At 40.3% G+C, this 282569-nt stretch overlaps 22 protein-coding genes and 3 long non-coding RNA genes across 47 annotated transcripts in view; 14 read left to right on the forward strand and 11 right to left on the reverse strand.

Annotated features, from left to right (window-relative positions):
- Window positions 1-375: 375 nt before the first annotated feature.
- On the reverse strand, window positions 376-7873 carry pax10 (paired box 10). The gene is made up of 8 exons (XM_038735783.1): window positions 7724-7873; window positions 6669-6879; window positions 6331-6525; window positions 4467-4549; window positions 4208-4364; window positions 3818-3891; window positions 2588-2720; window positions 376-2446 (listed from the first exon to the last, which is right to left on the reverse strand). The coding sequence occupies exons 2-8, from the start codon at window positions 6772-6774 to the stop codon at window positions 2346-2348; spliced, it is 849 nt and encodes a 282-aa protein (XP_038591711.1). The 5' UTR covers window positions 6775-6879; window positions 7724-7873; the 3' UTR covers window positions 376-2345.
- A 5117-nt stretch (window positions 7874-12990) lies between these two features.
- Window positions 12991-20982, forward strand: zgc:92313 (uncharacterized protein LOC436869 homolog). Its single transcript, XM_038735736.1, has 6 exons — window positions 12991-13299; window positions 13490-13602; window positions 18133-18212; window positions 18600-18871; window positions 20116-20276; window positions 20435-20982. The coding sequence occupies exons 1-6, from the start codon at window positions 13254-13256 to the stop codon at window positions 20684-20686; spliced, it is 924 nt and encodes a 307-aa protein (XP_038591664.1). The 5' UTR covers window positions 12991-13253; the 3' UTR covers window positions 20687-20982.
- Window positions 20983-21266: 284 nt separating this feature from the next.
- mapk7 (mitogen-activated protein kinase 7) lies at window positions 21267-27633 on the reverse strand. Of its 4 annotated transcripts, none has more exons than XM_038735733.1 (7): window positions 27502-27633; window positions 26025-26299; window positions 25721-25886; window positions 23891-25443; window positions 22712-23808; window positions 22364-22494; window positions 21267-21590 (listed from the first exon to the last, which is right to left on the reverse strand). In XM_038735733.1, the coding sequence occupies exons 2-7, from the start codon at window positions 26293-26295 to the stop codon at window positions 21443-21445; spliced, it is 3366 nt and encodes a 1121-aa protein (XP_038591661.1). In that variant the 5' UTR covers window positions 26296-26299; window positions 27502-27633; the 3' UTR covers window positions 21267-21442. The 4 variants fall into 4 exon arrangements, with proteins under 4 accessions (XP_038591661.1, XP_038591663.1, XP_038591662.1 ...); XM_038735735.1 differs by having other exon boundaries at window positions 27390-27594; XM_038735734.1 differs by having other exon boundaries at window positions 27361-27594.
- A 3661-nt stretch (window positions 27634-31294) lies between these two features.
- Window positions 31295-34044, forward strand: vkorc1 (vitamin K epoxide reductase complex, subunit 1). The gene is made up of 3 exons (XM_038735742.1): window positions 31295-31585; window positions 31955-32064; window positions 32296-34044. Exons 1-3 carry the CDS (start codon window positions 31416-31418, stop codon window positions 32505-32507), a joined length of 492 nt encoding a protein of 163 aa, XP_038591670.1. The 5' UTR covers window positions 31295-31415; the 3' UTR covers window positions 32508-34044.
- A 2790-nt stretch (window positions 34045-36834) lies between these two features.
- LOC119915938 (integrin alpha-M-like) lies at window positions 36835-61987 on the reverse strand. 4 transcript variants are annotated; one of them, XM_038735740.1, is made up of 31 exons: window positions 61708-61987; window positions 61090-61252; window positions 58869-58971; window positions 58378-58475; window positions 57646-57716; window positions 57327-57441; window positions 56968-57095; window positions 55653-55801; window positions 48892-49042; window positions 46831-46981; window positions 46549-46622; window positions 46218-46338; window positions 45023-45159; window positions 44779-44925; window positions 44471-44683; window positions 44220-44353; window positions 43798-43940; window positions 43551-43705; window positions 43256-43381; window positions 42886-42959; window positions 41837-41978; window positions 41646-41744; window positions 41488-41567; window positions 41203-41289; window positions 41032-41101; window positions 40811-40909; window positions 40577-40657; window positions 39262-39372; window positions 38975-39088; window positions 38785-38895; window positions 36835-38681 (listed from the first exon to the last, which is right to left on the reverse strand). In XM_038735740.1, the coding sequence occupies exons 2-31, from the start codon at window positions 61160-61162 to the stop codon at window positions 38601-38603; spliced, it is 3438 nt and encodes a 1145-aa protein (XP_038591668.1). In that variant the 5' UTR covers window positions 61163-61252; window positions 61708-61987; the 3' UTR covers window positions 36835-38600. The 4 variants fall into 4 exon arrangements, with proteins under 4 accessions (XP_038591668.1, XP_038591666.1, XP_038591665.1 ...); XM_038735738.1 differs by having other exon boundaries at window positions 61090-61987; XM_038735737.1 differs by lacking the exon at window positions 61708-61987 and having other exon boundaries at window positions 44779-44919.
- Window positions 61988-63407: 1420 nt separating this feature from the next.
- On the forward strand, window positions 63408-67757 carry aldoab (aldolase a, fructose-bisphosphate, b). The gene is made up of 7 exons (XM_038735741.1): window positions 63408-63530; window positions 65016-65134; window positions 65447-65713; window positions 65813-65973; window positions 66573-66831; window positions 66964-67163; window positions 67321-67757. The coding sequence occupies exons 2-7, from the start codon at window positions 65023-65025 to the stop codon at window positions 67411-67413; spliced, it is 1092 nt and encodes a 363-aa protein (XP_038591669.1). The 5' UTR covers window positions 63408-63530; window positions 65016-65022; the 3' UTR covers window positions 67414-67757.
- Window positions 67758-68783: 1026 nt separating this feature from the next.
- LOC119915942 lies at window positions 68784-79435 on the reverse strand. Its single transcript, XR_005447056.1, has 3 exons — window positions 78967-79435; window positions 77005-77118; window positions 68784-69172 (listed from the first exon to the last, which is right to left on the reverse strand). It is a non-coding gene; the product is annotated as an uncharacterized LOC119915942 (long non-coding RNA).
- A 7018-nt stretch (window positions 79436-86453) lies between these two features.
- On the forward strand, window positions 86454-95794 carry si:ch211-180a12.2. 2 transcript variants are annotated; one of them, XM_038735367.1, is made up of 13 exons: window positions 86454-86685; window positions 89183-89509; window positions 89620-89913; window positions 91193-91498; window positions 91735-91845; window positions 91937-92098; window positions 92443-92757; window positions 92853-92903; window positions 92994-93248; window positions 93341-93691; window positions 93824-94096; window positions 95007-95279; window positions 95491-95794. In XM_038735367.1, exons 1-13 carry the CDS (start codon window positions 86634-86636, stop codon window positions 95520-95522), a joined length of 2802 nt encoding a protein of 933 aa, XP_038591295.1. In that variant the 5' UTR covers window positions 86454-86633; the 3' UTR covers window positions 95523-95794. The 2 variants fall into 2 exon arrangements, with proteins under 2 accessions (XP_038591295.1, XP_038591296.1); XM_038735368.1 differs by having other exon boundaries at window positions 86456-86685; window positions 92527-92757.
- Window positions 95795-96263: 469 nt separating this feature from the next.
- si:ch211-136m16.8 (myb-like protein X) lies at window positions 96264-103914 on the forward strand. 3 transcript variants are annotated; one of them, XM_038735363.1, is made up of 6 exons: window positions 96264-96633; window positions 98397-102941; window positions 103047-103251; window positions 103351-103430; window positions 103501-103598; window positions 103686-103914. In XM_038735363.1, exons 1-6 carry the CDS (start codon window positions 96580-96582, stop codon window positions 103744-103746), a joined length of 5043 nt encoding a protein of 1680 aa, XP_038591291.1. In that variant the 5' UTR covers window positions 96264-96579; the 3' UTR covers window positions 103747-103914. The 3 variants fall into 3 exon arrangements, with proteins under 3 accessions (XP_038591291.1, XP_038591294.1, XP_038591292.1); XM_038735366.1 differs by having other exon boundaries at window positions 103056-103251; XM_038735364.1 differs by having other exon boundaries at window positions 96265-96633; window positions 103510-103598.
- A 1886-nt stretch (window positions 103915-105800) lies between these two features.
- Window positions 105801-113683, forward strand: LOC119915696 (flocculation protein FLO11-like). 2 transcript variants are annotated; one of them, XM_038735369.1, is made up of 8 exons: window positions 105801-105960; window positions 106527-109177; window positions 109400-109445; window positions 109743-109895; window positions 110542-110622; window positions 111141-111263; window positions 111545-111616; window positions 113543-113683. In XM_038735369.1, exons 2-8 carry the CDS (start codon window positions 106649-106651, stop codon window positions 113578-113580), a joined length of 3042 nt encoding a protein of 1013 aa, XP_038591297.1. In that variant the 5' UTR covers window positions 105801-105960; window positions 106527-106648; the 3' UTR covers window positions 113581-113683. The 2 variants fall into 2 exon arrangements, with proteins under 2 accessions (XP_038591297.1, XP_038591298.1); XM_038735370.1 differs by having other exon boundaries at window positions 105802-105960; window positions 106527-109174.
- A 1684-nt stretch (window positions 113684-115367) lies between these two features.
- eif3c (eukaryotic translation initiation factor 3, subunit C) lies at window positions 115368-125964 on the forward strand. 4 transcript variants are annotated; one of them, XM_038736272.1, is made up of 25 exons: window positions 115368-115524; window positions 116863-116980; window positions 117067-117132; window positions 117229-117418; window positions 117545-117670; window positions 118024-118075; window positions 118573-118697; window positions 118845-118972; window positions 119224-119377; window positions 119649-119752; window positions 119985-120126; window positions 120350-120475; window positions 120704-120797; window positions 120967-121154; window positions 121434-121658; window positions 121731-121922; window positions 122096-122267; window positions 122356-122515; window positions 122780-122845; window positions 123080-123167; window positions 123350-123515; window positions 123643-123684; window positions 124525-124581; window positions 125030-125086; window positions 125514-125964. In XM_038736272.1, the coding sequence occupies exons 2-25, from the start codon at window positions 116883-116885 to the stop codon at window positions 125639-125641; spliced, it is 2946 nt and encodes a 981-aa protein (XP_038592200.1). In that variant the 5' UTR covers window positions 115368-115524; window positions 116863-116882; the 3' UTR covers window positions 125642-125964. The 4 variants fall into 4 exon arrangements, with proteins under 4 accessions (XP_038592200.1, XP_038592201.1, XP_038592202.1 ...); XM_038736273.1 differs by lacking the exon at window positions 125030-125086; XM_038736274.1 differs by lacking the exon at window positions 124525-124581.
- A 927-nt stretch (window positions 125965-126891) lies between these two features.
- Window positions 126892-133786, reverse strand: prodh2 (proline dehydrogenase 2). The gene is made up of 11 exons (XM_038736276.1): window positions 133628-133786; window positions 132984-133423; window positions 132016-132206; window positions 131020-131146; window positions 130502-130573; window positions 130283-130363; window positions 129906-130049; window positions 129609-129775; window positions 129272-129382; window positions 128258-128346; window positions 126892-127282 (listed from the first exon to the last, which is right to left on the reverse strand). Exons 2-11 carry the CDS (start codon window positions 133212-133214, stop codon window positions 127107-127109), a joined length of 1389 nt encoding a protein of 462 aa, XP_038592204.1. The 5' UTR covers window positions 133215-133423; window positions 133628-133786; the 3' UTR covers window positions 126892-127106.
- A 930-nt stretch (window positions 133787-134716) lies between these two features.
- On the reverse strand, window positions 134717-140041 carry tbx6 (T-box transcription factor 6). Its single transcript, XM_038736277.1, has 8 exons — window positions 139518-140041; window positions 138516-138729; window positions 137915-138182; window positions 137661-137804; window positions 137346-137416; window positions 137176-137234; window positions 136768-137056; window positions 134717-136174 (listed from the first exon to the last, which is right to left on the reverse strand). The coding sequence occupies exons 1-8, from the start codon at window positions 139585-139587 to the stop codon at window positions 134929-134931; spliced, it is 2361 nt and encodes a 786-aa protein (XP_038592205.1). The 5' UTR covers window positions 139588-140041; the 3' UTR covers window positions 134717-134928.
- A 4053-nt stretch (window positions 140042-144094) lies between these two features.
- On the reverse strand, window positions 144095-149175 carry nif3l1 (NIF3 NGG1 interacting factor 3-like 1 (S. cerevisiae)). Of its 3 annotated transcripts, none has more exons than XM_038736279.1 (7): window positions 149069-149175; window positions 147586-148208; window positions 147316-147472; window positions 146460-146583; window positions 146029-146167; window positions 144764-144847; window positions 144095-144628 (listed from the first exon to the last, which is right to left on the reverse strand). In XM_038736279.1, the coding sequence occupies exons 2-7, from the start codon at window positions 148196-148198 to the stop codon at window positions 144444-144446; spliced, it is 1302 nt and encodes a 433-aa protein (XP_038592207.1). In that variant the 5' UTR covers window positions 148199-148208; window positions 149069-149175; the 3' UTR covers window positions 144095-144443. The 3 variants fall into 3 exon arrangements, with proteins under 3 accessions (XP_038592207.1, XP_038592206.1, XP_038592208.1); XM_038736278.1 differs by having other exon boundaries at window positions 149059-149169; XM_038736280.1 differs by having other exon boundaries at window positions 149126-149144.
- A 2343-nt stretch (window positions 149176-151518) lies between these two features.
- Window positions 151519-154339, reverse strand: cabp5a (calcium binding protein 5a). Its single transcript, XM_038736134.1, has 7 exons — window positions 153795-154339; window positions 153576-153625; window positions 153226-153256; window positions 152843-152986; window positions 152597-152706; window positions 152304-152451; window positions 151519-152161 (listed from the first exon to the last, which is right to left on the reverse strand). The coding sequence occupies exons 1-7, from the start codon at window positions 153832-153834 to the stop codon at window positions 152133-152135; spliced, it is 552 nt and encodes a 183-aa protein (XP_038592062.1). The 5' UTR covers window positions 153835-154339; the 3' UTR covers window positions 151519-152132.
- A 4253-nt stretch (window positions 154340-158592) lies between these two features.
- taok2b (TAO kinase 2b) lies at window positions 158593-186005 on the forward strand. Of its 4 annotated transcripts, none has more exons than XM_038736188.1 (20): window positions 158593-159134; window positions 161507-161647; window positions 162436-162507; window positions 162608-162709; window positions 163780-163825; window positions 163925-164021; window positions 164308-164421; window positions 165204-165295; window positions 165478-165571; window positions 167530-167611; window positions 168746-168913; window positions 170311-170517; window positions 171139-171344; window positions 172386-172587; window positions 172878-173006; window positions 173228-173431; window positions 174169-174408; window positions 179665-179877; window positions 181915-182097; window positions 182608-186005. In XM_038736188.1, exons 2-20 carry the CDS (start codon window positions 161516-161518, stop codon window positions 183535-183537), a joined length of 3513 nt encoding a protein of 1170 aa, XP_038592116.1. In that variant the 5' UTR covers window positions 158593-159134; window positions 161507-161515; the 3' UTR covers window positions 183538-186005. The 4 variants fall into 4 exon arrangements, with proteins under 4 accessions (XP_038592116.1, XP_038592117.1, XP_038592114.1 ...); XM_038736189.1 differs by having other exon boundaries at window positions 172386-172563; XM_038736186.1 differs by lacking the exons at window positions 179665-179877; window positions 181915-182097; window positions 182608-186005 and having other exon boundaries at window positions 174169-178468.
- Window positions 186006-186135: 130 nt separating this feature from the next.
- Window positions 186136-187972, reverse strand: LOC119916247. Its single transcript, XR_005447080.1, has 2 exons — window positions 187835-187972; window positions 186136-187411 (listed from the first exon to the last, which is right to left on the reverse strand). It is a non-coding gene; the product is annotated as an uncharacterized LOC119916247 (long non-coding RNA).
- maz (MYC associated zinc finger protein) lies at window positions 187396-194987 on the forward strand. The gene is made up of 7 exons (XM_038736190.1): window positions 187396-188023; window positions 188216-188366; window positions 189552-189979; window positions 190543-190790; window positions 191147-191210; window positions 191664-191835; window positions 192691-194987. Exons 1-7 carry the CDS (start codon window positions 187991-187993, stop codon window positions 193032-193034), a joined length of 1440 nt encoding a protein of 479 aa, XP_038592118.1. The 5' UTR covers window positions 187396-187990; the 3' UTR covers window positions 193035-194987.
- A 2421-nt stretch (window positions 194988-197408) lies between these two features.
- Window positions 197409-205183, forward strand: tlcd3bb (TLC domain containing 3Bb). Of its 2 annotated transcripts, none has more exons than XM_038735348.1 (7): window positions 197409-197957; window positions 199294-199498; window positions 199876-199959; window positions 200812-201037; window positions 201743-201838; window positions 202804-202913; window positions 203078-205183. In XM_038735348.1, the coding sequence occupies exons 2-7, from the start codon at window positions 199374-199376 to the stop codon at window positions 203343-203345; spliced, it is 909 nt and encodes a 302-aa protein (XP_038591276.1). In that variant the 5' UTR covers window positions 197409-197957; window positions 199294-199373; the 3' UTR covers window positions 203346-205183. The 2 variants fall into 2 exon arrangements, with proteins under 2 accessions (XP_038591276.1, XP_038591275.1); XM_038735347.1 differs by having other exon boundaries at window positions 197411-197953.
- Window positions 205184-205620: 437 nt separating this feature from the next.
- On the reverse strand, window positions 205621-211269 carry pagr1 (PAXIP1 associated glutamate-rich protein 1). Of its 3 annotated transcripts, none has more exons than XM_038735349.1 (5): window positions 211079-211269; window positions 210596-210805; window positions 206342-206675; window positions 206160-206248; window positions 205621-205999 (listed from the first exon to the last, which is right to left on the reverse strand). In XM_038735349.1, the coding sequence occupies exons 2-5, from the start codon at window positions 210765-210767 to the stop codon at window positions 205764-205766; spliced, it is 831 nt and encodes a 276-aa protein (XP_038591277.1). In that variant the 5' UTR covers window positions 210768-210805; window positions 211079-211269; the 3' UTR covers window positions 205621-205763. The 3 variants fall into 3 exon arrangements, with proteins under 3 accessions (XP_038591277.1, XP_038591279.1, XP_038591278.1); XM_038735351.1 differs by having other exon boundaries at window positions 211075-211269; XM_038735350.1 differs by having other exon boundaries at window positions 211095-211268.
- A 351-nt stretch (window positions 211270-211620) lies between these two features.
- On the forward strand, window positions 211621-219213 carry kif22 (kinesin family member 22). The gene is given in 14 exon segments (XM_038735346.1): window positions 211621-211775; window positions 212074-212285; window positions 212395-212522; window positions 212829-212980; window positions 213650-213859; window positions 214331-214727; window positions 215105-215219; window positions 215437-215557; window positions 217089-217269; window positions 217874-217962; window positions 218255-218335; window positions 218337-218456; window positions 218580-218639; window positions 219037-219213. Coding segments are annotated over 13 exon segments (1872 nt in total). The 5' UTR covers window positions 211621-211775; window positions 212074-212097; the 3' UTR covers window positions 219067-219213.
- A 366-nt stretch (window positions 219214-219579) lies between these two features.
- Window positions 219580-225999, forward strand: prrt2 (proline-rich transmembrane protein 2). Its single transcript, XM_038735352.1, has 5 exons — window positions 219580-219822; window positions 221973-222264; window positions 222440-222735; window positions 222881-223010; window positions 223967-225999. Exons 2-5 carry the CDS (start codon window positions 222036-222038, stop codon window positions 223981-223983), a joined length of 672 nt encoding a protein of 223 aa, XP_038591280.1. The 5' UTR covers window positions 219580-219822; window positions 221973-222035; the 3' UTR covers window positions 223984-225999.
- A 10345-nt stretch (window positions 226000-236344) lies between these two features.
- LOC119915400 (double C2-like domain-containing protein alpha) lies at window positions 236345-262344 on the reverse strand. The gene is made up of 11 exons (XM_038734921.1): window positions 262019-262344; window positions 258143-258492; window positions 257734-257813; window positions 255009-255083; window positions 254684-254793; window positions 251716-251842; window positions 249410-249469; window positions 242076-242275; window positions 240308-240389; window positions 239403-239499; window positions 236345-237737 (listed from the first exon to the last, which is right to left on the reverse strand). The coding sequence occupies exons 1-11, from the start codon at window positions 262048-262050 to the stop codon at window positions 237601-237603; spliced, it is 1350 nt and encodes a 449-aa protein (XP_038590849.1). The 5' UTR covers window positions 262051-262344; the 3' UTR covers window positions 236345-237600.
- Window positions 248272-251214, forward strand: LOC119915401. Its single transcript, XR_005446941.1, has 2 exons — window positions 248272-248349; window positions 250349-251214. It is a non-coding gene; the product is annotated as an uncharacterized LOC119915401 (long non-coding RNA).
- A 19538-nt stretch (window positions 262345-281882) lies between the features above and the next one.
- adprh (ADP-ribosylarginine hydrolase) overlaps window positions 281883-282569 on the forward strand; it is a 6569-nt gene continuing 5882 nt past the window's right edge. The window contains exons 1-2 of one of the 2 annotated variants that reach the window (XM_038735476.1): window positions 281883-282002; window positions 282136-282382. In XM_038735476.1, coding sequence (XP_038591404.1) covers window positions 282375-282382 — 8 coding nt within the window. In that variant the 5' untranslated portion in view covers window positions 281883-282002; window positions 282136-282374. The remainder of the gene's footprint in view (window positions 282003-282135; window positions 282383-282569) is intronic. The other variant, XM_038735477.1, reaches the window with a different exon arrangement.

Consider the following 282569-nt stretch of genomic DNA (forward strand, 5'->3'; position numbering starts at 1 on the left):
TGAGCAACCCCTTTCAAATACACTTAGTCATGTGATCCATTGTTGATATAAAAATATTGATTATAGCAGCTTTAAATAAACCCTAACAACTTATCACATTGTGTCACCATGACAGTCACCATGATGATGGTGATGATCTTCAGTTTAAAAAGGATTTAATTGACACCAAACATTATTTTTACTCATCATATTGAATTTGCCAAAAAGAAAATTAATTAAAAAAATTATTTTATTTGGATAATAGTGATGAGTTTGTAAGAATCATATTTGTCAAACATCAATTCATTCTGTCATGTTAAATTATGAACTTTTTTAAAATCTTGAACCACACGTAAGAAAAAATGTAATACAACATCAGAAATAAAGACCTTTGAATTTATATTCATTAAACACAGATTTATTTTCATTAAAGGGATCCAAGGCCTTCACAAAAGGGTTGACTCTTGGTAGCTATACAGTACTAACACAACACACAACAACAACAGAAACAACACAGAGGACTTATGTGAACGAGTGAAAAGACAAATAAATAAGAGCTGAAAGACATTTCATATGAATTTAAACTGAGATGCATCAACAAAACCGATAGTCAGAGGAAAGTGAGCAGAGGTTAAAACCTTGTAAAGTACAGTAACGCTTTTGTACAATATTTGATTCATTTCTGCAAGTAGCTGATTGTCTATAGCGGCTTATTTTGGTCATGCACAGTTGATAAAGTCATTTCTACTGTATGGACAGTGTTGCAATAATTTCACAGTTTATCCTTAGTTAATATCTACCTCCAGCTTTGATTGTCGGTCTCGCAAGAGTTTGCAGCTGATAGTTTGAAGGTGGACTCTTTTTTTTTTAATTTGCTGTGTAATGACGCGTGATTGTCACTGCCTGATAGTGATATACAAAATGTTCCCTGCCAATCCAAGTACGTATCACTGCTAATTTTGTTATGGCTCTGGTAAAACATTATGTACTCATATATATATATATATATATATAACAAAAAGAAAATTGCTTTACTGTAGTTTTTGGCACAAATCTGTGATACCTATAAATATTTAATATTTTAATGTTTAGCTTAGTATCAGACAATATCTGATACCAGTATTGATATGGTGCCTCCCTAATAATTTATCTTAGCAAATGAAATTTGTGCTTTGAGGATGATTTGAGTCCACAACGTGCTACATTCTTCCCTCCAATAATATCTGACAATATTCCACAGTAATCTTCATCATACACAGATATCTGTACAAAAATATGCAGTATCAGTATTAGTGTAATGTTGCTGGCAGGGTAGTTAGTATTTACTTTTTTTATGGTATGTTTTTTTAGTTTTAGTAAAAGTGATTGCCATAAGCAAGTCTAAAATCTTCACAGTACCCTCACACAGCTTATGCTTAGGGAAGAAGCTCGCTATCACAATATCATTGAGCTGCTCAAGTAACAAGAAACTGAGGTTACACTTCACAATTCAAACATCTGCTGGCATTTACTTAGTACCACTGAATGACTTTTCAGAGCATTTCTGTATGATAGAGTTGTAATTATAACCCAGCAATTTTCTAAGCAAGTATGAGCAAACATCTTCCAATTTTGATATTTCAAAACTACAATTCATGCACCTGTTTTTGTTATTTATTTTTAAATAAACTTGGTAGACATTTAAGTGTATGGGCTGAGAGCTCATGGTAATTTCAGATCAACTTCCAAAAATTCAAACCTCAAAAGCAGTCTTCTGACACCTCTTATGTATAACATTATGTATAATGTCAAAGCTCAAAAGTCCACTTACAGGCTTTTTAAACCTTTCAACCAAATCTCTGTGTATTACAGCTTTGTGTAATAAAAAGTCCATTTTCTTTTCCCCTGGTTGTTTATTTCTTTTGGCTCATGAAACCGTCAGTCTAAGTAAAAGCCAAATTGTTCCACACAATAAAATATGTTAACACTTTTGAGAGGAACAATTCTCCGCAGAGAGCAACCTAAACCCTAACTTTAGCCTGATCTTGACTTTAATTTAATCATAAATACACCTCAAACTGATGATTAACTACCCCCCACCCTCCACTCCCTACCTCCAAAAAAAATCTGATAGTACAAAGAAAATACCAGCATGACTAGAGTACTGTCAAGCACAACCAAAGCTGCTCTTGGCTGAATTTGTAAACATTTAATGCATGTCAGGGGGCTGCAACTCATTGAGGCCCCATTGAGGCCCCTCTATAGCGCAGTCCTGTGCTTCCTAAAAACCTGTGTGTCCCCATGTTGTTTTCTTGACACTTTTTGTTACATGCCCTTTTTCCCCCTTCTTCTTTTGTGTTGCCGGTTTGGCAGCGATTGTCTGTTGTTCACTGTAATCTGGCCCAGTACTGACCCAGGTTATGACTCATGCCCTGCTGCTCGGTCCCTGGAACCTGGACCGGCACTGAAACGCCGGGCGATATGAGCCCTGAATGGACGAGAGGGAGAAGAAACATAGAGAGTTAGTCTGTGGGGTGTCATTTACCGTGCATCAGGGACAACAGAAAGACATAATGTAAGTGTCTCTGTCCCTGTTAAATGAACCAATGTCTACCTCAGAAACACTCACCGGTGTTGGAGTTGGCCGAGGGCGGAGTCTGCAGGTGAGGGGAGGAGTATGCCGATGAGTCAAAGCTGCGCGGAGCAGAGGGAGATGGAGGTAACATGCAGGAGTAGGAGGAAGCCGACTGGGGGGGAATAGACTGAAACGTAACACAAATATGGTGGAGGCGTGAGGGAGAAGAATAATTTGGGTTAGATTTATATTAATACAACAAAAAATACCATTTTATGTAAGAAAACTTATTTTTAAAGTTGCATATAGCCATTGCTGTACATTACACCATGTACTGTAATGGCAGCAGGGTTTCTGTTTAACCACATGGAGGTGCTAGAGCAGTGTTGTATGGAAGGAGTAAAGCACAGCTAGAGCAACGGCACTCCACATTTTTTGTATTACAAATGCAAAATGATGTCACTTAAATCCTGGTCTTTATGCTTAGCTTGTTCTGCCTCCTATTCTTTTATTGACACTGTCATTTTAAATTGTTGTTTTTTACTATTACTACTATTACTATTGTGTGTGGACACCTGGGAGACTACCAATAACATTGAGGAAGCTAATGGGTATTCAAACTAAGAATAAAGGATCGCTAAAACAAGAAATATATTAATTTTATTTAATGCACAAGTGTTACATAATATTTTCTGTATAAGTCACGGCATGCAGGCTTTTCAATTTGTTTAATTTATTGGTTTGTGCATTCATGGAAGAAGAAAGGAGTCGAGCAAGTATCTTAACATACATGTAAAACAAGAAACAAAACAATGAGTGTATTATCATGCTGCTGTTGAGGCTGGAATGATAATTTGGTACAATCAAAGCAATGTGAATGATAAGCTTTGTGTGTTTTGTCCCTAACAAAGTCCCTAACACAGAAAAAATCTCAGTGAGCCCAGTGATTGCTTCTGCTTGACAAACATTTATTGCTAAAGACGGTGTTCTAAGTATAATAATAATAATAATAATAATAATAATAATAATAGTTGTTGTTGTTATTAACATATTATATTAACAGCAATATTAAGTTTTGAAAATAATAATACACTATGTTATTATTAATTTCTAAGTAGTAGTCAGCAATATTAGTAATATTAGTAGTTTTTGGGTTTTTTTCGCCTTTATTTTCATTATCCTATGTTTTATACCCTTGACGTAAAGGAGTTATGCTGTGAGACGATGACCTGCTTTGGAAAAGTTTAGAAGGTGCTGATGAATGATGAATAATGAATCTCCAACCTGGACTCCAGATGAGAAAACTGACAGGGAGCTGTAGCTGGGCAGGGACGACTCAGCCTGACTCAACATGGACCCTGGAGAGAGACAAGCAGAGCGAGATGGTAAGCACACACACATTTTAACACGTGTGATGGAACGTCTCGCAGTTGAAATGTTGTAATATAGATGCGCTCTAATGGAGAAACTCTAATGGTTTGCCTCCTTGCAAATGTCAAGCAGGGGAGCTCTGAGGTTTGTAATTATACACTGGTTACATATTAGATTAAGTTAAATATATAAATCATAGAAAACAAATGTAAACTCTTGCTTTAGGCATCACTGATCATCGCTGTATGAATGAGCCAGAAAACACATACACGGCTTCTTGCATTGTAGCGCCCTGGTGTTTACCTGAACTGCTGCCGTGCTGTTGATGATAGACAGATGTGTTGAAGGAAGTAGTCAGAGGGGCTTGGCTCTGTGAACAGGAAGTCACACCCCCTGACCTCCTTTGATTGCGCAGCTTCTCCTCTCTCCTCCACTTGGCTCTTCGGTTTGAGAACCACACCTGTCAATCAAACAGTTCTCTTTATCACATGGGGATATATATATTTATAGACTACTGCATGTTGTTACAGGTGGAGCATCAGGGTATAAAAAATTCCCTCACCTGTATCCGGGCCTCTGGTAAATCGATCTTGTTTGCCAATCTCTCCCTCGCAAAGACATCTGGATAATGTGTCCTTTCAAACTCTGTGGAAGATATTAAGTAATGTCAAACACACAGTGTGAGTCTTAATCAAAGACGACAGGACTACTGGAGAGCAGCTCGCCTGATAGCCCTTGCTGTGCAGTGCGAACATATTTTGCATTCATCTGTGGATCTGTCTTTTTATGTGAAAGGAGAATTCAAGATTTACATAGATTCAAATGAAAATTAATTTTAATCACCTGTTAATTATCTGATTATTTTGACAGGTATTAACCGCCACATCAGGTAATTGCTGCTTAAGATCAGCATCTCTAATTATCTTGCCATGTGATATACAAATCCAGGAAGCTGAGATATATCGTTACAACCATATTTGAAATATTTATCTGTGCACTTTGTATAAATTATTTATCATTATGGAACACGCAGAAAGTTCAAATGAAAGGATTCAAGTTGAGACGCTGCCTAAGCACTTAGGCTGACTAAAACTAAAATGAAAGACATTTCCCTATAGGTTTTGTTCAGTCATAATTCATAATTCAATCTCTCAATTCTCATTTATTAGCATTTTATTAAAATGATCAGTATCACTATCTGATATACTGACTTACAGCATATAACAAACAGAGGTGTTTAATTCCTGACTCAGCAGTGAGTTTGTATGAATGAGACTTTCTGCATCAGAGTACCATTTCTCATTGTGGCAGCTAATTTATATTTGACAAACGGCTGACATTTCTGCTGTTGACAAGTTGAAACGACAATATGCCTCACCCTCTAACTGACAGTCTGAGTCATCCTAATGAACTCTTAAGTTTCAAGTTTAGTAATGGAGACGTCTTTATAGATTGAACTGTCTGCATTTATGATGCTTAAGCAAGTCAATAAAATGTCAGCAGAGAAACCAAAACAAATAAATTATAGTTGGTTACACCTGAAAAGCGATGGGATGGGTGATTACGTTTTTATTCAAATATATTATATATATATATCTCAACACACTACCAGCATTGTAAATAACTGAAAACTAAAGTTCACACTGGTAAATCCATATTGCACAATGATAATAACAATGGCTCTATAAATTAAGCTTGGCTCACAAATTGCTATAATTGGCTCGGTTATAATTGGCATCTGTGTCAACACGATTGTTATTGTGCCTTGGCCGTGCACTGAGGTCCGTGCACCTCATTAATGTCATTTGCACAGAGTGACCACAGTGATACATTTCCACTTGGCTGCACAGTGGACATTGCGTCCTTATTTAGCTCAAGGGCCTGCTGCAGCCATATCCAGTCAAGGGTGGCTTTCTGATGCCTCTCAGCAGATATCAGGCTACGAGGCCCAGATCTTGCTGCATAATACGACCACAGTAATGATGCATTATCAGAACCCTGATGTACACACTGCCACAGGCTTTTTGGAGAAGATCAGGAATATTTGTGGAGTTCTGGATCATTTGCATCTGGAAGTGATCATGGGTGGTAGTGCTTGCTCTCCCTTGCAGGTATTGATACAAAGCCTGTCCTACCAAATATTTCTAGCGTTTCAAGTAATGATAATAGACAGCCTGATTTTTGTGAGTAATGTTTGCAATTTCCTTATATTTATGTCCCCAACTCTGTTATTTACCAAAAGGCTGAAAAAAAATGAAAAAAGAAAAGGTGTTAAGACTACAATCCAATAACAAAGGTGTTGGCAGGGGAAAAAAAGCAGCAGGACAAGCTGCGTCATGACACACTCTGGTCTGACTTGCACTAAAGGAGGGCGGCGATTGGCCGAAAAGCAAAGAGAGCTGCTGTTCGTGCTTGCATGGCCTGACCTTTCTCCAGAGCCTCGATCTGCTCCTGTGTGAAGCTGGTCCTGTTCCTCTGCAGCTTCCTCTTGAGCTGCAACCTCAGCTGAGACTCCTCACCTTCGTCCCTCTCCACGGGGACTCCTCCCCTTCTGCCCGCTCCCCCTCCCCCTGCCTCTCCCCCCATGCTGCCCTCCGTGTCGAGTAGACAGCCATCAGACACTGGCAGAGAGGAAGGTGACAAAAAAGATGTGGGAGTGTCAAGAAAATTCCTACCACGGAGCGTCACAGTTTTGAACGACAGAATGTGAGACTTGAACTAACAGGAAGTTGAGCACTTACATGCGTTGAAAATGTCCCCTCACCTGTACTGTGTTGTGTCTGAACGCCGGTGGGGTCATGGTACCAGTTGTTAGGCCCACTCCAGTTCGAGCCGCTCTGCAGGTTCAGCATGGTTAACTTCTCATACATACTCCGAGTGTCCAAACCACCATGAAGAGAAATAAAGAAGTCCTGTCCTGTGCGTGTCCGCCCCTGTTTACTGTCACCTTTGGCTACCTCCTCCAGTCCTTCCTCCTGGAGGGGTGGGGGCCGGCAAAGAGGAGAAGAAGAAGGAGGGGTTCATATCGCATGAGTTCACACATGTTCGGCATTGTGGTGAATTAGCCTCACAATGACAGACAGAAATGGAGTTAGTTACATGTCCGCTGTCGTAATGTGTGTGTGTGTTATACATTCGTATGCTAGTATACCATGGGGAGCGAAGGAACATTAGAACCCACTCTGAAAGCCATGACATTTATTATGCTACTTGCTTTTAGCTCTATCTTTGCTGGTAAGCACGAGCATGCATGCATACATACACGTATGAATTTATATGTAGCCAGAAACTGGCATCATACACACACACACACACACACACACACACACACACAAACACAGCGGCTTTATGAACAAGGTCTCCCATAATATACTCAAACCAAACCCTGTTTTAACTTTCAGCAAAAGACAGAAAAGTGTGTCCATAAACATCATTATCTGCCAAAATAAATATATGTCTAAGTCTGAGATGAATAAAAGCTTTTCTCTTCTACTCCTTACTTTACCCTTCGTTGGAAATGTCCTCTTTGGAGAGACAGACAGAAATGCAAAGGCAGGTGTCGATACTCAGCTAAATCTCACAAGCTACTGCAGCAGCAAGATGTCAAAGGTCAAACTTCATTCATTTGAATCTAGCAGCCCGGAAAAACATGTATTAATCCAGTTAAATTCCAGAAATAATTTTCACGAACAATGTTGGCAGCAAAGTCAATTGTCATCGATCCTCGAAACCTCAACCAAAGTCCATGTTAAAGATATGATCTCAGTACAGAAGGATACACATAAAAAGCACTGAAAAGACTTGTTTTTGGTAACTTACCAAGTGTGCAGGTAAACTGATGCGGGGGTCCTGTGTGCTACTTTTCTCCTCTGTGGACCTTTATTCCCCTGTTGCCCCCACGTCCCTTGTTCTCCAGCTTTGTTGACAATACTGTGAGTGCGTAAAGGAGAGAGTAGGAGAGAGATGGAGAGAGTTAGACAGGGTGAGAGAGAGTGAAAGAGGGAGAGGGGGGGCTCTGGAGAGAAATGCGTCTGCGGGCACTCTTGTCCTCCAAGCGATGGAGGGAGAGAGAGAGAGAGAGAGAGAGAGAGAGAGAGAGAGAGAGAGAGAGAGCCACCGAGGGGTGACAAAGTGAGTCAACATCAGTGTCAAGTTTGAACTTAATGCCAGCGAGAGGAGGAGGGGAGGCCGAGAGAGTAGAGCATAAAGCACAGATAATGGAGAGATAGTAGATGATAAATAGATGATGGAATTCAATTTTAACCATACATTGCACATAAATACTGAGTATAATTGGCAGTCAAGTGTACAAACATACGTGCAACCAGACAACTGAAATATTAAATTAAATTCAATGTTCACACTAGTAAGAACTCTGGATGCTTAAAAGAGATGTTAACAACTTTGATAAAGATTTGACATGTCCACATACATCTGCTATTGTAATTGTACTGCATTGTATTGCTATTGTAAAATTCAGATATTGTATTGTAAAATAGATATTTTAGGCAAGAATAAAAGATTATTGGGAATTATTATGATTATTAGGAAACAACACATTGTTACACATACATTTACAGTAGATGCCACTCAAGTAATTAATAGTTTTATACAGCATAGTAAAATAAATGTATGTAGTAAATTTCTTCGTAACTATAAGTTGTTGTATTAGACTTAACTATACGTTATATTATTGTTTTGTTTTATATTATATCTTTTTAGCCACTAATATGATGACAAACATAAAAAAAAAATCATACACATCATTAAACATTTATGTAATAAAGACATATTTCTAAACAATAACAAGTTGTATGATAAACATCAACGACAAAAAAATCCCGTTACAGTCTGAATCATGATTTATAAAATCATATTAAAACTTCTTTATAAGCAAAGATTTGTTCGGTAAAGATGAGTAATATTCAGCTTACCAATAACTTGTTTAATTGATTTTTTAAATGTGATTTGATGAATTAAATTGATTATGTTAATGTCTAAAGAAACAATATGAAACCTTTTGATTCCCAAGAGTTTTGTCTGATAAATATTAGTAACAACACATTTTCATTTGATTTCCAACTAATTAAAGCAACATCAATAACTAAATTATTTTCAAAATTTGTACATGACAATTTACATATAAAAAAAGCCCAATTCTTATAATGGATGGTGTAATGCAAATATGCTGTTTTACAAAAGCATTTGTTTGTCTTTGACTCTGAGCTGCAATTAATTGTTTACTGATTTATTTCTTGGTAACTGTTTCATTATTTGGCCCGTAAAACATCAAAAAATATTGAAACATTTCACAATTTTCTACAAATTGTGCTTTTTTGTCAATCAGTCAAAGCAGCACGTTCTCCTTTTTGTTTTGTTATTTTTATTTGAAAAATGATTAAAACACTGAACATAGTTGCTCATTCTGTCAATCATCTAATTGATAATTTGACTAATCGTTTCAGCTCTACGTTAAGTAAATCTTTTCCCCCTAATTAGCAATTTGATATAAAACTCACATGAACTGGTTATTTAATCCTTGTACCAGTGTTTTAGGCCTACAGTGGTGTAAAAATTCTGTAAGTGAAGTTACCACAGTTCATTTTTTGGGGGGCTAAAAAATGCAGAGATTGAGTTACAGCTTTTCTTAGAGCACCTGTGTGTTGGTATTGTTCTCTAAAGCTATGGGACAATAAACAAAGGCATTGTCTGGCCCCAGAGCGGGTTAAAGGAGCACCATACAGAAACCCTTGGCAAAAGACAGACAAGGTCTGTGTAAGTAATGACGCAGGTATGACGGTATGTATGGTAGAGTCAAAGAGTGAGAGCAAAGTAGAACCGGGGTTTAAATATATCTCTTTGCAGCGGAAGGGAGAGAAGAAGAGAGCGATGGAAGATGAAAGCAGGGAGGCAGAGGGGAGAGATAGAGAGAGTGAAGAGGAGGTATGTGACTTTGGGGTGGGTGTAGGGGCTTGGGGATGGGGAGGGTGCCAGCTTGTTTTATTTCCGGTTGACAAGACTTTGCGCTCCCTTTCTCTCTGTCGCTCCCTCTCTCTTTCATACTATGCTATTCTTTCTCCGCTGCCCCCATTGCTCTGCCCCTCCACCCCCCCTTCTCTGTTACTTTCCTCCGAGACGTGCCTTGGAGAAAGGAAAGGACTTGACAAGTTCAAAGGTAAAAGGGAGTAAAAACAGTGGTGGAAGAAGCATTCAGATCCTTTGGTTAAGTTAAAGTACCAACATAACACTATGAAGTCCTGCATTCAACACTGTTTTAAGTGAGGGTACATCAAAATGTAGTTTAAGTGTCAAAAACAGTGCTCATTATGCAGAATTACTATATATCCTTAGATCTATTATTGTTATTGATGCATATAGGCAGCATTGTAATGTGTATAGCTGGTCGATGTGGAGCTCATTTAAGCTACTTAATCGGTGGGTAGTTTATTCTATTACAATTCATATTTTACAAGATCATCACATGTTTTGTAAAATCCTAATCTGCAAATTAACCAGTAACTATATCTGTCAAATAAATCTGGTGGAGTAAAACAATACAATATTTGTCTCTAAGAATGAGTGTAGCAGAAGTATAAAGTAGCAGAAAGAATTGGAAATGCTTGGAAGTACCTTAAAATGTTACTTTTGTTGAGTACTTGAGCAAATGTACTTAGACAATGGAAATAAGGACAAAGAAAGAAAGTAAGTGAGGTAAAGTTGAATAACAAAAACTGCTTGATTTAAATATAAACCTAAAAACATGGCATTAACCCGCCACACACCCTTCTCATCCCACCCCATTTTTTTTCTAGCTGGTTACTCTTGCTTTTCCTTTTGAAATCACGTTTGCATCTTATTGTGTTCTACTTGGAATGTGGCTTAACCTATGTGATCTCTATGTGCTGAGTGCAATAACGTGTGTGAGTGTGTGAGTGTGCGAGTGTGTGTGTATGAGAGTGAGAGAGAGAGAGAGAGAGAGAGAGAGAGAGAGACGACGCGTGCTTCACTGCAAAGATTCATGTAGCTCCAGGACATGCATTTTTTTAGTGCATCTTGTTAGTTCATTCCTGTCACCTCTCTCTCTCTCTCTCTCTCTCCCTCTCCCTCTCTCGCCATCCCTTGCTTTTTCAGCGCTGAAGGGGGGATGGGGAAGGGGTGGTGGACAGGGCTGGGACGGGAGGGAAGGGGGGAGGCGGCGACGGTGGAGGCAGTCACCATGGTTACAATGCCACGACAAATATTCATCAAGTCGTTAAAATAAAAACAAACGGGAGTGCATTATAATTGCTCTTACTGACTGGATCCTATAATGCGTTCATATATTATGAGTGAGGGGAGAAGAGTGGAAGGGGCTCGCACACAAAAAGACACTGTTAGTGATAAAAGAAAAGTGAATAGCAGCTGACCTGCAGGCATATGTGACGCACTCACTCGCACACATTTCAACTCTTTGTGTATAACTTTATTTCTCCATTACCTGTTTCTGGAATTCCCTATGAGTACTTTCATGAGTCTCTCTTCTCTTTTCTCTTTGTCCCTCCACCTCTCGTTCTTCCTCTACTGTTGTGTAGCCCCAGGCGATACTGTGATGTGTCCTCCCTCTGTCCCTCCCTCCCTCTCCCTCTCTCTGTCCCTGTCACCTTCAATTGCTCTGTGAAACTAGACACACTGCCTGGGGCGGGGAGGCAGGGAGGGAGGGAGGGATAGAGGGAGGGAGGAAAGAGAGGAGGAAAAAGAGAGACAGCTTTATAGACAGACAGAAGGAATAAACATTTGGCGTCATGTAGGAATAATAGGATAACCACAGCCCAGATGTGTGGCACACTCTAAAAATGACTTACGCGAACATTCAAAATCCAGCTAACAACATAAAACACTCAAATAATTTAGCACAGTAGAAACATGTTATCAATTACATACACACATCTATATAATTTAGGACAGTGTTTGACCTTTGACCTGGGTGTTTTTATATACAGTCTATGGTTTTAGCCTACATTTAATCAGTGTGTCCAGTTAGGATGCTGGTTATATGTGTGTGCTTTATCCCAGTTGCTTGTCACACTGGTTTATACTTTCCTCCAGGAGCTAGGAACATACATACCCTACAAACATACCTAATTACAGTTCTAAAAAATGTTTAATAACAATTAAAGTTTAATAACTGGAGTTAATGTAACCCTATTTGTTATCAAAAACTGATATAAAATCAGAATAATTATAACCTTTAAGATTAGCGTAAATCACATGACCTAGCTGCATGCTTTTATGATTAATGTTGTTTTGGGGGTTTTGGGGCACAAATTGCTTACATCTTGATTGAAATTGGCAATTGTCATGTGGGTTAAAAAAAAAACACATTATTAGATTAAACTGAATGTTTGCATTTGAAGAGGTTCATTTAAATACCTAAAACACAGAGTTGATCTTTAAAACGTAGATTAAGGTTTACCAAAATAAATATCTGCTATTGTAAAATATTGCATTCAGCTATTTCATGTAGAATGAGTTTTAGGTAAAGATAAATGATAGTATTAGCTTTAACAACACATAGGCATATTTCTGTCTGACAGGGCTACTGATATGATAACATTTAGATACAATGTGTAGCCTAATGTGTAAATCATAGCATTTTATACATCACAGCAAAAATATAGGCTAATCCATTAAATGTGTAACACATCCCACATAGCATAAATGGGAGTAAGTTAGCCTACAAAATAATGCTACAATGAAACATAAACACAGTTAGCCATGTACAGTAGGCTAGTAGTGGGTATCAAACCTATGGACTAACTGGAGATTATTACTTACAAATGTGTTGGATTGAGACCTGTATAAAGGTTTGTACAAAATACGAAAAAGAAAAAAACATTATGACACCTGGATGGAACAGTAAGAAAAGCCATTTTATTCAGCAAAAACAAGCAGAACACATTACCTGTTACCAAAGCAGGAGTAGAATCTAATTGGTCCGCGGTTACATTCCTTTATCTTCATTGGCTCAGGTGGATTAGGAGGGCGGAACAAGAGTTTCGATTGGATGTAGCACACAATTACCCAGCTGTTTGTGATCAGATCTTTTACTTACCTGAAACCTTGCTCAGGAATCTGGTTCCGTTAATGGATTTTATCGACGGTAAAACGCTGGGAGAGATGATTTTAACAAAGGAGTAACTTTTTTTATTTCACTGCTCGAGTTTTAATCAGACAATAACTGAAGAAGAGGGAAAGTAGATGTAGCTTACTATTGTAGAACAATAGCCTAATTACATTTTTGTGGCTTATCTTTGAGAGGCCGAATTGCTGCTTCAATAAGAGTTTCTTTATTGCCGCGAAACCTCGCAAAATGTCGCCGAAATTACAGTTTCCTGCCATTTTTTGGTGCGTATCAGGTGAGTTTCAAGCCGTCATATAACCCCCCCCCCCCCCCCCGCCAAGTCGCCATGTCCGTGTGTTTCTTTGTCTACCTGTAAAACTCAATATGCGTACTCCAGCTAGCTAATCCAGTAAAACTGAAATGTTGTGTCACACTGTAAAAAGTCCAATTGCCTTGTCAGTAATGTAACTTTTGTTTACCTTTAGGTATTTTGGCTGCTTACGCCCAAGAATGCGGCCGACCACCGTTACTGGAGAGCAGGATTGTGGGAGGAAAGGACGCCTCAAATGGGGCTTGGCCGTGGCAGGTGGATATACAGGTAGGTCCCTCTTCAGCCATGGCATCTAATCAGGGGACCTGCTAGAACCCAATTGCATATGTTCCGATTATATTTCTTTTTGCCCTAGAAGTTGTAGGCCTATGGGGCTATTATTGTAGCAGAAAGATTTACAAATGTGAGTGGAGAGTTGTGGAACTGTGGGTTAATAGTACACAGAATTGTGAATGTGTAAAATTGTCATACTTACTGAGATTTGTGAATGTGTGCGAAAGTGTGTTCAGAATCTGTGTGCCTCAGATTTGTAAATGTGTTATTAAAAAACTCCAAACCTGTGTTCAGATATGCAAGTGTATTGAAATGAGCTAATGTGTAGTCTGAAGACGTGTACATAAATAGTAACGGCTGAAAAGTACTCATTTAGAACAGTTAGAACTCAGGTGCTCTCAATTGGCTTTCACTTTTGAATTTCTGCCCAGGCAGAGCTCTGCAAATCAGTTTTTTCTCTACTTCTCCTAAATTATTGTAACCAAATGTTGCATGTGCTTCTCTGAATACAAAAAGTTTATATCTTGTCATTGGCTGAAGGACATGTATGGAATGCGGATTGTACTATCTAGGGTCATGAATCATTTGATGCATAAAATTTGGTAATGATTGATTTTAAATGGGCATGGCTTATCACAACAACATTGACATATCACAATGCCAGGAGACAAGTTTGCTTTGTGTGTTTTTTCCTGAGAGTAGAAAGCAGAATGCAGGCCTGTGACAATGTTGCTGTGTGTAGCCCATAGACTGCATAAAAATAAATGTGTAGCTGTGGTGTCTCTGGTTAACAGTGCTGTGCTGGGCAGGTGACAGGTGTGTTTATGGAACCTCGGGCTCCTGAGTGTCTGCTCGTGAATGATGTCACAGCTGACAGACTGTTAGCTTAGCATGCCTATACTACATAAACATATGAATGAGACATTAATGGACATCCGCAGATGAAAACAAGATGTAAGGGTCGTTCCGGAAAAGGGGCAAAAATTTGCTTGTCCACTCAAGTGTTGTTTACATTTGTCATGCATTCGTCTGTGCTGAACAGGGTTAGTAGGTTTTTTGTCCAGTGTGAAGGGTGCTCATGAGAGCTAAGAAAAAATAATTCAGCGCATCCACTGATGTGACATAACTCACTGACACACTTCACATGTACAGTACTGTGCACATAGGTTTTAGGCAGGTGTGGAAAATGCTCCAAAGTAAGAATGCTTTCAAAAAATAGACATGTATTGTAGTATATGGGAGATTATATTTATCAATTAGCAAAATATAAAGTGAGTGGAAGGAAAAAAAAAAATCAGGTAGGTACACACGAACAATGTTTATGAAGCAACTCGACAGGTAGGTTGGCCCAAACATTTTGGAGAACAGCCTACAGTTCTTCTGTGGCCATACCATCAGTTCCAAGACTCCTTGCTCTGAAGATGATTCTTAATGACTTGCGCTCTGTGTTTGAGGTCATCATGCTGCAGAATACATTTGGGGCAATCAGATGCCTGCCTGAAGGTACTGCATGAGTATGATTAAGTATCTTCCTGTACTTATCAGCATTGAGAAGACCAGTAATTCTGACCAAACCCCAAACTCCGTCTGCAGAAAAGCAACCCCACAATTGCAAGGAACCTCCACTATGCTTCACTGTTGCCTGCAGACACTAATTCTTGCACTTGCTGCCATTTTCTGCGTCCCAGTTCCTATGTTTCTATGCATAGTTGAGTCACTTGGCTTTGTTTCCATGTTAGAGGTATGGCTTGTTTGCCACAAGTCTTCATGACAGCCACTTCTGACCAGACTTCTACAGACAGTACATGTGTGCACCAGGGTCCCACTGCTGGACATCTTCCAGTTGCGAAGGGAAGTATGCATGATGTGTCTTTCATCTGCTGCAGGAAGTTTCTTTGGTAGACCATTGTGTCTACGGTCTTCAACGTTTGCAGTTTCTTTGTGCTGCTTCAAAAGAGCTTGGATAGCCCATCTGAAAACCCCTGTCTGCCTTGACATTTCTGCCTGAGGGACACCTTGCTTATGCAGTAACTACCTTGTGTCTTGTTGCTGTCACGATGTTAAGTCTTTATGAGCAAGGCAAAACGACGCAAATTCAGACTCATTCCGGTCTCAACAAAATAAGGGAGAAGTCGTGCAACTTGGGAGATGAGACAGAGGATGACAAAACTATCAATCGACGTTGCTCCTGCACTGCCGGGTATGTGTCCCATTTTCCTTTTCTGGGATCAGTACAGTACACCATGTACGTCCATGTATATCAAATAAATAAGTTACTCAGGGGCGGCATGTTCTGGCTAGTGGTAATTCGCTGCAAAAATATGTCTGCAACCAACCGATCCCTCAATTTCCAAATGTCATTATTCTCCTTGCTGTTGAGGTCAGTATAACGAAGTAAAGCCACCAAATGCAAAGCACTGACTATTGCACATGACTGCATTCACCCCCTCAACCCCCTTCTTCATACTGCTTCCAGCTGGATGCAGATACAGGTCCGCTACAGTAGAAGCTTTGTGCCCTCTGCCATTGCCAGAATGTTGACAGAGGTTCAGCCGGGTACCAGGCTTGCTCAACTGTTACTGGAGAACAGAGCAAAAATTGGCACGACTTAGGATTGGTCAATTACAGGAGTTTCCTGGAATAAAAAAACAAGCAGGAAGGAGATGGCCATGAAATGCGGGAACTTTGTGGTCGACTGATACGGGTATTTTTTTGATAGCCATTGCCAACATTTAGAAAGCAGGGTGGCTAATAGCCGATTTTATATAATGCCAATATCAAAACAAACAAGTCGTGTATAATTACATTATTCCATGCAGAGTACAATCTAATGGACATGGTTATCTCAGCCAGTAACATAATGTATGTGGGTGGATTTTTCTATTAATGAGAGAGAGAGAGAGAGAGAATTTCTTCCAAATTATTTGGTAGAATTATGTTACCAAACAACAAATGTAGGTCGAAGAATGAGATGCCATCCCACAGCAGTGTGTGACCAGGCTGTTGAGCAGCATGAGGATATGCCAGGCTGTTATGGCTGTATGTGGTTCTTCCATATACGACTGACGCTCCTGTTTGTTAAATGAAGAAATTGTTGCCAATTGCCAATACGTCTTGTTTCTGCAGACGTCAATCATCCAATCCACCAAACAAGAGTCAACCTCAAAGAAAAGCTGTTGGGCATTGTCAGAAGATTTGGCAAATTTCTCATGGGTGCAACCCGCATACTCAACTCTGCTGCTCACAAATGCATGTTCCATACAAATGTGGCACCATTTAAAAGGGATGGAAACAGGCTTGCAGTGGCAGAAGTAGAAGAAGTCATTTCCAAGAAGCATTGTTAAATCTACCAAAAACTTTTTGTGCGTAGTTTAACACTAGCCAGTAATGGTTTTAGTTTAGATATTTCATATAATTTAGGATGAGATCGGCGTCATGAGTGCAGGTATCAGCCAATGAAGTTTATCGCAGATTCTGCGAGATGTCAAATTGATATGTGTAATGGAACTTTCCCTACGTGAGTCCTCTGATGTAAAGAATTCAATCCTGACGTCTTTAAGGATTTAAAAAGGGTCAGACAAACATACAGAGTGCTAGCTGTCTGCAGAGTGTAAGACAAAGAGCCAGTGAAGAACAAGGTGACTTTATAGTCTGTTATTACGCAGCTGTGTTCGGGAGGAAGGGAGTAGAAACCAACTGCCCTAAGATGAAGGACCCTTTGTTTCTTATCAAGGACGGTTGGATAAGAAAACCTCTAACAAGCTACTTTCCCATGAAATTTGTTTTCACCTAGCTTCAATATATTAAAGCAATAATACCACACAGTGAAATATAGGCCTATAATAGTACTGCATATAAAGGTAAAACAGTTTAAAAACTGCATTTATCACACAAACGATAAATAAAAACATAACTAATTTGAGTGAACATTTGGAGTGGTGTATCAGCATTAACTTATGTTCATCTTTATTGAAGTCAGAACTTACAATAATCATTACAATTTCACTGTAAGTCCTAGAGAATTGAACTGTATTTCAGCACATCCACTGAGGTGACAAAGGTTTGCCCTACTGCAATCTATGGTCAATTCAGAAGTTTGTCACTTTTTTTTCCAAAATATGGGAAATCAATTAACATATCTGCTAAAATTGCCACAGACATTCTTTATCACATGTTAGGAATGGTGTTCAGATCCGTTAAAAGATGAGTTCAGTGTCAAACTGATTTGGTACTGTATGCACATTTTCTGTTTTTTCTCAGTGTTTGATCAAACGTGACCCAAGCATTTGACAATTGAAAATATGCTTCTTTTGTCAAGCATCCAAATGCTGTTATCTGCTTGGACCCAATCATTGCCACTTGCAGCAATATTCTTATTTTAGTATCAGTTCTGCCTGTGGGTAGTTACGTGTGGTTTAGTCTAGGTCTTGTTTATCAAAGCTGACCTGCTGAGAGAGGGGTTTGTCTGTGATGCTGAGGTGACTCACTGTATTTTTTTGGGGGGGGGGTTCTCTCTGCTTCCAGACATCCGCTGATGGTCATATCTGTGGTGGCTCCATCATCGCAGAGACCTGGATCCTATCAGCCGCTCATTGTTTCCCCAAGTAAGAAAATTCTACTCAGACAAATATCAGCAGGTGAACTCGTAGCTCAGCACCGGCCCACAGGCATTCTGTTTCTTTTGTGAGCCGTCTTAGCTATTTTATTGAATGACCTGTGTGTGTGTGTGTGTGTCCGTCCTCCTTTGGCTGTTCAGGAAACCTACCTCCATCATATTTAACAACTAATTGACTCTGCTTATAAAAAATGTTCCCTTTTTTGCCTACAGGTAAACCCTTTCAAAATAATTTCCCCCAGAATATAGTAAACATCAAGCTCAAGGAGCACCTACTTGTCATTGAGTCTTTGAGTACCTTTTGCCACTATAAAATGCAACAGTGTCAATTTCCAGTCTAGCAAGTTTAATTTGGTGTCGATCTGTCTTCTTACAGTCCGTCCGACTTGAGCTCTTACACTGTCTATGCTGGTCGGTATCAGCTGAATGGCGTCAACAGGGACCAGTCAGTGCATGGTTTGAGTCAGGTGGTTATTCCTTCCGGTTTCGCAGATCCTCAGACTGGGAAGGATTTAGCGTTGGCTCAGCTGTCCAGCCCAGTAACCTGGTCAGATTACATCCAACCCATCTGCTTGCCTGCCTCTGGCAACCTGTTCCCAGATGGCATGCTGTGCTCTGTCACCGGCTGGGGGGACATTCGGGATGGTGGTAAGGCTTGCTAAATTCTTCATATCATTGTTAGAATGTGTGCAGATAATTTTTTATTCAGCAGGTAAATGTTTACAAAAAGATTACATTTATGTAAAAGATTGAAAGGAATAAAAAAAATAAATTAAAAAATAACTCAACCTCAACTGCTTTTTGTTATGCTCTTTGTTGCTCTTTCAACATAAGCAGTGATTACAGGTGCCAAGTGTAGGTCCAGGTGTCAAAAGTGAACACTTTACTTTCTCTTTGCTGTTGTAATTTACACTTTTTCTTCAGCAGTGCGTGGGTTATAAAAGCCCGTCTCTTACAAGGCAGTAATATCCAGAAATAATTATAGCTGGGTTATAATTAAATATTTCAGTGGAATCATATAGAGAAATGAACACTGTTATTAAATGTTTTAATGAATCATTCCAATGAAGTTTGTTTTACACATGTGAGAAGTTTTGCCTTATGTGTGGCAGTGGAACACACTTAATTGCGCTTAATATCGGTTTGTAAGTTTACATGTATTATAGCACACATTTCAATATAGTTATATATTCATGTTATTAATTATAGTATTACAATATTAATTTTTAACCCTATAGTCCAACCATAAAATAAAATCCCCCCACACAGATGTGGATATTTTTGAATAGTGATTGGCAATATTTTCAATATCAATATGTCCAGCAGAGGACTTATTTACTGACAGATCTGCACCTAAAATGATTCAATTCAGTAAAAATTTATTTAACTCTAAAAGGGCCATTGAATGCAACAGCTTGCCTCAGATACACACAAAATAGAAGAAAGAAAAATGGCTAATCACTAAACTAAAAATAACAAGACTCTTCGTCACAGTATCATGAAATCGTGATCATGAAATAATTTGTATGGTGAGCGGATGCCGGCTTGGTTTGGTTTTCTTATTAAACAGTGTTTGCATATTTGCAAAAGTATGCACAAAACACAATACAAGACCACAGATTGAACAGAGCTGGTTGTGTCTACCCAAAGAAACTACAAAAAGCAATAAAAGAATGGAGAATGACATAGCACAAAACACAGGCTAGATGTTTGTTTAAATGTTCACAATTGAAGCTTTACGCTGGAGAAAAATACTAAAAATGAACACATCTTTTGACCCATACTGGATAGTAAAGCAAATAAAGCTTATACTGGACACTTGTTTAGTTGCAAAGAGGAAAAAGTCTCGGTCCTTTTTGTTCTTCCTCAATCTGTCGTATTGCTCCCCTCAGTCCCTCTGTCCGGACTTGGGACTCTGCAGGAAGTGCAGGTGCCAATCATCTCTCAGAGTTCATGTCAGGAGATGTACCAGACAGACCCCACAGACCAGGTGGACATCCTGGATGACATGATGTGCGCTGGATACCAGCGGGGTGGCAAGGACTCCTGCCAGGTACTGTTGGATCAGCTGTTTGTGCTGCTGTGTTTACAATTCACAAATACATGCTTGTATACACGAGCAAAGACAAGAACTTTGTAAGCCCTTCCTTTTTGAGCACTTCAATACCTCCCAGTGGTGAAAGCTGAATGATTCTGTGTTTGTCTTTTCAGGGTGATTCAGGAGGGCCCCTTGTCTGTCAGATAAATGGGACCTGGGTGCAGGCTGGGGTGGTGAGTTTTGGACTGGGCTGTGCTCAGTCAAACAAGCCAGGTGTGTATGTCAGACTGACCAGCTACACAAGCTTCATCCGCAGCACGGTACTGGACATCCAGCTGTATGGTCGAGCTAACCAGAACTGGTGTGGGACGGCTGCCATGTTGGTCAGCTGTCTGTCCACTCTACTGATCCTGCATCAGAGATGAGACACTTTCGAAAACTGGATTTCTGGGAGGCAAAACTCAAACCAGGTCAAATGAAGGATATTAATTATGTCTGATTTTAAGTCCAAAGTTGTCCTGAATAGTAAAACTAGAAAAACTGCACCTGACATGCACATGAAGCCATATTGAAGATGATATGTAATATCTTCTACATTTTTAGAACTTTAATTCTACATTATCTGCGATTCAAATTAGTTTTGAGTTTTGGTTTGTATTCCATCAGAATCATGAGCTAAATGTTTTCTGTATCTGAAATAAATTAATTTTTCTTAAAACCAGGTCAGTGCTGTGTTAAACTTCTGATAGCTGAGTTTGGAAATGTGTAATCTGATTTTATTTCAGAGCTTCAGTTGTGTTAATTCAAAGCCTTCTTCAATCTTTTATATTCACCTAATACACCCACTCAAGTGTAAATACCAAAATGGTTTTATTTTGAAATAAACCCATTTTTGGAACAAATGTTACTTATCAGTACACATTTCAGAAATGCAAATGATCATTTTAATAGTTTCTTTTAAAATCCATTAAGGTGATTTACTGTAGTTAATTAAATACATCCAGAGACAGGTGATGACAGTTCTTTATTATAAACTGAGCTCAACAAGTCAATGGTAAAGACCACTTCGTACTGCCTACTCAAAAAGCTAGCTCTTAAATTAAAGTCTTCACTTGAAGTTTCCATGCAAAAAGAAATCTAACATTTACACAAATCCAAGTGTTGTCTCTGAAAAGAGAAAGTCAGGCATCAGGGGGAATGGTGTCAGAGAGGATCATGGGAGAGCCGAGCTGCAACTCCTGCTGCAGTGATTCCAGATCGGCTGGAGTCATACGGTGGACCTCGCTCCAATCAGACAAGAGTGAGGCCGATAGGGGGGCAGAGTCGTAACTGATGGAAGAGAAATGTAGAAGGCATCTTTGAGCATACAAAAATACTTCTACAACAGAACAGTACCAATACATGTACCCCATGTCTGCAGTCCACTTGGCAGTATTTAACTCAAATGTCTGATGTCTCTGGTATGTCTTTATATATACACACACATTTTTCACTTGGCAATTTATAGACAAAAATAATCAAGAATAGAATTCAGAGTAACGGATAATGAAAATAAGCTGCAGCCTGAATACTCTGGGTATTTTAACTATAAAAATTCATAATGTAAAGGCCCATGGTATAAGTGTAATTAAACACTTGAAGGTGTATTGTGAGCCAAGTGACTTTGTTCATGAGCCTACAGTTTGTTTCTCCTTTCTGTACCCTGCAACAGCAACAAAGAGGGAATTTGTTAGATATTCACTTGTCTACCTGAGACTGCTGCAGCATCATATTAGAATCCATCTTAGCACAGAACGGGGACTGGATTTTGTCCCCTTTCTTACACTAAAGTTTCTTTAAGGGATGTCTTTGTGGACATTATGGATAGGAGGAAGCAACCCTATCCTTTGACTTCACTTCCTCCATCATGATTCTAGTGAAAACATCACAAATATGAGAGGGATGTAAGGTCTAATAAAATTCTCAAACATAATTCCTAAACTGCTAGACAGCTGCAGATAATACTGATATGAATGGGTAAACTCATCCCTTCCCCTCCAGTATCAGACATTGGTTTTGTTTGGGGACCCCACCCAGCGATCTCTCACTGTATTTGACCTTACCTGTCCCGGTCACAGTTTTGCAGGTCTGTGAGAGACTGGTTGAGAAGGTCATCCAGATCAAAGCCCACGCCATACCCTGCCCCACTGCCTTTAGGGGTGACCGAGAACACAGGTGGTAAAACGTCCTCTACCTGACAGGAGAAAAAGAAAACATTGGGTCAGCTGAACTTTAAGTCGTTCAGATCAGTTCAAGGCAAACAGAAGATCGTGACATTTAAGCCTAGTGTATATGTACAAGAAAATTAGGTTTCTATCACATCTATACTGAAAGCAATATCAGCGCTGTGTTATACACTGTGTTGGGTAAAATGCTACCTGCAAATGCAGAAGAAGAAATCTGAGACACACCTGGGACTTTGAGAGCTGCAGTGTTACTGTATGGATGTCCGGGGCAATGGAGGGCCCTTGCTGTCCAGTATCTGTGAATCCTAAGCTGGGATGAGGCTGTGAGGGGACCCCTAAAGCCCCACAGACAGGGTTTGTACACTGAGGCCCTGATTTCTCTCCTACAGAGGGACACAGCTTCTCCATCGGACCAGCGTTTGTAGTCGAGGGATTTGGATGGGAGTTGAGGTTATTTTGGCCTCTGATATCCACACTCCCATTTGTCTCTCTGCTGGTTAGTGTTGGAGCTTTAGTCAAAAAACTCTCCAGAGGAAGTAGATGGGACTGAGGTTGAGGGTCAGGCTGGGTTTGAGACTGAGGTTGGAGCTGGGGCTGAAGAAAGCCCGACGGAGGAGGCTGCGGTTTCCTGTTTGGTTGTGGTGGCCTCGTCTCTAATTGCTGCCCACTCCAATTCCCCAAACAGTTGAAACCACTTTGTCCATTGCTCTCACTGTGAGGCTTGAGTGTGGTGTTCTTCACAAAGCTACTTATATCCATCCCTCCGCTTACAGCGACAACTATATCCGCTGGAGGCTTCCTCTGGCTCATGGAGAAAAGTAATGATGGTTGCTGAGTGCTGGAAGGCTGAAACATGGCCGGCTGGTTGGGTTTTACTTGAGAGATTAACTGTTCATGAGATTGAATCTTCCTTCCCTCGTCTGTTTTATTGTTCAGTGCTCCTTGAGTGTTATCACCGGCCGCTACACCCTGGTGCAAGTTCACATTACAATCCTTATTCTTTGCTCCATCGTTGTTGGGAGTCTGAGATTTCTCATTGCGCCTGTCCATCATCTTTGTCCAGCGCTGCAAAAGGCTTTTGTCGTTGTCACTCAGCAGGACCCCACCCAGCGAGTCCCCCTGTCTTCCCTCTCTTCTCTCCTTTTCCTTCATTTTCCTCTCCTTCTCTCTTGCCCGTTCCTGCCTCTTTCTTCTTTTCTCCTCTCTTTCACGCTGACGCTCCTGGGCTGTGACAGGCCGACGCGACTCTGGAACAGAAGACTGGGCGGACAGTACTGCACCTCCTGCAACAGCGTCAATGCCCAGAGCAGAGTTACCTCCATCTGCAATAAAGATATCAAATTCAGATGAAGGTAGTCTAAAAATGTCAGTGATAGATGCAGATGTGGAAAACAATGAACTTACCACCCCTGGCTTTATTTCTGAGAGCTGATTTCAATAAAGCAGCTTTAAGTGCATTTTTAGTGTCCTCTGAAATAGCTCCTTCTTTTCTGGCCCCCTCTCCTGCACTTGGAGGAGGCCTGGCATTCTTGGACAGTGACTGTGAAAGGGACTGAGACAGAGACTGGGCCTGTGCCACAGAAAGAGAAAGGGAAGGCACAGTGGTGGGTAGGGATGTTGTGGCCTGTGCTGGCGTTGCAGGAATGGAGGTGGGAGCCTGGGTCATGGACTGGCTCTGGGTGGGCTGAGTCAGAGGAGTCTGACTTTGGGTTAGCTGCTCCTGTACCTCACTGTCTCTCATTGTTTCTGATTGAGTGTCCTGACTAGAGACTGGTGTTGTTAAATCTATAGTCTCTGGCTCACCGTTGTCTGAGTTGGCACTGGGCATGTCCACATCAACTGGGCCACTTTCGCTTTTAGAGAGGAGAGGCAAATTATGGGTCACATGAGACGGGGTGACTTCTAAAAGGGGTGCAGGCTCATTAAAGGTTTGTATCCGATTTGTAAATGTATGGTTCACTTCTGCTGGTGTGTGCTCTTGTTGCTGTTGGGATTTTGCTTCCCTCATTTGCTGTTGCTGAATCTGTGCTGCTTGTGGGTGTTGTGCCATTGGAACCAGTGTTGATTTGCTCATGTTAACAGTCGAGGGCTGAGCATTACACTGGATACTGCTTTGTGCGGCAGCTCTGCCATTCTCCCTTGCCAAGGGCCTGAACTGCAGTCTCTGACGACAGCCCTGTTTGTTCAGATGAAAGTCCTGGATCTCCATCAGAATCGCCTCTTTAATTTGTTCCTTGTTCATTGGAAGTTTGTCAAACTCAAAGTCAAAAGCTGGCACACAAATTGGCTCATCATCTGGGTCGTGGTACTTGGACAGGTAAGGATGCTCCAGCGCTTGTGTTACACTGATTCTCTCGCGAGGGTCAAAGCGCAACATGGCCACCAGCAGGTCCAAAGCCTCTTGTTCAGCTTGTGGGTACAGTTTGGCCAAAGGCACAGCGGTCCGTGATGGAAGACTCTGAACATAGGAGCGTACTCTGTCAGCCCTAATAGCACCAATCAGCCCCTCAGGAGGGGTGCCTAACACAGACAAAATGAGCTGGAGCTGGTGGACGTAGTGCTTTCCAGGAAAAAGCTGCTTGCGCCCCAACATCTCCGCAAAGATGCAGCCCACAGACCACAAGTCAATGGCCAAACTATAGTGATTCAGAGACAGCAGGAGTTCAGGAGCACGGTACCATCGAGTCGCCACATATTCAGTCATGAAGGAATGAGACTCCTCAGGGTGTGAACTTAGACCCCTCGCCATGCCGAAGTCACCAATTTTTAGCTCACAGTTCTCGTTCACCAACAGGTTGGAGGGTTTGAGGTCACGGTGGATGACGTTGGCAGAGTGCACATACTTAAGGCCACGGAGGAGCTGGTACAAGAAGTAGCGCGTGTGCTCTGAGGTGAGTGTCTGGGCAGAGTGTATGATCTGGTGCAAGTCACTCTCCATAAGGTCCAGCACCACGTACCTGCACACATGGGAAGTGGAAAAGCGAAATGAGCTCAGGATAGTTTGACAATATGCCCACTTCTCAATCAGACCTGAAGTCACCTTGATGTCCTGACTACAGGAAGTGAACTGTGACCATGTGGAAAGAATATCCTATTATTCTGGTGGATTGTCCTCAAAGACACTGTATGCGTTCCAAAACACAGACTGACCTCAAAAGGCTTACCCAATACTTGTGAAACTCAATATTTCTATAGACTTTTCTAGCCTGAGGAGGAAACATGTGAAGTACATACACAGACTTGAAGGCAGCGTGGGGAAGGTTAGGCTGCAGGATGTCTTTGATGGCAATAATGTTGTCATGTTTGAAGTGCTTAAGAATCTTCAGCTCTCGTAGGGTGCGTTTGGCATTTGTCACCACTTCAAAAGCATTGGAGATTTTCTTTATTGCCACCTGCTGGCCTGTGAAATGCAAATAACATAATGCATAAGGTCAGGGTGTACACCTGTGTTTAAATGACAGTGATGATGAGTTTCCACATTTGACATTGAGCACACACACAGAACACAGAGTTATTTCTTCATCAAATCGGGCCCTACCATTGTCCCTTCTCCTGGCAGATGAAACAACTCCATAGGCCCCCGTGCCGATGGTTTCTATAACATCATATTCCTCTCCGACGTCGAATTTCACGTCCAGAGAGTGCGCTTTAAGCAAAGCCAAGTTTTTTGCTGTTGTGCTGGTGTCTGCGGTGCCTCCTGTTGCCTCAGCTTCACGCTGGTTCTCTCTGCTTTTGTCAGTGGCCATTCTTTCAGGCGACATGGCCAAGGGTTGACCATTTTTACCTTCTCCACCCTCCTTAGTTGACATGTTTCTGTAAAGAGTCAAATTTAGCAAAGTAAGAGAAATTCATTGGTATCATATGAGTACTGCTTGTTTTTTTGTTTTGTTTTTTACAACTAAAGTTAAAACAGCTCATTCTCACTATTGACTGATGCCTTGAAAAAGCTGGTTTGGCTATTCTGAGATCCTATTTTGTGGTTTAATAGAACTAGGGCTTGGAATTACATTTGTTCAACATTATGCATCACATAAGACAAAACTTTTTGTATGTCTAAGACAAGAACCTCTATTACTTATTTCTAATCACAGTTTAAGAATCATTAATCTGGACAAATGAAATCAGTCATCATTCTGCTCAAAGGTGAAAATCAAATTAGATTGGATTGTTGCCCAGTTCTAAATTTTTTGTTTAATTGATCAACAAAAAAATGATCTTATACTATTTTGATAATCATAACTGTTGGAATCACTTTTCAGTCAAAAACGTCAAACAACTGTTTGTTCCAGCTTCTCAAATGTGAGTATTTGCTGATTTTCTTTGACCTACATGAACGCAAACTGAACATCTTTAGGTTTTGGGGTGATAAGTCTGACAAAACAGACGATTTAAATGTCAGACACTTAGTAGATTAAACAATAACCAACTATTTAACAAAATAACTGATGCTGATTAACAATAAAAATAACCGTTGATAGCACTAAATTAAAGTGTCATGGTCTTTAACAAAACACGTGCAACATATCAGTATCATCTCACAACAGTGAATAAATAGACATTCGTATTTTATGTTTAAACGTTAAATAAAAGCTGAATAATTCATTGTGAACAATAAAATATACATAAACGAGGCGTGACCAACACGCTGCCCAGCAATTTCACACCCACTGATTTCAGGCCTGTCAATCAAGTGGCCCAAACCTGTAGCTCTCTGTCAAAACACGTCTCTAGATTACAGCCGGAGTCTATTTACAGATAGATAATTAGAAAACAAATCCACAAGGAGCTGTCTTTAGGGCTCGCTCGTGTTTGTACTACAGAATGATTGAGATAAACTAACTAACTTTACACGATAAAGATGCAGCCTTACCCACTTTTTGACGCAGGGGCGTAAGCTAGTTACCTGAAGCTCAGGCTGTCTAGGAACGTAACCCGTTAAATCAAGTCTTTCTCAATTACATAACCAAACAGGACAACACGGAAACGTGTTTGTACGTAACGGAGCAGCCTTTCACCTTGTGAGCCAACCAAAACATTCGTAATTGTGTTTTTAATCCGGTAATAGTGCTGCTTTCTCTTCTTTTTGTCTGCCGCTTCCTCATACAGTTCCGTGTTAGGTTTGAGTGCGATGTGGCGGACCAATGAGGCGAGGTGACGTCCGAAAGGCTGTCCAATAGGAGCAGAGAATGAGCTGGAGGGCGGAACAACTCGGCAGATAGAAGGGTCTGTCTTTGGGGGGGGGCGATGATTATTATAGGAGAGGGCACATTTGGACAAAATTACCTGCATTTAAAGCTCTTTGTATGTATGATAGACAATTAGCAAAGTAGAATTATAATCGTGTAGAACAATTACTACGATCAACACTGGAGCATACTGTAGGTAGGTATGTAAAATAGAAAAAAATGTTTGGAAGCACCTGTAATGGATAGTAAGTAAAAGTTAATTTACTCTAGTGTATTTTTTTTAGATTAATTTGACAGCTTTAATTAGTCCAAAATATATGATTATCTTGTCTATCATATGATGTATGATTATATGTTAAATACCCAATGACTGGATGTCAGTTTGATTAAACACTAATTTTATTTAGGAGTATGCATCATGTAAGCACAGTATAAACTAAAATTTGAGGCCCTCTCGACAAGACAAGCCAATCATTTTGGGTAACAAAGAAGGACCCATCTTAGTTGATATGCTAATGTTGCAGATTCATGAAACAATTGAAATTTATATAATTAAATGCCACTAATTCACAAACCGTGAACATGGAAGCAGTTGTCCTCGTTGCCCTGGTTTGTAGTCCAGCCTTGCCCAAAAATAACAAACACATATAATCTTGTTAAATTAGCTCTATCATGACCAACTGCAACATTAAAATCATGTTAAAAATTAGCCAATAATGTAGAATGAGTAGCTTACTTTTGTATGTACATTTTGCTGATAATACTTTAACTTAAGTAACATTTTGAATGCAGACCTATTACTTTTAATGTAGAATTTTTACACTGTGGTATTACTTCTTTTACATAAGTAAATCTGAGTACTTCTTCCACCACTGATTATACATTAGCTAGTACCAAGTAAAAGTACCAATACCACGCTGTAAAAATACTTCATTGAAAATGTTAAATAAATAATAGTATCTAAGGTAGGTGGTTGTGGTAGGTGAGGTGGAGCATATTTTGAGCTATTTTGTATCAGACTGCAACTAATGAGTATTTTCATCATTGATTAATCTGCCGATTATTTTCTCCATTAATTGTTTGATTTGTGAAAAATTCTGAAATAGTAAGAAATGCCTTCACAGTGCAGAACCCAAAGTAACACACTGCTTGTTTTGCCAACCAACCGTCCAAACCTCAACATTATGAAAAAATAAATTAAAATGGGCTATGGCTGCAGAACATTGACTGTGAAGCCATGAGTTAAGAACATTTTACAAGGTCCTCAAAAGAAAGTCCAAAAATGTAATTACATTATTAAAAACAGGCTGCCAACGCTGATAATGTCTTCTCAGGACTTCAGTCAGGCCTCTGAGGCCATATTTAAAATGTTCTGGCTGATATTGTACAACTGTATGCTAACAAATACAAACAAAAATTCAAGAAAAAGACTACTTTGGCTATTTAGTTGAACTTTGACCTGACCAAGCAGTTCCTCCCTTCTATGTTTTATGAAAGCAGCTCCTCCCCTATGAGTAAAAACAAACTGGCATTTATGTATATATTATTCAAAAACACACACAGGCCTTGATGAGGAAAACCTTTAAAAAGTTGACACTAACTGTGCAGAAAAGCTGCCAGCCAGAAGACCTGCTTGGCCTCAGCAAGTATAGGATGCCCACACCTATAAGGTCAGCACTGTGGCCCTGATTGTTGATCAGGTGAACACTGGGTGGTCAGCATTTCTTTCAATAACAGGTGTGGAGTCTGAGGTTTGAGTGACACTATTAGAAATTAAGAAGGCCACATACCAAGATAGTTTTTGTTGCTTTTTAATAGTTTTTTGCTTGAAATGAAAAGATTTAAGCATACTATTGTACAATATCAGCCACAACATTTTAAATATGGCCTCACCACCTGACTGACGTCCTGAGAAGACATTCTCAGCCTTATGTTTTTGGACTTTCTACAGGCCTGCTGCTCTTGAGAACCTCAAGTGTTACCTTATGGCTTCACAATCAGTTCTGCAGCCATTGCTCGTATATTTATATTATTACATAATATTACATGACGTTAATTATTGCCATGGATGTATGCTATACAGCGGTGCTCAAAGTTTCTGAACCTTTTAGAATTTTCTGAATTTACTGGCTTCCTGTCTCACTCAGGATTGAGTACAAGATGTCCCTCCTTACCCATTAGTGCATCCATGGTGAAGGTGAGATTGTACATTCAATGCCTTTGAACGCATGTGCTATATATGTTGGATAAATGTTGTATGGAAAGACTTGTATGGATTCTCTTCACTTGCATGACACCAATGGGAGTGTTGTATTACACACTGGAATGTGTATGGAGAAGAAAGATTCACACAGTATAAAGCACACTGGTAAATCCTTCTTTTGGCCAGATGGCCTACATTAGGACATTTCTGATGTGAGTTTGTTGTCAGAGCTGCTGAGAAGCTGACAGCAGTGTTAGAACCAGGTTAGAACAGAAGGGCATGCAGGTTTAACTCTCTGGGCTGAGGGTGAATGATGAAGATGATAACTAGGCTGCAAATAAAACATAAATATCAAAAACCAAATGAAATGAACAACAATAAATCCATCTATATCAGTAATCTTGATTCAAAACATTTAATAAAGACACAGTACAGGCCTTCAGTTAAATACTGCCACCTGCTGGTAGAAAGGGGAAACAGCTTGGTTCATTACGGTGGAAACCACATTAAATATTTATTTAATATTAAAAATATAGCGCTGACAGTAACAACTCTGCACACACAATCATTTCTTAGGTTAACCTATATTAGCCTATCAACTGTACTGCACCAAACAATACGCTTAAAAAAAACGTGACTCTTGTTGTTTACATGAATAAAAGCACAATATTATAGTGCATGTAATCAGCTGCTGTTTTTCTCTCGGTCCAAGTTTATTTATTTATTTATTTATTTTCATCTAACATCATCCTGTTCTAACGTTAGTGCTGCATAATACTACAGATACAGCAGTTCTAAAAGCTTGGCTTTTATTTTAATATCTATACTCTTACTTCCGGGTCACCTGGCTCACCGGTCTTTCTTTATAACGTCTATCTTCAAACGGAAAATGAAAATAGGAATTTCATAAAACCAAAGTCGGACCGTTATTTGAATTTGGTTTAGTCATTTTTCGTTTTTGGATTTAGAAACCAAAAACGGGAGAACGGTTCTTTTTTTTCCGTTTCTTCGTTTTTGGTTTGAAACGACAAACGAAAAAAATGTGGTTTATTCGTTTATTGGTTCAAACGAAAAAACAAACTATCAAAACGTACACGGACCAAAGTACAAGTACTTTAAATGTGTAGCCTATTTAAGTACAGTAGCCTACATGAGTAAATGAAGGGTACTTTACTGTTCAACACTGTAGAGCAGGCATAATGTGTGTGCAGACGGCAGACTGAACAATAGTTATGTAGGCCTACAGAGTACATACTTTACAGAAAACAGTTGCAGTTGAACAGCATGAACACTGACTTTCTAACTTTCCTCCATTGAGGCCAAACAGACTGAAGTCCACCGTAATTACACAGTAAACATCCCTCTGGCTGGACCAACATCGATACCCTGCTGTCCAATGAAAGGCAGCGACAAAACCCCACCAGACCAATCAAAAGTGGAAATCTGACTTTTAACACGTCGCGTTGACCAGGAGGACAGAGTTTTATTTTGTGAAGGTTGAAAGGAAACAGAAGCAAGCCGACAGAGGTATTTTATCAACATGGCGCTGCCGAAATGGGAGAGAAAAGCGCGTATATTTCTATGCGTTTTTGGCTTGTTTTTGTCTGTTTATGCGCTCCACGTCGAGCTGTCCCGAGAGAGAAACCCAGATTACAGGGCGATGTGCGACCTCGGGGAGTCTGTGAGCTGCTCTAAAGTTTTTACCTCCAGGTAACGTTATGTTTTTATTCCTCGTGTTGTTTGTTCACCTCATACCTGCTCTGTTGTGCAGAGTTGCAAAACCTCGACTTGTACTTTAGTGACCATTGTATCAGTTCGCACAGTTGTTGCCTGTAAAATCTGATTAATTCATGGCAGGTCCGAACCCCTCCCTTCATTGCCACGTGTAAAATCCTCTGGAAGTGCTTTACTGCAGCTACTATTTTACATTATGAGAACACTAAATGGATAATCATCTTTTGAAATTCATATATTATCTGTATTATGGAATATTTTTATATGAGTTAGGCTATATGCTAAATGTGGGGTATAATCATTCAAGAATGTGTTGTTCTGTTTGTCTTTTTCTTTTTTTGACAGATGGGGACGTGGTTTTGGCTTGGTCCAGTTCTTTGTTGCCAAAGATAGCCCTCTGAACCAGCCCAACAGTGTGCTTGGCATCATATTTTATACTCTGCAGATGGGCCTTGGTTAGTCTGTCATTGTCTACTGGAAATTACAGGCAGGGCTAAGTGGTTTTAGACAAGATAGTCACTGTTTGCAATCCAGCATATCAGTGAACCATGGCTGGCCCTGCATTTAAGCTAAATTCAATATTGCATACTCTTTTAGTTGAGATACGATATATATATTTACCAAATATTGCTTATGTATGTTTTATTGTTGGACTGAACTCCTCTGTGTTTGTGTGTTTATTGCAGGACTGTCTCTGTCCAGAAAAGCTGCTATGTTTTTGGTCTTCTCCTCCTGGGTGTCTGTGGCTGGCTCACTCTATCTTGCATCTATTCTCGCCTTTGTTCTGGGGGACTTCTGCATGGTGTGCGTGTCAACATATATTATCAACTTTGCATTGCTCTTCACCAACCTGAAACGAAGGAGAGCAATTGAAGGAATGAAGGAAAAGGCTGGATAGAAATTGTCACTCGTGAAATCCAACACCTTCAAGTCGCACTGGATCTGAACAGCAAATTCAATCCCACAGATTTTCTGCATTGTTTACAACTGTTAAGACTTTTCAGAGAACCACAACTGGATGTCATGAAGATCTAAAGCATTATTTTTAATGCAGAAATGTCATCATGCAGCAGTTTTTGTAAATCAATGTGCATTTTTTATGTTGATTACACACTTTTGAATTCTATCTCTTATCTCGTGATTTAAGCCTGGCTAGTGAAGACAACAAAAATCCTTTAAAGTGGATAAACACTAAAATCACTAGATGTTAAAGCAATACATAATCATGTAGTTACTCAGTCTAACCATTAGATGGAGCTGAATCCCCAGGTTTACCATTTATCATTTATTTTCATAAACCTGAAGGAATAGCAAGGCCCCTACTGTAAAATAAAGGTACCTCATGGAATTAGCTTGTAACTCTAAGAATCACAGGTTCACTCATTAAGTTTTTGTGAGCTGTATTATTTAGACACATGCCAAAGCGTGCCACTACGGCTGATAGTGTCTCTTAAATCCTCTAGCAATGCTGCCTGTTGAATGCAGCTTCACTCGAAAGTAACCGCAGGGCACACAATGACAGTGAAAATGTAGTTCCCTCAGTGGTATATATTCATTCTTGCTTTATTTTGTTTCATGACAATTCATTAAATCTTGTGAGACGTGAATCATTTGCACTTCTTTAGATCATGCTGCCATTACATCTTATACAATTTCAGTTCATCATCAGTAGTTGCGGATGTCAGACAAACTAACTCTCCTATAGTTTACTGTGAAAGTCATCAAAGAAGCTGTTAATGAACCACATTGTGCATTGTCCATACTGCTATTTTATCTGAATTTATATGAGAATTGAAAAACTGTGTACAGAGTATAACAGTGTACTGATATTTGGTTGATACACCATCTTGTTAAATAAAATAAAAAAACAACGATTTGACCTCAGTAAAGAGAAATGAAATCGAACAAGATTGTGCCTTCTCTGTAAAGGCGTATTTCTTAACTGGAAAATGTGACTCCTACTTGCTGACCACTGTGCTACAATATTATTAACATTTGTAGATCAAGTTAGAAAGTAGATGGGTAAAGCAACTTTAACTAACTGAAAAATAATTAAATCAGCAATTGCATTTAGAATAACGATATAGATATGCATAAACAGTATTTTTTTTAATCGATGCCACAGCCCTTATAAAAGTGCACGTGAAGTGGCCATGTCAAGTTCTGAATAACATTTTTTTGATATATGCAGTGATTTAACAGCTGTGCACGTCAAAAATGCCCTTAGTTACCTAAAATAAATGTTTCAGCAGTTGTCCATCAAGTGTTGCTTCTTCATACCAGTTGACTTGCAGTGTGCACAGATGGCAGACATACAAACAAAGACTTTACCACAACATAACCAAACTAACATCCATGTCAAATTTTAACTTCTTTTCTCATTGTTATTCAATTTTCTTGTATTGTTGCAATGACAATAAATATATTTGATTCTATTCATGATCCCAACCTGTCAAATTACTACTCGTACTCTAACTGTTTCACATAGTTCACTTCCTCATTAAGTGGTTTTCCACAAAATCATGTTGATTCTTAGTAACAAGTGACTCAGTAACGAGTTATGTTCAGTGAAGGGAAGTAACTAAATAAGCTTACTGTACGTAAACCATAGACTGTATATTAAAACATTAAACACAATTTTGAGGTACTTGTACTTGAGTATTTCCATTTTTTGATACCTTATTCATTTATTCATCATAGGTTAGTATATGCAACATATAAAGTAATTCAAATTAGCACCACCTTTACCAGCTGCAACATAAAAGTGATGTAAACATGAATACATCAATAATCATAATCCATTATTAAAATATACATTCTGAAATGGGCCCTACCACATAATGAATTTTGGTATTTTAAGCATATTTTGATGCCAAAACATTCGTAATTTTACTTAAGTAAAATTTTGAATGCATGACTTTTACTTTTAAGGTGGGTTCCTGGGAGATGAATACCTGGCGCTATATAATAATCTTTATAGTGAGAGCACAAAGATCAGTCTCAGGGTGCTGAGGTAGAGGGGCTACGCACATACTCATAGATCTGTAGTTACATCCAGATAACTAAACCCCCACCCCACTGGAGTTCACAGGCCTGACTACAGCTTTCTCTGCTTTCTGCCTTCTTTTAATCTTTCACCAACAGGACTGCTCTGTAAATTTATTTCTACATTTCTTATTGCTACTTTTACTTAAGTAAAGAATCTCAGTATTTCTTCCACCACTGGTTGTGTTTAATCTGTCAGGTCACCATGACAAAACTGCTTGTCCTCTTTACAAATGATGACCAGAGACAATGGGTGACTAAAGAAAGACAGTGGTCTGGTGTGAAACTGAACATTAAGGCAATTTCGAGCCCTCGAAATAAAGTAACAAGTGATATCCTAAACTTCCTTCATTTGCTGTGCGAATCTCTCTCTAAGTTTAATTTAATCATCCATTGCAAGTGGTTCCAGATTATTTTGTGACATCAGTATTTGGGATAGACCGTAACATGTGAGATCAAGAAAGGTACAGTAAAAGTCTCCCTCAGCAAAATGTAAGAAATGTTTTGGTAGTTTGCTTTCCGCAAAGTCACTGCTAAACCACAACGTTCTACCGTTGACACTTTTCATGTCTCTTTTATCACTTCCTCAAGTGAGTCATGATCAACCCAGCAGTTTAGACATATCACCACATTTGGTGTACACAATGTGTATTTGACAATTCTTTATTTTTATTTCCTGTGTTTTCTCTGCCCCCTCCTCCTCTGTGTGTGTGCGCTTTAGTTAGAGTTTATTGTTGGAGAGTTGTCTTATTTGTTATGTTGTTAAAATAAATGGATTGACTTATCCAAGTTCAAAATATTGAAAGTTTATTATTTTATTTTTCAGTAACAAGGAAACAGCACACATACTGAAACAACCAAAGCTTTTTAAATAAGAATTAAATGAGGATCAGGGCGGCCTTCTGCTGTGCAAGTCAGACTCATCTTGGTTCCAGGTGGTCTTTGCCAAAACTTCGGGTCCTTGTTAAAGGAGAAGGTTATCGGCATGCCATCTCCTATAGTAGCTGCAATCCCAATTTGACTGACCACTTTGATTTTTTTTTCTTGCAAGATACTCGTGTCAAAACTGGTAACAAGGTTGCATCAATCATTTCCAATAAAGGTTATATTTTTAACAGCAACAACTGTTACATGTAGTGTGGGGACAGAGAGGACCCAAATGCAAAGTTCGAAGGGAAGGAGGTTTATTGAGGGGGAAAAGGGGTAGAGGGACTGGAGTGGAGGGAGAGGTGGATGCCGGGGAAACACAGGCACGGGGAACCGAGGAGACTGGGACCAGGGAGCCGGGGAACACTGGGGCCGAGGAAGCGAGGGAGAACAGGGAGGACGCCGTGGGGGAAGTCCGAGGTGGAGAGTACCGGTGGATGAGCCCAGCCGACTGAACGGAGGACGAGGGTGAGTGAACCTGGGAGGGAAACAGACAGAGAGACCAGGTTAGGGATAACGGAGACAAAGCACAGGGAAAATGTGAGGAAACATGAAAGCCTGAACACAGAGGTGGCACCGGGTATGGAGCAACGACGATCAAGCAAGAGTGGTGTGGAGAACCGGGGTTGAAATACAGGCTGGGATGAGGTGACTACTGGCAGGTGTGGCAGGCTGACGAGGTGGCTGATGAGGTGCAGGTGCAGGTTGGCTGGGCTCAGGAACAGAGAGAGAGAGAGAGAGCACACAGGGGAGAAAACACAGGGAGGCAGGCAGAGAACAGAAAACCAAGGAAAAAGCAAAATAACTGATAAAAAGGAGAAAAAAAACAGGACACTCACAGTCAGCCGGGCTGCCACCACAACAACAAGGGTATTTTACTGTAGTGTAATGACATTTTAACGAACCATAGCTGAATGCAGGGGTTGGCCGGTGCCTTTCTTTATGATAATTTCGTGGTAATTTGGTGAGTCAGTAATTTGCTCAGTTGGTAGAGCCCAGACCTCGCATCCCAAGGATTGCAGGTTTGACTCCTGCTCTCAGCAAAGTTATTATTCTTCTTTGTGTTTTTAATCATTCTCTTCAACAAAGTTGTTATGAAGAGATTCAGGGGAATCCAGTCACACACACGCTATTTCAAAGGTTCTGAAATAGCCGTCAGGAAATGGAAATCCAAAATAAAGATATGAATCGATGGCCGCTTAGGGCTTCCGTAGTTTTTCAATATGTGTTGTAAAGTTAATTAAATGAAGGACAACATTTGTGTTATTTATTCTGTATTTCATCATAGTGGAATGTTTTTACATATGTACTTGCATCAATATTACACATTTTAAAATTTATTCCCAAGCAAAGCAATTCAGTCATTAAGAGTTATATTAAAAGTTATTTTTAGCAAGTGAGCAACTCTTAACCATACCACATTGTATTTCAGCAGTTTTACAGTAAAATATGTGATGAGAAAATCAGAATCCAACTGATCACAGTGAATTCATTTCTTTCACCATACAAGAAATTCTACAAATAAACACACAAAGTTGGCAGAAATATAAATGAAATGTTTCATTGTAAACCAACAATGAGCTCTTTAGAAAAAAAGTTAGATTTGAAAAATACAATCATTAGCCTCTTGAAAACTGCCACTTACATGTCTGGATCACTTGGGCTGTTTGGAATCACTCTATGCAGGTCTACTCTAGAGTGCACTACATTTACCCTCCACCATTTCATTTGAGAGTCTAAATTTTAAGTAAAATTGATGCTCTATAGAACCAATGTTTACAATGTTTGTAAACTTTGAATGGTTTTGTTTTTCATGATGTGTACACATATCATTTATCTACAGTATAGTGGGCCACAGAAAATGAAAGCCTGAGCTTACACATTGCTAGTCTGGTGCACAGTGGGTCAGGATCACATTCAGGTTGATTCAGGTTATTGATGACAACTTAAAGTATCCGCAATACAAAGCTTAGGGTTTTATTTTCTGTGTTTTGATACAATGGGAATTACTGAATTATTTTTAAGGGCCTGACCTGAAGAGGTACAACTAGAGTATTCACTTTTTAACCAGGAAATCCACTTATGACCCCTTCACTTCATTTTGTGACTGATTTTGGGGGCCTGAGCCCCAGGTTGGAAGCCTCTGTTGACTGAGTGTGTTCCAGACACAGACAAGGTTTTAAACTGAATGAATTCAAAGTGGTGGTTTGGATATTTCTTCCATACAAATTATGTACATTCCTAAAGATGGCAAGATTTTACATTTCAGATTAAGGCAAGACACCACAGTCCAAAATGTAGATGCTTTTGCTTCAGTCTGTCATTTTCCAGATTATTTTGCAAATATTATTAGCATACTTTCATAAAATGTACAAAATCATAATTTACGAGTTCGCACAATGTTGGCGCTTATATCATATAAGAAATGTGTTCATGTGACAAACATCTATGCTAAGTAGGTTTCTATCTAGGTTTCCTGTACGCCAAGTCCTTTTCCTCCCCCTTCAAGGCCGTTAGATGATCATAATTTTACACACTGTTTCTTAGATCTTATAGCAAGACATTTACAGAGGTTTTCAAAAATCGTGGAAAAAAAGGGTCCGTCACACATATGACTAGTATATTTTCAATAAATCCCTGTAAAAACAGTCTTTTGACAAAGAGTTCTGTAAATGTCTGGCCATTAGGTATATTATCACAATAAAACCCAAAACAATTCATGTCAAGTCTTTTAAATGTGCAAGAAAATGGATTTGTTTGATATGTGAGATATCAGTGCATATTTAATGAGAAAAAATTTGCATATAAAAATACATTTTACTACATCGTAATTCAAAAAAGGTTCTATTTATGTTTACTATGAGCTTGTAAAGCTAATCAAAGATAACAATGCACACACTGTAGATGTTAGGACAGTTGTTTTGTTTTGTGGTCAACAGAAATCAGAAGGCTATTCCTATGAATGTATTAGATCTGAGAAAAGCTGGTCTTTGTGGGACGTCAACTGATTTTAGGTTTGTTATTCTCCACCAACTACTCCTGCATCTTCTGCTTCTTCTGCTTCAATCCTCTCCTTGTATTTACTCTTGAAAAATCCAGCCTAAGAGTACAAAACCATACAGTTATATAAAAAAACATGCATAATAAATATATTTAAAGAACCATTCATTGCCTCCATAGAGCCGTGTAATAAACTGACACACCTTATACAGGCCAGCGCTGAGTAGAGCTAATAGGGCCAACCCTCCCAGGGATCCTCCGACAATCTCTTTGGTGAAATCTGGTTCAGGATAGACTTCTACCTCTGCCTCAATCTGAGAGATGAAATGACACAATGTGGATCAAAGTCAAGCTGTTTTAAAACACAAATAAGTCAAAACAATGTGTAATCACCTTGCGAACAGGAGGGTTGTTATTAGACCCTGTTGAAAAGAAGATGTACTGGTTTCTGTCGTAGTCCAGACTGGCTGTGCTGGTCAAGAGGAATTTGGCAGATTTAAGTCCAATCTGGAGGGAAAAAATGGGGAGTGGGATGAGCCTATTGATTTGAAAATAATTATTTCTGAAGATTTAATTAAGATATTTTACTAATATATAGTCAGAACCAGTTGCAATCAAAATGCTTCCAAATGTAAACTCACAAATTCATTTGTTAAATATTATACATGCACATCAAGTACCTGCTCTATCCATCCAGAACTAAGGTTGGCAGAGATTTTGTAGTTTTTACTCTCCTTTCTTCCCATGAATCTACTGCACATGAACACTCTGCAACTGGCTACAGAGCAGTCCTGTTGGTGAAAGATTAAAAGAAGGCAGAAAGCAGAGAAAGCTGTAGTCAGGCCTGTGAACTCCAGTGGGGTGGGGGTTTAGTTATCTGGATGTAACTACAGATCTATGAGTATGTGCGTAGCCCCTCTACCTCGGCACCCTGAGACTGATCTTTGTGCTCTCTGCCAATCAGGAGGTAGCAGCCACACACTATAAAGATTATTATATAGCGCCAGGTATTCATCTCCCAGGAACCCACCTTAAAAGTAAAAGTCATGCATTCAAAATTTTACTTAAGTAAAATTACGAATGTTTTGGCATCAAAATATGCTTAAAATACCAAAATTCATTATGTAGTAGGGCCCATTTCAGAATGAATATTTTAATAATGGATTATGATTATTGATGTATTCATGTTTACATCACTTTTATGTTGCAGCTGGTAAAGGTGGTGCTAATTTGAATTACTTTATATGTTGCATATACTAACCTATGATGAATAAATGAATAAAGTATCAAAAAATGGAAATACTCAAGTACAAGTACCTCAAAATTGTGTTTAATGTTTTAATATACAGTCTATGGTTTACGTACAGTAAGCTTATTTAGTTACTTCCCTTCACTGAACATAACAACTCGTTACTGAGTCACTTGTTACTAAGAATCAACATGATTTTGTGGAAAACCACTTAATGAGGAAGTGAACTATGTGAAACAGTTAGAGTACGAGTAGTAATTTGACAGGTTGGGATCATGAATAGAATCAAATATATTTATTGTCATTGCAACAATACAAGAAAATTGAATAACAATGAGAAAAGAAGTTAAAATTTGACATGGATGTTAGTTTGGTTATGTTGTGGTAAAGTCTTTGTTTGTATGTCTGCCATCTGTGCACACTGCAAGTCAACTGGTATGAAGAAGCAACACTTGATGGACAACTGCTGAAACATTTATTTTAGGTAACTAAGGGCATTTTACACTATAAAGATTATTATATAGCGCCAGGTATTCATCTCCCAGGAACCCACCTTAAAGCACAATGTGTTTGCCCTTCTCTTTAGATCTGTGTGAATCACATGGGTGCCATAGTTTTCATTCAAAATGGCAAATTTGCAGCTAACTGTAATGTTATCATTTCTTTTGTGTGCATATAACAAACGTACATTTCTAAATCTATAATTAGACTAGATTCTAACTCAGAGATGGTAGAGGCGTACTTACCACCAAGTTATTTTTCTGTATCTGAGCAGCAAATTCTCTCACTGTAGTTTCTTCATCTTTGACTTTTTGGCAGTCTGGAATCTGAAATAGAGCCGATTCATGTCAGTTTAGCAGAAAACAAAATGTGATCCTTGTATTACCACATCCATCTATCCATCCATGAGGCTGCAGATGCATTAAACCAGTTACAGTTGGGACATTTTTGTCTTCAGTAACTATGAGATTTCATGGTACCTGCAAACTGCTCGAATCCACCCAGATATCTTTATCACCGAGCTTTACTGGCACCCTGATCACCACAGTTAAATTGAGTGGTCTGAATTCATTTGTAACCTAAGAGAAAGGTGGAAAAGAAAAGGTATTAAACAGACTAGGTGAGCATTAAAATGAAGTCTAAATTAAGTAAATTAATTTTAACATGATTACTAATAATATAATATGATAAGATATTTTACCACAATTGTTTGTTGGACTGGTTTCTGCAAATTGTTCTTTCCGTAAGAGAAATTGGTGTAGCTGAGGGAACTAAATAAACATATTAAACATTTGAAAAATGTTAGATAACAACATGTCAACATAAAAGTAGTAATTTTAAATAATTTTATTTAACAAACAACAACAGATACCTTTGAAAGGTCGCAAAAATGCCGTATTTCACATTAATCTCTTTCATTTTGAAGAGTTCGCTTGAGCTGGAGTGCTCCTGATTTCCACTAAAAGAGAGGTGAAATTATTTGTACAAATGGTTATAGGACTGTAAGTTGGGATCAGATGTTCCGTTATTAATCCTCCATGGGGGAAATTTAAGTTGGCACAGCAGTACAGAGGAATGTAAAGAAAGATTGCACACATATTGCACACATAGACACATGAATATTGTTGTACTTATAGGCAAGCAGTTGTACAAGTACCTGGAAGCATTTGCAGTGACAAAAATCCTACTGCCAAGTTGGCTAGTGGTTTGTATCCCATAGTGGACGATGAATAAAGCCTAAAATGACATAAAAAGATCAGATAGTCTCCTCTTTTTGCCAAACCGAGAAGAGAGCCTTCTGCACGAAGAACAAACCTTAGTTTTGCTCTTGAAAATAGGCTTGTCAACAGTGCAGTCTGTCCTTCCTCTGGATAATCCATCTTCACTGTCGAAGGAGTTGCACTCAATTCTTCCCTTTATTAAAAAAACAAAACAAAGTTCACATTAACTGGAATGGCTCTGACCCGAGAGAGCAGCTGACTTTAGTTGAATTGAAACAGACTTACCTGCAGGCTTGTAAACTTCCTAAAGGAGAGTCCGACTGGGTATGTGAGAACAACCCGGCTGTTGTAGGAGTTTTCCTCCATGTTCCCCACTGAGACGGTGACATTAAGCAGGTCATCAATGCCCACTTTAACCTCTGAGGAACTGATAGATTATGAGGAAAGAGAAAAGTGAAGGTGGAGGAAAACAAGACAAAGAGTACAGCCATGCTAGCTGCTATGTGAGGATTAGATAAAGCGGTGCTTTGAGCTTAATGCTACCATCACCATATTTAAAATCTCAGTTTAGCGTGTTAACGTGCTAACATACGTGCTAGTTAGCACAAAACACAACTGACCACAGAGGCTGATTTGAATGTTATATATTTTTAGGTATTTATCAAAGACAAATTTGACCTGATTATTGCGCTAGATGAAATGTAAATGGATCACAAAGTGATTTCAGTTCATCACAAAGGGGGCATGAATGTGTGTAAAAAATGTCATCACAATCCATCTCATAATTGTTGGAGCATTTGAAACATTAGTCTAGGATACATCCCCTGGAAACCATGAATATATGTACTAAATTGAATAATACCAAATAATCAATTAGTTGGTGCTAATCCATCCAGTAGACGTTGGGATATTTCATAAAGAAACTTTGACCTGGTGATAGTGGTAGACAAAACGAGTATCACCAACACATCATTGTCATTGAAACACATCCTCTGGGCACTGCAAATGTCTGTACAGAATTTCAAATCTTGTACCAAAAAACATTGTCAGGCTGACATTGTAGCCCTAGGTCCATGTCACTAACATGGATCAAACATTACATAAGGTTAGGGGTTCCAACAAGTACAAAAATCCTTCATACACCCTTACTATGATATTTCACACTGAAAAGGCATAGCTGAAATATCTGTGCCTTTTACTCTCCTGTTCTGAACGCAAAAACCAAGAAAATATAAGTAAAAGGGCATACTGATCAGTTTGAGTGTGCAAGCCCTTTGTGCTTGCAGAAAATATAAATTGACCATGTAAACACACCCAAGTAAGGTTTCACTCACTCAGTAAAGTTGAAATCCACTTTCAGGTTATCTACACAGTTGTTGTCAGTGCCGCAGTTAATCTCGAACCCTAACTGTGGAAGACAGTTTGAGGTAAACAATGTTTGTTCAGAAAGAGTAACAACAATCAGCCGACTGACTGCACACTTTCACAGCACTGCAGAGCTCTCTATAAAGTAGCTAATGTGAAATGGTGAATTATGTAGAAACTATTAAATTAATCTTCACAAAAAGTACTAGCAAAAGGGAATATCATTTTTTAGCTTCACATTGACTAGGCTTTGTTGTTCAGTTAATATTCAGACGGACAACAAATACCACAGTAACAAGTGTTAGCAAGTGCAATAGGATATCTTTGAAGATTACTTACAGGATAAAAGGTTGTTGTCTGAGCCTGTTGGGCAAGACTTGGGCTGAGAGTATCAGCAGAGGATACACCGTCAAAGGTGAATCTGAGCTCATTGTTAAGTGCATTGAGAGCATCGTCTGGACAAGCCTACAAGAAGAAAGCACTACTGTGAAATAGTATTTGTCAAGGTTGTGAGAATTTAGACTCTTTAACACAACACCGGCATTAAACATGGGATATTTCAGTATGAGAGAGGCTGTGATTTTCTACATTGAACTTCTTGAATCTACAAGATTCCAAGAGTCCAACAGCTCACCTGAATGGCGAAGTTCACCTCGTTGCACTGTTCCTGGTTTAAGTCAAGAAGAATGGATCTAGTCTGCTCTCGTGTTTTCTCATTGATGTAAGCTCGGTTGTTTGGGACCTTGCGGGTGACATCAAGCGTTAGAGTGTAATTAATCCTTGCTTGAGCTGGAATAGATAAGAATTTCATTTAAGGTTAAATGTTAGTCATGTACACAAATACAAGTATTTAAATGGATGAACAGTGGAGAATCAACAACCTGTGTTTACTGGAGAGTGTCTGCTCATGGTGAAGCAGATACGAGCTATGTTCTCTAGTGGTTTTGAACAGTCTGAGTTTTGAGTGGGGATTGGGTTTACACTGAATGACACCGCAGCTTCTACCATTACTATAGGCTTTGATCTGAAATGGACAGAGCAGGAAAACACACATGAATAACCTTTGGCTTTGTCATCAGTAATACAAAAGAAAGCCAAACTGATTATCAATACATCTTAGCTGCCTGACACAATCCATTATTGGTGAGCAGTACTGTCCAAAATTAGTAAAAAGAGACTGAATGAAGTTAGGTTTCCCCTGAAAGAATAAATGTGAAAGATATAAGCCTTATGATTAAATAAAGGTTACAAATGAACATAAATGGTAGAATTGCACTAGATGACAGGAGCATCTTGGACTTACCTGAGTAAAACAACTGCTCCCTTTGAACCCACCGCTAAGTCGTGCAGATTATCCCCACTAAGGTCAAATGATGACTGACTGATTGATATGCCGAAGAACTTCAGTCCTTGCCGGACTTCCGAGCCAGTAATTCTCTATGTAAATGGAAATATTTTAATGAATCAAATTGAAAACAGTATAGCTTTTCTATAAAATAAAGTGGCAAACATGACGCAATACATTTTTTTATTTGCTTCTTTCATCTTGCTCACCTGTGAGTAAGCAGAACTGATTGTTCTTCCTCCTTCGCCGTGGAATATATAGATGCTGCCCTGACCGTCATTCTCCAAAGGTGCTCCAACGGCCAAATCACTGAGACCATCGTTGTTAAGATCAGGCAGCACAGCAAGAGAAGACCCAAACCGTCCTTTTGAAAATGCATCCCCTCTCAGTACTGATGGAGAATCTAAGTGACAATCGACACTCTGATGAAAATATAAGGATGAGAGTCAGTGTTTGCATGGTCAATAAACAAAACAAGCACAAGCATTTAGTGGTGCTAGATAAAACTGTTGTTTACCAAATCAATTAAGCTGCAAACATAAACTCTTCCCTCTCTATCAGTGTCGATGTACATGGGGGCAGATATGAGGATTAGGTCTGTGTAGGGCTTAGGATCCACGTCCATCGCACAAACCTCAGCCCCAAAATATTCACCAATCTGAAACTGTGTAAGCAACACATTATCAATAAAAATTACATTAAAGATGGAAATAACAGTTTTAATTTATTAAAAATATTTTTACAATTTGCTTCTCACACACCTGCCATGGAAAGGGATCAATCTGTTGTTGAAAGTTGTTTCTGTAAGTTGTCATCACAAGTCCTCTGTGTTTATATCTCGGAGCACCAACAATTGTCAATTCACCGTACACCGTTTTAGCAACAGCCATGGAGTAACCTGGAATTCAAGAGTCAAGCCCATATGTTAAAGTATCCCAAGGTTTGGCCTACTGTGGATAAATTGTATAAGTTTTGAAGATTTGCAGAGTTTAATTTTCATTTAACACGATAAAGAATACTTGCTTGAGTCACACCTTACCCAATATTCCAAGCACAAGCTTTCCAGTTCAAAATACTGTTGGCTTGTCTGCATATATGAGATCAGACATTTGTAAAACCATCGCAATTTCTACATTAGCTGCACTTTGGATTTGTTGATATCTTACTGGCTTCTGTACCACTCAAGATCAACCAACAGGCTTAAAGGTGGGGTGGTATTTGTTTCTCTAAATGGCCCTTAATTCTCTCACGCCCAGCTCCCGAAGTTAGGCTATGTGTTCAGGTTTTTGTCTGCAACCACTTCCTGTTTTCTTGGCATTCATCATCTTGCCTCCTTTCAGGTCTTTGTTTTCCCTCTGCCCTGTGTGATTACTACTCCCCGCCCTTATGTGCTGCACCTGTGCCTTGTTGTTGCCCTTGCCCTAGTGTATAAATACCCTTGTCCCCTTTGTACCTGTGCCAGTTTGTCTTGATCGCTTGTGTCAGAATCCTAGTTATTTCTTGGTGTGTGCGCTCTCCTGTGTGTTTTGACCAATGCTCTCTGTTTTTGACTACCTCTCCAGCCTTGTGATTTTGGTACTGTTGCCTGAGACTTTTTGGATTAGGTTCAACAAACTGTTTATTTTTGTGAACCCCCCTCGAGTCGTGCTTTGTGAGTCCATTACCTCTATGTGCTGCCATTTATAAATTCACCTTTAATGGAACTATGTTGATTGATGTCTTATTTTTATTTAGAAGATCTATCACAAGCAAATTTTTTTGTTTTTAAAATACAAACCTGCTTGCATATGCTCCCTGAACCTTTGACTCCACATTCTTTATTTGATTTTTTTCTGTCCCGTGCATTGTCTTGCATTTGATTTGATTTCCAAAATATGGGTAGACTGTTTACAGTAGAGCAGTTTGTGATCACATGATCACATTTATATGTGTTAGTCATTACTATCATATTCTTACCCAGATAACTGTCAGTCTCCATATACTCTGGTGCAAAGGTGCTGACTATCGTGCCTGCGCTTGTGTATTGTTGGTAGCCTCCCTTCCATTCGTTGGCACCAACAATACCCATCAGAAATCCCTGCCATTTTGACAGAAATTTAAAGAAAATATGATTGCCACAAAACAGCCAAAGAAAAGAAATCTGTAATACATATAAAATGTGTATTCTATAAGTGCATAACTGTCTGTCTACTTCTTACCCACAAAGAGTCACACAGATGCATGTGTAAGTGTGTGTCTGTTTTTCTAAAACTATATTGTTCAGTGAATTTCTGGTGATTTTAATTACCCCAGGCACATAAGCTGCACTGAATCCCCCTTGAGACATTTCCATTTTCAGTGACTCTCCACTTGTTTGAGATCCTGTAACAGAAACATAAATAAGCACAAACTCTTATTGAATGACACAATGATGTTCATGTACTTTTACTGAATGATACAGTATGTAGATTCATTACAGCTCAAAGTAGTAATGGTCAATGATGAACATAAAACTATTCATTGTTTCTTTTTGGAACCAAAACAATTACAGTAATTTCAACTGAATGTTATATTAAGTTTACATTTGTACCTTCGATGGAGAAGATTTTGTCCTGCAAATTCTGCCTTATTATTTCAAGTGCGTTAAAGTTGTCCACTTTAAACACATAGTTTGCTGGGGGAGAAGTTGCAATGGTTTCCAGTTCCCTTATTGCATTGTATTTGGCAAATGCACGCCCAACCTAGGGATGTTGAGGAAAAAGTGTTGGAGGTGTTGTACTTATTTTCCAGCTACATTATGTGTGAGAGTATTGAAAAGAAAAAAAAACAAGGCCAAATAGCATTCTGAGACGTTGCATCATTTAACAGTTTAGGTAGCTACAGTGAGCTACATGTCTCAGTCAGATGTTACTGTTTCACACTCTGGCCTTCTCAAACAATTGCACAACAATTGTGCCCGGTGGCTATAGTGACCTTGATGTTGTAATTTTGTACTGTGCTTGTGTATGTTTTTTGCACTGGAACCAAGCTACCATGCTGTACCAAAACAATTACCACCAACTCTGTTTCATGGCAATAAAAAAGTATCTTTCTATTTATTTATCTATCTATAGTTGGTTGAAGGATTTGGAATTATACATAGTAGTGGTTGGCAATATATTAATTCTTTAAAGCATTTATTTAACAAGATTTTTTTTAAAAGCAAAACACACCTGAATCTAACTAAAATGTCCTAAACAAAGATAAAGTTAAGTTAAGTCGTGTTTTATTTATAAAGTGCATTTAAAAACAACCAGGGTTGACTAAAGTGCTGAAAAAAGCTGTTCAATATTAAAAATAATAAAATAAAAAACAGATCAATTACAACAGGTCAAATAATTAATGACATACAACAAAAAAGAGAAAAACAACACTGTTAAAAACAAGGCAGTTAAGCACGAGTGCTTAAACACCAAAGAATAAAAATGTGTTTTAGGACAAAACTTAAAAGTTAGTGTTGTAATTCTTGAGACCGGTCTTAAGACCACTTTTTGATAGTTTCAGTCTTGTCTTGGACTCGACTGCATTTGTACTCGGTCTTGTCTCGGTCTCGGACAGTGAGGACTCTGATGTTGATTGGATGTAAAACTTATGGCTTCAAATGCAAGCCTAAATAAAAATGTGTTGTTACCGTTAATGGCTATCACCCCTCCCCGCCCCCTTCACACGCACTCCAAGAAAGTGAATGGGGGAGACAAAGAAGCTGTGGCTGTCTAGGAGCAGGAGGATATGTCAGCAAAATCTTCGTAATAACATTTAGCTTTTTAAACTATAAAGGATTAATCTATCAAACAGCGTCCAGAAAAAAGCACAGGAATCTGTAAATTCTGCAGTGCAACCTTACGGAGATGGCTGGGACCACATAATTAACTTTTACTGCCACTTAGAAAGAAGTATGTGTATGTGATGTTAGCAAAGCTAGCAAGCTTATGCATGTATACTGTATGTTTCAGGGCACTAATTTCAGTTGCTTGCTATGGTTGCTTGCAAGTTATTTGCCACCTAGCCAGGTGCTCAAGCTACCTAATTACACTGAACAAAATTATAAATGCACCACTTTTGTTTTTGCCCCCATTAATCATGAGTTGAACTCAAAAACTTTCTCTATGTACACAAGAGGCCTATTTTTCTCAAATATTATTCACAAATCTGTCAGAAACTGTGTTAGTGAGCACTTCTCCTTTGCCGAGATAATCCGTCCACCTCACAGGTGGGGTATATCAAGATGCTGATCAGACAGCATGGGTATTGCATAGGCTGGCCACAATAAAAGGCCACTCGAAACCAATTGTTTTTTATGGTGGTCAGTGGCTTCATGATGGCCATGGCCAAGGTAGAGCCCTGACCTTAATCTGACTGAATGTCTGTGAAAGGACTTGAAGAGAGCAGTCAATTGCCGCTCACCACAATTTTACTTCAACAATACTGCCAGGAAGAATGGACAACTATTCCCTAATCAGGAGAGCAAAGCTGATAAAGACATATCCAAATCAACTGGCTGGGATTAAAGCAAAAGGGGATGTAGTATCAGGGAACTGAACACTTCCAACTTTCAGCATGATTTTAACGGGTTTTGATTTCAGGTTATAAGAAAAAAAAAGGTTGAACTTACCCCAATGGCAAATCGAACTATGTTTTTTTTTTCAGCTAAAGCTGCTGCATTTGGCAATTCCTGTGGGTCATTAGATTCTCCATCTGTAATGACTATCAGAACTTTCTTCACATTTGACCTGGAACCTCCATTTACTGAGAAAATTTCATTGCTGTCAAAAGAAAGGGCTGCATTCAATACATATTATTGTACTATTGTACCTTTTGTAGTATTAAAAATACAAAAAAGTACAAAAAGAAAAGTATTCTCACTAACCTCTAGTAGTTTTTAGCTATACAAATAGATTAGGTTATTATAGGTCATATGTGGGCGTCTGGTGAAGACCTTTGGCTGATTTTTAATGCACTGGATACCTCTTTTGGATTTCTACAGTAAATTAGCAACAATAAATATCAGTTTGCTTGTTTTTTTTTTACTTTGTCTCCAGGCATTGTACAGGTGCTGGTCATATTATTAGAATATCATCAAAAAGTTGATTTATTTCAGTAATTCCATTCAAAAAGTGAAACTTGTATAATGTATACATTCATTCCACACAGACTGATATTTTTCAAGTGTTCATTCCTTTTAATTCTGATGATTATAACTGACAACTAATGAAAACCCAAAATCAGTATCTCAGAAAATTAGAATATTGTGAAAAGGTTCAATATTGAAGACACCTGGTGCCACACTCAGCTAATTAACTCAAAACACCTGCAAAGGCCTTTAAATGGTCTCTCAGTCCATTTCTGTAGGCTACACAATCATGGGGAAGACTGCTGACTTGACAGCTGTCCCAAAGACGACCATTGACACCTTGAACAAGGAGGGCAAGACACAAAAGGTCATTGCTAAAGAGGCTGGCTGTTCACAGAGCTCTGTGTCCAAGCACATTAATAGAGAGGCGAAGGGAAGGAAAAGATGTGGTAGAAAAAAGTGTACAAGCAAAAGGGATAACCGCACCCTGGAGAGGATTGTGAAACAAAACCCATTCAAAAATGTGGGGGAGATTCACAAAGAGTGGACTGCAGCTGGAGTCAGTGCTTCAAGAACCACCACGCACAGACGTATGCAAGACATGGGTTTCAGCTGTCGCATTCCTTGTGTCAAGCCACTCTTGAACAAGACACAGCTAAAGACAAAAAGGACTGGACTGCTGCTGAGTGGTCCAAAGTTATGTTCTCTGATGAAAGTAAATTTTGCATTTCCTTTGGAAATCAAGGTCCCAGAGTCTGGAGGAAGAGAGGAGAGGCACAGAATCCACATTGCTTGAAGTCCAGTGTAAAGTTTCCACAGTCAGTGATGGTTTGGGGTGCCATGTCATCTGCTGGTGTTGATCCACTGTGTTTTCTGAGATCCAAGGTCAGCGCAGCCATCTACCAGGAAGTTTTAGAGCACTTCATGCTTCCTGCTGCAGACCAACTTTATGGAGATGTAGATTTTATTTTCCAATAGGACTTGGCACCTGCACACAGTGCCAAAGCTACCAGTACCTGGTTTAAGGACCATGGTATCCCTGTTCTTAACTGGCCAGCAAACTCGCCTGACCTTAACCCTATAGAAAATCTATGGGGTATTGTGAAGAGGAAGATGCGATACGCCAGACCCAACAATGCAGAAGAGCTGAAGGCCACTATCAGAGCAACCTGGGCTCTCATAACACCTGAGCAGTGCCACAGACTGATCGACTCCATGCCACGCCGCATTGCTGCAGTAATTCAGGCAAAAGGAGCCCCAACTAAGTATTGAGTGCTGTACATGCTCATACTTTTCATGTTCATACTTTTCAGTTGGCCAACATTTCTAAAAATCCTTTTTTTGTATTGGTCTTAAGTAATATTCTAATTTTCGGACATACTGAATTTGGGATTTCATTAGTTGTCAGTTTTAATCATCACAGTTAAATGAAATAAACATTTGAAATATATCTGTGTGTAATGAATGAATATAATGTCCAAGTTTCACTTTTTGAATGGAATTACTGAAATAAATCAACTTTTTGATGATATTCTAATTATATGACCAGCACCTGTATAGGGATAGTATTATTATTATTATTGTAAGTGTCCAAGTAGATGCCAATGGACGATTATAAAAAGCTGGCAATTTCCATCTGTTGCTGATGATGTCAGGACCACAAGTTGCTCTATCATTTAATTTTGACATGGAAGTGCCAAGTCATTTTGAAATCTGTCTGGACTTTTCCAAAAAAGTTAGGATATTTTACAAAATGCAATAAAAAATAAAATTCACATCCTTTAATTAATTTTCTAAAGTACAAAGAAAAGATTTTCAATAGTTTTACAGACCAACGTAATTGTATTTTATAAGTATAAACAAAATTTGATGCCTGCAACCAGGGGTGGACTGGTAATCTGGCATACTGGGCAAATGCCTGGTGGGCCGACGCACCTTTGGGGCAGATGTAACCCACATTATTTATTTATTTAACTGTTTAAAAAATGGGCCAATGCCCAGTAGTGCTAAAGATACGTGCATGTACTAATGTGGAAAAACGACTAAGGTCCTAAAGAGGAGCAAGGAAAGAAAGGAGCTGAACTCTCTTTAACTAGTCAGTATACTTATATAAATGTATGAGAAATGTATGTAAAATGTTTGATAACCTAAAAAATATGTAAAGCTGCACCTGTGAACCCACATGTTCACAAGAAGGAGGCCTCAGTTAAAGCCTTCCTCGAGTATATGATCAAGAACTGTTTGGACATGGGAATTTAAGGTTCAGATGTACTCACTATTATAACTACGTAGCAATATGTTCATGATAATGTGTGTATTTGAATTTAATGTAAAATGTTTTCTTCATCTATGTTTCTATCAAATTTAAAAGGTCTCTGTAGGCAAACAGCTTATAGGCTGCAGGAAACTGAGGAGGGTCTCCTTAAAAGGAGAATTTGATCCAAAAGGATATTGCACAATGAAAATGAGGTGATACTCGTTTTTGTGAATTAAAAGAACCCAGGAAAAGTATTTAGGATGACGCAGTTGGAAATCCGCCATGTTGCGTACGTGGCTTTAATTTTGGGGGGTTTCCAGAGAGGTGGAGGATGAGTCTCCGGCAGAATTTGGTCAGTAATCTCTCTCTAAGAATTAGGACTTAATCATTGAATCATCTAATAATAACAGAATGTAAAGTTAATGTCCAGCGATTTTTAGGGAGAAAATGTGGTTCTTGAATAAAAAAACTCACCTTTGAGTCCCTTCACTTGAGTCAAATTTGGACTGAAATTGGACTTTAATGGTAAACATAATATTTCTTTCTGAAGTGAAGGAAAAGTTAGCTGTCCTTAGAGTAAAAGCTTCAGGGTCGAATCCTGCTCAGAGTACCTCTTTTTTATTACGAGAAAAATAGCCTGTAATGAGACCCAGCAAGGTATCGCCATCAAGTCTCAATTATGATTCCTGCTGCTAATTGCTTTGTCTCACCTAATTCTCCTATTATATCCTATATATTATATATTATATATCTCCTACAATTTTGTGTATCTCCTGCTGTAAAAGAGCAACCAATGAGTTCATGCTTAAAATATTCTGGGGGAAAAAACCCTCAGACCCTCCAATCGTATATTTCATCAATAAATATTTTAATCCCCTAATCTGAGCCCTTAAAAGTGAAGCCATGTGTGTGCCATGCTGTGGTGACATTAATGATGATTAGTTCAATTAAGGTCAGTGATTACGATATAATCATAACGCTATCATAAAAGTGAGACTTTCACCTACCTCTGGTGATCACTCACTGTCAAACAGTTCTGCATAAGCTATTTGACATTGTTTTTGTAGCATAGCATAGTTTCCTAATACAGTCTTAACTTTGGCTAACTGCCCAAATGGCTGAAGTGAGGTTATTGAGGCTAGTGCCATGCAGCTGTGAAAATGACTTGTAGGCTACTTATACAAACATGGTGTATTGGTGATGAGTGTCCAACTGCTTTTGGTGGGTCGCCTGGGCCAAAAATGCTGATATTTTGTCCCAGTCCAGCCCTGCCTGCAACATACTCAACAAAAGTTAGGACAGAGGCATGTTTACCATTGTGTTACATCACCTTTCCTTTAATTACACTTTCTAATCATTTGGGAAGTGGAGATTCTAATTAAACCAGTTTTGCAATTGGAATTTTTGTTTATTCTTGCTTGATACAAAACTTCGGCTGCTCAACAGTCTGTGGTCAACATTGTCTGATTCTTCTCTTCATGATGCGCCATACATTTTCAATAGGAGACAGATCTGGACTTGAAGCAGGCCTGTGTCTACGAAGCCACTCTGTTGTAGCCTGCAGAATGCGGCCTGGCATTGTCCTGCTGAAATAAGCATTGATTTCCCCAGAAGAGATGTCACCTTGATGGCAACATATCTCTCTAAAATGCCAATATATCTAACCAAATTTTATTTGAATATTCTGTGTACATCTTATTTTAACTCTGTCCTAACTTTTGTTGAGTGTGTAGCAGGTATGAAATTCTAAGTTTAAATACAATAATGCTGGTCAGTAAAACTGTTGAAAATCTCTTCTTTGTACTTTTCTCAATTAATTAAAGTTAACATGAATTAACACATAAAAGATTTGGGAAAGTTGGGAAAATATCCCAACTTTTGTGGAAAAGGGGTTTGTAAAACTTGCAAGTGAAAAAAACAGTGCAGGCTTGAATTGGTGCCATGGCCCAGTTCGACCTGCTTCAAGCAGTGAATGGGTCGAGGACCAAGATGTCTGTGAAGGTTCACAGTCATCCAGGTCATAGTTATCCAAAGACGGTTAAAGTCAAGGGCAACTGGACTTGGTTGAAGACACTAGAAGATATTTTGGCCCTCATCCGAGAGACTTCTTCAGTTCTGAATTGACTAGTAGAGAAATTCAGCTATTTAACCTCTGTGGGGTTGTTTGCTAATATCATCGATACCGCTGGTTCATTAGTGCTCCTGGCTGCTGTAACGGCAGTCGTTGTAGTCGTTAGAACCACCCGTGGCCAAGTCAAAACGCCCATTGTTGGCATCTTCAGTTGACACCAAGAGGTAATGCTTGTTCAGTTAAAGAGGTGGTATAATGCTCATTTTCAGGTTCAAAATCTTATTTAGGGGTTGTACCAGAACAGGTTTACATGGTTTAATTTTCAAAAAACACCATATTTTTCTCATACTGCACATTGCTGCAGCTCCTCTTTACACCCTATATGTTGCACGCTCCGCTCTAGAGCTACAGAGTGATGCATCTTACTTGTACAAAATGTTTGTTGGGAGTCACACATGCACAGTTCCCAGGTAAGGACTACCAGCCAATCAACAAGGTAGTGTGATCCAAATGAAAGCCGCTTCAGACTGCAAGTTAAGTTATTCACAAGTCCACAACCACGCAACATCATTGTTCCACATTTTACCATAAACCACTACAAAAATCACCATATTTCTACTCAATTTTACATAAAAATTGGCCAAACAATTGAATGAAATTTGATATAAAATTCCATACGAAAACTGTAAAATATAAAACTTTCTGTTGCTGGCCTCTGTCTGGCGCACGCAATGATGATGCAGTAACTAGTGATTCTCTTTGACCAATCAGCAGTCTGTCGTGTTTTCACGTTACATTTTAGTATCCCTCAGCTGGCCTGGAACGTCGACGGAGGTGAGGTGAGGTGAAAAAAAGTACCTGGAAGCAGGTACAGGTGTAACATTTCTACAATGGAAAACCAAACAAAGGTGAGTCGAGCCAAAGGGCCTCCGCTCAGAGTAGCTTGGTTTGAGGGCGTGCCTGACCCCGCTAGCCGCTTGGCAAGCTTTATGACGCGTTTTCATTGTAATGTCACAAGTAAAGGAAGTGAAGGGCTGGACTACAAACGAGCTGTTTTCAAGCAGTTCAGAGCAGTGCTTTCTGTGGGAGATGGGAACTCCCTTTGGGCTGGACTTTGGGCTTTTTCACTTTGCAAACCTGTTACATGCACAAAAAAGATATATAACTCAATAAAGGAGAGGGGAAAAGCCAAAAAGCATAATACCACCTCTTTAAGAAGGGTTAACTCCTCAGGTCAAGACTCAGCAGTTAACTTACATCTGAAGGACTAAGGACACTCATTTGAGGACCACCAGGTGCACATTTTAGACAGAGAGGATAGATGGTTTGAAAAAGGTGTCAAGGAAGCCATCTACACCCAGATTAAGAAGCCGTCACTGAACACAGGAGGGGGACGACACCCTCTGCCACTTACATTTTACATTTACTCATTTTGCAGACACTTTTATCCAAAACGACTGGACCACTTATCCCCCACTTACAATGCTGTCCTTTTATCACTTCCCAGGAAACTGAACAAGCATTTCCTTTTGGCCTCAATTGAAGATGCCGACGATGGTCATTCAGACTTGGCCACAAGTGGTTTTAATGACCATAACAATTGTCGTTACAGCAGCCAGGAGTACTAACGAACCAGCGGTATCGATGATCTTGGCGAACGATCCCACAAAGGTTAAATAGCTGAGTTTCTCTCCTGGTCATTTCAGAACTGAAGAAGTCTCTTGAATGAGGGACGTCTTCTAGTATCTTCAACCAAGTCCAGTTGCCCTTGACGTTAACCTTCTTTGGATATGGTCGAGGACCAAATTCAACATGCCTATTTAAAATAAATAGGCTATGTGCAAACTATTGTATTACAGTTCTCTTCAATCAGTGTTCACAGTTAAATCTAAGCAAACCAAATTGTTTACTTCCTGTTTGTACATAAAATCTGTATTTGGTAATGTCCTGCATTAGCATCATGATGACACTTACACAACACGTTTGATGGCATCAGCTGTGTATGTCCCTCCAGTTAACTGTCTTATTCCATCAATTTGAGCTTCCCAACTTTTAGCATCAAATGTACTAAAGTAATTATGGATCTTGAATCGAACAGTTGAAGAGAACTGGGCAATGGCAAACTGCAAAAAAGAAGAAAAAATTTAACCATGCATCCAACAGTCAAATGATGCATTAAAGGTAAAGCACGGGCTATGGAGACAATAAAGGGAATGTACACAAATTATATGGAAGGCAGAGGGGTATTTGGTAAATGTTTGGTAGAATATTTAAATTTTGCTAATTTGATCTCTTGTAATCTGCCCATTGGTGGCAATTGTAGCAAATTATCTATTAAGAAAATACTATGGTTTGTAGGGAATGTCCAAAGCAAGATTATTCTTCACAGAAGGGCCCTTTCTTTAAAGAGGTGGTATTATGCTCATTTTCAGGGTCAAAATCTTATTTAGGGGTTGAACCAGAACAGGTTTACATGGTGTAATTTTCAATAAACACCATATTTTTTTCATAATGCACATTGCTGCAGCTCCTCTTTTCACCCTGTGTTGAAGGCTTCGTTTTAGCTGTGGAGTAATACATCTTGTCTCTAAATGATCTTTGTTGGGAGTTGCTCATGTGCAGTTCCTAGTTAAGGACTTAACTAGCCAATCAGAATCAGAGAAGGGCAGGTCAGCGCGAAGCAAACACGGATTTGTTTCAGCTGTACATGTTGCCCACCAGCTTGGCTGGAGCAAGAGTTTTAAAGTGGTGAGTTAATTAATCTGTAACAAAAGTATCTTTCATCCATAAAGTTTTAACTGAGCTCTGTCTCTAAATCACAGTAACAACTTTATGTCCATTGAGTGTCTGGAGAGTAGCTAGTGTTTGGAAGGGAGAGGAGAGGTGTGTGCTGCAGCTATTATTCCACCAGTGTTTTTGAGGATGTGGCGGAGTAGCCGCTTGGCGAGCGTTACATGAGACGCATTTAGCTTTCCTCCCTGTGTCGTCACAAGGATGGAATGGAATCAGCTGGACTACAAATGAGCTGTTTTCAAGCAGTTCAGAGCAGTGTTTTCTGTGGGAGATGGGAACTGGGCTTTTTCTTTGCAAACCTATTACATGCATAAAAAAGGTATATAACTCAATAAAGGAGAGGGGAAAAGCCAAAAAGCATAATACCACCTCTTTAAAACAGACAAAACAAAAACACAAAGACATTAAATGCAATGCCTAAGAATGCTGGATTTTTTGATTTTCAATTATTTTAATCATTCTATGGTTTAACTGGCAAGCATGAACACAATCCTACCTTTGTATCTTTTCCCTGGAATGAGGCGATCAGGTTTTTCACAAATGTCTTCATTATTTTAAAATCATCACCACCTATGCTGCCTGAGCCATCCAACAGAAATGCAATGTCTGCTTGGGTTCGACACTCTGTCAAAAAGAAGATATGGATCAACGTCTGAATGGTTGTTGCATCTCATTCTGTTTGTTAACAATTCACCTTGTTATATTATCTGCCTGCTTGTTCCAGGGCTCAGGTGTCAAGCCTCTTGGCAAGGTGCTATGATGCGATTATGGTGATATGCTTATATTATCAGACCTCTTTGAACACTTCCCTGGCATGTTGCTAGAACTTCAACATACGAAAAAAAAAAAAATTACCTTCAGGAGAAGAAGGCACATAGGCTCCAAGATTATCAAAACGGTTTATCTGCCTGCATAAACCGTTGTACATGGTGATACTTTTGCAGTCCTTTGGGAGGGTTGGACCACATACCTGAAAAGAGACAAGGTCAAGCCCTGATAATTACATAATGGGTTGATTATTTTTCTGTCACATATATTTTCTGAAAATACATTTTCAAGATGCAAAAGGATAGTTTCACTGATAGGAAGACAAAGAAACGTTTAAGAGGATTCTCCCTGACCTCCGCATTGATATTAACAAGGTACTGTGAATATTTGCAGTTTACTGGCTCACCATAGTGTTTTGTGTGGCGGGATCACTTGTCATTGTCAAACCAAGCGATATGTTGAATGCAAAAGCTGGCACTGCATTGAAAACATCAATAATCAGTTATGTTTAACAGTCATTCAAGACATTTTGTGATAGCAAGAAAACAACATTCTCAGTGACCACTACAAATTGCAGCTACCGCTTTTAAAATACTTCCCTATGTGATCCGATAACTATCAGCAGTTCAAACTCGTAGTGTCCCATTGCCTTTTCTGGCCTATGACTATGGTCCCAAAACTCACATGACCAAGGCAATTATTATGTAACTGTATTCTTTTGCAACTGTTGTTGCAATTTTCAGCTGCATGAAATACAAAATATTCCCATTCAAAGTCATTTGAGTACTGATGTGGTGATATGTGAATTTTTATAATTATAAAACATAGAATACTTGGCAAATTAAGTCAACATATACAGCATGTCTTGAAGACTGAATCAAACATTTTTTAAGATAGCTATCTCAGTATCTTTCCTAGAAATATCCTGAAACCATTTCTATCGGGTGATACACACAAGGTCCTGACACCATCTGTTGAAAATCTCTTGAGAACTAATAACAAACTTCTAATGCTTGTACTTGTTTTTAAGGATAAAAGGTAACAGGAATCATTTTTTATCATCGTTTTTAATTCAGCCCATGTCATTTCAGTTAGTTAATAGCTTATATGAAGCATTTAGAAATTAGTAGTTGCTTACATGTAACTGGTAGTTTACCGCAGGACTCGGTGGAGCACTTATATATTTCCCCCCTTGTTCCTGGTAGATACTGTGCAAGAGGAGCACTGACGAGCAAGCTGAGGAAACAAAACCAGACATGTGAAAGAGCCTGTCTGGTCACCACAGTGTAATTCAATGTTACGTACTTGATTCCTCTTTACTGTGCGACACACACAAAACGCAACCAAAACAAAGTAGTAGATGTCTATGAAGATTCTCAGTCATCCAGGTCATAGTTATCCAACGAAGGTTAAAGTCAAGGGCAACTGGACTTGGTTGAAGATACTGGAAGACATTTCGTCCCTCATCCAAAGGACTTCTTCAGTTCTGACTGACTGGCAGGGAAACTCAGCTATTTAACCTTAGTAGGGTCGTTTGCCAGGGTCAAATTAACCTTCGTTGGATAACAAAGTAGTAGACAGTTGTCTATTGTGGACCCGTATCTCAACAACAACAATGCTTTGACTTACTCTGTCTGTCTCTGCACCACCTGGTATCCAAAACCTGCTGCTTCATTTCTCAGGAACTTCCAGGCCACTGGGTCAATATTAAAACAAAGTGCAGCTTCTAACACTAAAGAAATGAAGAAGAAAGAACCACACACATTTTTTCTGATTTAAAGCCACTTTCTGTGTCATTATAGTGACATTAATAATAATTAATTAATTAATATTTTTCTGACTGCATATCTGTTGTGTATGTGGTGGTGATGGCGCAATGGATAAGATGATACCTTTGGTGTGAGAGAGGGTTCAATCCCACACTGTTACCTATCCACCATTGTGTCCCTGAGCAATGACACTTAACCCTAGTTGCTCCAGAGGTTTGTGCTGATATGAATAGCAATTGTGAGACACTTTGGATAAAAGTGTCAGTTAAATGAATGAATGTTAATGTCCTACTTTCAGAGCATATAAAGAGATAAAGAAGCCTTCTACAGCCACTGATGTGGTGTGAATTGATGTATGCCTTGTATTGTTTGGTAACACCACTAGGGAGCGCCAAAGTTAGAAATGTTTTAATTTTAAACATGTTCATTTTTAAAACGTTTTCAAGATTACATTTTTAAGCCAGTTACCTTCTTTTCTGTTCACTTTTAATTCAGATTCTCTGTAACATTTCCTACATTATTCAATATCAGAAACACAAAACAATAACAAATTACATAAATACTTAGAAAAACTTAAATGTCAAGAGACAGTACACTGCTTTCCATGACAACATGTAGGAGGTCATCCTTCTATATTTGCTTTGTCATTGAGCGAGTTTTGCTGCACAGCTCAAGACCTCACTTTTTCCTTTTTTGGCCACAACATGAGGTTTTCTAAAAATGGTCAATATGATGCAAACTCTTTGACTCACTAACAAAATATTTCTTCATGGGGAAAAAAACTTAAAAGAGATTGGGTGATGTAGATAACAATGTGTTATTAGGAAACATTAACTTCCTCTAATTGTGCGGAACCTTAGACTGACACAGGTCTGACACATCTGATGCACATTAATGCGTTTTGGTATCCCGTACATTTCAATTTGTTCTAAAATAACATCATGTTATAGTTTGGTTATCATAGTTTTTCCAGAGAAATTGCCTTCAGGTTATGCTTTTTCTTGTCACCAGTACAGCCTTTGTTTGGCTATTGTAGTCTTTATGGCTTCAGACAGTAACAGAAATGCCGTATTACAGATCATATACATTAATCTTTACCTGTCCAGAGTTACCCTTTCATAATTAATTTTATGTTTTGTTCTGATGCAGTTCTAAATGTAGGCCACATTAAGTCACTAAGTACATACTGAACTAAACTAAACTACCAGTAGCAGATAGTGTCACTGAGGTGGTTGCTTTCTGCTAAGTATAACTGGAATAGATAAGTGGTAGGTCTTGTGTTGGTCCTGATATGCCGCTCTCTTGATCTCACAAGTTGTGTAGGTTTAGCAAAGTGACCATGTTACTTTCAAGGGTGGAGTAATATGTACTGCAACAGACAGTGAGTACGGTCAATTTTTTAAAATTCAAACCTAATGATACATTACACTGCCTGTCTGTACAGAATGATGACCCATGAGTACAATGCCTCCAGTCCACTTGCAATCCTGCACAGGATAAGTGGATATACACAATTAATGGGTAGATTTACAATAATTCAGTTTCTTACATTCAATTACATAGGTAGTTATGGGCCAGGGAACAAGTATTCAGATTTAGGTGTTGTTAGTGCCATCATGTGGCTACTTATAGAGCACATTTGCACTTTTCTGCACCCATCCTCCAACAATCTTCACCAAATTTGGTACATGACATATTTGGATTACCATGACAAAAGTTGTAATTGAATTGTACATATAAAAAACCACAATTTTCCTTGGCAGGATATAGGTATCAGTCAAAAATCAAATCAAAACATTTTCTACTTAAAAAATAAGTGCAAAAGCCGTTGAAGCTATTTTGAGGGTGAGTAGCTGACTATAACGGCCAGATCTTGATGCAGGTAGTTTGATTCACAGAGAGGTGAATGATAATATGTTACTCTGCTTTAAGCATGCTAAAGAAACACAACTTACAACTGATGAAGATGCTGTAAATGTAATAAAAGGCCATTAAATTAAATGATAGGATAAGATTTTCACTGATGGCATACATGTGTATATAAGGTCGATGGATGACAAAATCAAAAGGTATAAACTTACCTGACAAGAATACTGTGGTAGTAATTATCCAGTCCATTGTGACATTCCCATGAAAAATAAAAAAGTGTGTCATATATTCTCTGAGCCCATACAAATAAATTTGGAAACTCTGGAAGCCTCTGGAAGCGTAACTACCTTCTGCAACTGAAACTGATGGAGCGAGCTGTCGAAAGCAAAATGCAGAAATCATAAGGTGACAGCACAAGGCTAAGGCAGCCAGTTAGAGGAACATTTTATAGGAGGGGCTGCAATATTGGCAAACACTTTCTGTTTTATGTGAGCACACAATGTGTTGTCACCTGATTGTGCAAAGCATAGGTATTGTTTAATTTTTAATCCAGTCACTTACACGCTAAATTTTCAAAGATTCAAACACTTCTCTTAAAAAATAATATGCAAGTTAGTTTAAAATAATAAATAACAAAATAAACCTTAGACCATTACCACAGATCTCATTTGTAGACATTTGAAAAACACTGGTGTGGTTACCTCAGACTGTAAACGTGTTTTGATTACTTTATATTTGTGACAATATTCACAGCTGCAATATATGTCAAGTACAAACTGCCTGCTTTTCTTAACATGGTTCTTTTTTGTTAGCAGTGAAGTGTTACTTGCCTACTTCCCAGACCAATCGGGTAGAGAAATGAAGTCAGGTTACACAGCATGAACACATCTGGATTGATCATCCCCAGTTTCACCACATTAGATAACCACTCACCGAAGTACTGTTCAGACAAAACTTTTCACAGAAAAAAATTCTTAAACTAAAAATGTCCATTTCTCCTTTTCGCTCGACTTCCTGTACAGATATTCACTCACCAAAGTACTGTTCAAACAAGCCTTCTCACAAAAAAAAACCCCACCTCAAAATAAAAAGGTCCATTTCTCCTTTTCGCTCTACTTCCTCCGCACTGTCGCATGCCGTCTGTGAGCCCAAAGATTTCCGTGTGCCAGTTTTATAGTTGCAGGCAGTATGAGTTTGAGGAATACTATTGGATTTAACATCTAACAACTGTATGTCTATTGCTTCATATGTGATTTTGAAACACAGAACATATTGTAGATGTTCTGTGGAGGTGCCCACTGTGAATGTGTAACCATAAATGCCTTAAACTGACTTAAATTATGGTGCGCATGGGTATTTGCACTGTCTAAAGAAACAAATAGTGGACACAATTCCGATGGTTGGATATAGATGTTTTATAATGAATTAACAGTAAGCGCAGCCTTCTTTAGCAAAAGCTCACCGCTCTCTCGCTGTGTTAGACACAGTATTCAGCATTACTTTGAAACTGACTTAATCAAAAAAAAAAACAACATTCTATGTTATTATTAAACCCTGACTGATAGATGATAAAAAAGTGACCCTGCCTATAATGTGTCCTTGTCACACCACTGCATGTTGACTCATTCAGCCTCTGTTCAGGAAGTAAACCTGTTTCTAGCTGCTGTTCACCAATGATAACGTGTACTACTGTCAGCCCAACGCAAAGCCTAATGCCCTGACCTTCTCTGTGGTGGAAAATGTCACTTTTTTTTTAATGTGTCACTTGTGACCTCTCTGTGTGAGAAAATGAAACAGATATAACGTGTTGTGTTACTTGACTATGTGCATGTGCAACCTTTGCCAAGTGCTCCAGTTGACCCTTTCTTAAGAAAAGACGATCGAGAAAGGTCATTACAAAGGTCAAGTATCTGTGCCCTATGTTGCTGTGTCTAGATTAGATTTCTAAGGCCAGGTTAGCTAAGTTGTCACATGCTCGCCTAGCCTCTGTGTGAGCATGTGTGTGTGTGTGTGTGTGTGTGCTATTACTACATACTGCAGATAACCCAAAGTTATCTTCCTTCAAATACCCTTTCAAATGACCTCCATTTGCTGAGATGCTCTTCAGTTGTAACAGCTAACTTTAAACTAACTGCACTTGAATAGTGAATAAAATCTACACTTTAATTAATTACAACAATACATGAAAGTGAATTAAACTAGGATGTACAGGGATGTGTTGGAAGATGCATTTTTTGTTTAAGGAGAATGTAGGGGAACACTTAGTGAGGCAAATTTCTGGCTAATTGTGTCCATCCTATCTACTTACTTATGTGTACTATTCCTTCATACAACATTTCTACTTGTCTTTCTCCTGTATTTCCCACCCTAACTTTCCCTCACTCACTGTCGTTTTACTTGCCATTCATTGAAACACTCTTTGCCCTTTCACTAGCTGCTCACCACCGTGTTTCTCCAGCCCCAGTCTCTCTGAATGTCACGAGCCATCTCTGGTTGCGTCCTGTTCTTTTTATAGCTGAGCAGCTGAAATGTGAGGGGTCACAATGGGAGGATAAATACAAGGGCCAGCAGACTGGAGGGTTGTCGCAGACTAAGGCAGGATCTTCTCCCTCCCTCTCTCCTTCTTCTCTCAGCTCTCCTTCTAACCTCAAAGGTAAAAGAAAATGAACATTTGATTGACAGATATGGGACAAATGCATTACTTTAATTGGCTTTTTGTGCAACTGGTTAAATATATTCTAGCATGAGATGCATGACCCTAAACCTAAGAGACTGTTCTTGTAGCTCAAACACATTTGTGGTTACTGTGAAAGCTAGAGCTATGTGACCCACAATCTTTTGACTTTCATCTGACACACTAAAAAACAGACAGACAGATAATACATTCACGGTTCAGCAATGAATTGCTTCACTTGCACTCTAGTTTAAAAATGCATGACAAGTCTCCCTCAGCATTATGCACATTCACATGCAGCATATTATTGTTACTCAAACACAGTAGTTGCTGTTCCACAGCCTTTTAGCTCATCTATCTTCATTGCATCACTAGTAGTTGATACTGCCTTTTTTATCTAATGCAAAGATACATTTGGATGGTTTCCGAGCAGTCAGTGGTGGCTCAGTGATTTGAATAAGCTCTAAATTAGCTCATGCTATCTAGTTGATAATCTTTTACTGTACATGAGTTGTAAACAGTGGGATGTGAGGCTGCACACTTCTCTTAAATGAAATGCCTTGTTGCTGAGCCATAGTGCCTTTATTGCCTTGCAGCAGTACACTCTTTATATTTAGTCCACCCTATTGATAGTGGAGGCATATACAAGGGGAGAGAGGAAGGAGTGTGTAGAGGAGGTGTGGGATAGAAGAGCAGGGAGGAGGAATGGGGAGGGAAGGGGGCAGTGAAGGGGAAGGAAAAGGTCAGGGATAAGAGGCTAGAAAATGGAATAGGTGACACGCATGCTTGTCATGATTTCAAGGGTGGTCAGATATGTGAAGGGTGGAGACAGGGGAGGGTGGAGGGCTCTCTGACACTGGATCCCTTGTGCCGCTGCATATTGTGCCTGGGAAAAAGTGTGTAACCCCAGTGCTTTATGGTATTGGAACAGTTATAGCTGCAACACCTGCAGTCACACAGTCACAGATGCAGACATAGGCACATAATAGCCAGCCTCTACTTTTACCACTTCCTTTACACAGTGAACCAAATGTTCCGTCATTCTAACATGAATCAGTTTCCCATGTATTTACAATAATAACCACAACCTCAAAACTCAAGCATTGCAGCTGGTTTTTGTTGAACTTTTCCCCTTGTGCCTTTGCATGGTTTTAGGTCTGCATAAATGGTGAAACCGGTACTTCTATAGCGGTTGTCTTCCAACCACTCAAAGCGCTTTACACTTTCGTGTTCACATACATTCATACACTAATTGTTGAGGCAAGGTCCCAACTGCTTATCAGAAACTGACTCACACACTGATGACACTGCCTTTGGGAGCCACTTGGGGTTCAACTTATCTTGTCCAAGGACACTTGGCTGAGGGAAGCCAATCTTCCGATTAGTGCCACAGCCGCCCCTGTAAGTCCCTCAAATGTTTCCTTCTCTCATCTCATCCTTTGTCTTCCTTCTCCTCCTCAATAGAGTCAGGATGCCTCACGCATACCCCTTCCTCACTCCTGAGCAAAAGAAAGAGCTCTGCGACATAGCTCAGAGGATCATCGCTCCCGGCAAAGGAATCCTCGCCGCAGACGAGTCCACCGGTAAAGAATTTTAGGATTTGTTTTTTTATTTTTATAATTAAAAAATCATCAATCAGTCATTTAGGATTGCCAACATTTCTCTGAAAATAAAATAATCTATATAGAATAAATAAATCTATAAAGCACACAACAGCAAATATGTATGTGAGAAGGAAGTTCAATCATTAACACAGTTAGGATATGATTATGACAGGCAATGTAATTTTTTTTCAGAACTAAAATGCAAATATCTGCAAATGCTCACACAAACACACCAGTACAATCCACAAATGGATCCAGTTTTCATCTAGCCTGTGTCTCCATAATCTATAGGCAGCGTGGCCAAGCGCTTCCAGAGCATCAATGCTGAGAACACTGAGGAGAACAGGAGGCTGTACCGCCAGCTCCTCTTCACTGCTGACGAACGTATCAACCCTTGCATTGGTGGTGTCATTCTCTTCCATGAGACCGTGTACCAGAAGACCGATGATGGCAAGCCATTCCCCCAGTACCTCAAGGGAAGAGGCATGGTGGTGGGCATCAAGGTTGACAAAGGTGTTGTCCCCCTAGCCGGAACCAATGGCGAGACAACCACCCAGGGTGAGCTAAGAACAAGTTTAGACACAAAGAGGGCAATGCGTCAACATCTTTTAATACCTTTGTCTAACTCATCCGGTGTGTTCTCTTCCTCTTTCACAGGTCTCGATGGACTGTATGAGCGCTGCGCCCAGTACAAGAAGGATGGTTGTGACTTTGCCAAGTGGCGCTGTGTGCTGAAGATCACCCCCACCACTCCCTCAAGACTGGCCATCATTGAGAACGCCAATGTCCTGGCCCGCTATGCCAGCATCTGCCAGATGGTAGGACACACTGAAATCAGTGTGGAGTCTTGACAGGGTATCCACATAATTTTACAAGTTTCATGACAAGGACAGATCTATGTATATATGTTATCAGTAGAAAAACATGCCCTTTCATCAGTCTTTGTGGCTATTACGTTGTTTTAGTTTATATTTAAATCACAGAAATGTCTGTTCAAATACCATCTAAATCAGTGTTAGAGTTGTCAGTGGTCCCAAAAGCGATTTCAACTTCTATTCCTAAGCCGCATCAGTGCAGCAAAAAGCAATTTTTTCTTTTACCAATAAAAGATATAATATAGTGTAATCTATTTCTACTGTACATTGAGATATGAAGTAATTTTAACCTCTGATTTAAATATTCTCTAAGACTGCTGTACATTTATAAAATCAGTTGTAAATTCAAAAATGACATAACAATTAAAAACAACCTCTTTGAAACTGGACCCAGTTGAGAACCACTGAAATGATAAGTAATGAATACATAAGTAACTAACACAGTATCTCCCCACTGCGGTTCTTATTTCTTGTCTCCTTATTCTAAACTTGCCTTGATATCCACCTGTCATTTTGACTCTTTTTGTCTCTGCCTTCCTCAGCACGGCATCGTCCCCATTGTTGAGCCTGAGATTCTCCCTGATGGTGACCATGACCTGAAGCGCTGCCAGTACGTTACTGAGAAGGTCCTTGCTGCTGTTTACAAAGCCCTGTCCGACCACCACGTCTACCTGGAGGGTACCCTGCTTAAGCCCAACATGGTCACTGCCGGACACTCCTGCTCACACAAGTACAGCAACCAGGAGATTGCCATGGCAACTGTCACTGCCCTGCGCCGCACTGTGCCCCCTGCAGTCCCCGGTGAGCTCAATGCACACAATCTCTTGTTGACATGCACACATTTGCAAACTTTGCAGAAACTAAAATCTAATCAAATCTAACTTTTTTCCATAAACAAGTGCATTACTAAATTCTCATGTGCTTCTTGTACAGGCATTACCTTCCTGTCTGGTGGCCAGAGTGAGGAAGAGTCTTCCATCAACCTGAACGCCATGAACCAGTGCCCACTGCACAGGCCCTGGGCCCTGAGCTTTTCATATGGCCGTGCCCTGCAGGCCTCTGCCCTCAAAGCCTGGGGCGGTAAGAAGGAGAATGGAAAGGCATGCCAGGAAGAGTTCATCAAGAGAGCTCTGGTACGTGTAAATATAAATAAAAATGTTAATATAAAACTGTAAAAAAAAAAATAAAACATCAATACATAGTGGGTATTGTTCAGACAACTGTATGGACTGTTGGCATCAAGCATCTGTACTGTATTGTGCACTCAAAATACTTTCCTTTTTCTTACAGGCTAACAGCCAGGCCTGCCAGGGTAAATATGCTTCCTCTGGAAGCAGCTCTGCCGGTGGAGAGTCCCTGTATGTGGCTAACCACGCTTATTAAGCATGGATACTGAGCAATTCCCCCTCCACTTTCTTCCCACCATTTCTTCACCATAGAATAGGCCATGCTTTTAGGCACTGCCTATGAAAGTGTCTGTCCGCTATTGAGCAGCAACTTTACTGGTAGAAAGCAAAACAGAAAGATGGAAAAGAAAACTTGGGTTTGCTGCTGCAGCTATATTCTGAAAAATATTCTGCCTCCATTCCCTTAGCTTTTATTTTTAAACACCTATTTTAGGTGAAGATTCCCACACTGTTTTTACAACATGTACAATTGTTTGTCCCTTGGTCCACCAAGTGCAGTATATGATTTATACTGGTAGCATGAAATAAAATATTTAACATGCTGCTTTCCTTCCTTTTTGTCTTTTCACAAAATGTCACAAACAAGTCAAGTCAGAAGCTTGGGCCACTGTAGCCTGATGACAGTGACACATGTAACATTCCTAGCAAAAGAAAAATATACATGCTCACGCACTTTATTTTTGTGAAAGAAACTGAAGTGACCATGCATAATTTTACTCCAAAACTACACTTATGATTGTTTAAAATGAGCAGGTGATGCAATGAAACAATTTAAAAAAGAACAGGGAGCAAAAACCTGTGTTTTGAAAATTCCTCACTGTAGGCTTGTAGTAAACATACTGAGCACATGGACACACAGTTCAGAAGTGCTTTTATGAGTTTGATGTATGCACTTTAAAGTTCATAAGAAACCATTATGAGGTTTCAGCAGTCTGACTTAGACAAAACCAAAGTCTCTTATTTTTTGAGTGTTTCCTTGCTGAGCTGGGATACTTCAGAGTAATCACAGATAGTTTTGTTGCCTGGATAAAACATCAACATTAAACCTTCACACTGCCCTAACTAATATCCAATATCCACACCTTTCAAACTAGAATGCTGAAACTTCATATTAGCTTCAACTAAACTTGGGGAAACATTTTTGCATGAAAGGAGTGTGCATTTGTCCCTAATTACTTACAATAGAATCAACAGGAATGATACCAGCCACCAATAACTCTTATTGTACAAATCACATTTAAACATTGTATTGAGACTGAAAAAAAACATGAATTAGGGTTGGGACGATAGACAATGACTGACAGACTTCACAACATGAGCTGGCATTGTGATTGTAATCCTAATCTTAATTTTTCACATTATACTGCCCTGTGAAAGCAGGTTTCAATCCCAACAAATATTTTTAAATATACCTGCATTGCACCTGCCTCTGACTTCTCTTCTCCTCACACTCACAGACACCTACACCTCTCACTGCAAACACACCGGCTTGCCCCGCCTCTCTCCCCCTGTCTGCTCCACTGTCTCCATCAGCAGTAGGTCACCTAAAAGACACACGACTCGTCTTTTTTCCGTATTTTTCCACCCACAATCTGTTATCACGGCAGCAGTTGAGCTGCATGCTTACTTGTTAATGACGTAGCATTTCAAACAACCGAAACCAACATCTGCACCCTGTGTGTTCACTGCTGCTTTACCTGGTCTTGCTTGTAAAATATCCACGGTGATTTGTAATGTAATAGGCTACCAAGATTTTTATCGAGTGAAGTCTGTCAGTCTGTCAAATGCTGGAAGAATCATTAAAGTTGGTTTCCCATAGTACATTTCATTGATATTGATGTGTGAGTACAATGAGTACTTTCATTGTGGGTCTTGAAGAAATCAGTCATCCTCTTGCAGGTCCACTGGGTTGGCATGAAGGGCCAGATGCATCTCATGTGTACCTCATGTTGTTCCTAAATTGATAATCAAAATAATTATCATTATACAAATATTTTTTCAGTACATCAAGCCATATAGTTTAACAGTTATACCAATGTAATGCTAAAATAATAACAGCAACAGCAATAACAATAATAATAAATCCATCCAGCTTCAGCTACCTATAACACAAAATTTAAACATGACAAAAGAGATTTAGAAGCCAGTGCAGCCCAGTATTCTGTTATTATTCACTGGGTAAGTTTTCGGTTTTTGATTTGGTGATTTGGCTTTTCGCACACGCACACACCTACACTTCTTTTTCTTACACACAAACAACCCTGCACACAGCTCACACCGCCTCTTTCTGTTTCTCTCTCGCTGTATCATACAGGGACAGACACATGCAAGCAGTTTTTCAGTAGTATGTCTTATAGCCAAAACAACCCACTGCTCGCGTTTTGAACTTCTTCTGCCCAGATTCCATGTTAACAACTTCTGGATGATCTGCATGTGGAGGAGATAAAAATAAATATAATAAATAATAAATAAAAATGATGTTCAGCTAATACAATCGGAGTAAATGTGAGGATTCTCTGTTTTATTTTATGTGTTCAGTGCAGCCTAAGAATAGCCATTTAAAAATAAGCTTGTAATAATAAGTGATTAGGTACTGGAAAACAAAGCAAAAAACAACTGTGCAAATGAGAAATGTCCATTGAAAGTAGATGTCATCCTAGTTATCACAAATTTCACAATTACTGTATTGCAGATATGTCCTAATCTGCAATGACCACACATTATGTGATCAACATTGTGGCTATGGCAAAATGACTCTTACAGTGAGGAGCAAGGTCAGTGCCTTGCTCCTGGCTGTAAGAGTCATTTTGTATTCTCTCATGTTCTCACTTTGAAGGACATCCTGTAGCCCATTGTGCCATAGTTCTTCACCAGAGTTTCAACCAACCCCACATATTTTTTGGCTTTGTGATTGCCCAGGAAGCCCAAACCAATGCGACAAAGCTGTTCCAAGCAGCTTTCTCCTTACTAGTGAGCTTGTTGTGACTTAATGTATAATCATAAAGCTCAAAACCCCTCACTTCAGTTTCAAACAGAGGGCTGCAGAATGGTGTTTGCAATGGTTTCCCCAGTTACCTGCCGTTGCTTCATTTGCGACCAGGCAACAGAACTCAAAATGTACAGGCTACAGAATTCAAATGGTATTGACATGATTGATGTGTGCTTGCTGAATCCCTTATCTTTCGCCAACACAGTTTTCCAATTATTAAAACCTTGATTCTTACAAACAAAATCTCTGTCAGTAATCCAGCCGTGGTCTCCCACGATACCAGCATTAACATTATTATATTGATGCTGAATGTATTAACATTACTTTAAATATCTGTACCATTATTCATTTTCAGTCTGTAAATGTTACCTTTACTGTCTGTAATTCTGTATGTTCGCTGCTCCCCCCTACCCCCTCCCATCCCTCTCTCCCTCTTTATTGTTCTCTCTCTCTCTCTTGCGCTTTCTTGTTCTCTCTCTGTCTCTCCCTCTCCCTCACCCCAAACCGATCGAGACAGATGGCCGCAAAGAGTACAGTCTTGCCTTGCACATTCACACTGACAATTACCTTGTACTATTAAAAATACAAAAGTTTACATTATGGTGCTGAATTTGGTAAAGAAGGACTTAAGACAAGATAACGTATTTTAACTGCACTGGTGTTGGTAGCTTTTTTTTTTAATCAAATAACTGATTTGTAGATTAATGACAAGACCTTCTGACATTGCAATGGTTTGTAAACTGTGAACTTTGTGACAGTACCTGAAGATTGCCAAAGATTTGATGGAAAAAGAGGGGGGTGGAGAGAAACTGTCAGGAAACAAGACTACGAATATACAGCCACACTAAACCCTAAATGGCAGTGCTTTGAGTCTAATGTCAACATGTTGATGTTTAGCAGGTATTATCTTTACTCTCTTAGATCCATCCAATTGTTGCCAAGACACCTCACTCAAAACTACAAATATTAACCTCATTGTGGAAAAGCCGAGGGACCATTAAAGTCAGTGGGATTTAACCTTTGGATGACTCTGCATGTCAGAACAAATTAGATGTTGAGACATTGGAATCTGGACCAAAGTGCTTAGTTTTGTCAAGTCCAGTCCTGACTTTTGAAAAAAACAGCTGGACAGAAAGGAAACATTTATAATAGCTCCAACTAGGATTTAACAGAAACTTACGTATAAGTGACAAAGAACACCCTGACAGAAATTAAGTCTGAATGCAACCCGACAGGATACTTACTATTATCCAAGTCTGCCTCAGCCAGTGGCCTGGCAGGGGGTGAATATGAAGGACTGGCTGGAGTTACTAAGCAGACAGGCCTGATGTCAGTGAAATTGACATGGCTGCTGAGTTTCATTAGGGCAATGTTTTTGTTAAACAAGGTGTTGTTGTAGTCAGGATGGACAATGACCTGGGACACAATGTGTGCCACCTCATGAACATTAGTTCCAGTCTGAATCTCTCTTCCCCAACTAGAGAGTCCATGCAAGTGGAGTTCTGGCTCAAAGAACAAATAAAGATCAGTTAGCGAATTCAGATTACAGTCTTGTGTTGCAGGATAACCAAACGTATCCTCATTTTTTGCCTGCTAAATAATTTCAGGAAGATTTTCTATATTTATCCAGTAGTTCCCTTGGCAGATATATGCAAACACCACACATAAACACAATGCGATGATTGGTATAGAACACTGAGTTTCAGGTTCCTGTTGTGTTGCTGTGATAGCTAAGAATTGCTATGAAACGTTCATGTTTACATTGTCTGGGAGTTACATAAACAAGGTGTGTGTGTGTGTGTGTGTGTAAGTCGAACTTCCAGTCAAACCACTACGCCAATCAGAACTTACAAAAGAGGAACAGAAACAATATGGATAGTATACTCCTCTTACTGCAAAAGTAAACAACAACAGCACTCAAAATAAGAAACCTAGAGGAACAGAGCTGACCTAAACCATGTCAGATGCACTTTTCCCATCCACATTCCAGGTTGGGTCAAACTTAAACTGCTACAGGTCAGAGGTCTGTGCAAAATTTAGAACAAACCCTACAGGACCTGAGGGGACTAGAGAAAGAGTCATAGCAACATATGCCACTTAAACGGCCAGAGAGTCTTAACTGCCACCACAGTTGGTTTCAGTTGTAGTAGCACAAATCCATGGCTGTTCAGATCCAGCCTTTTGTAGTAAGTAAATATTGACAAACATCTTTCATAGCTATATCTACTCCCCACATGACATTTTGCTGAACAACATTTTAAGCTAACATTGCTAACAGGTCAAATTACTGTTGGGCTAACTATTACATATTTTTCTTTTACTTTTGTGGACTGTATGTTGCTAGTTGATCTTCCTGTGATGGTTTTAGAGACAACTAATCTGATGGCTAAATAATACAGTATACACTTTTGTAAATCTAGTTTCTGTACTCATTTTTTCATTTTTACAATTTGGTTTAACTATTGTTTATGGAATCAATTTTTCGGATTTGTTCTCCCTGTTATTAAATTCCATACTGTTTCAAGTCAACGTGTGTTTAACCAATGTCCTTGCAGGTCCCGCCAAGTCCCGCCAGTCTGCAGCCATGTTAGTAAAGCCTCCGGGTGGTTATTTCTCTGGTTTAACTTGCTGCATAGTTGTGCACCTAAATAGATAGTGAAGGCAGAAGACAGCTGACAGTCTAAATGAAACAATTTACTGACCTGAATGTCAAGGAGTGTGCCTGTTACTTTCAGAGAACTGAGAATTTTGTGCTGAGGAAGCCATGCTGGCTACAGATTTTTCCCCAGTTAAGCCTTTTTTATATATATATTCACTGTAAAATTGATCAAGGTGTTTCAGCTTAAAAACTTAAGTTCAATTGCTGCCTTAAAAATGTGAGCAAACTCAACTTTTTGAAAGGCTTTGTTTCAACTCGTGATGTTACGTTATTCAGTTTGTTTAATTAATGATCATTTATTGTTTGATACTTTGAACTTGATACTGTGAGCTAAAACAACTATCTATATTACATTTTCCATTCAAGGAAACTTGCTTTCTCTTGTCAAACACACTTACAATTCTACACCCTTTCAACTCAACTACAACTAACTATATAAGACATTTCAGTTCAAGCTTAACTTGCAATGCAAGTTCACCTGCTGCCTTGAAAATGCAAGTCAACTCAACTTGAAGATTGCCTTTATTTCAACTCACAAATTCAATTTCATAAAGTTGATATAGCTACAGTGTTATAGTCTCAACATTGTTTTTTTGGTTAAATTAACTTTTTATCACTTCAACTTCATACACAGTTTCAAGATAAAACAATTTAACCAAATTAATACTACTTTCCATTTCAAGTTAAGGGGATTTAAATTCCAAATTTGTTTCAGTTTACACGTAAAAGGGGCCTTGCAGACAAACGACAACAGCTAGTGATGTTACGTCTGACACCGAAGCACCGATGCTTGCTTCAGACTCATTAAACAGGTGGTATTATGCTTTTTGGCTTTTTCCCTCTCCTTTATTGAGTTATATAGGCTACGTTTTTTGTGCATGTAGTAGGATTACAAAGTGAAAAAGCCCACCCCAAAGGGAGTTCCCATCTCTCACAGAAAACTCTTCTCTGAACTGTCTGAAAACAGCTCGTTTGTAGTCCAGCCGCTTCCCTTACATCCCTGTGATGTCACAGGGAAGAAAGCTAAATGCTTCCTAATGCTCGCCAAGCGGCTACTCCGACATGCCCTCAAAAACACCGGTGGAAAAATACTGAGCTGCAGCACACACCTCTCCTCTCCCTTCCAAACACTAGCTACCTTCCAGACACTCAATGGACATAAAGTTGTTACTGTGATGTAGAGACAGAGTTCAGCTAAAACTTTATGGATGAAAGATACATTTGTTACAGACTTCCCCATTCTGAAACTCTTGCTCCAGTCTATGTTGCCTCTGGGCTTTCGGTTTCAGAGAGCGAGATCAGATAAACTCTAGGTCAGTAACCCTGGCAACTTACGCTGTGAACCTAACCTGCTTGGGAGGAGGTTTTCTTCAACAAACCCTGAGTTTCTCTTGTGCGGAGGCGGCAGTTTCCTCAGTCATAGGCTACTGTCAATAAAGCATATAGGCCTTTATGAACGCAATTACATCTTTAGAAATATTGATATCACGATTAGATAGGCTGTTAGTGTTTTTACCCAAACATGATCTTGAACATGACCGCTTTTATGATCCATCTGTCATCGATTGATCGACAGAGAGTTATCTTTGAGCATAGTGGATTTATCCTCAGCACAGAATAAAATCCATAGACTACACTGTCCTTTATAACACAGTGACTCTGTGCACATTAAGGCAGCTGTCAGGTTGGCAACAGTTGCACAACAACACTTAGGCCTACCATGTGCTACAGTGCAGCAGTAATCACTGTTTAAACTAATCTGTATAAAGCTGATCAATGAACAGTAATCTTTCATATTGTAGTCGCACAGATTAGAACATTCCTATCGTAGTTATCAGCTGGATATGATGTGAATATTTCTGAGTGAGGATGACGGTGGTGCAGCTGAAACAAATAAATGTAGTTTAAAAGTGAGTTTTTCATTATTTGCTTATAGTCTGAATGTGTTTTGACAGCATTTCATAAAATACGAAATAAGCCAGATTTGAATCAATGTAAAATAGACGTCTAAAACTTTGCAGTCAGTTTGAACTTAGACACATTTTTCATTGCAAGAAAATCATTAATAGGCTAACCTACTGAGTCGGACTGTGGCTTTACAATCACAGGTCCATGAGGAGCCTAAACTGTGTCTAATCTGTTCGATTAACATTTTCATCTTCAGTTATTGCCACCAGCATTTAGTCCTGTCAGGTTATAGCTTAGGCCTATTAAATATAGTGTGGTGTCCGAACAATAATGCTGCGATGATGTGTTGAGAAGAAATCCGATTACATCAAGGAGTTCAGCATCAATTACAAGCTCTTCAGCAGCTTGGAGAGTGACCCAGCCCGATGGCCACTCTGTCTCTCTGTACATCAAACACAGCTTATATAGGACATGTTTAGGTATCTGTTAGATACCATATAAGGGTCTGAGTCTGCAAACTAAGGCACAAATCCATATAAGGGCACAGTTCTATAGAATAAGTGTAGGCATCTGTTAGACACCATATAAGGGTCTGAGTCTCCACCTAACCACTGACCTCTGCTCTCTCCTTAAAAGGTCACTAATCCTCTATCCAGCTGCTACAGTGCTATGTTAAACTGTTATGCGTCAAATGTACATATGTTATACACCACAATAGCCTTCCTATTTAAAATGAATGTAAGAAGAAGGGCTGTAGAAGAATTCCAGCACTTTATCATTCATTAAGGAAATTCCAGCCTGGTAAATGATGAATGAGCAACGCTGTATAAAATGTAATATATATATATATCGATCTTGCGTTTTAGAGCAAATTATGGTCCGCGTTGGCACGCACACATATTTCTAGCTCCACCCAATTAAAATGAAGGCTCTGCCTTTATTTACTCGTTGCCATGGTGAATCGTAGTATCGGAGCTCCATTGATAAAGGCTTTTTTCATCCCCACGCACGCACTTCCATCAGGTTCAACAAGTGAAGTGGAGGAAATATTCTGCTTGTGGCATCGGAGCCAGACTGCATGAAAGCCATCCGGCCAGCTGCAGCCTGTCCTTGTTATGCCACTCCCCTGGTGAGGGGAGGGAGGCAGGGGCTCATCGCCGTGCCACTCGACCGGGGAAGGCGTACATGTGGGCTCAGGCCAGCCACCTGACCAATCAGGGAGGGGGGCAAGGGGAGAGAGGAAGTGCATGAAGCTCAGGCTGCTTGTTAGCCGTTTGGCTAACACAATGTGGGGAAGTGAGAAACAGCTGCTTCTTCATAATCTCAAAGCAGCTGTCTGTAAAGTGCAACACTAGGTCATGTAGTTTACAGCACAACTCTCCCCAGTGTCACTGTCGCCTGCCGTGCTTAACGTGTTTGGCACACACTTGATGCTGTACATCACACATGTACAGCGCACAACACAGCCTGTCACACACCTCTGGATGCAGGAGGAGGGACTGCGTCGGTGATGCCGTGGTCACGCACGAGCCCGCAGCCGGTCTCTGCCGGGGGGGGGGGTGACATGTGTAATGTGTGGAACGGAGATAACACTACACACAGGGTTGTGTGTAGTGCTATCCTGTCCGCTTAGAGGGCTTATATGACACAGCCTGCCTTCTGTGAACCAAGGGGGAAACCCTGGACGCGCAGAAGGACCGTGGCAGTGATGCCGTGATTATGCACGAGCTCGCAGCCAGTTGAACATACGTAACAGCATCACACACTGCCCGGCAGATTTCTTCTTCAGAAATATATCTGTACAGGGTGTGTATGTGTTCTGTCCACACGAAGCAAAACGTCCGCTGTTGATGGCTCATACACAGTTTCTGTGGGGAGGGGTGAGTGAAGGGACCTCTGATCGTGAACAGAGGGCCTTTCTCAATCTGTGTTCTTGTCTGTACTTTTGTTCTTGTAAAACGTCATCTTTTGTGGCCCAAGTACTGTCCCAATACACAATGCATTTTGGCAAGAACGGTTAAAAATGCAGAAGTGTAGTGCTTGTTTCTTTGAGCTTCAAGCTGCAGATTAGCCACTTGGCTAATGGCAGCTGGCTCACAGTGTGGGAAATGTGTGCTTGTTGTGGCTGGTTTGACTGAGACAGGCACAGACAGCATTTGTTCAACAACTTCCACAAAAAGGAGCAACAAGATTTCACACACATCTTTTTTCCGACCCATAGCTTAACTTACCAGTGGTCCGCTCTGACCGTCGAGGGTCGGCCAGCAGCAATAAAACCGGTTGCTAGATGTCATTAGCCGCAGCTAAGTTGGTGCAACGTGGACACATGGGGTCTCCCTGGTCGGCTGTATTGCGTTTTTTTCCCGATTAAAAAAAAAAAAAAAAATAGGTGAATAAAAGATGGCATTACAGAACAAACATGAAACAAAAAACACTGCAGTGGACTGGAAAGTTGGCCCTTTTTTCAGATTTACAGCTTACAGTCAAGTCCTAACAGCTGTGGACTGAAAAGCTGCTTCTCCTCCCAGATCCACAGCTTACAGTCCTGATTCTCACAAAATAAATTGTTAATATCCTCCGGGTATGTGGGCGGGTCCATTTCCCTCCAAATGGCTTAGGTTCCATAGCCATTGGTCATCTGGTTAACTTCTTCGTCACCCAATTGGGAAGGGTGTACCTTACTGTTCTACCTTTTGGTCGAACAAAAGAGCACCGATCCCAGACGTGAAACCCCGCTTCAATCTACAGGAATAAACAGTCTTTTGCTCTAAACTAATCATAGAGAACAACTGGGCTTGTCTCCAAAATGGTTGACACGCCATCTTAAGTGTCAATGAAACAGTCAAAACAAAACCGTCCTTCTGGCACTAAACAAAGAGGTGTCGGTTTTCTTCACATTACAAAGAGGATACAAACAATGGTTTAATCAACATTCTAATGCAATTGCCTGGCCTAAAATCCTGCAGTTTTACATTTGAAGAAAAACACTGAAACACTGGAATACATGAAGTTTGTTGTAACTTTTTAAAACTCAACAGCTGATAAGGGACAGAGCGCATGTCAGCTACACGTAAGCTTACCGTTAGCTCCACGTTAGCCTGACAGTAGCATCCTTGTAAGGCAAGGCAATTTTATTTGTATAGCACATTTCAACAACAAGGTAATTCAAAGTGCTTTACATAAAACCCTCAGACACTACAGAGACACCAGGACATGTCTGTCCGCAGGCCACTTTGATCCAGTTTGACCCACCTTTGCGTTTACAGGTGGACAGAGACTCCTGCAAATCACTCAGGCGCGAGATTTAAGACCACTTTCTTCACTCTGTTCAATCTCACTCTTGTAGTTTAACGATCGCTTGCCTCACCGTGGCAAGCAACACATATACGATAGCAACAGTGTCACGGTTTGGTGTGGGTGAGGCAGGGTTGAGCTGGTTGGAGGACACAAATGCAGGACGCAAGGCAAAGGAGGTACAGTTCAAGGGGTTTTAATAAACAAACAAAGGCGAGCACACTTACAAACTGAGTGGCTGATGACAGAGTCCAAAACAAAGTCCAAACGAGAAAACAAGAATCCAAAATAAGCAGGGAAACAGGGAGACACGACGAGTAGGCTGGCAACAAGGTAACACACTGTAACACTGGGTGACAATAAACAATGACCCGACAAGGACAAGACAGAAACACCAGGTATATATACACACAGGGACTAACGAGCAGGGCGGGAGCAACACAGGTGAAAGACATGAGGCTAACGAGGCAGGCAGAGAGAGAGACAGTGAGCAGAGGGAAACAGAGAGACTGACATGCAGGCTGGGGGAACAGACGGAACACAGGTCACTGAACACAAAACAGACCAGAGTGAACACTTAACATGAACTAAGCTACAGGACTGGGAACAAGGACAACGAACTAAAACGCAGGAACAAGAGTTAAGGCAGTGACTAAGAAACAATATAACAATTAGACTACCAAACCAAAGCAGTATCAAATCAAAACAGGACTACGAGCTAGAACACCAGACAAGACATAAACACTAAGGACAAGGAAACGAGAAGAACAGGTAAACAGAAGGACACCAGAAACAAATGGGAAAAACTCAAACTCACAGGGAAAAACTAAAACTCATGACAAACAGGTTAAGGGCTTCGTCAAGAGAGTGGGTGGACCGCCACACCACCTCGTCCTCACCGGCAAAATGATCCACCAGACGCTGCTTCTCTTTGGGGGAGAGAAGGTCGCAGAACAAGCAGAGTGAACCAGGGGTGAGCACTCAGCTGGTGTGCTATGGTCCGAGGCTCACCCAGCATTGGGGATGGAGGTCCACCGGCAAGACGAAGCCCGTTGCCAGAATGCCCCACTCGGGACGGCTTGCTAGAAGACATCGCTCTTCTTCTGCTCTTTAGACAGCTCAGTGCTGAAGAAAAATGGGAAGCGAAGGCCGGGTCTCACCGTTGTATATTTACAAGGTGTGGACACAGGAAAGGCCTACGCTGTGGGTTGGCGTACACAACTTTTCTCAGTTCCGCGCAGGCGCGTGGAGGGGTAAACCCAATAACGATAGCCTTTTGCCCATTTATACTCCTGCGTAGGGTCTACGTACGTACCTACACCGTAGGCTGTGCACGTAGCCATGCATTTATACTTGTGCGTAGGTGTGTCATTCTGCAATTCCACCCCCAAACGCTAGTCGGCAGTAGCGCTGCAGCGTCCACTGTGTTGACTTTTGCCGGCTAACTTCCGGTTTAGCGCTCCGCAAACGTAATTGGGGGTAAAATTGTATACGTGTGGCTGGTGTAGCCTTTTCAAATGTTACCGACCGAATGGATCACATCCTGGTAGCAAAACGAATCATTTGGCAAGTAGTCCTTAGGAACTACGCATGTGCAACTCCCATCAAAGTTCATTTAGAAACAAGATGTATCACTCCGTAGCTAAAACAAAGCCTTCAATACAGGGTGCAAAGAGGAGCTGCAGCAATGTGCAGTATGACAAAAAATATGGGTTTTTAAAAAAAAATAAACCATGTAAACCTGTTCTGGTACAACCCCTAAATAAGACTAGTGCCACCGGTGGAAAGAGTTCCTGACAACAGCGTTAAAACCCTTTCAGAAAGGAGGAAAATGTGCTGCTATTTTGAACTTTGACAGCGGTGTGTATGGGAGCTTGCGTAGTGGTGCGTCGCTCGATGCAACCGTGTCGCAAGCCATTGAAGATAATAATGCAGCATGCTGTAGTTAGTGATGGCCAAATGAAGTGTTCCAAACAAAGACTGCATATAAAAAGGTTCCAAAGCATTATTGCTTTCTGCTATTTTTTTTTTTTGCTATTTCAGCCTTAATTTTAGTGTTGAAGCTACCACCTCAAGGGAAATATAACTCCGCTTCACCATCTACCTGCATATCTAAGGAAAGATTGGCTTTAAATATAGCTAACATTTCCTTCACTTCAGAAAGGTAGAAATATTATGTTTACCATAAAAACCATCAAAATTATACTGAAGTAAAGGTATAAAAGTATTCCATAGTGAATTCAGTATGACATTGTTGTATCAAAGTTCTTGCGTGTATTCAGTCCTTAATGAATTCATCTCTAAACTTCAGTGGTTGGTGTTCAGTTATGCAGGCTGGACAATAAATTGGAAAACATGAAACCTGGAGTGGCCTGTCAAAGCAGTCATGTGTTTCACTACCTGAGTGAACCAGTGTGATTGCTTCAGACGTTATTTTAACGTCCCTAGTGACGTTAGCAGTGGTTTGTTGAAAGGACTTAAAGAGGTGGTATTATGCTCATTTTCAGGCTCAAAATCTTGTTTACCACAAAGTGTTCATATTTTGGTTGGAATTTGAATATATGACTTATCTGCAATGTGTATAATTAATAGGGTTGGGCAAGTACACCACCACTATAGGTATCTGTATCTGTTCAGCAAATAAAATTTTCTGTATCTCTATAGGCGGGGCTTAACCATGAAGTGAGCGGGAATAACTGGAAGTTATGAACGCCTTAAATTGGTATCAGATTGCTATATTTATAAGAAAACAATTTACATAACAGCCTCAGAATTGATCCTTCGCTAACCCCCGCCCCCCTTAGTTACTGTTGCAAAGTCTGACAAATTGTCAGCGCTGCCACTGTCTATTGCTGCACTGCGCGGAGAAATATTGTCAAATTTGTTGGAAAAAGCGATCTCACAAACAAGCAGACAGTTTTGCAGTTGCATTATACATTTGAAGGTTTTATTCAGGCTGTCAAACTGAATCAAATTGACTTAAACGGACCTGAAAAAAAATTAAAGATAGAAGCTAAAGCCTACCAATCACACCTACAAGTGAACCACCCCATTCCCCAACGATTGAGACAAAAGACAGCGATATTAAGGATCAACACTGTTCCTGTAAAACTGGATAGGCCTCTATTCATTATTACAATCTGCAAACATTAGGAATGATCCACAGCCAAATTTGTTGTAGATTTATTTTATTTTAGTTTAGTTGGTTAGTTTTGGAAAGAGAATAAATCGTAGTTCTCCTTTCAGCCTCTCTGGGTAGCGACTGTAATTATTACAAGTGCCCCAGGAACAGTGTTTGACCATATCTTGGAAAAATAACGTTACAGCAAAAAAAGCTAGAAAACGACTCCTTTTGCATTAGAGTCAATGGAGCGCAGCCATGAAAGTGTCGAACCTCAGTTAGAGCGAGTCCTATACTGCGCTGTGACTGGTCAGCTTTGTATTCGGGGTGTGGCTTAGTGAAGGGTCAATTGAGCTTCAGAGCAATGTTTTTGATCACATTAGTTGATTTTTTAAAAAAGGTTCCTATATTTATAGTATATAACAAAACAGATATTGACACATTTTACTCTGATGATACTCATACTCGTAAAAAGTAAACAGGATAATCATTTCATCAGAGTACTCGCTCAACCCTATTAATTACTTGATTATGTGTATGTTTCTCTCAAACTCAAAAGACGCAGCACCTAGGCAAAAGTCTCAAATTGTCAATACATTGAAAGAATGCAAGTTTAACTTTCTACAACTCATACAGCTGAGTTCAAAATCCAAAATTCGTCAGGGCTATTTGAGTGAAAAAGAAGTAAGTTAACATAACTAAATTGTTCTGTAATGTTTGACAGTGTTCTTTATGTTTATCAGAGCAAGAAAAGTTAGACTCCTGTAATACAGATGTAAACAGGCAATAGTTCCTAAATGTATGTTTCAATAACATCATTCCAGCTCTGCTGCATTACAAGTTCTCCCAACTGAGTGTGCCTGACTTCAGCTTGGAAAACATGTCTCTGACTCTCAGATCATCAGTGCCAGTTCCCCTCAAGGCTGCATTCTTTCCTTTCTTCTCTTCTCCTTGTATACCAACAGCTGCACCTCCACTCACCAGTCTGTCAAGCTGCTGAAGCATTTACATCAACAAGAGCAGGCTGTGTGGAACAAAAAAATGTGACAGCACTTACCTTGAGTTTTTGACCCTATAGAAAAGAGAGAAAGTTAGAAAAAACAGTCACATCTGTACGTCTCAAAGTGTGTGTGTTCAGCTGTATCTTTCCATTGATAGGTATATTGATAACATAATGGTGTAATATTATGAGTAACTACAGACCAGTGGTCTGTATGGATTTTTCAATGACTGATGGCGATGTGATATTTAGAGAGCAGGGCAGCCGATGGCCGCTATATAATGTAGACAAATCTGCCAGATATCTGGAATTTCATTACTACTACAAACACAAGGAGGCACTAGAGTTCCAGGTGTTTCATCTAACTCGTTCTGAGGTGTGGGATGGGCTGTACAGTAATGGGCACAATAAAATTTTTAGTATTTTAATTAAAAAGTCATTTAATAATTGCAAAGTGACAGGAATACAGGGGAAGGGGGTGCAGCTGAATTATTTAATTACATAAAATGCAGGTACAAATGCTTATGGGATGTTGGGGCAGGCAAGGGTCAAATCAGGCGGTCGAGCACAGGCACATAAATCGAATAACAAACAGGCAGAAATCCAAAGTCCAATAGCAGGAAAAAAGGTCAGGCAGTTAAAACAGCTTCTAGGTACAGGTCTCAGGTAAACAGAATACAGGTGCAGAGGCTGGAGAGCCAAGACATGAAGCGCAAGGTCACATAACTGATCTACTAAATGATAACTAATCTGTCAAGGATAGACAGGAAATGGTCCAGTAAAGTATTTGCCGGGCTGATGAGGGAAAGTAGAAACAGATAAGAGAGTGCGCAGTGGGACAAGTATCTGCAGAGCAGATGAGGGAAATGAGAGGAGGCGTGTAAGGGGAGAGGAGAGAAAGTCAGAGGGTAACTGGTGGATTAGTGCAGAATGACGACTGTGTTTGAGGAAGTGAGAATGAGGCTAGAGGGAGGGACAGAGAGGCAAACATTGACAGTTCCTGAATATCTCAGAATTTAAATGATAATGGACAATTACTAGAGAACAGACCGAGACATACTATACTAATGAATCATTATATAATAATTAGTTCATATGTATCTGAGAATCAACACACTGACCACTTTCTTCAAGAGTAGTTCCTGAATAATGTTAACGCTATTGTCCTGCTGTATCTGAGAGGCTATCTGGTATCTTCCCAAGTGGGCTGTTGCCCTTTGTTGATGTCTTCATGGTCCATATTCAGGAACTGTTGATTCAACTCATTTTTGCCCCCCTCATTTTTGTAATATTAGGGGTGCTTCAAACTGTTTCTGGGGAGGATCAGTGAATGAAAGTGAATTTCTTTTTACATTTATTATTATATCAGTTATCAAAACGAGATCACATAGGAAATCTATGGGATCAAATAACATAATCATTCTACTTTGTACTACTTTTTACATCCATGTGGTTGAACATTACCATCTCATCTCGCTGCCTCGCAAACTGGGCCACACCCAACCTGTCATGGCAATCTTGTCATCTGCTTATTTAAAACAGAGGATTCATTGGTTTGAAATAATGCACCTCAGTCAGTCATGCCACTGTTTACAGTGACCATTCCCTGTTCAAACCCATTTTTCTTAATACCTCAGCTGCATATTATTCAACTCCATCCACAAAAGCCCAAATGCAATTCCTCAAAATACTACCGTAATTCATTTCTCAATGCATTTCTCAATGCTTCTTTCTTTCTGAAACCGTGTACAGCATGGGTTTTGTGGAATTTATTACTGCATGACAACATACAGATTTTTTTTAAAAACCTTTGTCAGCAGTTATTACCCTTGGTATGCTGTCATACAAGTCCTGCCAGTGTGTGGTCATGGTGTTATTTTTGGTATTACACAGTGTACATTTATTTTTACATCTGCTCTCAACATCTTCCCTCAGATTTCTCAGTGATATTTGATTTGGTTTTTGGAAAGCCACTGAAGGGTTTTCACTCTCGTGTTTTGCTTTCAGAATAATATATATTACATTCATGGATTCTAATGAATGATGCATCAAAGTGTAAGCACCATTTTGATGTTGATAAGGTGGGGCAAATTTAAATTCTGTTAGATGGTGTAATCTAAAAAAAACCACATCATAGTTTTGAATGTAAATAAAACAGCTTAGGAAAAGTATTAGCTTGATGTAACCTTTTTAAAATTTCCCAATCACAGGATTCTTAAGATCTAAATTAATCATTTGACATTTTTGAAAAAACTGTAAGGGAAGACTGATAGGCATACCTCTCATATCTGTCCGGTATAAATAATGCTACAGCCAGCTGCTGTTTAGCTTAGCTTAGCATAAAGATTGGAAACACTGGTAATAAAATCCTCCTACCAGCACCTCTAAAGTTGACAACTGTGAGGTTGTCCGGAAACCAGCAGAGACTAGAAAGGATTTTGTTGACAAAGCCAGGCTAGCTGTTTCCTCCTTTTTCCAGTCTTTGTACTAAGCTAACAGGCTGTAAGCAGTAGGTGTCATATTTACCAAACACTTGAGAGTGGTACTGTCCTTCTAAACTAAGAGTTAGATTAGAAGGACAAAACCATTCTCGTGTGTTTGGTAAATACAGCAAGAAGTAGCAAAGAATCACCTTTCTTTAAGATTTACATGTATAAAATAAAACATTTTTGCTGTTTTCTTTTGTTTTTGTAGCTGCAATCTCATATTTACAAAACATATTTTTGAGAGACTACGGCCTTTAAGGATGACCAGCCTGTCTGCTTTTAAACTAGGTTTGTTTAAAGGTCATACCAATTACTTAGGTCATGAAACAGCAATGAAACCTTAAATTGATTTAAAGTTGAAATAAAGTTGTAATACATACAGACCAAGACAATGATTCTCCTTGTGGAGCCACCCTGTCTTTTCGTGACAAAAGGGTGCAGCTGAAGGTGAATTTCCTAGTATGAAATCAGGCAACAATATCTGTTTGTTTAACCACAGCCTAAACGCAAGATGTGGAACATTTTGCAATACCTTCATTAAGAGGTCTGGTCAGAATGGAAACAAAAGACAGTAAATTCCTGCTGTCTGACTCATCTGTTGGATGTGTTTACACACATCATAAACAGAAAATCAGGTCACTTGGTTTGCCCGCTCTTTTATGGTGGCACATTTTCATACTAATTTTGGCCACCAAATGCAGCAATAAATATTTCTTATGTCTGAATAAATGCCGGTCCCCAAAAAAATAGAAAAAAACTACAATGCTAGGATGAAATGAAAGCAATGCAGCGTAGTTCACCTTGACAATGTATACATTGCAAAATCTGCAGTGCGTGGTAATCTATTCTCACAGAATTAAATCTTTTACATGTTTGTCATATAGGCTACTGACCATCAAGCACAAAATATGCATGTAGATATATTGCCGTGTATGGATTTTCACCTCAAGAAAAGACACACAAAAAACAAAACTTAAATATATATATATGTATTTTGACAAAACAAGAAAGTCATATTTAAGCACACAAAACACAAACATGGAAAGGGAATACATTAATCACCTCCCTTAATCACTTTTAGGCCTCACCGTTGTCTCTTCCTAAAGCAAAGTAAAGCAGAAAGAGAAAGAGAGAAAGAAAGGCTGTCAGAGACAACCCTCTACCTCAGTGACACCCAGCCTGTGTGTGGTATCCAAATAAGAAATAAACATGTTCACGGACTCAGGAGAGTTCAGACCAATTAAAGCGAAAAGTCAAGCAGTTTAAACAGCTAATTAAGTTGATGCATATTCAGAATAGTGAATCAGACAACGCCCTTTTCGTCAAACATCAAGCACTTGTTCTGGCTAAAGATTAACTTCAATCAGAGGGAGTGATCATAGTAGGAGCCAGCTGGAAAGACAGACGGTCTGTGCAGAAGGGTGAAAAAGAATCGTCTGACTCAATAGGCAATTTGTTCATTTTTACCGGTCCAATGGGAGCTCGACGGATGGCACCCCCGATATCGCCTACTGATTCAACAGTTTTTATCCTCTTTTTCTCCAAATTCAACACCACAATAACTTTTTCCCCGGAGAGAAAAGAGTCCATTCTCACCCGAGTGTTTGCCCAAATAAGCTCGGCAGGATCACCCTCTCCATTTGTTCATGGCAACACTGCACCAATGTAAAGTAGCCCCAAAACCTTGGCCAGAGGCCCATCTGAATTTTAAGTGACCTGTTTGTCCAGTTGAGTGTCCCTGCACATCTCCCTCCTTCTCGCTCCGTTAGTCCTCTAAGGATCGCTTATTTAGGAGGACATACACATATCAAGGGCCTCCTTTCACTCCTCTGAGGCCCAGGGACAATATTTCTTATTTTCCATCTGGCTGAACAAACCCGCCCACTGTCACCTCATAGCTCTATATAAGACAGCAAAAGGGCCTGATGATAAGGACTTGGTCTTAAGACAAGCCTGGCCATGCAGTGTAAAGTCCTCGTCTATGTCGTCCTCCTGCCTCTCATAAAGCATGGTGAGTATTGTGTCATTGCACTCACAGGCTGATTGCAAAGGCTGCGTTGTTGTTTTTTAACTTAATGACCAGGTTTGCACAAGTTTGAGCTTACCAGATGAAACTGGAAATACTGATTCTAAGAAGGACTGTTTTTTTCAAGGCTTGTAACAGGGATGTTTACCGTACAGTAATGCAAATCAATACTTTGTTGTGGTGGAAGAAGTATTCAGATCCTTAAGTAAAAGTAGCAATAGCACACTGTGAAAATACTCCACTACAAGTGAAAGTCCTGCATTTAAGACCTAAAGTAAAAGCAAAAAGCAAAATTTATTTAAAGCATTCAAAGTACAAGTAACAAATGTACAGTAAAAATGTTACTGTCAGTGTTTTTGGATTAATATTACTGCTGCATTAATGTGTAAGCCTATTTTGCATTTTACTGCTGTAGATGTTTAACTTTAGAACTACATTATAACAATATTGGATTTACAAGATTTTCACACCATTGATAATGTGCTGTGATTTATCAGGGCTTTGATTCAGATTAATTCAAAACAGCTAGTTTCAATCCTGTTATTATACAAAACCTCTCTTGATGGATTTTCTTTTTACACATGATGATCATGAAATCCAGTGGCGGCTTCCCAAAAAGCTGCGAAAAGGCACCACCAACCTACTACCTTCTCCTAAATAATAATATGTTAAATTTGTTATTATCATCATTCATATGCCATTTTTTTTATTAAACATTTTCAAGACAGTTGTCCTGCCTCTGAATATCATAGTCCAATCAGCCACAGCATCAAGTCCTGTTCCATGGAGTACCAACCCTTTCGGGCAATTTCAGTTTGGGTTAAAATTGCCCAGATTGCTCTGATAGACTTTCATGTTAAGGCAATGTTTTTTGAACTTGTTCTCTTTATACATCCAACAACTGCTGGCACTGCAATGCAATCTCTATGGGTTCCAGGGGGATTTGCATTTACGTGTTTTCATCACACGTAACCTGGTGCAAATCGAGTAGAATTTTGAAGGCCCTAGCAACATCCAGCTACAACGGAACTGCCCCTAGCAATAATTTAGATCCAAACCTAAAATATGTGTTTGGTACATTGACAGCTCTCATTCTCCACTACCAGCCCAATTCATTTTTAAGTTTTGAAAGATTATGTCCTCCCCCCTCATACGCCTCGCAGTGGTTTGGTCCGCTGCCTACCTTTATTTCTAAATACTGACTAGCAACAGACCTAATCATCAGGGGAAAATTGAGAATTACATAAAAGTCTGTCATGTTGTAGGCTAATTTATTGCCCTGCATGCTGCAAAGTAATATCAGTCAGGGTCTCTCCCTCATTGTGAGTTCCCATGGCTACGGGGGACGCTCTGAAACTTCATGACAACACAGGAGGAGAAAATGTTGGTCGACAAGCAGCAGACTTTGTAGTAATGATATTCTGTAGTTAGTGTCGCCCCAGGCTTCAGAGGCAGACAACGTATAACTGCGGGATGAGAGGATGTACACTGTCCCCCCTCCAAAGTTATTCCCCACTGTTTGCAATCATGCCTCTTCGCCCCTCATCAACACGAGCGCCATGGCATCAAACATTATGAGCCCAAAGTTTTGTGTGGAGCCGGGACATGTTCACACACTTGTTTTGCATGCACTGTTGGCAAAGGAGGGATAGATTCCTCCTGGCTCTAATTGGTTGTTTTGACTCTGGAGTGGTGGATTCTTGCAAATGGCATTAGGATTAGTAGAACCAGAGTTACCTACTGAACCTTCAAACAACTCCTTGATAGCAGTTTCCACTATGGTTTCCAACATGGTTAATGTTACCTCAACTCAGAGGAACCACTCCAACTTGTCATAATGGTCATGGCCAGAAAGGCTTTAGGAAGTCAGGAGACAGGGTATAAAGAGTCCATAAAGGATCAAGGTTTGGTGGATGGATGAGACTGGTACTCGACTTTTACCTTGGAGATCAGGATTGGTTCCTGTTTGGCCCGAAAAATTGAACTTATTTAGATTCAAAAGCCTTGCTTGATGACTATGCCATTTGCTGTTTGACCATTTCCTGCTGTGACCACAGTGGAAACTTCTTATAGTGATCACAGTTTCGTCTGTATAAATAGACACTTAACCAGAACTTAGAGCATTACTCATGTCTTTTTATGCTCTCATTCTGTCCATCCTGTCAGCCTGCTATGTCCATTTATCACACCTCAAGAGGTGCAACATAAACACTTCACACTAAAGAATGTTTAGCAGTGCTTGGCTCCATACCTGCCGACAAAGTATTTATTGTAGTTAATAATTAAGCTAATTGGGTGGCCAAACCTGACTCAAAGGCTTTATATTTACACTGATTCAGGGAAGAAAACTGATATTATTGATTTACTGTTAAGGGTAAAAAGAGAGAGTGACTCCTGTGTTGCAGTAAGGGGCATCAATAAGTGCTGTTCAATAAAGGCTCTTAATTTTCTCTCCATGTAAACTTTCTTTCTCTGCTTAAAGTGTCTTCAACTGAAATACAGGCCAGCCCAAACACAAATGCAACCCTCCCCTGCAATGTGACGTCCCCTCTGTCTATGAAGGGGGACAAAATAGACAAGTCTCTCATCAAAGTCAGCTGGATAAATAACGGCTCTGACATCGCCTCATTCAGTCAAGCGGCAACGCAAATAAAGGACGGCTTCAGTTGGGAAACCAGAGATTTCATCGATGGGGACTTCTCACTGACCATCCTCAGAGCCAGTCTTGGCCTGCAGGGGGTGTACAAATGCACAGTCAGCTACAACTCCATAATGCTGCACTCAAGTGACGTTACATTTAGTATCCTTGGTATGTCTTTATTCAGTTTTAGAGATTTGATTTAGTGCACATTTAAACCTAAAAGCATGTAAAAAGCTGAACTTGTGCATTTTCATGCTCTCTTTTTCTCCCCTTTCTAGCTTCCCCAACTCTATCAATCCCTCAGCAGTGGGTGGTGTTAGAAACAGAGAGCCAGTTTAAATGCCATGCAAACGGTTTCTACCCTCCTCCTGTATCTTTCTCCTGGACCAGAGATGAGAAAGTGATTCAACCTCCCTACAATGTTGAAGGTGAACAGACTTCAGATGGCTATTACACGGCTGTGGGTAACCTGAACTTCTCCCCTTCCCGTGAGGACCAAAATGTGACTTTTGGCTGCAAAGTGTCACACTTTGGCAGCTATCAAGAGATGGATTTCCAACTCAATATCACCTGTGAGTGACACAAATAATAATAATAATAAAGTTTATTTATATAACACCTTCCCAAAACAAGGTTTACAAGGTGCTTTACAGGGTAAAAACTACAGAAATCATGAACGTGTTAATCATAAAACAGTGAGAGCAATAGCACCATCAATAAAACAATAAATAAAATAAAGCAATAAAACACAAACACGGTAATAAAACACTACTGTAAACATAAATGCTGTGGGAAGGTAACCTAGAAGGATCAGAAGAAGGATAGACAATAAAAGTGCATTTGAAGAGATAGACTTAATCATCCTAACTTCCTTCGGAAGCTTGTTCTAAAGTGTTCCGGGCTTTATTAGTGATACGTAAGTATTTTAAAAACATCTCTAAAACTAACAGGCAGCCAGTGCAAAGATGAAAGGATAGGTGTAATGTGCTTTCATTTTCTGGTACTAAATCCTGCATTTTGGAGAGCTAATTTTAGAGAGACTTTTTGTTGCAGACAAGGTAGTTACAATAATCTAGCTGCGATGCAGTAAAATCATAAATGACTGTTCCAGAAATGGCTCATTTTTAGCAAATTTCCTAAGCTGAAAAAAGCACGACTGTATGAGAGATTTGATGTGGCTGTTCAAAGTGAGGTTGCTGTCAAATAAAACACCAAGGATGGAAGTTATTGGGGTCACTGCTGAGGTATCGTCTGCATGAAAATGGAAACTGATGTTGCGTGATCACCTGAGATGTCCCAATGCAGCATGCAAATGTGAACAGAATAGGGCCAAGCACTGAACCCTGAGGAACCCAACGATGCAGCCATGAGGTGGAAAAGCTAGACTCAGCAATACTAATACACTGTCTACTATGCCACCAATGTCCACTCATTGCTCTCAATGGGAAAACCGGAAGGTGTGGATGAACTATGTCAAATGCTGCACTGAGACCTACAAGTACTAAAATGGAGGGTGTTCAGCATCAGCATCTAAAAGCAAATCATTCGTGGCCTTATGAAGGACAGTTTCTGTACTGTGGTGAGCTCTAAAAGCAAGATGAAAAGATCCCAACATTGAGTTATTATTTTTTAAACCTAAAAGTTGATTTGCAACAATCTTCACCAGGACTTTGACTAATAAAGAAACTTTAAAAGTAGGTCTAAAATTGTTGACTTAAAATGACTTTTCTTTGATGTAGAAGTAGAATAGCTTCTTCCGTACCATCATTATAGTACAAACTGTGAGACTAATCTGATTAAGTCTTTGATGAAGCCAAAAGTTTTCAATAGTTATTCTTTGTCTGTCCTCAGATATCCCTTCTGTTAGACTTTCTGTAGTGCCCTCAAGCTCCAGTATAATTCCTCTCACTCTTTACTGTGATGTGGAGAGTTTCTACCCAGAGGAAGTGTCTGTGTCCTGGCTTCAAAATGGCACAGTCGTTCCTGAGCTCCCTGCCACTGAGCAGAACCCAGATGGGACCTACAGAACCAGACGCTATTATACTTTGAGCCCCGAGCAGAGAGAGCAAGGTGGAAAGGTGGAGTGCACAGTAAACCAACCTGGGGTGGTGCACCCGGCTAGTGGCTCAGTGTTCCTAGAGAAACTGGATCCCCAAGGTACGATTTGAACTTGAATATTTGACATGACCCATAAAGACAAGATACGAGTCACTGGGGTTTTCTTCAGTTTGAATGATGGTTTGATGTTAAAGCCCCTGAAATCTGAAGCTGGTTTGGAGCAAAGTCTGAGAACTACTACTATCCTACTTTTAGAGTTTGGAGAAAGTTGCAGTATTGTGCGCAATGTGTGCATCCTGTTCTTCATACTTGAAATTTAATCTGTTTCCTCTCAGATGAGCCTCTAGTTTTGACTAAATCAGCCAAAGCATCTGTTGCTATGATGTGTATTTCTGTGGTGCTGGTCTTCCTCCTCTGCTTTGGCTTCTCTTGGAGAAGAAGGGATGGTAAGTCAGAACCTCCCTTGCAATTATATATTTGTGACCCTCATCACAAACGTTTGGGAACAATGTCTCAATTCTTTCTCCCCTCACTCAGAGAAACTGAAGTCTCTGAGTGTTTCAGGGATCATCCTGCCTCCACGCGTGATTGTTGGTCGAAAGGGCAGGGTGTCAGTGAGCATTGAGGGCAGGAGGGTGGACCGAGTCCAGACTGCATGGTTCCTCAATGACACCCCTATCTCTGACACTTCACTCACAGGTAGGAAAGCTTAAACAAATCCACATAACTAGCAGTTACGAATTCTTTGACCGCTATGACCTTGGTCTTTAATCACAATATTTTTTGCATATTTGTCCTTAGTTCCTAATGTATGTCAGACTATTTCTTTAAAGCTACTGAAGAGGAAGTAAAAGGGAGGAGGTGGGGCTATATGTTGGTTAAGACAGGAAATAAAATGTGTTTGGATTGATCTCATAATAATACATTAACGTGAATGATGGCACATGAAATATCTTTTATTTACATCCAACTACTCCTAAAATGTACCATGTTTTCTCTTTTACACTTAATTCTGCTAACAATTTGCAACCTTATGCACATAGGAACCTCCAAAGCTAACTTTAACTGCCTCTATAACACCCTAACCACCATCCATCTCCCATATGGTCTAACGCTCACCTCCCCAGTGTCAGAGAAAGGTCCTCTGCTGCCCTCCAGAGACGAGAAGGGTTACTACAAGCTGCACACTCAGGGGCCGCTGCAGTTATCTGGAGGTGGCACTCAACAGCTGATCTCCTCCCTCACATTCATCCCCCAGTTATCTATCCACAAGGGGGCAGTGTTTAAGTGTCAGGTGTCCTACATGGGCAAAGATAAGATTGCGGTGGAGAGGGTGTCGGAGAAGTTTACAATTCTGTGTAAGAAAATATTTTCACTTATTCACATTACCTCTGCTTTTCTAGGATTTTTTTCAATTGGCACAATAGAAATGTTTGTAAATGTTGTCGTTTAGCTGCTCCAGAAGTATCAGAAATCCAGCTGGCAGAGACACCAAATGACTCCGGTAAGGCAAACTGGCTGTCTTTTTATTGTAGTACAATACATGTAAAACCTTTGAGGTTGTGAGACGCAACATCTCTTCAATTTCTTCCAGATGTCATTAGCCTGACAGTACGGGCAACACATTTCCATCCGGATGTCATTACCTTCCGCTGGTTCTGCCAGGGGAGTGAGCTGAGCCCTGTGGCTTCCCAGGCCTCGTCCTCCCCTCATCCCAATTCTGAAGGCTTATTTTCAGCCTTCAGCCAGTGTAAACTGCCCCGGAGTGAACTGGAAAAGGAAGGCACTAAAGTGTGGGTGAGTGTCCACCACATTACCCTGAAGCAGCCGGTCACCCGTGAGACCAGAGGTAAGAAAGAGTCGAAGAAAAGACATGAAACTGAACAGTATATGTTATATAAATAAAAATGAATGCTTAAATCTCCACTTTATTCCAAACAGGCTTCATCAAGAAGCCGTGTGTATCCGAAATCGTCAGCTCCACTTCTTCCCCTGATCAGACTTTGACCCTGGCATGTGAAATCACAGATTTCCATCCTCCAAACATATCAGTCACCTGGCTGAAGCTCAGAGACGGAGAGCAAGATGACAGAGAGGATGAGGTGATAGAGGGAGGAGAGATGTGGGGCCCCATACAGGCCCCAGATTCCAGACTCTACAGGGCCACAGCCACTCTAAAGAGAAGGACAACAAATCACGAGAAAAAGGAGATAGGAGGAGGGGTTGTTTGTAGAGTGGAGCACTGTTCCCTACTCGAGCCTGTTGAGAAACACTGGAGAAATGTTGACATGGGTATGAATCATGATATTATCCTTACACTATGAAAGCTATTCTTACAATATATGAACCAAAGGTAAATAACAATAAATGCACCTGCTTTTATGTGTTTTCAATCACTTACACTCTCTGTTTGTTTTCCCTTAGTTGCTCCCTCCATTCCTCCATCGATGTCGGTCTGTTGGAGCAGTGAAGGAGTTGGTGTGTTCTCTCTCCTGTTGAAGGGAGGTCACCCCAAGGTCAAGTTACTCTGGGCAGCGGGAGGATCCACTCTTTCACCACTGGTGTCCAATGAGACAGAGGAGATAGGAGACGACGGACAGAGGGAGCTGAAAAGTGTGTGCGCCCTGGAGAGGTCCACAAGTCTGCCAAGTCAGAATAACAAACAGCTGGGGAGACAGAAGAATGGACATGCAATAAGTACTTGTCATTACAATATATGCATATATCATGTTTTAAAGAATGGTAGAGAGTTCAGAAGGTATTTTACTAGGCACCCTCTGCTCCGCTAGTCATGTATTTTCCATTAGTCCTTCTAAAAAATAAACATGATGACACTTTTTCTTTCTATAGAGGGTCTAAAATAAACAAATGTCTTACTGTAACATTTGTGAGTAACATTTCAGAAAAGCTTAGTTTTAAGATAAACATGCAACTACAGATCCTGTTCGCTTAAGTCTGGGAAAATATCCCTGGTGACGTCAGCAGGGTATTATTGGGCTTCTTTTCAAAGTCTACAAGTTTTTAATGGAAAGCGTGGGGTTTAAATAACATTTACTTGGTGGGTAGCATCTAAACATGCTGTTGCTGTTGCATCATGGGAAGTGTAGGAGCCAGCATATACAGTATTTAATGGAGATTGAACCACATTCTGTACAAAAAGTCAGAATATCCCAGCCTCTGCGGTATACATTTTTATCGTTGTTTCGTTGATCTGTCTCTTGCAACGCAGTTTTATTGAAGTGCAATTTTAAATTGCTGGATTATCCTTTAAAACATATCCAGAAGGTAGAGTTTTATTTAGTATGTATACTTGTAAGGTGTGAAAACTCGATTTACAATAAGATCTTAATTGACCCTTAATTAACCCTTACTTCTGAAGTACCTTTTTGCTAATTAGTTGGTGTTGCATACCCAGCACTATGGCCCTCTGATGCACCTCGGATATGCAGAAAGATAAATTACATACAACCTTGTGCAAACTGGCCAATACAGTATTCCTTTTTTCTCTTACAGAAAAAAAGTAAACAAAGTTTTACATTTTATTTCTGTATAAACCACTTTATGAGTGTTGGTGTTGTTTTCAGTTTTGTCTGGTGTTACTTTACAGAAACAAAAGCTGCTGTCACAGACCCGGATGCCGAAGGAATAGACTACATCGATGAAAAAGTGGACGGAGAAAATAACATTCACAGGGATGAGGAAACAAAGTTGGAAGTGGATGATGACAGTGACAAAGAACGTGAGGAAGACCCGGGCGCGCTGCACATCAACAGAGTCAACTTGAGGAGGAGTGCGAGAGAAAACGAGAGAGCGCGTTTAAGAGTCTGCGTGGAGATCACACACCCTGCACTCAAGCTTCCTGTTTATCGAACCTGGACAGGTATAAGGATACAGTATACGTAACGCCATCTGTTAGTTGAATGTCATTTTTAAACATAGATGCATATCACAGTCTACATCATGAAAAAACCCTCACTAAAGTCATGAAATGTGTTAGGTTGAGTGAAAGATTACTAATGGGGGTCATTTCAGCTTAAAAGTGACACTCAACAGGAAGTTTGTTCATGCTGATCTTGTGTACTCTCTTTCAGAGCCCTATGAGGAAATTATATCTTCTGCATGAAAACCCTGATGTGTGCAAGAGTCCCTCTGTTATCTCACATACATCTAATATAGTAACTATAAAGTAGTATTCATGTTTTTAGGGTATGGAACAGTCTTTGATGTGATCAACAAGTGAGGTTTTGCTTTCAACATATTTGGTGTATTTATTACTTTATATTCTTAATCTTTCGTCTATTACTTGTTTTCTAATTCCATCATTTTTACAAATGTTCATATTTTTGTACAAAGAATAAAATGGAAAATAATATCTAAATACAATCTTTGAAGAGATGTTTGCTTGGATTCTGTTTTTGTGTCTATGAAAATGGGTCAACAGGCAAAGTAACTGTTGTTCTCTTCTCTGGTAAGTGAGATATCAGTTGTTGGTCAACCACTGAAATAAGTTCTCATTTTAAAACATAGCCTACTTCTGTTTTTTTTTCTTTTGCACGCTGACCACAGGATTGTCACTTCACAGTGCTGAGCAGAGGAGGTGTTGCATGGTTGATTAAGATGTTTAGTTTAGAACTTCACTCATCAGTGAACCATATGCCACTCCTAAATAGCCTACTGCTAGTCTGTAGTGCGCCTTAACTGATCAAGGGACTTAATAACCTTGGGGTGTCCACAAAGATTAGATCGGTTTGTTTATATAGGGAAGTTGGCCCTAATGACAGTCGCACATGGCAAAATCTGTTGCCCAATGCTGTAGATAAAACCCCGGTGTCACACATTAACTCAGGAACCACACACACTGTCCTGCCTTATCAGAAGCTCTGCGCACATCCGCAAACTCTGCAACGCGTAGGCTTGATGCACCGGCGACTGAGCTGTGTTAATCACCCTCTTCCTCATAATAATACACCGGACATATATGTCATTATACGGAACTAAACTGTGACTTGTAGGGGAGATGTCCAAACCTGGTCGCGTTTGGATGGAGCTTGTTGTCGAGTTTTTGATCAACCTCGAGTTGGGAAATTAAACAGACAGGCTGGTTTGATTTGTCAACACGGTCACACGCAAAGGGAATTAAGTCGGATGGTCAGAGAGTCCAGGCCGAGGAAGTTTTGAAGATGGACCCCGAGAGTCCCGTTTCCAGGATGGAGAGGACTTTGTGGACATTTTGGGTGAGCCGCTGCATCATCTAAAACTAAACGTGTCAAGAAATATCTGCTGTAATTGTAAATGTTAGAGGCACTGAAATGTAGACGAAGTCTCTATCTCTTTATTCTCCATCTCGCTCTCGCTCTCTTGCACGCGCGCGCGCGCGCGCGCACACACACACACATACACACACACACACACACACACACACACACCCTATGCTGTCTGTATATTGATGTCCCTTTAAATAATGAAGAACAGCATTGACAAAGCAGTTTGTTCAGGGTGTGAAAATGTAGCCCACACTATAGTTCCAAAAGTATGTGGACACCCAAGCATCCCATCACTATGTGACTAAAGTTGCTTTCCAAAAGGTTTTAGAATTTTGTAAGGGATTTGTTATTTACTTTATTTTAAAGGTCTGTTATTTCCTCCACAATTTTCTAATAATTTTAGGAACCTTTTTTAGAAAGAAATCTGTAATTTGGCACTAATTTTACAGAAAATAGAGACAAAGAAAAAACATTTATTCATCATTCACACATCATTGGAAACTTTATTTTGATGTTGATTTGCAAACTTTTCTGTAGACAAACTGTACATTTCTGCATGATCATCTGACCTGGTGTAAACTGATTTTAAAGAGTCGACCTTACACAAGCTTATAGCATTTATTTGGAATTGATATTTGATGTTTCACAAATTGAACACTATCTGTATTTTGTCTATAACTGATGCCAAATTAGACAGTTCTTTCTAGGAATCTTCCTATGAAATGATTAGGAATTTATGGACCTGTAAAGGAAAGAAACGTAACGAATACATTTCCCCTCATCCAGCCACAAGAGAAGTAGTGAAGTTTGGCACTGATGCTGGATGTTAAGGCCTGGCTCACAGAAAGAGTTTCAGTAGACATTTTCACTTGTCTTTATAGAGAAAACACACATGTAACTAAGAACACTGATGATGGTTGTATTGCATTTAGGAGTGTCGTGTTTCATGACTATGCTTAATGACAATGTTCCCAAACACAAAGCAAGGGCCATAAATGGTTTTCTGAGTTTGGTGTGGAGGATCTTGACACTGGCCTTGAGGCCTGACTCAACTCTTCTGGGATGAATAGACCTTTTTCACAGGAGGTATAACTAGTATCATTAATTATGAATGCAATAACTTTTTTTGGCCCTGGTGACAGTGCAGTAAGCTGACATCATATAAACTAAGTGTGGCAAATATATTACCCATATCTACTCAACATTAGCATTTGTTTGCCCTTGCATTGTGTTTGGGAACATTGTCATGTTGAAACAGGAAAGGGCCTTCTGAAAAATGTTACTACAACGAAGAATACTATTTCATAAATAGCCTTGTATGCTGTAACTTTAGGATTCCCCCTAACTGAAACTGCAGTGCATCCAGAAAGTATTCACAGTGTTTCACTTTTTCCACATTTTATTATGTTGCTTTTTTCTTTTTTCATTTTATCCCAAAAGATAAAAAACGCGTCAGACCAAAAGTGAAAGAAGATAAATGTATACATACATATATTTTTGCAGATATAGTTTAGGTGTAATAATTTAGAATATTTTTAAAGCTAACACAACAAATGCACATGGTATGCATGTTGAGGAAAACAAGGTGAGAAGAAGGGTGCTTTATTTGAATCAACTGTAGCAATTTCACAAGACAAATTATGTAAAAAATGTAGAACATATATTGAACAAATGTTGACTAATACATAAATAAGTCAAACATCTTCCTTTCTTTCTCTCCATATCATTCTCAGTACTACGTAACCGAAGCTGTGAACAGATTCCTCAGGCCAGAGCCCACTGACATCATTAGCAATGACCCAAACTCCACTCAGGAACCTGCAGTTGAGAGTGAGCCTGCTAATCACGCAGAGGGTGAGGCTAGCGGAAGGAGAGTTGATGAGGACCAGTCTCTTGCGACAGCCTCTTTGTTTAACCCATCTCGGGCAGCTGTTGCCTGGGAACTTTGCACCGCAGACATCGACTTAGGGCCTGATGAGGAAAGCATACAGTGCGAAGTCCAGCTGAGCAGAGGCAGTGAGAGCAAAGTATCTGAGGAAGGTGAGGACACAATTGAGGAACATTTCACGCAAAAGGAAAGTAGTGATGCAGGGCTGCCCATCGCTAAAGATGCAAAAGAAGATGAACAAGAAGAAAATGGTGATCGGAGATTGTACACTCATGGACAAGATGAGATGCTGGAGAATGATGAGTATGAAGAATATGTGAGCACCAGGCCGCTAAGACTTACAGGTGAGGCAATGAGTGAGGAGATGGAGAAAATGGATGGAGCTGGTGATGAGGAGACGGAGAGCGCAATGACCCCGGATGATCATCAAAAAAGGGATGAAAACATAGGAAATATCCAAGTAAAGGAAGAAGATGATAAAATGCACCATATAGATGAACGAGATTTGGTGGCAGAAGACATTGAGGTAAAACTCTATACAATCTCTGATTTGAGTTTAGAAGAGGATGACATGCACATAGAAGAGGCAAAGTTGCAGAGGGATGAGGCAGATACAGAGGTGATGCATGAGGAAGTGCAAAGCAGTGATGGTGTGTTACTGCTGGCCTCTGAAAATGAAAACAAGTCTGATGGGGGAGCAAGGCAAGTTGAAAATCAGTTCTCAGTCTGTGAAGAGTTGTCTGATGATGACCAAGATCTCAAGGGAGACCCAGGCTTTACTTCACTGCAAGCTCAATTACAAATGCTCCACAACAAAGTTGGCGTTGTGCCTGAGGATGAGCTCACTGTTGTTGAACGAGAGCATGTGATGGCTCACAGAAGTGAAAGTGATAAAGCCGAGGATGCGAAAGAGGAGGAGGACGAGAGCACATTGGATGAGAGGGAGCAGGGCGCTGCCATTGGGGAAGAAAATGGGAATGAGGCTGAAAAAAAACAGTCAGCAGATGAAGTGCTGGAGCAGGAAGACACTGAAACAGTTACAGAAGGCCGTGAAGAAGAAGACATTTTAACATGCAGGGGGAAAATCGGGCAGAATGCTGAAACAGAGCTGCACACAGATGAATTCACACATGTAGAAGAAGAAGAAGATGTGGCTAAGGACACTGAAGTCCAAACCAAAACAAGAGAGACAGATGATGTTGAAACAGAAAACTCAGATGTGACAACAACAGAGATTTCAGGAGATGGGAGATTTTTTGATGAATGTCAAGTAGAAGAGGAGAGGCTCTCCAGTGACATAGGAAAGAAAGAAAGTTACATGGAAATAGCATGTACTACCACCACAGTTGAGCCTGAAGGTGAGACTGGACAGGAAATAATCGGAGAGTTTCAAAATATTCCCCATGGGAAATGTGAAGGCCGGCTTGTTGTGTCGCAGGAGCTAAATTATCCAGCATACGAGGAAACACAAGAGGGAGTTCCTGAATGCAACAATGAGACTGGGCCAGATGAAAATACAACACAATGGTTCCTGGAAGTAGGAGTTTACAAGGAAACCCAGACCACCCAATTACCAGAAGAGGTGGAGAGGAAAGAGCCGGAGACCCTTCAAAACAGTGGAGCTGACCATTCACTGGTGATGGAGCATATGGAAGAGGAACAAGACAGCACAGAAGATATTAAGAATAGCTTTGATTTGGTTGTGGAGGAGCATGCAGGAATACCGTGCCTTACTGATGCTGAATTGCCACAAGAAACGGAGAAACCACTTGTTGAACCTGTCATTCAAGAGTCAGGACTTTTCTTCGAGGAAGAGGAAAAAAAGTTGTCGGTTGACTCAGTAAAGACGGGGGTGGAACACTCAGAGAAGAAATTTGAGACGGAAGTCGGCTTAAGAGATGAGGCTGACAAGACAACAAAAGAGCTGCAAGCCTCTGAAAATGAGAACGAGTCTGAAGAAGGAGCAACGCAAGTTGAAAATCAGCTCTCTGTCTGTGAAGAGTTGTCTGATGACAACCAAGATCTCAAGGGAGACCCAGGCTTTACTTCACTGCAAGCTCAATTACAAATGCTCCACAACAAAGTTGGCGTTGTGCCTGAGGATGAGCTCACTGTTGTTGGACAAGAGCATGTGATGGCTCACAGAAGTGAAAGTGATAAAGCCGAGGATGCGAAAGAGGAGGAGGACGAGAGCACATTGGATGAGAGGGAGCAGGACGCTGCCATTGGGGAAGAAAATGGGAATGAGGCTGAAAAAAACCAGACAGCAGATAAAGTGCTGGAGCAGGAAGACACTGAAACAGTTACAGAAGGCCGTGAAGAAGAAGACATTTTAACATGCAGGGGAAAAATTGGGCAGAATGCTGAAACAGAGCTGCACACAGATGAATTCACATATGGAGAAAAAGAAGAGGATGTGGCTAAGGACACTGAAGTCCAAACCAAAACAAGAGAAACAGATGATCTTGAAACAGAAAACTCAGATGTGACAACAACAGAGATTTCAGGAGATGGGAGATTTTTTGATGAATGTCAATTAGAAGAGGAGAGGCTCTCCAGTGACATAGGAAAGAAAGAAGAAACGGAGAAACCACTTGTTGAACCTGTCATTCAAGAGTCAGGACTTTTCTTTGAGGAAGAGGAAGAAAAGTTGTCGGTTGACTCAATGAAGACGGGGGTCGAACACTCAGAGAAGGAATTTGAGACGGAATTCGGCTTAAGAGATGAGGCTGACAAGACAACAAAAGAGCTGCAAGACGGGACTGAAGAGCTTTTGGTTGAATTTGAGATAGATGAAGGCCTATGTGATTCCAAAGAAGCTGAGGCCGCTGCGGGGCATGAGACCACAGGAGCTGCAGCAACAGAAGTACAGAGGATGACAGAGACAAACTTCTTTCAGGAGTCGGTAGATGCCATAAACTCAGAGCAAAACAGCAACATGACACTTTCTCTACTAGACGACATAACTGAATCTGGATTCCAGAAACAGTCAGAGGGTAGTGAACCTAACCTACTTGAAGATAGTGCTGTAGAAATGCAAGATGCGGGGATAGACATGGAAGAAACGGGTTATGCAGTTGAGGAGGATGCAGCAGAAAATGAAATGCAGAACAAAAATGATGTGGAAATGTTAAATCTGCAGGTAACAGGAATGGCAGCTGAGCTAACCACAGGAAGGAACGATAAAGAAAATTCTTTGATAGCAGAATCTGAGTTGTATAGAGCAGTGGAGTCACTAGAGACAAGAAATCTAATATCAGACAAAACACTTGAGATAAGCAACGACGAGGTGTTAACAGATGTAGAAGTAACTCATGTATCAACAACAACCAAGTCCAAACAAAAAGATTTGACTAGAATATCAACAGATGATATGGCAAATGTGACAGAGTCAGAGGGGAGTCACGCTGAAGAAATGGTTAGCTCAATTAGTGGACGTCAAGATGTGATCAATGAAGAAATCCTTGACTTATGGCTACAGACGGCATTGCCAGAGGACAGTGATGGCATAAAACAACAAGAAGTCAGTAGACAACGAATAGACATGGGAATAGAGCCGTCAAATGAGGAACAAGATGGAATCTCATCAGTGCAGACAGAGAAAGATAAAGAGCTGCTTGTGGAGTCATGTTCAGAGAAGTCTGAAGTAGTGAGTGACACAGATATGTCTTCATCAACAGTAGAGTCTGGATTTTTGGACCAGTCTCTCAGTGAATGGGGCACACAAAACAATGAAACTCAGCTATTGAAATCAACTAGCACTGGGTCATTTCAAGGCATATATGACTTGTTGGCTAATATGTCAGAATCAGCAGACATCTCTGAATTGTCTAAACAACAGGTTAACTCTGGATCTCAGGATTCATTGATGGGGGAAATGGCTGCGACAGGGCAATCAAATGTGCTTCACCCTGATTCAAGAGTTACATCAGAGGCTAAACATCCAAACCAAGAATTGGATAAATCACAAGAAAGAGTTGAAACAGTGGAGACTGAAACTGGATCACGGAAAGAGATTAAGGCTGAGATAACAGATTTGGCATGGGATGATGCCTGGAAAGACACAGAAAAGGCAGATGTTAAGTCACTAACAGAAATGAGCGCTCCTTTCAAAGATGAGCCTCTCGAGATTACTCCGTGTGATTCTCCAGATGAAATCAAACACACTGAAACAGGACAAACTATAAGTGGCTCTGAGACTTCGTCAGTGGAGGGAAATGTGTTGACAGAATCGGTTTCACAAGGCGACACTTGCACCGATTCTGAGAAGTTATTGAAGTTGCCCTCGCTGGACAAACCACAGCCCGGATGGTCAGAAGACATTGCTGACTCATTTCCTGGACTGAACAGGGCTGGGGTGCCAACGACAGAGTCTGAAAATCAGATGGAGGTATATATATATATAATTTTATTAACCCTAAAAATCTATAAAATCATAAATAAAATCGGACAGTATTCATAACCTACAGAGATGGTGTAACTGCAGCTCTTTTAGTCATTGCAGGTCGATGCCTCTGTGCTGGACTTTACTGCGCAAAGGTCAAGAATTGCTGTTAAAAACCGTCGTGTAAGGCCCCCCAAAGATCCCCGCTCCCTGCTGCATATGCCCTCAGTGGATCCCACACCCTCTTCACATCTGCCAGTCAAAGTCCCTCCAGGTGTGCCTTTGGGAGGTTTGGGCATTGGAATAAAGCTGCCTGGTAGGTCACTTAATAATATATGGAAAGCCACTACCTTGAGTCTTTAATGTCCAGTTATATTTCATAATCTGTAAACAATCACACAATTTTGTTTTTTAGGGTTTGGTGCAGGTTTTCCTGTTTTAAAAAAGACGCGACAGGTGGCAAGAGATGAGAATAGCCAGGAAACCCTCCCACAGGTACAATTAATAATCTTTAAATAACACTTTTCTCTTATGTTGAGATATGTACATTATTAAAATGGCGCAGTATCAACAGGAACCTGAGACAAAGCCAGAGGAGAGTGACACTCCCAAGCAAGAGGAGGCACAACACAAACCTAAATGGATGCCACCAAGACATCCAGGGTAAAGTAAAGTCTGACAATATTATTACCAGCATCATGTGTTCTTTTGTGTCATTTTCTGATACTTAGTTTTCCCATGTGTCCTTAGATTTGGAAATCCACTTATGTCTGAACTGAAGACCAAACTGAAGAAAACCACAAAAGAGTGAGAAGAAGATGGAAGAAAATGCTTTGTGTTCATATCTCAATGTAAAATATAAATTGCTTTATTTTTGTTGTGTATATCAAACTGATTACAGTGATGAAAGGTTCATTGTGACAATTACGTGGCCAATGTATAACTTTTGTAATAAAGCCTCAATGTAAATGGAATGGCATTTCCCTGTACAAACATAGTTAATACCCGGCTATGCTGGGTTCTTAGCAAACACAATCATAATAGCATCGAATCTTAATCAGCCTAACAATAATAGACTAAAACAATAGAGGAAAAAGATCCATTTTTGAAGTCATCTGCTTAGGGAGCAGCAAATACAAAAATAAAATGACTGAGACTGAAGGAATTAATAAACAGCGCTATGTTAGTGTGAGTGAAGTGATTTCTACAGTCTTGGGCCTGCATTACCGTCAACAGTGGATATTCCTTTAAATCTCACTTTAACATTTGTCCTGCAGATGGGTGACAAAAGGAAATACATACCAAGAGTTTGGCCACAATGAGCCTCCAGACCAGGCTTCAGTGATTTGGTGCAATCAAACGTTCAATCAAACATCGTCCGTAATCAAAAAACATTCCTTGCGCAATTTGCTGCTATATCCCTTTTGCCTCTATTGAAAGCTGAATCGCAGTTGTTGAAATTCCTGTGTTTTGATGATCAAAATCAGAATCAGCTTTATTCGCCAGATATGTGTACACATACGAGGAATTTGACTCTGGATTGTACAATGCTCACGATGTGCTTACTTATACAATAATACAATAACACAATTATACAGTAAATAGAGAACACATATATACACACTATAAACAAAACAGACAGATTTAAACAATAGTGCATTGAGCAGAGTGCAAAGGATGCAGGAGTAAATTATTACTACCATTATTGTTATTATTATGTACATGTTGGAGGTGGATGTGATATACAGGTGCAAGCATACATGTACACAGTGTAATGAGTGCAAAGAATGCTGGAATAAATAAGTATTATGTGCGGTGTTATGTATATGAGGTAGGAGGATTTGGTATACAGTATATACAATATACAATATGACAATTTGAACAGTAATAACTGTTCTGAAACAGAGAATGATGAATAAATAAATGATAAGTGGTAGCCAGTAAACAGGTGGCTGAATGGAGGCAGAGTTGCTGGGTTATTGCACAGGAATTGTTCCTGACATTGTGAGTCAGAGTCAGCTGTTCATAAGAGTGATGGCTTGTTAGGAAGAAACGGTTCCTGAGTCTGTTGGTTTTGGCGTACAGTGCTCATTAGCGCCTACCAGAGGGCAGCAGTTGGAACAGGTTGTGTCTGGGGTGAGATGGATCTGCAGTGATGTTTCCTGCCTGTTTCCTGACTCTGGAAATGTATAAGTCCTGAATGGAAGGCAGATTGGCTTGGCACCGATGATCTTTTCTGCAGTCCTGACTGTCCTTTTTGGTGGCAGATCCAAACCAGACAGTGATGGATGAGCAGATGGCTGTGTAGAAGTGGATCAGCAGCTCCTTAGGCAGGTTGAGCTTCCTGAGCTGGCGCAGGAAGTACATCCTCTGCTGGGCCTTCTTGATGATGGTGGTGGAGACACATTGGGCTTGAGATCTAGTGACTTTGAAGGCTACAGCATATGACTGACATGATTTTCATACTTATTCAGTAAACCTTTGTGTTCTTTGCATGGAAGCATGTGCATTTGTAATTTTATTTTGTAAGTTAGTATTTGTATTGTCATTACACTGAACAAAAAGCAAAGCTAACGTCTATAAATTGATCTGGGAAATTGAAATACGAAGTAGAATTGTTTTAACAATTATAATACAATAATGACTGACAGAAACAATCAAATGTTCTGTAATAATTTTCATAAAGAGTATTTTCAACCTTTCGGAGGACAGAGATGAAAGGCATGTATTTCTATGTAGTTTTAACTGAACAGTAGATGGCAGTATTGCCCAATGTGTGGACGTCACGCCCTCTAAAATACACGAAAAAGAAACTTTCAACTGTGATTGGATGGATCTACCCAATGCATGTGAGGCAAACTGACATTTTGAACCAAAGCGGCACTCCAGTAGTTGTCTAATGAGAATTTTTTATGCTACTCTGCCTCTCTGTTGATGTCAAAATTAACGTTAGTCGATACGTGTTTCATTCAGCAAATATTTTTACGAACATAAACTCCCCAGTGAGAAATGCCCGCTGTGATAGGTAAGCAAAAGTTGTTTCCGTTCAACTAACTGACGTTATCAATCTAACATTAGCTAAAAACAACATCGTTTGAAACGGCCGTGTTGTGCAATAACTTAACGTTATAAGTTAACTGCGCCGTCTGTGATTCTGCTAATTTTGAGAACTTTGAAATTACGATGTATCTGTTAGCTAACGTCTGTCTAATTTGTTTTCTATCGAACTAACGTTAACGTAATGTTAACTTAAATTGATGTTCGTTAACGTTAACTTACTTGTCAAACAGCCCCAGTACGTTACGTGCTTATGGACTTAAAAATATACTTTCTGTGCTAAATTACATGATGGAATTGGATGACACAGCTCCGTGGTCATCGTTTGGCTTTATTTTATAATTCAGAGTGATTGTTTTTTGTGGCCATTCGCCATTTTCACTAAGATTAGTTTGTGCTTCACAAACCCACACCAGTGGTAAAGCCATTTTGATGTCGGAGCTTTCAGTAATTATGGCATCTTAGCACAATCTAAATATCTACTCCGTTTAAATGTAAAAATGTTCTGTATTAATTACATCTTGTAATCCACAGGCTGCAGACGGAGAATCTGAGAAGACACCTGAAACTTCTGAGTAGTGTGCCCTGTCTCAAAAACAAAACAAGAAAATCCGGTTTTCCTAGTGTGGAAGCAAAAGATAAACCATCTAACTATCATGGCTACTGAGACACCTGTGCAAACCTCTGATGAGGCTGATGAAAATATTCCCCCCGGAGTCACTGCTGCAGCTGGGACTTCAAAACTCAAGGTCCAAGTAGGAGATGTGGTAGGATTTTCCCTTACACAGCCAAGTGGAGAAAATGAGCCTCTCTCTGACACCCACACCTTTTCAACCCCAGCTCTGACAAGCAGCCATGGTAGAGTCAAAGCAAAGTCACGGATCTCTGGTCTCCAGTCTGCTTTAACACCAATTTTAAAATACTTAAATATTCGCAATAAAGGTTTGTCACCAGAGCCTTTAAAACACGGAAACAATTCTAATCTGTCTGGTTCCTGTTTTTCTTTAAGTTGTACCACAAATGGTAAAAAATCAACTGGAGGTTCTAGCCAACATCCCAACTCAGATTTCCCCAGTAGCCATTTTGGCCAGTCATTAGGAGACACGAATTCTCCTGTGTACTGGCTGCATGACGAATGCTTGCCAGAAATCACCCTCCTTGATGATACATATGACTCCATGATGCAAGTGACTAGACTTGATTCACCTCTTCCAGACGGAGTGCCTGTAACAGCTGGGTCTGTGAACAGCACATTTTCCACCCTCCAGCCTAGTTCAGCTGATAAGGAATGTGAAGACCACCCTCCTGAACTGTCAAAACATCATAAGTCAACAGCTAATACAGACTCTGATGCGGAGATAGTTGCCCCTCACGAGAGCACAGATGCTCCTGAGCACTGGCTGGATGACAAATTATTCCCAGAAATTACTCTCCTTCATGTTACACATGATTCAGAGCTATCGCCAGGAGTGGAATTATCCTCCATGGAGGTCAAACAGGATATTTCACTTGTTGAAGGCGTGCAAAACCTCATGCCTTCCTCAGAGCTCTGTGTGCAACTTGTGGCAGAACCTGCCAGATTGGAGATGATTCAGAGTGAAGAATTTTCAAGTACTATTGATGGCAATGTCACCTGCACCTTAAGCTCCTTTGGTGAAGACTCTGATCCGAAGAGTGTGGGGGGGAATATAATGAAGGCTACCTTGGAAGGAACTCGGGATATTTCTATGGACAGTGTTTTAGAAAACAGCAGGCGCTCATTGGAAACAAGTGGACAAAAAATGGTGAAGATTCAAACATCAGCTGAGGACTCACTTAGTAACCATCTTGTTAACGTCACTCACGACATAAACTCCTCTACTGACTTGTCTGTGCAGTGTCCTGCATCACAGCTGTCTACTTCTGATATGCAGTGTGACACTAGTTCAAAGAATGTCACTTCTGAGCTTCACGATGAACCTGTGGTGATCTCTGATACCACAAAAGCAAACAATGAAGAGTTACTCAAAAGCCATGATTCTGAGTTGAACAGCAAGGTGACACAGCCAAGCCCAGCTGGGTCTGTGAACACATTTACCATTGTCCCTCCCTCCAATCCAAGTGCCCCCACCAATTTAAATGCTACTGCTGAAATACCATGCCCTCAATGTAAGACACTGGACCTTCCCCCCTCTAATGTGAAGACACCCCAAGTGGAGAGTGACGCTACAGATCAGGCTACTTCAGTCTCTAAGAACACCACTGAAACTTTCCCCCATATGAAGCAAAATTGCTCAGCTGTAAAGGCAAGTGGTTCATGTGACGTTAAGAACGGCACTTTCGATTCAGAAAATTCTCTTCAAAAATCCAGAGAGAACGCAGTTTCAATAGAGGCTGGTGCTACAACCTTTGGCCCCCAGAACAATACTTTCGATACTAAACCTTCTCAGCAGAATGGCACAATAACTTTGTCAGAAACAAGCTCAACAAGTGACAGTCACCAGAACACTTTGGACAAGCTCTCTCCTCCCAAGGGCTGTAATGCAACGAGTAGCCCTAAAGAAAACAGTTTGGAAGTCCACCCTACTAACCTGTCAAAACATAATGGGACAACAGATAGTACAGACCCTGATGCCAAGGTGGGTGACACCCCTGATAGCACATTTGAATTTAATCCAGCTGTAGCTTCCGGAGCCGGTCGACTTGAAACTAAGGATCATTCACAATCAGATCTGCCTATGACAGAGGGTCTTTCTGACAATTTAGGCCATCAAAGCATGGATACAGACAACAACAAAGCAGACACATTCAGTTGGGATGATACCCTAGAGTTAAAGACAGACTCTTTGATTACTTCAACACCAATGACTAGCTGTAAATTGCTCAACTTCACCACTGAATGTGACGACAGCAAATCCATTGGGGCACAGAAGAAACTGTATGGGGATGGCAACAGTGAGCAAGATGGTCAGGTGCAATCAGATGCCCCATCAAACATAATCTGCGATCGAAAAACATTCCTGACGCAACCCACTGCCAAATCCCTTTTGCCTCCTTCGAAAGCTGCGTCCCAGTTGTTGAAATACAAGCCAGCCTCATCACTTCCAGGACGGTTTGAGCTGCTCACATCAGGCCTACCCATGACAAGACATAGAACACAAGGCGGAGGGTTGAGAAATACTGCTGCTTGTGATGCACCCCAGGTGGTAGGATTTGAATATTACATTTCATTTTGTAATCCATACTACAAAATGTGACAGCACCTTCTATTTAATGAAATGGATCCCATGAACTTTGTTGCACTTGTCAGTTTCATCTGTTAAATCCACTTTTTTATGAGTGAGACCAGACGACTGAATACACAGTCATTGACTTCATGTTTGATTGCAGTCTATTGATGACATCCTCTGTTCTCTGTTGTATTTAAGACTACAGGAATATCAAACTCCTACAACTTACGTGCTACAACAACAGGTAGGCACTGTGTATTCTGTTTTATTCTTCATAAATGTTGACAGTGAATCATTTAATATGGAATGAGATTGACAATTGTAAGCACTCTGAACTAATGGTAAAAAATTGTTTCATGTAATATTTTTAGACAATGTTTTTGTTTGATTTTACAGAGGATTTTCTTTCTCTATTCTTCAGTCCTTCTTTTAGCTACTCTATGTACAGTATAATGTCCTCTGAATGGGGGTGTCTGTGTTTGTGCGCACATTATCCACATTGTCCACTACCCACATTGTCTTCCCTCTGTGCCAATGTTAGGATCCAAGCAGCCAATATCTGGCTTGCGAAAACCGCAGTCGAGTGACATACCATCTTCAGGCATCCAGAGAGCTGCAACAGGTCTCAGGCCGCCTTTAGCAAGAAGCAACGCACCGTCTTGTTCAGGCACTAACCAGCTCCGTGGACCAACAGGTTCTCGTACAGCAGTCAGGCTGTAGACTTTGACTGTTTATTCTGATATTCAATTTCAAATATGGAAAATCAATGTACATTAATTTAGCAGTAATTTTAAGTTCAAATTAGGTCTTGCTGTAAATGTGTTCGGTATTCCTATACAGTTGTATTTCTGAGCTCCAATAATAAACAAGTAAACCAACAAAAAGAAACCGATAGCAAGAAAAGCCACAATGAGAGTACTGTTTGATTTTTGTTAAATGTGATGTGGCGAGCCGATGTTTATGTGGCTACGCATTTAACTGTCCAACAAATATGTATATTGTGCCACATTATTAAAGTCTGATACTTCCTCCTTTCAAATGCTGCACTGACATTCAGTCTGGCCTTGAAGAAACTAAACCAAAAAGAGAAAAGCAGAGTTGCCATCTAAGTGACAACAGAGTGAAAATTAACAGGTTACCTTGAAACAGGTCTCAAACAAAAAGTTTATTTTAGTGGCTAAAACCATTCACTTATGATAATCATTTTGAAGGGTTTATTTTTATTTTGACAATTAATGATTACTTGAGAGCCTGTGTGAAGTATTATTTGCACTTAATCAACAATGTTGCTTTCTTGATATTAATTGTTGTTTTTTTTCTCCTTCTTTATACACAAACAGCAACGAACCATGTGACCACGGCAAAGAAGCACCCTTTAAAAAGAGGTGAAGCGTTGCCAATAGCAAAGAAGAAAAAAATCGGTAAATACTGAGTTGCTGCAAAGGAATTCTTTAATCATAGAGCTAATTTTTCTTTAGCATTTCTAAGTACTACATGATTAATACTTTCACAAAGCTAACTAAAAACACCTTAACTGTTCATTGTAATGTAGTGTTTGAAAACTGCAAAGTACTGGAAAGTCAGTAAATAGGCATCAGTGTCTCCCACAGGATTTTAAGAGACTATGGCGGGCCGCCATGGCTTCATTAATTAATGGGAAACACTAGGCATACACTTACTTGCCTGCAACCAGGGATTCACCCAAGGAACAAGCGGCATCTAAGAGATCTCGCTTTTGGCCATCTGAAGTTTGGGAGCGCGAATGCCGTCGGGCACGAATTGAATTTTTTTCAACTCCTTGTGCTCAGAGCGCTCATTCAGAAACGCAAGGCGCAGCAGGCGGCCAAAACGGAGTCGCCCATGGCACAACATGGCGCGGAAGCTCACTGCCAATAGAAAATACATGCTCTTGTACCTGCTCTTTGTCATATGCTTTCAGATGCTGCGGTGCCAGCCATTGCTGCTGAAACGTCAACATCTTGCAATACTGTTACCAGAGCCAGAGCCCTGAAACAGCCTCTAACCAGCCATAGAGCTGTTCCACCTAAACCCCAAAGCCACGGTAAGATGGTAGTGCTGAGGTGCCAAAATAAACAGGTTTTATACTAACTGAACCAGAATATGCTTTATTGGCCAAGTATTGAAAAAATATAAGGAACTTTGAATTGAACTGCACTAGCACCATCGTGACAACATAGCTGGCTGGCTGGAGGAAGCAGGAGTAAGATAGGGAAGTTCTTGGTTCTCACAAATACAAGTCTGATGGACAGAAAATAAAAAGAGGAAGATATTATTACAGTATTATTTGGAAACCTAATGATGTAATGATTAATTGTGTTGCAGGATGTGCCAAATGTGTTGTGCATGAACAGCAACTCCGAATTCTGTCTGAAGAAATAAGGAGACTGAAATCAGGTATGACTCCTCACTGGAGTTTGATCTTTGAAATAAATGTTTGATCTTTGATGATTTTTTTTCATTTGAGTTTATTGCTATTGTTTATATGGTGTCCATTAATATGGTGTCTTATCTTTATGATACAATGACAGAGGCAAAAGGGAACGTGGAAACAAGGGAGATGGTTATGATGTAAATGTGCTTGTGTTATTTGTTTTTTGACTTTAGATAATAGAGACAACATTTTTTTTTTTTTTTTTATTTAAAAGTCAGTTTTCCACAGAGCTGGGCGTGAGGCGGTTTCTTTTATGGGAGATGATTTTACCTGCTTATTATGGTAATATCGGGTAAGACGCCCCCAGTTTAATTCTCATAAAACCCACAAAATGTCAAAACAAATTTCCCAACACTTGCTGCCACTAGTTTTTCTCAACTAAAAATGTCCTCTGTTTAATCATAATATTTAAAGTTATTTGATCAAAGCAATTCTGACATAAGTTGATCCATTTTTTTAGTCGTTTAAAATAACAATGGAATGATTAATTGTGTTGCAGAGGGTGCCAAATGTGTTGCGCATGAACAGCAACTCCGAATTCAGTCCGAAGAAATAAGGAGACTTAAATCAGGGATGACTCGTCACTGTTGTTTATTGCAAACTATTTAGAAAACGACATGCTGCAATGTTTTTATACACACGAAAGATCAGCACTTTTTACCCTCAGGTCGGTTTTCATTATGCATACACATACAGTATTTACTGTACAAACGTGTGCAAAAATATTGCTACCCTTGCATTTTATTAAAATAATGTAACATTCACGCAGATCATTTTGGGGATTATATTAGAAGACCCAGGAAGACCCTACTTACATTTACATTTACTCATTTGGCAGACGCTTTTATCCAAAGCGACTTACATTTGAGGAACAACATATAAACATCAACAGAGCATCAAATACAGATCGACAACTGACAATACATACTAGTAAGAGCAGCAGTAAATACTAGTAAGAGGTCATAGTACATATCACATAAATGGGGTAGATACCTAGGGAAGGAAGTAAGCGTTAACAAAAAGTGCAATCAATACAAGATCATTGTAGGGGATAGAAGAAGAGCACAGGAAGTGCATGTTAGAGGTTAGGAGTTAGAGGTGTTATAAGAGGAAGTGTTCTCAGAAGAGATGAGTTTTCAAGAGCTTCTTAAAGTTGGAGAGGGACGCCCCTGCTCTGATGGCGTGTGGTAGCTTGTTCCACCATCGTGGTGTCACAGATGAGAATAGCCGGGACTGGGATTGCTTTGTGTGAAGGGATGGCAGAGCCAGGCGGCGTTCGTTGGAGGAGCGTAGCGGCCGAGAAGGAACGTAAGTTTGTATTATGGAGTTTAGGTAGATGGGTGCAGACCCAGTAGTCACTCTGTGTGCAAGCATTATTGACTTGAATTTGATTCTGGAGGCCACGGGGAGCCAGTGGAGGTCACTGAGTAATGGAGTGACATGAGTACTTTTGGGCTGATCAAAAACCAGATGCGCTGCTGCGTTCTGAACCATTTGTAAGGGTTTCACCGCACCTGCTAGGAGGGCATTGCAATAGTCGATGCGAGAGATAACCATGACCTGTACCAGAAGCTGGGTGGCGTACTGAGTGAGGTAGGGCCTGAGTTTCCTTATGTTGTATAGAGCAAAGCGACAGTAGAAGACAGTAGCAACATAGTCTGAAAAGGACAGCTGATCATCAATCATGACACCCAAGTTTCTCACAACCTTGGTTGGAGTACTTCTAAGAGGGAGACAAAAAAGCCAGACTAGACCACAGTCCTTCTGAAGTAATGTGCTTTGGAAAGATCACACCAATCCTGTGTTGACAATAAAAAATGAAGCCTGCTATGACACGAGGAGGAGTGTGTTTGTTATTAATGTAATTTTCCTCTTTTATTTGTTTCTAGAGCTGCTGAAGAGGAGTCCACAAGAGGGGGAACAATGATTGTTGCTTACGTGTTATTACACTCAAAATACTTTCTATTTAGTACATGCAATTTAAAAATGTTTATAATAAAGTTGCTTTTAAATAAATGTGCTGTGAATCATCTGAAGTGTTAACTGTGCATTACATTTTAAAATCTCCTGTGTTACAAATCTGTCTTTGACTATTTGGCTTAGATTATAAAAAACTAAATTTTACCATAATTACAGCACACAAATTTACATAACCATTTCACCACTATCATCCCATACAAGCGCTGAGTAACTGCATTGAACAAATCAACGATTGGATGTGCCAGAACTTTCTTCAGTTAAAAATAAAACTGAAGTAATTGTTTTTGCAGCAAAGGAAGAATAATACGCTAAATCAACAATGTTAAAAACCACAAACTGGGCCAGAAATCTTGGTGTAGTCATGGACTCATATCTGAATTACAGCAGCCATGTTAAAACAATTACAAAGTCAGCCTACTATCACCTGAATAATATACAAAGGATTAAAGGACTCTGCAGGACCTGAACAAACTTGTCCATACTTTTATCTTCAGTCAACTTGACTACTGTAAAGGTGTCTTTACAGGTCTTAAAAAGACAGCTGCAGCTGATTCAGGACACTGCTAATCAAGTCCTCACTGAGGTTTTTACACTGGCTACTGTCTGTCAAAGAAGTGATTTCAAAATACTGATGTAAATAGTTTAAGGCCAAAATACATTTCTGATGATCTGCTACGTTATGAACCATCCAGACCTCTCACATTGTATGGGACAGCTTTATGCCCCCAGAATGGAGAAGTTTTCAGTTTTTATGCACCATGTATCTGAAACAAACTCCCAGAAAACTGCAGGTCTGCTGAAACTCAGTTCTTTTAAATCAAGACTGAAGACTTTTCTCATGTACCACTGCTTTTTTATTAAATCAAATTGAAAACTTTTGATTAATGTCTCACACAGCACTAGAACCTTTACTGTCCTGTTTTAATCTGTTATTTTCTATTTTAAAAATGTATTTGAATGTCTTTTATACATTTCCCTATGTTGAAATGCCTTGTTGCTGAAATGACAATGGCCCACATAATAGATTATTTTACGCCGGATAAACTTACATTTTCGCCCGCTAAGAGGCAGCATAACATAAACAGGGATCCTGTCGCAGAGTTAAACCTGCGGTAGACCATGTTTTGTCGATAAACTACGCACAAATTTCTTAAAGTTACCTTTATCACCAAAAGCTAAAGAGCTTCACTTCAAAGTATTTAATGGCATACATCCTCCAAGAGATCTCCTCTCACATATATTTAACATAACTAACTGTATATTCTGTGATGAGGACATAGAGACCACGGGATCATTTTGGTATGACATGTATGATTGACTGGAACCTTATCTCCAGTCTCTCTCTAACATCACATTTGGAATTATAATGAAGGACAAAAACTATGAACTGCTTTTAAACTGCTTTTTTTTTCATCCACAAATGTAAATGTTTGAAAACAAAGCCTCTTTTTACTGTCTTCAAGAAAGAATTTGCATTATACTACAAGTCCCTGTTGTTCACGAAAACAGCAAAAAAACTTATTGATTTTATTGATGCCTTAAAATTATCTGAAGCCCCATAACTACTACTGTTTCTTTATCCTTTTTTTGTATTTTATTTGTACTATTATGTACATATTTTCTTCTCTTTTATTTTATTTTCTTCTTCCTAAAGCGTATATGCTCCGTTTCCTTTTAGCACTGATATTTGGTGATGCCAGATACTGTTGTAAATATTCACCTCAAAAAAAAAAACGTGTTTTGTCGATCGACAGTTCACTTCCTTTTCTGACGCAAGTGCCCGGCAATCCTGTCGCACGCCTTTATTCGCGGCCGCTGTTCAGCAAAACTGGATTTTATACCTATTCAGAGTAGACAGACAAACCGCCGGATACCTTTCACACGGACGTAGGTGGGTCTGGCTCAATATTTAATTAAACTATGTGTGAATGTTCATTAGCTACATGTATTTACTGGCTACACATGGTGGGAGGCCCGGTGCTCTCTCGGCTGATGCTAGTATTAGCTTAGCAACAGCCCCGCGCCACGCTAGTGTTCGCGTTGTAATATCAAGATATACATCAGCGGTAGCTTGTTAACCGAAATACCTCGGTATGTGTTTACATTTTGATTAATCTGTAAAAACATTCTGTCATAGACGTGTGACGTGGAGTTCGGTTCTTGTAATCTGTCAAAGCTATGATAGCGTTAGCTAAGTAAAGGTTGTAAGTTAGCATAGCACGTAACGTAACGTTACACAAGCAGGTTTTAACTCTACCAGTTTCTCTACGTTTCCACATTCACTTCAGTCTGGAAAAGTAACTAAAATTACATCTTTACTGAAAACACTCTATATGCTATGCTAGATTAACATGTTAACAATGTCTGAGTTAGTTAAAGTGTGCACTATCGTCGCTTAATGAGGCAAGCACCAGGTTCTTATTGGCTAGTTGTCGCATTGTGACAGTGTGAGTTAGCTAACGTTGGTTAGCCAAATAACGGTTATAGTTAACGTTAGTTTAACGAACGTCGCGATGTTGTGTTTATTTAACGTACGTATACTACAGTCTCCATTACTCCATTAACCATCTGAGAGACGTTATTTTTCCAGTTGTGTGTTTGCAGTGCTGTGTTGCAGTAAATTTAATGGAACAGTTCAAATCCTCCTGCTGAACTGGGAGCTCATTTTTAACTGAGCCACAGTCTTGCCTTCATGAGCATCGGTAACGAACTGATTAAATGACTAGAAAATGTAGTTTTCACTTACATCAGATTAATTATAGGGATGTGGAAGTGTTTTTCTATAACACTAAATGTTCACATGTTATATAAGTTATCACAAATTAGAGCTGCAATGATTAGTCGATCAAAAGAGAATTAATCAACAACTATTTTGATTATGGATCAATCGTTTCATTTTTAAAGGCAAAAATGTGAAACATGCTGGTTTCGTCTTCTTAAATGTAAGGAATTGCTGCTATTGTTTGTCATTTATCATAGTAAATGAAGAGTCTTTGGGTTTTGGACTGTTGGTTGGTAAAAAAGAAGCAACCTGAGGTTGTCACTTTGTGAAAAATGCTCATCACAATTTTCCAGAGCCCAATTTCTTGACATTTAGTAGACAGTTAAACGTGAAAACAGTTGGCAGAGTAGTTGCTAATGAACATAATCATTAGTTGCAGCCCTGCACAGATATAGACAGATGCTACCATGCGTAGAAATAATCCCATGTGTAATTTTGTTTTTACAGATTGAGAGCTTCCTTCAACAATGTCTCGTTTCTTTGCCACCGGGTCTGACAGCGAGTCAGAAGAGTCCTCATCCGCCGATGAGATCACTCCTAAAGCGCCCGGGACAAATTTCAAGCAGTCAGTGCAATTCACAATAAATCCCATTATGCTGACTCAAATTCCACTTTACGTGGTAGTCTCACACATCTACGTTGTTTTCACAGGTCATTGCTTCTTAGTGATGATGAGGAGGACACTAAGAGAGTGGTGCGCAGCGCCAAAGACAAAAGGTTGGTGTGGCTTCTTTTTTTTTAAGCAGCATATCTTAAAAACTGAAGATTGTCTCATCAGGTTTTGCTTTTAATACCCTCATTATTCAATCTTAGGTTTGAGGAGTTGACCAACCTCATCAAGACTATCCGCAATGCTATGAAGATTCGTGACATGGCCAAATGTCTGGAGGAGTTTGAGCAGTTATGCCGAGCATTCCTCAAAAGCAAGAATATAGTGGACAAAGAGGGTGTTCCCCCTTTCTATATCCGTCTTCTGGCCGACCTGGAAGACTACCTGAACCAGGTCAGTATTCCAGAGTTAAACTCTAAAGATACGAACAAGTATATTTAGGTTGGTTAATGCAGTCTGGCTTGTTTAATATCCCAGTCCCCACTTTTCTAAAAATAATTAATATTTATTTCTTTCCAGCTTTGGGAGGACAAAGAGGGCAAAAAGAAGATGAACAAAAACAACGCGAAAGCCCTCAGTACACTACGTCAGAAGATCCGCAAGTACAACAGAGATTACGAAACAGAAATAGCTGCATACAAGGAGGTAAATAGGAACCTTTCAGTGGTCCTGTGGTTGAAAACATACAGAAATGTATGTATGTGATAGTTAAGAGATATTAACAACACTTTTTGATTGAAATCAGTCATGTGGGGCTGTTTCAAAGTGTAACATGAATCTATATTTGATAGTAAAAGAAGAGCTCTTGTCTATTCTGCATTACCACCACATAGGTGCCAGTGGAGCACTTCATTGGCTACCAGGTCAGACTGTGGTTGTACTGGGCAGCTTCCATGTGTGACAGAGTGGAACTGTAAAAGTGGATCTTAAAGTTCTGCAAGGCAGCAGTCTGGACAAACAAAGGACAAAATAAAATCTGTCTTTTGTCTCTCTGCTAGAACCCACAGGAGTCTGCAGATGAAGAGGAGGAGAAGGAGCCTGGGGATTCTGGTAAGCTTGCTGTCATATGTTTTTATTTTGAAATCACAAGAACTCTTAAGATTTACAACAAAATAAACAAGCTGCTAAGTGTTGAGCCTAACATGAGAGTAGACCAGAAGGTTGATCGGGATTCTGTAGCAGACGTACAGAGCTAAATTATGTATTACGATCACAGGTGAATGTTAAGACATTATGATTACGTCATGTGGACGGAAAATATGGAGGCCATGTTGGGCAAGCTACAGTAAAACAGTAACATGTAGCTAGTTTACAGTACCTCAGATTCTCAATGTAAAATGGACAAACCATACTGTCCACGTCTTCCTAGCCACCTGTGAGTCCATAAGACGCTGGCACCTCTTACAGTGTGAACACAAAAATCGTGAGCTTTGGCTTTACATCAAAGATGATTTAGTCTTACAGTAGCTGTTTGAATTAAGCAAGAATGTTTCTAAAATCATAGTTTATGCCCAGCTTAAAATACATCCTAATATTTGTTCCACAAGGCTCGTCTTCTGACAGCGATGCAGAGGAAGGTGAGGATGGAGTGTCTGCCAAGTCCTTCTTAAAGAAAAAACCTGAGCCTTCCTTAGAGGCCAGCAAGTTCCTCAAGTCTGCCAAGGGATCCGGGGTAAGGGGCCAGTGTGCTATATGAGGAAAATACTACATAGAGAACAGTGGAAAAACCTGGTGCAAAATACCTAATAAACATATTCATGAACTACTGTGTGAGGAGGTACATGAGCTAATACTAGGGAGTTTTTCCTCCCTCTGACAGGATGAATCCTCTTCAACTGATGATGATGAAGATGAAGACTGGGGCTCAGACACTGTCGACAGTGGCAGTGAGAGCTCGGATGAAGGGGAGGGAAAGCGGTCTTCCCTGGCCTTGGTTTTCCTCAAGAAGTGAGTCTCCCTCTCCACATCTTTGTTTTGGATTTACAACAGAAAATATTTGTACTCCTGAGTATTGCTTTGTTTCCTGACAGTAGAAGAATCAATCAATTTTGATAATTGCAGTCATTTAAAATTTAGTTTGTCATATCCTCTCTAGTGTGTAGATTAGCTGTCATTGCTTTTTTCCTTGCCTTTGCCCATTGTAAACAAAATACACTGGGGTTTTTGACTGTCGGACAAACACTCTTGTCTGTCCTCAGGGCTCAGGAGAGCGAGAAGACCAGCGAGAGGAAAATCGTGAAAAAGAAGAAGACCAAGAAGAAAGAGCGGCTAGAGGAGGAAGCTGAGGAGGAGGGAGGAGAGGAGGTTGAGGGAGGCTGGGAGAAGGTGAAGGGAGGCGCTCCTATGGTCAAGGTAAAGAAGAGTTAGTAATAAAAGCATTTTTGTATTTATTGCAACAAGGTAGAACAATAGATTGTAAACTTGTCCACGTTTGTCTTTGCCACAATGCCATATGATGTATTCAGAACAGTATCACTTTAAGCTCAGAGGTTTTGTTTTTGTCTGTCAGATAAAACATTGAAAACATTCGTAAAGAACAGCTTGCTTCAAAAGAAACAACCACATAATGTGAATCAAATAATTACATCAATATTTATGTTATGTGGTGTTTTCAATCTAATAGGAAAAGCCCAAGATGTTTGCCAAAGGTACAGAGATCAACACGACGGTGGTGGTGAAGAAGCTGAATGAGATCCTGCAGGCAAGAGGCAAAAAGGGCACAGACAGGTAACCGCATCATCTACTAAAGCTCCGATGAATAGGAAATGTGATTATATGGCAGATTAAATAAGATTAAATATTGCTAAATAAGAACCTCTTATTTACCCTCTCATGTTTGTAATTTCTTCTGTGGTTTAGAAAATATGTAGGAACATCCAATTATGTATCATAGCAATATGTAATATTTAAAATATCGTATACATGTTAAAATTATAGCAATTATTTCTCCTTCTGACAGGGCTGCCCAGATTGAACTGTTTCATGCTCTGGCAGCCATTGCTACTGAGAATAACTTGGGCCAAGGTATCATGGTGAAGATTAAGTTCAACATCATTGCCTCTCTGTATGACTACAATCCCAACTTGGCGGCCTTCATGAAGGTAGGAGCCACTGTTTTTCTAAGTGTTCAAATTTCTGTTCAGGGTTCGTGCCCGGAAACGTTTGAAAAATGATTTGAACAAAATAAAGACCTGATATGCATATTTATACTGACATATTGGACCCATTGAAACACATGCTTAAATGCCACATAAATAATATTTTCATTTTGGATTGAAAAACCAGGACTCCGATCTAAACCATTTTGACTTTGTTTGACTTTAGCCCGATATGTGGAAGAAGTGCCTGGAGTGTATAGACGAGCTGCTGGACATCCTCTTTGAACACAACAACATCTTCATCGGGGAGAACATTGCAGAGGACAGTGAGAATCTGGCTGTCTCGGACCAGGTATCCCATCTTCTCTTTTCAGTTTTTGTTTTACATTTCTGGTATTGTTGCAGTGGCAGCGTGTCCTCTTTGATGGGAAGACCATCCAAAATCCTTTGCGTCTGTATTTGTATCATCTGTGTTGTATAATATGGGGTTCTTTGCATTATTTAATGATTCCAGCATTATCATTTGTATGTATAGAGACAGTGGATGGCATTGCAATTAAAACAAATTGTGTGTTTTCAGCCATTCAGGGTGCGTGGATGCATCTTAACGCTGGTAGAGAGGATGGATGAAGAGTTTACCAAGATCATGCAGAACACTGATCCCCACTCACAAGGTGAGCTATACCAGAAAATGGACTCAAGAATTATTTTTAATTTTAGACGTCAAAGTAAATCATAGATTATTTGAAAAAGATGTTGTTGCAAGAGTCTGTGAAGTGTGCTGCTGCATAATTTCCGGCTCTTCGTAGTGGCTCATTGCTTTCTTCTGCACTCGTCCTCCAGAATATGTCGACAATCTGAAAGACGAGGGACGAGTCTGTGGCATCATTGACCGGCTACTCAACTACATGGAGAACAAGGGCAGCACAGAGGAGATTTGCCGCATCTACTTACGCAGAATCATGCACACCTACTACAAGTTTGACTACAAGGCCCACCGGCGCAGCCTGGGCCTCCAGGGAGAGTCCAAGGTGAGAAAATCACAGAAGTGGTACAGCTTATGTAAGAGAGTGAAACAGAGACTGTTCACTGTATTAGCTATAGAGAGAACTGAGTTTCTTCTCCTGACATATATCTTTACTATGACAAAGGCTAAAGTTTTAAAATAACAAGGAACTACAATGACCTACATGAAGAAAAATCCGAGCAGGGTATAAAGTCTGGATGTGTGTTTATATGTACGCAGTGACTTGCCATGAGCTGAGCAGTCGTGAGTGTGACATGCTGAATCGGTTCTCTCTGCTGTTTAGTCCGAGCAGGACCAGGAGGAGAGCGAGGGAGAGGACAGCGCCGTGATCATGGACCGTCTCTGCAAGTTCATCTACGCCAAGGATCGCACCGACCGTATCCGTACCTGCGCTATCCTCTGCCACATCTACCACCACGCTCTGCACTCACGCTGGTACCAGGCCCGCGACCTGATGCTGATGAGCCACCTGCAGGACAACATCCAACACGCTGACCCGCCCGTACAGGTAGGCAGGCTGACGCAAAGCTGAACAAGAGCTCTAAACTGTAAAATACTAAGTATTTTCTCTCTTGTATAGATCCTGTACAACAGGACCATGGTCCAACTTGGCATTTGCGCTTTCAGGCAGGGCATGATTAAAGATGCCCACAATGCCCTGTTGGACATCCAGTCCTCTGGTCGCGCCAAGGAGCTCCTTGGTCAGGGTTTGCTCATGAGGAACATGCAGGAGAGGAATGCAGAGCAGGAGAAGATTGAAAAGAGAAGACAAGTAAGTCCTACTTAGCAGTAAACTCATGTCACGTTAAGTCTTTCTTGTTTGTAACCTGCTAATCCATCTTTGATGAATAAATGAGAAACTTAAATTTTGACGAGGACAAAACGACTTGATGTTGAACAAAACTTGACAACTTTATCATAACATTGCTTCGACCTCCTTCACAGGTGCCATTCCACATGCACATCAACCTGGAGCTGCTGGAGTGTGTGTACCTGGTGTCGGCCATGCTTCTTGAAATCCCCTACATGGCCGCCCACGAGTTTGATGCCCGCCGCAGGATGATCAGCAAGCAGTTCCATCACCAGCTCAGGGTGGGAGAGAGACAGCCACTGCTGGGTATGCAGCCTAACAACTCTTCACCTCAGGGTGTTTAATCCATAGAGAAAACTGAGAGGTTGACTGTAGCTCTCCGTTTGTCCTACAGGGCCCCCAGAGAGCATGAGGGAGCATGTGGTGGCGGCCAGCAAGGCCATGAAGATGGGAGACTGGCGTACCTGCCACTCATTCATCATCAACGAAAAGATGAACAGTAAAGTCTGGGACCTGTTCCCCGAGACGCAGCGAGTACGGGAGATGCTTGTCAGGTTGGCATACAGAAACTTCTTATCATCCATCTTTTCAGGAAGCTGTTGTGACTTAGTTTTTGTCACAGGTTATGTCTTAATGATTTGAGGAATTAAAACACAAGTTTTATATCAATTTATACTACAGTGAACATTCAGATGAATATTTCAGTTCATACCATGATGATTTAGTCTGACAATTCAATTATATACAAATATACATTCATTGTGCTGCTAATTCATTTATCATTTTATGAATTTCCTGATTGTGTTTCCTTTTTATAGGAAGATCCAAGAGGAGTCACTGAGGACTTATCTGTTCACATATAGCAGTGTATACGACTCAATCAGGTACACAACTTTTTTAACAGTGCTAGCGACCGACGTTTCTAAAGCACTGGTTTCTGCAGACCAGTATGCTTTGTTAGTATCCACTTATACCAGAAATACTGTAGCTCTGATCTCAGGTGTCGCTCTCCCTACAAGTGTTATTGGAAACAAAGATCAATCGAAGCTTAACCTCAATTTCAGATTTTTTTACTGGGGAGATAAAATAGTGTTACAATTTTTTCATCCATCCTCCAGCATGCAGACTCTATCTGAGATGTTTGAGTTGGAGATACCCACAGTTCACAGCATCATCAGCAAAATGATCATCAACGAGGAGCTGATGGTAAGTTTCGTGGCTTCCCTGTTCTGTTGTAGTGAAATTTAATCTGTGGAGATGAGACAGAATGTCTCGGATAGGATACCCACTGAATCCTCACATATACAAATACAGTTTTCGTTTGGGATTTTCTTTTTTCCCCTCACCAATAAAAGTGTTCTTACTTTTTTCCCTCTGCTTCCAATCAGGCATCACTCGACCAGCCTACACAGACTGTAGTGATGCACCGCACAGAGCCCACCTCCCTGCAGAACATGGCCCTGCAGCTGGCTGAGAAACTGGGCAGCTTGGTTGAGAACAACGAGCGCGTCTTCGACCTCAAACAGGGCATCTATGGAGGCTATTTCAACAGAGGTGAGTTTAGCTAGACTTAATCCACCCTGTTGGTCAGTGTCCCAAATTCACATTAAAGCACTTCTCCAAGGCTATTGAATAGTGCTTTCTTAGAAACAATAATAACTGATAGTTCTTTGCCTTACAGATCAGAAAGGTGGCTACCAACAGAAGCAGTCCTACCAGAGAGGTATGTTCTGAGGTTGTACTTTCTATGTCTGACCACATGGTGACCTTCCCAAGCCAGCATGCCTCTGAACTTCAGCAGGGGCGGGTGCTGTTTATTCATTGCTGCTTTTAACGATGTTAATGACGAGTTTGTTTGCATTTAATCAGTAACTAAATTGTAATGCATTAAATGTTAGGTTAATGTTAAACTAGTTAAACAGAACTAGTTTGTACATCACGTTGTATAAGTCAGAAATTTAAGTGTTTGTTGTTGTTCCGAACAGCGACAGTGGAAGTGGAAAGCCGGCCATGGTTTCCAAGAGTTAGACACACATTGTCGTTGTATAACATTATACAGTCTCCCTAATACAACAACCGACAAGCAGTTCTGAAGACGCTTTAGGAAGCTCAGGCTATTTTTAGGTTGTTAAATTTGAAATGGTGGCCCAGTGGACAGCACTGGCCTCACAGCAAAAAGGTCCCTGTCAAACCTCGGTTGTCCCAGGCCTTTCTGTGTGGAGTTGACATGTTCTCCCGTGTTTTCGTGGGTTTCCTCTGGGTGCTCCGTTTTCACCCACCATCAAAAACATGTTGGGTTAATTCTCCGGTCAGTGCCCCTGACCAAGGCGCTGACTGAGAATTGGAGGTCCCTGGGCGCTGTACGGTAGCTGCCCACTGTTCCTAGTACTTAGGATGGGTTAAATGCAGAGAGTGAATTTCACTAGACATTGTACTGTGTGTGACAATAAACTTTATTTGATTTTGAAAAGAATCTCAGGTAAAATAATTTTTTCTGTCAACTGATCAAATGCTACCATGTGGATACTGGTAGATAATCGTGTTTTTCTCTGCATGTTCACAGATCAGAAAGGTGGTTACCAGCAGAAACAGGGAGGCTACCAGGGAGGCTACCAGCGAGGTGGCTACAGAAATTCTAATCAAAGCAACTACTGAATTTGTTTGCATTTAATCAGTAACTAACTTGTAATGCATTAAATGTTAGGGTAACATTAACAGGCAAAGAACTAGTCTGTACATCGTCTTGTATAACCACGTCAGAAATCAAAAGTGCTTATAGTTTTTCCGAACAGCCACAGTGGAAGGCAGAGTGGAATGTCGGCCACGGTTTCTGAAAGTTACAGATACACGTTGTCATTGTATAACGTTACAGTCTCCCTAATCCGATATTTGAAAAGCAGTTCTGAAGAAGCTTTTGGTAGCTCGGGCAATTTTTTACGTTGCTGCATTTGAAATTGTGTGTAAACCATTAAAAGAATGTCAGTAAAATGATTTTCTCTTTGTCATCTGATGAAATGCTGCGATGGGGAGACTGGTAGATAATCGTGTTTTTCTCTGCATGTTTACAGATCAGAAAGGTGGTTACCAGCAGAGACAGGGAGGCTACCAGGACGGCTACCAGCGAGGTGGCTACAAAAATTCAATTTACAGCTATTATTGAGTTTTGTTTGAATTATACACTAACTTACTTGTAATGCATTAAATGTTAAAGTTTAACGTTAAGGGTCGAACAAAAGTAGTTTGTACATCGTGTTGATTAAACCAAGTCAGAAATCAAAAGTGCTTATAGTTGTTCCGAACGGCCACAATGGAAGGCAGAGCGGAACGCCGGCCACGATTTCCAAAAGTTACACGTTGTCATTGTACGTTATACAATCTCCTTAATCCAACAACCGATAAGCAGTTCTGAAGACGCTTTAGGCAGCTCAGTCTATTTTTAGGTTGTTGCATTTGAAATTAAATAATGTCAAGTAGAATGATTTTCATCGGTCATCTGAAATGCTGCCATGTCGATGCTGGTGGATAACCGTGTTTTTCTCTGCATGTTCACAGATCAGAAAGGTGGTTACCAGCAGAAACAGGGGGGCTACCAGGGAGGCTACCAGGGGGGCTACCAGGGAGGCTACCAAGGGGGCTACCAGCGAGGTGGCTATAGAAATCAAAATCAAAGCAACTACTGAGCTTGGAACATATGGATTTCAGTATCTTCACCTGAACTAGTCTTCATTCCATGATAACAACCTTGGTTTCTGTGCTCAGCGCTTGGCTGTGTGCTGTTCTCCTTCATTTGACCCAAAACTTTCCGCTGATCCTGAAACAGCTGACAGTTATCGCACTACAAGCCCTTCTCACTGCAACTGCACAGTGTGGTATAGAGTTTTGAAGGTTTTTATTATTGATAAAGGTATAAGAAAGGCATTGCAGTGCGGCTGGCTTGTTGCAGTAGATGACATACATCAAGTATTGTTGACTTATACTATCAATAAAATATTATAAAACTGTGTTTTGAATGTCCTTTTATGTAACATGGTTGGATTGCTGAACTACATAGGTAAACATGCATGCTCTTTCAATCCAAAAGAAAAACAAAATGTTAAAAGGTCATTGGTCAGAGTCTGTCAATTACTAGATGAATTTGCTTTGAAATATCAAAAGACAGGCTCCTTTGATAATCACTCTTTTGAAGATGCAGAAAACATGAACAAGGTCTGTATAACCTTTATATCTCTGGTTTTCTACGCGATAGAAACTCAGGAACTGCTCCCTGGCTTCAAATCCTGTACATCTATGTTGGGGACAGTACAGAATCAATCAGTAATATTTCTGAATGAAGGTTTAAAAATTAAGAAGCTGTTTATTTAGGCAACTCAAAAGAAACCCACAAATAGCCTTTGTCATGATAGTTTTCCCCGTCTTGTTTGAACAGTTTTTTTTTCTCTAAATGTATTTACTGATATTTATAAAATCACCACAGACGGTAAATAAGTCAAAGCAGCCAAACATCAGTGAGACTCAAAGGCACAGATTAACTAGCAAAGAAAGTAGGTCCTTGTTTCACCACCATGGTGTTCTCTTGTTACTAATTAGTTGTTGCTTCAGAGCAGCTTGAGAAGTTTAATCGTTAAAAGAACTGGTGGAAATCTGTTTTTTAAATCCACACTGAACCTTTTCAACGCTGTCATTACCAGGTTTTGGATCATCATGTATTATCTCATACATTTATGTAGTTTGTTATTATAAAACAAAATATACTGACTACTGTTTCTATTGTGCATCAGAAAAATTACACGTATGTGAAATGCATATTTTTATAAGCCCCTGTACGCAGGATAAGCAGTTGACGATGGATGGATGGATGGATTTTTATAAGCTGTCCATCAAACTAATAAAGCAACATATTGTTGCACACAGTTATTTAGATCAAAGCTACTTTACCAATTGCAAGTAAATTTATTTTATAACTTTCATATAAACACTTCACAGATAGTGTAAGTGTAAGCCTACATGAAATTAAACTTTAATGTTGTTCATTTGCCCAACAGTGTTCTCATGTGTCTTCCTTATTCTTCATCATTTCCTGATTGGGAGCCTTAATGTGACCACACCAGTGCCTCTTCTCTGATTTCCCTCTGGGCTGGTGGCCTATTAGCTGCCTCCCCTCAGACTCAGTCTCCTGTAGAGCTCTTGCCTAAGCAGGTCCCTCTCTTTGCGGATTCCCTGCAACACGGTGCGGTTCTCCTGAGCCCTACGCACCAGGTAGGGCAGTGTGTCTTCCACTGAGCCATACGGCACTGACTTGTATACGGCATAACCCTCCTTAGCTGGAGGAGGGAGACATGGAGAGATGAAAGACAGCATGTGAACATAGGCTAATAATCATCAGGACTGCTAATAAATCATCTCATCCTCCAGATATTGCCATTCAATAGTCCACCTATCTGAGCCATCACTGTCACTTTCAAATCCTACTTTTTCAAATGTAGAAATGATCATGATGCTGCACACAGCACTTAGGGGGTCTCGTATGTCTAGGAGGTCCAACACATCTGATAGTTTCAAAATGTGTAAAAATAAACAGATGATAACTAGGGTCACAGCCAAAACCTGTGTTTTCAATTGTGACCGTTAACAAATTTACACCTCTTACGAGCAAAATATATATGCAGAAGTATAATTCCCAAAACATATCAGTAGTAGACACTTAAAAGAATATATGTACAAAATATGACAATTCTATCTGTTAATTAAGGTGTTTTACTTACTACTTTTTGTAGTAGTCTGAAGAAGACATCTTCTTCCAGGTGTGCAAGAAGGAAGTAAACTAATCTGGTCATGTGACCTTTCACACTAGTCACATGATAATCATAATGATGATAATGATCAATTTTAATCAAGACAATCTATTTTTTCATTTAAAAGTTGAATTTCTTGCCCAAAGCCAACAATACAATTTTTAGAGCTTCAGAAATAACAAATGTGACTGGTGGGATTAAATGGGATAATACCTAGGCTATTTTTGTCACTTGCCACATGTGGAGGATATTTCCCACACAAATACACCCTTAACACCAGAATTAGTTTTGGTACAGCATCACTTTATGATTTTGGGTGAGAAGGTGGGTAATTTCAGCATCCATAGCAGTTTTAAAATGAAGAGAGTTTGGGTGACCAGAGCTGCTGTCCTACAACTGAAAGTTTGCATGTTCAGTCATTAAAGCAGTCATGTGTCATTGAATAAGACACTTCTTAAAGTGTAAAATGTAAATGTAAAGGATGCCAGTTGAGGCAAAACTCACCCAGTGTGAGGGAGACGTGATCACACATGCCCAGCAGCTGGCCGAAACACACTGAGCCTCCATCTTTGTCAATCCCCAACTCCTCCATACTGAAAATGAAATGCACAGTAGCCACATCTTACACAGCAGTAGTACCCAACCTGGGGCTCGAGACCCCCACTAGAGATGGCAAGATAAATTTGAGGGGTACTTCACTGATTTTGCATTGTACTCCTACAGTTTAGTCAGTACAGTTTTAAAAAATAGAATCAAAATTGATGCAACAGAACCAGAGGTGCTGTCTTTATTATGCCACACTTTCTTATTCCTTCTCAAAGACTAACGCCTACATTACCCACAGTGCAACTCGACTGCCAACAGTTCAGTCAGAGATTCGGGTGTGTTATCTAGCCCTCAAACCAGTGTTGAGGAGTGAGCTACAGGGGCCTGGTAAGCTCACTTTTTTCCAACTCCACTCCAGATTTTCTTTATATTTTCAAACTTGTTGTCGTCTGCCCTAAACCAATGCTTACTCAAGTCATGTCACTTGAGGCAATTTATCAGATTTTGTGCAGCTTCCTCTTGGAGCCACAAAAAACTTTGTAGGCTACAACTTTTCATAATGCAGTACTTCCCATGACCTGTCAACAGATTTTAATGAGTAAAATCAGAGTTCCCCTTTAACAGAAGAAGGAATCAGAAAAACAAATGAATGCTACACAAGGTTTCTTTAGACTTCTCTCCAATGTTTAGTTTGTTTTCTGTAAATTACTGATTTATTTCACAGTTAAAGGGACTCAAATTATTCTAAAAAAACAAGGAAATAATAAATTGTTTAATGGGGTCACAAGTCAAAAAGGTTCGGAACCATGAATACACAGCAGCATCAAGTGACATTCAAGTGAAGGTAAGATCAGACCAGACCAGAGACAAATATTTCATTATAGTGGCCCTGTATGTACCCTCTCAGATATAATAGTTATCTAGTGTAAATGACATCAAGTCCCATATGATTTTTACTTCATGTGGTCTAACCGTTTGGCAGCTCGTCTCACTGACTCCTCGTTGTGAGAGGCGACTATGATCTTGTAGCGCTCAGGTCTCTGTGATATGACTTCCAGCATCACATCCAGCAAGCTGTTGTAACTGCACAGACACAAGTAAACAGATAAAATGTGTTGAAGTCAAGTTCACTGTCAGAAATTATCTGTGTGTGGGAAGTTATTGTGCAACAACCTTCACCCCATTAATGCAGCAGATAAAAATGTTTTGAAATAAATCTAGTGTTTGAAGTGTTTCATGTAGTTTATTTTTTATAGTTGTCCAGATGCATTTGCCTGGTTGTGATAAATGACGGCTGCCTCTTATCCACCTGTCATTGGTGTCTTCCCAGCACTGGTGGACCGGATCTAGACGACCCTCTTTCTCTGCCAGCCTCCTCTCTTTGTCCATGTATGCTCCTCTTACCAGCTTGACCCCCAGACAGAAACTCTCATCCTGGGACAGACGCAGAGCTTCTAACAGGAGGGACCTGGACTCCTGAAAGACACAGACATTGATGGGAGTATTTGATGATGGCTCCTTTATAGAACAAAACTACTGATCTTATGGTATTCAGTGCAATTAAAATAAATATTTTGATATTTGTAAAAATGAAAAACATATTTGCCTTCAGGTAACACTGATATGTGTTCCAAATCCAGGCGCCATCTTTGTTAAACTTCTTCATCATCGCCATTGTGACAAGAGAGAGGGCGGGGTTCATGTATGTGTACTCGGCATCAACCAGGACTCTGACTTTGTTCACACTTGCCTAAAAGAACCCACAATAAATCTTTATAATATAAAATGAGTAATAATATATAATACTTTGGTCTCTATACTTATTTAAATGACTGCATTAAAACTAGCACAGTAAAGTCTTAGAGCTTAAAAATAAATAGTCACAACAATTCAAGTAACTAATAATTAAGAATTTCACAATAATATCACTTTGATGCAATTCTCCCATGTAATATACATTTCCAGGGGCCTTCACATCTGTACCTCTGCTATTGTGTTGAGTCTCTGCAGGCCACAGAGGAAATGGGCAACTTCTCTTTCATCTAAACCAAGGAAGCTGATTGGCTGAAAGAGGCAGAGGTCATTCAACATATCATTTAACAGCATCCCCCTCACCAACACTGTACAATTTAATGTAAATATGAACTGGGGAAAACGAAGACATCTGTCAAACTGGGTTATTTTGGTTTGCTTCTGACGCACCTCTCCATCCATAGCTCTGACAAGGAGATTCAGGTCGTATGGTTGTTGTGCGATGAGGGTCGTGAGTTTCACCTTGATACAAGCAACACACGCTCATCAGTGAGAAGAAAGAGACAATTTCTACGCTGAATAAAAAGAAAGAGTAGACACTGGGATGGACATTCAAGAAAAAGCCGGAACAGCTGTGCACACATCAAACACTAAAATGTGGACTCTTATCTTTGTTTCCCACGCATTTGAACTACATTGAACTGCTGTAAGGCTCAGGTCCACCACACAGTGTGTCAGGGTTCTCATCAACTCAAAAACCTGGAACATTCACAAGCGTTTCACGTTTAACCAAAATGCTCTGAACTACCATTTCAAAGTTTATCAAAAATGTCTTTCTTGACATCTCTGCATAATGACATCTAATTTACAGTAAATATGTTAGAAGCAGTTAAATTGAAAATGGCCTGGGGAGAGATTTTCTACAAACTTTATGAATGGTGACTCTGAGATGGAAAACGTTGCCTTACACACAGCTCCGGGCTGAGCAGGGCTGTGATCTTCAGCTGCATCATCGGGTCTTTACTCCAAGCGTTGCTGTGGGACATTCGTACACATTCCAACATGGCCTCCATATTGTCCTCATATCTCTTCTCTCTGGAGATAGATGCAAAAAACAAAATAATGCACATCACTTTTCAACATGCAAGAGTAATTCACTTTAAAAGAGCAGGGCAGAGATTTGTGTTTCTAGTGGAGCTGAGGAGCAACATGTCAAACTGGGAGAGAGGTCCTCATTTTGGCCTTATGTGCTTCACTTCAGATACAGAGTCTTACATAGGCTGATTTGTGGTAGCTGAAACAAATAATCTCTATCTATCTTTGCGTCATTAATCAGCACTGGCGTAACGTAAATTCCAGCCCTTAAAAAACAGTAGACTTCCTGAATCAGCACCTCATTTGCAAAAATAATCGATTTAACAGGCAACCGCACAGGCAAGACCACACTTTGTTACCACATAGTGAAGACAACAGCACTGTGGAACTTACACTCACAAACCAACAGGCTATCAACAGGTTTTCACATGTTATCTGCCAAATGTATTAAGCAATATGTGATTGACATCCTAGGAGGGCGTGCGTGACCACATCAATGTGAGCACATCAGTGTGACTGCCCATGAGGGGAGCACACTGGAGCAAAAACCAGTGCACCGCTATTTCTTCCATCCTCTAGTTTTCTTTGAGCATAATCAGCTTCCATTGATTTAAATGTTTTGTGAAATGTCATTGTGCATTCACCTGTTATGATTTTGATGTTTTTGGTTTTGTTCATCTCTTTTCTAAAATAGTGTTTTGAGAAAATCTGGTCAGCTGGTGCATAAATTACGTAAATTAAGTAAAAGTCAAGATCAGATATGATTAAAACTAAGATTAGACAAATATTTATTCCTCCACTTCTTTTACAACTGATCCAACTGATGAAAAGGAGTCTGAGCACACTGCCTTATTAAAAATGTGTCTTACCCAGTGCTTTCTCCCAGATCCTCCTCGATTGGTACTGCCAGCATGGGCCTGAGTCCCAGCGAGCTCATCTTCTCCATGGACTGAGAGATCTCAATCTCGTTCTCTCCGGCCACAAACTGGGCATACACAGTGGGCCGCAGCAGCAAGGAAAACCCCCTCTTCCCCAGGAGGGTGCGTGATGCAGACATCAACTAAAAGAAGAAGATAAGAAGAATATAAGGAAGATGGAAGTGGATGGGGCATGGTGGTTCGGTGGATAGCGCTGTGGCCTTACAGCAAGAAGGTGGTGGGTTCAAACCCTGGTTGCCCCCGCCTTTCTGTGTGGAGTTAGTTTGCATGTTCCCCGTGGGTTCTCTCTGGGTGCGCTGGCTTTCCCGCACCGTCCAAAGACATGCAGCTTACGTGTGAGTCTGACTAGTTGTTTGTCTATGTGTGACATGGAAGAGGAGGGATACTGGACATGGTCACCTACAATCCTGCCTTATGTATCCTTTTGACAATAAAAATAAGGAATCAGATAAGATAAACATTACAGATACCAAACCGGGGAAATTTGCTTGTTACAGCAGCTCAAGTCAAAAGAAAAGAGTGATTGAGAGATAAATAAAAACAAAAATGATTTTACACTATGTACACCTTTCACTTACACAGATGTAGATGGATAATAGAAATGGATAATTGCATGGGTTAAATATAAAGGATATATAAATATATATTTACACAAAAATGATGATAAAATATCATAGATATAGTATATATCATAGATATGATTAAAATGTATATGTAAATGTGATATTATGTATCAATAATATGAATAATATATTTATAAATCATTCATCCCAACACACAGTCAGTGCTTTGACAACATTCATGTTAATGCCTCACTCAGTCTTTCCTCCATTTACTCCTTACTTATTCATCTGATTTTCTTCCAAAAAATTATCATGAGTGGCGAACTCAAGTCTTACCTTCCCACAGTTGTTAACCAGTGCAGGGAAGGAGCAGAGGTGGAAGATACCCAGAGCACGGAGCAGCTCACCCAAACTCTTCACCCTGAAGGCACTGGGATCCTCAAAAGCCAGAGGCGTTGACAGAAGGTCGGGCTGCTTGACCTCCACCGTCCTGGAGGCCGCAGTACTCAGTAGCCTCAGCGACAAGAGATGAGGGAGTGAGGGACGCAAACGACAGGACATCATCATCTCTAACAGTGTGTGTGTGCTTGTATGTTACTGACGCAGCTTGTTTCTGGTGTCTCAGTGATTTGAATTGTTTGTATAAATCTTCCTTTGTTGTTATTTTGAAGTGTGTACCGTCTCTGAAATGCGCATTAAACAGAAATACATTGATCCAGATTGTCAGAGCCTGAGTGGTCAGCTCGGGAAGACGTGAGGTCCTCTCATGTCAGAACCTGAGAAGGAGAAGGCAAGAATAGCAGCAAAATTTGTATCAATCATAGAAAAACTAGTTTCTTTTTTAAAAACAACACTTAAGGAGATCAGTAAGTAAAAGCCAGGAGTCAGGACACTTTGAGTTAGGCTACTCCAAAAGCAACAAACACACCTGAAACAGACAATAAAATTGCAAAAGAAAGAAGTCAGTAGAAACACCTTACCCTCTTTCCTAAACGTGACACTCAGAAGACTTAAATGATGAAGCTAAGCAGGTGCAATTTGGGGGGTTTGTGAGTGGAGCAGTAAAATTCTTCATCTTTTGGGTTTCTCACTGGTTAATAAGTGACTACTTGGAAATTTGAGCAAACATCGAGTTGACCCTTAGCATTAACCCACAAGGGTTCACTTGGTTTTGCGTAAACCTAATGGACATCAAAAGCTCACTTTGTCATGTATAAAACATTTGTCTTGTTAAATCTGGCTTTTTTCACTTTGGAATAAATTAGGCTATAAAAGGCTATCATAGGCTGTGATTAAAGATTCAGAGAGGTCAGTTGTATTTTGAGATCTTTTTGCCAAAAAGACCAAGCAAAGCAGCCAGGAGAGGAAATGATTAACCGCTGCCTGCTGCCATCCTTGTCATATATCTCTGACATGACAGACTAAAAGTCCTCTAACTTTACACGCAGGCCACTCAAATCTTTATTGAAAATATGAAAATATTTGAAATGAAAAGGAAAATTCTAATAAATCACAACATGATTGATGCTGTCATTCCCAACTTTAAAGGCTTGGGGGCTCCTGAGACATTCAAGTAATCATGCAGAAATTAAAAGAAGTCCAAGACAATCATGACAATCTGGTAAAAAGCCTTTATTTCATCTGGCCTGTCATAATTTAAATATGAAAACTACTGTCCATCTGAAGCAGTTTGGTGAACAAAAGCATGCTCTTCTTGTAGGTAAAAGTGGCAACTGTCTAAATTAAAGGAAAAGTTTGTCATTTAGGGAAAAATTCTTGTCGAGATTTAGGTGAGAAGATCGATACCACTCTACTGTCTGAGAGCGGTGTCAATCTTATCAGCTAACTCTTGGCAAGAAAAAGCGATTTATCATATTTCCCAAACCTTTAACATCTGAACATTAACTGAAAGATCTACATGCTAGCAAATACAGAGAACCCCATTTTAATTCTATATAGTCACTAAGCTGGTTCACTGTTACAGTTGAAAATAAATTAATCACAAAAGCCTGAAACATGAGACATTTTTATTTTATTTTTCACACTGGAATGGATATTTGAAAAGAAAATCTTCAACAGCTATTTACAAATTGGTTAAAATTCATTAACCTGTTTATCAGCTGAATTATTGGGAAGACATACACACACACACACACACACACACACACACACACACAAAGTCACACACGTTATGCTACTTAAAGTAATGCTACACATTGATGAAAAAAACTAAAAGCGCTATCAAGCCAAAACATTTAGTCAACATTAACTTTCCTATGTTTTAAAACACAGCTCTTGTGCTCATATCCAGGTAGGACCCTTGGGGGTGGGCGTGGCCATGCTGGTGTTGCCGGTACAGATGCCTGAACGGGATGGAGAGCGGTGAGTGAGGGTCCTGACAAAGCCTGAGAGAGTAGGACGGAAAGGCGGGGTAGAGGGCTGGGGGAGGGGTGGAGGAGGGAAGACTGGAGGGGAGTGATGGATCCAGCGGAGGGAGAAGAGACGGGTGGTGCAGAACCATCTCTGGGCGGTAGGGGGATGCTTGATTGAACTGTGGGATGGCACCCATTTCAACTGGAGGGTAAGAGGAGGGGCAGGAGGAAGTACGGGGATTGGGCAGGTTTTGAGGATGGGCTGTTTGTGTCATTGAAGGAGCAGAGGTGACAGACTGCTGGAAAGACGAGGAGACAGCCAAGCAAGAGGAGGGTTGGAAAGGAGGGTGAGGAATGGAGGATGATGGATGAGCGAAGGAGGAGGGTGGGAAAGGAGCTTGGGATTGGTGGCTCAGGTTTTGGAGGTGCAGGGCAGGGTGGGCAGAGCTGGGAGGCACATTCGCAAATGACAGATTTTGCATGTGTGGTGGGAAAGAGGGGAAGGCAAAAGATGAGGGGGCACCATGAGTGGGTAGAGAGTATGGCAGACTTGAAGCCAGTGGGTGGTTTTTGTTGGGGAGAGGCTGTGTGGTAATTGGAGCAGGATTAGGATTTGCATGAAAGTTATTTGGATAGATAAATGCTGCTGAGCTTTGATCGCTGGGCGCATCATTTCCGCTGGCAACAGGTTCACCCTGCATCGGCTGACCAGGTTGGGTGAGCAGAGAGTCAGCTGATATTTGGTCCTGCAGACCTGACTGAAATGTGGAATCTAGGGCAGGAAAAGAGGCATCTGTGGGTGTATGGGGGCTGATTGCCTCTGGGATGGTGTGATAAGTGTTAGCAGAGGGGGAAGAGGAGGACAGGAGTGGCTGTGGTGAGGAGGAGTTAGAAGGAGGCGGAGTGGGGAAGGTGAAGGAGGTCTGCTGCAGTAAGGGAGTGGTGGAGGAGGAAGAGGAGGAGAGCGTGGGGGAGGAGGAAAGAATGGTGGGATAGTCGATAGGAGGGATGGAGGGCTGAGGATCGGAAATATCGGAAGAGTCGGGGGTGGGAAGGGAGGAGAAGGAGGAGGATGATGGAGGAAGAGGAGCTGAGGGGAAACAGGAGTTGGCCTGAGCATCAGTGAAGTTGGAGGTGTAAGCTGTAGTGTCTGATCTGTGGAGAGGAAAAGAAACAGAGATATATTTTAGTGATGAAAAGACTAGTTGCTTGATTGATTAACTTAGCTTAGCTTAGCTTAGCATAAAGACTGGAAACAGGGGGAAACAGCTAGCCTGGTTCTGTCCAAAGGTAATGAAATCAGCCAACCAGCACCTCTAAAGCTCACTAATTACGACGTTATATCTTTTGAAGTCATCATCGCCAGTGATGACAATACGCCACCCTTGAACAGTGGCCAAGAGCCAGGCTAGCTGTTTCCCTTTACATCCAGTCTCTGTGCTAAGCTACGCTAACTGTCTCCTGGCTATAGCCTAAGATGTAGCCAACACACAAGAACAGTATCGATCTTCCTGTCCCACTCTCAGCAAGAAAGCAGATAAAATTATTTCCCAAAATGTATATACACTAATAAAATATGTTCAGTGATTATATGATAAAAACATACACAGTGCAATAAGGTGTTTAATTTATACAAGAATAATGAAGAAATTAGACTGAATATGTCAGGAGAACATTAGACCTACTATGTTCTACCTGTGAAAGTGTATGCATGTGTGAATTAGAGCATTCTCTTTCTGCACACCTACCGTTCAATCATACTATTTGCCACCTCGCCTCCCACTCTTTCCTGCATCCCACCAGCCATGGAGATGCTGATATCAGACATCTGGGATGCTATGAATGCATGGCCGAGGTCTAGCGCATGCTGCGGGACCAGCGTGTCCTGATAGGAGGCCTCCTCTGGTCTGAACCCGCAGGAGGGGTCAGGCAGTGGTGGCATAGAGGCCAGAGCGAGGGCCTGCAGGTCTGTGCTGGTGGTAGTGGTGGTTATGGGTTGCGGCAGAAGCTCAGTAGAGTCGCATGGGTCACAGTTCACTAAGAGAGACAGATAGAAAAGTGTTAGAATATGGCAATTCAATGCACTGTAGGGAGTAACAGTCACATCAAAATAAGGTAATGACTTAAAGTGGCATAAGTCTGGTAATCCAACTCACCGATATCCAAGGTTTCTGTCAAGTCAGGTATTTTGCGCTTCTGTCTTGCATCTCTTTGTCTGCAGAGGAAAAAGAAAAGGAGTGTAAATCCTCCACAACATGCATCACACAAGAGGTGAAGTGTATGCATCTGTATGTGTGTTTCTGTGTGGACATTTGTTGTGAATTACTTTTTGCTGTTCATGCCGTCCTCTCGGAAGCCTTTAGCAAAGGGGTTGGAATTGATCTTTAGCTCTGTGATCTGAAAAAAAACCAACAAAATGTTTACAGCCAGTTTACATTCTCTCTATTTCTGTTCTTTGCTCCCATTTTCTTGACCTTGCACCGAATCTTCTATATATATATATATCTAGTATTGCTCAAAGAAATATGGTCAGGGCTCTGCGACTCTGCTTTTCGTGACGTGGTGCGTAGAGAGTCACTGCAAGTTATTTTGGACAGAATCATTAGCCTTTTTTTGATAAATAAATGTAGCATTATGTCACCTTGTTGTTCTGGTAGGCAGTGACTGTGATAAACTGGGTCTCAGGGAAAACGAAGGAGTGCTGCCCTCCGCCCCACCTCAGCATGTCTCTGGCTTCAATTACATGAAGTCTGGGCTGGTAGCGATGCAGCGAGTGCAGGATTATCTGAAAAAAAAAAGAAAATTGATTGACTCAAAATACATCATAAAGATAAAATCTACCAGTGATGGTTTTGTACTGTATTTGTGCTGGGTCAGTCCGTCTGCAGTACTTACATGTCCCTGTGTGTCCAGTGTGTTGTTGGTGAGCTTGGCGTAGTGAAAGGAGATGGTGCGGCCCTGCCAGTGAGAGCCCGTGGCAGGTGAGTCTGGGTGGATGAAAACGCGGTCTGGTAGCCTCGCTTCTGCCCCGCCAACAGCCTGCCAGCCACCCCCTTGGAAACGGTAACGGGAGTTGTCTGCCGGGATGATGTCCAGGAGGAGGATGTAACGGAGAGATGGGTTCAGGCCTGAGAGCTTCAACCTCAGCCCGGGGAACATTCGTCTATGAGAAGGAGGGACAGTGGACAAAAGTTAGATCAACTTTTAGTAGGTTCTCTAATGGGCAGCTTGTTCATCCCATGTATTAATGTATGTGCTGTTTAAGGCTGTATTTTATCCAGTAGCCTACTCTGCCTTTTAAACTACACAGTAGCAGTTCATGTTGAGAGCAGAGAGAGGAAATGTAGGCCTACTTTATAGGAAACTTGAAAGGAAGTGGACAAAAAGCAGAAAGGATTTAAGAGAGGACATTAGCTGAATGGTAACTACAGGCGGATTAAACGTTTAGATAGAGACAGAGAGTTGGGTCAAAGGTCAGTGCACTATATTCTCTCACCTGCCCTTCTTTGTGATGATCATCTCTGTGCCCACCGAGCTGAACTGTTTCCATAAAGACGCGTTCTCCAGCTCCATCCTCACCTCATCTTTTGGGGTTTTGGTGGCAGGCTCGTTGGGGACAGGGGGAGGGGCCAGCACCCTCGGTGGCAGGGCTTTGGCCGCCATGTCACAGGCAGTGGGGAACAACGGCATGTGGGCTGGAGCCTGTCGGTCTGTGGGAACACACAAATCTAGGATAAAATAGTTGAAATGAAGCAAATACAGATGCATATATTTCATATTTTTGCATTGTACCTGTGAGTCATCAGTTGGACAAACCCAAGGACCAATTACTCAATCACTCAAAAAAATACATCTGGCTGACAAGCAACTAAACAAATAAACGTGTGAATCCAATATCTCTCATGTTAAAATATTTTAATGCCGTTAATGTTTCATCAAAGCTAAATGAATCAAATGTCTTAAGGTACAAAGTAGTACTGCCACTACTCTCCAATTCAAGAGTTGTCTTGGAGCATAGCCGGTCTAAAGGTTGCACACAGATGCCCCATCATGCCCGCTGACTTTGCTAAATGATGGTTGTTAGCTGTTAAATGGTTCAATATATATTTGTTAGTATTTTAATGGTTCACTATGGATTATCAATCCTCCCTTCCTCAAGGGTGATTTAAGTCCCATGGTTTTCCAAAATGTAACTCACTCTGACCAGTTTCATTTTGTTTTGGCCCTTTCTATGTTTATATAATTTCTTGATAATATTCTCAATATTTTGCTTTTGTGAAAAATTATGTACACACTTCTGTGTTGCATTGCTTGGGAGATGGTTATAGCCACACCCATAAGAGGAACCTGACTACTCATTAAATGACACAAACCTGGGTTACTTTAGTATTTCAAAAGTACACAATTAGAATATTGGATAACCATTCAAGATTTTAAAAGAAAACTGTCTAAAGCATTTTTTTCATGGATGCCCAGTCTCTCCACACGCTCCTCTCACCTCTGTAAAAGCAGTCTCCAATCCTTTGTGGTCCCATAGTCAAACTGGGGTACATCTCCATGCTCAGCATTGTCCTTGTTTGTCCCTTTGCTCGCCCTCTTCACCTGCTACAAAGGAACATTTCCCTCCTCAACTCTGTTTGTCTCCTCCTCTGTTTCCTTGTACAGATTTAGGTAACTAGGTGATATCAATATTCTGCTTTACAGGAGACTTTGTCTTAAAGTGTTCTGTTCTTTCTTGCCTGTATTTCTGTTCTTATCCCTCTGCTGTTCTTTTCTAAATGTGCCCACAGCTGTGACTTGCTCTATTAAATAGGTGTGTGGAGTTTCACACATAAGGCCAAATGGCCCCCTTTTTGTTCACACTGCTCTTCATTTCCCTCCCTGTCTCTCCTCACTATTCCCTCATCTTCCCTTCTGTCCCTGCTGCACAAACACAAACACTCAAATATAGGGTTTCCTTTAGTGTCTGGTAGGAAAAGTTATGTTATTTGTGTTTTTTTATGTTAGAGTTAAGTACCTTTACTCAAGTACTGTTTTGAGTATTTCCATTTTATAGTGCGTTATATTTTTTTCATTAGATTTCAGAGGTAAATACTGCTTTTTACTTCACTAATATTATTTTACAGCTAAAGTTACTAGATACTTTGTAGATAAGCATTTTACATAGAAAACATAAAATCAACTTATAAAATATGTATTGTCAAGTTTAATTACCCAAACATGAATGCTTATGCATGAATGCATCAACAATTAAATAACACACTATAAATGGTACTTTTTAAGTACATTTTGTTGCAGTACTTTCTTTGATTAGTAACTGACTAATTTTTCATTGTGTGTGTGTGTGGGGGGGTGCTATTTGTAATCTTACTGTCCAGATTTTCTGTGATTAATTTAATAATTCTGGGAAATGCTACTCAAATTTCAAATGCCCCCCCACACATACATAGAAATCTAGAAGTTTACTGGCAGGTCCCCTGTGGCTGTTTGACGACCTGATGACTTGTTTCTTCCTCTCAACAGTCTGTCTATTAGGCTTTCTCAGCGGGGAGTCAGGCCTTAAAAGAATGTGGAAGAGGAAGACAGTTTAGCCCACGGCTGCAATTTGGCCACAACACAAACATAAGTGTCTAGAAGTTTGTATGAGAAGCTTGAATTCAGGTGTAAGCTCATTATTACAGCTAATTCTGGGTCAAGCATCTCCTGGAATATTTATGATTCCAACTGCTGAATGAATCGATTCTTGTGAGGGAGGTTTGGTGAGCAGACAGGATCGCCAGGTAAAAAACAATAAAACACCAAATGTGGACCACATAGACAAAACCTCTGTTGGTGGTACCAGACAAGTCAATTACTTAGTATGAGTTGTGGTGGATATTCAGATCCTTTGCTTAAGTAAATATATCACAGTGTGAGAATATACAATATATATGTTAAGCTAAAGTACAGAAGTATTATTATCAAAATGTACTTAAAGTAAAAGTACTCATTATGTAGCAGATTCTCTCCTGTTGGTGTCATATTACAACCCCATTTCCAAAAAAGTTGGCACACTGTATAAAATGTAAATAAAATGTGATGATGTGCAAAAGATTGAAACCCTATATTTAATTGAAAGTAGCACAAAAACAACTGGAAAATGCATTGTTTTTGGAAAATGATATGCTCATTTTGAATTTGATGCCAGCAACACGTTTCAAGAAAGTTGGGACAGGGTCATGTTCACCACTGTGTTGCATTACCTCTTCTTTTAACAACTCTCTGTAAGAGGACACCAACTGATGTAATCTGGAAATTGGAACGTTTTCCCATTCTTGGTTTTCACCTGCTCAACAGTTCGGGTTCTCCTTTGTCAGATTTTACATTTCATAATGTGCCATACATTTTCAATAGGTGACAAGTCGGGACTGCAGGCAGGATAGTTAAGTGCCTGAACTCTTACTACAGAGCCATGCTTCTGCAATACGTGCAGAATGTGGTTTGACATTGTCTTGATGAAATAAGCAAGTCTGTCCCTGAAAAAGATGTCATCTACTTGGCAGTGTATGTTGCTCTGAAATTCCTCCAGAATCAGAATACTTTATTGATCCCCCAGGATCTTCACGACGCGTGTACTTCTATACCATCACGGATGCTAACTTTTACACTGTGCACTAACAACAAGCCGGATAGTCTCTTTCCTCTTTAGCCTGGAGGACGTGGGGTCCATGATCTCCAAACAGACTTTAAAATTTTGACTCGTAAGTCCACAGGACAGTTTTCCACTTTGCCTCAGTCCATCTTAAATGAGCTCAGGCCCACAGAAGGTGGATTTCTGGATCTGGTTTATATAAGGTCTCGGTTTCAACTTGCATTTGTGGATGCAGTCATGAACTGTGTCTGTTTTTGATGCAGTGCCGTCTGAGGGCCCGAAGGTCACAGCCATCCATTATTGGTTTTTGGCCTTGCGTACAGATATTATCTGATTCTCTCAATTATTTAAAATAATGTACTGTAGGTGAAGTCCTCTTTGCAATTTTACATTGAGAAACATTATTCTTAAATTAACTAACCTTTTGCCAGCAAAGTTGTGAACCCCTCCCCATCTTTACTTTAGAAAGACTGAAAAAGACAAACACACACACACTTTAATTACTTTACGCTTTAATTACTTGTGTGTAATGAAATGTATGAGGTTGATTGTTCTTATGTAGTTTGTATGATGCTTTGGCAATATTGTTGTTACACATTCATGCCAATAAAGCTAATTTGAATTGAATTGACTCTTTTTTTCATACCAAATTAAGTTACTAACTTGTTGCCAGTTGACTTAATTAATTGTGAGATGTCCACAAGGTTTTTTTTCCTTTTCTTTTCTTGTCTTTTGTTGCCACTGTCCCAACTTTTTTGAAGCATGTTGCTGGCATCTAATTCTAAATGGGCATATAATTATCCAAAAACAATAACATTTTCAGTTTAAACATTTGATAAATTGTCTTTTTCAATTTAAGCATGGGGTTACAATGTTTAGCACATTTTACACAGCATGGCAATATTTTTTGGAAACAGGGCTGTAATCTGTATAATATTACTGGATTAATTATTACAGATGCATTAACATTTAAGCAGCGTTTTAATGTTGTAGCTGGTCCAGAGGGAACAAATTCGAATGAGTTTGGGGTAATGTAACCTATAGCAATATGTTGTATTTTATAAACTGCTCATGTGTTTTGTTTGTGAAAGGGTTAAAGTACATTATTTCCCACTGAAATGTAGTGAAGCCGAAGAATGTAGCTAAACACTTTAAACTTGTACTTCAGTGCAATACTTAAGTGAATCTACTTAATTACATTCCACCACTCGATATGAGGAAATAAGTGTCTAATCAGTGCAAAATGTGAAGCGGAAAGAGAAAATGCAATAAGATGTATGTAAACAAGTTGCAAAAGGGTTTGAGAAAGATTCAACAGGCAGTGAGCAGGACAAAAGCACTGGTTTTCTCTTTTTTTATTTTGTGGCTGTTGATTTAATGGCCATAAATCAACACGTTCCCCATTCTGCTTCTGTTCCTTGAAGTGATAATGGTCACAACAAATCCTCATTAAAGGTTTTAGTATGCAAGAACCAGACTCTTGTTGGTTGATTCTTTAGCAGATTATACAGTTACATCATGATTCGAGCCATTGTAAATTAAATAATCGAACAGGATAAACTGTGTGGTTTTATCTGGGTCGGAGATGTCATGTTCGCATCATCATGCGAGGATCAATACTCAGAAAAGGGAAGAAGAGAAGCCAAAATCTACCTGACGTTTCTCCCAAAATAAAGAGTCACAGCTGGAGTCACTTCACAGGAGCGAAGTATAAATGTTGTTCTAGTTGTTGTTTTCCTTCTCCATTTGTATGCATCCACGTGTGTGTGTGTGTCAGGAGGAGGATAAAAGCGAAGGGGGACTGAGAGGAAGTGGAGGTGTGAACGCCACACTGAGAGAAAGGTCATTACCTTGATGGGGGCAGCAAGGTGTGTGTGACGTCTCTTAATGTTTTTACGAGCTTAACAGGTGTGTCGCAGGCGCTGCAGCAAACAGACTCTGTAACAGCCAAAGATGACAATTACTTGTTTTGCCATTACTGGAGTGGGGGAAGCTAGTGTTTGCTGTTTACAGTGCATTAAGAATTACCATAGGACTGCTCTTTGACATGTATGTGCTAAGTGGTTTGATATCCACCTTTGTTAGCTCCCTGAGGTCTAAAGGTCAGGTCATTGTAAAAACAGTTGATTTATTTTCTGATGAGTGCATTTTATACGCTATCATAAGAAGTATTTGCCTTTACATTTTCATCATTTAGCTCAGATTGGTGCAGGTGTTCCTGCTGTTTGAACAATTCCTGCATCACAGGAACTTGTCCGATTTCCTCCAGCATGTTTTTGACGGCACAAGCCTTTTAATCTCCCAAGGATTACTCTTTGGTTGCCATCTGTTTTCCGTAAATAAATCCTCTGCATGCATAAGACACATGCATTCAGATTACATACTTGATCTTCGGCTCTCACTGTGCACATTTGTGGGCTGAGGATGCACGCCTACATTTTTTTTATCACCCAAAACCCAGTTTTATTAAGAGCCTGCCAGAAATACATGATAAATAGTAGATAAATAGTACACCATCAACCAAGGAAGCACTTTTCATCATTACATGAGGCGCAGATACACTGAAATACTGTTTTAGCTACTGCTACTGTTTTACAGTCACTAGATAGCCTTACATAAAGAGCCTGCATGGAAAATAGGGTTTTTATGCAATCATGTGTTGTCACACACATCAATTTGAATTGTACCCTTAGAAAAAGCAGACAGTGTTTTTGTAATATCGTCAATTTTATCCAGTCAAAACAGTGAAAATGTATCCAACAGACAACTAGTGCAACTGTAGCTCGAAGTCAGTCAGACCACCTCCAGAGGATCTCTGTCAGCCTTCGACACTACCACTGTTACACTCTCAGGGAGACGCACAGCCAGCTTCTCCCTGAACACGGTCAGAAATCCCCGCTCGCTGTTGCTGTGGTCACTGAGGAGAACGCTAGTTCCCTTTGCAACGGCATCCAGCACTTCATGGTGGGACATCTCACCTGAACAATGGATAGAATAATTACATCAGCAGGCATTACAATGTCAAGGAAATAAATTGATAGTAAAATGAATAATATCAGGCATATACAATTATTTTGAATGAAACCTACATTGGATTTTTACTTAATATCTACCTGTGATATAGAGGTCGGCCTGGACTCCATTCAGTACTGAGGCCCCAGATCCAGCACACACGGCCACAGAACACACAGAGGACTCTGGAAATATCAGAATAAAGACTTAAGCCTAGTTTACACTATACAATTTTAAGCCCAATTTGCCGGTCGGCGAGCTCGGTGACCGTCGGGCTGTGGTAAATCTGTGATCGATCGGCAGTCGCCAGTCATTATATGTGAACTACACGACGACGCATCAAAACGGCTCCCCAACACATTTCTGACAGATCACCTGTCTGCCAGATATCTAGCATGCCGAATATCTGGAAGAGTCGGCCGACATGGCATCAAATCCAGCCAAAGAGAGCAGGCATTTGGCAGAGCAGGCAGCTGCTTTTTCACCGCAAACACTCTTTACTCACCTCCAGCTCTCTCTGTATCTTAGACAATCCCTGCTACCTTTTTATATATACAGTCTATGGTGCTAATCTATTCTTTCACCCATATTCTTAGTCTTTATAATTTCTATCTTTACAAAAACAAACAACAGCTGTTTCCTGCATTGGGTGACAGAGTCGTTGTCAGCTTGTGTAGTGTGTGACCCCTGTCACCGATCAGTTACATAGTGTGAACGCTACAACGACTTCAGACTCCCCTCACAAGATGGCAAGTTGTGTAGTGTGAACGGCACGGCCATTGGCCAACGCTGAAAGTCATGTAGTCTGCACAAGCCTTTAGTAAAACACACATTTACATCTGAGGACCAATTAATCATTTTGATTTCACTACTGTCAATCTTCAGGTAGAACCCTGAGGTTTCAAGGCCTTTATGACATGCTTGACCAGATTAAACATTTTAAAAGCTATTTGTTAGGGTCACGTTGGCTTGAAATACGGTCTGTATTTGTGTAATTCATCATAATTAGGTCTATTTACCCCTTAGAGGAACACATGTTGTCATAATATGTATTGTTAACAGAGTGGTTTGGTTTGTATGAAGGCATGCTGAACTACAGTGTAATTTAATCCTTGGTAGTTCCTTAAATTTCATCTCTTAATCTAAACTAAACTAAATTTACCAACAATTTCCTCTTGCTCAGATTTCATTTGTGCCAATTTGTGAAACCAGTCGAGTTGTCTGCTTGGTATAAAAACTGCAGACCATTCAGGAAATCTACTGCCCCCAACACTCGCCTAATAAATGAGAGTTCCCATCCTTCATATTTTTTATTTAATTTATAATACCAGTAACAAAATCCTGAGGTTGTATAAGAGTTCATTACCTAGTGTCCGCCCCAGTCCCAGAGCCAAACGCAGGTGACTCAAACCCAAGTGGGACTTCAGTTTCTGAATGGCTGTTGCCACGGTTACTGGCTGGTCCAAAACACTAAGTCGCCCTTGGCCATGGCCTGGGAGAGGGGGCTGTAGGGAGTGAAAGGGGAGTAGTTAGTTAAAATAAAATAAAAAAGCAACTACTGCACATAAAACAGGTTATTAGTATATTATATTATAACCATCCACATTTTTTTGTGGAATGTAAAGGTAGATTTAAAAAAAGATCAATATAGAGCTTTATCTTTTTTGTTTCAGTTCCTGATTGATAAAACTGCGTTATTTCTTAAAAATACGAACGTTAATCTAAACAACATGGCATTTCTTGAATTTCTTGAGGTTCTTTAGTTCATCCTCTAACAGTGATGTGTTTGTGGTGTACCTTTTCAAACTTCTGGATGGTGAGGGACTGGCTTGGAGCATTGTGTCGAAAGAGTGTCTGGACACTGGGGGTCAGCGCTGAGTCATTGCAGGTTACACTGACATGGATCCCACTGCTGTCTGGTCTGTTGCACAAATAAACTGTTACTCACCAGTGCAAAGGACCTTAGTAGTGACTATTAGTTTTTGCATGTTTAAACATATTATTACAAAGTGCACATTCTTTGACATAAATCATTCATTTCTGTTCTTTTCTGTATTTTTATCAAAGTCACCATTCAGACTTGAAAGTTGCTGAAAATAGGTAATCAATCAGAGTGCATAATATTCAGCCTTTACTTTGTTGTCAGAGTAATTTTACCAGCTTGTGGTGATGAAGATAAGAGTAGTGTCAGGAGTGTGGAAGCTTTGATATCAATGAGGTGAAAGTCAAATCCCAAAATGCATTACATTTACAAGCTAAGTGTCTTGAAAATCCAGAATGTAAATAAACAATACTGGATGGTGTGACTATACAGTAGCATTGGCTCTTTCTTCATTAATACAGGCAACTATACTCTAAATCTTGCACAAACACAGTTTTCACAACTTTGACAAAAAGCAGACTAAAAGAACACTGGATTCACTGTGAACGTTTCAGATGTCTGTAAGGTGATTTCAAGCCATACAGAAATGAGTGAAGTTAAAGTAAAAGGTGCTTGAATGAAAAGAAATCAATGTAAATCTTGTTGTTTGTTTTGGAAATGGTCTGCAGAACTTAGTTACAAGGCCACACGTGCAAAACCACCTAAATGGCCCTATAATAACTATAATTATATCCCTGTACACGTGTTGGTTTATGCAAATATGTAGAGGACCTGCTGACTGAATGTTGTAGTGTTGTTCCTCTGTCACAAGCCTTCAGTTCCTCCACAACAGCGTTTAGTTCCTCTGTACTTTTGACCGCGAATTCCAGTTTGTGACGGTGGGAGGCGCCGCCGAGGGCCTGACTCAGCACAGACACCTGACCGCTACCTGAAAGTCACGGACAGACACCCGAGGGAAAAATACACTCAGGGAAGACATGAAGAAGGACATTTGGTCTGTAGGTATGTGTGACACATCTTCCATTTAGAACGACCTCTTACCAAGTCCCCCGACCAGCCAGTCGTTTACTCCTCCTTTAACACTATCCCATGAAGTGTGAGGGGAGAATATCGCTATCCTGGCCTCCACAGCCCGGATGGCCAATCGCTGCTTCCAGTCTTTCTGAACCAGACGCTTGATTGGCCGAAACAACGGAGGGTGATATGAGATAATGAGGTCACAGCTCATGGCCTCTGCCTCCGCCATGACAGCATCTGTAAGGTCGTTGGTTAACAGGATGGTTTTAATAGGCCGAGGTTTGCTGGGCTCAACCAGCAGGCCAACATTGTCCCACGACTCTGCCAGAGACAGAGGAGCAAGCTGCTCTAACACCTGCAGGAGCTCTTTCAGCTCCATCACGGCAGAACAGTGAGCAGAATGAGAGAGGCAGTGGCTGCAAGAGAAGCAGACAGATGAGTGAAGAGGGACTGAGGCTGGCTGGCTTGTCAAGAGGCTGTGACAGTGACTCAGTGAAGGGAGCAATGGAGGGATGGATACAACTTTTGAGTTAGAAGGGTAGAAATGCGCTAGTGAGGTCAAGCTCCTCCTGGTACAAAGGCTTCTATAGGCGAGTGAAAAAGATGTCCCAGAAAGGTTTCTACATCCAGTCAACATCAGTGGAAACCTGTAAGGACAAAAGAAAAAGAATTGCTAATGAATTCCTAACTTAACACCTAAGAGCAAAATGAGTGTACTACAGAAATATATTCTGATAATTGACTGTTTAAGTAATTCACAGATTTAACTAACTTCTAAGTATACTAAACTTCTAAATAAAATGAGAGGACCTGCAGGTTTTCTTTCTGTTTTATATGATTATGAATCGAATATCTTTGATTTTAGGGAGATTTTATCAGTTTTCTGAACTTTCACAGATGAAACATTGACTTTAAAAAATCTCTTAACAATTCAATAGTGGTGGCACCCGTGACGCAAACCAATCCATCAGTCGTGAGCCAATCAATCCAACAAGCGATTCATCACTCTGCTCAAACAGTAAGAACAGAAACCAACTTGTGAAAAATGGACTTGTTCTTGTTTAGTGGTTCAGTTTTGTTCCATTTTCCAAACTTGACACCCTGAAACCCTTTCAGCCACCTCAATCTAGATCCCACTTCACAAAACACCTGGCCAGGAAAAACCTCCATTTAGACATCACCAGTCTGAGCAGTGAGTTAGCAAAAAGATGCACACAACCTCATACTTTGTACTGTTAGACGAATATCTAATCTAACGAGGTAGATCAATTTCTGAACCTGAAGCATGATATTTAGTTAACTGTTGCTGTGTGAGTAAAGTGCTGTACTGCCTTATTTAGATCTAACACGACCTAAAGTTACTATGAGGTGTGACTGACTGCTGCGAAGCGTGCAGCTACCAGCAGCGTTAGCTAACATTAGCTACTAATGCGCACTTAATATGTTTAAAAACACAGTATCAACATGTCAATATGTGCACGAGTGAACTTATCATACTTTCGCTTGCCTTTCACTTAAGAAGACTCTTATCGCTCTGTCGCTGAACAAATGACACTTCACTTACTGGAGAACTTGAAGGAGGATTGTCTCCTTCCGGGTTCAGTTTCTTACTGCAACGCTTTTGATTGGATAGATAAAATGTCAGTGAACTTCAATGTGGGCACTTCTTGTGTAAAAAAGTGGCAACGCTTGTGGTTTTAAGACTGCTTAAATAACTATATTCCAGTCAAATGTCACCAGTGTTTCACTTTATGGTGGATGAATTACGTCAAACAAAAAATATTAATAAATTCTTAATCTGCATAATCTGGTCTATAATGAAGACTTTGCCAATACGATTTTTATGCTTAGCAGGTCAGAAAACTGCATTGAACTGCATTTTAAAAAACAGTCTAATCTGAGATACTACATAGCCTACCACTGAAAATAATAATTGTGGCTACTGACAGATCTTTAAAGACAGATTAATTACTCAGAGCTTTCTTTCTGGGATACACTTCTGCTTCATAATTATCTGCAAAACTATTAATTAAATTAAAGCATTTTATTGTAATAAGCGATGCGCAAACACACACCATTTCCTTATCCCCTCAACAGATGTGTCCTGTGACAGTCAGTTCTTCTTTCTAAATTAGTCCTGATAAACATTTTTATAAAAGCACTAAATTAAATAACTAGAATATTTTTATTTTTTTTTAAAGTCAGTATCCCACTGAGCCACTTTGGATTTAGCTCAATTGGTGAAAAACATCTTAAACCAGGAGCAAACATTATGTAGCTGTTGTAATGATGTAACGCTGTAATGTTATAAAACACACTGACAGATTAATGTGCACAGGAAAAGACTGGACTTTGATAAGCTGCATTAACTCTCACAGGGCTGCTGGTCCAGTAACAGAGCAGAAATATCACTAGGACCTTTGGAATAACATATGAATTTCCCCTGTGTGGGATCAATAAAGTCTATCTTATCTCTTATCTTAATAAAGTAGAGGGTTATAAATATTGGGAGATGACTGCAAAGGATAAAAAGGGCAGGTCACATTAAGTGCAGGGCATCAAGCTTCTGGGCAGAGTGGCTACTGAATTGAGTCAGAGAGCAACCCAGAGAGAGATTATTGTGGATTAATGCAATAAATGTCTACACTGGATGCTAGAGGAATCAGGGAAGGATCAGGGCAAAGGCCCAGGCAGCAAACATTACATCATCTGAGTCTTCCCCTGGCTGACCTCTCTGCATGCACTACTCCTTTCTGGTCCAACAGGACCCCCTCTTCAATTACCCACACTTTAATCTCACTGCACGTCACACATTACATTTACATTATAAACACAATGAAACAACGTAAATCTTTCCTAAAGGACTCTTTCTTTCTTATTCTTCCCCGACGGGCTGCCCACACAAAAGAGCAGTCGTTTACAACACAAGAGAAAACACTTCTTCATTAAGCATATTGGCACAGCTTTCCCTTATATCCAATCTGCGGAGTGCCGCTGACAGATGTATGTTCGGTTATCAGGTCTGTGTTTTCAAAGAGAGAACTGCTTCACTTTTGTTAATTTGTATTATAAGCCACCATGCGCCATCTGTCCACATATTTGAAGTTCATGTCTGTTTGTCATGCAATGACATCTGTCTGGCTGATGTGACTGTGAGGGTGCAGCATGTCCCCGTCCACGTCCCTAAAATCTCTCACAACACAGGTGCTGGCTTCAGGTCAGTATGACACACATAAGTGGAGATAAACCGCAACACAAATTCTGTTTCAGGATGGGATGTGAAATCTGTGGTGCATACAATGTTTTTTCTTACAGATTTTGTTTTTTTTTATGCTCAAAAACTCTTCCCCACATTTTACATCAGAGAATTGCCATATTCAATTTAAGAATGGCTCAGGCCGTGCCCTCTAAAAGGATGAACTCTGGGACAAGCACACAACATGCATTTAATACCTAGAAATCTGTTATGAGTGAGTCATGATGTCAGAATTTTGAGATGTTTTATTAAATCAGTGGCCTGTCCATTTTTGGTCACAAAAACTATTTATCCTCAGTCCTCAACATTTCTACCCTCAGAACTGCAGCATCGCTGATGATTTTGGTTCCCTAATCCCTTCTTTGGTGTGAAACGCATAGACCATTGTGTTGATTTATTATTCAAGCAGCTATGGAAGTCCTGCTGGGAATAGGTTCCACATTTGTGTATGGCAAACCTTTGGATTAAATTACTAAAGTGCCATGACACACAGAATTGTTAAGTCTCTTTACTTTCTGTGGAATTTGCCAAATTATAAAGCTTTCATCACATATGTGACAAAGCCAAAAGTTAAATATGTGCTGGCTGATTGCTGGATAATAAACACCCAGAGTCCTTGGCTTCCTTTTAGGTGTCCCACAGGACTCATGTTGCATCCATTCAAACCAAAACTCTTGTCCAAAATTTGTATACTTGGATGTTTTATTTTGTATCTGTTAATGAGATCTAACTTGTTGGATTCTGTCCATAAATTAACAATTTAGCCCAACAAGTTAGACAATACAACAAGCCCAGGCAAAGTACTGTATACATACATAATCTATACACAGTAGTATCATAACTGTTACATAATAATATATATAATAAACATTTGATAAGTTTATATCTAATTGTGCATTACATTGTTTCAGGGATATGAATGATCCAGTACTGTCAGAATAAATACTCAGAATAAATATGTTCCATTCGCAATACATACACATACCCAATCCAGTTCAATTAAACAATTCAAAATGACCTCCTGTATTGTCAATAAACATCAAACAAATCAATATAGTTCTTTTCAATAATCTTACATTAAAAAAGTCTCAGTGCATGATTGTCAATCTTTGCATAGTTGTAAAATTCTCTGAGAGCGACTTGATATTGCTTGACTTTTCTTTGCAGTTTTCTTTGAATTTTAACATTATCCCGCGTTCTTCTTGATATGTACAAGTTTATCTGTCAAAGAGCCTCACAGAAAGGACAGCGACAATGTTAATGCTTGTCTATAGAGGTGCAAAGATGTTTTCTTGGCTGACGGTCTCCTCGACTGTCATTGATGGGACATCATTCTGACGAACTCTGCAGAGGAGAGATAGTTTCATTAGTTCACTGTGTAGTGAGGAATGAAATCATTGTGATTACATGTGCTCTAATCTTTTAATTTGGGATTTGTTGGTGCTGTGAAGCTATTATTGATGTTTATATCACTGCAGCTCTGTACCTTCAAAGCCTACTGTGCCGTCTCCATTGTCATCTGCTTCTTTTACTATGGTATCGATCTCTCTTTGGCTCATGTGCTCTCCCATCAGCTTAGTCATGGCTAATCGCAGCTCCTCTGTTGTGATCTCTCCGTCTCCGTCCATGTCGAACTACCCAGAGACCCAAGAGAAGAAGAAGGTCAGTGCCCTGTTTATCTCTATGACGCCACAGCGAATGAGTTGGGGCTTATGTGGGAAAAAATCTGGCATTGAAGAAGCTGCATAGCTGCTGCATTTTTGTGAGGAAAGCTCTCACCTCTTTAAAGGCGTCTTTAAGCTCCTTCATACCAATCATCCCAGCCGTTTCTGCCAGAAGCTTCGGGGCCATCAGCTCTACAAAGTCCTCAAAGTCGACTCTCCCACCAACTGGAGGGAAAATCAAAAGAAAAGATGCAGGGGTTGAGAAACACTCACAACTCTCAATTGATTCTGTATCAATTTTGGACCAAATGAGCCACCATAGTGCAGACTTTTGCATATATTTTGTTCAGTAGGGACTCACGGTTCATGTTGATATTCTGGCTCAGCTCGATCAGCTCCATCTCAGTGGGCATGTAGCCCATTGTCCTCATCAGATTCCCCAAGTCCTTACAGCTGATCAGCCCGTCCTTGTCTTTATCAAACTCATTGAAGGCATCACGCAGCTCTGCAGACGCGTAGAGTACAACACTCAATCAGCTAGGTGGTCAGTAAAGGTGGTGTGGCAAAATTAAACATGTTGTGGCCAGTAGAGTGTATAAAATGGTCAAGTTGTGAGATAGATAAACAATCTGTAATGGTTGTGTAGGTCAAAGAAATTAGTTTAATCTGCATTTACTGATAAAATAATGTGAATATGAAAAAATGTAGATGAGTAGGTAAAATGTAGGTAAGAATTTAATTTACCGTCAATCTCATCCTCAGCCAGTTCTCTTGACTGCACAAAGAGAAAAACAATTAGTTAGATCCAGTGTAGTATGGATGTTCAAATCAAACACTGTGCCCTGTAATACAAAGCTACTGTAAAATACAGCAGCTGTTACAACATGTGCAGCATAAAGAAAGAAAATGAGCTACCACACAATCTTAAAAAATGTTTTATATCTTTTTGCAGTGGAGAATTGAACTGTGGATTAAAGTGTAGATTATGCCTGTACTGGCAGGTCTCCACTTTTTGGCTCATAATCCAATCAACTTTCTATAGCAGTTTGCAAACATCAACACAAACCCATCAAAAGCAGGACTGTTGTACTTACAATATTTTTCCCTCCTCGTAGGAAAATGCATGCTGCTCCGAAACTCATTTCTGTAAAAAAGGAAAACCGGAGTGTGAGGTGAAACTATGAAAAGTACAATTTCTGACACATGATGCAGAGATGGCTGGAGTTTGCCAGAGCCAGAAAGTCAGGACTAAGTTCCTTCTGAGAGACTGAACACTTTGTCGTGTGTTTAAATTGTGTGGTGGAAGCGCTTACCTTCCTCTGGAGATTTCTCTTCATCAGCCAGAAGCATCATACGACCCCTGAAGCAGAGTCTCAGTAAGCTGACCTGTGCGGTGCTCGAAGCCCTCTGTCTTCCTTCTGTTTCTTAATGGTCTTCTCAGGATCTGTCTTGTCCCTCCTCAAACAGGATAGCTCTGCCTCTTCAGTGTGTGGCAGCTCTGTCTGCCCAGCCTGACGGGATGCTGGGAGGTTGTATGAGGCTGTATGAGGGGAGGTGGGGCTGCATCCCGGGTTGGTGGGGAGGAGTCAGTTATGTGACGGGGGGAACCAAAGGCTCATATGTGAGCTGAGTGTTGACATCATATTGTAAATTATGCTGCCATCTGAACACAAAATGACAGAAGATATAAGATACTGTCAATACAGAGATGGAGCTGCTTCTTTGCATTTTCTGTTCTTTTGAATTAATTACATTCAATGCAGTTCTACAGCAGATCCAACACTTTAAGTATTTGTAATGACAGTATAAAATAACTGTAGACTGTTACACACAATTATTTCCATTACTGATAACTATGTCAGTTATTTCTGTGATTAGTCAGATATTTCAAAGATATTTTGGGAAAAGCAGCACATCTTTGAATTTGAGGAGCTGGAGCCAACAAATGTTTTTTTGTAAATTAAATTTTTGCTTTAGAAATGACGATTAAACAGTTAATGCTGAAAAGAGTTGATGATTCATATTCTGTTGACCAACAAATCATTAATCATTGATAAATAATCTGTTATCCAGGTTTTTATTGGAGTTAATTTTGTGTCTCTCAGTTGCATTATGTCTTATTGTCTGATTATTTTTTTGTTTTCGATTGATTTATGGTTTTGACTTTGTTTTCATGCTCACATTTTTTATTGGTCACCTACACAATCTAAAATTTCTCTGCCTCTCCCAGTTGTCTCACCTTCTCTTTCATCTGACAGGTTCTCTAATAAAAGGCAAAAACCTCCCCAGAATGATTTAATAAAATGACCAACCATAGTCTTGATTGTTCTTAATGTAACTTTTTGTTTTTGTAGAGGTATATATCCTACAGAAATGCAGACCAGTGTTTGGACAAATACACAGACAAAAGTTTAAAAAATAGGTGTTTTCAAATAAAGTTATATTTTCAATACATAATGATAATATATTAAATCTGGACAAATTATAGGTTTTACACCATCAAACTGTTTGAACACACCAAATTATAGGCTGTAATTTTTCTGTTGAAAACAACAGTGACACTATAAAGAGGCTCATTTGGATCCTCTGTTGTTTGAACCCTTGTTGTTCTTAAAGACGTGATGGTAAAACAGATTTGGGTTCTATTAAAGAGCCACAGGCCATCCACAGCTAATTTCCAAGTGTGTGATAATCTGCATGAGTATTGGTTACACTTTCGTGACCAACAAAAAAAAGGGATTATTTCTTCCATGAAATACAATGCCTGGGATTAAAGCCTCTGGGTCAATCTTCCCTTCCTACAGCGAGGATATAAATGTTGTGGTCTGAATTAACTGTCTGAGCTGAAACACTCATGCAACACCGGGTCTTGATGTTGTGTGTGTCCTCTGCGCAGACCTTTCCCCCTCTGCCTGCTGCCCTGTTATGTAAATTCATCAAAAATCTGTTCACATAAGAAGCATAATCCGCTGGACTATGCAGCGGGAGTTTTTCTCTGGGCGGTAGAAGGTTAAGGCTGCACAGGCTTTATTTTTGGGAATGAAATAAATTACAGAGTGTCTAACAGCTAGAGGGTTAAATTTGGATTAGCAAAAGGATAAAGATGCTTGATGAAAGCACAGCTGCTAGTTAGAAAACATCTCCCGTAACTGGAGGTCAAACGTTTGACCCCTCAACAGTCAGCCCTATTGAATAACTTGAACAAACATGTTGTACAAAACTGCACAGAGTATCAGCAGCAGCTTGTCATTTCTTACGGTTTACAGCCTGATGATTTAAGCAGCAACCAGGATGATAATATTGAATGATACAGAGGGAAAACTGTGTGTTTTGCGTGTATGTGGTGTGTCAGCTATCGAAGTGCACAACACACAGATTATACTGAGTGGATTATGAGAGCAAAAGCTGGGCCAAACAAGCCATATGTGTGATTGTGATGACGCGTATGTGTGTGTGTGTGTGCGCGCGCGAATCCCTTCACAAGATAAGGCATTTAAAAAAAAACATTAAAAGGCATTTGGAAAAAAATCACAATAAGCAATGACAGAAGAAGGATTATGGATATATTTACTTGACACATGGAAAGTAATAAATGGCACAAGCTGTCTGTGAGGAAGCCCTTTTATATCCAAATTAATGCTCACAAGTACCTCCCTTCCTTGTCCAGAGTCCAGACACCAAAGCAGAACTCCGGAGGGGTGTGTGTGTGTGTGTGTGTGTGTGTGTGTGTGTGTGTGTGTGTCTCTTTATTCAGAGAAATGTTAGTAAATCAGAATTGTAATTTGAAAAAATGAATAAATATATGAATAAATATTTTACAGAGGCCCTCAGGGATCTCTTTGGTTTTGCACATTGCTATATGCGACTTTAAAAGTGTTATTCATTTATTCTGTTGGTTATTTTTATTGGTATTTTTCTCTTTCCTGATTATTTTTGGAGCCTTGAACCCTTTTCATCATGTTTGTTAATATGATGCGTGTCCACATGGATGGATTTGTATTTCTCAGCATGGATTACATAATAAGATGTCATCACGAACATTGGTCACTGTTAAAATGGATGATATGATGATATTTAGTGGACAGACAGAAATCCCTTTGTGTGATGACATTATTAAAACATTTATCATTATGTGGGTCATTTAGTTTTTTACTCAAGAAATGCTTCTTCTGTTCACCTTCATATAGAAACACAGAGCAGCAGCTCTGGAGATGGAAAGGTTTAGGCATCTTGCTCTATGCTTCAGTAGGGTGTACATACATATTTCTGTAGACATTCAGTTACATGGACTGTATTAGTTATTACTGTTAGGCAAATCAAAAAATATATATACACCAAAGATTTTTTTGCCATGCTGCTCCTTTCAATATCTCTGTTTGCATTAGACCATTGCGGGCAGTGTTGCAAATAATTAAGCATGACTGATTTATATGATTTTGCACCAATGTTATGAAGTACCTTGATTTGTTAGGTATTTCATTTTCACTGTTTGGACAAAAACAAGAATTCCTATCTGGTTTTATTGTCTATAAATAGTTTCTCAATTGCTTTTCCAAGAAATGTATTAAATCACACATACATATTGATATTGCAACTTAGATTACATATAATATGACAGAATAGTTTGTCCATATTCTCCACCACTAATCAGCTTTATTGCCAGGTATGTGTACACATACGAGGAATTTGACTCAGTATTGTACATTGCTCATGATGTGCTAACTCATACAAAAATCCAATATCACAATAATAAAATAAAATAAAATCCGACACAGACTTCAGTGTAGACAACACAAATATACACACTATGGACAAAAACAATATAGACATATTGACAAATAGTGCAGTGAGCAGAGTGCAAAGGATGCAGGAGTATGTACATGTCGGAGGTGGATGTGATATACAGGTACATATACATGCATACATCTACATATGTACACAGTGCAATAAAGCATAGTTCAAAGGATGCTGGAATAAACAAGTATAAGTATTTTGTGCAGGAGTTATGACTTGATGGTAGGTGGATTGGTATACAGTACATACAATATAACAGTGTGAACAGCACTGAAATAGAGAATGGTGAATAAATAATAAGAGGTAACCAGTAAACAGGTGGCTGATTAGAGAAAGAGTTACTGGGTTATTGCACAGGAATTGTTCCTGACACTGTGAGTCAGAAATCAGCTGTTCATCAGAGTGATGGCTTGTGGGAAGAAACTCATCAGTACTAAATGTGGCTATCAGACAATTGTAAATTATTCCTAAAACTTTCATTGCATCTTAACCAGTGCAATCTGACTCTCAACAAAACATTTAGCCCACCAATAATATAATACATAATACGACAACTCTCACAGGGGCCAATTTTTGGCAGACACTTTTATCCAGACAGCCTTACAATTGAGGAACAACATACAAGCATCAATACAGTGACAACAGATAGGCTACTAGTAAGAGCAGCAATAAATTCTAGTAAGAGCTATTAGTGAGTATGGCATCAATAGGGGTAAATACTTAAGGGAAGAAGTAAGAGTTAACAAATAATGCAATCATAACAAGAGAATTGTAAGGAGACAGAAGAAGAAGAGCAGAGGAAGTGCAAGTTAGAGGTTAGGGGTTAGAGGTATTATAAGAGGAAGTGTTCTCGGAGGAGATGAGTTTTCTACTTCTACTTGAGTGACACTTTGAATGCTGGACTTTTACCTCTAGTTGAGTATTTACATTGTGGTATTAGTCTACTACTTTTACTCATGTAATAATCCATCAATCAATCATCAGTCTTCCACAACTGTTTTTACTTTGATTCCCCCTCACTGAATATCCCAATTTGACATACTGACTGCTCACTAGTAACAGATGGACAGCTTTATGTCAAATTGTATATTCCTAGCTGTTTGTTTACCGTAGCTGTTAATATCCATCAATCCATCTATCGTCAACCGCTTATCCTGCGTACAGGGTCGCGGGATAGCTGTTAATATAGCTAACCTAATTGTTTATTTTAACTTAGCGTGTTGCTGTTTTGGCGAACCTCTTCGGCCACACGAAGGCAGCGGTGCAGCTCGTGTGCCTGCTTTCTAAAGCGTCGAAGAAGAGCGCTTCCGCTTTCCTTTCGGCTCCCGCCCCGCGCCGCCATCATGAAGTCCTGAACAAAAACGGATGAGAGTCGAGCAAAAATGGGGATAACACGAACTGGAGATTAAATCCGCCGACAACACTAACGTAATGACAGCACAACGTGGAGCACGGAGCGGACCCGTGGAAATTAATGACTCCGTTTCCCATTGAAAACGTCCTGGGTAGCTCCTGGCGTTACGTTATATAGTTAGCAGTGTTGCTAACAGCAGCTAGAGCTAGCCTCTGATTTTCTTTGGAAGACAGCTCTGCTACTAGCTGGCAGGCGTCAGTCAGCTAGCTGTCACTTTAATTGACTGGCACTGTCCCCATGTCAAGTCGTGCAGACGTGCTAGCTGTCCAATTGACTGGGAGCATCAGGATGGAGAGGGGTTTGGGTAAAAGCATCGGCAGACAGAATGTGGTTTGTTCGTGTTGAATAGACACCAGTGCCGAGGAAAGGGGAGTGAGACCAATATTTTCCAGCCAGGCCGGTTAGCTAGCTCCAGAGCTAGCTACAGTGGATCCCAAAAGCCACGGTAAGACATGTTATAAATCATTCAGCATGCTAAAGCAGCTGAATGCACCTCTCTCTCCTGTTTGCACGGAAAGGAGCAGCTAGCATCATTAACCACCTAATTTTCAGACCCTGGACACGTTGACATTGACAGGCAAGCTTGTTGTTGGCCTGCAGCCTGAACACACAGCCATCCTGGAGTTGTTGTTGTGTGCTGTTGAATACATGTCGTACATCTTTGGTGAGCAAGAGCAAAGATAGCCTAATTGACCAGTGAAGTGCAAAAGCCATCTAGCTTGCTCAGCTGAGATGCACACGCCGTGCAGAATACTGACAGCAAGCAACTGTCTAGATAATTACTTCACTGTCTCAGCAGCCAAGGACAATATGTGTTTTGTTTTCCAAAATGTGCCCAGGGTGCTCCAAGGTTGTTAAATTGCATGTAGGTTTGAGAGATACTCTTAATTGAAACCAAATAATTGAAGCATTTGTTGCCTTTTCTGTAATGAGTATGACATTGGATGGGTTCTTAAAAAAGAAGAGGCTAGATTCAGAGCTTTCTATAGACTTCATTGCAAGATTTAAGGAACTTCTCATTTTCAAAGGGAACAGTATGCTTCCTCTTTAACACTCGCGAAATGGCCATGAAAGAAATGTTTTGTCAGATGCATGTTCATTTTGAAGTGTTTGGGAATCCTGACATGAAGTCCTAGTTGTGTTACTGACCACTTAAAGAATATGGAGCATGTGTTACATTTCCACATTAACCTTTAACCACATCCTAATATCTCATGATGTACCCAGTGCCAGGCCATTAACTTGCCAGACAGTTTATCACACAATGATCAGTTGCTGTCTGCACATACAGCTACACCTTTAAGCATAAAATATGTACAATTTTATCTATTATATTCTGACTCTGTGTCACAAACACTGAACCAGTGTAACGTGTATTTATTTTCTGCAGCTGTAGCCTTAAAAATAATATGAAGTTGAGTTTACATAGTCTGTGACTCTAAGTAAAATTATGTAGTTTCATGTAACCCTTCTGTAGGAGCACTGCACACATCTAGTATGGTTATCCCATTGCAGTAATTTATCAATCCCTAATCATTTTGATCATGTAATTCATTAGGAATTTTAATGCAAATTGCCAACAACTTTGAAAACAAATTAGTGTAAATAAGCTATTTTGAATGTTTTCTGCTAAGCTGACAGACACCCATATATGACAAATCTCTAGTGTCTTAGGGAATGTAGTGACACTATAGGACATACTAAACTGATCAACTCAGTGATCAGTTTCAGCCTCTAATCTGGGTTTTCCAATAGCCACATATTTTTCCTATCCTATTGTGAGCATGGCTATATTTCCATAATTGGTCAGGAAACCTCTGATGACCTTTTAAGACAGATCTCAATCTCAGAGTAGTTACAGGTTCTGGTGCTTTAAAAGCTCAGGTAAAACTTGTGGTCATGTTGCTCCTACAAAGCAGGCAAATCATGGGCCTAGCTAATCTAGCTGGCAATTTACTTTCACAGTGTCTTGTAAAATTTGGCCTGCTGCTTTTCAGAGAGATGTCTTTCTGTACTAGAGAGCTATACTGAGACATTGGCCAAGTTGATACTGTAAAATGAAATCCAGTATCGTCGGGCTATATTCTGTACTGTAAATCCATTTGGTGCTGGATTCTCCTCATGACCATGATCTCAATATAAAATATAACGCTCTTTGTGTGGATTTATGAATCCCGAGTGGAGAAGATTAAAGAAAACATTATAAAAAATAATTGCTGGTGGTAAGAAATGTTGCGTCTGCCATTTTGAGATATTTTGGGTTATGTGGTGCATTAACAGGTAGTCATTTCTTCCTGATTTTCAGTTGGATCTAGAGAAGCTAAAAGTTTCATAATACCATATCTGGTGACATTATGGTAATTCACTACTTTTAAATATTTTATGCAATATGTATGCAGTGTAAAAATACAGCCATGTTAGGTTTTGCCAATATTTTTCTGCCTTATATTCTGGTAGATAGACAGATGGGTGGATGGTCATTCCAAGCTGATGCACACTATCAACACACATGCAGACAGGTTTTGTAATCTTAGACAGTTTAAATGCTGATCTAGAGCAAGATACACTTTTTACACGTGTACCAAAGTGACTCGAGCCTGTAGAATGGAAAAGCAAATTCTTAAATGAATTTAATTTAACAAAGGCGAAACAGACATGTACAATACCTAAATATAAACATAGATGCAATTAATAATCTAAAATGCCCAGAGAAGTCACTGACAGTATTTCCTCAGCGGTTCATGTTTCCAACACAAATGTTGGCAATCCTTCCAAATAACAGACGCTTACCCAGTGTGTCTCTTCCACGCTCACCAGGCGCTGGCCATGCCGTCGAGTGTGCGGGCCGGGAGCCTGAAGGACCCGGAGGTGGCTGAGCTGTTCTTCAGGGAGGATCCCGAGAAGCTCTTCACAGACCTGAGGGAGATCGGCCATGGCAGCTTCGGAGCGGTCTACTTTGTAAGTTACTTTACTTGGTGTTTGGATCTGTGAAAGTAATGGGACATTGGCGCAGCAGTGGCAGAGCCCTTAATTATACATTTTTTGTCAATACACCGGTCTAAATAGTTTTTGTCTCTGTCCACTGGTCTAATGATATCGATTTAATAAATAACTAAAGTTAAAATTTGAGCTGTATTAATTAGAATAATATTTAACTTCAATATTCATTTGATATATTAAAAACACTTGCTAGTAATTATTTCTCAGTTAGGTTACTTATAATACTTTGCTGATACAAATATATGTGTAAAATATAAAATATCTGTTCTTGAATTCTGGTGTGTAAAGGTTGTTTTTTTTTTAGTCACATACACTCACACAGCGAGTGTTTGAATGTGGTCTGCTGTGAGATAAAGGAAAGATTTTCTTTGACTCTCACTTGTTAGAGATGTAAGAATTTTGTAGTATTGATTTCCTTGAGGGATGCTGTGGGTCAGAGATGGTGTCTGTCAGACAGGAGGGAAGGTGGTGATGACGGTAATGTCAGTAAGAGAAGAAAAAGGTAAAAGCATGGTGCGAGTCAAGGACAAAGGACAGCTCGCAAGTGGTGGATGAAAAGGCCTGTTTAATGAAGGGTGAAAAGGAGCTAGTCATGGATGAAGGGATCGACGGGAGAGGGCAGAAGAGAAGAAGGAGGCTCAGCAGAAATACTTGTTTTATGTAATAGGGATTTCTTTGTTGGCTGTTGTGTAAAAAAGACTAAGAAGTAATTTATCGTTTGTTTATCCCGAACCTTAACACATTAGGCCCATGACATCCGCACCAATGAGGTGGTGGCCATCAAGAAGATGTCCTATAGTGGCAAACAGGCCAATGAGGTAAGACCTGGAAACTCTTTAATCCTTCATCTATCGCAGACGAGATATCAGGTTATCAGTCGGCTGTGCCCATCATTGAGTGTCTTGGTTTATTTTCCAGAAATGGCAGGATATAGTGAAGGAAGTGAAGTTTCTCCAGAAGCTGCGCCACCCCAACACTGTTGAGTACCGTGGCTGCTACCTGAGAGAGCACACAGCATGGGTGAGTGTGTGCACTTAGGGTGTTTTTAGACCTGGTTCAAATTACAAATGTTATTATTGTGTGCTAAAATGTTTTAATGTGGACTAGATCCAAATCAATGACCGTAAAGTTAACGTGCGGTACAAATCCACAGCAGTTCTGTAAGCAGCACCATGTAAAGCACACAAAACAAAGATGAAAATGTCATAATTCTGCAGCCCCTTTTAAACAGCTACATGTCAGTGTAGACTTTCATCCAGTATGCTTTTTCAGTGCAAACATTCGCACCGCTAATAGACCTTTTCGTCCGAAAAGTTCAGGTATTCCTGTTTGCACTTCCACTGCATTTGAAGAATCGTGACGTTTAGGCAGCAGATGATGGGTTAAAAAACGATGGCGGCATTTGAAGCACAATTTTTACATATGAGGAAACATAGTCATTATGATGATCTTTGTATTTATTGTTTAATGTCTCAGATGTTTGAGTAAAAAAGGAAACTGAATACTCAAGAACGTCTGTCTCCACAGTAATAGGTTATTTTATAAAACAAGAAATGTAGACCCCTCGTACTAATACTGATACAGGTGGAACCCAGTACTTACTTATTTATCTCTGAAGTGCTAACCAAGTTGCTGACAGTCAGCCCTGCAAACTCGGCCTTGAAATTTCCTGAACAAACAGAACCTGAAACTATCGTACTGGAACCAAATTTGGACCCTGGTTCCTCCGGCAGAAACGGGGCTTTTGTTCCACAGTTCCTGAAAGTTCTTGGCCCCCTGAAACGGTTGCTGCTGTGGAAACACCCTAAAAGATAAAACAATTGCAATTATCTGCTGTACTAATTGTTTGTAAGAGGATTACAGGAGTACAGTGTTGTATTCTTACTGTACATAATGACAGACAGCGCTAATGTGACACATTTGTTAGCCACGTTAATCACTTTCATCTGAAGCAGACTTTAGGAGACGCTCGACTTTAATAACATTACTGAACTCTCAAGTGTGGAAAAAGTCCTTAATGTCAAGTGTTCTCCTGGGTTAGTCTTCATAAAATAGCATGCAGTTTAACTCTCTCCGTGTCCCTCTCCTAGCTGGTGATGGAGTACTGCTTGGGCTCAGCTTCTGACCTCTTAGAAGGTAAGTAGAAAAGAAACAAATGAGTAATTAAACGCTAACGAGTTAATGTTTGTTCACGTCAACAATGCCTGATATCCCCTAATATTGCTCTTCTCCCAGTCCACAAGAAACCCCTCCAGGAAGTGGAAATAGCTGCCATAACCCATGGTGCATTGCAGGGATTGGTGTATCTTCACTCTCACAACATGATTCACAGGTAACCCCTGTTCCTTTTCTCACTCTCTGCATCTATTCTGCTCTCCTCGCCCACACTTCTGACAAGAGACGAAACAAATACAGGGGAGAAAGCACAAACTGCGCAGCCTAAGATAAGCTTATGCAACGGTGTATGTGCTCACACACTATGCAACAACACGATCTTGTACTTCTCTCCGGGCTCTAATAATAAATTTTCTCTCTCACACGTCTATGTGTGTTTTGTCTTCCTCACAATTTCCCTGACCAGTCATTTTCTCTTATCTGATCATTTCTCTCTCTCTCAGGGACGTGAAGGCAGGAAACATCTTGCTTACAGAGCCGGGCCAGGTCAAACTGGGAGACTTCGGCTCTGCCTCCATCGTCGCCCCAGCCAACTCCTTCGTGGGAACACCTTACTGGTGAGATGTCAGACTGTGTCAACAGTGACCTCCTCACCATAGATGATGGTTTGAGAACAGTTACTTCTCGGGGAATTCATAAGAATTACACCAAATTATGATCCAGACAAGCTCTCACCTTGCTCTTTGCCAAACAGGCTTTTACTAAAACAAAACGTTCCCGGCTTATAAAAAATTTTATTCTTAAGCTCCACCATGTATGTCCATGTAATTTAATATACTTGAAAGCCACTTTTAAAGTTGTAATCCTTAAGAGTCCGGACCTGGTTGATTTATAGACAGTTCTAGTAAGTGTGGTAACTAGGCTTGGGAAGGTATCAAGCTCAGTACACCTCCTCTACTCTTTCTATTAAACTGACACGGTGATGCTGTATTAGAATTAGAAGGGAAAAAAACATAATGTGATCAAACATGGGGTTTGATATCATAAATCTTACTCTTAATTATAACATGTAAAAGTAAAATGAAAACAAAGTTTGATGAATGTATGCACAAATGTTTTATTTTCTCATATTTTGATATTCAAATCTCATTACTTTTACTTTAGAGAGAATACTACTTCTTTAGTTATTACCTTTTCCCCCACTCACACAAATAAACACTTTTCTCCTATTACCCATGAATGTAACTAGTCGTGCAGGTAGCTTCAATTTTATTTGCAATTCAACAATATAGATATTGGGGGATGACAGTGAGCCCTGAGGTGGTGTTCTGTGTTGGTCCAGGATCAAAGAGAAAAGAGCTGGAAGTTGCTGAGCTGCTTTGTTGTGTCCCCAATGCAGGATGGCCCCTGAGGTGATCCTGGCCATGGACGAGGGTCAGTACGACGGGAAGGTGGATGTATGGTCACTTGGCATTACCTGCATAGAGCTGGGTAAGAGATGGCCGTAAAATGTTCTGCAAGAGTGTTTTTCTTTTTGTGTGTGTGTTCACAAAGCTGAAAGCATCCAACCTTTTTCTTTGCTTTCTCCTCTCTTCTTTTTTTTTATTTTATTGTGTTCTTGCTCTTTTTCTGCCACTCTCTGTCACGCTATGTCGTGCATTGTCACTCTCTAGCGGAAAGGAAGCCTCCTCTGTTCAACATGAATGCTATGAGTGCCTTATACCACATCGCCCAGAATGAGAGCCCTGTGTTGCAGTCTAATCACTGGTGAGAGTCGGTGAAACTTCCTAACCAGTCTATGTCCTTTTAGGCATAAGACTTTTGTTGCACCATGAGTTTGATTTTATGTTGCTTGAAATTATGTTATAAATGTTGCTTTTATAAAAGAGCTTCTAATGTTATTTCAACATCATGTTTTTCAAAGGATTTATTAAATTTATGGTTTTACACACCATTAACAGGAAGTTTACAAGGTGTGTCAGATTAATTTGACTGATAAAACCATTGCTGACAAAGGGCTGTTAAAAATGTTGAAATTAGATTAATTTGGCACCGTCTGGTGAGAAGAGGTCAGAATTTGCATCTTCAGTCTGTTGCAGATAGTTTACATTAAACAATATACAAACTTTCCTGACTTGCTTGCAGATCAGTTAATCTAGAAGCACATGGCGAATAGTAACAACGTTGATTTTATCACTTCCTGTGTGACGTTACTGTTTTGCCACAGGATTCTGTCAGAATGGGCCAATTTTAAAGATTCTTAAAGGATAATTTCGATATTTTTTTATTTTCTCTTATTTTGGTGTCAAAGTGACTTTTAGGTACAAAAAGTTTTCAAATCCGTGCAGGGTTTGGCCTGGCAGCTGACAAGTGGCGGCTTCTTTTTGCCACCGACAGGCTCAGACTGCCATACGAGTTGTCTGACAACATCATGGAAAGGATCCCTATGAATTTCTCCTGATGTCACCCTTTGTTTTTAACAAGAAACAGAAGTCTCGCTCTGAAATCTTCTGAGAGTAGAGTTTTTGCAGTGAACTTTATTTCCTAACCTTACTCTGGGGATGAACGATTTGGGGGGAAAATCTAATTGCGATTTTTCTGCCAGATATTGGGATTACGATTCGATTTTTTAATTTAATTTAATTTTTATTTTTTTTAAAGTCAATATTCACTGCCAGTCTGTTTTTGACTGAAGCCGCCAGCAAAGAGCAGATGAACCAGACACACAACGTCATAGAGAATCCAGTCAATTTTCAAAATAAAACACCCTGTGCAGACTCCCAATCGTACATCAACAATAAACGCAGGTATATGTAACGTTAGCCCGCAGAGAGCAGAACGGAACGTGCTCACAGAAAGCTGTTCTCTGTAGTTGAAGCACACAAAAATAAAAAGACAAATTAACAAAACATCAACAATGTAGGGCAGGCTAAGTGCTCCACTGCTGAAACACTTCAGTGTGAGTTGGCGCCGAACAAAACAGCCGCTGCCTGTGTCTGTTCTCCTGAAGCCATTATCCCACATTTTCCTCCAGTTTTATTTGTTGTTGTAAAATGTACACGCCCTGTGCCCGCTCTGATTGGTGAGTAGGACTGTAACTGGAGGAGCATGTCGTGAGCAGATCTGTCACACTAGGACAACAACGAAAAGAATTTGCAACTGCATGACTGTTTAAAACGGGTCAGATGCGCTGTTTAATTAACCTACATTTAATCACAGTCTTCACCATTAGCTAATTGCGTTCTTTCAAATCGCAATTTCGGTTTGAAAACGATTCATTGTTCAGCCCTACGTTCCTCCAACACAACAACTCCCCTCATATAACCATATGAGCCTGTCTGTGGCAGAAAAAGCACTTTTTGTGGATGTAATTTTGACACAATGCCAAAGGAAAATGTTGCAGGTTCACAGCTTCCGGCTGAAGCCATCTCTACTGCACAGATTCTAAAACTTTTTGTACCTGCTAATCATTTTCACACTAAAATATGTGAAAATAGAGCCCAGGTTTAAAAATACTGAAATAATCCTTTAAGTGCAATGCTTTGTGATATCCTGTAAACTACAAAAAATGCATATTTTAATATTAAAAACTAATTTAAAATATTAGAAATTAAACCACCTGAATTCATGGATCTCTGCTGCAGTTGGAACGACACTTACAAGCTGCTTTCATGTATCGGAACGTCTTGTGCTTTTATAATAACATTTTTTAAAATGATTTTCAGGTCAGATTATTTCCGCAATTTTGTGGACTCCTGTTTGCAAAAGATCGCCCAGGACAGACCTACCTCTGATGTGCTGCTCAAGGTACACGGCGTCAAAAGAATTGTTTGATGTTGTATATTAAGGCAGAAACAGAGGCATATGATTATATCTTTGTTAGAGGTTGTTTTTATGATCAAGCGAGAGGAAATCTGATAAAGTAGTAAAATAAGTAGCTTCAGCTGCAGCCAGCTATTCACTATTAAGTAATTACTATTGTAGTCTCTGTATACATGATTGATTGTTACTACTCATGTGTTCGCTGGCATAACAAGCAGGTCAGCTTGGTGCTGTTGGGGGAAACATTTACGTAGCACTTGAACTTCAAAGGAGAATATCAAAGGAAAAATGGTGAGTGGAGGTGTGAAGTGTGAGCATGGGTGTGAGAAGTTTCAGGAAGTAGGCAGAGTAGTTTAGTTTATGGGCAACTTTGTACCATCAGTAATGCCCATATTCTTCATAAAAACTGATTGGTCCAATATAGTGTAATTTGGTCAATTGAAGACATGCCTAGTGGCTACAGTATATATTGTAAATTGAAATACACTCTTTTTAATGCAACACTGCTGGCTGTTGGCAACATATGTATTTTTTTTAACTTGATATGTTCTGCTCTATATAGCCAGCTACTACAGTAATCATTAGTGTCCTGCTGCTGTTTATGTCTCATCATGTTGGCGTCCCCGTCAACTGGAAAATCCTTAAAAAACTCTCCAGAATAATACACTCGTTGCTTTGATGTAAATTGCTGGAAGCATGATGGTTAAAAATGTTCCCGTGCTGCGACAAGACTGCACAAACACCACCCAGATCAGTAACAATGGCATGAAGTTATACAATCACTGAATTCAGTTGTTAGAGGCGCAGTCAACTGGGAATGATCACTTCATGAAAGGAGATCCCCTTTCTTCTACGTCAATAATAGATGTTTAACAGAAATGGCCCTTTGCTGTTCTGGTTGATGAGCAGAATCCCAGTTTAAAGGGAAATAATCGGGATCAACATGTTAACCATAATCGCCCAGCCTTAAAACTAACACCCCAACCCCAATTGTACAGGCTTCTTGTTAATCCTAATATACCGGGACCTTGATCTCAAAATCCTATGACTATTAAATTGTTCACCGTGCCTCTGTCCATTTCTATTCCCCCTTTTCTCTTAACCTTTCTGTCCACCCAGCACCATTTCCTATGCAGAGAGCGTCCCATGACAGTTGTGATGGACTTGATCGCCCGCACCAAGGACGCTGTCCGCGAGCTGGATAACCTTCAGTACCGGAAGATGAAGAAAATCCTCTTCCATGAGGCACACAACGGTCCCGCACCAGAAGGAGGCGATGAGGAAGAGGTAACACTTGTACAAAGACATTGGGTATCTGCCGGTACTGAGTCCAATCTGATACTATATAATATTTGTATACCAGCTGTAGCTACTAAATCTTATAGTACCATATATTTCACGAGCTGTCCAAATACTGGAGGTCCTGATTCAAAATGATTTGGTTGATGAAATTATTTATAGGATATGAATAACGGTGTAACTGGAGATTGCATGAAAAAGAAAGCAGCGCTGCAGGCTGAGGTGGAAAAAACGGAGTACAACTGTAAGGGAAAACAGCAGGTTTTAGCATCCATCCTGCTTTTGTATTGTACTTAATATATATTGTGAACATGGGGCCCCTTCCTCTCTGTACAAAGGCTTTTGTTTCCGTCAGCATTTAATTCCAGTTAGTTGTCCCCCTCCCAAAAAGGAAATTCCAAGAATGTGGGAGTGCATTTTGCATTTACTCACTGTTGGTATGTGTAATTTTTTACTCCATGTCATCTCAGAAAGGATTTCATAGGATAAGCGCATCAATTCTGATTATTCTAATCAATTCCGGTTCTTATCAAATTTCTGTGCTGATTCAAACCCCCTCACCACAGATCTTGTCACCGCTCTGTGACATTTATCCACTTCCTCCTTGCTCATCTTCTTTTTATAGTTTTCATACTAGAAGGGCGTCTCTGGGGACTCGTATCTAAGAATAATATATATTGGAAAGATTTGTTTACCTTATAAACGATGAATGTCAACTCATCTGTGTATTGTACCTGAGCGTGAGACGTTGCTACTGTATCTGGGGTGTCATTGTAGTTGAAAGACCGCACATTGAACGCGGCGCGTTCTTTCACTGAAATATGGAAAAAGGTAAGAACTGATAAGCACAATCGAAATACACGTGTCTTATCAAATCCACCGTTCTTGGATATTTGGTAACGATTACATATTGCAATTGGGGACGATCATCTCTATTTTCGCATAGTCTAGTCATGGCTACTTGAGATGCGTGCAGCTCCACAATGAATTGGGATTTTACTCATAAAATAGTATGTACAGTAGTATGTTGCAGTCAGCGTTGATATTGTGGTGTGTCGTGTCGCCAAAAATAAATCAATGACTGGGAAACACCGCGCTGTGGTGCAGATTCTAGAGACTGTTTTTATGTCGTCTTAGTTCTGATAGCGAGTTAGTTAAAATCGCCTTAATATCGGCGCATGAAAAAACAATCGCTGATCATCCCTTCAATCGTCCATAAGTGATCCAATCGTAAAAACCCTAATTGGAACAGTTTCTTGATAACCATCCCTTGTCAGTGCACTACTATCACCCTATGAATTAAGGAAACCCTAATTGCAATCCTAAAAGTGATATTTGTGCCCAGAACCTTTGTGACTAAACGTCCTCTTTTTCCTTTCCACCAGGATGTGGAGCAGTATATGCTGCGCACCGGCACAGTCAACAGCATGGAGAGCTCCCACTCTCTGCCATCTATGTCAATCAGCGCCAGCTCCCAGAGCAGCTCGGTCAACAGCCTGGCAGACGGCTCTGACGACAGCGGGGAGATGGCCATGATGCAAGAAGGAGAGCACACAGTCACCTCCAACAGCTCCGTCCTGCACAAGCCCCTGGTCAGTCCGAGGGTTTTACTGTCTGTGGGCGGACATGTTGAGGAGGAGAGTCCTACCCTTCCCAAACCCCTCTTTGACACATTTGGCACTATGTTCATCAGTTTCATATAGAGCCAAGTATAATTCTTTAAAGTCTTTCTGAAGACTTAAATCACAACATCATAATAGAAATATAATTTGTTTTAAAATGCATCAAATCAGTTTTAATCAAAGTTTGTAAAGATATTGGAAGCTTACCTTTTCTATTATGTTTTAGTCCTGTGATTTGTCTTGCTTTATATACTAGCCATGAACAAACCATCATACTATTTCAAACTTGCACCACCTTCAGGAAATGGTAGGTAATGGCAGCACCAGTGTAGACCTGCAGATGCTCCGTGCACATGTCTGTGTTGCCGCCTACAGAGTAGAAGCAGAAAATCACCACCCAGCTTGGTATGAAGTGCACTTGACTGACTGCCAAAGCCCCAAATTTAATTAAACAACCAGTGTATTCAGTTTGAAGCACTAGGGTGACTCTGTTAAAAATTCTTATGCTTAAACAGACAGAATTTAAAAAGAAATTATCTTCCTTTCTTCATTCTTCTTTCTTTTATCCCCTGCTTGGTCTCCACTGTGCAGAGCCATGACAACATCTACGATGATCCCTATCAGCCAGAAGTTGACTCACAACGAGAAGCTTCATCTGCTGGCGGAGGAGGGGGAGGAGGTGGGGGGAGGCGTCGTCGAGGGAGAGACCACTTTGCCACCATCAGGACAGCCTCACTCGTCACTCGTCAGATCCAGGAACATGAGCAGGGCTCGGCCCTGAGAGAGCAGATGTCTGGGTAAGGTAGCAGTTGTGTGTCAGGGTTGGTATACATGCCACATATTGTTACAAAGGAAGAGAAGCCACTTGTCAAGTTTATTTGTACAGCTAATAACTATACTTTATCAGGGTTCCAGTGGGCTCCTTAAAAAATCTTAAAAGGTCTTAAATTGAAATCAGGGAAATTAAGATCTTAAATTTACCGTTAATTTGCTGTAGGTATTAAATTTGCTGATGGTGTGTTTAAGGCTGGTGGGGAAATTGTCGCGCACAGTCACCTAAAATGCCTAATTAGTGTGATTTTCTTTTAGTAATTGACAATGCGAGACGCCACCATTAATATTAGTATCAAACAGTGGATCACTTCACAAATCTGAGTTAGAACATTCAAAAAAACAAAAAAAAAATAAAGTAATCATTTTTCAGTCCCTTTTCCTCAACACAATAAATATCTTAATAGAAAAGAAAGTGTTAATTCGTTTGTGATTTAAATTAATTAAATCAAATATTTATTGAACATTTGTTATATTGTTATTGAGAAAGATTGTATCACGATAATTACCATTATTGATTTATTGCCTAGCCCTAGTTCACGTTCACAAACGAACACGATCAGTTCACCAAAAACCTGAGCATGATCAATAATTGCCACTGTTTGAGCACGTTTATGCACAACACTGACTGGACACACTGTCTAGGCTCCTGTCTGCACTGTCAGACTTTTGGATTTTATTTGCAGAAGACTGTGACCAGTAGATATTTCTGCCCAAGTAGTTGTTGTATGTGGATAGACAACGCATTTGCATCCATGCAGTCACGGTGTTCCTGACCACCTCCAGAGGTTGTTTCGCTGATTGGATCACAATCTGTCCTGTGTCTCGGTGCATTTACACATGTACTTTCATGTGGTCAAGTGCTACCCGATCACAGTCTGATCACCCAAAATTAAATTTGACTTTTAAAATGATGCAAGAACCCTGTTTATACTAACCATACTTCAAATGTACACCCTTAACATTTGAACTTCAAAGAGAGGCTAACTTCATGCTCTGCAACTCAGGTACAAGCGAATGCGACGGCAGCACCAGAAGCAGCTGATGGGCCTGGAGAACAAGCTGAAGGCAGAGATGGACGAGCACCAGCTGAGACTGGACAAAGAGCTGGAGAATCAGAGGAACAGCTTCTCCATGGAGGGAGAAAAACTCTCCAAAAAGCACCAGGTCATCCTGGAGAAGGAGGTGAGCTGGTGGAGGACGAATGAGGTGAGAGGGGAACGGAGGGATAGATGAATAAGACATGGGGAAAACTAGACAAGTCACACACGACTTGAACATTTGTGAGGGATGAATGGGAAGAGAATCATGAAGACGGGTAAAAACAGAACTGCCATAGAAAGTTATGGGGGGAGATCTTTGATGTGAGACAGAGACCTGCTTTACAGTGAATATTGATTTATAGTGAATATTCCAGTGTTTTTATTAATTTTCCTTTTTTTATATTTTATGCTTCTTGCAATGATCATGTTAATGAGACTGTGGGTTGTTGTTTTCAGACAAAGGCAGTCCTGACTGAGGAGAAGAAGTTCCAGCAGCACATACTGGCCCAGCAAAAGAAGGAGTTGACCAGTCTGCTGGAGTCCCAGAAACGGCAGTATCGCCAACGCAAGGAGCAGCTCAAAGAGGTGCTTCTAGGTTTTATCACAGTGTGTCACCAGTCAGCTGACTACCATTAAAATGCATACATTTTCCACTGTTAATCAGCTCTGCCATATAACTGATAATACTGACGCCACCACCCTCTAACTTAATATCAACCCTGCATCATACTACACAAACAGCATTGCTCTTTCAGATTGAAACCATGCCTATTCATCTAATATTACTGTACTTATTGCCACTCAAGGAACTGAATGAGAACCAGTCAACACCAAAGCGGGAGAAACAAGAGTGGCTGGTGCACCAGAAGGAGTGTCTGCAGCAGCTGCAGGCCGAGGAAGAGGCAGGCCTGCTGCGGCGGCAGAGGCAGTATTATGAGCTACAGTGTCGCCAGTACAAGAGGAAGATGCTGCTGGCACGCCACAACCTGGAGCAGGATCTGCTCCGAGAGGTACCATTTTTATATTTGATGGGCGTGTCAGTGTTGGATCAACAATTCAATTCTCACAAAACACACAAAAAAAACAGCAGTCCAGTAGGATTCACTTCCCAAAGACAAACTTAGTCTCAGTAAATTACATTATCAGGTAGCAAAATCATCTTCATTGTTAATTAAATAAATTATATGATATTTCTGCTATTGGGCTTTCCCAACATAGCAAGTTGTCAAACAATGCATGTTCTTATTTGACCTTTGAATTAGGGCTGGGCAATAAAGCAATAATGATAATTATCGCAATATAATTTTCAGTGTTTGTCCTATTCTGGCCATAAAGAAGAAGAATTAACCATCTGATTTCTTCCATTTACACTCAGGAGCAAAAATCTGCCTTTAAACTTGAAAGAAATAACGATTTGACATTTATCGTAATAATTTATCGAATGACATGAAATGTTTTTATCATGACAACATTTTTGGCTATATCGCCCAGCCCTACTTTAGTTTTCAATGTTTCCCAATGATGAGAAATATACTTTTGCATACTTATTTTAGGAGATTAAAAATATCTTTAATTATAATATAGTCCAGTACAACACTACTAACTGCCTTTAAAAATAGGGTTGAATGAACAATATATCATAACAATATATATTGAAATATATAAGAAGTATATGAGAAATGCATAATAAAATATTCTTCTACAGCAGGCTGCCCAAGCATGTTCTTCATCTGCTTTACTTCTGTAGGAACTGAACAAGAAGCAGACTCTGAAGGACTTGGAGTGCGCCATGCTCCTGCGTCACCACGAGTCCACTCAGGAGCTGGAGTTCCGCCAGCTGGGTTTGGTGCAGCATACGCGGGCCGAGCTGATCCGCACACAGCACCAGACGGAGCTCACCAACCAGATGGAGTACAACAAGAGGCGTGAGCAGGAGCTGCGTCAGAAACACGCCGTGGAGGTCCGCCAACAGCCCAAGAGCCTCAAAGTGAGTGAGAGCACCCAAAGCCAGGGGTCTCCCGAAGAGGGAGAGGGCCAGACAACAGAGGGGCTGGGCAGCAGCTGGGACAGTGAGGGGGGGGTGGTACAAGTAGAGGTGGAGGGCGAGATACAAAAAGAGAGGGAGATGGTAGAGAAAGAGATGTATGATGGTCAGGATGAGCTTGATGGAGCGGTACTGGAATTCAAAGATGAGGAGGTAGAGGGCGTCTCTGTGGTTGAAGGGAAAGATGAGGTAGATGACGAGAATAAACCAAAGGGAAATGATGACAGAGAGGATGAGAAGGAGGAGTGGAAAATTGGCGAAGAAGGGCCAGAGGTGAGGGAAGTAGAAGGAGTGCAGTGGGAGTACGAGGATGATCACAGTAAAACTGAACATGTAGACACCGATGAAGAGGAAGAAGAGGGCAGGGGCGTGGCCGATGGTTGCCCGTCAGAGTTCATCTCATCCCTGTCCCCGGAAAAGAGACGGCTCCGTGAGCGAGACATCGATGAGCTGTCTGAGTTTTACTTCCCTGTTTCTCCAGAGGAGCTGGAGCCCATACCCACCTCTCCCCCTCCTTCCTCTCCTTCCACCGCCCAAACGTCTTTGCCTTCGCTCTTCTCTCACGCCATCTGCCTCCTCCTCTCCCTCTCCGTCGCTGCTCAGCCCTCCAACCTCACTTTGCTGCTGCTCTCCATCTTCCTCCTCTCCCTCCGTCGCTCACCACCTCTGCCCTCGGTGGCCTCGGTCCTCCTCTCTGCGGAGCTTGCCTTCTTGGCGCTCTTCTTCTCCTACCTCTTCCTTCGTTCCTGCTGCTCTCTGTCTCTCTCCACCTACCTGTCGCTCAGCCTCTGGGCCAGCGGCCTCTTCAGTTTAGGACTCTCCCTGAGTTTGGGGATTTATTACATCCCCATGATCTTGATTTCCGCCTCCTTCCTCAGCTCTCCCTCCCTCTTCCTCTCTCTCTACTTGGTGGTCGTGCTGATTGTGAGGCCGGCCCGCGACTTCCTCCAGTACGCACCTCGTAAAGTCAACCGCCTCTGCATGCGCGTCCTTTTCCGACTGCCTCGACCCCTGTTTGCCATGTGCCAGTCAGTGCTGGGTGGTATGGCTGAGCGTAACCTCTATGAGATGTTTCCCAAAGCAGGGCGCAACTGGGGTGTGCGCCAGTCCAAAATCCCAGTCCCCCTGAAGAGCTTACCCTTAGAGTATCAGGCTCGCTGCAGTAACACCTCTCCCTTGTCCAAGGGCCTTCTCTGGGTGAGGCGTTTCAGTAGACGGCCCCTCGGGGTCTTGGCAGACCTGGCTAACTCCATAGTGCTAAAACTAGCCAGACAGCTCCTTAAAAAGCTGCCGATCAGCGTCCGTGTCAAACTCCTAAATCTGGGCCTCTTGAAGAAGGAAATCCCAAGCAGGCTGCCCCAACTGCTGCCCAGGGAAGTCAGAGAGAGGAGACAGAGGGAGAGGAGGAGGAGAGAGAGGGAGAGACAGAGGAGGGAAGAGAGGGAGAGGATGTTTCGTGAGGAGGTGAGGTGGGAGTGTGGGTTGAGACGGACTGCATCTGGAAGGTTTGTCAGGGGAAAAATTCGACCATGGAGATAGCAAGAGTTAGACAAATTAAAGAAAAGAGTGGGACGTGTGCTGATGTGTGTGAGCGTGATCATGCTCTATGTTCCATTATTTGTGTGTTGTTTTGATTTGGGCCCACATGTCTCTCTTGTTACATAATTCCCCAAACTGAGCTTTGGTCGCATGTCCTAAAGATGAGACATATTCTACCCTGCACACGTGCACATACATATATGTGTGCACTGGCTGAAAGTGATTTTGGCTGTTGAAGCTTATCCACACATGTGTACATGTCTGCACATGTTGAATCAGTGGGCTCTGCAAACAGAAACCTGCAGCTAAACCCACTGTTGCTGTACCAAACCAGTGAAGTTTTAACATTTCATTATTGTGCTTTTTGTAAAAGTTCTTCAAAGTTTCTTGAATTTTATAATTTTGCTCTTAATTTGTAAGACAAATATTTTTATGGTTATTTTTTAAGACCGTTTTTGTGCAATCCTTTTGTTTTTCTTTTATACTGGTCTTATTTCATTGGGTGCACTGTTATCTCAGTGCTTAGAACAAATATTACAGTGTTGCATAGGTTCCTGGCTATAATTTCACTCCCCAAAGCTGAATACTGTGAAAAAGAAAAAACGTATTGGAATAATTTCACTAACATCACCCCAAACACTACAGGTCGCTCTCAGTCAGTATGAAAGTGCAATAAACAGCTAAGCAGAAATATCTGGGACCACTGTAGGACAACATGAAGCATAATTTCTATGTTTAGAAGTCAAAGTGGAATATAGTTTGCAGAAGTTTGAGGCCATTTAGCTGGAACATTAAGCCTATCCAATACATTGTTTCATCCGAAGACACCATTGGATATTATTTTACAGCTGGTGAAATTATTATCGTTCAGATTTTAGTTAGATGTACTGTTTTTTATTGCTCTTTATGCAATAATTTTGTTATGTTTTACCATGTAAACATTTAGATATCTTTCCCCTTAATCATCACATAAATTTAAACCAGTTGAGTGCCTTGTTACAACAGTTTGCACAAATGTTAACTCTGTTGTGAAGTGACATATCCTACATTTATAGTGGAAACATAGGAATGCAGGATATACTTTTGGAGTAGTAAAATTAGAAAATAATAAAAACTTATTTAATATTTCAGTGTAGCTTAATTTATATGAAGCCATATAGACAATCTTTTGAGACACGCAATCATAAAAGAAGTCCAAAGATTGATGCAACTACTGAATGTGAAAGTAGAGATTGAGCAGTTCATGATCGTGTGGAGAGAAGGTGTCCAGTTAAAGCATTTGTTTCATTTTGCACTGTCCCAAGGACAAAAAAACAAACAAATGGGAGAACAGATCACTTCAGTTTAGGGCTACAACTAAAGATTATTCCCATTAATGATCTGATGATCTACAGATTTTTTTTATTTATTTTTTATTTTTTTGATTAAATGTCTAAAAATAGTAACAATTGCCCATCATGTCCCAGAGCCTGAGGTGATGTCCTGAAATATCTTACTTTGTTCAACCAAAAGTCCAAAACCCAAAGATGTTCAGTTTAGACTGATATATGACAGAGTAAGCAGCAAATCCTCTGATATGAGAAGCTGGAACCTATTTTTTCTTGGGGGAAAATGGCTTTAAATGATTAATCGATAATCACAATAGTTGCTGATCATTTTTCTGTCGACCAACAAATCGATCAATCATTTCAGCTGTACTTCAGTCGGACCAAAAACAAATTTTACTGTTACTTTCGCAAATTTGAGGACTTAAAAACCACATTGCTCTAATGTGTAAATTTTTTAAGTGAATTAAGTTAAATTAAGCAAATTTCAGTGAAAATTTGCGATTGTGACATTCATAGATTTGAGAGTAAAAATGTGCATATTTGCAAGGGAAGTCTGGTTAAGATTAATAAAATGCATTAGTGCTTATAAATGCTAACTATGTAGGATGATATTCCCTGTGTGTCACAGAAGGACGGCATTGGAGTCATTACATGGAGGAATATTACTGAGTAGGAAAACTCAGTATTAACTGTATTTTGACACGGGGGGAACAAAAAAGTTGGGCACTTTGTTTAGGTGTCCTGCATTTGGAATGTCTCGCTAAAAAAAAGACATTTCACAGCAAACCTTGTGTTTTATTTGAATGTAACTTATTTGCCATTGATTTACTTTTGTGTTCCAGTATCAGTTATTTCCTGTTCCTCTGTGTATGTTTACATGTTTGTATTCTGTTTGTTGTGACACCGTCTGAGAGATATATCACCTTGAGTTTTTTTAAAATATTTAATTTATGCAGTATTTATAAGACTAGTACTGCATTGTGTTTGGCAGCCATTTTGTTGTCCTTTTATTCTCACTTTAGCTGCATGAGTGTTGGCGTACTGTACGGCCATGTGCCAGCAAGCATAGAAAAATATTTTGTCATACTTCCAGATTTTTCTTTACCCAAAAAATAAATTCTTTTGTGTGGAAATCATTGTCTTGTTTGTTTTTATGATTTTTGTTTCCATTATTACCATGCCTTCATTTGTTTACTTTCCCCTGGTTTATCAGCCTCTATATATCTATATCTATATCTCTCTCTATATATATATATAGAGAGAGATATAGATAAATTAGATGGTACAGAAAGATCCCTTTACCATTTTGTTTATCATCAATCCTCCTGCATCGTCACACATTTTATCTGTGTTATCTGCTGTGCCCTTCCCTTTGTCCAAAATCCCCCAAAATAATGCCAGCAGGTTCTGCCAGGACTACTTCAAATCAACATATATAATATGGATGTTAACTAATGGCTATATAGTCATTCAAAGGCCTTACTGTGTTATTTGAATCCACGTGCTATATGCCAAATCACAAGTTTAAATTTCAGTGCATGAAAATAATTGTAAATGAAATTTAAACAGACAGAAAAATAACTGGGTTTTAGAAGTCAATACACATTAGTCACATTTCAGTTAAAGGCACACTTTGCAATCCGAATGCAGTCAGGTCCGTATATTCAGAGTGAAAAGTTATTTTCAGTTGAGCTAAAGTTATAAACGTTTTTAGAAATTGTAGGTTTGTTTACATCAGAAAAGTAATCAGTAATTGGCACCTGGCAAATGCACAAAAGGCTTATTTTTCATCTGCAGGTCAGCCACTTTAATAAATGTATGAAAATACCTTTTAAGAGTAAAAAAAAAACATTCTCAACACACATAAGTAGGAATTGAGTTTAAAGCACTGGCTGAAAAGAACATTAATGTATATGATTCATATATTTTGTTGCATAAATCCACAGTAATCACGCACAGGATTCATTGTCATCCCTTTTAAGATATAGTTGATTGTGAGTGTAGCTTTTAAAAAAATCCACAACTGAAAATAATAAATATGATAATAAAGCAGCAAACTATATGTGTGAAAATAAGAGTGTACACATCCTCTTCACTTTGGCCATGATGCTATCACTGGCAAAGATTCAACATGAGACAGGTATTTATTCTTTAAAGTTGTGATAGTTAATGGTGTACATTTTTCAGATCGGTCATCAGCAAAATTGATAGAAATTGTTTATTTAAAAAAAAAAAAAGTTGTTCCTGATTTTCTGTATTTAACCATGTTCATTTATAACACCATAGGAGCACTTTAGCCCAGCTGCCTCCATCTCTCTTCTCTCTCCTCCAGTCCAAAGAGCTACAGATTAAGCGTCAGTTCCAGGACACCTGTAAGATCCAGACCCGTCAGTACAAGGCCCTGCGCAACCACCTGCTGGAGAACACACCCAAGTCGGACCACAAGGCCGTGCTCAAGCGGCTGAAGGATGAGCAGACTCGTAAGCTGGCCATCCTGGCCGAGCAGTATGACCACTCCATCAATGATATGCTGTCCACACAGGCTGTGAGTAAGGCAAGGAGACGTCGTTCACTTCACACTCGCACCACACCACCACTGCTGTGCCTGGCCTGGGGGCCCGTCCTGCCTGCCCCCCTGCCTGCCTGCCTTCCTGCCTGCCAGCCAACAAGCCTCCTCCCGGTCCCTCAGTGTTAATCTCCACCTAAACCCACATTTCCCAGTTTTATACCAAATTATGTTCATCCTGTTTCCTGTACAAAAGCTCCTAAATATCATTTACACTGAATTTTTGATAAATTAACATTATCTGTCCCGTCTTGATAGAGGACATCTAAGCAGTGATGACAGTTTTAAAAAAAATTGACATCTTATTTCAGAGGATAAATGTTACAATCCTGTACAGAAAAGAAATGTGAGTGAGGTTAGCTACAACTTAAGGACGAGGAACACTGATATTCAGCCACATAATAAAGCTACATACATTCAGTTTTATCTTTAGAAGGCGACTCCACCAATTTGGCATTGCACTCCTATAATGTTACTCAGCATGGACAGTTTGAAAGAAACAAGGATACAAATCGACACAGTTAAACCAGAGAGATCCTCGTTTTTTTATTCCACATATTCTTCTTCGTCGTGTATATTTTATGAAGCAATGTCTCATGCATTTGTCCCAGTCAAATGAACAAGAACAAAAAAAAAACAACCCAAATGCTCTACTAATGTGAAAACTAATTTAAAGTAAAAATATTACAGTGCTGAAGCTTGTGACGTGTTTGCTTATTTAATGACCGTAGAAAATTGTTTTAATTTGGTAGCTCTTGTATTAAAAACAGTTATTTTTACCAGAATTTCGTCAACTCCACTTGGCTGTGTCAAAGAGTCTTATTTACATATTAAGCTTGAAAGTTAAGTTATTAGGGGGGAGGCTGATGGTGTTTCTAGGTGTTCTATTTTATAAAAGGGTTCTAAATAAACCCTAATAAATAACTAATGATTATTTTCATTATGGATTAATATGTTGATAATGTTTTTGATTGCCCATCCCAATCAACCTAGAGCCCGAACAGTTGGACAAAAGTAAAATAAACTAAAATTATTATAAGGAAAAGCAGCAAATCCTCACATTTGAGAAGCTGGAACCATGAAAAGTTTGGATCAAAAACAACTGAAACAATTGTTAAAAAAAAGTACCTCAAATTTGTACTTCCATTCCACCACTCCTTGGGAGAGTCTTTCTTTTTAATAGTAAAATCATTTTTGTACAGTGAGTCCCTTTATAGCTAAACTCTTAACTCATAGCTGCCCTCTAAGCGCGGGACACAAGTGCCAGGGTTTGAAATGAATGAAAGTAGGAAGAGGATGGGACTTGACAAAACGTCTCGTTCCCTTCAGTGACATAACGCCCTGTGCCACTTCAATTACCTCACATGGCAGCAGGCCACATAAGCCCAGTAAGCCAAATCCCTGCTGCCCTTGATCGTCCGCACATCTTCTCATGCTCTGGTTAAAGTCTCTTTGGGAATGTTTCCCACTCGCTGATTAAACTCTATCCTGACGTCAGGGGAGGAAAAAAAATGTTTTAAATGAAGAATGTCTTTTGAAACAAGATTTAATCTTCTATCTGGAACCAACTATTGTGCAACATTTCGCCATTTGTTTTGCTTTTTACAATTTTTGCATTAGACCTTTTTGAAATGATATCCGAACAGTCAGTAACGCTTCACATCCTGTTCACACACCTGCAGTATTTCTGCCTGATGCATTTTAGTTTATCAGTAGAATGTGTGCTGAAGTTTGTAATTTATATTCGTTTGTTGTGATTTTAGTTCGACAGTTTCTTACATTTACACAGAACTTTATGATTCTCTTAACTTCATCCTATTGAATACAGCAAGCCCAACATTGATTAAACAAAACTCACAACTCCCGATCCTCTTCTCTGCATCGCCCTCTCTTTTCTACTTGGTTAAACTTTCTAAACCTTTCCTCTTCTACCTGTCAACACTAAAGCACAACTCGTTGCCAATGCAATCCTGCCACTTCCATTTTTCATCACACTTTTTTTTTTCTGTCTGTTAGCTGCGATTGGATGAGACCCAGGAAGCGGAGTACAAGGTGCTGCGCATGCAGCTGCAGCAGGAGTTGGAGCTGCTCAACGCCTACCAGAGCAAGATCAAGATCCACACCGACACGCAACATGAGAGAGAGGTCAAGGACCTGGAGCAGAGGGTCTCCATCCGCCGCGCCCTGCTGGAGCAGAGGGTTAGAGCCTTTTGGCAAACACTTCTATGAAAGCAAAGCTCCTTAAAATGCAGCCCCTGGTGAGTTTTAGGAATTCAGTTAGGCTTGCAGAGAAGATTGCAAACTGGATATGATTTCTTTTCAAAGGAAGGTAACAGTAGACCATTGATGATGACTAGTATCATTAGTTTATTTGCTGTTTTGAGCCTTCTACAATTTACTTTCATTATCAACAGCACTTTTAAGGATGATTTTCACCACAAGGTCCTCTTAGTAGTTGTTCTGGAGCTTTCAGTCATATCACGATCTTCTGTAAGGACTTCTCATCAATGTTAGCTTAAACGTTGAGATTGAAAGTTCATTCTTGGACTTGGAAAAAGCAGCTGACAAAAAAACATTCACAAAAATTTGTTTTACATTTGCAAATGCAAAATCTTGAATCTTGTTTAGGGAAAAATTGGAAAACCTTTCAGTAATGCTACAAGCTGAAGAAAAGTGACATTGTGTTTTAATCTGTTGCTCTTTTCCTAGATTGAGGAAGAGATGCTGTCCCTGCAGAACGAGCGTTCAGAACGCATCCGCACCCTCCTAGAGCGGCAGGCCAGCGAGATCGAGTCCTTTGACTCAGAGAGCTTGCGTCTGGGCTTCAGCAACATGGCCCTGACAGGCATCCCCAGTGAGGCCTACCCCATGCAGGGCTACTCCAACGCCCCGCCCGCCGGCTCCCGCTCTGCTGGGCACTGGAGCCACGGCATGCCCCCGCAGCAACACTCCCGCCGCAGCCACAACAGCAGCAGCAGCAGTGGCATCAGCAGCGGCAGTGGAGCAGGGGACCGCAGGAGCGAGTCCTCCTCTTCCTCCCACGTCCTGGGAATGGCCCTGGGATTGGGGCGAGACGGGAGGGAGGTGCACCACTCGTCCCGTTCCTCCGCGTCCTCTTCCTCCTCTTCCTCCTCTTCTTCCTCCCACCATCAGCGGCACCACCTGCCCCAGCACTACCACCACCAGAGCACACCGCAGCTGTACCGCGAGCGAGAGCGGGACCGAGATCGAGACAGGGAGCGGGAGAAGGAGAGAGAGCGGGAGTGGGCCGGAGTGCGGGCCTCCGGCGGTGACCTGGCCCACCCACACCCCCTGCCCTTCTCCCATCACCTGCCCTCACGCTCCTCCTCCCAGTCCCTGGCCATGCTACCTCCCCCGCCGCCTGCCCCTCCCTCCATCTCCGGCCCGTCCTCCTCTTCCTCTTCCTCCTCCTCCTCGCAGGGGGGGATCTACAGCGGCGGCGGGCTGGGTGTGCGCGGTGCCCCCAGCCTGATGGCCCTGAGGAACAGCCCCCAGCCCCTGAGGAGGACGGCATCCGGTGGGGGACCTGGAGGAGCCGGGGGCAGCGACGGCGTCCTGAGCCGAAGCACCTCAGTCACTTCACACATCTCTAACGGCTCCCACCTCTCCTACTCTTAGACGGCAGGAGGAAAAGAGCGGGCAGGGTGGTAGCACAAAGGGTGGGAGCGATTTAGGAAGGTAGCTATCACAGGTTGCACCTCAATACTCTCAGCTTGCCACCTTTCCTTGTATCCTTTCTCGGACTGATCTCAACTCTCAGCTTAAATGCAGAGGATTTAGGGACATCACCCTTTCCTCTTAACACACAGAAAGGCAAAGAGAGGACAATCTGACATTATTGAGCTGCTCCCTGCGTCTTTAGACTCAGGGTGGGTAGAGAGGGTTTCTCCCATTCTCACAGATATAAAAGAGGGAGGGAGGAATGTAACCACGTATAATACCACTGGATTAAGGTGATATTAGATTTTTTTTTTAAAGAGGAGGTTTGTGTTTAGTGTTTTTATCTTTTGTTACCGCCTGTACAAAAGTGAGACAGGAAGAGTGAAAGGAGGGATATTTTGCCTTTTTTCCCCTCCCAGAGCTGCAGAGAGAGATGGGGGACGGCAGCCATGTCTTCTTCTATGATGTTCTATGCTGGAATGGAGAAAGAGAGAGGACAGGGGGAGGAAGAAAGGAAAATGATGTGGGTTTTTTGCATTGTGTACGTACTTGTATGTAGTCTGTAGTGTCCAGATATATCTAGCAAGCACTTGTAACGTCCGCTTCAGAAAGGAAAAAAGGGGGAGAATCACAAAAGATGGGTTACTTTAGTCTCCGGCCTGCTGGGGATTGGAAAAAACTTTTAAATAATTTACAAATGTTGATGTTTTGTTTATTTTTTTTGTACTAAGTGTATTTAAAAAAACACAAAAACAAGTTGCTTGGAACGTCACCAATGCCTTTAAGGGGTTCTTAAAGGGATGTCTCGCTATCAACATTTTTATTTGATGACTGCAAGATGATTTAAAAACTGAATATGAATATACAGAATGTTTGTAAAGGCCAAGAGACTTAAGTTTTAAAAATGCAGCTGGGATGAGGAGAAAGATTTGTGTGGACATGTACAAATACAAAAAGAAAAAGGGGAAATACAGGCTTTCTGGCATCCATGACATATTGAGTATCTAAACAACATAGGTGTCTATGGGAGTCACTCCAATGCATGAGATAGATGTACAAAAAAAAATTTGTAAAACATGACCAAACACATTTGAAATGTACCGTACCTGTCCAAGTTTCACTGGCATTCAAGATCACGTGTCCCACATTTTTTGATCTTTACTGTAAATATTTATGGGTATATTGGAAAAAAAACAACAAAAAACAAGTCATTGGTTTTATAGAGTAACAAAGATAATAATAGTAATTTTGATATATTCAAATGAGTATTGAATTCAAGAGTTAGAGCGACAACTCCAACTGCATTTTCTATAGCTGTCAATATTGCCATAACTAATCCTGATGTAATTGTTGTTGTAATCATGTTCACATTTTTCTTGCGAAAAGAAAAGAGCCCACTTTTGACTGTAAAAAAACATAGATGATTTTAAAAAAAACTGTTGCATTATCCGGTATGGTGTGTGTTCAAGGTATTAATGATTATTAATAATGGATTATTAATAATTGTTAATGATTCATGTGTGTGTTGAGCGGTAAAGTATGGTTATATTGCCACATTGTTTTAGACAAAAACAAACAACACTCCTATAACAGTTAAGCCCCCCACTGTTCACGTGAACTCTGACCTCCTCCTCTGGACTCTGGGAAGACAAAAAAAAAGATTTTTTCAATTGGGCACTGGAATGTAAATGCATTTTTTTTTTTTTTTGTTTGTTTTCAGTTTAGGAATAAGTTTCACAGAGCCTCTCACAGAACCATGGGGGGGAACAAAGAGATGAAGAGAGACGCGCACAATCCTAGTTGATGATCGTACTGCTGAAGACAAGCTGGAAGTGTGAAAGGATGGGTGTCGACTGAGCTGCTGTGAACGTGGCCATCCTCTTGTGCAGTCACAGCAGCTGTGACCGCAGAAGCCCGTCCTCACAGATAAAGACACCAGTCAGTGTTTCGTGAGCACGGTGCACATGATGCTTCAGGAGGTTCTTCCTCCCGTCATTTACTTGAAGGAGATCAGAAATAACTGGACTTTTTTTGTTGTTGTTATTTTTAAATTTTTAAATTGAAAGAAAATGAAAAAAGATAATCACCCTGCTGTTTGTATGACTCGGAAACACCAGCTCAAGACAAATCCCTGTATAACCTACTACTTTATGCTTGGTTGGAATCTCAGTGCATGCATAAACTCCTTATATAAACTAAGACTGGCGGGTTCTGGGCGGCCCTCGTGTCGGAGAAATCAGTGTGGTAGTGTTGTTTTTTTTTTAGACGGGTTGTTGTCAGTGTCAGAGGTTATGGCGAGAGCAGGGAATCCCTGTGTTGTGCCTGGATGAAAGATGAAGACGAAGAAGCAACGCAGGCTCATCTGTGTTTTGCAGAGTTTTCAGGGGTGGGGGTGTGGTGGGGTGGGGTTAAAATCCTTATTAAATATTCAAAACAAGCTAATTCCAAGATTGAGGAGGAGAAGGAAGAAGGGTCTTAACACATGTATTGGAAAAGAAATGGGGTGCTTTAAAAAGTAATTTAAAAAAAGATAATAAATTGATATTAACACATTAATTCGTCTTGATTTGATGTACTTTACTCAGATGACATACATTATTTTTAGAACTGAACCAATTAGTTAATCGATTGGTTGATCATCAGAAAATGAATCGCCAACTAATATGACAATCGATTAATCATTTAAGTTGTTTTCAATCAATTAAAATGTCAAGAAATATCTGTTCCAGTTTCTTAAATGTGGACGTGCTGGTTATCTTTGTCTTCTGATATTAAGACACGTTGTTTTGACCGTTCAGACAAAACAAGACGTTTAATATGTCAACTTTGGACATTTTTCATGAGCCAAGCGATTCATAGAGAAAATAATCGGCAGATTTATTGATAACAAAAATAACTGTTAGTTGCAGCCTTAGATTATTTTAATTATCGATCAATATTCCCAATTATTTTCTTGGTTAATCGATTAAACATTTGGTCCATAGAAATTTCAGGAAATAGTGTCTGTGTGGGGGTGGAGAAGTGCATGTTGACATATTAAAATGTCTTATTTTTGACTAACGGGTCAAAACTGGATAATCATGTTGCAATCATAGAAAAATAAACTAATAATCACAATTAGTCAAATTTAAGTAACTAATTATCATTTCGTTTGTGTTGACTAATCGAATAATCATTTCAGCTCAAGGTTACCATTATAGATTCTCACTACTTACTTTTCCCTAAACACAATTTATCTGTATTTATGCAATGCTGACTCGCATCTATGGTGTGTGTGTGTGTGTATCCTGAGCTGCTTTTCGTCCTGTGTGTGTGACTCTGACATCATTGTTGTAGGCCGACTGGGAGGATCTGTGCGCACCTCCCTTTAAGGTGCGTCTGTCATCTGTGCTGTTAATGGAAAGTCATTCCGGCTGTTTTCTGCGGTGCAGGAGATCTGTTCCAGCTGGCCCGAGGAAGGCGGGGGAAACACCGTAGGACCATTTTGCGTCGGCCGAAAAAACTCCAGGAAGGAAGGGGCGAGGACAGGCTCCGCCGAGGGAGACGGAAATGAGAGGGGGGTGTCTAAAGAGGAAACCCTATCCCTTTAAGAGCAAGTGGGACATAGCGGTGCGAGAAAAGGAGAGGAGGGGGAGAAGAAAGAGGAATTAAAAAAGAAAAGGAAGAAAGAGACAGGGAGGGAGGAGGGAGTGCGGGCGATAAAAAAAGAAAGATGACATCCTCGCAGCTGAACGGCCGAGGTGGAGCGATAGGCTGCGGCCCGGCGAGAGCGCCGCTCGCCGGGGTCAGGGCTTGAATCCAACAACGAGGCTTCGACAAACACCCGATTGGCCTATTGGGGGAAATCGGAAAAATAGATTCATAAATTAAAAACAAAGCATGACCTGCTGTGCTGCCAGATACGTGTGTTGTAACCCATATTTGTTCTCTTGCGTAAAAATTCATCTATTTCACGTAGAGTGGTTTATGTTGATTGCTTAACATGTAATAGTCTGAAATCCGAATTTTTTGGGGGGGGTGCTTTTTTTTGGAAGCAGTTTTGTTGTGTGATATTGCGTTTCAGTGAGTTTTAGTGTTTGATGAATTAAAGTTAGAAGCCAAAGTGAAAGAGAAAACAGGCCGTTATTGGACCTGGCCTGCTCCACCACTGCCTGTGTGCTGCAGCCTGCGTTAGTCAACAGCTGCGTGCATTTTAATTGACAGCATTAGGCTACCTCAATGAGAAAAACATATTTTTGCAGACGACTTTATTCACGTTTTTCACGCGAATCCAGAAGCCCGTCGTTTCCGCTGCAGCACAGGCGACTGTTTGCGCCTCGATCACCGGTGGGCCGATCAAAGCCATGCAAAGGCTGCTCTCCTCGATCACAATCAGGAGCTGACTTTATAATCTCCCTCGCTGTGGCGCAAAATGGACGCTGCTTGGAGCAATTTTCTCTTCCAGGTAGGCTTGTTGAGCAGGCATGACTGGCCTCTTTTTCATTTTCTCACACGGGCCACTCAGTGTGTGTGTTTGTGTGTGCGTGTGCCCAGCAGTCCTACAGCCCTCTCATCTTGTATTACAACGTAGCACTGTCAAGATAATGCTCTGACTTGTGTTTACCTTTGGTGATGGCCTTTCTACTTGCTTCTCCAGAATGCTCCCACCCAAAACCAAGTGGAGGGGAGCCTCCAATCAGAGCTCATGCCCGTGCACACGAGCTCTCCCCAAACCCCACCCACAGAGCACATAGCACAGCCTCCTTCCACTGTGGACACCGCTGCTCTTAGTGAGGATCCCCTGCCTGGTGAGGCACACATCGCTGCACTCTGCACCTGTAGAGCTGTTCAGTTCAAATTACATAACAGTTAACTTTTTTTGGTGATTTGTAGGCAAAAAGACAGGACACATGGAATAACGATTTGGTTTATTATAAGCATACATAATAGTGGATATCAATCACTACTGAATACTTAATGTAGAAATGTAAATAGTACCAAAATATTTCACTTTGAAAACTGTCTGATTTTACCTGTTCTGAATTTCCCTTTTAGACATTTTCAGTAGTGCCCAATATTCAAAATCTTCATTTTTGCTTGAATTCTATAAAATCAATTTGGATCTAAGAATTTAGGTTGACTCAAAATGATCCTGTTGCTCAAATTGTTTCTCACTAGTTATTTGTTTGATAAAGGTTGTATGATAACATTTAGTGAGCCCTAATAACGATGCTGTAATCACTTTTACTTCGCCACACATTTAAAAATAAAATTTTTGAAATAAATTGAAGACACAAGATGACATTTAAGGAACTTTCAACTAAACTGAGGCTGCTCCTTGTGATTAGAGCTGAAACAATCAGTAATATGATTTTAATTTTTTTTATTAATTAACATTAACTGTTGATTGATTGATTAAGAAATTGTGTTGCAGCCCTTCATATGTTTATTTTTGATTATTCTAGTCATTAACCAGTTAGCTACTTAATCTATAAAATGTAAAAAAAAGTTGTGGAAAGTGCCCATCACAACGTCCCACAGTCCTAGACATCTTCAAATTGCTTGGTTTGTCCAACCAACAGTCTAAAACCCAAAAGATAATCAGTTAGTGGTGAAAGCGGCATTTTTTTGAAAAGCTGAATCCAATGGATGTTTTGCATTTTTGCTTGGTAAATAACAGTTGATCGATCAACCAATCAGTTGTTTTGCTGATTGTTTCAGCAGAACCGCTTAGATAGATTTTCACCTGCAAACTACCAAAACAGGGTTGACTGGGAAGTACATGTCTGACAGAGGTTCACTTCACTTTCCTTATTGTTGCGTAGCTCAGTCAACGTTTACTGACTCATAATCAGTCATTAACAGTCATATTACTGTTGACCTAATCTGCCTGAAATGTTGTTATAAATGCGTATTTGAAAATACTAAATCAGCTTCTTTGAAATTAAAATTTTCTCTCTTTCCATGTTTTCTCCCACCTGCCTGTGGTCCAGTGAAGCCAGTGTCTCGGCCGGCCCGCATGCCCCACATCTGTGCCATCTGCAACAAGCAGTTCAAGAACAACTACAACCTGCGGCGGCACCAGTCGGTCCACACTGGGGTACGCATGAAGGACAGGGCCAGAGAGCAGGCGGAGGGGGCAAAGGAGGCCGGTCAGGTGGCGGTGGTGGCGGTGGCGGCCCCGTCGGCGATGGCGGTGGGGGCCGGAGGGAGGGTGGAGAGGCCCACTGTTCCCCTCTCCCTGCTACACCTCTCCGCACCTACCCCTCTCGCCCCTCCCGGCGTGCTGGCGGGGGTCCAGCAGCCTCACCTGGGTAGTCAGGATGGTGAAGGGGTTGCCATGCCAAACGTAATGGCTAGTGTTAACCCCCATGTTCCGCCTCCTGCTGCTGTCGTCATGGCCACAGGGGCGACAGTACAGGTGGGTCAGGGCCTTGTGGAGATGGCTGTCGTCAACCCCAAACCTTCAAGCATGTTGTTTCTTAAGCTCCCTGGCCAACGGGACGGTTAAGCCACTTTCTTTTGCTGTTTGGGACTTGCAGGCAGTTACTGTGTCTCACATGCTTCGAATTAGACTGAAACTCTCCTGTGTGTTAAATTTGACAAAATGTCAATCAATTCAGGGACCAGTAAAAAAGTTTGGCACTGGTCCACCGTTTGAGAAACACCGTGCTAGAAGCCCCCCACGCTCCCCTGCATGTTCTCTGTAACACAAACAGTGTGAAAGCAGATAAAGACTTAAAATTCAGTGAGAAGTTAATCTAACCCGCCAATCAACTGTCAGAAATGTTTTGCACAAGTGATGACATACAACTTTGGTACAAATCAAGCAAAAATATATGTATGCATTGCATGGTTTCAAAAATAGATATAAAAATGTTAAAATAGTGACTGAATATATTTTTTGAGTATATAACTCTGCACAGAAAATGCGTACCGTATAAACTCTGTAGTGTGTTTATGTGCTTGTCTGTTTCGCCTCAGCGGCCCACAAATCCCAACCCGAATCCGGTGAGGAAGAACCACGCCTGCGAGACCTGTGGAAAAGCTTTCCGGGACGTTTACCATCTTAACCGCCACCGCCTGTCTCACTCAGATGAGAAGCCGTTCTCCTGCCCCATCTGCCAGCAGCGCTTCAAGAGGAAGGACCGCATGAGCCACCATGTGCGCTCCCACCAGGGTGGTGTGGAAAAACCCTACGTCTGCCCCCACTGTGGCAAGGCTTTCTCCAGGTGACACAACAGTTTAAGTCTAATAACATCTCTCTCAGGATGGAGTTAGTTGAATAGTAAAACACAGAGTCAGCTAGCCTAATGAAAAATTCACCTACCAGCACCTCTAAAGCTCACTTATTATCATATTCTATCTCATATATTTAATCTGTACAAAAATGAAATTGTAAAAATTCCAATTTGCCTTTTAACACATTTATTATGTACATGACTATTTCTAGACTGGGACCAGAAGCTAAACAAACTAACCCTAGCTCTGTATCCATGATTAAAGACCACATAGGGTCCTTTAATTTGAGTGTGAACACACAAAGCTGTAACAGTCCTAATATGCTGACTCTCTTTTTGTTCCCAAGGCCCGACCATCTCAACAGTCACGTCAGACAGGTGCACTCCTCAGAGCGACCCTTCAAATGCCCGGTATGTCATGTTTGCCCTCACCGAGCAGCTGTACACAGCATCTCTTTTGAATCCATCGATGTCAACAACGAGCAATGTTTACATGCAGAGTGTTCCAGATGAGTTAAGGTTGAGGTCTTTTAAATTTCTGCGTGTTTATCTGTTGTCAACTGCCTCATACAGATATCATGACATGAGTAAATGAACACTGAGAGTATTGGGAACTGATCTGGATCAAGTACATGCCTTTTTGAATCACAGAATACACAGCAGGGATCTTGTTGTAATTGCACTGTAATTGTTGTGTTTACATGCAGCAGCACAAAGCCTGATATTATTGGAATAGCTTTTTGTGCACACATTTTCAAGGTTTTCAAATGGTGAAAGGTAACCGTTAAAAGAGCACAACATGTGCAAAGGATTTTACTTTTATACATTTGTCTCAAATCACATATCGATTCTGTCTTTTTTCAGACCTGCGAGTCCAGCTTTGCCACAAAGGATCGTTTGCGTGCGCATATGATTCGCCATGAGGAGAAAGTCCCCTGCCACATCTGTGGAAAGCTCCTGTCTGCTGCTTACATCACAGATCACATGAGGGTGCACAACCAGTCACAGCACCACGCCTGCCATCTCTGCAACCGCAGTAAGCACAGATGCTTTGATTCATTTACATTAAAGCGGATATCATCAATATTTTAACATTAGTAATTGTTAGCGTGACTACATGTAATGTGAATAGAGCTTCTCATAGGCTACATTCAAACTACTATGTTTCTGTTTTAAAACGCAGCACTCTTGCTAAGTTAACACCTGCCATCCACACTAAAATGGCAAATCTGAACACCTACGGAGAAGCCTGAAAAACGCTGCAGACCCTGTTTTCATTTTAAAACTCTGTTAGTGCGGACACGCGAAAACGGAGGACTTTGAAAACGATGATGTGGACAATCACATTTGGCTTCCTGGTTCAGTCTTATAAGTCATGGCATATCCTTGATTCATCAGGCTCCTGTCTCTCTCTGTCTTTCCTAGCAGCCTTTTTATCGTTAAATCCTCTGCAACTTTGGAGTAGCAACCTGCTTCCAGTGGCAGCTGTTCTTATTGAAAAAGTTCTGATAAACCCACTGCCCGCTAACTGTCCAGCATCAAACAGACACACACAGTTAGCGACCAGATGGTGAACATAGAGGAGCATTTAGCAGCTAAAGAGTCAGGTATTTCCCTCAGGAGTTGGTCAAGACCATAACAGAGCTAAAAGGAGAGTGAATATTTGACTGTAACATTTATAATTATCAACTCCAAATGAATGCTAATGTTGCTCCATTTCTGCTGGATGTTGAAATAGGCAACTGTCTGCTAATAAGCCATAACAACTTCAAAAAATAATTTGCGGGTTTACATGCGAGTTATTTTGGCTTAGTGCTGAATGAACTTTGCTCTAACATCTATACTTCTCGTAATATGTAATTTTCACTCTTTCCTACCGTCTCTTCATCAGGCTTCACCACACTGACATACCTTCGTGTCCATGCCCAGAAGCACCATGGCCAGGAGTGGAAGGACAGTCCGGGGGGCTTTGGCGGTTCAGGCTCTGGTGGCATACTCGTCTGCCACTTGTGCGGTGTCCACTGCAAGACACCCACCCAGCTCCAGGGCCACATGGGCACCCATGGCAACAGCCAGGGTGCTCCGAGCCCCATCACCTCCAGTGTGGGTGCCAGCAGCTCTGTCTCCCTTAGTAACATGGTGACAGCACCTACTGTGTATGTCACTGGTAACACGGTGGTGGACCTGCTTGTCACAGACTGCTCTAGCATTGCAGCACCACAGTCCCACAGTTAGCAGTAGAGCGCACAGCAATAATAACCTCAGTCCCTTAACAGAGGGCAAGGTTAGAGAAGGTTAAAGTTAAGCGTAGATGCTGATCCAGTTTCAGTTTTGTAATGTCCCCACTTATAGGTAAGGTTGGGATTAAGGGTGGAGAGAGATTAACACCAGTCAGCGTTCAAGGGCTGCGTCAGAGAAAAGTAGAAAAAGCTGTATTAGATCAGTGAAGTCATGGAAAGAGGGACATTTGTGGCTGCAGCAGGTTCATTAACACTAACGACAAACATGGATGTGTTGTCCAAATATTCCTGAATGCTCTCGCACATTTAAGACTCCAATGAAACTGTGGTATTGTGAGCATCTACTGTATTACTCTTCCCTCTCTGCCCTCTCTCTCTCTCTATCCCTCAACCCTGGCATTGGCTGCTCTCTGCAAGTGCACCAAGTACTGTATATCTCACACCAGCTCTGATCTTACCTCCATTTTGCAGCTCACTTACTAAGAATCCAAATGGCTTGCGTTAAGAAGTCGAAGGGAGAGAAAAAACGTAACGAAGAAACACATTAGATGGGGAAGTTGTGTGTTTGGGTGTGCATAAGTCAGGGCTCCTGTAGCACGTAAGGTTGTTTGTTCACAAATCTAAAATTTGATTTTGCAAAGCCGAATATGCCAGTTTATTAGGTCTCTAGAGGGCTGTTTATAGATGAGGACAGAAGGCCATACGTGTTGTGGTCCGTATGGATTTGTGGGATGTACTTTTTCATTTGTTTCCTAAAGGTACAGAGATAAGAGTAGAGTTGTGTTCAGGAGTGTCAAGCACCTTAAATTGTTATTGTTTGATTCAGTGAGGATCAAAAATGGGTTTGAGATTTCTTGGATGTTCTTGCTCTGAGTCTTCCTCTTTGAGTCTGGCCATTTAAAAAAAGAAAAAAAGAAGAACAAGAAACATTAACTGCTAATCAACACTTCAGCTTCTGACATGGCAATTCTTGCACCCAGAAACTACCTTTTTTAGCATGAAAATAAGCTAGCTCAGCCATGCTTATTGTTAGGGAGCTGTCAGGACAAAAGAGAATTTTTGCAGTTCCATGAAGTTAGTTGGCTGTAAACAATAATATTTATAAAAGTGTTGATTTTATTCAGAGGATTTTAACATTGTTGGCCATTCATTTGATTGTAACTGTCATTGCCATAGTCCTTATGTTTTCTCTATGTACCAGTCCAATGAGTGAAACTTATGCATTAGATTTAGTCATTTAACTCTGTATAGCACATAATGTTCTGAACGCAAGTCATTATCGTTCTACATTAATCATGTGAAGAATGGTCACTTGTCCGTTGGATATGTTTGGTTGCTTTGAGTTATATTGTGAGTGATGTGGTGTCGAGGAAGGGCTTACAAAGTCATAAGTCATGCAAAATAAGTACAATGGGAGTTTGACAACACCACGCGGTATGCTGTAAACAAATCCTGGTTTTGTACTGGAGTGCTTTTTCAGTTTTGTGTTCATATGTTACCTTGAATTGTAGAGTTGTTTGTTTCTTCCTTTTCTTTTTTTCTTTGGAGATGTGTTCCTTCGTGTTGAGAAAAGTAGTGGTTTATTAAAAAGTTAATTTTAGGGTTTTTTTCTCCATTACACTAAGAAAAAAATAATACCTCTACTCTAGGATTCTGTACAGCTCTTGTGATACATCTTAATGCCTTATCGTACTCAACTGCATTTTAATTCTTTTATGATGAAATATTTCAAATCTTAGTCATGGATTCATTAAGAATATTAATGGGATGTATTTATATTTATATTTTTATATTTCTCAACAGTATGCATGTCTAAAAGGTTGTTAGAGCAAAAAAAATCGATGATGCTTACTACAGTCATAAATATTATGTTATTTTGTAGATGATGTAGAGATCATGTTATTATTTTGTAATTTGGACAATTTAAAGTAAAAAGAGTAAACAGGCATTTTTTTGTGTGCTGATCTGTTCACCATTTACACCACAGCTTTTTCATTGCCACATCCACAAAGTATGATTTAATGCAGGATGTATCATGAATTGCTGTTGCTCACCATTAAGAAAGGATCAAGTCACTTTGAGTGTAGTTGCCACCAAAGTATCCAGTTACATAGAAAAGGGCATTCCAGACCTCTCTGAAAGCGGAGCAGTACATATTCTGATACAAATATTAAGCTGTTTTCATCAAACTGGTAGTCAGACGCAAACATGTACAAGTTGCTGTGTGACACAAATCTATCCTTAAAGGGATAGTGATGGTAATCTAATACAGTTTTTGTTAAATTCAGAAAATATTTCCTCACAGTTCACTAGCTCTCTGTTTTGTGGGTGCTCTGAAAACAAATCTGGTTTTCCTACACAGCCCTGGCTCTTTAAATGGAAAATAAAGGAAGTGGTGTGGACCTTGCCACACAACATTGTTCCAGCCAATCGGCAACAGGAGCAGTGAGAGAGAGAGTTCTACACACTGGCAAATTCAAAAATGCTGGACTCCAGGCACCATGAAGGACAGATGGACGAAAAACAGCCAGAGGAAAAGGTCTGAAGAGTATAAACAGAGAAGAAAGTTATGACCAGGCAAGGGTGAAGCTGTTTCAACACTGGAGAAACCTAAGAGATTTGAAATTTAGGGGACAGAGCTTTTGATGGAGCACTGAAAAGAGGGGTGTATTTGTTTGGCAGTTATATTATCAACAATGCTTATGCAGAATCACTCTGACTCATGTCTCGTCGATAACTGGCCAAATATGGAGAACATGACTTCACATCAACATCGTTTGAACACAGCTGCAACAGACGTTACTAGAAAGTTTCCAATCTTAAAGACTCAATAGTATCCAGAAGGTTTTGTCAGCAACCTCTCCTAATGAAAGAAGAGGCTTATTTCTCCATCCTGTACACTGTCAACACTAAAAGGTAAAAGTATTCACTAGTTTCAATGCCTGACAAAGATAGCTTGATCGAAATCTAGTTATTCAGTACATTTTGTGTTGACAGGGTGCAGAATCTGTCTTTTGTTACTTTGAGTCATTATTCCTACACACCCCAGTATGACTTGTTTCTAGATGCATCACCTTAATGGTGTTTTAAAATCACAAAGAGGAAGTAATTTTCTCCATTTACAGTAGCTAAAACAGAAACATACAACACGTTTCTCTTACTGTTTCTTCACTTGACAAAGTCATTGCTTTTACTTGCTCTTACTGTACATTTTCAGAATCACCATGTAGGAAAGCTGAACACAAGTTCAGACTTGTTCAACAGAGTGTTGAAAGTAAATCTGGGAAAAATATGAAAAACACTAATTTAAGATAAAGTACTACTTTTAAGTAAAACAAGTACACATAAATATTAATTCTAACACTTGTACACAAAATAACTCACAGGACACACTTAACATTAAACAATGTTAACATCTGCTCTCTTTCGTGGAGACAAATCTTTTCAGTTATAGTATAACTTTTCATGTACTTGTCTTTTATGACAAATGCAACAAATTTAAGTGTTTAATTCAATGTTACACTCAGGAAAAGACTGCTCCTATTCCAACTTCAGAGCTGTATGTCTCCTGACTAAAACTGTGACACTGTACTTAATTTGTCTGACTGGATTCTGGTTTGACTTCTATATGCTGCTTAAAGCTGCAGATTTTTGAATGATTCATTAAAGTTACACATTTCAGAGGATCTCTAAAGTCTTCATCAGCATTGATGGCATGAACAGACCAAAGCTGGAGAATGTTTTTTAGAGTGCCATATATCCTGTATCTTTTCAGTCTTACTATCATATTATTTACTTGAAAGGTTATATCTATACAAAAAATATAGTATGTGTTTGTGTGTGCATTAAGTTCTTACTACTCCCCTGCGCAAGCTTTTTGTAAACTCTTAGGTATGGACACAGCAGCATAGCAGACCAAAAGGAGATATTCTGCTGACCAATGTTACATTTTAAGTTACAAAACAATTAAATATTGAAAAAATATGAAAAAAGCTTTGTTGTCACTGTAGAGCCTGAAAATTGTTGCATTGATTGGCATGTAATATGCAAGCCTCATACCGAGCATCTGTGACTATGTGCAGCTAAGGATCGACACTTGATAAGTTTATTTGTAAATGCAGATCTATTCAAAGGTGAAATTACTAATCTGTCAAAGATGAACACTAATTTAAGTCTTTACAGGCACAAATGACAATAAATGTGTAGTCATCAATCTGTCTGTCTTCAATACAACCGATTTAAAACGATTATCTGAATAAAATACATAAACCCCGAGTCCTTTTGTTTGCATGCAAACTGTATTTTTTTAAGTGGACAGATTGGATATTGCATACTATGAATGCAGCTGGGATAGGTGGCCTCCTTATGAGGAATCCATTCAACGTTTCCCTGCATAGAAAACAACAAAACCCAGCTTACAAAACGCAGTCAATGTGGTGACTGGTGCAAATTTCTCGTCATATCATGAGCTGCTGCCTGGACCTGTAGGAACTAGCTGGCGCAGCAGTTCACAGCGTTGAGTCAACGTTACATCTACGAGGCAGCGGCATCTCCGGTCTGCTGCTGCGAGCGAGACAGACGAGATGACATAGCGACTGGACCAGCTAACGTTACCGTGACACCTGGATCAGATCGTGTCATTGTTTTTTGTCGTCTGCTTGCCGTGTAGTAATTAGCTATTTGCTGGCTAGCTCACAGGCTAATTACCACCAATGCTTTCAGTGAGGTTTCCTCATATAGATGTGATCTAACTTGCTGCAAGCTAGCGTTAGCTCGCTGCTGCTACCCTTCAGACATTGAAGCGGCCACATAAACATGCGGATCATCGAGGCGGAGACCCCCGGGACTCTATCGTTAAACGCTTTCTGCAGGACACGAGTGTCGACTAGCCGCTGACTGGACTCTGCAGACTCTGTGTGTAAATGCTGCTTAAGATTGTATTATTGTAAACATGTGTAAACTCCAGCATGTTAGCCAGTTAAGTTAGCTGTGGTTAGCGGTTACACTGTCGGCTAGCTTAATTGCTATTGCTAACTGCTACAAACAAATAGCAAGCTAACAGAACAGTTTATCGTTAGCATAGCGTTGCCATAAATAAATGAAAAAAACATGGACAGTGGCACATTGAATTATTAGCTGGCGTTTATTGTGTGTCTTTATCTTGCTAACTACCGTTATTTGAATTTGTTCAAAACGAGACGGTTGCTAGCTATAATATAAGCCAGCGGTGACTAACTGCCACAGCTACATAACGGGAGATGCTAACGTTAGGTAACGCGCCCAGCATCATTGTTAGCATGCGATTCAACAGCACGGGCTGTTGGTCGTGCTTAACGTTGCTAGGGCGAAAGATGAAATTTGGTGTTAGCAACGTACATAGTCTCTGTTCATTAAATACATATTTGCATGCACGTTGACCCATTTTTTCTTGGTAACAAGTTGACAACAAAACAGTTGGGCTCGTCAAAATGTTCGTTAACGTTACCTGCCGATATATATATATATATATATATATATATATATATACACACTTAACTAGATTTTGTTTTTAATGCAAGGCGTTCTGTAGAGCTAAAGCAGTGTTAGTTCAGCGTCAAGTAAATCTGACATGTGTGTTCTCGGACCTAACAATATACAAATAAGACAAAGTTTCTTAAACTTAGGTTAACTGTAAACATTTTGGCAGGTCAGCGTAAATATCAGAATACTATAGCTAGCTTACATGGGAACCTACAGACTGTCTCCATTCGCCTACCTGCCTTGTTTCCAAGCAGGTAACACAAGCTAACGCGGTATTGCCAGGAACCATGTGCACCAGCAGCCCATACCTATGTCGATATTTTCGACGTTCAAGATTTTAAATTAGCGCAATGCGTATTTTGCTAATGGACTTCAACTTTTTAATGAGTCAGCTAGTCTGGTGTTGGCAAACAGCTAAAACGCATGGAAATTCACATGGACTAAATGGGACAGTGAATAGCGCTTACAATGGTATCAGCTGTGGATAGGGCAGCATGCGCACAAAATGGCCTTCTGTTTTCCATATTATGTTTAGACTGTCTTTGGTACCCCCTCCTCCACCTCACTTCATCTTTATGGCAAAAGTAGAATAATGTATTGACGCATATGTTGGACTTTGATAGTGGGTTTTGTTTGTTATCTCAATAAGTGCAGCCAAATGTATACACATGGGAGTTGCCACTACTGAGATCAGTATGAACTGTTTATTCACTGATCTGTGTTGTGTTTTTCAGAGAGGAGAAAGAGAGCAACGGATCTCAAGGACCAGATTGCCCACTGAACTTTTTGCCTCTCAGACAGATTGCCAGGGACCATGCTGACTATTCTAGCTGCTGGGTCTATGTTCTTTCCAGGCCTTTTCCTGCTGTCTAAACAATGCCTGAAGTCAATCCCAGCACTGAGGTGGAGCGAAGGAGATGCAGTCATAGTATCTGCCAGGTAAGACCTTGTAAAAACTTTTATAGACTGTAGTCTTGCATGTGAGCATCTTATGGATACAGACATGTCATCTGGACACTTGGCGCTGACACTTCTTATACTTGTATGCTTCCAAATATTCCTTTCCTTAAGTGCTGATTTTATTGCAGTACCATCAAAGTTGGTTCAAATTTCATTCAATGTACAGTTTTTGTATGACTCTCAAGTGTGGCAGGTGGCTGCAGTTACGCAATTTTTACCAGGCGCTTTCAGCTGTATAAAAGCGTTAGGGTACTACTTTCTTACCATGTGTTAACTACACAGCTTAAAACCTTTCTTTCTTTGGCTAATGTGAAATGCATAATTTGTTGTTTACATCTTTAATTCTCTACTCCCAGGTTGGTGTCATCAGTTCAGGCAGTCATGGCTTCTTCAGCTGGCTACATCATTGCTTCTTCCTGCGAGGACATCATCGAGGACCAGTAAGTCATCTTAATATATTCCATTCCATTCCATATGTCCATTTGGCCCGCCTGTCCTGTCTTTTAATGTATGTAACAAGTCAGCTGTCAGGACTTTTAATTTCCAAGGTTGTAATATGCACCATGTATAGGCGCTTTGGGATTTTGGACTTCTTATCATACATCAGCTACAGATATAAACCAAAAATGTAACTTGATATTGATGTCTTGGCACGTAAATGTCAGGTGCTGTGTAAGAGGGTATAAGCAGTGTTGAGGACAGCTATACCTGAAGTAATTATTTTATTTTATCACTTTTTAGATGGTTGGAAATTCAAGTGAGATGGGATGAGATTTTCCTGTAATGCAGTGTAACCTTTTATTTTTTTTTTTTTTTGAGGGTGGTAACTATACTGTTTTTTGTGTCAAATTTTGTTTCATTTACCAACTTAACAGGCAGACATTGAATTAGAACAGTTGTGTTCTTGCTGGTAACAAAGCTCTGTTTGTGTGTGATGGCAATTTGAGTTTTCATATAAACAGCTCAGGCAAACACTTGTCTTTCTGTGAATTTTATTCAAGTCTTCTGCAGAAGGACTCCCAGCAACGCACATACGCCGTATACATGTATGCTCGAATGAGTGAGGAGAGCTGAGTGAGCCTGTTATTTATCCAGCATTAGGGTCACGTTGTCCCTGAAGTCTGGCTAACACAGAGAACAGAGAGATTTCGACTGTTATGTTGAGTCTCCCCGAGTCCAGGGTCATATGCAATATGTTTAAAATTCCCATTACAAGTGAAACATTGCTCCTGCAGTGACATCTATTCTTTCCTTCCTGTTTTAAAACTTGTCCTCTCTTCCTCTCTACACAGGCATTGGCTGACCAGCTCCTACATCATGTTTGCTGTTCCCTACTTTGTGTATGACATCTACGCGATGTTCATGTGTTACTGGTACAAGCTACGGGTCAAAGGACACGAGGAGGCCTCGGCTGCACCTCAGCACATGAGATCAGCACTGACCAGCTACTTGCGTCGAGAGTTCCTCATGGTGCTGCACCATGTTGTCATGGTCACCGTCTGCTTCCCCGTCTCTGTGGTAACTGTTACAAATTGCTCTTTCTGTTTTGGCTGAGATTTGAGTGAGGCGAGCGGAAAACATAGCACTAAATGATTTATGTGCAAGTACTCACTCTGAAGTAGTTTTTATAATGTTGAAAGGACAATGTGGTTTTGGGGAAATTGGACCAGATTTTTTCTGTCTTTATCCAGAGTGAGACAAAACAAATGCCTTAAGTGTGCAGTCTGAAGGTGAGGAGTGGTGCAATTAACCTGGCTCTAAAGCACCTCAAAAGCTGGGAAGTGAACACTTATAGTGAGAGTATAGAGTATATGTTAGCCTAATAGTTGCTGTTTGTTGTTATTAGTTTGTTAATTCAAACAAAGTCTTAAAGTCTTCCATATTTTGAATTAAAATGAATCCAAATTGCCCATGTTTGGAGACATTTAACAATATATTTCACTCTTTTTGAGAGAGGTTGTTACTTGATCTCATAGACATAAGTCATAGCTAAGTTATGCAAAGGTCACTGTTCACCATGTGATCAGACATTAAAAAGCCATCCACAAGTTTGTCAGACTCTGGGGAAGAGGGACTATTAAGTTTTTAAAATGTTTTACATGTTTGCTCCAGCCAGGTAATTATTTTCAGAGGCGTATTTATTGCAAATCTACCAAAAGTCCACATGGAACAAAGCAATAATTGCATTCTAGAGAAATAATCAACCTCTTTTTCTCTCTCTAGTTTTGGCGAGAAGGAAAGGGAGATTATTTCCAGGGTATAATGTTCATGGCTGAGCTCAGCACTCCATCTGTCTGCTTAGGAAAAATACTCATCCAGGTAAGTGTCTTGGTTCCGCCTCAAAGACGATTTGAGTGCGCTGTTGCATGTGCACATGTCACACTAAAGTTCTTCTGCACTCTCACTTCTCTCCCTACCCTTTCATTCAATGGAGAATATATTTCCGATCATTCCCAGCATGCCGCTTGTTCATACCCTCCGGCTCCTGTTGACTGTGTCTTACACGAGCAGCACTGTCAGAAACGTCATTAATTGGTAACACAGCTTGCTTGAATACACATTGTAGGAGAAGCATCCCCCCTGTATTTGTTTTAGGTTTGTGTGGATGTGTGTACAATGTGTCTGAGTAAAGGTTGTCCCCTGCTTTCTGCTTTGTCCCCCATCTGAGGCTCCCACAGCTGTTCTGAATATAGCACCTAGTATTTAGACTGGATATACAGAAGATACAATATCAGCTTGTCCTTCTACCCTCTATCACTCAACACCCGCCCCTTGTGTCCCTGACAACAGTGCATGTGGCCGTATGATAAACAGCAGGCTAAAAGCTTGTGGCCTCTCTTATACCTGTAGAATAAAGAAACAATGAATAGCAAAAAAAAGGATAGTGTTTGTTGATCGGGATGTCATGTGCTTCTAGGATAAGAGATGTGAATGGGCAAGAGGAAAACCTTTTTAGGTTAGAGCGTGTAAGCTCAAGATAAGAGTTTAGTCATCTGCTGTAAACAAATGAGAATGTAAAAAACAAACAAAAAACCCCACAATCTGTCCCGCCTCCTAGAAATCAGAGAGCATCCAACCAGCTGCATGGCACTCTGTGCTCTCTGTCGCCATTTGATCGGTCCATGCAGATATTAACAAATATAACAATGTTAGCATCAACAATGTGGCAAGTAATATTAACACTGTCAGCTTTTACCAAACTGTACTGCTTGCTTTTCTTCCCCCCCCCCCCCCCCCCCCCCTCTCTCGACCTCTCCCTCTGTTTTTTTTCCCCCTGCTCTCAGTACAAACAGCAACACACTCTCCTGCACAAAGTGAATGGGGCTCTTATGCTGATCACTTTTTTCATCTGTCGAGTCCTCCTCTTCCCTTACCTCTACTACGCCTATGGAAGGTATGTCTGTCTTTCCATCTCTGTTTTCTCATTTTTCTGCTGTCTCGCTTATCCTGGGTCAGTAACTTGCACTGCCACGTGGTCTCTTATCAAATGGGGAATGGAAATAACACTCGGAACATGTGTTTACAATCCTTTTATGTTTCTCCCCCATTTGGATCCAGGTACGCGTCCATTCCTTTCCACATGGTTCCCCTTTCAGTGCCCTGGCACTGTAACCTCGGTGCTGCTCTGCTCATGGCCCCCCAGCTCTATTGGTTTTCCCTAATTTGTCGGGGCGCCCTGCGACTATTCATGGGCTCCTCCCGCTCTCAGAGACCACGTGCGAGCACAGCCGCAGCCAAGGAGAGGCAGACGGATGGCATCGCACTGCCCCAGCCTTCCAATGGCTACAGCGCACGCTCCACAGAGCCCGAGCTGGCCACTCACTGAGAAGAGTGGAGCGGGGGTGGGAAGCGAAGGAAGGCGAATGTACCAATGAGTATGTAAAGGAAAGAAAGCAATGAGGGAAAAGCAAGACTTGTAACAAGTATTAATAGGAAGAAAGCTACAGAGGATGGCCTCAAATAGTGCTGAAGTGTTTGTGGCCAACAATCAAACTCTTAAGCGCTGAATGATTTGGTTGTTGGCCTTTGAGTACTTCAGCTTCTCAGTTTGAAGGATAACAAATGGAGTGTTAGTGCACTCAGTATTTAAAGATGTCATCAGGCTACTGTGACAGATAGGAACATGCACTGACCTGAGAGGAATTTGCCTGGATGTATAGTATGCATAGGTGGCTACTTCCCTCATGTAGATCAAATTCAGTCCTCTCTGCCTCACGGTATAGGAAGAGCAGGAAAATAGGAATGTATTATATTGTATGTTAGTACATTTGCTGTAGATGGAAGGCCTAATTCAGTTTAGTAATGGAGAGAAGAGACCTTCAAAAACAAAAAAAAAAAAACTCCCGTCTAAGCAGTATTTTGACTTGTTAGTGTTTATTATCTGTATCCTCTATGTAGTCACTGTCACTCTAACAAAATGTAATCAACCTGCAGACTGACTCACCTTTTAGAAGGGAGATAATCTCATAAGACTGTATTCTGCTGCCTTATCCCTTTTCCCCCATTCTTTCCAGTTTGTTTTCCATTTTTATTTTATCTTTAACCCTCAGAAGAGGAGAAGGAAAAGGCTTCCTCAGCAAGATAAAAGTGACGGGTGTACATAGCACATGTAAAATTGTCCTCATTTCCATGTCAGTATTAGGTCATTGTTGATTTTTATTTTTTTTCTCATTTCCTCATCTGATGTTTAGACATTTTTAAACAATGACTTCTTCAGCATTACATCAAAACATTTCACGGTTTTACAGCTTTGTGTACACGAACTACCCCCAATCGTTATGGCAGTGCTTCTCGTTTTAGTGTAGATGTCATTCCATTTACTGGTATCACAAAGTGTTTTATTTTTATTTTTTGCATACAGGCAAGTGATGCACAGTAGCAGTCACTTTAAAATGAATATGTGGTTGTGTTTTTTTGTTTGTTTTTTTTTTTGTTTTTTTTTTGTTTGGTGCTGATGTAAACCTCGAAATATCCATTTGATTGGCTGAAATATTTCACTAAGGGAGCCAAAAGATTTCAGTATTCATAGCTTTGTTGTTGGGGGACTTCTGGTTTTGCAGTTTGAAGGGAAACAAAAGTGAAAAATAATCTTGGAGGGAAGCATTTCCTTGTGGTTGACTTGCAGCACATTTGTCCATTGCAACTTACCTTGATGCTCATGTATTTTTTTTTAACAATGAAGTCTATGAATTGTTTTAAGATGTTTTAAATTGTATGATTTGCTTCAAACATTATGTTGTTTATTGGAGCCACTTGTTCCGTGAACCTTTATGAACAAACTGGTTAGTTTTATCATTTTATGTCAGTTTAAAGCAGCTTCACTGTCCTGGAAATTAAATCTAGAAAGAAAAAAAAATCAGAAACCATAACGACAGGGCAGCGTGTGCCAAAACATCTGGACAACTGTGGGCATGTTGAACACAGAAAATCCATTCCCCTGCTCCATGAACTCATAGGGTATTACTTCTTGACAATGCTAAAACATTTCAACTGATGTACTGTATATTCCACAAAATGCTCGTTATTTATTTGTAAGTATTTATTTATTTATTTATTTGTGGTTTTGAATGCATATTTATGCATACATATACTATATGCTTCTGAGCCTTATGTGAAGGCTGTATTGTTACTCAAACTTAGCTAAAATATACTTATCTGTCCTGAGCCTGCCTTGAGTCTTTTTTTGCTATGTTTTGTCAAAGTAGAAAATTATAATTAATCAAATTCTATTTTCAAGTTTAAATTTTGACATCACTTCTCCGTCCTAAGGAAAAGTGAGCCACAAGAGGGTGCCAGTATCCATGGATTTATGTAATGACTGAAAAGGTTCAAACTGTCTAATTTTAAGCACTGGGAAATGGACTGATCTCTGCCTAGATAATCTTGCAAGAATACAAAAAGGCTTTTAATTTGCTGTTTTATGAAGGAAATTCCACACATGAAATAAATTTTAGAAATGGACTCTGATCAGCAGGGACAAAATTCACCCATAAAATACAACCATAACTTGTTTCCTTCATAAAGTTTCAAACATATGCCGCTGTCATCATATGCCGTTATAACCGACGCTTACCGCACACAGTCAGAAAAGTTACCATTTGTAGGGTTAAAATGTTTATTGCCAATATACAAAACACACATAGAAAACATACAAAACTCGTTACATTAAAAAATTCAAGTTTTGAGAAAGCCTCAAAATTCCAGGCCTCCTTTGCCCCTGGGAGAGTCCTCATCTCTTAATACTTCAGTATCTCCTCTGTCTCGGGGAGAAGATGGTGTTGGGGTTGCTGTCTCGCTCTCTCTCCTTCTCCCGCTCCTTCTGGCTGTTTGGAGACAGGGCCTCCTCCAGCTTCTTTTCGCTCTTGAAGAGATCTCGACCCGTACGCAGGATGTGCTGCTCAATTTTGCGGTGCCGCTTCATGTCCGACAGTACTTTGTCCAGCCGAGCTTCCCTTTTCACAGACGAGCGGGCTGAAGATCCTGAGAGAGGGAAAAACGTCAATTGGACTTCCTCAAAACAATCACTTTTACTTCGCTTTCAGAACTGAATTAAACCCGTCACTGAAAATTTAAGTGAAGATGAAACGCCATTCTTTAATTTAGCTTATATAAGTAAAAATTTAGTTATTGCCTGTCACACCTGGTGTTCTGCGTCTGTTGATGAAGGCATTTTTCGGAGTGGCTTGCATCTGCTCTTCATCAAAGTCAAACTCAGTTGGACTTGGAGGCCTGTAAGGAGAAAAAAAAAAAAAAAGTATTGGAGGCCTCAAACACAAATTAAAATCCTTTACCCATAAAATTATGAGAAACAGTAATACTGACTTGCGATTTCTCTCCTCCCTCTCCCTTTCCCTCGCTGCTTCTTCCTCGTCATCTCTGTCAGGTGAGGGGGTTCGTTCAGGTGTTGGGGGCCTCCTAGGAAGGGGCATAAAGTTCAATTCCAGCATCTCCCCTTTAGCGAGGAGCTCATAGAGTCTTTTGATCTCAGCAGGAGGGGGCATCCAGTTTTTGGAGTCCTCCATTTCCTCATCACTGTATGCAAGCTCCCATTCACCATCCACTACTGCAGCCTGCTTTCCCTCTTCACCACCCACCCCAGCATCTGACTGAGGGTCATCCTTGTGGGCCTCTCCTTCCACTGCATCTGTGTCTCCATCTGAAAAGGCAGGAAACACACATATAGTCAGTTTAACAAAAGCTCTTGAGTGAAAGGACAATTGTGCATTATACTGACTTATAGCACTTCAGTATTACATTAAATGTAGATGACTGTTTAGTACTAGGTACAGTGCCTTGCGAAAGTATTCGGCCCCCTTGAACTTTTCAACCTTTTGCCACATTGCAGGCTTCAAACAAAAATATAAAACTAATTTTTTGTGAAGAACCAACAACAAGTGGGACACAATCATGAAGTGGAACGCCCCCTTAAGTTAATACTTTGTATCACCACCTTTTGCTGCGATTACAGCTGTAAGTCGCTTGGGGTACGTCTCTCTCAGTTTTGCACATCGAGAGAATTTTTGCCCATTCCTCCTTGCAAAACAGCTCGAGCTCAGTGAGGTTGGATGGAGAGCGTTTGTGAAAAGTAGTTTTCAGTTCTTTCCACAGATTCAGGTCTGGACTTTGACTTGGCCAGTCTAACACCTGGACATGTTTATTTGTAAACCATTCCAGTGTAGATTTTGCTTTATGTTTTGGATCATTGTCTTGTTGGAAGACAAATCTCCATCCCAGTCTCAGGTCTTTTGCAGACTCCATCAGGTTTTCTTCCAGAATGGTCCTGTATTTGGCTCCATCCATCTTCCCATCAATTTTAACCATCTTCCCTGTCCCTGCTGAAGAAAAGCAGGCCCAAACCATGATGCTGCCATGTTTGACAGTGGGGATGGTGTGTTCAGGGTGATGAGCTGTGTTGCCTTTACGCCAAACATAACGTTTTGCATTGTTGCCAAAAGGTTTGATTTTGGTTTCATCTGACCAGAGCACCTTCTTCCACATGTTTGGTGTGTCTCCCAGGTGGCTTGTGGCAAACTTTAAACGAGACTTTTTATGGATATCTTTAAGAAATGGCTTTCTTCTTGCCACTCTTCCATAAAGGCCAGATTTGTGCAGTATACGACTGATTGTTGTCCTATGGACAGAGTCAGCTGTAGATCTCTGCAGTTCATCCAGAGTGATCATGGGCCTCTTGGCTGCATCTCTGATCAGTCTTCTCCTTGTATGAGCTGAAAGTTTAGAGGGACGGCCGGGTCTTCGTAGATTTGCAGTGGTCTGATACTCCTTCCATTTCAATATTATCGCTTGCACAGTGCTCTTTGGGATGTTTAAAGCTTGGGAAATCTTTTTGTATCCAAATCCGGTTTTAAACTTCTCCACAACAGTATCTCGGACCTGCCTGGTGTGTTCCTTGTTCTTCATGATGCTCTCTGCGCTTTAAACGGACCTCTGAGACTATCACAGAGCAGGTGCATTTATACAGAGACTTGATTTCACACAGGTGGATTCTATTTATTATCACTAGTCATTTAGGTCAACATTGGATCATTCAGAGATCCTCACTGAACTTCTGGAGAGAGTTTGCTGCACTGAAATTAAAGGGGCTGAATAATTTTGCCCAATTTTTCAGTTTTTTTATTTGTTAAAAAGGTTTGAAATATCCAATAAATTTCGTTCCACTTCATAATTGTGTCCCACTTGTTGTTGATTCTTCACAAAAAATTACAGTTTTATATCATGTTTGAAGCCTGAAATGTGGCAAAAGGTCGAAAAGTTCAAGGGGGCCGAATACTTTCGCAAGGCACTGTATATTTAACCAAGGACTACAGGACTAAACGACTACAGACCCGTCGCCCTGACCTCTGTGGTTATGAAGTCCTTTGAACGCCTTGTGTTGTCCCACCTACAATCCATCATAGACCCACTCCTGGACCCCCTGCAGTTTGCCAACAGAGCCAACAGGTCTGTAGATGATGCAGTAAACGTGGCCATTCACTTCATCCTCCAGCACCTGGACTCCCCAGGAACCCACGCCAGGATCCTGTTTGTAGATTTCAGCTCTGCTTTCAACACCATCATCCCGGCCCTGCTGCAGGACAAGCTCTCCCAGCTGAGCGTGCCTGACTCCACCTGCAAGTGGATCACAGACTTCCTGACGGACAGGAAGCTGGGAAAACATGTCTCTGATTCCAGGACCATCAACACCAGATCCTCCAGTCACCAGTCTGTCAAGCTCCTGAAGTTTGCGGACGACACCACCCTCATTGGGCTCATCTCAGGTGGGGATGAGTCCTCCTACAGGTGGGAGATTGACCATCTGGTGACCTGATGCAGCCAGAACAGTCTGGAGCTCAATGCTCAGAAGACAGTGGAGATGGTTGTGGATTTTAGAAGGAGCACAGCCCCACCCTCCCCCATCATCCTGTGTGACTCCCCTGTCACCACTCTGGACTCCTTCCGCTTCCTGGGCACCATCATCTCCCAGGACCTCAAGTGGGAACTGAACATCACCTCCATCATCAAAAAGGCCCTGCAGAGGATGTACTTCCTGCGGCAGCTGAAGAAGTTCAGCCTTCCAGAGACAATGATGGTGCACTTCTACACCGCCATCATTGAGTCCATCCTCACCTCCTCCATCACCATCTGGTACACTGCTGCCACTGCCAGGGACAAGGGCGGGCTGCAGCGTATCGCTCGCTCTGCAGAGAAGGTGATTGGCTGCAATCTTCCTTCTCTTCTGGACCTGCACGCCTCCAGGACTCTGAGGCGTGCAGGAAAGATTGCAGCTGACTCCTCCCACCACGGACACAAACTGTTTCAGACTCTCCCCTCTGGCAGGAGGCAGCGGTCCATCAGGACCAAAACCTCTCACCACAAAAACAGCTTCTACCCGTCTGCAACCAGCCTCATTAATAAGGCCCGGGTCCCCCACTGACACTCCCCCCTTGCAAATGATACAAATGTCTCTGCACATGTAAATACTGTTTCATCTCTTGTCAGGCACAGACCTGGCACGTTGCACATATTTGTTGTTGATTGTAGATCTTTGTTGTTGTATATTTATATGTTGTCAGTTTATATATTTATATGTACACAATATTATCTTCCGATACGTTACTTCTGCATGGCACAGACCCAGAATAATGCACATATATATATCTGCAACATTGTTCTTCCATTCCATATTTATATATTTCTACATTTATTTATGTCAGCTGTGTGTTTGTCTACGTGTAGCACCTTATCATCACAGCAAATTCCTCGTATGTGTAAAACACTACTTGACAATAAAGCTCCTTCTGATTCGGATTCTGATATCAAGTAGTAGTAGATAATTGTGGTACTTGCATATACAACTCTGTACATTATTACATATATTACATGTCAAATATTAGATAAAAACTAACAAATAATTCAAAACTATTGGTGAAAGAAAACAAAAGTCAAAACAAGAATTATTACATATCATTTGAACAAATTCATATGCTCAAAAGTAAGAAACCAGGAGGATTTAACTGAAGGAATACTTCATATGTGATGTTTAGTAGTGTACCAAAATTAGATAAACTTTTAATTCTAAGGAGACTTGTGCCAAATACTGAGTAATACTTCCTTACATCAAAACAATTGTCAGTTTTTACTTCTATTCTGTTTTATTTTTTTAGTAAAAAATACTTCTTAAACAGTTAATGTTGAATGAAAGGCCTCAGTTAGAAATATCTAACTTACACCTCATTGATATTTACCTACTGTAAAATTGCTTATACATAATTTTTATGCAGCAATCCCATTGTCCTATATTGTCTACTCTTTCCACCTCTTTCCTTGACTTTAACACACATCTTATACCTGACCTGCATACTTACTTAAATGTTACTTAAATGCAATGATAGACTTCTTAACATTTAGCATTAATCCCTTACTTTTCTTCCCTACATTACTCATTCTGTTTTTTGTCAGATATTAATCAGTTCATCTGTATAGGGAACTTTTCGCTATTTCTAAAACTTCTTGCCTACTATGTGTGCTTTCAAGATTAAAAATTTCCCTCTTTGACTATTTGTTTCTTAATGGAGTTACCCTTTTCATCCTTGTTTGTTGAGTCCTCCTCTGTGGCAGCAGTCATCTCCGTGTCCTGTTGCTCTGTGTTGCCGTCTTGCTCCTCTTTGCCAGCTGCAGGTTTTTCTGTGTCCTTCACACCCAGAGCCTCTAAGCCCTCTCTCAGTGAAGAGTCTGTGGCCTCAGCCTGCATCCTTCCTGCTGCTGCTGGTGAACTTTATAACCACAGATCTGTCAAACAGGAGCATTATGAAAAAAAAAGACATTTTAGTTACAAGTAAGTTAACCAAAGGCATGTGAGGTAAGAGAGCTAACGTTAGCCAAGAGTAATGTCATACCTATAACGTTTAACAGGTAACGATAGCAGTTAACTTTGCTGAGCAGACAACACCACAATTAAACGTAATCTTGTCCTTATTTGACTTAACTAGCTAGCTAACGCCAGGCCTAAGTTAACAGTCTGCTATTTCTAAACAGTAAAGTACAATTAGATAACATACGTGCCTTAAATTGTCATTACCGAATGTCCGGATTATCGTGGGTCGCTGGCGTTGTAGCGAAATGTTACTTCCAATTATCTTTCCCAGTGAATAAAATCACCAAAGCGCTCCATGAGACTTGCTAGGGATAATACACGATTATGTAGAGACATAAACATAGCGCCATTTTGAACTAGAAGAACTGTGTGTGTGACGTTATGTTAGGTTCTGCTACACTGGGCATTCCCACCGATTAAACATCACATGGATAATCCACCGACTGCGCGGATAACAGACACCAGTTCCGGTGTGTGCGGTGGAGATCTACTGTTGGCACGACTTCCTGCGCATTGCGCAATCGCAAACAGGGCTGAGTGCACAACGGGCGGAATTTTAACAAACATATTTTGCCTCTCTATTCACGCTACTTGCTTATTTTAAAATGTGTAATAATGTTTATATATGGTTATATAGCATATTGTTGACTTCTATATTCGGTTTCAATGAGTACATATTCTAAATAAGGACGGTAGACGTCAAATAGGCGCCAGTGTTTCTGATTGGTTAATTGCCGTTTCCGGTTGCAGCGCTCCTCGTTTGAAAAGTGTTCGGTTAGGTGTAGGCTCGACCGCCATTGTTAAAAGACGGTGTTCGCAATGTTGCAGAAAGTGAAGTTTTGAGGATAGCAAAAGTTTTCTAGAAGGTGTCCAAAAACAATATCGGTAAGTACTAACCAAACATTAGTAATGTGAAACACTCGTTAACGGAGTAACTGATATTGGTAACGTTAGTTTGAGAAGTAACGTTAGCTTTAGCCTGACAGTAGCTAAATTAGCTTGTTAAATATGTGTTAACGTGTCTTAAGGCCATCGTTAATAAACTATCGTTCACTACTACAATGCTTGTTTGGGGGAAATCGAAATGTAATTTAAATCTAACCTTAAGCTCGTCTGTTATTAAACTGCTATTTTACGCACTTAAACGTTATGCTCTGCTAACTTGGCTAATGTTTTTATCCAGGCCTTTGTTTTTAAGAGCTCAAACATGGCTCAGCGTGTTGCCTTACCAGATGGAGGAAACAAGAAGACGTCCACGGTTCGGGTAGCGGTTCGTCTGCGGCCCTATATGGGCAATCAAGATGAGAAAGGCGAAGGACCCTGTGTCAGAGGCTTGGACTCAAAGAACCTGGAGATAGTTAACTGGAGGAATGCTACAGAATCGGTCAAATACCAGTCAGTGTCCTCAGCATAATTGAACTCCTATAATTTCTGAATGATGTATTGTTAATATATCTAATTATTGTCTAACAATAAAATCTAAGTGTTGTGGATGTTGTTTCAGCTTCGATGTTTTTCATGGTGAACAAACAACACAGCAAGAGGTTTTCCTCTCATCAGTGAAGCCCATTCTACCACACATACTGAAAGGACAAAATGCCAGTGTCTTTACCTATGGACCAACAGGAGCTGGTATGCTATTACATTTGCAAATTATGGACCGTAATGAAGTTACATTCAGTCCAATTTCCACTAAACACTTATAGTATAAATGTATGTGAAAAGTTGGATTTGAGATGGGCTTACATGTGTGAACCCCTACAATTTATATTCTGAATTTATCAGATTATATACATTTTGATGTTTTGTTAAGCACTTGAGGCCTGTTTTTGTCTTTGAGACAATCTGCTTTTAAAGTTCACTCATTTGTACGTAGATTGCTCTGTCTCCTAATTAATTTTTTTCCCCTCTGCTAACTTTTCACGTGCTCTTTCATAGGTAAGACGCACACAATGTTGGGCAGTTCAGAGCAGCCAGGCGTGATCCCCCGGGCTGTCCGTGAAGTCTTCAATCTGGTCAAAGCTAAGGATGAAGATGAAGGATGGAACTACAGCATTGGCATGTCTTATTTGGAAATTTACAACGAGAAGGTATGAACTGACTATATACAGTTTACTGTGAGCCAGTAGTTTCTTGCTTTCTGTCCATAGTCAAGGAAGTGAGAGAAGGTTTTCACCAGTAGTTCAAAAGACCTTGTTTAAAGAAGTCATATGCTTCTTGGCTTTTCCCTCTCCTTTATTGAGAGATATATATATATATATATATATATATATATATATATATATTTTTGTGCATGTAATAAATTTGCAAAGTGAAAAAGTCCAGCCCAAAGGGAGTTTCCATTATTTTTATGGAAACCAAACTATTGATCATGTAAATGACGAAGTCAAAACCAGCCTCAGTTGTCCAACTACTAATACATTCCATAAATCAGCACAGAGTTCTTCATCTCGACTGCTCATCTCTCTATTCTATAACCACTCCTTTTTTTATTTTATTAAAACCCTTCTCATAACTGTACTCCCCAACAATGTCCCTAAACTTTTCACTTTTAAAAACTTTAACACCTATTCCATACAGCTCTGTGCTGCTTCGATTGTTGGTTGTCTTTCATCCAGTAGTAGTTTTGTTTGTTTGTTTGTTTTGGTTTTTTATAAATATTTTTGCAGTTTTAAAGATTCGTTGGTTATTTAGTCAAGTGCCATTTTATGTTTGAAGTTGTGCAGTCCATCAATGCTTCGTTCTTTCTTTTCTCTCAGGTGCTAGATCTTCTATCACCCGGCTCCCAGGATTTGCCTATCAGAGAGGACAAGGACAAGAACATCCTTATCCCCGGCCTCACTCACACAACAATCTCCTCCTTCTCAGATTTTGACAAACACTTTGTCCCTGCCAGCCTCAATCGTACTACAGCTTCTACCAAACTAAACCAGCGCTCCAGCCGTAGCCACGCTATCCTTCTCATCAAGGTTTGATATGTATGATTAACTCTGAGAAAACGGTTCATTTTATAATTCTCTTTGAGAGTTGCTCTCTTTTGTTCACTGAACTTGCCTGTGCGTGGGTCTCCAGTGGATAGTCGAACAGCATCTTAAACAGGTTGTGGCCTCTGAGCAGTAGGCCAGGATTTGGTAGCTGGTGCTGAAATCAATTCTCTTGTAACACTCCCATTAGCACCCCCTGAGCTTTTTGGGAGGATTCTGCGAGAGAAACAAACAAGTGTCTCCTGTCTTTTTTCTCACTGACTTTGTCCTATTTTTCTAAATTCTTACTTTCCTTGTATCTCTGAATAATTAATGTGCCATGTTTATGATCAACTGAAAGCTTTTGCTGCCTGGCCTTGCCTCACAACTATTCATTTCTTTCTTCTCCTACCTGTTTGTGCATCATGTCTGACCTCTGTTATTGCCCCTTTTCAAATCTTAATCTCAATGATCTAGGTTGTACGAACTCAGCTTGCACTGCCCCACAGACAACAGACAGGAAAGCTGTATTTGGTAGATCTGGCTGGTTCTGAGGACAACCGCCGCACTGGCAACCAGGGCATCCGTCTGAAGGAGAGTGGTGCCATCAACCTGTCTCTCTTCACTCTCAGCAAAGTGGTGGACTCCCTTAACTCCGGCACTGCCGTCCGTGTACCATACAGAGACAGTAAACTGACACGGCTGCTACAGGACTCTCTGGGCGGCTCGGCACACGCCGTCATGATCACCAACATTGCGCCAGAGTACAAATACTATTTTGATACCTTCAGTGCACTCAACTTTGCTGCCAAATCCAAGCTCATTGTGAACAAGCCCTTCACCCGTGAAACTGTGGCTGTGCCTGTACTGCCAGGTGAGGGGAAACTGAGTTGATAGCTTTTTCTTTCAGAGTGCTTTATAAGTATAGAAAGAAATGTAACGGGCAGAGGAGAGGAAGGCCAATAGGGGGCACCTGTGTCACATCCCAGAGGATGATGACTAAGAGTAAAGAGCCAGCTGTCTCTGGGCATGATGGATGTAATTTTAACATTTACGTTTGCTGATTAGATGCATTGTGTTAAATACATTCCTGATGCTGCTCTTCCTTCGCTTTAATTTAGGCAGTGCATTCTTAGCTGATGCTGTGCCATCTTCTTCTGAATTTGCTTTTCACTAGAGAATCCCACATACAATGTTGCTTGAGTGCGCTGAATACTAAATTGTTAATTTCCCTTCTGCCTCCATCTCCAGTGAAGCGGTCCAGAGAGAACCATGAGGCATGCGGTTCTGGCACTCTGCCACAGAAGAGGCAAAAAGAGGAGAGGAAAACGGAACAAGATGGTTCTTCGCCCTCTGCACTTCAGAGGTTAAAAACCACACAGACTGATTATTTATCAGACTTACAACTGTGATGTTTGACTGTGAAAACAATGCCTGTGCATCCGCCCAAAGCTGCCATATCAAACTCTATGCATTGCTCCCATCAGCTGCTGTGACTTCTGGGATCTGAGATGCAAGCATTGCTTTCTTGTTGTCTACCTACTTTTTCTCTGCCTTGATTTGCTTGTGTGCATCTCTTTCAGCCTGTCAGAACCATCTGTGATGGACAGACTTATAGCTCTGGAGAAGCTGATGATGAACTGCCAGGACAAAGATAGACTCGACATGCTGAAAGATGTGGCCCAGTCTCGCAAGGAGATCCAGGTGAAAACACACATGAGAACTTGGGTTTATCTACTTGCATGACTGCAGGGTTCCCGCTGCTCCTTAAAAGGTCTTAAATTGAAATCAGGGAAATTAACATTAAGGTCTTAAATTTACCGTAAATTTGCTGTAGGTATTAAATTTACAGATGGTACATTTAAGGCTGGTGGAGAAATTGTCACCCACAGTAACCTAAAACGCCTAATTAGCATGTATTTGTATGATTTTCTTTAAGTAATTGACAATGCGAGACCCCACCATTAATATAACTCATGTTATGTTTACGTTAGCTGCAGACGTTGACGTCTGGCTGCATCGTCAGTCGTGGCTGCAAAATTGGGAGACGCAAGTTAAAATGGTTGGCGGAAGATCCGTTCTGTCTAGCTCAAACAGCTGTAGCCTACATCACATCCACCTCTCATTTCTAAAGTAGGCCTCTGTCTTTCACCGTAAATAGTTTACCTCTATGGATTATCCATGTTTACCTCTCTTTAGCCTGTGTATTAGCTCGGCCGGAAAGTGAAAGTGAAACTCAAGTTCGATCTGGCATCGTTTTCTTGCTACCTTTCTTTGTGTAAATTACACTTTTCTGTTGTTTTAGTAGTTTATCTTGTTTAACACAGCTGTGTATGAGTGAGGGCTGGCCAATATGGACCAAAATAGTTAAATCATTATTTAATCATTTTTATTATAAGGGTGATTATTTGCTGCTCAAGAAACCAGATGGTGCAAGTGGAAAAATGCATTTCAGTCCCTTTTCCTCAACAGAATAAATATCTTGATAGAAAAGAGTTAATTCATTTGTGATTCAAATTACAATAATTACCATTATTGATTTATTGCCCAGCCCTAGTTCACGTTCACAAACGAACACGATCAGTTGACCAAATCAGATCACCAAAAACCTGAGCATGATCAATAATTGGCACTGTTTGAGCACAACACTGACTGGACACGCTGTCTAGGCTCCTGTCTGCACTGTCAGACTTTTGGATTTTATTTGCAGAAGACTGTGACCAGTAGATATTTCTGCCCAAGTAGTTGTTGTATGTGGATAGACAACGCATTTGCATCCATGCGGTCACGGTGTCCCTGACCACCTCCAGAGGTCGTTTCGCTGATTGGATCACAATCTGTCCTGTGTCTCGGTGCATTTACACATGTACTTTCATGTGGTCAAGTGCTACCCGATCACAGTCTGATCACCCAAAATACATTTTAATGCCAGGTGTAAACGGCCTCTATGTTCCCCGATTCAGGATATGCAAAGTCATTCACCTGCGGTGAAAATAAAACTGCCAAATATGACATTGCGTCGTTCATTAAGGGATCAAACGCGTGTCTCTTTTCTATCAAAGATGCAAGAATCCTGGACTGATGGAAACACCCTTTTTTGTGTCTTCTGTATGTGATTTGCCCGATGCTGTTAAGGTTGGATCTTTATACCGATTGATTAACTCTTCATGGATATTTGAGCCAATGTCACAACTATTTTCTTTATTTCCCCTACCCCCCCCCCCCCCACCCCCAGGAGCTCAAAGAAAAGCAGAAGGAGTTTGAAAGCAAGGCAATGCTATTCAGCCGCCTGGCTGGAGGAAAGCCTGGTGCCAAACAGGAGCCTGACTTCAAGAACAACCTGGCTCCCCTGCATAGAAAACACTCAATTGCCACAAAACCCAATAAGCAGCAGGCTGTGGTCCAACCCCTTCAAGGTCAGTCAGAAATGCTTGTTGTGTGATTTCTTACTTATTCACATTTAAGTTAAAGTTGTAGGAATTTAGAATTTAGCTGACAGTCTAACAAAATGATTGCAATGTTAGACTCCTATAATCCAGTGGAAAAGAATGCAAAGAACCACCATATTAAGACTATAGAAGTATCAGATACTGCAGTGTTTAAATTGCTGTTGAATGAGAAAGTGGGGGGGGATGACCTTGGATAACCCCCCCCCCCCCCCCCCCCCCGATTTTCATGCTTTCCTAAAGAGTAGTCACTCACTAATTCTGTCATGTTGAATCACTGGAGCTGTTGATGAGCTGCAATGTGATACAAGAACTCAGTCTACAATACCGGAGTCAGAATATATCAAATGACGATGAGGTGGAATTATTTTTACACCCCTCTGCAGTTTGAGTGAGCCAGATTACTCCCCAGTACCTGTCTCATGCGTTTGGCTTTGAAATGGCACTAAAACCCAAAATATAAAAACTTTGGACCGTTTCAATTCAAAATTTGAGAATATTTCCCTGTAAAGACATTGTTGTAATTTGTATCATTAAATGCACTTCAGTTAACATTGTGTTTCCTTCCAACCAGTGTCCCAGCTCCAGCCACTTCAGCAGCTTGCGATCGTCAAAAAACAGTCCGTCTGCGTCAAAAAAGAAAAGCTTCCAGACCAGGTTGAGGTCAGCATCCGAGCCTTGCCTGGGCTGTGCTTAGCTTGACACATCTGCAGAATTGCAAGCATCAGAAACGAGCTGACGTGCATTAGCTTCAATTTGTTTTTACTACAGACACTGCAAGATCTCACATTTATTAGGTCAAAATTGGCCTCCTTCTCAGGCCAGTATGGACAAATGGATGTTAACAGTTAAAATGGAATTTCATGTACTTTATATTTTCTATAATTGTGTAAAATGCCACAAATGGTCAGATCATCTTTTCTTTTAAAACTTTTATATTGTATTTCTCTCTCAGCCTCCAGATGGTAAAGAGAACATTAATACGAATGGCTGGGAGTCCCAACTCGACACATCGGTGCTGGAGCAGTCCAGACATAAAAATCCTGCAGGTTCTCAACACCGGCTCCCTCAAAGAGCTGAAGGGTCTGCAGCAGATCGGTGACAAGAAGGCAAAGCTCATCTTGGGCTGGAGAGAGATCCATGGTCACTTCACAAAGGTTGTTAGAGAAAACGTCGCGCTGAGATCATGTTTTAGCATGTAACTCAACCCACACAACCATACCTTGTCCTTTCTGGAGAGGCTTTACTTGTGGTGACTTTATGTATGATTTGTTTTGCAGTTAGAAGATCTGGGAAAAGTTGAGGGTATGACAGAAAAGAGGTTTTCCTCCTTCATGAAGGTAAGCCACATTTTCTGAAATATTTGTACTTTTGTAGCCATGTTAGCAGAATGGGTCACCACAAGGTTGACATTTGTGGTCTTCATTAAAATATCTCAAACTATTAGCCATGAAATTAGTTTGAGACAGATGTTTTCCACTGTATCTTTAGAGATCCTGTGACTTTTAATCTAGCGCCATCATCAGGTCAGAAAACTGTTGATATTCCCATCAGCCTTAGCAGTTTATATTTGATAAGTAGCAAATGTTAGCATTTAGCTTAAAGCTCCATTGTGTCTGCAGCGTGTCTGTAGGCTCTTGTTCAGGCAGGAGGATGGCTTGTATTAGCACATTATGTAGCTTTAGAGAGGGTCTTGCTTTTAACTCTGCGCTAATGTGTTTTTTGTTTTTTTTTCAGGCAAACATCCTGAGTGCCATGGGGAAATGATTTTTATTTTTTTATTATACCAATGTGTAATGTATATGATTTTTATCTGTCTTTTATGCTTGATTTTGTGATATTTTTGTAGTTACTACTGTCTTCCAGCTGATGGCGCAGTGTGACTTTTTAGTAAATGTCTCTCATGACAATGAATATTTGAGTGTTTATTTCATGATCATAAATGAATCTGCTGGTCACTTTCACAAATGGCTCAACTGTTACTTACCCTGAATACATATCTCGGATCAATCACCTTCTCTGGGGAGTAATTAGGTTTTCAAACCAGAGGCACTAATTGTGATCAGTTGTCTTCTGCGAGGTAGGGACAGGACGACACATTTTTATCACAGACATGCTCCTTCTGTGGATAAATATTCCCTGTTATGAGCTATTTTTTTGGGAGGCGAGGGGAGGAGGACGCCCCCCCGCCCCCCACATCACGTAGTCTAGTTGATTTCACTTTTCATTACACAAACTGCCCCACCCCCCCACCCCCTCCTCCCTGTGATCCACCCTGGAGACTCCCCATCCATCCCAGCACACTGCGCTGGAACAAGGCGCTACAGTCGCTCCTGCAGCCTTCACATAAAATAAAGACATTCTTGGATTTTAGACAAGTGTGCACGTTTGCAAACACGTCGCGCATGTAGAGATGATCGGTCGCGTGTGATGCTGATTTTTATACCTTGAGAATAACGTTTCCATGATGGCAAAGCCAGAGGCGCTCCGACTGTGTTGAGACAGGCGCTGGATTAAAAAAAGGTCAGTTTGATTAATGCTCATAGCCACCTTTTTGTTTTTGACTGTATTCGTGTGTGATGCAGAATTGTCAATCACTGAATTGTATTCCAATGCAATGAGTTAGCTATAAATGCATGAATTCAATACAAGCACCCCCCCCCCCCCCCCCCCGCGCTTATGTAGCAGTCTACCTCCACTGACTTCAAATTAGCAGCAGGCTAATTAATGTACCCCCCCCCCCCCCCCCCCCGCATTTGTCCTTTGTCTTCATCCTTTTACCTTTGTGCTCTGTGCCAACAACCACCCAGTTAACGCTACACATGAAGGATATGTACACACCTGCACGGCGACTATGACCGCTACTATCGTTTCCACATGAACCTGATAGCATCTGCCGTGCCTTTGTACTCCTCATGTCGTTGTGACCTGCTTTTTTTTATTACCTGAGAGAACAGGTCTGCTATTTAAATATGTCCTCACATGAGGTCTGACTTACAGTGGGACATTCGTGTTTTATCGGTTTACCGTGAGCGAACCAAAAAAAGGATTAATACTATCAGAAGTCAGTGTATTATAAAGAGGATATCATGATATCGAGCCTGTATCCAAACTAAATCGGCTAAAGCAGAATGTATTTAGGGACTGTATGGAAGTTATCATAATAATCTTTATTTGTAGAGCACTTTTCAAAAACAAGTTACAAAGTGCTTTAAGTATAAAGATAATAATTCCCAAAAAACAACAATACAAAAACAATACAAGATAAAAGCATGAAAACGTTTAAGATGAATATAAAATTAGTAAAATACAATAAAATAAAAGGGATAAAATAAAGTCAAATAAGATCGGGAAAGGCTCTCCTATAAAAGTATGTTTTAAGAAGGGACTTAAAAGAGTTCACTGACTCAGCCGACCTGATTTCCTATTAGAGTGAGACCCTTGGCCCTCCCCACCAATATCTCTTAATGTCCCCTGCACTGTACAACTTATCAATGAAGAATTTCAGGTGATATATTTTAATTTAATCCCAATTTACCATTGCACTCCTGTAACTGTCAGAATCATGTTTGACAGTTAAGTGATCGAAGTTGAAGCACAACCAGAAATATTGTCTGTTTTTTATTCCTTTTGGAACTCTGGCTCCTACTTTACCCAGAATTCACCTACAGTTCAGTCAGATTCTGGTGTTATGCTAGTAGCAGCCAATGTAGAGTTTGCACAGCTCCCTCAGGAGCCACAAATATCTTTAAACAGTTTTTTTTCACGTGTACATTAGTACTACCCAAGATCTGTTTAAAAGAAAACACAATAAAAACTTTGATGTATAAAATAAGTGAAGTTCCCACTTTAATGGAATAAATAATACATTTCACATGGCACTCGAATCAAACAATAGAATATGAAAACATAACACAATGATGTACCCCAAAATATTTTTGAACCAAGAGCTCTGACTTAAAGGTGGGTTAGGCGATTCTAATTTAGTACACATTGTTTTTGTCAGATTCAGCAAATATCTCCTCACGGTCTGCTAGCTGTCCGTTCTGTGTGCACGCTTAAAGAAAATCTGCCTGCTAATGGTGTGCTGGCTTAGCAGCAACAGTTTGGTAGCCCACAACCTAGCAAACATTGGTTACCTTACTTGCTGTGTCTTTGTTTGCTCTGTAACATGGTATTTGTCATGGTACTGGATTTCTCCAGAATCGAATACCCCACCTTTAACATTGTTATACATATTAAACTGCTTTCTTTTGAGATGCTGAATAAATATGAGCTACTAGTGAAATATAGCTCGCTTTCTAGAAACAAAGGTTCCTTGTCTATTCGGTTTCCCAACACTACACATTAAGCTTATTAGATCCTTGTTGATTTTTATGAGGAGAATAAACCCCTGATAAAGACTTGTTGTCCTATTATGGCACACACAATTCATCTTTTTTATGTAGATATTTGATGTTTATTTTCTTTTGTTTAGAATGAAATAAAATCTAACTTTGGGTTTGAAAAAGTCAAAGGGCCCTCTCCTCTTATCCCAAAAAAGAAATAACAATCCTCTTCCTTTTCAATCCCCCCCCCCCCCCCCCCCCAAAGAATTTTGTACAATCCCTAAGCAGATGGGAGAGAGCAGCTTCTGTTAACAAAGACCGTGAAAACCATTTTCTGGCCCTCAGGTGTAACTACAGGCAGTAAACACAGGACTGGACCACACGCAGAGGCTTCATTTTGATGTCAGCATGGCTGTGAACATGATGCCATGTCCCGCCATTTGGCCAGGGGAGGAACAACCATCACTGCTGGACCAGGAGGGCGCTCTGTTGAGCCAAGCTCCTGTCTCTGAGCCATGCCCACCAGTCAGAGGTGAAGAACTCATCCACAGCAGCGGCAGCCCGGCCAGCACAAGGGCGCCTCGCAGCAAATCCAAAGGAGAGCTAGTCATAGTCATCAACGAGAAGCTCAAGAACAGTAAGTGACTGACGTTGACCTCTGATTAAGGGCAGTCCATACAACCGCTTAGTCAGCTCACTCAGGGAAAGTCAGATTCCAGTGCACGAAGGAGCTCCTGGGAGAGCATTCACACATTTGCCTCTTTCCAGTGTATCAAACATTTGCCCTTGCCTTTTTCGTCCCAAATGTGTAGGTAATGGGATCCACGCAGCGCCTGTAGAGAACACCTCTCCCGTCATCTCCTCTCCTCCCAGAAGGCAACACTCCATCTCTTACCCCCATCACAGCAAGACCAGGAAGGGGAGCAGAGCGAGTTCCATCGCCTACACCGCCTTCTCGCCCAGGCCGTCGCTTTCTCGCCACTCCAGCATTGCTACCAACCCACCTTTGGACCGGACCAAAGTTAAAGACTACCTCTTCCTGTCTGTGCTTGCCTGCTTCTGCCCCGTCTGGCCCATCAACATAGTGGGATTCGTCTACTCTATCATGGTAAGAACAGGATCCTTTGTCTGGCTTCTTTTGTCTTCTTTTTTTTTATATTTTGTATAACCGTAGTTTAGTATCATCATTATTATTTAGTACTAAGTATCATTATCAAACCAAAGTTAACAGATGGTTCAATCTTCTCCTTCAGTCCAAGAACAGTCTTGAGCAGGGAAACCTGGATGGCGCCGTGCGCCTGGGACGTGTTGCCAAGATGCTCTCGATGGTGTCACTAGTAGGAGGGACGGTCATTATCATCGCCTGCATTGTCAACCTGGCCAGTGAGTGTCCCAAATCTGACCTTTAAACCTTAACCTCACCTTTTTATTACCCCATGTGTAGTTGCGCAGGGCTGATTCGTCCCCCTGCTGCTGTTGCTTTTTTATTCCATCACAATATATTATTTAGCTCTGTTAGCACAATCTGACTGTAATCACTGATGTTATTACCGTCCATGTTTGCACAATACTGCACTATTTAAAATGCCAACAATAGTCTTTATACACAGCGGCACTTTAACCTTTAGGAATTATGTCAACGCTACACAAAGATCAGAGCACATTAATCACATTTGCATCAGTCAAATCTACATTTCATGACGTTTCTTTATTTGCACGGGTGGCCTCCAGCCGCCAGCTGTAACCAACTGCATGCCTCAGATTTCTGTGTGTATCTGTAGAGTGATGCGTAGTCTATTATATGCCTTGTCCCTTGTTGCTTGTACAAAACGTGAAATCCGTATGTCTATATGTACCATATGTATACATATATAATGTATGTCAGTGTGTGATTTGTCGACGCGCAACAAGACAAATAAATGTACATTTATTGTACCTAAATAAAATAAAGGATTCTGATAAGATAAAACATCAGTGATTATTACTTTTTAGTGACTTGTAAAGAGAGGGACTAGTATTTGTCTTTTGCAGTGCTGTCTATTTGAATACATGAAGGGCCAGTCAGTTAAATGATTTTTTGCCTTTTCACTTCAGTTCAAGCAAATACTTAACTGCACTTTGTTTTTGAGTGCACACAGTCGCAGCCTGTTGGGTCTCATTAAGCCAAGAGATGTCCTAATTAACTTAATGACTGGAAGAGCAACTTGAGTTTAAGGGCTCTGGGACTCAACGCCCATTGTTTTTCTCATGATATAACTCTGTGGTCTGTGAAAGTTTATACATCCATATTAAGTTGCAGAATAGTTTTTCAACTAATATGCTTCCTTTTCTTTTTTTAGTAAATGTGAAAACCTGAGTTTCATCCCAGGATGAAACTGGATAAGGCAACTGACCATCTGGCCCGCACCTGCACCACCGTCTTTACCGCCTAGTCATAACCTGGATGTGTGACAAATATGCACCCGATATACAGTGCTTACTTGTATTTCTGTAATCCATATAAATCCCTCTTGCTAACTGAAGAAAATAAAATATGCAAATGCTGCTGCTCTGAGTCAGGGTTGGGGGGTTGTCCACCTCATGATAGATGGAGAAGGGAGGAGACAGTCTAATCAGTCCCTTCGTATTCTGGTCAACACACTCTTGAAAGACACAAACTCTCCCAGAATCCCATCACTTGCAGAACTGATTCAGACAAGGTGGACTAGAAAATGGGGAGACCAGTGGAGATGGTTACAGAACGTAAAACAGGCAGGATTTCCTCCCAGCAGTCCCAACAAAATGTCCGCCAAGTCCATCCTTCACTGCACCGACGACAGGATGCATCAGCTTGCCGTTAAACCCCCCCGGATATGTGGAGAGGCTCTGGGATTTGTGTTGCTTTGGAAATGACAGAGCAGAAATACATCCAATTCCCTCACAGAGAAGAAACAATTTCAATCATAGTATGCCCGCTAGTTTCAGACTCTCCTCTGTGTGGTTCTCCTGCCATACATCTTGTGTTTGAGAGTGAGGGCACTGGTGGTGAAAGAGGATGAAAAAGAGGCTTACCGAGGACTAGCTATGGGTGCTAAAAGGGAAGGGATTATGGAAAGTCTATGAAGAAGCCACAGTCATCACTGCAAGGAAAAATATGTGCCAAAAAAAAGTTTCTTGCTAAAGACCCTACTCTGATCACAGAATTGCTGTTGTAGAGAGAAACATCAAAAGTGTTTTTACTCTGCTGCAACTTTACTGTATATCGGCTCGACACCACTGACCACTGTGAGCCAGAAAAGGCTTCATGTTCACACAAAAAAACTGTAGCAAGATACATCAAACGTTCAATTTACAGTGAAGCAAATTATACTTTGTCATCTTCAAACTACCTTTTGATAATGTTTGTAAAGCATTGTTTTGAAACAAAGATTTCTTAATGTGATGCCCTTGAAAGTGCTGTGCTGCAATTGACAGATGGTGGTAGTATTGCGTGCGTATGGGCATCTGCTATTTGGTTAACAAATTAAATTGATTGTCATTGCAGTCAAAGTTGTGGTTGTAGCCTCAGTCTGCATCCACAGGTAGACTGTACTTTCAAACCAGACAGATTGTGGCATTTTTTTCCCTTGTAAAACCCCTAAAACAGCAAAAACATGAATATTTGTCTGTTTTGTTGTCATACACAGGAGGATGCTGTCTTTTGATAATTAATTTGTAAAACACTGGTTCAGGGGACCATAGTTTTATGGGTGATATGAATAGCAGTAGCCTACTGTAGAGAACACATTTTTAAATCTGCTTTATTATTGTTGTTGTTGTTTTTGTTATTATTATTATTATTATCATCAGTATATCTTGTGTGTATCCTTACCTTACCTCTAATCTGTAACTACCTGTGATTCTCACTGTGATCTAAAACAACCTGGTTTCATCAAGAATGGATAAAACTCCTTATATACTGTATCCTGGATTATGAATTATGTACAGAAAGGCCACAGTTTCTCACACCTGCAGACAGTTTTCTGTAATTATTAATTAGGCATTTTTCCCTCTGTTAGTACTTAAAATGTAAATTTAATTGTAATCAACAGTTGATGTATTCTGCAGATATAAATCTCAATATTGTGATAATGCTCTAGTCGATATGAGTTAGCATTAAGTAGTTATGATCTAACGTAGACACAGAAACCGTCGGCTAGCCTCCTGACAGTCATTGTATTACCACCAGGCTTCTATAATCTTTGTGGATGTTGGCATGTTGTTGATTTTTATTCATGTATGATGATTGAAGTTGAAAATGACAAAGATAAGCTGGCACTTGGAAAATTATATTTCTGCAGCACATTCATAATAAAGACAATGCATGCAACGTGATTTTTTTGTTGTTCTGAAGGGACAGAGAGTGACAGTAGCAAAGACTAAAGAGATTATGTTTTTGTGGGAAAGAATGAGTGTTGAAAGTGAGAGGAAGCAGATGAGAGCAAAAAAATGGGGCAGTGTTAATGTAGTTGTCTGTACTGTGATAGTGTAAGCTGCAGGGATCAGGCAGTAGAGCGGAGGCAGCAGGAAGAACAAAATGCTGAAGGGAGAGGCCCCCAGCCAAGGAAATGAGCGGCTGTAATGAGATCTAAAGCCTCAGATGACTTCAACAAAATCAAAGCAAAACATCTCTCATTATTTTCTCTGAGGTTTATTTAAAATCCCTTTCAGAAGCCATGATCAACCAATAATACCTATTTTATAATTATGAGCATCCGGAACCAGAACAGTGACTGGGCAAAACATCTTTGGAATATCTTAAAGAAAAAGGAAAGTGTTTTTATAGCAGATTTTTACATCCAAACTGCCGGTATTGAACAGCTTTATCAGTGGCGATTTGAGACCATTGTTAGGGGAGTTGAAGCAGCTAATTATTTTTTTTTGTCCTCTAACGTTAGATTTTGGAGAAGTAAGAGAAGGGAGAACCACTTAACCTACAGTTTCATATGGCTTTTCTTACATTAAACGGGTTCAATGTCCCTAAATACTGACATTTCTCAGTTTCTAATGTTTTCCCTAATGATCGCCACCCACGCTGGCCGATCGGTCAGCTACAGCAGAACAGTTTGTGTGTCCGTCGGCCAAACCACTATTTTCAACATTGAGGGGGGATACGAGCGGCCCCTCGCAACTTGGACTGATCCTCGTTTTTGATGAATTCCGATTGGCTCAACGGCGCCGATCGAAGGAGTTCACTTTCCAACTGGGGAGTTTAATCCAAAACCTTTAGCACCGATTTGCTAAATTTTGTCAGGGCTGAACTCAGCCAGGATTGTGTGACAAGTGCAACAGAGAGGGGGGCAAAAGAACGTCCATCTCCCTCGTTGTCCATTCATCCTTTTACTTTACTGTAGCTTGTTGGATGACAGCTGACTTGAATAACATCAGGTCCACTGCAGCTGACCTGCCGCCCAGTCGCGCATTCACGCCAAGGATGGTTAGTTACTTTAGTTAGTAACTGTAAAAATATTTTGGAAATAGGTAATCCGTTACACTACTAGTTACTTGGAAAATGAGTAAAATGAGAAAAGTGATATTAGTACAGTTCCTGCGCAACACTGCAAACGGTAGGTCTAGCTATGAAATTAGTTTTATTTAATGTTAGAATATTATACTTATAGAAATATTTTTTAGGCCTACTTCACAGATTCTGTGCAACCAAATAAAGATTTTTTTTAAACAATTACATAATACTGACAAATTAAACTCAATCAGCAACAGAAAACTACTTTTAACACCAACTCTGGGGGAGCAAACACCAGCCTACAGCTCCACATTGCTGTCTGACCCTAACTGGTCCACTGACCCTATAGGTGTAGTTATATAGCTATAGTGTTGTTAAAAACTTTTTGAAAAATAGCACCATGAGATGCTAACTAACAAATGAAAAATCTCTGAGAAAAGTTGATTTGCACAAAGAAAACATGCAATGCCATTTAGTTTTCGCTCATATAAAAAAAAAAGACATTTCCACCGTAAATTTGAGCAGAAAGTGTCTCCAGAATGCAGGAAATTACGAATTTAATGCTCGAAACCTTCTGGGGGAGGACCCGCAGACCCCCCTCACATATATTTCAGCATCAAATAGTTAATCCAAATAGTGATAAAGATCTTCTTGTCTTGTTCTGTCACGTCTCATGACCCAAATGTATCATCACGCCCCTAATCTGAACCCTTATGTCCTCACCACTTTTCAACACAAAGTGACGCCCTTGACTGACCCACTCCGCTCTGCACCAGCTCCTCTCTATTAGGCCTACTTATTCTCTCCACCAATTAGTGAACACTTTTGCAAGATAATTGTATGGATGCTCATTCTCATCAGGCGCTGAGCACCAATAAAGGTCTGATCCTAGAATGACCCCTGAGCTGTATACTAACCATAGTCTGTATATAAAAAGTCGTGTTCTACAATACAATAGGCGACTGACAGATTAACAATATCATACTATTTATTTAAACTAGCATTGCGACATGAAGTTGATTAGCCAAGACAGAAAATTAATCTGCAACTATTTTGATAATCGATTAAGTCATTTTACAAGAATCAAGAGTCAGCCGTGCAATAAGGTTATTCTTAAACACAGCAGTGCTTGGAGCTAAATGCTAACATCAGCATGCTAACAGTTTGACAATAATGAAATGTTATAATGCTGATGTTTAGCAGGGATAATGTTTACCATCTTAGTTTAGCGTGTTAGCATGCTAACATCTGCTAACTAGCACAAAACACAAAGAACAGTGGAAGATGAGGCAATGTCTCTCTCAATGTTTGCAATTATAGTGAATAAAGTATCGGACCGATAACAATGTCGACCTGTTGATGGCGCTAGAGAAAAAGTTAGTGGATCACCAAGTCTGTTAGGATTTGTCCTCTGGGAACCATGAATGTTTACAACTTGACGCTGTCAATCTATCCAATAGTTGTCAATGTTGTTGAGATATTTCCGTCAAAGAGGTGGAATGACGAGAGTCACGCTACTACATAGGTGTCATTTACACTGGGGACGCTGGGGACATGTCCCCACCACTTTTTTAAATGGCTCATTTTGTTCCCATCATTTTTTTAAAGCATAATTTGTTTTGTTTTTAAAAACATTCTGAAATGTAGCTTGCAGTTAAATAACAAATGAAAATGCTTTTAGGAAGGTTTATTTCCATATTAAGACAACATGCAATGCAATTAAAATATAGAAGAAACAAATGTGCATTGTCCCAAAAAAGTAGATTAAGCTTAAAAAAAACAAAACAAGCTACTGATTATAAAATGACCCTAGAATGTGCATGCACCAATCAGTAACTTTAACAACTTCTTGACAGTTTCTTTTTGGCCAAGTTTTCTGTTCTCTCCCTGTGAGCATGACAAAAGCTGCACTGCATTATATTCTATTATATTTATATATTTTGAAATGTCACGTGCCACCTGAATTTTGTGTTTCCTTTTACATAAATAAAAACTTTTCCACCATAAATTGGTGCAGAAACTTTCACCAGAATGCAGGAAATGTGTTTAAAAGTGATCAAAATTTCCTGGGGGAGGTCCATCCAAACCCCACACTTATATATCTTGGAACTGAGGATATCTTTAGAACAATGTTTATGGATGTTTTCCTCTCATTTTTGTGAATCTCATATCACCTATCATGATGTCTCATGAGCTAAGTGCCTCTTCACACCCCTAATCTGAGCCCCTATGTCCTCACCGCTTTTCAACACAAAGTGAAGCCCTTGCACTACTAGCATGGTTAAAAAATGCCAAACAGTACCTTGTTCCAGCTTGTCAAATGTAACAAGTTGGTGCTTTTCCTTGTCTTACATTATAGTAAAATGATTGTTTGGGCTTTGGGCTGCTGGCTGGACAAAACTTTGAAGACGTCATCTTGGCTTCTAGGAAACTATGATGTGCACATTACTTTATTATTTATAAACTAAATGATTAATCAATAGTGAAGAAATTAGTTGCAGTCCTAATTTTAATGTCACGGTGTAATATTATTTGCTGGGAACAAAATCTTATATATGTTACATGGAAATAAATAAAAGTCCTGGGCTTGAAAAGGAATAAAGAGATGCACAGCTCCCAGTGAAGAAAGTGCTCTGTTGTAATAATGAACATACAACAATACTGTACACACAAAATAAACATGATTCAGTGCATACATTTTCTTAAGAAAACCTTGTTTATGTGGGAATTTCCGGGAGCTCACAGCAAAAAAAAAATCCACCATATTAGCAGAAATATGACAGCACTCACAACATCTGACAACAGCAAATTCCCCCTCACCAATGTTAACATTTTGACAGCGAAAGGTATTTTTCTTTGTTGTCAGCTAATTTAATTGTAGGTATACAGTAGCGTACCACTCAGAAGGGATTCAGCATACCAGACAGGGTCACATCCAGATGCAGTAAGTGGGTCAGGGATTATCCAGCTGGGTCACATAAACACTGAGGCTGTGAGTCAGCTTGGCAGCGTTCGGATGCATCATGATCATCCTGTCAGTCCGCATAGGAAATAACAGCGTAATGAGATATTCTGACCTGTGGCAATGCTGTTCTATTGGCCTGCTTAATTTGCAAAGAGAACTAGAGCTGGAAACACAATCATTATGAGTGTGAATTAATGCTTGGATGTACTGTTGTGGATTTTGGAAAGAGGAATTAATTTGAAAATATGGGGTGAAAAATATGAGTGCATTTTTAAAACACAAAGACACGCTTGTGAAAATTTCCACACCAAAGAAAGAGACTAAATTAAAGGCCTTGACAATCAGAGACTTTCCCATTTGTTGTCAACTCTGTGAATTATCTAATCCACTCTTATGAGGACTTTTTATTTTAAGTCACAGTGCTTAATCTGACACATTTTGACTATTTGCTGTCAAGAGCTGTGTAGCCACCAGTGACACATTAATCTTTTTCAACAGCAGTGTAACTAATAACTTTAATTACGACTGCACTCCATTTAGCTGCTTCAGTTCCAGGACCTTGGTATTTTGAATGCTGGCTCACCGGTAGGGGCTTATGAATAAACCTAAATGGAATGGAGCTATAATTAATATTATTTGTTACATCTGTGCTTTTTTCTGCTATGACGTCATAATGTCCTGAAAAAGGTCAATCATGTGCGTAACTGGTCTCTTCCACGGCAGACATTTTGAATTGTCATAGCAGGAAAAGTACTAATAACATTAACGATTACGGGGAGCGAGCATGCACAATACCGGGAGCAGCTAAAAATTACTTTCACTAGAGCTCGCCCTCAGATTTTCGAGAGTCTTAGCTTTGTCACACTAAAGGGGGCAGCCATTGAAAGGGTAACATGTTATAAGTATCTTGGTATAGAGATGGACGACAAATTAGCTTTCAGTGTACACAAAGATAAGCTTTTAAAGAAACTCAGGCCAAAATGAGGTTTTTCGTAACAAGTCCTGATTCTCCTCTGAAGCTAGGAAGAAACTTGTTCAAGCCACCTTATTGTCTGTGATTGATTATGGGGATCTGTTGTACATGCATGCAGTATTATCTCTGCTAGCAGAACTAGATTTTGCCTACCATGCAGCGTTATGCTTTATCACAAATGCCAGATCTTCCATCCATCATTGTAGTTTATACGAAATGGCCTTCTCTAGCTACAAAGAGACCGTTACATTTGTGTGTTTTTAACTACAAGGCAACCCTGTGCAAATCACCAAGTTACCTTTGTAGCCTCATAACTTTGCGGTCAGTAGCTACCAAACACCGTCTAGTAGGCTACTGCTTTTAAAAGTCCCCAGGGTTTTTTTCTAAGTTTGGAAATACTGCCTTTTCATATTGTGCACCCTGAACATGAAACTCCTTACAAAATATTCTCCTGTTACAGACTTTCCTGGTTGCATGTGTCCTTAAGGAGGAATGTAGATGTTTCCCATAAGCTGGATTCTTTAAGTGTATGGGTGTCATGGAAAGTGTTTTAATGTATTGTATTGTCTCAAGGTCTCCCTTGAAAAAGACAATATGTCTCAGTGGGCTTCTTCCTTGTTAAATAAAGGTTAAGAAAAAAGAAAGGAGAAAATTGGAATTCTGCCATCATTCATTAAATCGTTTACGCCTGTGCTTCTCCATGCAAAAATGTCTGCAGTATAAAAGGCCAATTGTTGCCTGTTGATTTTCACACTTTGTTAAATTGTTAAATCTATGGTTCAGATGTTTTCTAACATAATCTACAATTGTTTTTGTCTAAAGACATCATTAATAATGCATGTAATCTGTCAACAGTAAGAGGTTTGCCATACAGTGCCTTATGTTTGTCATCTTCAAAATGAGAATTAATTATGAATAATTTATTTTCATCATTTGCATATTTAAACTCACCAGTTGTAATCTAATTGCAATTTACCACCTACCACATATCCAAGTGGACAGAAATCCTCTCCAACACCTGAATGCAGTGTCGGAAGAAGTATCCAGGTCCTTTACTTAAGTGAAAGTAGCAATACCACAATGTGAAAATACTCCACGACAAGTAAAAGTCCTTCAATCAAAACCCTACTTAGCAAATTTACTTAAAGTATCAAAAGTAAAATACTCAAAATGCAGAAAAATGGTCGCTGACAGTGTTTTACTATTATATACGATGCTTTTGGATTAATGTTATTTCTGCATTAATGTGTATGTTGCATTTTACTTCTCTAGTTGTTTAAGGTTGAGCTAATTTGAAATACTTTATATACTGTTGGGTAGTTTAATCTACAGCAATGCATCTTTTCTGTAAGATCATCAAATGTTTGTGGCTTACCTGTGAGAACCAATCTCTAAAAAAAACAAACCTTTTCACGACCTCAGACAAACCACCTTGTCTCCGACTTTATGACCATTTATTCATGCACAGTAGAAGTTTAAAAATGCATAAAATTAAAATACTTAAGTAAAGTACAAGTACCTCATATTTGTAAATGTACTTAGTTATATTCAAACTCTGCCTGAATGTGTGCAGTCTGAGGGAACCTGGTTTTGGTCTACACAACCATTTTTTAGGTACTTGGACAAGCATCACAATCCTTATATACTATACAGACAGTACAGGCTGCATCGAAGCTGGGTAAGTTATACAATTAGAGGACCACAAAAAATGTATTTGTCTGTGAGAATGAACAGCTGATTGAAAAGTTCACAACAACAGTCACATAAAAAAATAATTCACAACCTAGGCCTATATAGCACAAAAGAGATAGCAAACTCTTCGTAAAACATGTTTTGAATGTGGTGCTGGTATGAAGGCAGTGTTTGTCTCCTGAATTACTCCAAGTTGAGGATACAAAAAATTTTGTTTTCCCAACATTTGAACAGTTAACTTCCCCACTAATAAGCATGTTAACAAAGGGTGACAGGACATTTAGCTAACACGTGCAAGTCTACTCATAGATCTACTTAAGAACTGTGTTATATAATCCTATAATTCTGTAATTGAGTACAACTGGGATTGGCTCCAGCCCCCCCGCGACCCTGAACGCAGGATAAGCGACTGACGATGGATGGATGGATGGATATAACTGAGTACCTTTATAATATCTGCATGAAGCTTATTTACTTAATAGAAATATGATGTGAGCTTCAGGCTCATACTTGGCCTATTATTATTACTGTGCAGCCCTTATGCATCATTTCAGCATCCTCTGCTAGCTGTTAACTTTTCATCCCAATCCTGGCTAGGTGGCAGTAATGTGCTCGTTATTGGCTCTTTAATGAAACCTACTCATCATCATAGAGTGGATTCATGACTGACATGGCCCTCCTGTGGTGAAATATCACTATAATATTTCTATCAAGGCTCTTAGTTTGTCTGCATTATCCTAGAGGGACCCACTGTGGTGTCTTCTGTCCTCTTTTCTGTCTTTTATCTTCAGTAGCAGCAGCCTTTTCATACGTTGACTTTTTATTATGCCGACAGTTTTATTGTTATGAGTTGACCATGCAAAGATTACAAAGATTTGTAGTTTTAATAGTTACCAACAGTAGCTTGATAACATAGGCTGAAATAACAAGGTCTTTGTTTGTGAATGTTTATTAAAATCAAAACCATTTCAGAGCATCAGACAGCCAGATGGTTAGTGCTGAAATTCACTATTCTGTGACGCGGTGTGCTACCAGTAGCTTTCATCATTATGCATCATGTGTTTACTCAATCAAAAGTAATGCTTGCACTTGTCCCTGCTGAGAGGACACGGCTTGGGTTTAAATACATGTTTGTGGTTTCATAGAAATCTGCTTTTTTTAGATTAATCCTCCCTGAGCACTAACTAAAATAATTTTTTAACAGCTGTCATTGTGGCATTTCATTTATCTTCTTTTAAGCTCATCCAATGAACGAGTTTTATTCTGATAAATTCTTGTTTAATACAGTCTATGATTCTTCCATCTTTTAGATGTCACTGCAGTTTCTGACACTGAGGATTATTTGAATTTAATTTAACATCTTTATCGCTAGGTGGCCATCTGGTATTGTTTTAGATGCAGATCCAACTCAAAAAGGTTGAAATCTGAATGTTTACTTTCCTCTTTAAGTGTTTTTTTTTTCTTTTTTTTTTTACATTAATCTAAGTTTAGATCATTGAACAAAATCAGCAGTTCAGTTGCAGCTCTCTAAAATGGATAAGATTAGATATTTGCTATTTGCAAAGTCTCATTCATGTTTTTTTCAAATGTAGAATATTGCAATTCTGTATCTATGTTTACATAAAGTCTTTCAAAATTACTTCACAAAACCACAAACCTCTCTCAAGTTTCAGCAGGAGTGTGTGTGTGTGTGCATAACCCCATTATTAGCATCTCCATATTTGCTGCCTGTGGATTAAGATTTAAATGATCACTTTTAAGGTGATATGTGGTTTGGGTCTGAATATCTCCTTTCTCCTTAAGTCTGAGTGCAGCCTGCAGATACTTATTGGTTGTTGTTAGTTAAAGACTTAAAACCTGGATGACCTGCAGGAGGAGAATAATAAAGAAAGATCTAAATCTTATTTTATAGTTCTTTAAACAAGACTAAAAGTCTACAACCACAGCAGCTCTTTAAGACTTAGGCTAAATGCTAACATCGGCATGCTAACATAACAATATTAAGCAGGTATACTGTTTAGTGTTTACCATCTTAGTTTAGCATGTTAGCCATTTGCTAATTACTATAAAACACCAGCCCTACAGCCGAGGCTGAGTGTAAATGTCTTCTTTTGAAATTAATTGGTCATAAAGCAAAATATTGGACAAATAAATATTTAGCTGATAAAAAAGTTCACCAAAGGTATTAAAGTTAAACCTTACAGGGACATGAATGTCTGCACCATATTGCATGGCAGTCCATGGCTGTGAAGACATTTCACTCAAAACCACAAATGTGTGGGGATCACCGGAGTGAGTAGGATTCGTCTTCTGGGGATCATGGATGTCTGTACAACTATCTCATAGCTGTTTAGAAATTTCAGTCTGGAAGTGGTGAACCAGCCAATCAGCCATCTTTAATTTAAATAATTTTGTATTTTGTGGGGATTTTTGTGCTCCATGTTATTGTTGCCTACCTGCATTGTGACATGTGTAATGTGTATAGATAAGTGTAATAATATAACTTTTTATATTACACCCTATATATTGGTTTTGGCATGTTGCTTTTGGAAAGTGTTCTAAAAGTTTATTATTAGTTGTATTTATATTAATATTAGTGGTATCACCATCATGAAGACAGTGTTGGTGTAGTGACAGGACCAGCAGAGGACAGACATCTGTGGTGTTTGTCAGTCGGACCAAGAGCACAGGGACGGAGGTGTAGGAACAAACAATGACTAAGATGAAACAGTAGCAACGTCCTCTGATTTCACAAAGAGCTTATTTTCCACTCAGAGCACGAGAAAATGCACAGTAATCAAAAACTTTACAGCTGCAACCCCCACATCTAAATTCTAGAATGAGTCTCTTTCCCGACATGCATGACTCTGCTTCTGACTCAGACACTCGGCCAGCTCGTGGTCAGCCTTGCAGTTTGATTCTCTATCCATGATCTGGAACACTGAGTAGCACTGTGTTTATCAAACACGCTGATGCTGACCTCTGACCTCCCTGCCAAATGGATTAAGTAAAAAGTCGATAGATGTCAGCTCTAGAATGCTTTTTATTTGATGCATAAATCCATGGTTTTGTTACAGATTTTCAGGGTTTTTGGGGTTCACAAAGTAAGAAATAATTTGGGTGACCTACTGAATATTTCAAACCACACCAGTTCAGATAGATGGTTTTCAAAGTAAAAAAAATCACTGCTATACATTCAGTATCATTTAATTAAGTACTCAAAAGAGATTAGCCATAAAAATTCTAGCCATGAGAATTATTATGGATATTATTGGCTTCCATATAATAGTTTGGAGGTGAGAGGCCTTGACTGAGAGTTTATTTTAATCTCACCAATCTCAGAATCATAGGTTTGGTGTTTCTTTACAGAAGAGTGAGCATGTAAAGTGTTAATTGATTTCATTTTACATTGTTCATCCGTGCTGCCTCGGACACTGTTCCATTACTGTCAGAGGACAGGCTGTAATTGCAGATCCTGAAGGCTGGGTGGCAGTGTTGGCTTTACTTGATTGACACTGAGCTGTACGGAAACCTTAGAGATTCAAAGACGACACTTTGGAACCATGGAGCAAATATATTAGAAATTAAGGAATGCACACAATCAATCCATATGAATGTTTTATGAAAAAAAAGAAACAATCATGCACAATTTCAGTTCCAAAAGACAAACATCCAAAGCAAGTGACACACAATATATATTTACACATGAACACCACTGGTGTTTTCAGCATGCCTCTTTAACCACATGAGACCGAGACAAAACCTGCAGCTTGGTTAATGCAATTCATAGTCAAGCAGCAGCTGCGGAAACAACACTGTGCTCTTTACACCATCCATATGTGTAAGTTAGATATTCAACAAAGGCTGATGATTGTATTCAGAGTACGACCATGCACATCTCTCCACAAAACAATCGCTTCCGTTCTCTTACGATCAAATCAGGGCTTGAGAAGCAAAATTTGGTTCATCAATGTGTCACCAACAAGAAACTGACACAGTGATATTAAAGCGGACACATTTATACAACTGTGAACAACATTTTTTTTTTAAACTGTTGAATTAAATAAAAATTAGATTGTTAATCAGAGCAACACACTTCAGGAGAATTGGGAACAATACAATGATGAATATTTCATCCTGCAGCAGAGCCTGGCACATATTTGTCTTTTTAGTTTGCTCCATCAACACCAAACATGCAAATAACTGACACAAACCATCAAAGTGGAAGAACCAATTATCTTATTGGGTTGTGCTGTCTGCAATACAATGGTGATCAGACCGGTAGAGACAAAATGTCTGTCAGTATTAAGACCACTTGGCAATCTTCGGAAGCATTAGGCAAAACATTATTGCAAGGGAGAGGTATGTGCGCTGTGAGACAGATGGTCATAACAATGGAGTTTTAATGTCAGCAATTAATGAAAAGAACAGGACGGGTGTAATAAGATCAAGTAAACCTGACACAAGGGACAAACTGCATAATAATTCAGCTTTCTCCCTGTTTGTATTTTCTTGCATGATTTCAATTGTTGATTGAGATCTGACCAGTTTGGAGCATTTAGACTGACTTTAAATCCAAAAAAGGGACATGGATCCCCATGAATATGAGCATGAAAATTCTCATATAGCGGGGATGGTTCCCCATAATTGCATCAGGTGTATTTAGATCATTGATCTCTGAATGTGACCCCTTGGGTATGTTGTTATGAATTATGTTCTCATTTATGACACAAAGTAAGTAGGATAATGAAATCCTCCATAGTCATGCAAAAAATCCTCAGAGCATGCGATGAAGCGCCCCCCGTCATCCCGAGTCTTCAGATCGGTCTCTCTAGTGTCAGTGCAGTGGAAGAGGATCAGTTCATTCCTGCAGTGTGGAGCCCGGCAGCTCGTTGGTCAGCGTGTGCCAGCGCTCCACCTTCTTGCCCTTGTTCTTCAGACAGTCTATCCAGTGCTGCAGAGTGTCTCCCTGTGAGTGACACCCTAAGGATACGCCGCCTAACCAGTGCAGGGACAGAAAAGAGAAGCCAGTATGACTTGAGAGGAAAGTGCATGTTTAATAAACACAGAGCGAAAAATATAGAAAATCACGAGAGGAGAAAGAAAAGGTACCAAGATCACACATGTTGCTCTATAAACCTCTAAAACTCTCTAATGAGTGTAACTCATTAACTAACTGACTAATGAGGCAGCAGATAAGTATATGCAAACTGAGTAGACATAATTAGGTGTAGCTTCAACCTAAACCTTTTAAGTCTATAGAAAACCTTCTACATTATGTTGGTTGTCTTGTTTTCTGTTGTGCTGTTTTATTAACAGTAATTGCATATTTTGTTGTCTTTTTTCCGTAATTGTTTGTGTAAAAAAAATCTAAGGCAGGAAATTTTCTTTTCTTTAAATAGCAAAAACAGAATTTATCTAATCTAAAGAATCTAGAAGAATCTAATTTAAAATATGTTTTTTGATGCAAAATATATAACTTTGAAAATAAGTGTTCATGATTTTAAATATCCATATTTTAACAGTTTTTCAGTTGTGATTTATGATTGTAATTGTGTCTAATGATACGAAAGTGCTCTTTTGACAATCAGATAAAGCTGAACAGTGTTGTCTAAGTGATCATTATAACTTTAAACTGACAGAATGAATTACTGGCTAAAGGAATAAGGTTAGGTCAGGATACTCTTCTTGTCTTTACTGACTCCATAAGTCCAGTTGCTCATAGACATTTACTAATAATGTCATTCTTTACTGGATTGAAATATTCTTTTTTCCATTTTCCTATTACAACAAATCCCACAAAAAGACGAAAATCAACAATGAACTGATCCTATTGACAAGTATTGTCTGTGTAACCAAAGCCTGACATGACTTATTCTTCTGTCCCATAGAGCTCCATTGTTGTTGAAAAACTATTAAAAACACATCACAAAGCCACATTGTTGCACTGGATGGCATGTTCCTTCATTAGCATGAACACACAAACACTGTCATTTATTTTAAGTCGATCCCACTTGCTGCTAGGAATACCTACTGGAGCACCAAATATGTATTAATCCACAGCAAGAAAAAGTCCCCCCCCAAAAGCACTATTTCTCTGATGTTTGAGTAAAAACAACAGTGCCCAGCAGGAAATTACTGATTCTTTTTTTCAACTGTTTTTAAATATTTACATTTTCAATAGAAACAAGTGGCCTTGGTGCAAGGTGCCACGAACAGAGATGGGATGTCTGAAAGTAGTGAGATATGGACTAACACACTTTTCATGGGTTTTGCTGAAAATGACAAAAACATAGAAAAAACACCAGACTTCACCTGTAACTACAGTTAGAAATGAAAATGACTTATTTTTTGTCTTGACTTGAAAAAGTTATTTTAATTTAGGAACTGGAGTAAATGTAAATACTGCCTCCAACTCATAAAGCAAGTATAAAGCTCATTTTCAGCCAAGATGTCACTGACATCCTTTTGGAGACTAAACCCTGCAAATTACACACAATGCTGCTCTAACAGCAGATAATAGAGAACGTCTTAAAATATCTTTGGCAACATCTGCCATGGGTACAGCATTTTTAGACTGCTAATAAAGCAGCCGGCCAGCTGATCAGTAATCCAAAAAGCACCAGCAGGCAATGATTAGCTGTGTTTGAGGTGTCAGCTCACCTATGAAGTCATTGGACTTTCCCAGGTCGTAGTCCCACACTGTGACCTCCAGCGTCTTGGTGGCTAACTCTGAGAAGGTGATTTCATAGAAGAACTCCTGGGTGAAAACAAAGAGGGACAGGGATGAGTGGACGAGAGAGCAAAGGTCACAAGATCACACTTAACACTCACTAATGAGGCAGCAGATAATACTATGCAATAGGGCTGGGCGATATGGCCTAAAAATAAAATCTCCGATTTTATTTACTTTAATTCAATTTACGATTTTTTCCGATTTCCCCCCCTACTTAAGGAAAGCAATAAGGTTTGTTGGTCAGTGCGGCTTTGTTCATCGCGGAGAGACTGGCATTTTTCATATTCGGCTGGATGTCTCTGTTTCAGGTGTTGGAATAGGTTTGTGGTGCTGCTGCCTTTCACTGCGATAGGCTTTAGGCAAATGTTGCAGCGTGGTGTCTGTTGTTCCACATCTGTCGCAGCAAACCCATACCAGTTCCAAACAACAGATGACTTTATTCCTTTCTTGGGAACAAACTTCCCGCTCTCACCGGTAGCCATTTTGTCGCTTGCTGTTGCTGTTTAGTGTATGATGTTGTCGCTATGGGAAACGAACACTACGGAAACCCCGGGGAGCCAAAAATGTGCTATTACACAAAAACTCGATTTACTTATTTTTTAAATCGCCCGCAACAAAAAATTCGAATTAATTCATTCAATCGATTTTTCGCCCAGGCCTACTATGCAAACTGTAATTGGCAGTCAAAAAACTCGCAGAAACGTTGCATGCAGGGTAATGCCTCCTCTCCTGTGCGAATCTAAACGTACCACCTCTTCACATTCAACCACCGCAAATGTGCGTCTCGCCCCCACAGTTACGCACATGCACGTACACAAACATGGAAGTCTACCTCATTAAACTCCGGGTTGAGAGTCTTTTTTATGACCGCTGTTTTGTGCTTGGATTTCTTCTGAACATCTGGCTTGAGGTACCTGAGACAGGAAGGAATGTGGTACCATCACAGTATCATTTACAGGTGCATTAGTGGTAACTGAGGATACAAGTGATGACTATATGAAGGACAAAGTAAGTTCATGCATAAAGAAATTCATCATGTTCCCTAAGAAATGACTGTCAGTGATGGGTACATTCAGTGTTTAATTCTTAGTCACCTCTTTACTTATTAAAAAAGCCAGCCGCCTGTTAGCTTTGCTTAGCATAAAGACTGGAAACCTATCCATTAGTCAGATTTAGAAGTGTTGGTACTGTAGGTAGATTTTGTTACCATTAGACAGAGCACTGAATTATTTTATTATTATAATGTTTATTTCTTTTAATCTTATTTGTTATTTACTTTTATATGTGTTTATTTGGTATTTTAATAATCTATTCTGCATTTTGTCCTTGACCTTGAATGCAGTTTTAATGCTAAGCTAAGCTACCAAAGCTTACCAAAATGTCAAACTATTCCCTCAAAGGTTCAATGTATTATTTGTCAAACCAACCATATGTGAGGGTGAGGACGGATCAGATTGAAGAAGCACAGCATCCCTTCGCAGGGTGTCATTAAATTCTCAGGATATTTTTAAGCCAGCTGGAAGGAGCGTGGCAAAATCTCTATTCACATTTGCTTTCCACCCACCACCCACAGCTCTGAGAGCGTATGTTCCCACACGCTCTCAGACACAACAAAGCATCTGGGAAAAACGCTCCTGCCAAAGGGCAAAGATGCAAGCACGCATCCAAAATGAAACAAGGTGCATGATGCATTACTGGGGGATGTGTGAAGGATGCAGGCGTAGATTCGGTGGGTGTAAAGAAGGAGAGAGAAAACTTAAGTTTAAGGATTGGCAGGAAAGGTGAAGGGAGATTGGTGAGTACTGAGGTGAGCTTGGTGGCATGCCTAGCTTAAAACAGATGAGTGTGTGCATGAGATGGGAGGTTGTTTAGTGTTTTATTTATTGTAGAAACAAGCTCAAAGCCAGAACCAGCACTTAAAGCTCATTTGTCCAGTTTCTATTAGGGTGCATCATTCAACCCAGGGACCTTTCTGCCCTCCCCGAAGCAAACACACACACAGTGAAACACAGTAATTGTTTTTCTTTCATCAGTGAGTAGGCCTAATGAAACTCCAGAGGACCTCTATGACACTAACAATCGCACCCAACACCGTCGCTTCCATGAGACAGTACGCCCATAACATTAGATCATGTCTCTGCCTTTCAGTGCATTGTGAAGGCTGTCAATACACACACACACACACACTGTTATGTTATTTTGAATGACTGATATAAATTCACAATGGCTTCCACTTGTGTGAAAGCTGCCCTCATTTGTCACCATTATCGAATGCGGGATTAACTCAAGCCATATATCACTCATGAGAGGCGACAAAAGGTGATTCATGGGGTCACTGTGAGCCAGTGGCCAGTTATGACCAAATACAGCTACTAAGGAGGAGAGGGAGAGATGGATAGGTCATTTGGAAAGTGTTCTGAAATGAGGGTCATGAAATGTCAATCCATCATTCTAAGTTGCCTATTAATTATTTAACATGTATCCAATTGTGTGCTAGTATTGCGGCCCTTTGCTAAAACACGGCACACATTTTTAGATTTTTGTTCAGGCAGCAACAAATCCACCGTGGCATTCAGTTAGTGGTTTGGTGTCATCCTTACGTTTTAACGTAAGGGTCTGAGTAGCCATTGACGTCCATAGCCGCCAGGTGGGCGCAGCGTTTGACGCCCACACACAGCCCGCCACGAGCCCTCTCCTTGGCCTCTCCCTTCACATCGCTGTCACCAGCAGGGGGGAGGTACTGCAGGCAGAGCAGTAAACGGCCTCTCTCCTCTAGACTTCTCTGCTGCTCAGTCTCCCACTGAAAGAAAGAGGGGATGCATGCAGGAGACACACATAGTACAAAAAAAAGCTGTGTGAGCAGGGTTAGAAGGGGGACCTATATTGAAAATGATGCATCAGAGCCATGTGCCATGACCTGCTGCTGAAACAGGAGACAAAATTCAAGTTGATCTTTAAAGCTGCTATCAATGTTTTTATATTACCAATGGATTAAATGACTAGTGTAGACACCCTCTCAGAGAATTATTACCAAACTCTGCTGTTTACCTCTAGTGACTTCCAGCTTCTTGTTTTGGTTTTATGGCCCAGAATTTCACATTTACTCTCGCCGCTCTAACTACGCCACACACTCAGGACCAAACGGCAAACAGACAAAGTGAGCAACTAGCTGGTGAACATAGTGGAACATTTAGCAGCTAAAGAGACTGATATTTCCCCCAGGAATTGACCAGGTGCAAAACAAAGCTAAAAGCAGTGGGAATTTTTGGACTGGTGGACTCAAACACGTCATCAAACCAACGCTAACGTTGCTCTGATGTGTAAATAAGCTGTTTGCTACCACGCTTGCCATTTCAGCTTCACAAGGTGACAATGTGTCAATGTTGTGTTTACTCAGGCCAAAAAAAATCATTCGATGCACTTTTAAAGCTCCAGGGAAAATAAACCGCTCCTGTACAGTGGGCTATAGATCTTCATGCAGCGGCACAGCAGAAATCAAAGCAAGCTTATGTAATTTTGCTGAACGACAGCCACTATTACCACAAGCGATGGAATAAATGTTACAGTGCAACCGTAGCAGAGCTCTGTACGGGCCTAATCTAACTGATCCCAACTATACTGAACACAGAACAAGTCTTTTATTTGTGTGATTTCGTCTTTCAATAGTTAGCCTACATGTTCTTGCTTTAAAATGTACTTTGTGTCCTTCACTGTGATGGAGTTCATCTTTTCTTTCTCTCGTAAGTAGGCACACCTAAAGAGCTCAGTGACTTTCATTTGAGCTCATCTGCCACGGCTCAGAGACAAAATCCCACTGTCAGTGTTAATAAACAGGAGTGCAGTCGATCCGATGGCAAAGACCTGTCTTGGACAAACCTTAAAGACATATTAATGCATTATGAAGCTCCAGCTTGAGTATTTTTTTTCGGGGACAACACTGAACTGTTACCGGAGCATTTGACAACAAGCGGAACATCAGAGTAGATTCAAAGTGACAGATGAAAGAAAGCAAGGAAGTAGCGGCAGAGGGTGAGGAAGGGGAAGGCGATGTTCGCACAGGACCGTGACTCACCCTCATTGCCAACGGCACCAATGCATGTATGTTATTTATAGGAAAGACGCACGCTTGCTATTTCAGGATTTCCATCACTGCAGGTGCCATCTTTTTCAACCAAGTTATGTTTGCTGTTTCACCACAGAAAATGGAGACGGCTCTGTTTTATCTTTTGTCTTTAATGTAAAATGGGTTCCATCACTCCTCTACTGTATTGTTCACTAAATGTCTCTGCTCTCCTTTGTATCTCTCCTTCTCTCATTAAGTCTTATTTTCAGGCAAGAGGTGGACTTCGCCAGGGCAATCAATATGCGACAAGCACCACACTCGTCCCTCTCTTTCTCTATCCTAATTCTCTCTTCCCTGTTTTGCTCCTCTCCCTGTCTGTGTTTTTCTTTGGGAATCTTCATTACTGCCAACAGCCAGATCACCATCTGCCTTGACTGAGCAGGAGACTTACAAACTCACAATTAGTGGGGATAATTTGCACCAGGTATCTGGTAATGAAACGGCTCAGACCTTCACAGATCGATAGACAGCAAGTCATTAGGGAGGTGGAAATAAACAGGCATTAATGTGGAGCTAGCCACACACAGCTAACAGACGGGTGGTTTTGCGAGGCAGAGAACAGCCAAGACGCATTAAACAATCCTGACTATGGTGAGAAACACAGAGTCAGCTGTTCTAGTCCAGCCATCTTAATGGAGTTAAACGAATTCACCAGCCTTTTGGTTTGGCTATTTTGTTAATTTACCCAACATGTTGATGAGAGGATTGGCTGTAAAATCATGGCTGTGTATAAAAACATCAAGATCAAAACCAGTGTTTGGAAATAATCCTACATGATTTTACATTTTTTACAACATGTGAAAGAGATAAATACACCATTCTATCTCTTTCTTTTCCACGTATTTAAGGATGTATTCAAAGGAAACTTACTCATTTCAGGTTCTCTTGCTATAGCCTTATTCAGTCTGGTATGACCGGTAGTCTATAGTGGCTAATGCCTTTCTAAAAGATGTATGTATACATATTTCAACGGTACTATACTACGTATATATATAAAATCACTAAAAGCAATTATACACAGAAAAAATACAATACAGAAGGAGGTAATTGGCCATTAGATTGGTAAGTAAGTCATGAGACAGCAACTATATATTAGGGCTGAAATTATTAGTTGATTCATCCATTAGTCCACTTAAATAATAAATAAAAGTGCCACACATTCACTAATGTAAGTTAATGATACTTGACTGCTCTACAGTTCACAACTGTATCACTCATATCGACTTGTGTACTGTTACACTACCTTTTACCAGTGTGCTGTCATTTTCACTTTTTGCCACAGTGGCTGCCGTTCAGCAAACGTCACATGGTCTCACTGCACAGATTTAGATCGTTTCCAGCCATTTCCAAATGATAGAAAACTCAAACACAAGTATTCAATTTAACCACAGATTGATTTGAAATGTTACGTGTTACAACCTCAAAGAAATAAAGTAATGCTGCCTTAATGGATTACATGACTCAAGTGAGTCTAATTGATTTTCATTACAGAAAGACAGAAAGAGGTGGAAAGTAATGGAAACACAAATTCAAATGGTTTGCAAATCAGTTAGCTGTGATTATAAATATAGACAACGTGGTGTGATAAGATCTCGTGTCTCGCAATATTAAAACGTGACAATATTTCTCGTACAGGTGAAAAGCTGTCTCACAATATCAGCATGAGTGTGAGGGTGAAATTAGCATAGAAGATGTTTGTGTGGCAGCACGATGGGTACCCAGTGGAAACAATAAACAGAGACTGAGCGACAGACAAGACAACGATAATATGTAAGCAACACTTCAAAATGCACCTGCATTGTTTGCATTTTGTGACTTTCAGTCAAATAAAAGACAATTTTTCCAGTCATGCATTTTGTCACTGACAACTTCTTAAAATAGTGTGAAAATATAGTCTCGTTCTTGTGAATCCACTTCTTGTCTTGTGTGTATTGTCATAGTGGTAAATGGTTTGACTTTAATGGCACACAATTTAACCTGCACGTGTTGGTAAAATTAACTCAAAAAAGGAGTAGTATGTAGCTGCAGTACCGGAGACTGCAGTTTCAGGACCGCAATCCTAGGACCGGAACTGCATTTCTAGGACCCTAGGCTGTTTCTCAATCTGCGTCTTGTCTGTACTGGTGTTCTTGTGGACTTGTGAAACGTCATCAGTTGCAGCCAAAGTACTGTTCCAATTTAAAAGTCCGCATCTAACCAAGTACAGTCAAATACCCGGATGTGTTCTCGCTCCACCCGTTTTACCCGGCCTGCATCAGCGGTGACTTGTGTGTACTTTGGATAGCCAGATAACCCAGAATGCATTTCGCCACCAAAAAGCGGAAATGTCGGACGAGAAAACTCTAACTGTAACTTTTAATACTGCTGTTCTTGTGTCACATATAGTAGTTTTTTTAAAAATCAGAGATAGGGATTGTTTCTCAAAACCAAGAATGCAAAGAACGGACTTGTGTTCTTGGGGAGAACATTCTTGCTAGTCGTTCTTGGGAGAATGAACTTGCAATGTCACGAGCACACAAAACGCTGCTGACGGCTTGAGACGATGTGTTCTTGCTGGTATTGCGCAATACCCCCAGCACAGAGGCCGCCTGCATTTCTCTTAATCGGTCTAATTATTATTTTTAATATATATTTTTGGTTTTATCCCCCAAAACAAAAAGCTCAGAATCGGATTAACTGTAGGTTTTAACCTAACAAGATATATTTGCTCATACATAAAAAAATATATAAAATAAAAGCAAATAAAAGGCAAATACTGTGACCACAACTCTACTGTACACTAACAATATAATGTCTAATATAACAATATTAATAATAATAATAGTAATAAAGAACAGACAGTCTCCTTTCTTTCTATTTGTTTAATTTTTCCGAAGTTTCAAAAGACCAGATTTTTTTGTACATCATCCAGATGTCTCTTGATTTAAGTTAAAACCTTACAAAATTTCTCAGAATGTAATGACAGAATAACAGCGGTACGAACGTTAAAACTGTCTTACAGCTGTGGGTCTTTACTCTGCCGTGTTGGCTACAGTGGTCTGCATGTCTGCGGGCTCTGTGAGCTGACTGGCTGGCCGGCTCGTTAGCTTCCCCCTGCGGGCTGGTTCACTAGCTCCCCCCGCTGACAGTTGCGCAGCGTCACAACTCCGAAAATGATTGAGCACATTTTCGATTCGCCATCATTTTTAGTAAAACTGCCAATATTCGACATCTACACAGTTGATTTCTCGCCTCAAACTTCTCAGAAGTGGATTTAGTTATGAAACAACGTATTGAAATAGTAAAAACTTTCTGTTGTCGGCCTCTCTCGCAGCTTCTTTCCGCCCCTTGCTTGAATGCCGAAATGAATGCTGGGATATCTCTGCCGTCAAGTTCACACAAGTTACCAACCGATGCATCCTTGGCAAAATAGGCGTGTCAAGAACACTTCCGGGATTTTTAACCGTTCTTGCCAAAATGCAAACTTGTGTATTGGGACAGTACTTGGGCCACAAAAGATGACGTTTCACAAGAACACAGATTGAGAAAGACCCAGGGACTCGAGTTAGAGACTCGGACTCGAGTGCGACTTAAGTCGCATACGCAGTGACTTGAGACTCGACTTGACACTCGTCCTCAAAAGACTTCAGACTCGACTCGGACAATGTTTATTTTTAGTAAACGTCTGATGAGCGTGCTGTTATTCCCCTCCCTCCCTTACCTATAACCTGCATACGTCACACAGCTGCTCCGCCATTCATCATAAACTTTGGCTTTAAAACTTCATAATACAAGACCCAAACAAAAGACGCGCTGAACGCAAATAGGTTAGTAACCTGTGGTGAGTAAACATGTTTAGCTCAGCATTGGCGATCAAACGTTAGCTTGTTGCCTGCTTCAGCTACGACCGACGAGAGGTTTAGTCCGACTGTCCTTCGTTATGAAAAGACGAATGAGCGTTTGTTTACTTGCCAAACTTGTGGTGGTCGATTAACGTAATCATTACGTCCCGCTGGCTGCCATCACGTTAATTATTACCGTTGGCTAGAAAGAGGTTACAGGTTTATTGTTGATCATGTAAACTTACAGTTTTATTTAGTTAACGTTACACTGGGTTTAAGAGTCTGGGGAGTGTGTTGACTTACAGTATTTAATAAGCTGTCAATAATTGCATTGCACATTACATGGTTGTGCTCTGTAAATGAAAAACAGGTTATAGTTACAGAATTACTTATAGCCATGCAGTTTTATTAGCAACCTGGATTGAACGCAGCAGGTGATACAGCATTCGTAATAACCACAGGAGACTTGAGACTTGACTTGGACTCTAGCTCAAAGACTTGTGAGCATTTCTGTTTTTTATGCAGCCGACATGCTAGCAGGCAGGGTTTACCTCCTTCGTATTGCTGTGCATTAACACCACCACTCCACTAGATGTCGCTGTCGCAAAAGAACTATGGTCCTAGATTCCCTACGGACCCAGGATTGCAGGGGTCCTGAAACTGCAGCCTCCGGTACTGCAGCTACATTTTATTGCAAAAAAGAGGTGAGTAAAGTTAGATGTGATAATTGTCATCATCAATTAATCAATTACTACTGTTTGGTTTATAAAATGCAGTCTATAGATATTTCACAATAATGATTTGCCAGTTGAATTAGCCTGCATGTCTTTGGACAGTGGGAACCCAAGCAGACACGGGGAGAACATGCAAACTCCGCACAGAAAGGCCTGGGACGACCAAATGTCGGACCCAAGATCTTCTTGCTGTGAGGTGACAATGCTAACCACTGGATGGATTTGTTTCAGCACTTGGTAGATGTAAACCTGTTGCTCTGATGAGTCTTAAATGAAGACTGCTGAATGATATTTTGCCTCCACAAGAAAATACAAGCCATAGAATGAAAACTAATATTTTTTCTAGGTTTAGAAATAGGTTTCTCATACTTTTGGATATTATTTTGAAGTTAATCATGTCATCTTATATTGAGTAAGGTGAACAAAACCCAGTGTAGTCCTTGAAAGATGGACTATAGAGAGCCTAAGTCCCTCCCTATGGTAGTTTATGGCGAGAGACAGCAAATTTTTTGATCCCGTTTGAATTGTGCTCTGAATTACACATATGATGATGGTCATTTTAAACTGGTTCTAATTAGCAGAGTTTCAGGAGCGGGAACACACATCAACCACGTCATCAACAGCATTTCCATAAATACCCACACATCCCAATTCCTCTTCTTCGCTCTCGTATTCTGCATCCCTCCCACCCGCCCCTATATCTGTCCTGCCTCCTGATCTCCTTCTTTCTCTCCATAGGGTTTTAAGGGGGTCCGTCGTGCCCGGGTGCTACGGCGGATTTCCCTATCGTAACTTCCCCACAACGTTTTTGAATGTCTATTCGGCAACTGCAAGCCTCATACATCTTTCTTTTTTGAAGTGAAATATACATTTCAAAGTCAAGAAAGTCGCAGTTTGATGTAAAACTGTTGAGGTATAAGACTGAAAATACATAATTACAAACACCACAAATCCAAAAGCAGCTAGCATTACCGCGCTAACATGTTGGTGACATATGTTGTGCAAGACGAGATGTAGTTCATTGAACTGTTTTCACACAAAACGACATTTAACTTTACTGTTTTACGACAAACTGCAACTTTCTTGACGGACAAAATTATCTTTTAAATTGTCTCTCGCCATTGACTACCGTACAAATTTTTTACGAAATAAGGTCCCAGGGCCCGGAAGCAGAAGCGAGTGACTTAGGCTCTCTATAACGACAGACAGACAGAAGGAGGGTCATGTTGACCAGAACAGAGGAGTCATTTGGTCACCTCTCTCAAGTAGCAGGAGATTCCTCTCAGGGCTGTGCTCATCGCAGTCGGTGAAGGCAGCTGGAGGCACATAAGGCAAAAAGAGGAGAAAGACATTTAAAAAAAAAAAAGGGGGGGGGGGTATGACTCACAGAAAAGCTGTACAAGCAGGTTAGAGGAGCAAAGCGCAAAGAGAAAGGGATGTATCTAGTCGAGGGTGAAGCTACTTTGAAAATGACAGTGTCTGGTACGCAGGATGACAGAGGGGCTTTAGCGTTTGATCGCAGAGTGGCCACCAGCCTCAGAGGACCAATCTAATATCAGCAGCCCTTTCTAACTCATGAAGAACAAAAACCCAGCACCCTCCCTTCCCCTTTTCACACACAGGCCCCCCGCTCTCCACCACTTTTATTTTTTAATCCATTTGTTTCTCATCTCTCTCACTTGCTCAGTCTATCGACCCCCGTCCGCCCGCTCTTTCTCATCTCCTTTTATTCTCCCAACCCCACAAAAAGCAATTTGTGGGCTAGAAGAAAATATATGATCCTTTGTGTGCCTGTTTGTTATTTTCAGGCAAGAATCATCTGAATTATGCCAGTAGGTCAATATTACCAGCTGATATTGGCTAAATGCAAAATATAATACGTGATGCTCCGTATTTGTATAGCGCCTTTCTAGTCTTTCCGACACAACTGGCCCAGATTTTTGTGCGACGCCCATGTGGACACCACTTCTTCATTGGCAACAAAATCTGCCTACTAGCACCTCTAAAGAGCACTAATTAACATGTTACATCTTGTTTGTTTAATCCGAACAAAAAACAAATAGTATAGTGTTAAAATGACAACTGGACTTTTTAAAAGAAGTCAAGTACCAGACTATTTGACGTAACGCGTTTTCAGATCAAATGGAGAGCTCCCCCGAGACTTACATAGTCTACCGTCAATGCATTTCTTTCAGAAAACGCTGGCAGCGGTTGGAACAGCAGCGTCACTTCCACGCAACATACAACTACAACAACAACAACAACAACTGTTAACAAGTTGGAGGATACTGTGGTCGGAGCTGTGTGTTTGTTTTCTGTTGCAAGAGAGATGTGTGAATTTAAACTATGTGGTTGAAAGAGCAAGAAAGAGGAGAACTCAGAGATGAAAACTCTTGCAACAATTGGCAGTACTTCATATCATCGAGGATGAGAGAAGAACATAGCACTGCAGACAGAGGAGACAGCTAAACTAACTTTAACATTCTCTTAATCTTATGACATCCTATTGCTGTATGTCATTAATTGTTTGTTTTAATTTTATCTGGTTTTCATTTTTATTTCTTCGACTGTATAACTTTGCTTTAAAAATAAATCTTGACTTGACATGTGAATAAAATATTTCAGTGGAAGTACCTAGGGATAGAATCCGAACCCAGCACTAAACAGGCACAAGGAGCTAATTAAAGGACCCATATATGTGTAATTAGTGAGCTTTAGAGGTGCTAGTACTCCGATTTTTGAGCCACTGGACAAAGCCAGGCTAACAGGTTCCCCATGTTTCCAGCTTTTATGCTAAGCTAAGCTAACTGGCTGCTGGCTATATTTATTGATCATACAGATATGAGAGCAGTATCGACTTCTCACCTATTTCTTTAGCGTAATTAGCGTATTTCCCATAACTATTTATTTAACATTTTTTGTTGTATTCATTTTTATTTACTATTATTTATAATAATTAATAGTGTTATTGTCATCTTAAACAAGAAAGTAAATTATGCAACTGTAAAATGCCTGCCTCTGTATATTTTATAACACTAATAAACACATTTGCATTAGCATACTTTCTTTATGATTATGTGTTTATGTAGCAGGAAAATCAGGCTATTTATACGCTCTTTACTCACAAACACCAATATCAGCATAAGGAGGGTCTTTTGGTATTTGGGGACATTTCATCCAGCAGCTTTTGGATGGCAGTTGTTCAGCTCTTTTGCTAAGGATGCTACAGTGACAGTGCAGATATGTTGGGGTTTTATATATTGTGAGACCCAGGTGTGTGGTCATCATCGGATTGGATTGGTATGTCTTCTAAAAATCGACATTTTTATGGCTCCCTCTTGGCATGTACACAATTTCCTACTTTCCCTGTACACCTCAACCCCCTGCTGTCTCCCCCCCCCCCCCCCCCACACATCTTTAAAAGATGAGGTTGTGAGTCAGACAGGAAACCTTAATATATTGAATATTACTGTACCCTCCAGTCATTTATCTCTCTCACACAGTCATTTTCCTCTTTTCTTTCTTTAAGTTTTTCTTTCTTATCCCCCCCACCCCTCCTCACAGGAGGTGGATGCTCCAGACAGATGTTAAAGTGTTTGGTCTGGTCAGGCTTCACACGACGCAGGGCCACTCGCGACTCCCCAATGAACTCATTATGTGTCAGCTTGTCTTCGTCACACACGGACACCCTGGGAGTGAGAGACAGAATGGTGGGTGGGGGTAAAAAAAAATTAGAAATAGCGATAGACAAAGAAGTAGAGAGGAAGAAGTATGAATAAGAATAAGAGATGTTTATTAATGAGGCAGAGATTTAGGACATTTTACGTAGACAGAAGTAGTGTGCATTTGCATGTGTGTGTGAGGGAGGGTGGTAGTCAAAGTACTTTAATTATTATGACTAATTTAATTAGGCCTAATGTTGTGGCAACATTTTAAGGAGGGAAGGAAATTGTTGACATAAACCTGACCTGAATTAAATAGCACACGGTCAGAAAAATCACCCCGCATAAATCTAGCATCTGTATACGCACATTGTACAAGTAATTACCATTTTCCCTCCCAGGAATTTTGTGTGAAAGTGCATCATGCAACATTAAGTCAATCCATATTAATGAATATGGCACATTTTTACACCTGCTATAACGTCACCTGAAATGTATAAGAGGGTGAGAGCAGCAGAGAGGAGTGAAGGAGATGGAGGGAGACAGCGTATGTGAAATCAAAATCCGCCGAGCGAGGAATGGAGTGACGTGGGTGAGAGGGAGAGATAAAAATGTAACAATTTATTTAAATATGTGTGTCTGTGTGTGTGCGAGGAGTCATTTATGCATGCAAATGTGTACTTCTATAGGCAGAAGTGAAAAATCAGTATGCTACAGGTCAATCTGCTGTTGGTGCCTTTTTTCTGTGCTTACATGTGAATGAAAGACATGCAATGAGGAGAAGAAAACTAAGAAAGCAACCTGTTAGAGGAGAAATCCAGATAGGAACGTGTTGCCTCCTAATTCCCAACCACAGGAATTAAATGTCGCAGTAACCTGCTGTACTGCAGAATTGTAGAGGGTATCTGGGGACATGAGATATGTGTTGGCATCCCCAGAGGTAATTTTAGAGTAGAAGCTTATTAGCCAAAAGGAGCCCTGAACCCTTCAGAATCAAATGGCAGAAAAAAATAACAACGAATGAAAATGGAAACGACGGAAGGCAATAAAGAGAGATGAAGTCAGTGCGAGCTGAGATGTGAAAGACTAAGCGATAGATGGATGAGTAAAGGACAGCTGTGATGAAAAGGTCTTGATTGATGTCATTATAATGTGAGACGGATGTAAGGCTGCAGTTACACATTATGAGGTAACATGCATACACACATTACTGTCCCTATATGACAGCTCACATTTCCTACTACCAATACTAAACCAAATACTATCAAAAAGACCTCAATATGTCAGTAAAGCAGTGTGATAAATGTAATCCGCCAATTGTCAGACATGTGACTAAAAATGTTCACTGATACTAGATGCAGCTCTACTGCTACTGCAGGTAGATAAGGTGATGGATATTATTAAAGTCATGAATAAATAATGACACCTTTTATGCTGGCTTGAATGGAGGCTAATTTCTGCCAAGAAAAACTAAAAAGCTATAATAAATCAAATTGTCAAAAATTTAAAGTAAAATGTTGGAATTTCATAATTTTGAGTAAGTACAACAGAATATTACCATGATTACAAATACTTTTTATCATTTGGAACTTTTTCCTTAGAAAAATAATCAAGCTTTTCACTTAGATTTTTTTTTGCCTAAACATGAGTATTTTGATTTCTAACTGTTTTTAACTTCTTTTCTGGGCAGAAATTAAACTCCATAGACTCTGGTCCTTACTGTGCAAGAGCTAATTGGCCAATAGCCTACAGATGGTTCTGAATTAAAAAAAGGATCATGACATCCCATAATCATAAGGCAATATAGATAAGTGCTACCTATGAATAGTACTGTATTGAACTGAATTGTAACAGTACTTCTAAGATCTGTAAGATAATAGAGAGCTAAAGGTTTTCCACTTTAGAAAAAGTAAGAGTTGTGTCCTTTATCAAAATGTGGCACATCTTATGGTTTAAATGAGCTCTGGTCCAATGAAACTGCTGTCGGTTGAGAAATTGGAAAACCTCTTTTCTGTGATACATTTCTTTCTGTATTGAAAATGATGAGTAAAAAAAGTCCCTTGTAGATACACAATGGACTTAGCCTATCATTTGGCCTTTACCCTGTGCTAAGAAAAAACACACTACAAGACAAAATGCAAACTGTTTAGGGTTGAGTTAGTCCTTTAAAACTTTAAACATATTCTTGTTTAAATAGATCTATTAAATAAGCAAGATTTACATGGTGGTACAAAAGTGACTGAATTCCTTCTCTGAATAAAATTACTTTCAAACGACATCAACATGTTTGTATGTTCCTGATCTTTAAACGCCTCTGCTGAATTAACACAGTGTCGTGGGCCAGTTGTAGGACCAGTTTTTCTAATTTCCCCCGAGAGATCAACCGTTGATCCTATTTAAATCCCACTCCTACGTGTGCTGTGGCAAAGTTTTAGTAACAGACAGAGACAATTCTCAGCTTTTGTCACCTCTGGAGGGGGGTCAATGAAATTAAAACACCCCGCGGTGTTTAGTCTGACCTCAATCTGTCACTGCAATACTGCAAGACAGAAAGAAAGACAATAAGAGAGGCATGTATCAGAAGGACTGAGGGGGGATCTTTTCTGATCCTATTGGACAGGAGAGATGTGAGGACAGTGAGGAACGAAGGTGAGGCGACAGAGGAGAATCAAAGGATCAGCGCAGATAGAGGGAGAGAGGCAACACACTGAAATAGAGATAGAATAAAGGTCTATAAACCAAGAGCAAAAGACTCTGTGATTGATGTAGATAAGAAATCCTTTACAAGCAAGAGACAGCTTTCTGAACAGAGAGGCAGGAAGTGACGGAGACAGAAATAGCAAGAAAGCCAATGAAACAAACATTTACCGGAGTGTTTTGCGGTACATGTCTTCCTCTGTGATTCCACAGTAGGTGAGGGTCTCGTTCCACACGGGGTTCAGTGTGTTGCGAACAGTCTTGGTTTTCAGTTTATTGGCCTGCCCATCACAGCAGAGAGGAGAGGAAAAAAATCATGTTACTCAAAGCTTTTTCTCACACCTGTAAACAGCAAACAACCTCATCAGGAAAACAGGTTCTTACTGGCTACAAGGTCATTATGTTTTAGTGCAGATTTAAATGTGGACTCAAAACAGGGAACTGAAGGTCTTTTGTTGAAAAACGCAGGGACAAAACTATGTTAATAAAGTCAGACCTTGCAGGCTCCCGGCAGCAGGTGCAGCTTGACGTAAGGATCAGCTAAACCGTTGAAATCCATCGGCTTCAGACCCTAATAGAGACACAGAGAGAGAGGATTTGAGGGAGAGATGTAAAAGTGGTGGAGAACATTGTGCAAACTGCCAACACCAGTAATGAATTGTTAAACCATTACCTGACTGAGAGGTGAAGGGTTCATTTGCAAATTGAATCTGTGGCTTTTAATTTGACAGATAGTTTCAGTTGGCCAGCCACACAGTGCAGAGGCCATGCTGCCCGTTAAAAAACGATGTTAAAACTGAAATCCTCTGCTACACAATGATAATAAGATGTAATACCTAGAGGTTTTAAGGTATGCAGCTCTGTGAGGCTGTACTTGCACAAAGGTGCGTTCAGATAAATGCTAACGCAGGGCTCTCAAGTTTTATCAAAAGTTTGGAGTGAGATAACACGTGTTCAAGGAGGAGCCACTCAAATATTTGCAGCTGCGGCCCCTCAGCCCCAGCCAATTTTGCCAAGTTTTTACTAGCAGTTCAATTTTACCTATAGTTCATAATTGACCCGAATAAATAGAAATTATAACAATAGCTAAATATGATAAAAGAATATTTAAATATATATACTTACATTTCAAAAATACAAATGTATCAAAAATAAAAAGAAATTTGGCCCCAAACGAGCCTACTGAACAGCAGTGCTGTACACATAGGACTACAGTAGAACGGCAGAACTTGCCCTACGCATGTAAGCCAAGCTGCGTGTGTGTGAGTAGGCTACAAATTTCAGCTTATGAATGGTGTTGCACATTGCACATTTTAATGCCTTGATGACTGTGGGAGGGGGCTCCCACTTAAAGCACTGTGGCTTAAGGCCAGTCATTTTCACCATCATGATGGATGATAGCTTTCCGTCCAGAGCCCAAATATAGAAAAATATCTCTAGTCCTTTCCTTAGTTTCAGGTAGCCAAAGCTAAGCCCAGTGGTGGACACTAACAAAGTAGTACTGTACTTAAAGCCCCCCTCCAGTGTATTTTGACATTTCTATGATATTTCATATTTTTCTGAGTCATTCCCTTACAATGTTAATTACCCACATTTTTTGACAAATGGCTTAATTTTGTGCTCAAAGTTTACACGTTGCTTAGTTGTTAAAACGGGGTTGTGACGTATGACTATAGTAATTCCATAAGTCATACGTCATTCTCCAAGCTTGCGCAGGCGCACTGTCATGCCTCGTTAAAAAACTGTCACGCCTCGTTAAGTCAGCGCGTCAAACCCATAAACATTGTTGTGAGCTAGCTAACTAATTTATCATGTGATTTACTTAGAAATTACAGTGTGTCTGATTGTTGGTTGGTTATTCTAGTTAGCTAAGTTAACTAAGTTGTAGTTAGCTGGTTGTAGTTAGCTAGCATAGCAGCATTGCAGAATGTTAGCTAACAGAGGGTCTTCATTTATTTTTTTTATTTTCCTCCTCTTGGCTTAGTGTGCTGTTCATTTTCATTATGGCATTTGTGTGTGCGGTGAAGACGCGTCGCACTTTCACCTGCCACCGTCTTTTATACAGTCTGCAACATGCATTTTACTGATGGCCGTTTTACCAATGCAGCGGCGGAGGCAACGGTATCAGAGGTCTTTACATAAAGTTCAACAAAGTAATAGATCCCCCACCCCCGCGGTAAAGTAAGAGTACCATAAAACGTAATGGGAGTTATCGTGTGCAGTGCGTGACAAGACCATCGACTGTATGATTGATAACAGCTGATCTGCGCACATTAGTTTCTATCATGGGTAAGTAATAGCTACTCCTGCCAGACAGTGAAGTGTACTAAACTTTACAGTGTAGTGATGTTAACACATAGACTGTATATAAAAAGTGTTAACACAGCATATCATTAGCGAACACTCCAGCCGGTCAGTTTTTGGTTGTCATGGTAATGTATTATGTCCGACTATTAACCACACCCCCATTCTCTGTTTGAGAAAGAACGTTAACCAAAAACGGCAGTTAAAACTGGCTGGACGGGCTTTAAGTACACAAGGTAATTGTACTGAACTTCAGTATTTTCTTTTCATGCCACTTTCTACGTCTACTTCACTAATTCTTGAAGGGAAATGCTGCTCTTGCTATCTTTGATCACAGCTTATGGATCACAGGCAAGAGATTTCGTCCAGGAATCGTAAAATCCAAACGCTAAAAAACCCCAAAAAAACTTTCTGAAATGCGTGTGTCTCACGGTGAATGCGTGAGACTTGAGAGCCCTGCTAACGTCAGCATGCTAACATGCTCACAATGACAATGCTAACATGTCGTTATAGCAAGTATAATGTTGCCATGCATTCACTATCTTAATTTAACGTGTTAGCACATTGGTGACATTTAGTAATTAGCACTTAACACAACAGTTGTGTCATGGTGGAACTAGAGGAAAAGTCAGTACAAACTTTTATCCCAATCCATCCAATATTTGTTGAGTTGGACTGACCGACAGACATTGCAATGCCTAGAGCCACAACACCAGCATGGCTAAAAACAGAGTTGTTTCTTTGGCTTATGAAAAATGACTGAAGAGCTTTTTGTGTCACTGGCAGAACGTACAAATATTACTGGTTCAAATGTAAATAAAAAATAGTTTTAAGTGGAATTGACGTGCTTTTGCTACAAGACAAACTACACCTGTCTTAGCTCCAGTGGAGTTTTCAGAGGACAGGGTTTTGCCTACCTTTGCTCTCAGGACTGTGCAGCGTAAGGAGCTGGTGGCTCTCTCATACAGTAGGTCAAACTCTAACGTCCCCAAGGAGGCTGGAAGACAGTTGATGAAAAAGGGCCAATTACTTTGGTAATTGCTTTTCAGCTGGTGATTTTATTAAAATGATGGCAGGAGGAAATACAAGTATGGACTGTCAGGAAAAAAAAGATTGTCATTTCAGCTGACAAAGTCAACGGTCATCTACTTTTGTTTACCTCTCTGTGAATATCAAAGACCCATTGTTTCAAACACTTTCTGTGATCTGCATATGTGCTATGCGAGAACATCCACAATCCCAAATCCACATCTGTGTTGAGATAATTTATATTCGCTGGCTCAAGTAGCTGTAATAAAAGCAGGTCAGTACTTTCAGGTGACTCACTGTTATCATCGCTGTCACAGCTGTCGATCTCGATGGAGGTGTCCATGCTGCTCATGGCTGACAGTGAGCCCCCTCCGCCCGCCACCCCTGGTAACAGTGGTGACAACAGGCTGCTGCTCCCTCCTCCACTAACGGCCCCACCTCCTTGGCCTACGCCGCCAGGGCTGAGGGCAGCGGGAGCTGCCACCTGATTGGGTGAGAGCGGTTCAGAAAAGGAGGAAGTGGGCGAGAGGCGAGGGAAGTAGGCAGAGATTTGACGGATAGGGCGGATGGGGCCCGGACATACATCGATGGCCATGTGCTCCTGGATGGAGATGGCTAAACTTTTTCCTTTTCGTACAGTCATAGAGCTACAGGGACAGAGACAGAGATGAATGGAAGAAAAGTTAATTCATATCACTTTTCAGCAATAAAACAACCAAAATTGCCGAAGCAAGAGCGATGACACAGATCCACAGATACAACCTCTGCTATTGGGCGCAAAACAAGGTGAGTTTAGTAAGATGGGAAGTGATAAATAAGTTTGTTTCCCTGCTTCTGGCCATCTCTGAGATAACATCAAACCTGATAGCGAGTTTCTCATTTGCCATTTACTCGAAGAAGGCGAAGAACTTGTGACAGGACGCATTTATCTGTAAACCTACTTCAACATAATTAGAACTCTTAAAAAGAAAAACATTACTCATAAGATGACAAAAATACAGCAGAGGATGTGCACAAATTTGCATTTCAATTGAAAATGTCTGAATAAAATCAAGCCTTGAGGGAGGAAAACGGATAATGGACAATAGGGGTCTCCCCCGAATCCTAATCATGCTTGATGAAATTGCAGTATGTGTGAGCTGCAGAGCCACGCATTTTATTTAAAGTGCTTGACAATCCTCTATAGACAGACAGGTAATTACAGGATGAATTCTTTACAGGCTAAAATGCACTTCAGTGTATTCGGATGGAGTCCTGATGATTATATAAAGTTGTGTTAGCAGGGAGTGGAGTTGACCACAAGGCTGATGTGTCTGCTCTCTTCCCGAAATAAAAAAGAGGGGGGTGGATTACAAATATCTCACAGCTTTTGTTTTCTAAAGACAGCAGACCTTGAGGGGGCGTTCTGTCCTCAATACTGAACAGATCCCCCCATGGACTACCTTCTGCTCTCTCTGCACTAATCGATTGAAATTGAGATGTGAATATTTGCACTGTGAGTATTTGCACTTCTGCTGTGTTGTTGAATGTCTGTGAAGTTTAGAAATATCAAAATATCAGGAGAATCTCGGGACTCAGAAAGAAAGGTTTAAAGAAATAGGAGTAGTGGTGTTGACTTTATTCTGGTGACTGCAGGACCTGAAACTAACAAACAGAAGTATGTGTAAAATCAGGAATGTGGCTTTTTCAGGGTCCTTTTTGCAGTGAATATGGGGGTGGATGATCTCAAACCAGCATCCATAGGGTTGTCAAAACTACCATATTCCTAATTTTTCAGCTCACCTCTGTGTGTGGGTTCAAAACAGAGTCATTTCAAACCCTTCAGTCATCAGGATAAAGTCAATATGACCAATAACGCTGTGGCAGAAACTGGCTCTATAATTGTTGCCTCTGACTGTTGACCTTCAGCAGAATCACAGGCAGCGAGGGTCATTTGTCATGTATGCTCCAGTCTCTCTGCTGTGAGCACAACAGCGGGTGATACACGACACAGATAGTCCAGCTTTTCCTTGGCTGGAGATGAAACAAACATCTAAAACACCCTGCTGTGTGCCAGCCTGCAAACTTCCGCGAGTCGTCTGACTGAAAGGACTTGGACAAGTCCACTGGCTCTGGAATGAGAAGTGATGGGACATCTTGTCTTTGAGAAATCAGTAGCAGCCATTTTGGTGCCACTAAGGACCACATATGCACAAATGAACTGACGTCTGAAGCTGAACAACTGGTCAGAGTTAATCACCGCTCAATTGAGTAGCACAGAGATAAACTCCTGCCCTTCAGGACAATATGCTGTCTTTCAAATCTGAGCTGGATGAATGTAGAGAGAAGATAACCCAGTGCTTATCACAGCTACCATATATCACTTCAGCCTGGCAAAGCAATAAAACAACAGTGAAGCCACCCACTCGTGAAAATAATCTTAAATTAAGTAGATTGAAGACAGTAGGGAGAAGGTGAAAACAAGTTAATGAAACTCTCTGTGATGATCAAAATGATTATGGCCAGAATTGATTAAAAGATGAATTAACTTGATGAAGTGGATAATAATGATTAATGTTCTCATAAGTAATATATAATCCCTCAAAGCATACACACACACATACTAACACACACACAAATATGACAATACATTCGCGCATGCAAGCCAGCAAACAAAGCTGCTGATACACTTTCTTTCAGATCATTAATCCATCTCTCCGCACGCAAACACACACACACACACACACACACACACACACACTACATGCAGCCATTGGAGGCTTGTGAGCAAGAGTTTGTTGATATAATGCACACAGTCAGTCGCCTCCCGGTCCCGGCAGATGTGGCCCTAAGCTGGAGCAGCCCGAGCACCACCAGCACACGTACAGCCAGGAGGACTGCTGGCTTGCAGCTCGCGGGGAAGCAGAAGCTCACGGGGAGCTCATGATTGATCGCTTTCATGCTGCCAGCTGGAATCTCTCTCTCATCTTCTCTTTTCATCATCATCTTGTTGCGCAGAAGTGAGGCAATGCACCCTCACAATAAAACGGCGCAGATTTTCTGGTGCCAAATCTAGTTCACATACATGACTCTTGGCATTGGAGCACATGGCCGAACAACTTTACATAATTCCTATAAGCCACAAGACAATGGCCCAAGATGTCTACAGAAGCTACATACAGTTAGCCCTGTGGCTTTTAGTTATGCAACCAGATACAGTACAGCATATCATTCCACCTTGTACATATGTGTGAGGTTACATAGGTTTCCAGTTGCGTGAACAAAGCTGCCATCAGTCAGTGTACAGGAATATCTTTGGGCAACATGCGACCACCCCTCCTCCTCTTTCAGCTCCTTCACTTTAAATTAGAGTCACATCGCAGCATGGGCGCTCTATTTCTCAACCCCCCTCCTCTAAATTCCCATCTCCATCTCCACCTCTTCACTTCTTCTCGCCTCTTTATCTCTGTCATTATCTCTCTGTCAGTCTTTCCCAGACACCATTATTCCACCTGTAGGTATGTGAGGATGTCTCTCTCCCTCTCTCTTGGTTGGATTTCTTCTTCTCTTGTGTCCTACATACAATGGGCCCCTGCGGCAGGCTCCGTTCACCTTTAAATAACAAGCTTCTGGCTGACAGGCAGATGGTACAATACAGTGGCGCACACTGTACTTACTCATTAGAGCTTGACAATCGACACATCATTCGTTACCTAACAACTGTGACAGCGAGCACTTGTCAATTAGAGCCAAGTTATTTTCAAGCAGCCAGGGATGAGTGAACTTCAGTGTGTGTGAGTGACAGTGTGTGAGCCTCACATGTCTGTGTGTGTTGGTATGTGTGAAAGAAAAGTGAAGGAGCGGGTAAAAAACAGACTGCCACATGTTGCACCTGTCCTCCGTGTGAGGATGATGCAGAATAAATGTGCCCGTCTCTCAGTCTGGCTTCTGCTGCATCAGTTTGTATCCTCCCATGCATGAGTTTACTAGACAAAACAACACATACAGGAACCAAACACACAAGTAAAGTGAAGATATAATGATGGTGATAGAGGGAGAAGGAAAGATAAAACATTTTAAAAGAAGAGGTGAGAAACATAAAGGTGTATCTCATGCAGAAAAATGAGGGTAAACATTTAAATCACAAAAGAACTGTCTGCAATTCAGAATAAACAAATAAAGACGTTAACTTACCTCAGTGATAGTGCAATTGTGAAACTCCTCATAAAAAATAGGGGATTCCAGTGCAGAGAGGAGAGGGAGACTAACTAACAGGTGGTGAAGAGAGGAGCAGAAACTAGAGAGTGAGGGGAGAGAGAAAGAGAGACAGAGAGAGGGAGAGGGGGACTGAGTGAGCCCTACGTGTATCATTAAAAATTAAATGCATGAATAGTTCAAGTTGAGATGAAAACGAGGAGCAGAGGGGAGAGAGGAGAGCGGCATGCTGGAGGAGCAAGATGTGGAGGAGGATGGAGGGAGTCAAGAGGAAGAGAGAGAGGCAGTGGGGAGCTCTTCCTTGACATTCTGTTGTGCATGTGACTGTTTCGCCTGACTCCCGCTTGCATCCCCCCAACATCACCCCCACACACACAAACACACGCACGCACGCACGCACACACACACACAAACATTTTTTTAGTTTTTGTCCTAGAAGACTTAAACTAACCTTAAAGGATAATGCTGATGATATTCTACATTTATCAGAAACTTTTTAGATTACAGCCCACAAGGTATAGCACAATCCTTCCCAATTTACAGAGTACCAGTACAGTACATATAAATACATGTAGGCACAAGAAAACAAGATGTGAACTTTGAGAATAAGATGGTCACAATGTGGAAACTTTAATTAATACTCTTGATACTTATTATGTTGTACAGTTGTACCGTAATCTAAAGCGAAAGCGAAAAGTTTGTTCATCGTTTAACGCCAAATGCGACAAAGTGTGATTGGAAACTGACTTAAAGAATAAATCAATATAAAAACTACACCAAAATAAATGTGACTTAAATGTCCACTGAGAGACAAAAAATGGCGGCAAATGAAAACATCAGATCTGTGTGGACCGATGAGCAGACTTTAACTTTCCTCTAAATAATAAACAAAACAAACATAAATCATCTTATCTTAATGATGTCCCACCATTTGACTCTTAGAATTACATCTTACTGGAGCATTAGTTCCACCTATTGCTTTTCTCCATAAACCAACTCCCAATATGCATAACAGCAGATGGAAATGGACGTTTTCCTTTTCTGAAAGTTTGGATGGCTTATATGGCCAGTGGGTGTAACAATCTTGGAATAATGCGTGAACAAGTTAGATTGTTCTTACCAATCTGCCAGAATTGCATGAACGCAAAATTAGACCTTTTATTGAAAAAAATGACTGCGCTAAGCTTCCTGAAGTCTTCAAAGAAGCTGCCAGTTTTGGTGCCATCGTTTATGGGGACTAAAACCTGTGGTCACCTGCTGTGTACGCTCTAGCTGGACAGGCTGCAAAAAGGTGATGAGTGGGTGAATAAACTGGTACACCCCATAACTCCCCATTACTATGGAATTCTAATTGCACATTGGACCAACCCTCTGTGCTCAATTAACGTTCAATGACAACATTAAGTGCCACTGCAGGTAGTAATGTTCCCCACATAGGCTACTATACGTGGGTAAGATAAACAGACATTCGTGCAGGAGATCTATGCAATCTTGACATTCTTGTGTAGGACAGCCGGCCTGTTTTTACATTTGTCCTTAATGTACAGATTAAACAAACATGGTACAATGTGTTAATAAGACAGAATTCCTTCAATTTTGGACAGCCCCATGGTTAGCTGTCTCCCCCAGCTTCCAGTCTTGGCTCTAGATTTGTACTTAATATACATACATGAGAGTGGCTCATGTAAGAAAGCGAATCATCATATTTCCCAAAATATTCAAACATTCCTCAACCATGTTACATTAACCCTAACCTCACCAAAATGGTGAAAAGTCTTAACCCTAAAATCCAAAGGTTTATCTTGGATGAACCTGGTTTGTTTCTCCAAATGAGAAATCAGTCCTCATAGTGTGGGTGATACACGGTGTGCACACACAGCTATTCTTATTGAATGCAGGTTTTGTATTTATTTCAAGGATAACTCTAAACTAATACTCTGTGTCTCTCTCTCAAACACACACACACACACACACACACACACACACACACACACACACACACACACACACACACACACACACACACACACAGTCTCTATGGTCTCTTCAGTCTCAGTTCCTCTATATAATTAAGCTAATGGTTCTTGAGTCAGTGATAGACAAGGGGAAACATACTATTTCCCCCTTGGGTCTATTGAAGGGACAAAATTGGTGTTCTCTCTGTGTCACGGTCTCTTTTTATCTGACTTGTCTCTCTCTCTCTTATTTATTGCTTCTTTCTTTCAGTTTCAAGTCCACACAGTCTCTGAAACTCTCCGTCTATCAAAGAGAGGAGCGGGAAAGCTGTCACATAGCACAGGCTGTTGAATAGACTTACTGGTGGGGTTTTTTGGTGTTATCTTTTTGATAATAAAATTGCATGATGTCTTTATCCAGTGGTGTTGTTCATGTCTCTGTCCTTTCTTATCTCATGCCCCCTCTCCAGGTCTCTCTGTCTCTTTGGTTCACACACACACACACACACACACACACACACAAACACACACACACACACACACCCTCATGTATGTGTTGGTTCCATTAAAATAATGCCATGGCACAGACAAGCATGAATGCATTAACACGGTAATATAACAAACACAAGCCTCCAGATAAAGATGACTCCCACTCATTCATGCAAACAGCTCATGCCACACACACACACACACACACACACACACACACGAACACTGCAATTGAGAGCCACTGCTCTGCCAACTCCGTCAAAAGATCCCAATCCCTGTATCAAATTTTTTCAGCTTTAGTCCACTTCCCTTCCTCTTCCCTCCTCCTCTTCATATCTCCATACCCTCCTGTCGCCTGTTTATGAGAACTGAAAATCTCCTCATTATAAATGCATAGTCTTTATGAGCTCTCTCCACACCAATTATGTCAGGGACGGGTGCTAGTGCTTTAATAAAAAAACGGCTGACCAAGTCTACAATGGCTCTGACAAGAACGAATGACATCAGCAAAGCAGTCAACCTGTTTGCACTCAAACAAACACTGACAGGAATGGTTTCCCAAACCAATTATAAAATGGGAGTCACTTACTGGACAACTAGACAATTTATGGAATATGTTACAACAATAAATAAATGGTGCAATGTGATATATTCTTACATATAACCAATTTTATACCGATTTCAGACATACTTTAATTTTATTATACTGTTTGCTTTGTATGGGTTGGTTAAGGATCCTACATATACGGTATCATTATTTAATGGAATTATATTTAATAATAAAATAAATTTTACACATTTCTGCAATAGTGTCAGCAGCCATCTCATTTTCAACTGCTTTCCTTTGGCAAGACCAAATACAAACATACAGTAAGAAACTACAAAATCACCAACATAAACATAAACATCATGCACAAATCATGGTGAGCAACATGAAGCAAGACAACATAGATGAAATATTATTAATTATTAACAAAAATATCCACTATACGGAGTAGTCATGCAAAGCTGTATGAAACAACAGAACAATAAATACTGTTAATATTAGCCAAACCGCCCCTCAAAGCCAAGCACAGGAACTAGTCCCTGCAGTTTGGTTAACTGGTGAGATGGCCTTAGCTGAAACTGAATAAACTCACTTTTTCATGTTCATTGTCATTTTTGACTCTCCATCATCTCAGTAATTGAGTTGGTTACCACATAAGACATTAGTTACATCTTAAATCATAAAAGAAAAAAATAACCAGCTAAAAGCTAAATTAGCGTAGCTTAGCAGAGTAGCAGCTAAAAGAATTTGTGTGATTTCATGTGGGTAGACTGAATTTGAATCACATACTTATTCAAGTGTATTAAGTGTGGGGTATAATCATTACAATGATTAAACTAGCTCATGAGTTCAAATAGACAAGAAAGCTGAAGATTTTATTTGTAGTTTTCCCTGCGCCATTTAGATTGTCCAAACCGTGAGTGCAGTATCTAAATTTATTTAAGGTTTTACTCTAAGCAAGGTCTGTGACAATGAGTAATAGTCAGCAAAAAAAGGGCACAACGTCGCTGTTTCTGTAGTTACTGCTTTCTGGCTTTGTTTGCAAGGCAGCAAACATAGGCAGCATTAGATAAGATAAGATAAGATGTAGGCTAGATAAAGTAAAACATTAAAAAAACAATAGGCTATTAAACACATAAGCCATGCAGCACAATGTCAAAAGACACAACTGTAAAAATATTAAAATCACATTTTTAATCAATTATTATAATTTGTTAATAAAATACTAATACTAAATACTAATAAATACGGCAATATCATGTCATCTGGTAACAGGCATAGGACATGAGACAATTAAGCAGCACGTTAGCAAAATAATGATAATTGATAGCAAATTTGTTTTGTGAGTTAGTAGTGTTCACATGTCTTTGGGAGCTGTTTTTTTTAAACTTTGTGGGAAGATGTTCTTATTTCTTATTTCCAGTGGTAGTGGTAGTATATTATGTATGTGTGCTACATACTCAAAATACATGTATAATAATTAACTTGTGTAAAAGCTGACAATATATAACAAAATACAAAAAGACAGGACAGGATGTTCCTATTTTACAGAGCATGTGATTCCTTTTTTATGGGAGTAAAATCCTGTTTTCTCTCGACTCTTAGCCATGTGTCTTCAAGGTTGTCATGTACCGGAAAGAAAAGCACTCTGCTACACTGCTTCTTCAGTATTGCCACTCATTGATATGAGTTCCCCTGATATATTGCATGACTCACAGGTCCATGTGTGAAATGGAAATGCTAGCACACTTTTATGTTAGAAATGAAAAGAGAAGAGCCTGATAACAACACTGAATAAAGAAATGCAGCAGTTGTTGAGATACCAGGAGTGTCCCTCCATCAATACATATGTATGATTTATTGATGAAACAGAAGATTATGTGCGAGGCTTGGGCTTGCTGTACAGCTTTGTTTTGGGGGAAGCTTTTGTGGGAAATCTGCAGTAACACCAACAACGGACCCCCTCATAACCCAATGGAGAGGAAGAAGAAGCTGAGGAAACAAGATGGATGGGGGGGGGATTGGCAGATAGCTTCAATAGGAGAGGAAACCGCATTAATAACAAATATTAAAGTTGTAAAAGAGGTTGTCTGCAAATACTGACTCTAGAACAGTAGTGTTCATGCATTTTATTTATTTGTAGAGTAATTAAACAGCCTCACAAAAGTGGATTGCTGACATTTCCAAAAAAAATAGTAGAGGGAGAATGTCAGCAGCAGAGTTAGGTGATTAAAACCATTCAACCAAACACTGCACACAATTTGTATCACTTGAGACGATCTAGATAGCATGTAGATGAAGGATCAGCATCAGACAATACACAATGAAGTCCTGACTACCTAAGGAACTGTCTTTGAAGGGTTTATTATTTTAATCTTATGACTGGGTAATCCATAAAGAACCAAAGGTAGCGCACTATGGAGGGTGAAAAATATACACTTTTGTATGAAACAATAAATGGAAAGAGTACAATGTTTTAGCCTCAAGCACGTGCTTCTCTGAAATAAAAATCAAAATGAGTTTCATATTATATTACTGCATATGTGCCTTTGCTCACTGCATATCATCCTGGGTGCTGTCCCAGTTGCCTTTTCTATTTTTGCAACTCCCCTATAAAGCTTTACATCTAGAGACATGAGAGTCTCTGACTAACAGAGACATTATTAGATGTCCACTCATGCAGGTGCAAATTGGTTCCGGTGGAAAGACAGGAACAAACATAAAACTCATCTTAAAGCTGTTTCATTTCAAGCTGTGTTTGAATGAGGAAAACATGCTGCGTGATGATAAACACACAGACACTGACGAGATGTTTGACGGCACAGTCACTCAGCGAGTGGCCTTGGTTGCCATATGGAGAGGAGCTGCTGGAACAGTCATGGAGGGCAGAGAACAAGTTTACATGAGTGCATGACTGGCTGTGATGTGTGCAGCAGCATCTGAACCCTGCCACCTAATGTGCAGATCCACACAGCAGGCACGTTCGTGTGTCATTGTACCTACATTTGCACATGATAAAGGGATGTGGGTAGTATGTTTATGCATGCAGTGTGTGTGTCTCTGTGCATGTGTCAAAAGCTTCCTCTGGTGCTGCTATAATCGTGTAGCTGCCTAAAACTGTGCGGGGAATAGAGCAGACAGTTAATACAATCATGTACAGTAATATCTTGTGTGCAAGAGAAGAAAGCCTCGCCCGTTTCTTTAGGACTGATTAAATAAAGTGTTATATTGCAAAAAAAATCAATATAATGGAGATCTGTAATATACACAAGACCCCAGGCTGTGACAGATAGCATAGCGTTTGTGGAAAAAGCAGGAATTAACATAACTTCACAGGTTGTTTCAGCTCACTAATTTTCTTATTGAACTAAATGAGGAAATTACTGAGGAGAGGAAGCAATTACAGATTATTGCCACTGGACTATGGCTCCTCACCTTCCCCAAATGACTGGAGTTCAAACCATTACGGTCAGACTCTGAATTTAGATTGTTATATATCACCATAACTGTGCATTTAATGGTGTAAAACACAACTTGGAGATCAGACTTTGGAAGCGTCACAAGCAAATGCTGATATGGGTTTTTTTATGTAAGGAAATATAAACCATAATCATACTGACACTCTAAAAGAGAATAAAAATTTTTTTGGACGTATTTGTGAGAACAGCCTCTGCGTGGGCGTTTCCCATGTTAGCGGATGTCTGATATTTGAGGGCCAGCATTGTTCGGAGGTGTGCTGTCTACCTATGGGGTTCACTATAGACTGAAGCAAGTCCGTTTTCCTGGCTCAAAATTAGTAAGAGGTAGTGCAATCCTGATAATGTGCACACGCCTGCGTGTGTACCGTGCCTTCAACTGGTACATTTTAAATGTTCTAATAATTGTATGATTAAAGAAATTAAGCATATTTGATTGAAAATATAAAGGTGTCGTGTTCAACAGTGTCAACACATCTGCGTACTGCAGTTACAAATGACAGAAATCCTCCGAAAACGTTAAAAATTATTTATATAAAACAGTTTCAAAAAGGTAAGAACTGCTCAAAACTCAGCGACATATTGAACCTGTGATATTCATATTTGTTAAAAAGCAAAGATAATTGTTCAAAATATTATCATCATATTCATTTAAAAATATACTGTATATTCAGCTAATTTCATCCACACCCTAGATGTTTTTATTCACATGGCCTCAAGATGCAGTTGTGGTGGTGTCAGTGCCATGCTCTGTTCAAATCTAATTTAGTGGCTGTGGTAATAAAACCCTAGAAAATGAATATTTACAGTAGTATTATATTGTATTTTGCACATCAGTTTTGATATTTATATATATGTTGAGTTTTTAACCCCTTGACGCCGATTGTTGCGAATTCGCATCATACCTCTTCCTTGCAGACTGCAAGCCAAGATAGCACATGGATTCTCCCAATGCCTGTTGGTGCATATTCAATATGCACCTAGGAACCTTTTGCAAGCCCTGGTTTCTCGTTTATGCCTGTTGTCGCTAATTTGCATCATACCTACACATACCTGAATTTATATCTTTTCAATGTTATATAGAAAAATGTACAATTTTCACTTAATTTAACATCACCTTGAAAGCAAATGAAAACACAAATAATTTTTTAAATTTTTTTATTGTAAAAAAATTCAGGCGTTAAATTCCTGTATCATTTAAGTCTACAGTTTTGCATACATTCGCTTACTAAATGCAAGCTGACAAGCTGTTATGTCAGCAATGTTTAAATCTGTGGCTAAAGTGTAAAGTGCTGAAATGTTCCCTGAAAATGGGAGCACGGCATCAACTTGCCTTCTTTTTTTTCTCACAAAAGTGCATACATACAGCCTCAGGTGATGTGCAGCCAGCCACATTCAAAACTGAATTCTATTAAAAGTACATTGATATGCAAAAAGGCTTGAAAGGGCATTTGAAAATGAAGATTTCCTTAGTCTGATGGTTGGTTTGCAGTTTTTACATAGTCATTGTACAGTAGGACTGCTTGGGTATATAAGAAAAATGTGTTTAATTTAATATTTTGTACAAAAAGTACTTTGCTGTCGCAGCCAAACAGCCTCTCAGACTGAGGCAGTCAGTAGTTGAGGCTGTATCATTTCACAGGGAACTAAAAAGTGAAAATTGATTCAAAACTTCAGTTGAAGTGTTCATGGCCAAACACAAGGTTTTATTAGCTTTTCAGCAGTGTGAAAAATACAGTCACAGCTAACCGCGTGTATGCTAATGACAGTAAATCACGATGCCATCCACAGCAATCACATTGGTGACAATATGTTATCTGACCAATTTGCAATTTTTATCAGGAGATTAAAAATAATTTATAACATGGGACTTGAACAGATTTCTGTTTGAAGCTCTAATTAGAGGGTGACTTCTGATTAAATTAATTTTATATGGAAGTATGAGGCACATGCTAATTTTAGACTGAGCTGGTGACAGACAGGCTGCAAAGTAAAAGCAAACTCAAAACAAGGCCTCAATATAATTATGTAAAACTTGATTAATAAACATTTACAAAATTTTGACATGAGATGTTCAGCTTTTTCATAATTATTTGGCTGCTTTATTACATGACATAAGCTTGGGGCTGTAATCAGCAAGTCTGTTGAAGTGTTTGAAAGTGCAGTGTTAATGAATTATGACTTTGAGCAAAAGAAAGAAATGGAAAATAGAAGGAGAGGCTGCAGAAAGACAAAAAATGGGGGGGGGGGGGGGGGCAGGAAAGAGAAAGACAGGGAGGAAGGACAAACATAGAGGGATGGGAAGAAGAAGAGACGGGCTGTCAGATAAACATTTTTGAAGCCGAGACTTTAAATTGTCTTTTTTTATCTCCTGAAATCTCTGAAAGGCTGGATATGAGAATAAGAGAGGGCTTCACCAGAAAACAGTCAAATAATCAAATCATCTAGAAAATGCCTCACTGAGGAGACTGAAGTCATTCCGGCTGTGTTGGGATATTGATTTTACATATCAGGGACACCTCCTTCATTCTCACAACGCTTTTGAAATTCCTCAGGGATTCAGGATGTATTGAAGAAAACATCAGAGTCCTGTGCCTCTGATGAGGAGAGACAAGTCTTTATTGTGTTATGTAGTTTACTTCATGAGGACAATAACACATGAATATTCCAAACAGCCATCTAGAAAATATATTTCTCATAAACAACATTTGCCATCCCACAATTCCTTTGCAAATTACACAAACACCTTTCATTTGCTTTTCCACCTCATCCGCATCTATTATTAACCAATTTAAGATGTTAAACAACAATTTAAGTGTCAAATTTCAGGTTGAGGAAACAGGACAAATGAGAAGAGAGTAAGATAAAGCTACACACTAGCAAGCTTTCCGATCTGAATGTCCCAGTCCGAGGAGTAATGGCTCTTCAAATACAGCTAAATTAGGTCCGTCAGATGACAGCTAAGTCAAGTGATGCCTGGAACAATAACTTCAAGAGTGACCTTCGATTATCCAGTTCTGCTTTCATAGCAAAGCTCACAGGACATCTCTGTACCAGACTGACACAGATAGCTGTGCTCTAATAAATTAAGATTTATGTCAAAATTAGAAGAAAGGATCTGGAAGTTATTTGCTGGGTATGGGTGGGAATAGTTAAACATTTTGGGAATACACTTATTTGCTTCATGGCAGAGAGTTGATACCACTCTCACATCTGTCTGTTACTTTTAAAACTACAGCCAGCTAGCTTAGCTTAGCATAAAAAGTGAGTTGAGGGGTGGCAGTGAGTTCAAAAAATCTGAATGGACCAAATGGTGTAGAAGTTTTTAGATGGCTAAGAAATTTAAATCAGATTTTAATAGCATTGGACAGAACCAGGCTAGCTGTTATGCCTGTTTCCAGTCTTTATGGTACTAAGCTAATGTTCTCCTGGCTGTAGCTTCATATTCAAGTCCGAGAGTGGTAAAAAACTCTTGGAAAGAAATCAAATAAGTGCATTTCTCAAAATATCGAGTTTTTGCTTTAAAGCTTATCAACCGTGAAATCAACCTGCAATCCAAGCAGCAGTAAAACTGAATATGTCCAAAGATTTACAAGGCAGACAACTGGTTTTGTTATTATCACCACTGTGGGGTCAAGTTTGCAGTATATTACCTGGAAGCTGAAGAGGAAACAAAGCATTGGTGACACATCCATGTCAGTGATTATGGTTTCACACACACACACACACACACACACACACACACACACACACACACACACACACACAGACATACAATTCTCCCTGAGACACAAGTTCTCTAAGCCCACATACACACACAAATGCTTGCGCATGCACGCACACATGCTGACACCCCCATAAACAGTGTAAAATCTCCACCACGTACAGCCCCAATTGTAATCCACCAGCCAGTTGCTAGGCAACACTGGAACTTGTAATAGCACTCGGGTATCATGGCCCGCCGCGGGGTGGGCTGGGGATGAGGGTGTGGATGGTTGTTGTTTTTTTTTGAGAGGGATCGTCTAGGGAGGAGAATGACAAGGGTCACTCCAACTGGTGCTCTGATGGAGACTTGTTAACTCCTCCTCCAGCCACCGAGTCATCTTATAAACCGTCATGGGGCCCAACAGTCAACACTAATGCCATTTCTGACAAGAGCAATTTTACAAGAGGGGTTACAATGTTAGACAAGGGACAGGACAGCTGGGAGAAACAACAAGATGTCTCCTACATTTATTTTTCCATATTCTGACAGCAGCAGGAGTAGGAGTAGGGATGAGTGCTGCAGTACAACACACACACAACACAATTTTTATAACCAAACTAGGGCTAATGATTGAGAAATATTGCAAGCCGCACATACTGAATGAAAAGAAAAAAGTATCTCATGAGAGTTATGATATACTCAATCCTAAAGAAAATTAGCTGAAATAATTAGTCCACCGATAAATCAACAGGAAAAAAATTACATCTTGCGCAGTCTGCTACATATTAATAAATTGGTCAATGTTTAAGGAAAGACATAGATAAAAAAGACAGTGTGTTGTATCGAATAGAAAGAAGGGAGCTGGATTTGGCTGTAAAGCTACATCGCCAATCTTCCTTTCAGGCAGTCAAGGTTGCCAACACATCACCCCAGCATCCCATGTGATATGCTCTTCCACTCCATCACTCATCCCTTTGAGGCAACCTGGGAGCAAGTTTGCCAGCCTTAGTCAAGCTTACAATACCTTCTGCCTGTCGCCAAGTAGAACTAAACTAACCACCCCAGTGGAGAAGCAACGCTGCACACTGGAGCTCAACTGTGCCAAAGGGCTCAATTTAAAAAAACATTAATCACATGAGGAGAAATGCCTCTGGCTTGATAATTAGCAGCGGCGAGTGGGGGCTATTCTTTGATGCTGTTTGGTTTGGCTGCAGTGCAACAGCATAATGGACATACATTCATAATTCTGCAGGTTTTACAGTAGTCTAATCTTGAGGGTAAACTGTATTGTTTTTGTGTTGTTCAGCAAATTCATCCATAACTGCAAATTCATGCATAATTGCATTGCTGTTTTCAAGTAGAGGAAAAACAAATCCAATGTATTTTAGAAACGAGAGAAAGAATAGTTTAATATTTCTGGAAACACACTTATTTGCTTTCCTAAGAATTACACGAGAAGATCGATACCTATTCCATAACGACTGCTGGCTGTATCCATTTATTGACCGGACATATATGAGAGTAGTATAAATCTTCTCATCTAACCCTCGGTAAGAAAAAGAAGTATATTTCTGTCAAACCTTTTCTTTAATTTTGAGTGTTGTGGGCAGCTAATCAATATCACTCTTTGGAACCTGGACTGAGTAGCCAACAGCCTGGATCTGTTTGACATTACTGATGTCGTCATAAGTTTTCTCATCCTCTCTGGAGCACTAATACTCAAACACACGTGCTCACAATACACAATGGTCCCTCAGCTACAACAATAGTGATATAGTGACAACATCTAAAACTGTAGGCACCACCACTGTTCGCACAGGCATATCTGCACATGGACCATTTGTTTCACTTCTTTCACCACTGTGTCTCTACGGCTCGGCTCTCTGCCTTTATGAACCCTGACAACTCGTGACAAATAGTCTCCAGGCCACCTCTCTCCTGATACCTCAGCTCTCCTACAATCTGTACTTTCTCTTTGATAATAATCGTCTGGTAGAGAGGACTGACCATGTGCATCAGCCATGGGGAATCACTGTCTGGCATCAGGGTTCACCAGCTGCCAGCGTCAATCATCAAGTCTGTTTCAAAGGCACTGTTATAGTGAAACCATGCCACCCTGTGGAGGGAAGATCCAAGAGCCATCTAAAGCAGGATCTCAGATCCAAAACATGATTTTAATGTGATGTAATGTCCCTGGGGGAGAATTCGCTTTTCGCTTTTCTCCCTCCACCTTCAGGTCAGAGCACTGGGTCGGATACAAAACAGCCGTGTCTCGCTCAAGGACATGTTAGCAGAATGGATGCTTACTGACACTAAAGCTTGGAGCCGAGTCTGCTGGTGGAACGATGGTCTTTATACTCACATTGCCACGATGCTGCATGAACTACAATCTAGATCTGTTTAAATTTCTGAATGAAAGATGCAAAGAACACATCTGGATACCAGGGTAATACACAGCAGATGCTGTCTTTCTTTGCAGTGGGTGAACTATGTGTGAAATCAGAGATGTAGTTTTCAGACAAATAGATCAGTGGTTCTGGGTTGAATACATCTTTTAACAGAACTTATTTTAAAGCAACTTCTATATATATTACAACAGTGAGAGACTATAATGTACACCATTAATTTCCTTTATTGAGTTTTGTGTCAGCCTAATGCAGGTGAACTATTCCATGAAAATGAGGCAACTGATCCATCCACGTGTGAAGTCCTGTTCCTTCTACATCATACTTATATACTTGTGGTTCTGTGAAATGACTAGACCTACTTGACTGTGGATTCATTGGTAACCAATAACCTCTTAAACCCTGACAAACTAGTTCAATAAAAATTCTATCCCTTACATTATGGGGATTTCTGAGGTAAATAGACATACTTACGCAGCAACACTTATTGCTTAGTAGTTATGTCTATTCAAGCCTAGCTCAATTGCAGAGAAGTCACCTTCAGGGGAGCCACAATGAAAGTGTTATTTCTACACATTTGGTATACATTACTATTGGGACATCTGTAGTGGATCTCTGGTGTGATTTACAAAACTTATTCCATGTCAAGGTTTCAGAGGATTTTTCCTGTTACTATTTTATATTGCTTTCCTACTGAGAAAGTTTCTAAAAATGTTGTACTCTGGTTTCAAATACTAACTTACTTAAATACTAATTGTTTGGATTCAGAAAGCAATGACAATGAGCCAGCAAGTTAAAAAGTTTTTACTTTATTATTAATATTATTATACAATTATAATGGGTTTATAATGCCCACATTACATTTCCAAAAGGAAATTAACTAAATTAAACTTAATCCACCCAGACCATAGACCCTCAATGAGAGCAAGGAAAAATTCCCCCAAAAAGGAAGAAACCTCGGGAGGTGGTCCCTCCCGAGGTTTCTTCCTTTTTCAAAGAAGGATCCCCCTCCAGGACAATTAGCTAATGTGTGCCAAAAGTAGGCTGAACTTTTGTGTTACGCATTGCTTGATTTGCTGTATATACAAATGTTATGATATGTATATGGGTAAGACAATACTATAAAGAGAGGAGGAACTGTCCACCCCCTGTCTGTGTTGCATTCTTTCATGCAGGACAGACAGGGGGTAATCCTTTCAAAGTGAACACCTATCTAAAACATCACCACAGAAAGTCAGTCTTTGTCACTGGTGTCTCATCTTAAAGAGGTGGTATTATGCCTTTTGGCTTTTTCCCTCTCCTTTATTGAGTTATATACCTTTTTTGTGCATGTAATAGGTTTGCAAAGTGAAAAAGCCAAAAGTCCACCCCAAAGGGAAAACTCTGCTCTGAACAGCCGGAAAACAGCTTGTTTGTAGTCCAGCCGTTGCTTCCGCTTTCTTGTGATGTCACAAGAAAATACCTCATAATGCTCGCCGAGCGACTAGTCTGACACGCCCTCAAAAACAGCGGTGGAAAAACAGTGTGCTGCAGCACACCTCTCCTCTCCCTTCCAAACACTAGCTACCCTCCAAGCAGTCAATGGACATAAAGTTGTTACTGTGATGTAGAGACAGAGCTCAGTTAAAACTTTACGGATGAAAGACACTTTTGTTACAGAGTAATAATTCACCACTCTGAAACTCTTGCTCCAGTCCATATTGCCAAGCTAGTCAGCAACATGTAGCATCCACCTGCTGATTAGCTTCCTCCCCTGTCACTTCCACAGAACCTGCACCATCAGCCAGATCCATATTGCTAAAACTATCAGCAAAATCGTGGCAAGTTCTGACCGTAACGGTGTCAGGTTTGCTGTCAGTGAACTCGTAACACGGTCGTGATTTTTTGCTGCTTCTTCCATCTTCTACTTTATCATGCTTCCTTGACCTTTTCCTGGATGGACCAGGCAGAGGGTCTTCTTCAGCAACCTCAGCACCTGCATGTTTGACTAAACTATTTCCAGTATTCTTGTTGAAATCATCACCGTCAGTGTCACTGTCAGAGATGCAGTTAGCTCTGCCTTCAGCAAACTCATCCCAACATACTGTTCGCTGCTTCTCTCTTCAACACCGTGGCCAAACTCCCCCTGGATCATCCAGGCAGGGGGTCATCTTCTTCTACATCCTGATTATCTCCGATGGCAACCTCAGCCCCTGAACTAGCACCTGCGTCCTCTGCACTTTCATTATTGTTTTCAACGTCATTGACATTGGGATTGTCAGTGTTGATAACATTGTCATTATCAGCATTGTCATCTATATTCTCGTTGTGGAGGTTGTCATTGTGGTCGAGGTTGGCAATGTTTTCATGATTTTCATTGTTTTGATCATTTTCATGGTTTTCATTGTTGCTAGGTTCCAGCTGCTCCAGTACCATAAGAAAGCCAAAGTCATCTACTGCATGATTCAAGAGAAACTCCATCCAGGCAACGAGCCCAGGGTTAAATTGATCAGCTGGTGGGTGATCGCCTCTTGGCAAAATATTTAGCCGAAACTCTGGGCCAGCAAGAACAGCTAGAGAATTATGTTACCATTACCATCCAAATAATTGAACCGTGAATCAGTCTCCCTTAAATAACTTTTGGAAAAACTGAACATCAGAGCGTCTTCTCTTCCATCCATTTTCACTGAATAGATCAGACAAAGAACTCAAAATCATCTTACAATTTTAAAATGTTGTCCATCCTACTGCAAATGTTTTTGTAACACTGCACTGACTTATATTCATTCTCCTAAGACTTACTCTGACCTTAAAAGACCAACAACCCTTTTCCCATGAAACTGAGTCTACATGGTAGGTGTCCCCTCTAATGTAATAGTCTAAGATAGATATTTGTACATGTTTAGTACACAAGCCTCGCGTCTTCAGATTAAATTTTTTGTTTGAATTCATTTAAACTTAATATGCAAAACTCATTTTTATTCAGTCTGAGTCATTCCTTGACTAGGGCTTCAATAGGTCAACACTATGCCCTTGTGGGCTGTCATTACCAGCAGATTAATATAACACATAGTGAACAAGTTTGCAAAACAAAACAAAGCCAGCCTTTGCTCCCCACATGCATCAATGAGCCTTGGCCGTCCATGAACCTGCCGCCGATTCAACGCTTTTCCTTCCTTGGACCACTTTTGATAGGTACTGACCACTGCAGACCATTTTGAAGATGTTCTGACCCAGTCACCTAGCCATCAAAATTTGGCCCCTGTCAAAGTCACTCAAATCCTTACACTTGCCCATTTTACCTGCTTCTAACAGATCAACTATGAGGACACAATGTTCCCTTAATATCCCACCCACTGACAGGTGCCATGATAATGGGACTCGTGTTGACCAAGCAACGGAATTCAGAGACTGTGGTGACTACATCATTACAGAGACCTGCCCCATCAACATCATGGATCAATCACTCGGCAGGTTGTCCATGTTCCGAACTATCAGTGCAAGACTCTGTCAAGATGAGAGGAGGTGGACAATGATGCTTGGTGTTCAAAAGCAGTCAAGATGCACACTGTTTCCCAAATGTCAGACTGTTTATTGTGAAGATGAAACCATATTATCATCTGGTTGCTACTGTTTACATTCACCCCAGATGCAAATTACAAAAATGCACTGCAAAATGTGTATAGATATAAATAACTATATATTGTTTTACTTGATATGTTAACATATTTTAATATACACTTAATTATATGTTGTGAGCAGCATGAAGGAACTACAAATTTCCTTTCGTTATGCAGCCTTGTGCTGTATAATGACAAATAAACAACCTTGTACCTTGTATAAGTCAGAGGTCATAATATTATGGCTGATTGGTGTGGGCTTACCTTACGTCCGGGGCCTGTAAAACTAAAAATTTACAGACCAGTTACAAATTGATGGTCATCTGTCGCAGAAATATGTATTTCTGAAAAATTGTTTGTCTCCAAGGAAAAACTGCAGGTGCTGTAATGTGTTTTAAGTCTGTGCTGATCTCAGCACAGCAGTCTGTTCTTCATCTTCATTGTATTGTGATGTCATTGACTCTATGCAATGTGGCGTTCTAGAACTCTACGGTTCTATTTTCCTCAGTTCTTCTCTCTGTTATAAGAACCACACTAACAGGGAACATTATTGTACAGCTATGACTTCACTTTTGTCAACAAATCCTATGAAGAGACCAAAACCAACAATGAATTAATCCTAACCAGTATGACCTATGGAGCCCAAGTCGGATGTAGATCTCGACTGTTGTCCAGAAAGATTAAATCCACACAGGGCTGGACTGGGACAAAAAATTAGCCCTGGCATTTGTGGCCCACCAAAATCGGTCGGACACCCCTCACCAGTACACCGCCCCTTCCATTTAGGGGGTCAAATTAGGGGTGTGATGAAACACTGAGACATGACATTGCACAAGATTGGTGCCCATGACTACAAGGCAAGAATATTGTTTAATAATAATGTCTACTATTTAGAAAAAATATTTGTTGATGAAATATTTGATTGGGGGTCTGGGTGTCTTCCCCCAGAAGATTCTGAGCATTAAACACTTAATTTCCTGCATTGTGGAGACATTTTCTACACCAATTTATGGTGGAAATGTTTTTATTTTTATAAATGGAAGCACAAAAGGTGGAAGGTGACAATTCAGAATATAAAAATTTAAGAATGCAGTAATCAGTAGCTTATTATTTTTTAGCTTAAGTTACATTTTTTGGAAAACAGAGAGGTTTCATCTATATTAACAATGCATTGCAGGCTTATTGTGCAAATAAATCTTTCTCATAGCATTTTTATTTATTTTATTTAATTAACATCTCTTGGTGCAAGCTATTTTTCAGAACATTTTTAAGGAATACTTTCAGTAGTGGTGGTTACATGTCCCCAGTGTCCCCAGTGTAAATTACCCTCCCTCCCTGTCCCCTCCCTACAGGTTGAGCTTCTCCATCCTTACCGCTTCACCTCCACTCTCCTCCTGCTCTCTCTCCCTGGGCCCTGTCACTTTGTCCCTCTGCTCTGCATGGTAACACAGCCTCTTCCACTGCCTGGCAGTGTCCACGGCTCGCCTTTACTCCTTCAAGTGCCTGTGCATGCACTACGCATGGTATTGCAGCTGATGTTAAAACTACTGCACCCCCGGTAGCAAACATATCGGTTATTTTCGCGCATTTGCTGGGCTCCATCTGAAGAATGTTTTTTTTTTGGCCTGCAACGCAAGAAACAGAGGGCAGAGGGGGAGGGGGCCAGTAAGAGATGTGATTGGGCCAGCCCAATGTCAGTAGGCTATAGAAAATTACCCAATCGGCCGCTGTCCATGCTTTATGGGCCAATCATTGTCCAATTTTTTAAAAGCATTTTTTTAAAGGTGTGTCGGCCCACCGGGTATTTCCCGGTATGCCAGATTACCAGTCCAGCCCTGAATCAACATCATTGGACTGGGTGACATGTGCACTGAGTTTGTTTGGAATCATTCCACATACATCGTCTTGCTGCCGAAAGTAAAAGCATATTCACGTTACGGTGATTATACGGTTATTTTGAAAAACAGTGTTTGAGTTAATTCTTTCAAGCTCAAGATGAACAGCCTCTGCTTTGCTGGATAAAATCATTGAATGAAAGATCTATATTGAACTTTATTCAAGAAGTGATTGGATTAAGAAGTGTATTGATCTCACCTGGTTGTAGAAGTGACAGTGCCAGTGGGGAAGCGCAGAGGAGGGACCCAGGCTGTGATCTGCCTGGATTATCTCGCCACGGGTTACACAGAGTTCAACAGTTCAACATCTTGTCAGAAAGACAACAGGGATAGATTTACTCACCCCTGATAAGAGCGGAGCATGAGAGACATACAGACAGAGAGGATCTGGAACAGACTCTCAAATGTATTAAAGTTTGTCAATAAGCAGCCAGTTCAACTGACAATCATCTCTCCACTAGCTTTACCATTATGGGAGACCGGGTATGGTTGTAACACTTTTTGCTTCAGAAAGTACCCACATATGTTCACTACAAATAGCACCAATTCAATCCTCTACAAGAATATCACAGACCTCGTGAGTTGATGTCAAATGCATTGTGTTCCCTTGTTACAACCTGCCCCAATAGCAGGGTAGGTTGTAACACATGCTGGGGTAAGTTGTAACAATCACACAAAAGAATCAAAAATAGATGCCACACTGTATGATATGCTTTAAAAACAGGTAGTGATATCAAAGAACAATGTTTCACTCTTGCTGTAACAGACTTTGTCTGATGACTCATTTGCATGAACAGTATGTGTATGTAAATTTATCTTTAGAATAAACTTACTTAAAAGTATACTTAATAAATACTACTACAATGTTCCTAATAAAAGAACTTGAAAGAATTAGTACATCCTTAGGTCTAACTAAAAATAGATGTATGTGTGTGTGTGTCAATGTATGTATATTCTTATTCAGAGTCACAGTCAGTGCTTGAATTGGGCCTGTATTCACCGGTACATATACCAGCACTTCTATATTTTACTCTTTGGCGTACCGGGACTTTTTTTGCGCACAGGCACTTCTCACAAGCTGCCCATACACTTTTCTACCCTCTCCACCGGCGGAGACCGAGTGATGATACACACGCCAAAATGTGTACAACATGTGAATGGGGAGTACTGGTCACAGTGCTGACAAATTAATGCTGGTAACCCTGGAGTGCAGGTTTGGTGGGCCCAGACTGCAAAGGGCACTCTGTAACAATATTAAAATCAAAGAAAGTCCCTAGTTTTATGTTTAGAGGATGGTTGTAACACTTTTTTAAGAACTGTTACAACCCACCCCACCCCTGTCAGCCAATGTTTAACTAGCTGTATTACTATAGTGGATTGAAATTAGAAAGGAAAAAATGTTGTCACATGTTGCCTGAGAAACTATATTTCAATCTAATATAAGTCAAACAATTATATCTGCAATAGTATAGGTATTAAACAAAAAATTGTCTTGGTCAAAAAATTAACTTTCTTACCTCAAAATAATTTTTTCTCTATATATTCTGAATGCACCTCTTTCCAGACTTGATAACCACCATGCTTGATCTGGGAGTAAGTAGGTAAATACAGAAATGATCACCTAACTCCTATCTTATCTCTACTTGGTGGAATTGGTGTTGTTACAACTCTCCCCATGTTACAACCATACCCGGTCTCCCCTATTTCAGCTTCTTATTTAGTTTTCAGATCCAACAAGCTAAAACAATGCCAAGCTATTGAAAATTGCAGCACCTATTCTAAAATGCATTAGATCAATTCTTCTCCTAACCTTAAATTAGGGGTTAATAATTCAGTATTATTAAGGTTATTGATTGTCACACTAGTAGGCTGTGTGGTGCAGCTGTAAATGGTGAGTGCTTGGGAGCGAGTCAATGATTATATTCTTGTTACACAAAATATGTGCCATTTGTTTTGTCATGTCTCCATCCTGCCAGCTGGAAAGCATGCTTCCAAAAGTGGTTTGCTGCTGCGTCTTTTTTTAGCCGCAGCGTTTTGTAGGAGTCCAAACTGACCTGCTGCCCTGCCTGGGTTTGTCAACTTTTCTGAATGACTGCTGGTGTTAGCTAACAGGCCGTTCTGAGCTGGGACTGCGGCACTCAAGCAACAAAAAAGTAGCCCAGAGTAAGCAGTGAGTGTGCAGCGCTTCGGTTTGCAGCCTCGGTGTCAACTTAACGCGTGTGTCCGCCTGGTGGAGCTTGATTTCAGGGACCGACGCACTGCAATGAACCGGTGAGGGTGCAACTGCGTGGAGCAAGTGCAACAACTTTTACTAAAACTCAAATCAAGCCAGAGAGAAACCTATAATGTTTAAGATGCTTTGCTTTTCTGCTTGATCGATGTTTGGATATGGTTATGACAAAATGTTACTTCTGGGGGCATTCATTTGGAATATGCAAGAATATCAACATACATACAT

This window comes from Micropterus salmoides, unplaced genomic scaffold (genome assembly GCF_014851395.1).
Source record: "Micropterus salmoides isolate LMB-PRFRI ecotype aquatic unplaced genomic scaffold, ASM1485139v1 Ms_hic_scaffold_21, whole genome shotgun sequence".
NCBI classification, from domain to species: domain Eukaryota; kingdom Metazoa; phylum Chordata; class Actinopteri; order Centrarchiformes; family Centrarchidae; genus Micropterus; species Micropterus salmoides.

Bases quoted from the DNA above. Each gene is read 5' to 3' on its own strand.
- pax10 (XM_038735783.1), bottom strand. From the start codon at position 6,774: ATGTATGAGAAGTTAACCATGCTGAACCTGCAGAGCGGCTCGAACTGG. The intron at 4,365-4,466 runs GTGAGGGAATTT...TTTGATTGACAG, and splicing joins TACCAGAGGCCCGGATACAG to GTGTGGTTCTCAAACCGAAG. The intron at 3,892-4,207 runs GTAAACACCAGG...GTCTCTCTCCAG, and splicing joins ACAGCACGGCAGCAGTTCAG to GGTCCATGTTGAGTCAGGCT.
- zgc:92313 (XM_038735736.1), top strand. From the start codon at position 13,254: ATGTCGCCGAAATTACAGTTTCCTGCCATTTTTTGGTGCGTATCAG. The intron at 18,872-20,115 runs GTAAGGCTTGCT...TGCTCCCCTCAG, and splicing joins GGGGGACATTCGGGATGGTG to TCCCTCTGTCCGGACTTGGG. The intron at 20,277-20,434 runs GTACTGTTGGAT...TTGTCTTTTCAG, and splicing joins GTGGCAAGGACTCCTGCCAG to GGTGATTCAGGAGGGCCCCT.
- mapk7 (XM_038735733.1), bottom strand. From the start codon at position 26,295: ATGTCAACTAAGGAGGGTGGAGAAGGTAAAAATGGTCAACCCTTGGCC. The intron at 25,887-26,024 runs GTAGGGCCCGAT...TGCATTTCACAG, and splicing joins TGCCAGGAGAAGGGACAATG to GCCAGCAGGTGGCAATAAAG. The intron at 21,591-22,363 runs GTAAGGTCAAAT...CTCTTCCATCAG, and splicing joins CAAAACTGTGACCGGGACAG to TTACGACTCTGCCCCCCTAT.
- vkorc1 (XM_038735742.1), top strand. From the start codon at position 31,416: ATGGCGCTGCCGAAATGGGAGAGAAAAGCGCGTATATTTCTATGCGTT. The intron at 31,586-31,954 runs GTAACGTTATGT...TTTTTTTGACAG, and splicing joins TCTAAAGTTTTTACCTCCAG to ATGGGGACGTGGTTTTGGCT. The intron at 32,065-32,295 runs GTTAGTCTGTCA...TGTTTATTGCAG, and splicing joins TACTCTGCAGATGGGCCTTG to GACTGTCTCTGTCCAGAAAA.
- LOC119915938 (XM_038735738.1), bottom strand. From the start codon at position 61,279: ATGATTTCTGCATTTTGCTTTCGACAGCTCGCTCCATCAGTTTCAGTT. The intron at 46,623-46,830 runs GTACAAATGTAA...TTTCTGTTACAG, and splicing joins CAAAATCTTCTCCATCGAAG to GATCTCAAACAAGTGGAGAG. The intron at 40,658-40,810 runs GTACCATGAAAT...GCTCTATTTCAG, and splicing joins TGGATTCGAGCAGTTTGCAG to ATTCCAGACTGCCAAAAAGT.
- aldoab (XM_038735741.1), top strand. From the start codon at position 65,023: ATGCCTCACGCATACCCCTTCCTCACTCCTGAGCAAAAGAAAGAGCTC. The intron at 66,832-66,963 runs GTGAGCTCAATG...CTTCTTGTACAG, and splicing joins TGTGCCCCCTGCAGTCCCCG to GCATTACCTTCCTGTCTGGT. The intron at 67,164-67,320 runs GTACGTGTAAAT...TTTTTCTTACAG, and splicing joins AGTTCATCAAGAGAGCTCTG to GCTAACAGCCAGGCCTGCCA.
- si:ch211-180a12.2 (XM_038735367.1), top strand. From the start codon at position 86,634: ATGCAGTGTAAAGTCCTCGTCTATGTCGTCCTCCTGCCTCTCATAAAG. The intron at 93,692-93,823 runs GTATGAATCATG...GTTTTCCCTTAG, and splicing joins CTGGAGAAATGTTGACATGG to TTGCTCCCTCCATTCCTCCA. The intron at 94,097-95,006 runs GTACTTGTCATT...GTTACTTTACAG, and splicing joins GAAGAATGGACATGCAATAA to AAACAAAAGCTGCTGTCACA.
- si:ch211-136m16.8 (XM_038735363.1), top strand. From the start codon at position 96,580: ATGGACCCCGAGAGTCCCGTTTCCAGGATGGAGAGGACTTTGTGGACA. The intron at 102,942-103,046 runs GTATATATATAT...CAGCTCTTTTAG, and splicing joins AGTCTGAAAATCAGATGGAG to TCATTGCAGGTCGATGCCTC. The intron at 103,431-103,500 runs GTACAATTAATA...AAAATGGCGCAG, and splicing joins GCCAGGAAACCCTCCCACAG to TATCAACAGGAACCTGAGAC.
- LOC119915696 (XM_038735369.1), top strand. From the start codon at position 106,649: ATGGCTACTGAGACACCTGTGCAAACCTCTGATGAGGCTGATGAAAAT. The intron at 109,446-109,742 runs GTAGGCACTGTG...TGCCAATGTTAG, and splicing joins CTTACGTGCTACAACAACAG to GATCCAAGCAGCCAATATCT. The intron at 109,896-110,541 runs GTTCTCGTACAG...ATACACAAACAG, and splicing joins CCAGCTCCGTGGACCAACAG to CAACGAACCATGTGACCACG.
- eif3c (XM_038736272.1), top strand. From the start codon at position 116,883: ATGTCTCGTTTCTTTGCCACCGGGTCTGACAGCGAGTCAGAAGAGTCC. The intron at 117,419-117,544 runs GTCAGTATTCCA...ATTTCTTTCCAG, and splicing joins TGGAAGACTACCTGAACCAG to CTTTGGGAGGACAAAGAGGG. The intron at 123,516-123,642 runs GTGAGTTTAGCT...TTTGCCTTACAG, and splicing joins TGGAGGCTATTTCAACAGAG to ATCAGAAAGGTGGCTACCAA.
- prodh2 (XM_038736276.1), bottom strand. From the start codon at position 133,214: ATGATGATGTCCTGTCGTTTGCGTCCCTCACTCCCTCATCTCTTGTCG. The intron at 132,207-132,983 runs GTAAGACTTGAG...TTCTTCTTTTAG, and splicing joins TGGTTAACAACTGTGGGAAG to TTGATGTCTGCATCACGCAC. The intron at 130,050-130,282 runs GTACAGATGTGA...GGGTTCTTTTAG, and splicing joins GACTCAACACAATAGCAGAG to GCAAGTGTGAACAAAGTCAG.
- tbx6 (XM_038736277.1), bottom strand. From the start codon at position 139,587: ATGCTGAGCATGGAGATGTACCCCAGTTTGACTATGGGACCACAAAGG. The intron at 138,730-139,517 runs GTGAGAGGAGCG...GTGTTCCCACAG, and splicing joins TGGAGACTGCTTTTACAGAG to ACCGACAGGCTCCAGCCCAC. The intron at 137,417-137,660 runs GTGACATAATGC...GTTTTTTTTCAG, and splicing joins CTGCCTACCAGAACAACAAG to ATCACAGAGCTAAAGATCAA.
- nif3l1 (XM_038736279.1), bottom strand. From the start codon at position 148,198: ATGTTGACTGGATGTAGAAACCTTTCTGGGACATCTTTTTCACTCGCC. The intron at 146,584-147,315 runs GTCCTCTACATA...TTTGTGCAACAG, and splicing joins CTACAACATTCAGTCAGCAG to ACCAGACAGCAGTGGGATCC. The intron at 144,629-144,763 runs GTAGATATTAAG...TCCATTGTTCAG, and splicing joins GGCCGACCTCTATATCACAG to GTGAGATGTCCCACCATGAA.
- cabp5a (XM_038736134.1), bottom strand. From the start codon at position 153,834: ATGATGCTTCTGGCTGATGAAGAGAAATCTCCAGAGGAAG. The intron at 153,626-153,794 runs GTAAGCGCTTCC...CCTTTTTTACAG, and splicing joins AGAGAAATCTCCAGAGGAAG to AAATGAGTTTCGGAGCAGCA. The intron at 152,162-152,303 runs GTACAGAGCTGC...TCTCCTCTGCAG, and splicing joins CGGCACAGTAGGCTTTGAAG to AGTTCGTCAGAATGATGTCC.
- taok2b (XM_038736186.1), top strand. From the start codon at position 161,516: ATGCCGTCGAGTGTGCGGGCCGGGAGCCTGAAGGACCCGGAGGTGGCT. The intron at 168,914-170,310 runs GTAACACTTGTA...CCTTTCCACCAG, and splicing joins AAGGAGGCGATGAGGAAGAG to GATGTGGAGCAGTATATGCT. The intron at 173,432-174,168 runs GTACCATTTTTA...TTACTTCTGTAG, and splicing joins AGCAGGATCTGCTCCGAGAG to GAACTGAACAAGAAGCAGAC.
- maz (XM_038736190.1), top strand. From the start codon at position 187,991: ATGGACGCTGCTTGGAGCAATTTTCTCTTCCAG. The intron at 189,980-190,542 runs GTGGGTCAGGGC...GTTTCGCCTCAG, and splicing joins CCACAGGGGCGACAGTACAG to CGGCCCACAAATCCCAACCC. The intron at 191,836-192,690 runs GTAAGCACAGAT...TCTCTTCATCAG, and splicing joins CTGCCATCTCTGCAACCGCA to GCTTCACCACACTGACATAC.
- tlcd3bb (XM_038735348.1), top strand. From the start codon at position 199,374: ATGCTGACTATTCTAGCTGCTGGGTCTATGTTCTTTCCAGGCCTTTTC. The intron at 199,960-200,811 runs GTAAGTCATCTT...CTCTCTACACAG, and splicing joins GAGGACATCATCGAGGACCA to GCATTGGCTGACCAGCTCCT. The intron at 201,839-202,803 runs GTAAGTGTCTTG...CCCTGCTCTCAG, and splicing joins TAGGAAAAATACTCATCCAG to TACAAACAGCAACACACTCT.
- pagr1 (XM_038735349.1), bottom strand. From the start codon at position 210,767: ATGCAGGCTGAGGCCACAGACTCTTCACTGAGAGAGGGCTTAGAGGCT. The intron at 206,249-206,341 runs GTCAGTATTACT...TTCTCCTTACAG, and splicing joins AGGGAGGAGAGAAATCGCAA to GCCTCCAAGTCCAACTGAGT. The intron at 206,000-206,159 runs GTGTGACAGGCA...TCCCTCTCTCAG, and splicing joins CAACAGACGCAGAACACCAG to GATCTTCAGCCCGCTCGTCT.
- prrt2 (XM_038735352.1), top strand. From the start codon at position 222,036: ATGGCTGTGAACATGATGCCATGTCCCGCCATTTGGCCAGGGGAGGAA. The intron at 222,265-222,439 runs GTAAGTGACTGA...CCAAATGTGTAG, and splicing joins CAACGAGAAGCTCAAGAACA to GTAATGGGATCCACGCAGCG. The intron at 222,736-222,880 runs GTAAGAACAGGA...CTTCTCCTTCAG, and splicing joins GATTCGTCTACTCTATCATG to TCCAAGAACAGTCTTGAGCA.
- LOC119915400 (XM_038734921.1), bottom strand. From the start codon at position 262,050: ATGAGGAGTTTCACAATTGCACTATCACTGAG. The intron at 258,493-262,018 runs GTAAGTTAACGT...CTGTCCCTGTAG, and splicing joins ACAATTGCACTATCACTGAG to CTCTATGACTGTACGAAAAG. The intron at 242,276-249,409 runs GTGACCAAATGA...TCTTTCTTTCAG, and splicing joins TCTCCTGCTACTTGAGAGAG to TGGGAGACTGAGCAGCAGAG.